Consider the following 205205-nt stretch of genomic DNA (forward strand, 5'->3'; position numbering starts at 1 on the left):
CTGCCTCCAGCCGCGACGGCCGTCGCAGGGCCGGGACCCACGGGCGAGGACATCGCCAAGGGATCCGGGGCTGGGGGCGAGGTGGGGGGGGGGGAGTAGTGCTTTCGGGGGGAGCCGCCGGCTGCCGGGGCGGCTCGGTGACGAGGGGATCTGCTCCGGGCCGGCGCCGGACACCTTCCCCGCCTGGCTCCCCCCGCAAACCTGCTGCCGCCACGGAGCATCGAAATCCGCATGTTTTCTTACCCGAATCGTAACGCACGAAGGCAGCCCGGTAAAAGGCGGATGGAGCGAGTGTTTGGGGGATTTCTGTGCGGTTCCCCCCCCGCCCCTCGCCTCTCCCCCGTCAAGAACGGTCGGTGGGAAGATCGTGAGTGTTTCTCCGCAAACGACTGGAAGTGGAGGGGCGGACAGAGGGGAAAACCGCCTGGCAGCCAGCCGCGGGCATCGCCTTTGCATCCTCATCGAAAGCCCGCTCCTCCTCGGGTTTTGAATTGGGGGTGCTGGGGGGGCAGACGGGCAGCGGCGGCGGGCAGCGGCGGGCGGGCAGCCCCCCCGGCCCGGGCTCCGGCCCCCCGCCGGCAGCGCGGGCAGCGGCGGGCAGGAGAGGCAAACGGCTTCTCCGGCCAGGGCAGGGCATCCGTGCGGGGACGGGCACGGGGGAAAGCCCCCAGGCGGTGCCCACCCGGCCGCCTCCTCCTCTCCCCCACCCTCCCCCGAGACGTGGGATGAAACCCCTGCGCGCCCGCTGGGGTCGGGGCAGACTATGCCGCCTGAGCGTTGGAAAGCCGTCGTCGGGAAAAGAGAGCGGATCGATTAAAAATCAGCTGAGAACGGCAAAGAGATGGGTGCCTCGTGTTTGCCTTCCCCTTTCCCCCCGCGGCTTCCCCCCGGGGGACGGCCATGGCGACGAATTTGTCACCCTCAGCCCCGGGCGGAGCGCGGCGGGAGTGTCTGCCGGCAGCCCGCGGGCAGGAGGCAATCGAAAGGCGGCCGAGGAAACCAGGTGTCTTTCTCCCTGCCCTAGCAATCCAACGGGACGATTTTTTCGGGGCATGTTGGGTTCTTCTTCCCTTTTCCCCCGGGAACCGTGTCCAGCCCGGAGCCGGGCTTGCCCGCCGCCGCTGCCCGCCCGGGGCCGGGGGCTGCCCCGATGGCCTCCGCCTCCGCAAGCTTTGAGCCAGAAAGGACAAGAGTTTGGCATCATTAGAGGGGGCGGGAGACGTGGCCGCGGGGCTCCGCGGCTGCCTTGTACCGGCGGGAGAGTGTCCTCCCCGGCCCGGCCGGGTGCAGGCGTGTGTGTGCGGAAATAGCGGGGAAGGAAAGTAAGAAGAAGAGAAAAAAGAAGAAAACGAAAATGGAAAAGGAAAAGAAAATAAAGAAGAGAAAAGAAGAGAAAATAAGACGGGAAAGGAAAAGAAAACGAAGAAGAAGGAAAAGAATAAGAAAGAAAGCGAATAAAGAAAAGAAGAAGGAGAAGGAGGAAAATAAGAATAAAAAAAAGCGAAGAAGGAAAAGATGCCAACCCGGCTGACCAAACGGGCGATAAAGTAATTAATAATACGCCCCAAATGCCCTTCGTGTGCTCAGTATCCTGCGGACTGATGGGGGCAGAGCATCGGGGCTGCCCGGCACCCCCAAACCTGCTGCCCCCCGGGTCCAACCCCTCCCGCCCGCCCCCCGACCTTGCTCTGAGATGGTTTTAATTTGCTCCGGCTCTTTTTTTCCCCTCTTCCGTCCCCTCTTTCTCCAGTCCTCTCTTGGCCCTCTCGGTTTATCGGCGCTCCCTCCCGCCTCCGGTTTTGATTTAACGTCGTGAGCTCATGGTCCGGCATGGAAAATATTAAGCTGGGGCTAAAGTGAGGGGGGCGGGGGGAGGGAAGCTCCTGTCGCCCCACGGGCGAGGGACAGACTGTCCCGGACCGGGAAACCCTCCCCGGGAACTCTCGGCTCGGGAAGGTGCGCTGCCGCTGCACCTCCGTCGGCACTTCGCTCCTCGGCTGGGAAACAGATAAATACCTTTTTTTAAAAAATAAATAAATAAATTATTTTCTTGCTACTGCTGTGATGGAAAGCTCAGAAAAGTCCCCTTATTCTAACCATATTTGCAAAAGCTGCCGGACGTTTGCGCATATTTTTGTGCTGTACCTTCCAAGGAGCTGAGCTTCATGTGACAGACGCACGACCTTGCATTGTTAGCTTTGCTGGGGGGGAAAAAAAATTAGATATATCCGCAGTGAAGCAGGTAGCTCTGAAAGCTTTTTTCATTTTTAAATAGAAAAATCAAAAATATTCCTCTACTGCGGCAGCTGTCAATTAGTATAGTTAAAGGCAGGGGTTTCCATGCGTTTCCCCATTATTTATTCTATACTCATTAATGATTCAGAAACGTTGTGGCTCTTACTGGGGATATTTAGTTTAGTCATGGTTATGGAGCTCGTTTTCTGTCACGAGCAATCAAAATTGGAAAATCCTATTGCAGCGGGTTCAAAACAAGCGCCTGTTCACAAAAGGCACGCTGCAAAGCATAATGTTTCTCCCTTGCAAAGTGGAGTGCAATATTATCTGGGTGCCTGTGCGTGTGCTTTTTGTGTCAGAAGGATCACAAAATTACTTCTGACAATTTTTTTTTCTTGAGCATTTTGACACTGGCTAAATACAGCGCGTCGAACAATCCCGCTGTCAGGACAGAAAAATGTGTTCTGTTTTCTGAAGAAAAGGCTTTGAGAGCTCCAAAAAATAAAATCATTCTTCAAAGCTTAATGTGCTGTCTGAGCCATTTTGTTTAATCATATATTTCACTTTGGTAAAGGCCACAGGTTGAGTAATTAACAATAACTTGGTTTCATTTGTCAAAAACAATTTAGCTGGATAAAATATATTCCACTGCAAACCAGAACGCTCCTCGATTCCACATGGAGAGAAAAAAAAATACCAAAACCACCGGATTTTTAAGTTTGGATTTATTTTTTTTTTCCTAAAGACTAAATTTTTGGTCACAGATTCTTAATGTGAAAATGATAGTGAGATCCCGGATCCTTTACAAATTCTGTCTAGTTCTTGTGTAAAACATTGTTGATCTGAGGGCAACGCAGATGATTTAAAATTATTCTCTTAATATAAATAGCAGTGGATATATCCTACCGTCCTTTTTACTAACAGTATCACTGTTTTCTTCTCTTTTTCTGCCTGTAAACCATTTCGGATCACTTGTAAGTCACTGTGTGTGAATTTGAAATCTCTTTTAATGCCCTGAGAAGCGCGCAGGCAGTGTGAGGGTTTTTTAGCTGTGGTCTGGATCCGCCTGTCTCCCATCAGCTATCGAGGTGCACAGCTGCAGGCCATCACCTTAGCTTACCAGGTATCGAAGTTTTTAAAATACAAAGCAATTTGAGAACAATATTAAACAACTCTCAACATTAACGGCACGCAGAGGTCTCGCTGGAGGGGAGGTTTGCGGGCTGTCGGTAGAAGCGGGTGAGCGGGACCGGGGGCTGCCAGCTCTGGCTGGCTGTGTCTCAAAGGAGGGGGCAAACCAAAGCCTCTTCCTTTCAAAAGCTTAATACTGTGAAAAAGACATCTGTCAGGCGTATGCGAGGGGGACTGGCTCGCAGGAACGGCTTCATCGAACGCCAGGGTCGGTATTGAAATTCAGTTCAGCTGCTTGGGAATGGACCGGGCTGGACTTCGCCGGCTCCTCGCTGTAGGGGAGGAGGCTGCAGCTGTGGGGGTCTCCGAGGGCAGGGGCAAAGCACCATTGCATCGCAGCCCGGGAGCTCCTTCCCAGCAGAGGAGTTTGGGGAGGATGAAAGCATGCACCCGTTCTTTCAAAAGCAGGTAGGAAACTCTAGTTCTGCGGAGGACAGCACTGCTCTCCCCCTGCTCACGCTGCTGGCCACAGCAGCATGGCTTGAGGGGCGAAAATCCCGAGACCAGCAGCTGAGCACCTCTTTTCCTAGCTTAAACTCAAACCATTTTGAAAGCCGCACTCTGGCGTGTAATGTCATTGCACGGGCTCTGGGCAGGTGCCGTATCTGCTCGCAGGCAGCGAGTTCGTCCCCGGATCCCCAGCGTATATGTCAGCGCCTGCCCTGTTTCCGTGGGTAGGAAACGAGGTCTCGTGCCACAGCAGTCATTTTGTGTTATACAGCCTCCACGGGGGAATTCAGAGCTGAGAGGGGCACTCAGCTTTTTGATTTCCTGGGTTTGCTGAGCCCGTTACAAAAAGACACCTCTCAGCTTCTGCATTCAGGTCCTTTCCAGCTTGTCTTTAGGAGTACTGAAAACATCGTCTGCACAGCCCCCTCCTGTGCTCTTGCCGGGGCTAGGGCAAACATCCATCCCTCTCCTGCAAATGCTCATCCGGCCACAGTGCCACAGGGCGCTGAGAACCCACAGTCCTCATGACTTTGGTGGGAGCTGGAGGTGCTGCGAGAAACAACCAGCACCTTCTCAGATGAAGTCCTTGTCTCCTGCCTGGCCAGCTGCCCCTGTTGACCACTGGAGTCAACGTCTGTCTCTCTGTCCGTTTTGGTGAATGTTTCACTGGTCCTACAGCGCACTGAAAGAGAAACAAAAAAAAAAAAACACCCAAATATTTTCCTTTAGATTAAGCTCTTGCTTAGTGTTAAACCCATATGGAAGTCTTTGCCTGAGTGTAAATCTCTGCAAGATCAGCTTATTAGCTTATGCCCAACTTTGCAAACAAACGCGGCACGTGCTTGCCGACAGAAGGGATGAAGGGCTGCTAAACCTATTCCTTTGTTTTCGTATTGCAATGGTTTTCTCGTGACCATAATGAAGTGGGAAGGCCGCACACTTGGCAAAGAAGCGGATGTTAAGTTGCGCTGCTGGAAAAACACATCGAGTAGGCTGAAATAGCACCAGGTCGGCTTGTTGCGTTTGGCACCACGGCGTACGGAGAGCGGCTGCACGCTGAACAGCACGCACGTGGCCCCGGGGGAAGAGCGGGGAATCTCCTCCTCGTGGCAAATACCTCAGATGAGATTCAAATACCTTTACTCACGCTTAAATCAGCCAGGCTTTATGTCCATCCGGCACATCACCCCCTGGCGCTCAGACATGGTCCTCCGTCCGTCTTGTGGGGGATCTTCTCATCCCTAGGGAGTCCTGGAGAAGGACCGTGGGGGCAAAAGGAGGGGACGTACATCTGGGTGGCCTGAGCCAATGGTCTGGAAGAAAGGTAAGATAAATAATCCAGATTTTACAGAGGAATAACCTGCCCTGCCTTTTAGACAGCAATAGCCTCCTGGATGCCACCTGATGCCAGGATCTCCACCTGCTGCAAGACTCTGCGGCCAGCCAAGGGGCAGCTGATGCAAACACCAGTTGGAGCAGATTCAAGTGGCGACCCTGGCCCCTACCTCGCGTGTCACCTGCTCCACTGGCTGCAAAGATGTACCTCACAGGCCACTAGCTGGCAGCCGGGGCAAAAGAAGGCACCCTCCAGATTAGTTTGCCTTGCGCATTTTGCGCAATGTCTGGCTTGGCGTTAGGGGCGGCGAAGGATGTAACAGGTTTAATTTTAGAGCGCTGGCCTGCAAATATAATGTACCTTCTGCAGCTCTTTACGACCTGGTGCCACACTTCATAGCTCTTAACAAGGACGCTGTATGAGGTATGGACTCAGCATGTTGTTCCAGCAAGCCAAGAGCTGCGTTTCACGGTGTTGTATCAAAGCATTTCACAGATTTCAGAGCCATTTAGTGGCAGGTAAACTCTTTTCAGGGATCATTTCACAGCAGAAACTTGTATCGGTATGAAAACGCACTGAGGTAGCAAGGCAAGAGTGAGGTGAGCAGCAGAGAACATTATAACCATCATAAAGACTCTGAATAATCATCGCAAAACTCTGTTTATTTCTCCCTGTATGTGACACGGGGGATATGAAATGGGATTTACAGCACATAAAGCTATAAAGAGCTGCCTTGTCCATTCTAGCGGGCTCCTTCAGGCCTGAAGCACCTCTCCAGGGACTGCTCCGGTGATGCTCCCTTTGCTTCTCACTCCTGCGTGCCTGTGCTGGCAGCGTGCTCCTCGCACGAGGCCCTTAAAACTAAAGATGAAGCGGGGGGGAAAAAAACCCAACGTTATCTTCGCTACCCTGCAAAGTGAGCAAAGACTAAGAGTGGGCACTGTGAGCAGCAGCCTGCCTTGCATGAAGGCACAGCCCTTCCTCCTCCTCCTCCTCCTCCTCCTCCTCCTCCTCCTCCTCCTCCTCCCATGGGCACAGCAGCTAAACCCCGCAGTTCACCGCACAGAGCCGCAGGGCCAATGCACTCTCTGTCCTGTCGTATTTGCCAGTATCAAATACCGCCAGCTCCTAGAGCTGATTTCCCAGATTTGCCCGTATCCTCCCTCCCCGCCACCTGGCCGCAACAATGCACCACGACCTGGGCACGAAGCCTTGCGGGGGCAGCGGGATTTTTCTCAAGGCTTCGTCTCAGCCGCGAGCTCTCCAGCAGGTCCTTTTGGTGCAACCCCCATGCCAAAACTGCGGCGCGGTGAGCCGCAGGTGGCACGACGGAGACCTAAACCCTCCGATGGCAGGAAGGGCCGCCAGCTTCTCCCATCCCCTTTGTTCCAAGGGACACGCTGTACATTGTGGTTCCTTGGCCAGACAAAGATGGGGTTGGTGGTACAATGGTGGTCCATTTCCCCTCCCAAAGGAAAAAGGGGAAGCCTGTGACATGGGTGGCAATGCTGCTTTGGAGGATCTACTTCAAATGCGACCGGCAACAGCTGGAGCCCAATATTAGAAGATGAGCCTGCGTAAGACGCTTCTCCGTCTTTCTTGGTGAAGGCTGCGTTTGCCCTGGGCTGATACTGGCTTTATGCCCTGCCGCCGGAATAAAAGCACCCGCAGATAGTGATGGGTGCTGCACGGCACTGGCACCAAATGGGCTCACGCTTGGCGTGAAATATTTTGGAATGGAAGCTATTGCTCAGTTCCCCTCGTCTCCCTGAATCGACAGGGCTGGCAAGAGACGATGAAAATAAACACACAAAAAAATAGTTATTTATGTCCCTATAAATTGTTTTCATCGAAGCCTTTTTCCAGAGGGAAAAAAAGTCCTTTGAGCAAAATGAGTCCTTTTTTTTTTTTTTTTTTCTTCAGGTGTGTGGCATTGGGTAGAAATGTTTTAAGATGCAAAATATGGTTTTCTGATTGTGTTTTTTGGACAGATAAGCGAAAATGACTAGTCCTGTATGGCTGGAAAAATTTTAGTTTCATTTCAGGAGAAAGCCAAAATACTTTTTGATCTCTCTGGTTTGGGTTTGATGGGAGGTGCTCTGTTAGTTTGCTTTGCAAGAGGGGGAAAAAAAACCCTCCTGGCTTCTTTCCTTTCAGTTTTTTCCTGGAAAACAGACACAACATTTTTGCAGTAAGCTCTTGTAAAAAAGAAATTTGTGGCACCGCTCTGCAGCTGTGAGGGCATATGGAGCGGGAGAAGAGCTGCCGAATAACATGATGGTGTTCTCGCAGCCACTTCTCCAAACCAGGACATCACTTTCGCTTGTGCCCCTCCTCCTTGCCCCTCTTTACCTCTGCCTCCGTGTTCATCCCTGTCAGGCAGAACCCAAGCCCAGACCTGGTTTCATGTTGGGATATATTTAATACAGATGTCATTTGAAACCAGACCTTGCGTGAGACTTGTTGCAGCAAGTCAGATAAAAGATGTATAGCCCCCCGTCCCCAAAAATGGGCATAAAAAGATCTTTACTTGCTCTGTACCCTCCCAAGCGAACTCCAGAATAGAGGGACCTGCTGATTTATTTATTTCCTTTTTTTTGCATAACACATCAATGCGTTTAACCTACGTAAATTTGTCTAATCCTATGAGCATCGGTGGGGGGAGGGGCAGGAGCTGGGAGATGAAAGCAGACCCGACCAGGAGCTGACTGGGACTTGCAGCAATTTCATCATGCAGGAAGCCAGGCATCTTCCAGGGAGTCCGCGTGGACCTGGCAGCTCCTTCTTTCTGTTGAACCCGCGCCCGCGGTATCAGCTCCTAAAGATTTTAAACGAGAAATGAAACCTGTTGTAAGTTACGTGAGTGCTGCTGCTGCTTTCTGATAGTTTTCCTGGGACAGCGGCAGCAGGAAGGAGCAGGGAGCGCTGGAACGGGAACATCTGCATTGCTGGCGGCCATCATCGGGACGGGGACCACGGACCGCAAACAAAGAGCAGAGCGGCTCCTTTCTGGAATGCCCCTTCTAAATCAAACGCTGCTCCTGTAGGGAAAGCATACAGGTTATTTGAGTTATTGTGTGTTACTGGACATACGCAATGCCAGAAGAAACAGCAGCGTCGCCATTCGCCGTTCCCGAATCTAACCTGAACAGCTCTGCTCTCCGGGTTAAGATTTATTTGTGTGGTGTGTAGTATGTATGGTCCTGTCCTCTGGCACAAACCTTATTTCCCTCCGTGCTCCCTCTGCCTTTGTTCAATCCTCCTTCTCCAACAAGGATTTCGGGGGGTTGGCAGCGCCCCTCGCTGCCCCCGTTGCCGTCGGGACTGGCAGTGCTGCCTCAGGATGGGCAAAGCCAGCCCCGGCCCCCATGGTGTGCACTGAGGGCCAAATCCTGCCCTCTTCTCCCCACCCCAAGGAATTCGGCATCGCCGTCGCAGAGCGGGGTTCCCCCTCCACCCGGGAGCGGGCGAGTGACATCCTTGGGGATGGCCCGGCCAGTAATTCGGATAAAATGTGAATGAAACAATGTAAGAGGGAAATGTAAGTACAATTTGTAAAGGCTGCACAGAAACAATGCTTCCTGCTATTAATTCAAAGGCATCAATAGCTGAGTGCTTTCAGGGCACAGTATCTATTCTGTTTTCCATTTATATGCTAGAATTGTGGTAGATGTCAGGAGAATTTAATACACATGATGTAGGCATATGAATAAGCTGGATCCTTTTCTGGGAACAAGTATTCATAAGTCTCCATGTGGTTCCACATCTACAAAGACATGGGTATTTATTTCATGAGATCTGGACTCCATTTCAGGCAAGAAAAATCCCACTGAAGCCAATGGGGAATCTTTCTGTTCACGTCAATGGATCTCAGAGCCCCGATTCAGGAATGCACTTAAAACACATGCTTAACTTTAAAGCCTGGCTTAAGTCTCACTGAAGTCCATTAGATGTAAGCGTATGCTTTTGCTGAAAGACGAGGAATTTGAAACAAGCATTTATGTGCTTACCTGAATCAGAGCTTGGCTCGCGCTCGCAGCAGAGCGACGCTGAGCCTTGTAAAAGAAATACTACAGAAACGGCACACATTTGAAGTTTCACGGGTCCAGGCTGTCGGTCTATGTTATCCGGCCAGGGTGGCGGGGGGGGGAAAGGGCTCTTTTGCCGACGAAGACAGGGTGCGACACGCGTTTTGCATCTGCTCCCGTTTCCCCGAACTGTCTGGGGAAACGCCGCCGACTTGCGCAGCCGGCAGCGAGATTTCGGTGCGTGGCCCCGCGCGCTTGCCAGCAGCCCGGCCCATTTTCGGGGTGGCTGCCCTGCCCTGCCCCTCTCAACCATCCTGAGAGCCAGCGATGTTCGGCGGGTGATTTTCAGCACTCCCGCCTCAGCCACCCCCCCGCCTGCCCTTCTCTTGCCATTAGGGTTTGCCCACGCTTTTTCATCGGAAAATGGCGATTTGTCCAAATGGGTGCACTCCCCTACAAAATGACAGGTTTTTTTTTGGGGGGGGGTGGGGCAAAAAGGCCCTGCTGACCCACGGCTGAGTGCGGGCTCCCAGTCCGCTGGGGGCTTGTGCCTCCCCATCGCCTGGCCCGGCACAGCCCCCTCACTTGTGCCGGCGCTGCCCCACCACTTCAGGGAGGAAGACGCCTCTGTCTTCCCTCAGCAAGAATTCAGATGTCCCGGGTTCACTCCTCGCCCGTGCAAAAACACCGGTTCCTCCCCAAAATCCTTCCTCCGAAGCAGCCTGGCTTTGCCTGAGGAGCTGGAGGAAGCCCCAGCAGGTGCCGCAGCCCCGCCAGGGTAATGGTCCGCCCCAAGTTATTGCCCCCCATGCACATGATATAATTCGGGGTGAGCAAAGTCCTACAGCAGCCCAATGGCTCTGCATCCCCCCTTCGGTACAAGCTGCTGCCAGGCAGGTTGCAGAGAAACGGTGCGCTATCCCTAGCAAATAACGTTGGCGGGTCAAAAAATGAGTCTCCAGCTTGGGCAGGGAGAGGAGGGGATTCCCTGGGCTGGCTGCAGGGTGGGACAGAGACACCGAGAGGGCACAGGAGGGGGAAATCCTCCACAGAGATGGACATCACCTTGTCCACTTCTGCAGTCTATTTATTTTTCCTCTCCCAAGGTCTCCCTCTGGTTTTTAGCAACCCGCAGCCGAATGAGTGACCTGCTCTGGGCTCCAAGATTCAACATCTGCAGTGATTAATTTCCTCAGGATTAAGTTCCTCTGGTTTAAAACAACAGATAATGGCTAATAAGGGGAAACATCCCTATCATAAACACTGCTTTGGCATTTACCATTTGAAATAATTTATATTCTCTGGTCTAGTGGGTTTGTATCACCAGACTTAATGACTGTTTCTGTTTAATTTTCAGATGCTTAATTGCAGTAGAACACTTCAACACCATTAAATTAAAACAAGCTACCAGCTTTTCCTTGCCTATGCTGCTGGCCCGGCTCCAAGTGACATTTAAAGCGATCTCAGATGTTCTATTCCTGCCACACAGGCTGCTCGCTTACGAACAAAAAAAGTGTGTGTGCGCATCGGGGCCGGGGGTGGGGGGGTGGGGGGGGCGGCATGCAAAAAGCCACCAACATGGGAGCATTAAAAACAACTTCCAGGCAGAAGAGAATCGGGATGAGGCTCGGTAGCCACAACTGCTTTCCCTTCTCCGGAGCGGATCAGTGGTACCTGGCCGTGCCAACGGCCCAGCTGTCCCCGGGCGAAGGGTTTGGGGCACAGAAGGACCCCAAAATGGGAGCAGATCCCAGAGAGGAGCCGTCAGCCCCCAGCCTCGGCAGGGCTCTCTCTTCGACCCAGCACAAGCTCTGCTGGGGCTTCACTGGAAAAGATCCTGTTAAGGGGCTTTATCTCGGGCAATTTCACATCTTCGAGCGAATTTTCCAATGTGGAAGTACTTTGGGTTTCAGGTACCTATTAAAAAGGAGTAAGAGGAAATGGAGTTCCTCTATAAGTTAATACTCTTTGGTAATGGATGTTTAGAGTTAGTATGTGTCTTTACAACATCATTCATAGGGGTATTGTTTGCTTCTGACAGTTTTTCTTTTAAGATTAATGTGCTTATGAAAACCTTGTGCACTGCTCTATGAGGCAAGCTCGAAATCCATCAGCAATACCATCGCCATGACACAATGCTGGGAGAGCAAAGCAAATGACAAACAGAATCTGGTTTTTCAGAGACCAGTGTGTGTTGAAGAGAAATGATCTGAGGCGAAATTTGGCCTCTCTCCAGCCACCCTTCCTGTTCTGCTGTTGGCACTACCAGAGAAGAGGGAGAGAGTAAAAATACATGCGAGGGAGTGAAAGAAAACAAAATTAATTGGGAGGGGAAAAAAATAACTCAAACCTGCTAGTGTTTGGTCTCTTTTTAGCAAACAAGCATATGGAAAATTCGTATAAAGTTTAAAGACTATTTCAGCCAAACATGCTTGTTATACATATAAATAATTTCATCAGAGATCAGCGGAAACAATGCAATTAGAGGCGAGTTGCATTTAGCATGTTGGGATTGCATCCAGTTGACGTGCATCCTTGTGAAAATTCAAACATCATGGAGCAGACCCTGAGCTGCTCTCCACTGCCAAAGCTGTGCTGATTTTTTTTTTTTGATTTTTTTTTTTCATGGGTTGTTTTTTTTTTTTTTCCTATTTGCTCACCCGACCCTGATTAGACAAGACAAGGGTCTGGCCTCCCTGCTGCAGGAGACAAACCAGCACGCAGCACGAACATGCTGGGTTAAGTGTTGTTACATGCTGCGGTTGGACACAGGGGAGCTGAGAGCCTCGCAGGAGGTATGGAACCGTCGCTGGTAGGTGATGGTGGGATTCAGCCTGCCCTGGCAGGGAGGTGCAGAAGGACGGGGTGCTGATGCGCCGCTCTGGGCGGTCAACTCCTTCCCACAGCCACCCAGACCATCCCGACGTTTATGGCAGAAAACTGGGTGGAAAACGGGCGACATTTGGAGGGGAACAAAGAAGGTTAAGTGTTGCTCTTACCTGGGCCGAGGTGGCCTTGTATTCACACCTGCGTCCTGGTCAGCTGTAGCAGCAGGAGGCTGTTCGTGGCCCAGACAGCCCAGGGGCTACGTGAAGGCAGCACCTTCCGCTCGCCCCACTCAGGGACGGGAGAGACTGAAAAAGCCTTCAAACACCGTTTGTGCTGGGTTATCTGATCCCAGCGCTGGGATGAATGCAAGAACAGCCTGGATTCAGCCTCTCGCACTCCTGTTTTGATCATTATCTCAAGAGGAGACACAATGCCCTATTTTTCTTTCTATTACAGCTATCTGAAGAATAACACTTAAAATTAATTTCGTTCTGGGTTTTTTAGCAGCGCAAGGAGCAAACAGAGGAGGCGCAGACCTAGTCCTGTGCAGCTCCTCGCAATGAATCTGCTTTCCTGATGAAAACTTGTGATGCTGTATTTAATAAAGTCTCTAGCAAACCTGAACGTGCTTCATTTTCCTCAGAAAGCCCGATGGCTGAAATCACCCGGGATAGCCTTCCCATCTCCTCTAGGAGCCTGAGCAGCTCTTTCGGCTTTCTGAGGGAAGGAGACTGTCAAGGGCAGGCTGTCCATCCCTCCGTCTCTCCCTCCATCTTTTTGACCCCTGTTGCTCAGTGCCCACTCGCACACTTCGTCACCCTCTGGCAAACATCAACAGCAGCCTCGAAGATATTCGTTTTCTACCGGTGAGATGCAGGGGCTGCGGCAGATCCTGGGCTGTAGCCCCACCCTGAGAAAGGAATCATAGAATCATAGAACCATAGGGATGGAAGGGACCTCTGGAGATCATCTAGTCCAACCCCACCGCCAGAGCAGGGTCACCCAGAGCAGGTGGCACAGGAACGCGTCCAGGTGGGTTTTGAATGTCTCCAGAGACGGAGACTCCACCACCTCTCTGGGCAGCCTGTGCCAGGGCTCTGTCACCCTCCAAGTAAAGAAGTTCCTCCTCATGTTTAGGTGGAACTTCCTATGCTCAAGTTTGTGCCCGTTACCTCTTGTCCTGTCGCTGGGCACCACTGAAAAGAGCCTGGCCCCATCCTCCTGACACCCACCCTTGAAGTATTTATAAGTGTTGATAAGGTCCCCCCTCAGCCGTCTTTTTTCCAGGCTGAAGAGACCCAAATCCCTCAGCCTTTCTTCATAAGAGAGGTGTTCCAGGGAAGGAGCTCCCCTGAACAGCCATGAGGCCACGGGAAAAGCCCCCAGAACTGCTTCTTATTACTCTGTCTATAGTAATTTTCATCAGACCAGGTTCAGACAGCCTCCTGACTGTGACTGAAATCCACAGCCCTGCCAAAGAGGAAGCTCCATGCCAAAGAGCTTACCTGGATCAGGAAAAGAGAGAAGATGAGCAGAGAACCAGAAGCCCAGGAAGCGTGAGCAAGTGTCCCAGGATCATTTATGAGAGGGAAAAAAAAAAAATGACAGAGGAAACAGGGAAAACTCCCTTTCCACCAGCCCATTTTATTTCTCCATGGTCAGCTGCTGCTGCCTTGCACAGCACCAACACCATTGTCTCTTAATTAGGGTCCTTGAGTCCCCAGATACAATTTGATGAAGTCACAAACGCCCATTTTCCTGGACCGCTTTCCAGGGTGGGACATTTGCATGAAGGCTCTGGTTTCTGCTCTTCATCAACCGCTCTGTCACTTCTCGCTGTCACCATTGTCGCTTCTAGGATGGATGTTTGCAAAGCTGGCCTGGTGCAGGCAGGGGAAGCAAGAGGAGATGAAAGCCACCACGTCCGCACCTCCAGCTTCTGCCAAAAAGTAACAGCAAGCAAATGCTGATTTGGTAGGAAAGGGTCTCCTGAAGGGGATATCTTTCACCTCTTTGTGACTTCTTCCACAAATACATCGTCCTTCAACACCTTTTTGTTGACAAAATCTCTGTCAATATAGCCTGAACTTCAAACTTGATACCATCTCTGTACCAAGAGGAACCGGTTGCGCCACAAGCGCTGTTGTAAGAGATGTCTGTCTGGAAACCCAGCCTCCTGCCCCCAGCCCTGATAGTGGGGGGAGCATGTCGTTTGCTTTGTGGAAGGGCGTTTCTCATTGCATATAGGCGCAAATTCAACCAGCCTGGGTGCAAAGGCGGCCAAGGTTCTCAGAAGTGGCAGGTGATGTTGAGTTGCCCCATGAGGGTATTTCTGACACGAAATGCCTTCGAAGTACCCTGTATCTTTGATACAGCCGAGCACAGGGTAAACCCACAGCTTTGAAGCTTCTATTGCCGTGGAGGTGCTTTGTAGGGCCCCGGGACAGATCCTCAACCCAATGAGAGCACCCGTAGCCTTCCTTTCAAAAAGCAGGTGCCGGCAATAAGATCAAATGCATCCACGTGAAGAAGGAGATAACAGAAAACTTACCCAGGGAAGAGCAGCCTTCAGTACACCAAACACATTGCAATACCCCAAAAAAACAGGCTCTAACGTGCTGCTTGAGACTATTCTGCAACAAAAATACCTGTACGCTGCAGCGCCTTCATTCATTGGACAGATATGGGTATTTTTAAGAGAGCCACAACCCAGACTGTAACCTACAGGAGCTTGGGAAAGCCACGGCTGACAACAGCTATGTGCTACACACCTGAAGCCTTGCGCTGACCTCAGTGTGCACCACGGCCACGTACCCACGGAGAAGGGCTTTTGCCCAGCAAAGCATGTCTTTTTGATGGATCTCCATTAGGCTGGTGGCAGAGGGGAAACCTCGCCAACCGCCTAGCGACAAAGTCAGAGTGAAATAGCCGTAACTTGGTGCCCAGAGTCAAGACGGAATTTTATGAACTGTCAGACCCCACGTTTCCCATCAAGATTCGCCCAGGAAGCATCTCCAAGGAGCCACAGGTGGCGTAAGAGGGGCTTGCTCCCACCCTGCCTGCATTTTGTCACAGGTAATCACAGACCGGAGGTGGCCACGTGTCGAAGGGACCAGCTCACAGTGGCTGAACACCACAGAGAGTCCTTGAGGGACAGGAGCAATGCCAAGGGAAAAGCCCACATGAGCAGAAAAAAAATGTGCTGTTCATTTCTTTAAACCCTCACTCACTCAAAAAGTTGCTGAAAAAAGTACATATATCTACAACAAAGCTTTTTTTCTTTTTGGCAATGTTGTTGAATTTAAGGGGGAATGAAAAAGCAGAGATAAAGGAGGCACCTTTGTCTTATCAGACATCATTTTTAGAAACCCAAAGGTCTGAAAATCGACAATGGAGATAAAGTTCAGCAGGGTCTCTTTGGCAAAAAAATTAGAGACATATATGGATTGTCAGCACTACCCCCCACACGTGCGTTTTCAGCAAAGCTTTACATTTCTAAAATAAGGGGGGGTTAAAAGTAATTTTTCTCAAAAAGTAATTTCTCAGATGAAAAAAAGCTCGGGGCTGGGTTTGGGGTTTGGGTTTTTGTTTGGAGGAGAGTCTTTGGGACGGTTACCAACTCCGCGAGCCAGCTTGTCTCTCCGCATACATACCTCTGGAGCAGGTCAGGGCACGCCGAGCCGGTTGTCAGAATCGACCGGAAAGTCTTCCCAACTGGAAAAAGAGGGGGGGAAAAAAAAAAATTAGAAAAAAACAAAAAACGAAGGAGCGGGCTGACAGCCTGGCCCGGGGCTGTGCCGACGAGGGGCCGGCTCCGGCTCCCTCTAGTGCCGCTCCCGAGAGATGCCGGGCGGGCGCTGGGTACCAGGGGATGCTCTTATCCCTCTTCTTGGAGCAGCAACTTTTTTCACGGGGGGGGGTGGGTTGGGAACAGTAAGCAGAGCTCGCCTCAAGGTGCATGCAGACCCAATTGCTATTCCCTGCTGGTAACCTGCTCCATCCCTCAAAACTCTGTTTTGCAACCTGGTGCAAAACTCATTTGCCACCTGGTGCAACAAGATCACCTGGACAAGACCTGCAGGGCAGCCAGGGCCTTCTCCAGCTCCTTCGTGGTGACCCTGAGAAGCAATGGGTGGCATGGTTCTTGTCCGGCACGTACTCCCTGCCATGATCTTTCAGTGGCAATTCCAAGAAAGTGTTAAAAACGGTAGGAAATGAGAAATTCAAGCCCTGGTTTACATACCTTATTATATACCTGTGTACTTGCCAACACACACAGAAGTGCTACGTATCAAATATTTGCCCAGGGAATCTGATTCAGTTCATCTGCAAAGAGGAACTGAAGTGAATGAGAGGGGCTCACGTGTGCAGTCAATATGAACTGCAATAACCGCCTGAACCAAAACGAACACAGCTCTGCTGATTTGCTTATATGAGACTCAAACCCAGCACCCAGCAAAAGGCTGCTTCGCCCTGCTCCACGTGCAGCCTCTTCAGGCCCATCAATGTCCCCTCCAAGGCAGAATTTTACAGCCATCGAGACCATCGTCTTGGATCAAGGGAAGGTGTGATGTACTGAAGTGTGAGCCCTCCAGGCCACGGGCAGAGCGTTTGGCGAGCAAGTCGGAGACTGCTCCAGACCTTAAATCTCCTTCCGCAGGGAGAAGCAGTCTCAGCCCACTGGGCCCTGGCTGATGCACACCCGAAGCCCAGAGCTCCCAGAATACGCAGAGCTGCCCTGTTACGGGGCCAGTCTCCCTGCATAGTGCCGCCTCTGCCCTCTCCCTGCACACAGCCCGTACGACACAACTCTCCAGGATGGGAGCTGGCCGCAGGTTTATGTGAGGGATGCCACGCGGAAAGGGAGAGGATGCTGTCACGAGCCACCACCACCCTTTCCCACTCCAAAAAGCGCTCTCTCTTGATCTCTCCTGTTGAGCTTGGGTGGCATCCACATACACCTGAACAGAAAAGCTCGTGGGCAGGATAGAAAGCTGAGATGAGAAATGATCATCAGGAGAGCTCCTCACATCACGGAGCGGGGCTGACATAAACACAACCGCGTGCGACAAGCCGGGAAAAAACACGGGAGGAGGACACCGAGGTCTCCCCGAACCGTGGGGTGGGGAAAGGTGGGTGCCCCCGTGGGACCTGGGCCCTGCGAGGGTGCTTCGCCTGGCGGCGATGCCGCGGCAGCACCGTGCAGCTTCGCGGCGTGCCGGGAGATGGCAATCTTCATCTTCCCTCTCCCTCCGCCTGGGAAGGGAGCTGCAGGCCTGCTACCGAAACACTCAGGGAATAAAGCTATTAAACTCAACAGCCTCGCAGATAAGTCCTGCGCAGGGAAACACCTCTTAAACATTTTTAAATGAACGGGGATTTATTTTTGTATTTAAAGCAATAACGTGTATTTGCCCTGCAGCACATTATCTCCCTCTATATTCTCGAATAAACTACAGAAAATTAGAGTGTCTCTGTTATCTGTTTGCTATCTGCGGTAGGATTAGAGGCGTCATGAACTAAGCTTTGAATCAACAATGTTTTATTGGTTCATGTCACTAAAGGCTGGTTACGACCGAGCTAAATAAGACATCAAACCTCCCTCCCTCCCTCCCTGCTGCAGGCAGCCCGGGCTGAAGCACTGTGGATGCTCGCGCGGGCAGCCACAGCTTCTCTTTCTGGGGAGGGGAGAGGAGAAAGGGGATTGCGCCACGATTTCGAGGATTCCCTCACTTCTGCAGAGGCCAAAAGAGTGGACGGCGCTTCTCCTCCTCGGGAGGGAGAAGGGGATGGCCGTGAAGCGCTTGCAACTGCCATGGCCAGGCTGAAAAAGCTTAAGTCTATCTCTGTCTTAAGTCTCTACCTCAATCTCTATCGTGTTTCTAGAAATAGGCTTAAATAAAATAAAAAAAAAAAAAAAAAAAAAAGCAACCTGGGAATCTGCACCCCACCTTTCAGAGGTCTCCCATCACGCCAGGTCCCTCTCCCCTCTGGAAGCTGGAGTAGAAGGGTACGTTGCAGACACAACCTTACTTGTACTTACGGTGCAAGTAAACACTCGAACCACAGCAAAATAGGAGGGCAAAGGGATGGATTTTGTGCCCTCTGGAGAGCTCTCTGACCATTTGCAATGATCAGGACCAGCACAAGTGGGTCTGCCAAAGCCCAGGGCCGTGTGGCAAACGGGTCTCCTCACCCTGCTCAACTCAGAGCAAGTTTTGGCCATCGTTTAAAAAGATGGTAAAAAGGTCGTCCCTTGGGAGGTGCCAGCCCTGACCTACCTTCAGCAACCACAACTCATAGGTAGGATCCTTTTCTCCGGGTAACAAACCCGTGTTTGGTTTTAAATTACTATTTGTAATGACCCAGAAACAGGGAGGTGGCTCGAAAAGGGCAGCTAGGTCTGAGGCCAGGATGAGTACTTCTGTCAGCCCTGCTGCTGCACAGACCTCAAGGTCCAGGAGCAGGGACGCGATAAAGCAGCATGTTTGCTTTATTCAGCCCTGTTTGAGCAGCGGGGAGGCTTGGCTGTGTACCCCCCGCCCCGCTCTCCTGAGTTTCCTAGGAGAAAAGAAACGCGAAGATTTCATTTAACCATTTTCACATCCAGCCTTCAAGTTGACTTGTCTTCCAGAAAGAGAGGTGGACAAAAAGCCTCTTAATGGGGGGGAAAAAAAAAAAAAATGGCAAATAAGCCGACTGCCATAGGTTTTCCAGAATTACAAAGCAAAAGCATATGTTTTTAAAAAAGGAAACAACAACATCTCCACAAGTGATCCCCAAATTCCACCCCCAGCTGGACTGCGGGCTGATGCTGTTTCCTATGATGCTCTAAAAGAAATCAGACTTATAGGTCCAAGGGGCACAGCCCACCTCTGCGCTCACACGAGAAAACCCACTTGACGCATTTGGCACAACTTTTACTTTTCAGTTCCATTTTTCCCAGTGCCGATGGCTGAAGGGCCAAGGACCTTTTGGGAAAAGGAAAATGAACAGATCGCAACAAAGAGAAGGGGAAGAGTGAAAAAGAAGAGTGAGGAAGGAGACGTGCCCAGCTACCCTGGTAACCTGGCAGAGCTGCTGTCATTCCGGTGCTGATTCCATCTGGAGGTGCCTTTCCTCCCTCCTGGGCCGTGCTGGTCCTGGTTTCAGGCCCAAAGAGGACAAATGATGCTTCAGTCACAACACAACCTTCACCTCGGCGGGACGCCCCCAGCCCTCCCCTGCCTCTCCCCGCACCCAGCCAGGGCAGCCCCTCGCTTTCCCCACATTCAAGCCCCAGGAGGGGTTTGGTAACCCGTTGCCTCGCAGCCCAGCAACGTGAGACTTCAGGTGGTTGCAAATATAAGTTACATCTTCCTTACCCGGCTGAGGGGAAAGAGGACACTTACTTCCAAAAACCTGGCGCTGTGATTCTCCTTTCCTCCTTCCTACTAATTTTTTTTTTTTTTTCTCCTTTAATGGTATAAAAGCTGTTCCGTCACCCCATAAGGCACTTGGAGAACGAAGTCAATTGAGGGGTGACAATCGTGCGTGAGAACGACAGTATTAGCGTTTGGGTGTTTATGCTCAGTGCATTGCACTCGATAGAGTAGGGAGTTTTACTTCGCTTTAAATAACCTTTGGTTCTGTGCATATAAGAAATGCAGTCGGGCTGTTTCCTCAATAAGATGTCCTTACTTAGTTTTTCTATTACTGTTATCAGAGGGGATCAAAACAGACAGATGCATTTACTGTTTTCCATCAAAAGATAATAAAAAGAAACAGTTTATAAAATCAGATTATATGAAAAATTGCCTAATGATTATAATTTCTAAACCCATTGCTGAATAATGATGTATTCAAGAGTTGTCATCGAATGATGAAAGAAACCTAATATGAAAGATTTTCTCTATGAAGAATGACTACAGATGAATTGCACAGAGATACAATCCTCTGATAAAGGACAATAAGAGCCTCTAGAACACTTAATAATAGACTACTCAGGATGAATTGAGTATTGCAATAAAAGCCCATAAATTAAAAAGTTTCCAAATGATTTCTGATAAAAGACATGCCAAGGTGAAATAAAAAAAAAAAAAAAAATCCTTGAAATCAACAGATACACTGGCTACAGCACATTAGGTAATAGAAAATGCACTCTATAAACTCAAAATAATTTATTTTAAAGAGAATGCTATCGCACCTTCTACACGGCAAGCTTTTCCTTGGAAAATCTTTTATGTAAGTCAAATCGGGGTAAGGATGTATGTGCACTGGCTGCCTGGGGGGGGGTCAGCCGCTCCTGTGGGTGGGAGCAGATGCACTTCTGCTCTGCTGCCGAGGCCCTGGCCCGAGCTGGCCCCGACCTGGGAGCTCCAGGTCCTTGCGAGGGAGAGCCTGAGGGTGAAGGTTAGATGTGCAAGCAAGGAGGAAAGCAGTGTTTAGGCATCAGACAGTCCCTTGGCCCCCAACACAGCTCTAACCTACCCTCGAGTCACTGAAACCCATTAGTCTTCATTGGCTTTTAACATTAAAGATCTTCCCTGCTCCCTAAATCTTTCCAGGACCATCTCAGCCAGCAGCTGGGCCGGTGAGCCCAGCAGGGCTGCCTTGGCAGCACCGGGATGCTCCCAGGCCAATGGTGTGCCCCAGCACCGGGGAAAAGCCAAACGCAGCCCCATCCATGACCCTCCACCTGGTGATGGACCCTCCAGGCCGTGACGGCCAGGGAAAGGCCGGCGCCAGGCAAGGAGGCAGAGCCGGGAACCCACACTCTTCAGTCTCAGAGGGGAAAAAAAAAAAAAAAAAAAAAATAGGACTGAAGATTTACCCTTCCCTCGGGCATCTCCTGCCTGGCTGATGTGCTGATCCCAACACAGGAGATTTGGAGGCAATCCTGGCTCGTGCACCACGCTCTGAGCCGGTGGGCCTGTGCTGGCAGGAAGGTAGAAAATGGTTTTACGATGTTAGACATGGTCTGTATTGCAGATGGCTGTACTCAAAATAGCCCTGCTCACTTGCTGTTGCACAGGGAACCCAGATGATTTATTGTAAGCTGTGCCAGCATATATTATTCATGTTGGAAGCAAGGAAAGGTCTTTGATATGTATCTGAAAAAGCTTCAAATCCATAAAAGAGATAAACTTGTATGAATAGTGTCACCCAGAGTAGAGATGAAACTCTCAGACACATCTTCATATCGCATAGCGTGGTGTAGGACTACTATACTTATACAATCTGTGCATTAATTTCACTTAGAAGAGAAATTCATTACCATATCTCTACAGAGGGAGAGTGGACCCAGCCAGGGCTTTCCAGGCGTGTTATTAAGCCTTTGTTTGCTTTTGATGCACGCCACAGCCTGTGTTGGTGTGCACGCCCCGGGAGCCTTGCTTACTGTAAATTTCCCTGTCAAACCCACCATTTTTGGCTCAAAATCACATCAGTCCGCCCCAAATCCCACGTCATTTAGGCGGCGAGTGAGGGAATGACAGGATCTGTCAAGGATCCCCTCTCTCCAGACTGAGTCGTTACATCCCCGCAGGTCTCCTGCCAGCGCTGGGATTAGACTGTGACTAATTACGGCTTTATTTCCTTTAATAAAGAGACACCCAAGTGTTCGGCACAATTGTGGCAGAAAACAATAATCATAAAGTCTCCCACTAAATGTCTGCAATTAGAGCATTCACTATTAATCGCGCTAATTAACCTCGCGCACAGAGCAGCTGGTGGAGCGGGCGCAGGGAGAAGCGGCTCCCGGGAGTTTCCCCGGCCGGCGGCAGTGCCGTGCACCGGGGCTGGCAGCGTCACGGAGCCAAGCTCCCTGAGGCATCCCGCTGCGACGTGGGACACCCCCCCCCCAGCCCACGGAGAGCAACGGCAGCCCCTTCCCCAAATTGCACAAAATATAAAGTTGGGGAGAGAGGGAAGGGCAGGTGAGGTGGATTTTGATGCTTATTATGGCCAGGTGATTTTGCTGTCACTGCTTGCTTGGGGAAAATTATCACTTGCCGGCAACCGTTCGATTAAAAGTACTTATTTGTGGAAACCAACTCAGGCCTACAATACCTGAGAACAGGCTGGACTCCTTACAGAAACCAAGCGCCAAAGGAAGTGGAGCAGGGCAGTGCACCCCCATCCAGCACACCCCCCCTATCAGACACCCTGCGTCTTCAGCTTTCCCTTCCTAGATTTGCTCTTGTTCAGTTTGGGTTTGCCTGGGGGTTTTTTTTGTTGGTTTTTTTGTTAGTTTCTCTCAAATGATTTCTATTTTCAACTTCCTAAACTCCAGGAAGATCTTTTAACTTTCCTGTAGGTTCTCCAAGTCTCACAGCTCATTCCCAGAGCATACCACACAATAAAAAGAAGACAAACAAAAGTCAGGGAGACCAAAAGCCCGAGCATCTCTCTCAGTAAAGCAGCCATTGTGCTTTGAGTGAGAGCAGAGCCCCGTTTCATCTGGCAGCCAGGGTCTGAATTAGAGGAGAAGGAAATGTTTTCTAATTTTTCCTGTCTCCAGAAGAATCTAGCTTTATGTCACCTCATTATTGCTCCTGCGCAAAACGGCTCCCAAAACCCACCACACTGAGTTGTAGGCAGGCAGCAGAACAACATGAAAAGGGAATAAGAAGGCCCATCGCATTTTCATCCCAAACTTTCTGCTCTTGCTTGCACTACCAGCCTTAATTCACTCACAGCACACAGCCACAGGATTTTCTCCAGCCAAACGCTTTTAATCCAGGGGTGCCCGAGACACAGATACCCCCACGTCCCCCAGCCCACAGGGAAAGGCACTCTGCAAACAGTGCTGGGCACAGATTTCAGCTCTCCAGCCTGCACCAACTCCACCATGTCCTTTCCGAGCCCTTGATGCTCCAGGAGAGGGGCTGCTCTGGCTTCGGACCGGTCTCAGAGATGTTTCTGAGAGAGGTTCAGTCCCTTTCTCCTTGGCTTTCTCAGCCAGAATATTCATATTTTCCCATCTGTGCCCTATTTTAAAGCCCTTTCTCTCCCTTCTTCCTTTTTGACAGCAAATGTGATGCTTTTGTTCCCATTCTTTCTCTGGCCCTGATCCTGTGAAAAAAAAAAAAATGCCACAGCATCTGAAGTGGCTGCACAGTGGGTAAAATCCTGGCTCCCTTGAAACCGAGAGTAAAACACCCATTCATTCCCCTCCGCCGTGGCGCTCACCCCGTGACTTCAATGGGACAAACTCACAGGGCATAAAGTTGTTTGTTGTCCCTTAAATGGCTCCATTGTCTATTGTTGGGGCTCTTTCCTGAGCTCTAAATCTTCCTTTAGCTCTGCTCTCTGCCTGTCCGAGGGCCCTAAGAGGAGAGACACCCTCCAAACACAGCAAGTGCCTTCGCAGGGTCCTGGAGTTGCTCTGAGCAAGACGATATTTGTTTCCCTACATACATTTTCTGCCCTGTCAGTGAGGGCTGTATAAAGGTGTCCCTCCCTTTATTAATGGGTTTTTGTTGCAGCAAACACATGTAACTTCATTTTTTTTTTTTTCCCCCAAGAAGAATAAGGAGCCTATTTCGGCAGCAGGCTCAGCAGCTCCCTACCTGCCTTGTTGCCCCCCAGCCCCATCCACCTGCAAACCAAGGCAGGCCGGCTGCAGCAGGGCTGGCAGGGAATCGCTCTGCTCTTCAGGCTCCAAAACAGGCAGAGCTGAGATTTACAGTGCCAAATCCTCGTGACTGGAAGGGACTAAGGAGAAAGAGCTTTTTCTAAGAATACATGTAGTTGAATACATTAGGCATGGTTCCTCTCCAGAGCCTTGTGCCGGCTGAAATCAGAGATAAAAGGTCCCTGGTCCTTCAGGAGTCAGCTCGCGTTCAAGAACGTGGCACTTGTGATAATTGCAAGAAGGGGGAAATAAAAATATCTCCGATCACTTGGGATGATCCAGGCAGGCTTTTCTGGGAAATGCCCACATCCGATTCATTTGGAGGGACCGGGGGATCTGGTAGAGCTGTTTCAGCACAGCTGCCGGGGAGCGCAGCCTGCATCCAGCACCGCACGCTCTGTCCCTCCGCTGAATGACATTTGTCTGTGCTCAGAAGGTATTTGGAGAGAATTCGGGGGGGGGGGGGGTGGGTAAAATCCCCATTGTTGGGCGGCTGCAGCTGCCGCAGCTGCCGGGGCGGAGATGCGGGGAGCGGCCACACGGTGTCAGCGCAGATCGCCGCATCGCCGGCCCCGCACCGGCTGCTGGCCCAGCCCGAGGGACACCATCGGCGGGGGCAAGAGGGTGCCGCTTTGTTCCCGTGCTCCCCATGAGCCTCCCGTCCCGACCTCCCGCCTGCTTTTCTCCGTGGTCCCTTTGGCTTTGCTCCACCGTCGCCGAAAGATCCCGGGGTCCCACCGCTGCCTTTTGCCGGTGTCCGGGGGCAGATGCTTCTGGCAGCTCCGAAACAGAGTGAGTCTGGGACCAGCAAGGCTGTCCCGGACACACAGAGGTGGTCGGCCCCATCCTGTGCCAGCTGGCCCCAAATCAGGTAACAGGCACTTAGCAATGCAATGATAACCTGCATTGCCTGCTCTCTGGTGATTCCCCCTACACCTCTCACCCACCACCTTTCCCTTTTTCTGCCCACTTCTTTCTATGCATTCCTTCTCCTCCGTACTTCTTGTTCCATCCCTCTTTTGCTGCCAGCATCCCCAGCCCTGGCCTTCCCTCCATGTACCAGAAGGCTCTTTAGCATGGGGACACAGCCCGTGTGGCACAGTACAGGCTGTTTACTTGCTGGGCAGTCTTACTCCAGTGCTTATCTTTTGATTCTTGGGTACTTACACGTTAAGCTGGCTGGTCGGTTAAATCCTTGAGCCTATTTTAATGGTGCTACACTGGCGTGGTGAGTGCTAAAGATGTAGCCCTCCGCTTATATCATTACTGATTTGCTCCAGGACTGAGTGGAAATAGAAGTTTGAAATACAGCTTCCCAGTACTTATCCTCGCCAACCCCACATTGAGAAACCATAAGAGGCACTGCAAAACGGACAGAACTTTTCAAGCAAAGTGTTGCTTTATATACTGGCTTTATTCTGGCACCACCAAAGCACCGTTAAGAGAAAAGGTCAAACGGTGAGACGGTACTTTTTTTCTAGGCAGAAGAGACTACACAGCTGGCAACATGGGTTTTGGTGGATATTTTCCTTAAATGAGATTTTTAGTAGCACTGACCAACACAAGCACTGACTCAAAGCAGCCCACAGGAACACTCTCCCGATGCACACGGAAGCTCAGGCAGGGCGATGCCAACACCTGAAAATTCATACCCAGCTCGACCCCAGCTGTGCTGTCACCGTGGTCTGACTCCCGTGGTCGCACACCCTCTCCGAGGTGGGTTGTGCTCACTGCCGAGCACTGGGAACATCCATCGCAGCCAAGGAGTCAGTCTTGCTCTCCCCAGTAAGGGATTTCCCCTTGGCAGCAAGAAAGGGCTTCTCCCCAGGCTTCTGCTTTGTAACCCGCACCACAACTGAAACCACATCCAAAATCAGCCCCGCATATTTCCCTGACCTGCTGAAGCGAACAGAGCCATTCCCAGCACGTGGAGAGAGGGAAGGCTGAGCGCTGACCCACACGAGCACCTGAACTGCCCGTGCTTTCACATCACTCCAACTTCACCCCTCACAAGGCACCTGATCCTACACTGGCTTCCAGTGAGCAGTGACAGACAGGTCCTCCCCCCTCTGCTGTCAGGGGGAGACGTTCGGAGGAGCCCCACGCCAGCCAAGGCCAGACAGCGGCTGCCTTTTCCACCCACTCTTGTCCAAACAAGTAATAGAAAGCAATGAAAAATAACGAGTTCTGCTTCAAACATAACACCGTTTTTTAAATGCAGTAGGTTTCTCTACCCTCATCTCCAGGTGTCCATGCCCTTTGAACACGCCTGCTTCAGTTTTTCCTGCTACAGGCAGCGGAGCTAGCGATTTTTCTCCCCCTTTAAACCAGAGCAGAGATCACACAAGAGTGTAACAGCCAGAATCCAACAAATGAGGCTCTAAAACAAGATGTCTATTCTGGGGTTTCCAATAAAATGGATCAATAAGCCCCAAGTATGATTTTATGGCCTTCTGGAATATGAAACTGGTTCAGCTGGGGCATCTGAACAGAACACTTTGCAATCACAGAGAGACAATTACTAAGAACAATTTCAGAGATTAAATAAAGGCAATTGCTCCCTTTGGCCAGAACTGCACCACCTCCAGCACAGCAAGGTGCCAGTTCATACCTGGGTTCCCAAGTATTAACAAATATAAAAGCCATTAAAGCAAACACGGCGACAAATGGCAATCAGCAGCATAACCCTACACTTTGCTATAGCGAAGCAGCCCACATTTACACCAGGTAGGAGCGTTTCGTGAACTTTTTTTGAAATCTTGGAGTTTTCCTTCCATCCAAACTTCCCTTTCCCTGCCAGCTGCCTTCCCCTGTGCTCCAGTCGGTTTTGGAGTCTGGTGCGGGCCAAAACATTGTTTTCCTGCAAAAAGGACCTGGACTGCTCTGTGAAGGAGTGAAATGCTGAGATCTCAACTCACTCTTCACCAGCCTGGGAGAGGCCAGGGCACTCCAGGCACTTAAAGAGCGTTGGGCACAAAATGTGCCCTATCACAGGCTCCATCAGCCGTTCCCCTTGTTACTGCTGTCCTAACCATCCTCTGGGCCACTCCCTTACAAACCAAGACCCATCACACAACCACTAAACACGGAGATGGCGGTGTCAGGATTTCCCTCCTGGCCGCACTGTTGCCAGCTGCTCTGAGCGGATGGCTCTGGGCGCAGGTGGGTGGGATGGGATGGGATGGGATGGGATGGGATGGGAGAGCAGGGCAATGCAAGGCCCGGGGAAGTCGCACAGGGCAGCAGCCCTGCACTGCTGGGGGGTCCCCACCTAAGGGCCAGGGAAAGGTGACCAGTTTGCTTTGAAACATTCGCTAGAAACGGAAAGAAAAAGGTCTGTATATCTTTCCACAACAAAGAGCAGACATTTTAGAGAAAAACCAATTCTGTTTCAACAAGAAAATATATGTCTTTTGGTTGGAAAAGTTCTCTCCACGCAACATTTCAGTGGGCTGAATTGGAATTTTCACCCCGGGGCGGACAAGCAGTCGGGATGGTGTGAAACACTGCAAAGGGAGGCGAGTGGAAAACCGGGCTAAGCCGGAGCAGAACAAATCTTTTGGTGTACCCACTGGGACTCTCTTCTCTCCGACGCCAGCACAAACACTCTTCACATAACGCTGTTCTCAGGCAGGAGATTACCAGTGCGCTCGCGCAGGCATAAAGAGGAGGTCCGCTCCGCAATGAGACACCTTGAACAAACAGCCCGCTGAACCCTAACCTCCGCCGGCACAGCGCGCCGAGGATCGCTGAGCGCAGGTCAGCGCCGCTCCCCGCCGCCACCCCGGAGCTCCAACACAAAAGTTACAGCCCTGGCTTTGCTACTGAGCCAGCCAGCAGGAAAACATTTACACCAGTGAGCGTGAAAACAAGCTGCGCCCGTAGAAGGCAGGCTGGTGTGATAGGAGTTACGTTGTTGCGGCCGTTTCGGTCCAAAAAAAAAAAAAAAAAAAAAAAGGTGCTCTCCAAATCAAATCAAAATTGTTATAGCACTACAAAAGCAACATCCAGAACATATACCTGTTTATAGGGGGCAAGAATTAAATCAAAGCGTGCTGCCTTCGCCTTGCAGAAAGCCGTTGAGCTGCTGGAATGAAACCCAAACAATCTTCCAGACAATAAAAGAGTATCTTCAGTTATTAAGGAAGAATATTGCTTTATAAAGCCTGTGTTGTACGACAGGGCACTGGGGCTGGGAGACGGAGTTGACGGCAGGAGATTTCGTGCCATCTTCATGGACTGCGTGTAGCTACACACGGAGCAGCTACACGTGTACTAGAGGGAAAATTTTAAATCCTCAGTAATTAATAGGTGGCAGGAGACTACTATCGGTTTCCTTCTGTCTAAACGAGTGGGTTCCTAGTCCCATGCCATCCATCCTCTTCCTCCCACCCCTGGCCCACGTCTGAGCGCTCCCCCCCACCATCCCCCCCTTTCCCCACCACCTTCCCAGCAGTGGGGACTTACGGGGAATGTGTCAAAGCACATTTCAGAGTAATATGGCTGGAGAGCCGCATTCAGATCGGCGTGTTGTAATGTGTCTGACAACATTATATTCTGATCCAGCTCTTCACGTAACCTTCAATTTATTTCTAAGCCCCTGTGTTTATTTAACCGAATCTGCCTTCCGTCGTTTGGAGCAGTAGCACTCAACCTTTAAACAGCCCAAGAGCCACTTCAGCCTCGAACAGATGCAGAGAGCTCCCGAGTCAGGGAGTCACAAAAGAGCCCGGCGCATTGTGCTGTGGGCGCCGAGTCGCACCGAGCCCCGTATTATTCACCGCACCGGCACCTCGGCAGAGGTTGCGAGCCGCTCGGCTTTGCTGGGCGCTGGGGAAGGGAGTGGGCGTTTCAAGGCTGGGCCCCGCCAGCCGAGCAGCACACGGGGGCTCGGATGGGCTCCAGCACAGCAGGAGCTTGGCCAGGGAGGTGCGGCACCTCTGCAGCTGGAGGGGTGTAAGACCGGGGCTTCGATGCGGTGCCGTGGATCCCTCCTGCACCCTTGGCGAGCCGACCCCCAGCATTTCACAGAATGGGAGGGGTTGGAAGGGACCTCTGGAGATCATCTAGTCCAACCCCACTGCCAGAGCAGGGTCATCCAGAGCAGGTTGCGCAGGAACGCGTCCAGGTGGGTTTTGGATGTCTCCAGAGCAGGAGACTCCACCACCTCTCTGGGCAGCCTGTGCCAGTGCTCTGCCACCCTCCAAGTAGAGAAGTTCCTCCTCATGTTTAGGTGGAACTTCCTGTGCTCAAGTTTGTGCCCATTACCTCTTGTCCTGTCCCCGGGCACCACTGAATGCTAACCCATCCTTCACACAATTACAGCTCCAGTCCCACCAAGGCACGTACACAAGTGGCCACCAGCACCAATGCACCAGCAGCTTTTGCAGAGGTCAGTCACAGCACCACCGCCTCCCTCTAACAGCAGAGAAGATCGCTGCTTTCTCAGTCATCTGTGAGCACCATCGCATCCTTGCGATACATTCATCCCAAGAAAGGCCCCCTTTTCCCCAGCCTCTCCTACTACCCCGACACTTCCCAACTACAAGAGGAACCCGAGTCACATGCCTGACAGGTGCCGGGTTGGAGCAACCCCAAGCGTGATGCCATGGCCTTACCCACGCCCCGACATTCAGCAGTTCCCCCCACCCTGCTGAGGCAGCCAGCGTGGCCCCAGGCACCCAGCCCACCCGCAGATACCCCCTCGGCGGCGGCGGCAGCAGCACCCGCATCGGCACACGGGCCAAATCCTTCAGCATATCGGTTGTTTGCTGCTACATTACCCGATAGCACAGGGTCACCAAGAGCCCCCAGAAAGTTGGGAACCCTCCACAGCTGTTTTCCAAAGCCAGCGGCTTCGGGCACCGGGATCAGCCCTTCCTTTGCGGGGGCTGGAAAGGGGACAGTAAAACTCCGTCTGTGACAAATCCATCTGCCCATGTCTGCGCACTTGTCACCCAGAGAACAAAATCCCGATGGTTTCCTATTGCTTTGTCTTTCAATTCACCAGAGTTTTGTGCTGGCTTTGGGTTCACCCCATATCGTTTAGAAACCTAGTGCAATTTATAGGAAAAAAAACCTTGGCTTGCTTTTCTGTTTACTGTTCCCAAGCATAATGAAAATGTTAAAATACTAAGTCACTTGACACCTGCCACCGCAGTAATGCACTTGCTTTACTTTTTTTGTAGTTACAAGAGTTGGTGAATATATTTAAAGCTCTTCAATTCACTTAAGTCGAGAAAGACGTGCTGCATATTCAATGAAATGCCACAGTTGTGACATGTTCCATATCCTCTGCTGTGTTAAGTCTCTTCATTTATTCTTTTACAGACAGTCACAGAATTTATTCTGTTATGAATAAAATTATCTCCCATGTCCTTCAGAAAATAATGTAGAGCTTTTGACTGAATGCAGGAAGTTCAAGGAAAATATTCCAGGTGTCCAGGACATGAAGAACAAGTCATTGAACCTCTTTCATTGAGCTGTCATTTCTTCCTCCAGCTTGCGCGCAGCACCCCTGGCTCCAGATAGGCTTCTGCCTTAGTGAATAATGATTAACAGCACCGAAGCCTTTAGTCTGCTGAATGCCAGCCCCGTGCACCAGAGTGATGTGGGTTGCTGCTTAAAAAAAAAAAAAAAACTAAAATAATGCCTGTGGCCCAAATTCTCCTCCAGTACCACTGAAGCACTTCGCCCAGTGAAACCACAGGGATTTAGAACGGCAAAGAAACCATCTCTGTTTGTTACCCCACTGCACGTGACAGCTAATGTTTTGCATTAAAATAGTGCTTTGGGTTGGCTCGTTTCTTCTAAATCTTTTCAAGAGCCAGCCGGAGCTTCCTGGCCGTGGGTGGGAGTCAGCCGCTTGCAGCTTCACCCGATGTCCCGCTTACCTTTAGCTTTGCGTTGGTTTTAGTGCTGGCCCAAAATGAAATACCCGGGGAAGCAGAGACAAGGGAAGCATCCCGAAGATAAAAGCAAACCCCCAGGAAGAGGGAGGAGTGAGAGCAGGGTAGCGAGGGGAAGGGCGCTGGCTCGGCATGCCACGCTAATTACCGTTCTGGTGGTCAGGTAGTGCACATCAGACGAGCAATTTGCCATGGACTCACGTAAGCCAGTTTCTCCTGAGGAGGAGAGACCACACCACCTGATGAGGGACCTACCTGGGGAGGCTGGGATGGCGTGGGAAGCAAGCATCCAGGCTCCTTGGGGACTATAGCACCCAAGCTGCGAGTGTGGGCACCCAAAATGTAGGTATCGCATAAGAGAGGAGGCCAGTTGTGGGTAGTTGTGGCTCTGAGCCTTGCAAACAGGAGCACAAGTGCCTCAAGGCAAGCCTTGACTGGTGACTCTGCAGAAGGGCAGGGAAGTGACGCCTTTCCTTGGGTTTCTTGGAGTTTTGGTTGGGGTTTTTGGCTTTGGGATTTATTTTTTTTTTTACGTAAGGATCCCGAGTCTGAGGATATGAGTTTGGTGACAGCCAGGAGGGTAGAGAACCCCCTCCGAACAAGCACCTACATTCCCCACTAGGGATGCACTGCATGAAGAAGTGTCTAAATGTCTTTAAGCTTGGACCAGCTTTATAACCAAAAAAGGAACACTTTCAAGTACCCTGATGCCTGCGGACTGTCATCCACCCACAGCTTCAGCTGAAGCCTCCTGGAAGTCGGAACAAGAGTGGCTGGAGAAATGGGAACAAAAGAGCCTGATTTTCAGTCTTGGGCTTTGGAAACATCGACCATTTCTTGCTACTGCCTGAAGCATTCCCTTCCCCAGAGAGCATCTGCTTTATACACTTGAAATCATGTGCTTTCCTACCCGAGGTCACAAGTCCCGCGGCGCTTCCAGTTATTTAATGTGACCGTGTACTTCTGTCTTTTGTAAAAATCTGAGCAAAAGCAGCCCAAGCGAAAGTTGATCATTGTACTATTTTGGAATAGGGATACGTAGATGCTCTCTGAACAGCAGAATAAAGATGGGGATATGGACTCATTTTTCTGTGCCTCACAATGTAATTTCTTCCTCTATTGTCAGCATCATTGTTGATCCTGAAATTATAGTGTCTGAGGAGTTATTCAACAGGAGACGTTCAACATGAAAAAGAGAGTTTCAGAAAATAACCGGCAACGAGAACATTTAAATAAACCCAGAGATTACAGAGGCAAAATACAAAAATGACTCCAAGAAGCTCATTTGGTTTCATTCCACTACATTTGAGTGTTATCTCGGAGAGGGAGGGGAAAAAAAAAATCCCAAATTGGTTAGGTACGATGAGAAAAAGCCCAGGCGTCTCTCTACCTACATCACAGCCTATTAATTACCCTCAGATTATAATGTGGGTCAGGCATTCGGCATTCAACTAAATCGCTAGTCAAAAGCTTTATCAGCTTGCCTGCATCTCTGCTCCGTGGAAGAGCTTGGCTTTTGTAGAGGACTAGAGTAGAATTGCTCTTGTATAGCTCACAGGGAGGTGTTGGGGTTTTTTTTCTCCCCCTTTTTTTCCCGTTAATCTCCTCATTTTGAAGGCCTGCTGATTTTTCTTTGCACACTTAGCAGTAGAAGTAGGACGTAATTCCAAGTTTCCCCCTACACCCTCAAATAATTGCAGCAAACAGATTTGGTAAGCCCTGGAGACAAAGCCAGGGTTGCCGATGCTGCTCTCCTCCCAGCAAAGCCAAGCAACCAGCACCTCCACACACCTAGCGACGAGCTTTTTTAAAGGTACCCAATTTTCTGAGGAACCCCTAAACCAAAACCTCCAACCTGGCTGATTTCTACCCAGCAGCAGTTTCGCTCCTCTCTGCCTCTCACTTGAATCAGAGTTTTAGAGACTGCAGAATGCTCTCCAGTTTCCCATGGGGGAGGCAATCAGACTGCTGCTATTGGTGTGAATAATATTTTGTGATAAGTGAATCTTTTTGGTTTACTTCCAATTATTTTTTTTTTTTAAACATCAGGCTTTTATCTTAAAAAGAATCAACGTTTCTCCGCCTTTGAAGAGCGGAACCCTCCTGATATTCATTACTTGACTCAGCTGTTCACTCAGGTCTTTTCCTTTGATGAAAAACTTTGGTTTACAGACAGTATTTAGCATCCTGATTAGTACGTAATGTGACCTACTATTGGAATAAATGGGGTATGTAGCACTATCTCATAAGCAGAAGAGTTGACTTAGTTGCACAAAGAGGAAAAAAAACAACACACCCTTGAGAATCATTATCTAACATAACTACTTACTAAAAAAAAAAAGAAAAGGGGGGGGAGGGACGACACAACAACAAAAATGGGCACTTTTTCCTTCCCGTCTTGCTTTAAAGAAAAGGAGGATCACATCACAGCTTATCACCTGGCTAAGACCTGCTGGCCAGTTGCTCGTCCTACTTCCTCCTGGGCTTGGAGTCCCAGATACCGGAGTTTTAGGGGGGAATAAAAAAAAGCACAAAGCGACAAAGGCAGCTCTACAGCAAGAAAAGTCAGAGTTACACCAGGGAGAAGTACCAGTCGATCTATTTTTTAATTATTACTGTGGCCAGGCTGCGTTTAGCAATAGCTACAACAACGTTATTGGTTTCAATGTGTATGTAAACAGCAACCACGCAGCAGCTTAAGCCTGAGCATCCAGAGGACGCAGCACAAGTTCACCATGCCGCTAACAAGTCCAGCAGCTCAATGTTTGCCATTCCCCTCCCAAACATGACCCCATGGACCAGGCAGCCCAGCCGAGCAGGCAGGGGAAACACTTGTGCTTTGTTATCCGGGCTTTAGCAGGAAAACGGACTCGGTGTAAGCTGACTTTGGTGCAAGAGCTCCCCAGGGTTGCTTTATGCCCACAAGGAAGCATTCAGGGGCACTAAAAAATATTTACCCGTAAAGAACAAGACCATCAAATGCTCTCCCCAGCACACACCACCTACCTCCACGGGCACAGCCCCCACCTCACTGAGCCACCCTAGCTACTGGGACATCCTCGGGGAAGGGAGCAGCGAATATCTGGGATTACACATTAGCCAGAGCAGCCGCACCAAGGTCCCCAGAAAGAGGAACGGTTACGAGACAGAAGGAAAAAAGCAGTCAGTCGCACTGTTAATGTGTAACGTTCGTGCCACCTTTACCTCGCCTTCTGCTTGCCTGCGTTTGGGTGTCAGCATCTGCCAGAAGCCCCAGGGAGAGAGCAGCCTGGGCAGCAAAGCCTGGGCAAACCCTCAGGCAGGGCTTATGTAGCTCTCCGGGGACATGTGGGTGGGCAGAGGCGGGCGGTGAGAGAGGGTGGGCAGCCTTGTTTGGCACCTGGCTGTGCCCTGCATGCAAGGAGGACCCTTTCCCTAGGCCCAGGAGGGGCTCTAATGAGGAAAACCTGGTCAAGTTTGCTCTCGGGAAAGGTCCCTTGCACGCTCTTCTCAAGGTGGTCCTGACTATGCAAACTCCTGCCCGGGCTGCCATAGACCTCGGAGCCTCCTCTCTCTCTTCCCACTGTTTACAGAGCCTTCTGCTCCCCATTCCCACCCCAGATTAGCTTTCCCAGTGTTGGTCATCAAGGTGCAGAGCTGTAGGGAACAGGGTTTGTCCATCCCCCCATCGGGGCAGCCCCCACAAAAGCTGCACTGTTCCACGGGGGGCAGAGCTTAACTTTTCTTATCACTAGATTTGTATCACGTTCCCATGGAAATGAAAGAAACGGGGCAGTAAGCCCCCTATCAACCCAACTTTGAACAACCCTTGCAGTATTCTCTGTCACACTGTCACTTTGGATTTGTCACGGTTTTCCCAGGGAAGTCCTTGAAGTCCATGGTGCTGTTGACCTGCTCGGGGCAGGGTTTTGCGGCTGCACGTCAGCACGCCAAGCTCTGGACGTGCCCAGGAAGGTCAGCAGTCGGTGCTTCCATTCCATTCCAAAACCTCCACGCTGGGGTTTTGCGTAGCGAAGCCCAGGTAACATCATTAGTGATGGGGAAGTTCAGTTGAAAAGTGATGAAAACACATCAAAAATGAACCAAGCAGCACTTTATTTCAGCTCCTAGATCTCCCAGGGTATCTCTGTAGCCAATGAGTCCCGTCTCCATCAGTGTATTGGGGATGATATCAGGTTAAATTCTCCCTGGGCACTTCCCAGGAAGCCACTGGAACAGGTGATGCCACCCCGATCTTACCAGCTGCTCATGCAATTTCTCCTTTGATGCCAACCGGCACCGCAACCTGTGTCAGCAGCATCCCCACCAACAGCCTCCCTGATCCCTACTGACAGTGATGCCGCAGCCATGCTCCCATCCGCTCCTGCTGCACCGGGGTCCGGGTGCCTGGAGACGGACGAGTGATTGATGGGGCGCCCGCGATACGCCATGATACGCTCCTTATCTTTGGCTTCCCAGTTGGTTCCCATGTCGCTCGCAGGGTTTACAACATCAATGTCACTTTCTTTCCCTTGGATTTCTTTTTTTTTAAACGCGCTTTGGTTCTTTCACACGTCTTCACGCACACCAGTGAATCTATTTCATCTTCAGGATTAGTAAAATTGGGCAAAATAGTTTGGGAAGGCCCATCTTTCCCTACTGCCCATGGGAAACAGGAGAGTTTGAACATATGGGTACCTATTTTTCATGGCAGGTCCACTGAGAGCTACATCCATCTAAAGGATCTTCCATAGGAATTCTTAGTCAAACATCGCAATGGCAAGTGTCATCCAAAAACTGGGGTGCAGGTAGAAAGGGCAAGGTTAGCTATGAGCAAAGACAAGTAGATGGACGGGCTTGGTTAAGAGGGGAGAAGAAAATCTGGGTGGGAAACATTATGGGCATCACCAGGAGATCCCTCCCTCTCACCCTTTTTGGACTGACAGCTCCTCCTCACCATGGACATGGACCTTCACTTGAAAACACTGGGAAAATTCCCCCTTTATATGTGCGATGAACAGCAGTGACTTTGCCAGGAAGATGAGACCACCGGGAAGCCCACAGCATCCCCAGGGAGTCTCTCCAGAGCTTGTGCAAAACTGCCAATGTTACAGGACCCCTCTGCTCCCCACCAGCCCCCCAGCACACCGTCTCCCATGGCCAAAGGCTGGTGTCTGAGCACAGATGTCGTGACTTGAGGCTGTTGTGTCCCCATCAGCCCCCCCAGCACCAGCCTCTGTGCCCCACCAGCTCTCACCAACACTGGGCTCCTGCTCCTCCCCATTGCAACCCCCAGGAAAAAAATGACATAAAATAAGAAAACAAAGGATGGATGCCCACTTCCAAATCAAATCCAGCCGAAATGGGCAATTCACATCTACCTCTCCTTAGGCTTCACCTTTCCCCTCCCCTCCTCCAGCCAGCCAAGACACTATGGACAAGAGCCAGAGCAAACCCCCATCCCGGAGAGCGGGCTTTGCTGCTGCCAGATTGTGCTGTGTGCTCAAACCCACAGGGACAACCCGCGGCCATCTGTTAATCCCAGGTGTGTACACGCCACGGCTCTGCTGGCAGAGATAGTCTTCTCCTGGCTCCTCAAACACACCGGTCGCCCGACTCAGCATGCGCGGTGGTTGTTAAAGCGGCCGCTCCCCCATCCCCTCTCCCATCTCCTCCATCACTGGCCCTGGCATCAAAGACTTAGGTGGTGAACAGGTTGTCCTTTCTATTCATCATGAAAAACAGGCTGGAACAAGAGGCAATTCAGTCCAGACTTCACAGAAACTGTTCCTGCTCTTCACCGAAACACAACGTCTCCTGACACGCGGTGCTAAAAGAACGCCTTCCCTGAGCTCTTGTCCTCTCCAGGGGAAGAGGTCCTTGTGGTCATTTGGAATGTCTTCACGTTTGTGGAAAGGAGTGGGCACGTGTGTATGAAAAGTGGAAATACATTCCTTCAGCCAGGGAAATCTTGGGTTTATTTCACCCTACCTGATCCACCCTGAGCATCCCAAGCCCAGGCACCAACCCTTAGCACTTCCCTTTGATTTGCAAGAAAAGATTTGTCCCCAGATTTAGGGACCTCTCGGGAACGCTTGGGTTCATGTCTGCCCCAGCTTGTGCAGACAGCCCAGGCTCTGGATCTGGTCCTAACTGGCACAGACGCCCACGCACTCCAGGGGCCACAGCCCAAAGCTCAGCCCCTGAGAAGGGCTCTCCCTGGAGCCCGTGGTTGCATGACAGCAGCTCACACGTCTTCAGGTCCCCTTGGCCCAGGGTTGTCACCTTACCCTTTGAGCAACCAGCAGGAGGGGGGCACGCAGCTCTGCCAGCCCTCGCAGCTGGAAGAGTCTGCTGGGAAGTTGACTAAGCCTCGAAATGGGAAAAGCCCTTTTCCCTCTTCTGGGACACACAGAGATTGGTAACTCATGGTCCTGACCACAACCAGGGGCGTGTGGACTCTGGCCAAGAGAAGCTAAGGCTGTGACTGCAGATACTTGGAAATAACCATCCGATAACAAGGTGGAGCCCATCCCAACCTCTCCAAACTGGGGTCCAACTTGTCCACCTTGCACACCTACCTCTCCAGGAGACTGTGAATGTTCTTTTAGGAGAAGGGTTTTCCACTCCTGCCTTTTCCAGATGGGCAGTGTTTTGGGTTCTGGGAGGGAGGGCAATGGGGATGGATGGGGGAAGCAGACATCTGCTGTCCCACAGACCTGCTGAAGGAGCAGGAGATGGGGAGGGCACCAGACCATGGGTGGAGGGTTGAGCAGCAGCTTATCACTGGCTCAATGTTATTTATTCTCTCCCTGGAACTGGAAGGGATCTGGTAGCTCTTCCCAACACATCCTTATGGTTTGAGAGTCCAGCCTTCTCCAACAAAACTGTTAGAATTATTGGGGCAGTTTAAGGAATCCCACATAGAAAAGGTATCCTGACCTCTTCCACCTTTTCTCCTGAAGCAGCATTTACCCATGAATCTACAAACAAATAAATACCTAAAAAGCCTCCCCCACCTCTGAAATATACCCTCTGATAAAACCACCCAACCTGCTTTTACTCACCAATAAAGACTTAATTTCCCCAACTGGGCGAAAAAAAGCCATGTGCATTTGGTGTGGAAATCCACATTGATCACTTTACTCTCCTTCACAGGACGTGACAGTTTGGCTTTCAGCAGTTCTAGGGGATGGTTGGACACACGCATGAGGTGCCAAAAAGCTCTCCAAAAAGGTTTGCTTTCAGTAATGAATACAAAATGCTTTTGCTAATGAAATAGTAACTGCATGGTTTACAATACTCTCAGAGACAGCTTGTCACTGTCACTGGGGATATCTGCAGGGCCTGGACCCCTGCAGTCCATTGGACTGCAGAGCACCGTCAGTAAGCAGGTCCCATGTCACTCAGTCACTCAGTACCCATCAGGCTGGGGCTAAGAGCCATACCTTGCCTGGAGGTTTGCTGTCAGTGACCGGGCAGGAGCAGCCCCTGGAGCCCAGGCTTGAATCAGCCTCCTGAAGGCACAGCTTGCTGCTCCTGTAGCTATGGACCATCCTTGTCCTCTCCTCACCTCCAGCCCCATCTCCTCATCCAGCCGCTCCCAGCCTCTTTTTCCCTCCCTCCTTCAGTTCCCAGTTTGCTCCCCTTTGGCCCTCCCTCACCTGCCCCAAATCCAGCTGTTGCGCCCTTGCCTTTCTCCCACGCTCCTCCTCCTGCCGTGCTGTGTGGATGCCAGGGAGGCAGGAGCCACAGCTGGGAAGGTGATGGGACCTGCTCCCCCAGCCCAGGACACAGCCAGCTCTGCTGCGGTGGGACCTGCATGCACAGTGTGTCCGCAAGCTCACACCTCTTATACAGGTTTATAACCAAATGTATTAGAAGCGCAAGCTCCGTTTCCCCCTGTGCAGCTTTCCCTGGGGATACAGAAGACATATCCCAGACATTCAGACTGAATTTCTTGATATGGAAGCTGAAGGCTTCACAGGTATGTAAATAAAGAGCTAACTATTTACACTTGTATTTTTATGTGGGTAACAGGTTATTTTTCCCCTAATTTCAGTCCCTCCGTCAGCAATCTGGGGACTTTTTTATCCAAACAAAACAAGATTGGCAAAGTTGTTAATTGCTCAGAACAAGATCTTTATTGATTACTATAAGGATCAATCACTTTATCTGCGGGCAGCTCTGTTAGACCCGCCTGTGACCGGGGTATTTAGCTAAAGAGATATCTGTCCTGGGCCCTGGGGAGTTTCACAGAGGAGTCCAAGGTCTCTCCAGTGCTTTAAAAAATACGGCAGGTGGTGGAGAGAATTCAGATGAGGTGAGATGGAGAAGGGTCCCTGTGACCTTCCCTCTGGCTCCAGCAGTCACCAGTGAACCCTCTCCTTCAAGAAGACTCTGTGCTTCCTCCTAGAGAGACCAGGGGTGATGGGGTGAGGGGTGATGGGGGTGGGCTGGGTGTTGTCCCGAAAATGTCTGAAGCATGCCTCAAGGGTTATGCTGCTGCGGACCCTGGGGGTTAAAATGCAGCAGCACAGCCTTTCGCTGCGTGGGGCTTGGATTCCAGGGAGCTGCCCTGACTTCACCTGGGCCCGATGGCGTGGACCCCTTCGGGGTGGGGGTTGGAGGGCAGCAGCCGCAGGGCTTGCCTTGCAGTGGGGCTGTGGTGGTGATGGTGGCAGTGGTGGTGTTTACCTAAGCCACAGCCTTCGGAAGGAAGATGGACTGCCAGGCTCGGATGCCCAGAAAGCCCTCTGGCCAGCTGTAACCTCTTCGTGTTTCTATCTGTATTCGCAGGGGGGGTCGTACCTTTTGCAGGAGCCTCTTGCCACCAGGTATCACTTTCCATCCCCATCCCCAGTCGGACAGCGCCACTCCCCCCCCACACACGCACCCCCCCATCACCTTTTCTTCGTCCCTCCCCTTAAAAAACACACATAAATAGATAAAATTACCATTATAAAAAAAAATAAAATTAAAAACAAAAAACGAAAACCAAAATGGGGCAGAGGAGGGGGGCTGCAGCTGGAGCCGTCTCTGGCAACCCAGCTCTAATCTCCCGCAAACCCCCGCTATCAAAAGCTTGGATCAGCATATCTAATGTAAACGAGCTTTCACACATAAATAACGTGCCACATCTGGCTATTTGGTTTTTATAGCGTCTTAGCTACCGAGCGATTTATAGAGGGCGAGCTTGTTAAAGAGCAGCCCGGGCTGGGCCGGGGGAAGTTGAGGGCTGCCCCGAGGCGAGGGAGGTGTGAAGAAACGAGGTGGGAGCTGGGGGCGACGGAGGATTTGGGCAGTGCCGGGTGCCGGGGGCGGGGGGGGCCGGAGTCCCCGCGGCGGCAGAAAGCGGCTTCTCCGCATCTTTGGGGAAGGGGGGCCGGGGGGAGGGCTCTGCCCCCCGGGGGAAGAGGGGCCGGCTCAGCGGCAGGGCCGGGGCAGGCTTAAAAGAGCCATCCAGGAACCGGCGTGTTTGCGCTTATAACCAATTTATTACCGCTGAACATATGGCCAGTATTTCGCCTGGCGTCACTCGCCGGGGAGGAAAGCAAACAGACCGCGCGATGTAAAGCCGGAGGAAGGAGCGGCCGCCCTGCACACGCCGGAGACAATGCGAGAGGCGCGGAGCCGCCGCCGCCGCCGCGCTCAGCCCCCGCCCGCCTAGGGACCCCCGGCCCCCAGGTGGGACCCCCCGGCCCCAGGTGAGCCCCGCCGCGGTGGGCAGGGGGCGGCGGGGTGTCCCCGAGCGGCAAGGGTCCGCGTCGGTGACAGAGCAGAGGGAGAGGGGGTAAAAAAAAGGGGGGGGAACCCGGCGGAGAGACGGCTTGGGGAGCAGCAGCAGGTGGGAAGGGGCTTGCGGGGGGGGTGGGGGGGGGGGTTGGGGGCCGTGGGGGACGCAGGTAGAAGTTGATGCTGAGCGGCCGCTGGAGGAGCGGGGAGGTGGGGCGCGTCCCCCTGCCCCGACGGCGGGGCTCCGCCGGCCCGGCCCGCCCCTGGCTCCGGTGAGCGCCCGGCCGCCCAGCCCGGGGAGGGGAGAGACGGGGGCACTCCCCCCCTGCCCCCCCCACGCTGCCCCGACGGCGGGACACTTCTCGGCTGCGACGGCAGAGTACGCCAGAGGACCGGGAATGGCCCCGGCCCCCGCCCGGCCCCGGCGCTGCCCGCCGCCCCGCTCCCCCCTCCTTCACTTCTTCCCTTCGTTTCCCCGGCTTTGCCCACGCCGCTCGTGTCGCCCCGACTCGGGACCGAGTACTTGGGTCGGGTCCCCCCGGGTGGACCCTTCTCCCAAAAAGAGCCTGACACACACGCCCCCCCCGCCCGGAGCAGGGCGTGCGACCAGCGGAGTCTTCCTCGGGGGATTAACGTGGACCAACCCTTTCCCCCCACCACCCGCCCCCGGCACCCCCACTCGCGACGCGCACCCACCAGCTACCTGCGCGGGCTCCCCGCTAAGCCCTCCGTGTTGTGCGTGCGGGTGCGAGAAGTAAATTCAGATAAGAAAGTGCTCTCGGCCGTAAATCCCCCGCATTCCCATCGCCCGCGGCGGAACGGGCCGGATTTTCCTTCCCGAGGAGAAACATCTCTGACAAAGCTTAATCGCGTTGGGACACGTTTAATCATGAGAGAGACGGGAACGAATACAGCCGGGGGGCTCGCTGGGGGCGGGGGGGGCCATGAAACGTTTGCCCGGCAAATAGAACAGTTTATAATAGAGTGGAAGGGGAAGGGAGGCCCCGGGCCGGGTTTAAAGCTTCCACCGGGGAAGGCGGGGGGGGGGGGTGGAAATTAAATAAGACAAACAAATAACTGGGTCGGGATGCGGGGGGCTGCGGGCTGCCGGCTTTGTGCTCGCACGCATGGCCTTAACAAACTGCCTCCGCCACTATTGGCAATATTTTCAAAGATCTCATTAAAGTGCATTTATCAAAGCCCTAACATGTGCCCTCCGGCTCTGACATAACCCCGTTAGCCCCCAGGGAGGAGGGGGAAAAAATCCCAATTTCTATTACAATTCGCCACCTCGGGAGGTTGGTTGGAGGGCAGGCTAGATCTAGATCTACAAATTTATAAGTAATATCGGTGAATAGTGAGGATTTCTCCGTCTTTGAAGCTTCGGGGGGAAGGAGATAGAGTAATCGTGAGAATAGGAAAGCTTATTTAGATTCCTATGTCCTGGAGAAGATTTAATTGTCTGCGGAAGAAAGGCAGGCCGGCGCCGGGATTTTGGGGGTGGCAGGGGCTTTCTCTTGAGCCTCGGTAGGGAAAGCTGGTGTCGACTCCCCTTCTGTATGCGGGAGAATCTTCCCACTGTTTTTCCCTTCTTTTTTTTCTTTTTTTCTTTCCCCCCAAAGCATCCTTAACGCCTTTGTTAATGCTATTTTTCCAGCCGTGAAAAGAGACGGGAATTTCACCCCGCAGAAACTCCGAGCCCCGCACGTTACAATTAAGTTCTTGAAAGCGACGGAGGATTCAGCGGGCTCTGGTACCTCCTGATTTGAGGAAATACGATTTTTTTTACACCCCCTCCCCCGGCCAGGATGCCGGTGTGCGAGGCAATCCGGTGCCGTGGGTTCCCCGTCCCCGCTCCCTTTCCCACGGCCTGGCGCCGCCGCGTCCCCTCCGAGCCGGAGCCGCCGCCGAGCCGGCAGCATCTCTGCGGAGCTACCGCTTTATCCCGGGAAAAATGCAATTTAAAACCCTCTGTGCGGGGCTCTCGGGAGGTATATTTAGAAGCGACAGTTTTGTTTTGATTTTTTTTTTGTTGTTGTTTGTTTGTTTAGTTATTTTATCACCAACAAAAGATGTCCTCTGTAAAGACGCGTCTCTCCTTTCCCCTGCCACACTTTAAAACAAAGAGGGTGTTGCTTACAGGGGATGCTCCCGAGGTGAAGCTCCTAATAACAATTAGCAGGAGCGGCATGGGCTGCGCTTCCCTTTCCCTATTTATTTCAAGTGTAGCTCATTCTGAAAGGTAAAATAAACCTGTCCCCCTAACAAAGGCTTTGTGTGGGCTTCGCTAATCCGTACCGAGCGGCAAGGTGCAGTCCTCCTTGTTTATTTATTTGTGGTCTGGAGCGAGGGAAAACAATAGCTCGCACCTTTGGTCTAATCAAACAGTAAACTAATCCACTTGACGGCTGTTATCGGAGATGCGATGCGGGGATGGGTTAGAGGTCAGGGCGAGCAAACCGCGCTGGGAGGGGGGAAGCAGTGGAAGGCTCCCGCCAAACACCCTTTTATTCATTTTATATAAATAGATTGTATTATTATCTATGATATATGTATATGATATCGCTCGACAGAGAAGGAAATGAAGTCGGGGGCGTCGGGGGCTTAAAACAGAGGGAGAGACCCGGCGCCTTGCGGGGAGCGGGAGCGCTCGGGCCGCCGGCCGGAGGAGAAACTCTTGAGGGGAGAAACGAGGCACCGCGCCGCGTAAAAACACGACCCACGGCCCGCCCGTGGCGCGGGGAAACCCCGCTCCGCCTGCCTTGCCGGGCACCGCAGCCGCGGAGAGCCGCTCAGAAGGGCTCTTTCCCTCTCCTGTCCCCCACCGAGTGTCTCTTCCTCCCTCTTAAGAAAAAAAAAAGCTTTAACGCCGCTAAAATCAACACCCACCGCCCGTGGGGTGTAGGGGGGCGCTCCCCACGCAGATGCTGCGGGGGGGCGGCGGGGGGGGATAAACAAGGGAGAGAGAGCGGAGGCGAATGGCGGGTGTTTGAGCTACCTGTGAAAGTAAACAGGTAAACACTCCCCCGCTAGCAGAGGCACTTCTCCTGAAGTGCATCCACTCAGCCTGTGTACACGCACCGCGCCGCCGGCCGCCCGTGGGCTTGTGCAAATAACCCCCCCACCCCGGGCGAGCCCCCAGGGGCAGCGGGCTGGGGACCACCGCTGGCAGGCTCTTTAAGAGGGACACAGCAGGGGGAAAGGCACGAAGGGTGGCGGGGAGCACCCCCCGGCTCTGTCGCGATAGTCACCGGGCTGCCGTCGGGTTTTCCCCCTCCCAGGCAGCGCTGCTCTGGGCACAGGCTGCGTCCCGGCCCTGCGACCCCACCTGACGTCAAAGGGCCGGAGCGGCTCTCACGTCACCCCCCCGCCGGTGACGTCATGGCGTCCCGGAGGGAGAGGGGTCTCGCCCCGCAGCGTTGCCCGTGCGTGGGACAACTCACCCACCCCGCGCTGCAGGGCCGCGCGGAGGCGTGGGGCTTTGTGTGTCCACCATTGTGGCCGGCCCGCGGCGACTCCCGGGGCCGTGTCCGTCTTCACGGCCCGGCCTCCTCCCGTGGGAACCCCCCGCTCCCGCCGCCCCGTCGGGCCCCACCTTGCGAGGGGTTTGCAGGACGTTCTGCCCGTGTTGTGGCATTTGCGCGTCTGTTTGGGTTCGTGTGGGGTTGTATTATTATTATTATTATTATTATTATTATTATTATTATTATTTAACGTCCGTCCCTTCACACCCCGGCCCGAGGAGCGGAGCTGCCCGAACGGAACGGGCCGCCAGCTCCGCCGCCCCGGAGGTGCTCTGCCCGTCCTTCCTCGGCTTGGCTTCTTTATTTCGGGACGTTGTACGGTCCTCCTGCCGCTGTCGCGATTGTCGCTTTTATTCCGTCTATTTTTTTCCCCCTCGGGAAGGAATTAAAACCCCTTCCTGCCCCATGCGAGCGAAACGCCGCCGCCTCCCCCGCTCCGGGCAGGTCGAGCCGCGGCGGAGCTGGGGTGGGGGGGGGGGCGGGAAATAAATCAATCGATAAGGCCGAGATTTGCTGGAAATTAAAGCTCTCTGCCTGGTGCGTGTCTCAAGCCCCTCCCGCCGGGGAAAGGGGAGCGGAGCGGGGGAGCGCCCGCCCGAGTGGTTCCCTCCATATCGAGGAAGGACTCCGAAATGGATGAAGAGATAGCCATTGAGTGCGGTTGAATACCATGACAACTAGGAACAACCTCAGATTTATTCCCAACAGTTAGGACACATTGAAAGAGGGCGTCAATCACGTATTATTTCGCCACTGAAATAAATGCAAAAACTGCGCCGAGACAAAGGGTTCCAACAGAAGCCGGACATTTGTCTACATTGCGGACATTGTTTCCAGCTTAGCCATAGGGTTGTATTTGTGTTTGCGCGGGTCCGACCACCCAGGATGTGCTCAGGGGCTCGCTTAAAAAAAAAAAAAAAAAAAAAAAAAAGGGGGGGGGAAAATCCCTGGGCATTGTCAGCCACATCACATACTTTATGGGAGGCAGGGTGGGGGCTGGGGGAGGAAAGATGAGGGGAGCGCGGAGGGAGAGGAGGGGAAGGTGCGAACACATTGATCGGCAAACAGGAGGATGTCTGAGGGACCATCTTCCTCCCCTTCCCACCACCAGCAGCACCATTCCCGCTCCTGCCTCCTGGAAGAGAAACTCGGCCAACTTTTCTTTCCCAGAAATAAAGGTGGTGGTGAGAAGCCCCTTCCCAGATTGTAGCCCCCCCCACCCCGCACACCATCATCATGCCCGAGTACAAGTCCGTCCCGGGCCGGGGTCCGGCTGCGGGGCGCTTCGGAAAGGGAAAGGGAAAAGGAAAAGGAAGGGGAAAGGGAAGGAAAACGTCCGGGCCACGCCCGGCGAGGGTACGCACGGCCAAGGGTCCTCGGCGGGTGCAGGAAAGGGAAGGATGAAGGAAAATGAAAATAAAAGTTAGCGGCAGACAGATAGAGAGGGAAGAAGCTGGGAAGGGGGGCGGTCTGCAGCCTCGGGCCGGGCAGGGGGAGCCTCTGCTCCGCGCCTTTCCGTCGCCACCCGCGTCCGCGGATGCTGCGGGGCTCCGCGGCTGCCGGCGCTGTGTGCGCGTGTGACACCTGGAGATACGGCCTTCCAAAACGCCCTTTGGAAAGCAACCCCTTCTTTATCCCCCTCCTTCCCCAGGTCCTGGAAAATAAAGGGAAAAGGAAAAAATGAATTCAGTCCAATTTGAAAGTCCATTGGGCTACAGCCCATTAAATTAACCAAGCGGTCTGGGTTTTATTCCCCTGGAAGAAGGAGGCAAAATCAATGAGACCTCTTCAAATAAAGCCCCCCCCCCCAAGTAATCACCTCCCGGATCTCGCCGGGTCGTGACTGACGATCGCATTTTGCCAGTTCGGTTAATTTCGGAGCAAACTAGAATCAATTACTTGCTGTTTAATTTCCAGCGTTCATCCCTAAGCCTCAACCAAAATATTGACCTAGGCGGTTTAGATAAGTTGGTCTCTTGCCATCTGAGCCGCCTCTCGTTTCGGTCCCGCGCGGGCTCTGAGCGCGTCCCCGCGCAAAAAAAAAAAAAAAAAAAAAAGGAAAAAAAAAAAAAAAAGCGCTGCCACCGGGTTTGCGTGGGCGCTCAGCCCGCGCGGGAGGGGTGGGAAATCGCGCACCCAGCTTCCCTCGCTCCTTATCGCTCCCCCCCCCGCCAATTTTTTTTCCCCTCCCTGCTTTTCAAGGCAATCGGTGGAAAACACACTTTGGAGCGTGCGGAATATCGGGCTGGTGTGCGAGGCTCTTTGTATGTAAATACTGTGTTTAAAAAAAAGAAAATCACACCCTCCCTCTCTCGCTGACACACACACACACCCGCGGAAGGGCCCTCCCCACGCCGGTAATTAACTGACACGTTATACCACTCATCACCAATGGTGGAAGCTCGGAGCTCGCCCAAAACCCGCAATTTCACATCTGCAAACACTGTCTTCATCCACTTGACTTCCAAGACCCGCCCACACGTGGCCAACCTTTCCCGGGTTTAATGTATTTTTTTTCTCCCTCCTCTCGGCAGGTTCATGTGTGGGGACCAGCCTTATATGGACTGTTCGCTCCAGCAATGGCTCGGGTTTTTCAAGCGGCAGGCACGGGTTCGGGGTGTTTAAGCAAGATCCAGAAGTGATCTTTTTTTTTTTTTTTCTTTTTTTTTTTTTTTTTTTTTTTTTGGTGTGTCTGTCCCCCTTTCCCCTGGAGTTACAAACTATTTCCGAAGCCAGCTGCTGCTCCCGCTCTCTGAATTTCCCCCGTGGCAGTGCAAGCCCGTAGAAACCATCGCCGCAGAGATCCACCGCTGCGGCCGGGGCTCCGCTTCTTCTTTTGCACAAAACCCTTCGGTTATTTTTCTATAAATCCGTATTATTCTTTCTTCTTTTTTTTTTTTTTTTCCCTCCTCCACGCGTGCCGCCGCCCCCGGCTGCCGTGTGCGTGTGCGGTGCTGCCGCCGCCGCTCCGCGTGTGCGTGTGCGCCCGTGACACGGCGGATCGGCGGAGCCGCTCCTCCAACTTTCCTCACCTAAATTTGGCCGGACCATGTCTCTGACCAACACAAAGACGGGCTTTTCGGTGAAGGACATTTTGGACCTCCCTGACACCAACGATGAGGACGGCTCCGCCGCGGAGGGCGGCGAGGAAGAGAGCGAGGCGCCGGAGCCGCCCAAGAAAGCGGGAGTTTTGGGACAAACCCCCTTGGACACTGTTCAGACGCTGCCTTTGAAGAACCCTTTCTACGATAATAGCGATAATCCCTACACGCGTTGGCTGGCGAGCGCCGAGGGCATCCAATACTCCCGTGAGTACCGCACAGCGGGGACGGGGACGGGGACGGGGCAGCGAGCGGCTCCGCGCCCGCGGGGGCTTCCCCGGGGCGGCGGGGCGAGGGGGGTGGGCTACCGTTCGCCACGGGTGGCTGAGCCCCGGGCCGGTGCCTCCATCCATCCCTTCTCTACGGCGGGGGAGCGGCCGGGCGGCGGGAGGGATGCGGGGTCAGCGGGAAAGATGCGGGATCGGCGGGAGGGATGCGGGGGGCGGCAGGGGTTGCGCAGCGCGGAGCCCCCCCCCCCCCCCCCGCCCCCCCCCCGCGCTAACGGGACTCTCCGCAGTGCACGGGCTAACGGCCGGCGGCGGTGGCCAGGACCCCTCCGGCAAGTCGCCGGAGCCGTCGGCCGACGAGTCGCCCGACAACGAGAAGGAGGCGTCGGGCGGCGGGGACGCGGGGAAGAAGAGGAAGAGGAGGGTGCTCTTCTCCAAGGCGCAGACCTACGAGCTGGAGCGGCGGTTCCGGCAGCAGCGGTACCTGTCGGCGCCGGAGCGGGAGCACCTGGCCAGCCTGATCCGCCTCACCCCCACCCAGGTGAAGATCTGGTTCCAGAACCATCGCTACAAGATGAAGAGGGCCCGGGCCGAGAAAGGTATGGAAGTGACTCCTCTTCCCTCCCCGCGGCGGGTGGCCGTGCCGGTCTTAGTCAGGGACGGCAAGCCCTGCCACACGCTCAAAGCTCAGGACTTGGCAGCCGCGACTTTCCAGACGGGAATCCCCTTCTCCGCCTATAGCGCCCAGTCTCTACAGCATATGCAATACAACGCCCAGTACAGCGCTACCAGCAACCCCCAGTACCCCACAGCACACCATTTGGTACAAGCTCAGCAATGGACTTGGTGAAGGCTGGAGGGGAGAGCGCACACACTACCCACACACACACACACACACACACACACACACACAAAAGGAGGAAAAACAAAAATAATAAAGAAAGAGAGAGAAAGAGACAGACTGATGCTCCAAAAATAAAATCAAAACTGCGGGGGAAGGAATGGAGAGGGAAACGCTATTATTATTATTATTATTATTGCTATTATTATTATTATTATGTTTTTTTCCCTCTCACGTTTCTTTTCCCCTCCATTTTTGGGGGGGTCTCGGTTTCATTTCGGGGGGGGGGCGGGGGGGGAAGGGAGGGGAGGTGTTTTTGTGCGTCATTGTTTACAGAAATTTTTGCGCCATTCAGAGTGGTCCTGTCTACCTACAACTAAAATAAAAAAAGGGGGGGGGTAAATCGTCACAATTAAAAAAAAAAAAAATAAAGAATAAAATCCCCCCCGCTGCTCCTGTGGTTTTGTGAGGCAGGTGCGTGCGCCCCCGGAGCGCGGCCGCCGTACCCCAACACGGAAACCTCGATCGCTTCCCGTTCTTAGGACGATTTTCGGTCGCCTGTAACACCCGACAACTATTAGCGGCCGTATTTTTATATCTCGTTGCGATTATCGCTGCCCTGAGTAGCAGCCAGGGCGTTCATTTTGTTTTTATCTTACTTGGGGTTCGCGTACAACTATTCCCAGTAACCACGAGCAGAGGAAAAAGAAACGCGGGTTAAACCCTCTCTGCCCGCAGCCGCAGGAACGCGGACCCATTGTGCACAAACCCAGGCTTTCGATATTTTGAGAAGAATTTTAATTTTTAAAAAGCTGTGTTTCGAGGGGAAAAAAAAAATAATAAGAGAAGGAACCGATAACAACGAGGAACCGGTTTTGTTCGACTTCTCGGTGTGGCCGGCGCCCGCGGCCGCTCCCTGCATCCCCCAGCGGCATTTCGGGGGGCTCGGCCCGGCGTGGGGAGGTGGGGGGGGAGACACGGCCGAACAGGTCGTGTCTCCCCCCCCGCCCGCCGCCCCCGCGCCCGAAACTTCTTTTTTCGTGGGAAAGCGGTTTTTTTTCGGAGCAGTCAGCTTCAGCCCGGCTCCTCCGACACCCGGAGCTGGCAAAAAACGAGGGGCGGGGGGAAGAATTATTTTATATTTGGGATTGTGCTTTTATACACCCCAGTGTCCCCCGTGCAGCTGAGGTCCTCCGGTTGCCGAGTTTTGGGTACCAGCATCACCTCAACGCCCCCTCCCCGGGCTGGGGGCTGTTTGCGCGGGGGGACGGGGGGGGGCGGGAGCGCGGAAACTTCGGGTGCAGCCCTCGGGGAAGCCCCGGCGGCTCAGGCAGGTCGGGGGAAAGGGTTAACACCTGGGGCACCCCCCCCCAGAAAAAAAAAAAAGGGGGGGGGAATAAGGGAGAAGAGAGAGGCGAGGCGGAGCTGGGCGGCTCAGCCGGGGTGAAGCGGGGACCGAGCCCGGCCCCGGTGAAGTTACGGCCGGTTTGGGGCAGGCGCAGCCCCAGCTCGGAGCAGGTTTGGGCAGAGCTGTGTGCCTCCTTGCCTTGCCCTGCCGTTTTAGGATGGTAAAGGTGCTTAAAAGAAAAAAAAGTGGAGGGGGGGGGGTGGCTTCCCGGTGTAACGGGGCAGCGCCTGCCCCTTCCCGCCGGGCTGAGCAGGACTGAGCCGCGCCGGTTCCGTCCAACGCCCAAAGGAAAGACACGGTCGGTACCGGCTCTCAGCACCCCAAACCGGCCGTGCCCCGGCGCAGCCTCCGCCGGCCCCAAAGCCCCGGGCGCAGCCTGCGCGCTCGGGCTGTTGTTGATGTTTGGGTTTTTTTTCCCTTTTCCTCTTTTTTTTTTTTTCTTTTTTTCCCTCTTTTATTGTTCCTCCTTCCCCTCGCCTCCCCGCCGGGCGAACCCTGAATCCAAGCCACCCGAGGCCGAGGAGCTGCTCGGCTTCGCGGCGGGGACGGCGCCGGTAACCTGCTTGCGCACCGGCGGAGCAGCCCCGGCTTGTTCAGCGGGGGACAGGCGGCTAAGCAGGCGCAGGAGCCGGCTTTCCAGACCGGGGAGCCTCCGCCGGGGTCCTGGACCCGCACCCCAGTCGCGGGGGGGTACCAGGTTTTCCCTCCCCAGCGAGCCAGCCAGGAGCGGGAGAGAAGGAAAATGGTCACTTTTTTCTTCTTCTTTTTTTTTTTTTTTTTTTTTCCTTTTTCCCTTTTTTCCCCAGGCTCTGCTAAGTCTATAAAACCAGTTGTGTGGCCCTAACCTCCGTGGCCTTATATCTCCCATGCTGCCGGGCCAGCTCCGGGCAGTCTATCTTTGCACAATATACAGTAGACTTCACAAAACAGCACAATGGGGAAGGCAGGGAGGTGAGCATGTTAGAGGCGTGCATATTAAAGAGACGGAGGCAAAGGCAGCCAGGGCTGGGCCGGGCCGGGGTTGGGGGTTGGGGGGGGGGGGGGGGAAGAAAAAAAGGAGAGACAGTTTGGGGGGGTGGGCCCCCTCCCTGTGCCTTCCCTCCCTTCTTCTCCCCCCCCCCCCCCGCCGCCCCCCTTTCCTCTTTTTAGGGCTATTCAATTCATTTACGGGAGGCAGTCCATCCCGGAGTCAGGGAGCAGTGTCCTTTGCGTTTTGTTAGGGCTGTCACTCGTGCTCATTGTTAGGCATGTTCTACATGTTGTATCCCATATGGCCAGCTGGGCCGGGGGACCCCTCACAAAACCCAAATTGTGCCCAGCTTTCAAAACCAGCATTGTTGTCTGTGAAAGGAAGACGAATTAAAAATTCGTGCTATATCTATTCTGGAAAAAAAAAAAAAAAAAAAGGGTGGGGGGGGAAACAAGGAAAAAGAGTCCCTCTCTCTTTCTCTCCCTCTCTCCTCTCTCTCCCTCTCTCTTTGAAGACTAACAGAGGCCCTCCTCTTCTCCCAGTTCCCGCTGACAAGTTTCTCTCTCATTTCACAGGAAATTAGACTGCCCCCCCCGCCTCCGCCCGCCCCCCAAGACCCAAGCGCATCTCCCCCGTAAAACACAAGGCGATGCCCGCTCCTGCGCCTCCAGCCCGCCAGCGGAGCTGGGCTGGCCGCGCTGGCCGCGCTGCGCGGAGGGCAGCAGAACAAGGCTGCATTCAGGGCCGGTAATGTTATGCAGGCTGCCTCCCTGCGCGGCCCGGCCGTACCGCGCGGCGGGCTGGCACGTCCCGCTTCTCCCCCGGAGAAACGGCTCTTTCTTGTCGTAGCTCCTCGTTGTGCAAGGCAGGCCGTCAGAAGCAGAAAGAGAGAGAGAGAAAGGGCCGGGGAGGTGGAGGGGGGTGGGGGGGGAAGAGAAAAAAAAAAAGGGAAAAAAAAAAGATTAAAAAAATGAAACGGGAAAAAAGGGAAAAAAACCAAACTAGTAAAAGGATAAAGAAAATAGTAAAAACGTAAAGAAAAAGAAGAAAAAAGAAGGAAAAAAGACAAAAGAAAAAAGAAAAAAGAAAAAAGAAAGAAGAAAGAAGAAATTAAAAAGAAGAAAGCAAAAAGAAGAAAGAAGAAAGAAAAAAAAAAAGAAAAACGGAAAAAGAAACAAGAAAAAGAAAAAAAAAAAAAAAAAGGACGGGAACCCCCACACACGCCCAGCCCTCCTTGGCATTTTCAGCACCCCAGGCAGAGGCGGAGGGATGCGCAGAGCTGCGCGGGGGTCGTTGCTGTGGCCCGGAGTTGATCCGGGGTGGGAGCGGGCCCGCAGCGCAGGGATGAGCCTTCACCTGGGGGCCCGGCACCTCCGGCACTCCCACCCCCGACCCCCATTCTGCCTGCAGTTTTGGCAGCAGCCCCCCCACTTTGCCCCGCCGCCGGTGCTCCCCCTTCCCCGGTGAGCCCCTCTCCCGCGCCGGGCGCTGCGAGAGTCACCCGTCACCTTTGCATCGCGACACGCTCCGCGGATCGCGATTCGGGGCACAATCGGGCGCTTGCTCGGGGCGGGTGAGGAGCTGAGCCCGGCCTTCAGGCCCCTCTTCGCCCCCGCTCCTGGGGTTCCTCTCCCTTTCCTTCCTCCCGCCCCCCCCCCCCCCCATTTTTTCCCCCCTTTTCTCCTTCCTCTACCCTCTTGTAGGCAAGAAACTATTGAGGCGCCTCAGATAGATACCCTGATAATGAGCTGGAAGCCCCGTTAAGCCCTGGAAATAACTTACTTTCGTCACCTATTGACTGTTTGGCTTAGTTTTGGAACCGGTGTGGATTTTTCGGGTCTTTTCAAGAGAGCCGGTCAATGAAAAGCTAATCCAATATTTACAAAGTATAAGGGCAATTCTCGGCGGTGTTCATTAAGGGGCCGGTGGGGAAGGGCTGCGGGGGGACACAGGGGGGGCCGATCCTCCCCCTCCCCGGCCTGCTCGGGGCGGCTGGAGCGGCGGGGATATGGCCCTGGGCGGTTTTTTCAGGAATACTTGTGCACTTGGGACTGCAGGAGCTCGGTGCTCGCTCTCCCCGCATCATCTCCCTTATCCCCGCAAATACCTCCCCCCCACCACCACCCCGCCCCGCCGCAGCCCTTCCCCAGCCCCCTCTACCCCAGCGTCCCGCCGCTCTCCCTCCAAAATCAAACAGTTTATGGATTTTATAGCTTTCTGCAGCGGGAGGGATGTGTTTTATACTATCGCCCCCTCCCGCTCCCGACACCGCCTCCGCGGCGCTGGGCCGGCGGCCGCAGGGCGGCAGCAGAGCCCCGCGCAGACCGGCGGAGGACGGGGCGACGGACCGCTACCGCCTCCGCGCTTCCCCCGGGGCCGGGTGGAGGGAACGGCGGGGAGGCGAGGCGGTGGGCACCGGCCCCCGACACATCCCCCCCCCGTCCCGTTGGAGCGGCCGCACGGCGGCGCTGCCGGATAAGGGACGCGCCGTCGGGGCCACCACACACCCCCGGGACCCCTCACCCGGGATCCGCCCCCCCCCGCGCCGCTCCCCCCGTCCCCGGAGGGGTCTCGATCATGGCCAGGATCCCTGCTCGCAGCGTCACCCCGGGGGAAGGGGCCTTCCCAGCCGCCCGGTGACACGGCCGTGGCACGGCCAGGACGGATGGAGCAGGGGGATGGATGGATGGGGAGCAAGCCGGGGGTTAATGGGATAGGTCCCGCCGGCACCCTGCTTTGCCCCGCTGTAGGAAATCGCTTTGAAATACAACACAGAGCTCAAGGTGTGAAGGCATGGTGTGAAAATATCTATCCTGTAATCCTCATGTGGGGCAAGACGCCATAGAAGTGGGAACTCCTGGCCCTTCTGCCCCCAGCAGCACCAGGGGTCAAGCAGACCCTCAAAGACCTAGGAACCCACCTTTTGGGCAACCTGCACCTGTGAGTGAGAATGCTTTGGTGCAAAGCATTCACCTATTTCATACAATTATGAGTATCAACAACGCCAGAAGAACAAACCAACCAACCAGCGAGGATATCACAGCATTCCAGAGAACTGAAGATGAAGTGACAGCACACGTACCGTTTCCTCCCAGCACTCCATCTCTTCTCACCCCTGCGTGAAGTCAGCATGTTGGCAGCCATGGGGATGGCTGCAGCTGCCTTACTGCTTTTGAATGCACTGGGAGCACTTACAGCTCGCACGCTCAAAGGTACTGAGGCATCTAAGCATAGCAGGTAGGTGCTTAAGGACAACCCTTTTTTTTGGAACGATTCAACTCAAAAGTGCTTTGGGAAAGGCCAAATAAATGGTAGCCAGTGGGTGCCCTTGCTGTGCCTTTAGCATGTCTTCCCACCACCAGCAGACAGCCCACCGCACTGTGCAATAGCCACAGGCACGCTGAGCCGAGCTTTTTTTCCTCCCTGAGATATTCAGTTGCTGTGTTAGCCAAAACAAGCTCTAAACAAATGTCAATACTCATGTTTTGTGTCAAAAACAAGAGTCCAAGCTATGGCTTTGCGCCCGCTTCTGGCCTTTGAAAGTATCTGAACAACAGGTTAGAGCTCATAGCGAGCAAGTCCAGATGCCTTTTTAACAACAACAACAAAAAAAGCCAGTTCTGGGAAAGCAGCAACTCTTATTCCCAAGAGCAGCATTGCATGCTCACCCCTCCTTACAGCAGCCTCCCCAGGTTGACCCCATTAGGAAATGCTTCAGGAGAAACAGATACAGCCCCCACTTAAATAAAGTGTGAGGACGAAGGCTGGCACCACTCACCTCCATGCTACAGCCCCACTGGGGGATGGCTGGGCATGCTCTGCCGTTCTTTCTGGGGTGGAGCACGACAAGCACCCTCCAGAACTCCATTTCTTCCCCAGGAGATAACCCGTTTCCAGCTCCAGAAAGTTCTGTTTTTCTTCATGGGCTCATCCATGCTGTGCTCATTTCTCTCCAGGTGATGCATCCCTAAATTCTGCGCTTAATTCAGCAAACAGCAAGACTTTCACTCAGCAGATTCACTATCCAATGATGGCGAATTCGCTGATTTTTGCAGAACAGCTGTTGACTAATGATACTTTTAGAGATAAAGAGCCAACAATTCTGGCTCTTTTCATTTTTTTTTATACATATACACACACACACACATATATAAAAAACAACACCTAGGAACAAACACAACCGTGCCCATTGGCTGGGGACACGGGGATGAAGACCTCACTGGCCATCCGCCTCTTGGAGGTGCGCCCACCCACACGTCCCCCCCCTCCCCCGTCCCAGTGCAGGGCTGCTCCCACTTTGCACAGCCCGGGCTGTAGCTTTGGAGACAAGCTGGCCTGGCAGCTGTCGCTCACCTGGTGTGACACTCGAGCATTGGTTCTTCCGCTGCTCCTGGGTGCTCAGACCTTACCTGAGAGGTGGCTGTCACCTCACTTCCCAATAAAAAAAAAAAGGCTTCAAAGACAGCTTCCAGCACCAGCTCACCACACCAGGTTTCCTCATGCTGCCCCACACCAGCTGGCCCAAGGGGTTGGACAGGAGGGACTTCCCCTTTGGTTTTCCCCACCACATCTCTTTGTGGCAGCGTCCCCCTCCTCCCTCCCTTCCTGGCCATGCCCGCGGCTGGGACAGGTTGGTCCCCTGCAAAACATTTGAATGACCAGCAGGTTCCGAGATCTCGGGGTGCTTGCAAAGGGACAAGTGTTTGGTTGGAAACTAAAGGATTTAAGCCTGAAACGTGTGTTATAGCTTGGGTGCAGCACCCTTCCCTCCCGCAGGCTCCCAGGCTGACCACACACACGCTCCACGGCGCTCTGCGAGTCTGGCCAACCACAAAAATTAAAGTCTGCTCCATGGATAAAAAAAAAATGAGCATCAACATGCAGCTCCCTTGAGGCACCGCAGGGACATACTGGCATGCAAGTCCGACAATTTATTATTAAAAAAGTTTTATACATCAGGCAAAAATAATTTGAAACACGAGTTATCGCATCTCCATTTTAATGTTTAATACATTTTATTGTTCTACACAAATAAGGTTTGAGCAGTTTGAGGTAGCTGGGGGGCTTACAATAGGCCCTAGTTCCACTTACATAGTTGGGATTTAACTGCTAGAAATCAAGTCAATGCTATCAACAGAAAACATTAGAAATATGATGTAAAAATCCCAGAGCCCAGAGAAACTTGCCTTGAATTGTTGCAGATTCACTTAAACAGAGCCTCTTGATCCTGCACAGAGATCTGCTGTATTTCATGGGGTTTAGCACCGTTTCAGGGAGAAAGTTATCCAGGAGATCAAAACTGCAAGCAAAGCTGCTCAGAATAAATTGTGTAAAATCGTATTATCACCACCACAGCTCAGTCTGATCAAACAGGCTGAACTGTGTCAACTATTTAAGGAAAGGACACAGTGGAAAGAATGTATGTGCAATGTATGTCTATTCTGATCATCACCATCATCATCATTATTATTATTTACTGCAAAGAACACAAACCAAAAGTATACTAATCTAACTCCGAGGAAAAAAATAAAAAAAAAATACGAAGAATTCAAGCATTTTAACATACCCAAACTCACTCTGACCCCATGGAATACATAGGTCGGGGAAGGAGGTTTGGGGGACTTAAAGGACAGGATCCTTTTAGCATCTAAGGTTGTACCTGTACTAGTAAACTAAAGGGCACTGGTGATCATTCCTTGGAACGGTGTGCTCTAAAGCACCAAACGGCCAGAGGAATCCCTGCCTTTTCCCAGGGTTACTGGAGCACGGTTTCAGTGCTGCCCGCGAGGTCGCGGCGGGGGCTGTGTCCCCCAGCCTCCTGCCCCGCGGTCACACTGCCAATGCGAGCGCTCACCAAGGCGGCTGGAGGTGCGCGAGTTGCGAACAGCGCACAGGAGAGCTTCTCTCTCCCCATGACCTTTGGGAGGTGCTGCACACGTCTTGCACGGAAGCGTCCTTTGCGGGAAAAGAGTTCATCTTCTGTTGGCTCAAGACCGTCAGAAAAACCCTGAAAAACTTCCCCTGTCATGGAGCTATTTTCTTATTCAGACATTCCCCCCTCTTACCCCCAGTTAAAGTTGCCTCACAAAAGTCTGAAGACCACTGACTCCTTCTAAATAAAGATAACACACATGTGCTTTGTTACCCAAGATCGGACCAAGTAATTCAACTTCCATATTCTTTTGATAAAAGTGGCCTTAACTTCCCCCATCCTCTCTCCAAGCCTCAGCCCAGCCTTCATCCTCTGCTACACCACGGAGAAGGACCCGGCACCAACATCTCCCAGGGTAAAACAAGTTCCTGACCCTCTTTTGTGCAGTCTCGACCTGCCTCGCTCCGTGTTCAGCGAGCCAAAGAGCTACAACATGGTGCTGCTCCCCGGGGAGCACGGAGACAGGTGACACTGCAAACGAAGGGATGCAACGGCAATGGTGTGGGACAGAAGAGGCGCCCGTGACGCCATTTAAAAATGTCTCACTGCTGCCTGGGCACAGACCAGACCCTCTCCCAACAGAACTGTGGCGTCAGGGCACATGGCTCCCCCCTGCATCTGCAGCGAGAGGTCCCCCCGCTCGTCAGATAAAGCAGCTGGTGTGGCGCAGCGGCCATTGGGTTTGCTTATTCCTCTTCCTCCCTTCTTTGCCCTTCCGCTTACGTAATTGCTCCAGGGGTTGCGAAAATCCCGTCCGTGGTGCAGCTTTCCTTCCACAGCCTACACACAAGTAAAAATATACTTAGTTCAGAAAATATGGCAGGAATCAGCCTCAAACGTGTGCTTTCAAAATAAAGCGGCAGCAAAGCTACCCTTGAAGTTTTTTTTCCCCAGGTATATTCCCCAAAAGCCAGCAACGGCCATAAGAACCTAGTTAAAAGTATATTGTAGCCCCCTTGGCTGAAGTGGGTGTAAATCACAGCCCACGGAGTGATCCTAGTAGACCCATTTGTGTACAAAACAAGTGACTTGTAACTTGACCTTACTTTGCCCTGGAAGTGAGATGAGACATTGCCTGTGCTGAGGCACGTGCAGATCAGCGTGCATCATGTATAGCCAAAGATTTTTGGAATTCCCACACTGTCCTCCTCCCAGGTGGACAGAGAGAGTGGCTACGTGTCAGACCCATCACCTTCACGGTCAGGTACCGTGATGGTGGGCGAGGAAGGAAAGGGAATTACTGGTGATTTTAGAGGTTGCCACAGAGCCCAGATCAAGGGAATATCACACCAGCCCTTCCCCTCTTGCACACATGTTGCGTGCCAGGTAACCACATCTTCAGCATCTTCCAGTAAACTGTTAGAGATGTTTGAGGGAAACCCTGGCTCTGCCAGAGACCAGCCCAAGTTTTGCAGAGCTGAGATCTCCTCCTTCCTTCAACCCACCTCCTGGGCACGTTTTAATTGCCCGTGGAAAGAAGACACTGGCTAGCACTGTCACCTCACCCTGCGTTGCCACACTCAAGCTTGCATCGCCTGCAGTGGCCTGAAGCCTCTGGAGAGCCAAGCCCACCTTCCCAGGTAGGGGGTGGGAAAGGGCATCCTCAGACCCACCAAATGGATTAAGGGGAGAATGGTGGTGTGCATTCATTGCCATCCATTCCGCCCTCACAGATCCTTTGCCCCACTCACCGACGCTGCCTTCGCACACTCACCCATCGTGACCACCACCAATCTAAATCTGTATGTCCTCATACGTGCAGGAATTGACATACACACGTAAGAAAGGCAAGGAAAAGGGTGCTAGCAGCGCTAGACATCGCATTAATTTACTCCTGCCATAGAAGCATTTCAGCCAGGATAGAAATATGCTCTGTTCACGCAATTCTTATCACCAATTTCCAAAGACAAAGGCTTTAAAGGTCGAAAGAAAAAACTCACTTGTGGCTTGCGGGATGCTTTTTGAGGTAACGGATAAATGTGGAACTTGTCTTTGGTGGCCCCTTTCAGAGTTAGGTAACAGCTGGATGAAAATCCACTACAAAAGATAACTCAATGTTGTTATTAGCAGTGACTTCGGATAGCACCTGTTTGGTGCATTTTTCAGAAGACTACTTGATTTGTCCCTCTCAAGTGAGGCCACTTAAAACTCCGTATTATGGGAAAAAAACAGCAACTGAAACATCCCCAGCTTTTTGTGTTTTGGCTCTCTTAAGGTAAGTGCTTCAGAAGGAGGCAAAAATAAAACTCAACCCAGAGTCAACAAAGAACAAATCAAGCTGATTAAGCCGAGGAGGGAAGGAGAAGTGAAAAAGGTACAGTCGCCCAGTCTGTACCAGCAGGCATCCGACCACCTTTGTGCATTTTGTGCTGGGTACTGCCCATATACAGTAACTACGACACCCCCCCAGCCCCAATATAAAGACCTGAGGAAAATAAATCCGCGAAGGCAGGCGGGCTACAAAATTAATCTCAGGTGACAGAGGAACGGTAATATTGAAAGTCACTTTGCCTTTTTGCAATCCAAGACATTCAGGATTGTTTATTCTTCTTGAACCAGGCGTTTTTGTGTTTGCAACCTGCAATCACTAACCTGATTATTAAACTGCAGCCTCAGTGCTGTGTGGTCAAAATTGACAGAAACCTGGTGAAAATTTGGTCTGTCCAAACTCACTGTGGAACAAACGAGTAGCAAACTAATGATCGCCAGTGGGTGCACACGATCACAAAATCACGAGCTTATTGTCTTCAGTGTGAGCCTGAGTTTTCAGAAGGGATTTAAAGAAGGAAAGGACCGTGGCAGTGGTGTATCAGCTCTGGGAAAATGCTTCAGCAAAAAGCATGCGAACACTTACACTGGTATATACTGCTCCATCTTCAGCTGATCCCAAGCCCACCGAAGTCTGAAGACACCTATTAACCTCATTAAAGAATGCATTTGCCTTTGGAAGGCTTAGACTTTGGAGAATATTTTTTTCTGGGCACCCCATCATCTCTAAAGGAATAAATCGACTCACTAGCATGGTTTAAGCCATCTGGCCTAACATACACCATCAGTTTTTTACCACTTTCATAAAAAACCTAAATTAGTCTAGACTTGCCATTCATCTAAAACCACCGTGCAAGTATTCAAATAGGAACCTAAAAGTAATCGCTGTTAAACTTTATCCCCCTTTCAACTCAAATGTAAAGCTGAAGCTTGGCAGTAAACACGGTAAGACTATTTTTCCATAACCAGTCAATTTTGTCTGGCTTAAACTAAAATTCTAGGGCTGCCTTTTCATTTATAGCCATGCTTTGTATCTAGGTTAAGGACTTTAAAGTATGCTAAAGACAGGCTTTTGTTCTCCGTCTACTTGCTTTTACCTCTCAGTTACTACTGAGGTCAGATCTTCAGCTCGTGCAAACCAGTGTCTCTCCATTAGAGCCTGTGGGGCGTAACGCTTGCTTCAGCTGAGAGCTAACTGCTACGAACGTGCTCTCTTCTTCACAAGTCCCCACAGGTCACAGCTCCAGAGGAGCTCCCGGGCAACTTTCTGTATAATTCATGATTGCTTCCTGGAGTAAATAATGCTTTCTGCCCTCCCCGCGCGCCTTCGGTTATTGTGTTCCTTCAAAGGCCCCGACAAATAAAAGTTTGATGTTTATTTTATTTTAAGAATGACTATTTACCCATCTTCCCTATTCTACCTTTATCCTGTTTACCTCTTACAATAGCGAGAAGTCACTGCCAGGTAACCCCTTTCATTTCAGCCCTCTCCTTGGTAAGTAAGGATGCGTAGCCTTCAGCTGAGCTGTTTGCTCTGCAGCTGAGCTACGCGGTTTCCCTGCGAGAAAAATATGCCACATTTTCTTCAATTCTTCAGGGAAAGTGCTGACACCTGACCCTTGTCATGTCTCCAGCTTTCCATTGGGTTTGAGCTGCCTTCTCACCCTTAAATCCCATTCACCGCGTACACCAGTCAGGACTTCATATTTGCCAAACGTCCTTCCTTGGAGAGGGGGAACGAGTCTGGCCAGGGGCCAGCTTTGTGCTGGTGGTGGAGGTGACAAAACATCTGGGACACAGGGCTGGTGGCAGGTGCTGGGGGTGCTGGATGGGGATCTGGGGCCAGCTCAGACTAAGAACAGTTCTTCAAGTGAGTGCAGCTCCACCGTTACAGCTCTCGCTCACATGGTGATTATTTGGGTGCGTTTTGTGTCAGATGAATATTAATATAATTGAGAAACAGAAGCAAATGGGTCTTTACATGGGCCTTTCCAAAACAAAGGTTTTGGAAACATGAAGGACCTGGTTTTCAGTAGCACCACCAATAACACTTAGGTCGTTGCATCTTCTGAAGAGACATGAGAAGTTTCTGAAGACACGTGAGAGCATGAGAAGTTTAGTCCCACTGTCATCCTCTGCTCACACTCTGGCTACATCAGGTAAATGCAGAAAGTGGCACCTACCTGGGTTTTGGGAGGTTCTTGTTCCTCAGCCACAGAAGAACTGAAGAACTTTGGTTTTCCTCCTCCAGAGCAATGCCAAAGCAGAGCAGGGCTTGGGTTCGCCCTCAAGAGTGGGCTTCTTGCCTGTTGCTGCACTGATGCATCCACGGCTCTCGCCGTGTCTTTTGGCATCACAAGAACAGGATAAGCAACCTTCTCAGGATAAAGGTTATCTGTGTACGTTCACCGCCCTCACCCATACCCATCTCCAAAACGTTTTTTCTCCAAGCCTGCAGAACACATGGAAAAGCAATCAGGAAAAATAGCCCGCTCCTTGACAAGAAATTGGTCAATCCCACTGCAGAGGAGAACAGCACTATGCCGTAACCCCTTGCCAGAAACATGAACAAAATGGTTTTCCTCCCCCTTGAAGAACTGGTAGTAGAGGGGGCTAACCAGCTCTATCAAGTGCCTTTTGTTCACATTAAATGGCGATTCTGAGCTTGCTGGATGGCATGCAAGCATTCGCTAGCGTTTTGGCAGGATGCAGCCCTCCGTGGCTTCCAGACAGGTAGCGCTACAGGCGTCAAAGCTCTCACATCTGCTTGGATAGGCTGCTTACAGCCTACGCGAGGGGATGGAGGATCCAGTCAGCAGTTTGTGCTGCCCTCTGAAACAGAAGTACTGGGGTTTCATGAGTTACCCAGCTTGCAGACACATCCACATGGGTGTGAAAGGGACTGAGTGGTGAGTATTCTTACTTAATTTATGATAATTTTCACTTTGAGGGGGGTGAGGCGCTGGAACAGGTTGCCCAGGGAAGTTGTAGATGCCCCATCCCTTGAAGTGTTGAAGACCAGGCTGGATGGGGCTTTGAGCACCCTGGTCTGGTGGGAGGTGTCCCCCACTAGAGTTGGAACTAGACGGTCTTTAAGGTCCCTTCCAGCCTAAAGCATTCTGTGATTCTATAAACCATTAATGTAGCCAGGCTGGGGGAGATCCCACATATGCTCTTCCATCAGCTCCTGCTACTGGTCACTGCCAGGGACAACGGTAGGCTGTGGGGACTTCTCATGTGACCCATACAAACAGCAATTGCGTTCCTAAATATTCAGTTTCTTCTTTCTTCAGCTTGATTTTAAAGGCAAACAACAGCTTTTCTAGTTTTCATCAATTATTCATAGACCACTTCAGATAGCCATCAAATATATAATCAAATTAAATTAACATATCTCGAGTTTTGTAACCCAAGATTTCCTGTTTCAGCCCACAGGATGCCTGCTTCTGTTTGGGTTGCCACTTAATCATTGCATAATATTTGTTTTGGCTTCGTTGTGTGTAAGAAGAGATTTATACCATTCCATCTGGCTGCAGCATGTTAGTCATCAGAGGATAAAAGCTCCTCTATAGGCCATGTTAGCGTAACACTGCGCTGCTTTATGAAGCTTTGGAAATGAACACCAGAATGGAGAAACTAAAAATACATATGACCACCTAGTTTGCCACACTACTTATCAACCTTATCAGTCTTTACTAAAGAATTCGTGCCACTTGAGTCTTTTCCCACCCCCTAAATTACCTACGCAAAAATACGCATGCAGGCACACGCTCTACACCGCTCTCGAAGAGGCAGCTTGTAGTTATAGTAATCCTGGTTTTGTCTGTGCCCCTCCAAAACCAAGATATAAGATGTGGTGTGATACAAGGGTTTCATCTGAATTTATTTAGGATGATTTCCCCGTTATTGTTCAAACCGCTCTTAGGGGTCCCAAGATGAATAAAGGGCCCCATCATACTTGGTGTACGACACTCAAAGGTGATTCAAAGACAGTGCCTGTCATCTGAGTCTAAAGAAGAGCTTGACTTGACATGCACTGGAATCAATGGAAAGACTCACATTGACTTCAGGAGACACTGAATCAGGCACTTGAAGACAAGCTACAAGAAGTAACTGATGGATCTAGGCTTCACATTTATTGGCACTTGGAGATGTAACAAGGAGTTCTGACAAGTCACAGATGTAAGAAAAAAAAAATCAACAATAAAACTCTACAACATCGTCTCTAATCAAGTGTAAAATAAGTGGAAATAGCAGCAGTTGCAGCACAAAGTGCTTCCAGCAGTACTTGTTGCAGATCTGCTATCAACACGTTGGGGTTACAAAGGATAAGAGCCGAGACATTCACACAACAGAGCTGGATTTGCAATGATTCAGTCACTGCAACAGCTCTTCCAGGAGGGGAAAAAAAAATAATCAAAGGGAACATGCCTTCCTGTTAACCCTACCTGCCACTCCTGACCGATGGCGTGCAGCGTGACTGCCTTGCCACCAACCCCCTGATGGCTAGCTGGCACCCGTGTAACCGAGAGGCTCTTCCAAAGACAAGGGCCTTCAAACCCGGTGTGACCTGAGGGCAAGGGGTACATCTGTCCCTGTTTTAGCAGAGCTGTCTTCCCCATGTATCTGTCATTAGCAGATTCTAGCCATGGCTGTGATACAAGCAAAAGGACAGACACTCAGAGGCCGTTTTAACATGATGTCCCTTCGAGCCCATTCTCTTCTGAGCGGTGGCAGCACTTACCACATCTCTGATACCACCACAGGGCAGTTGCAGGATGCTTTCCTCCACCACCATAACACACACGTGACTGCAACTGACCTTCCTGGGACAGCACTCGGGTGTCACCTAAAGGCATCATGTCATCCTCTCCTGTTGTTGGTCAGAGAACCATGGCGTTTCTATCAGGTCTGGAGCAGCATGAATTTATCTTCTCTCCAACTCCTGACAAGGTGGGTTTGTAGGCAGGCTCCTCCTGCGGATACCGCAAAGCAGCACGTTGTGGAGCACTTCAGATAACATCTTCTTCCTAGCATCGGCTCCACCTTCCACCAAAGAGGGTCCTCAAATGTGAAGTCGAGCCTGGGCCTTTGACTGCAGCCACCCATAGAGGCTAGGGCCCCTCCTTCTAGCAGATCACTTGCAGACTCCTGCGAGATGAACACGTCAACCTCACATGCCAGAACAATCCAGCTTTTCCAAAACCACAGGCTGGGAGACACTGTGCACATCTCCACAGGCCACACACGGGCTCCCCTTCCTTTACGGTGTGATCTGGAGTGATGCGTGGGAGGTTCAAGGATCACTGGGCTCCAGTGGTGGGTGACAGCAACCACCCTCCTTTACTTGCACTCCCAGCAGAGGACCATAGGCCAGGAGGCTGCACCCACCCAAGCTTCCCCTCCAACCTCTCAGCACCGTATGGATGGGGATTTGGCTTCTTCACCCACCCACGTCACTGGCTTGGACAATTGCATTGGCCGTTGCGTTGCATGGACGTACACCTGATAAAAGGAGGAGAAAGTCAACCCACATCCACCTGCCGGGTGGAGTACAGAGGATGAACCAGCCTCCAAATGATACGTGCAAAGAAACAGTGGGGCAGGTACCTTGGTACTTTCTCCTGCGGGATCACTGACGCCTTCCTCAGGGGCTTTGCGCATCAGCTCTGGGGTAGGCATTGCATCTGTGTATGGACAGAAAAGTTCCTGAAAAAACCTCTTACCCTTGGTATTCTTGCCCAGGTCCATCGAACCAGCACTTTATTTCCTAGGGGAGGAAAGAGAGTCAATTTAAAACGTTATTTTAAGGAAGGGAAAGTAGATACCATCAGAAGGCAATTCGCTGAGCTAAGTAACAGCTGAACAGGAGAAGCGGTTTTACTCATTGAGTGGCATTTTAGGTACAATGGTTTACATTTTAGATAATTCAGTGTATCAACTGTACAACAAAAGTAATTCAATGATACCATTTTCAGCCTTTGAGCAGAATGGATCTTAATTGCCAAAGAGACATTTTCCTTCATATCTCTGGATCTGTACTTCATGATTTTTGTACTTTGAGCCTCAGAAAATTGCTGCTCTCTCCTGATTAAGTGCTTAATTGTGGTCAGTGCTTTTCAAAGTATTTTCAGCAGTTAGCTTAAGTTCCACTTCAGACACACACCGTTATCGACTTCTTTATCAACTCGCACAATTTCCCGGCATCAAATGCTTTCTGGAGTATGCTTGGTGGGCCTTGATCGCATCCCTGTTTCGCAGGGACTCGAGTGGAGAGCCAGATGCCCGGAGAGCCGGACAACACTCACTAGCTTGGGCTCCGGCAAGCCATTTTCCTACCTTCCTCCAAGGCTTTTTATCATCTGAAGTGGCAGAGGTGCACTTCACCCTGGGAAGCACGGGCAGAATTGGCAGGCAGCTGCCTGCAATGCCGCCTGCCCGGCATCCACCACAGGATGACACCGCGCACTGACCCCTTGCCTGCCCTCTGTGTACAGAGCGGCAGCAGCTGAATCCCGACTATTCAGCTGGATTTGCCAGGAAACCAAAGGAATTTAGCCAGGACTTTAAAGCAGGAAATACGAGCTACCATGGGATGTGCTGGTGAGCAGCTGAAGTCTGTGGATGCCGTGCTGAAAGCACTCCCCATGTTTTAAGACCTTGCTCTAAATTAGGAAGTATAAGGGCTAAACCCCTTTTTTTCCCCAGTTCTGAAGCAGTTGATCAGTTAATACTGTCAGTTCCTCATGGCGTGGGAGCTTTCGCAGAGCCCAGAGAGTCCAGCCTCCAGCTGCCTGCTCCAAAAGGTCTACATGGGCTTGGAGTGCCCTCTGGACAAGAGTATGGGTAACCCTCACTTGAGAGCCCCTTCCAAGGTAAGCGATCGCCTTTTTTTGGGGGTATTTCAGGCTGACAGAAAGTAACAGGGAAAGTGGCATTCGCCTTGATATAGAAAGGTACCTACCCCTTTGGCCAGGGTGCTGCTCCCGGGGCCGTTTGCCTCCCGCAATACATATAGCCCTGCTGTCACCACCTTCATCGTGATGGTCCATCTGCAGCCAAGGATGATCTAAGAGCTGCCCAAACAGCAAAGTCTGGTTAGCACCAGCCTTTCAGGCTGATATCCAAAGCACCGTCTGGACCGCAATAGACTGGCTTACATCGATATCCTCCACGTATTTTGGTGTTGTGGATGTCTTTCTCCATGGAGGCGGACAGGCCACAGCTGCTCACCAAACAGCGCCTGCTGCAAGCACTGATGCAGCACCCCATTGATGGGAGCAGACCACCACTGTGCATCAGTAGGTGCCAACAAGGCCTCACGACTTCATTCCTGCCTCTTACGAGGCCAGGGGAGCACGTTAACGAAGGGTTTGAATTCCTAACGTCACAGCACTAGGAAATTAAACGTGATGTTTGAAGTCTTTTCTAGAAACCTCGCAACAGGTCTCCACGGATCACTGTCACATTTCAAAACTTCAACTGGGCATTGTACCACTGTGAGCTATCAAGTTTAGATTACTTTTGGGGGTGAAATCCTTAAAAGATTTCCGCTTCGGTAGTTTTCACAGCTACGTGGTAAAAATCACACTGCATCTCTGCAGCACAGGGCTCATGCTGCGGGGGCCAGGTGTACCTACCTGCGCTTCACCTCGGCTGGGGACAGGCTGCTCCTCGTGTCACGGCACGAGTAACACCGTGTGGACAGGCACACAACACCTGGGAACCGCTCCAGCCTCTCCACACAATTATTTGCCTTCTTTCCATTTTCCGCACGCATTTGCCGGAAGCCCTTGAAAGGTTTAATGGCTTCTCTGCACCGTGGTTTTGAATGCAGTGGGTCGAGAACCAGCCCCAGCTAAGATCAAGTCTCACTCTGGGCACCCTGGGGTGTCTCAAGGGGCTTGGTTCAACTGCACAGCCCTGAAAAGTTTTCCATAAATTAGACGTCAGGAATGGAGTTAACCAGACCTCGGCTACACGTTCAGCCATGAAGCCTTGAAGAGCCTCATCATTTCCCGGACACTTCGTTATACTCGAGCCAATTATCACCTGCTAGGAAGAGCTGCGCATCTCATATGTCGTAGTTGCTGAATGAGGATCACCCGCAGCCCCCCAAAAAAGTTTCCAGCTGTGGGAAAACTTGTGAGGTTTAAGTCTACGGAAGCAGCAGATGACATTGCAAGCGATGCCACTGGTTGCCGTTCAGACAATAGAGCCGCTAATGGTTAATATAACAATATTTTCATTTCGTTGTACATGAGAAAAGATAATTACTTTCAGGGTTTAAGAACTGGATGTGTTGATCCAAATGTAATCTCTGTATTTTAGCATTTGATTATTACATTAGAAATACAAATGTCAATGGGCTGTAGGAACCTAAGTTATCAGAAGAAAAAAAAAAAAGCAATGTGTTACTTAAATTTCAGAACAGAAGGAAGAGCAGAAGCCAACAAAGGACTTGTAACTTTTGTTAATAATTAAAAAGAAATAATACTTCTGAAAAGCATTTCTGGAGCTGAGAGCTTTTGTTTTTCCTAAACGATCCTTTTGTTGCACCTGGAACAAGTGAGGGCCAGGAGGATGCAACCAGAAGGGAAACTGCGGATCATTTCTATTTCTTGAACGCCCAAATCAGAGATGCGAAGACCTGAATGGCTCATCTTCCGCAGCCAGGAAGATCCGTGTTTCATAGCCATTTGGTGACAGCGTAGCTGTAGCCACCTACTCAGTTGCCAGGAGTTAATATGCGAATGCCAAAATACACTTGGAGGTTGAGGTCATCCACAGTTTCGTGGGCTCGAAGACTGAAGATGCTTTTGTGTTTCCATTCCTTATCTTTTTTGGTTTTTTAGCAATCCGCTTGCCATCATCTGGCATCTTCTTTCGTGTTTGTAAGCCCAGATGGGCTTGTTTGTCCCTCTTATCCTAAACCTGCTCTAATGAATCTGGCACGCGAAGAATTTTCTATACAACCCAGCCCAATTCAATGCAAAACCGATGCAGAGCCTAACCAGCCGCCCCCAACAGAGCAAAGCCCATCTATTAACTAGTTTAGAAACGAATCATTGTCCTCCAGGAAGAGATCTCTATTCTGAACTTCTTGCTAAAAGCATCTAACACAAACTGGAAGCCAAGACTGTGTGTAATAGTTAATAACAAGAGCGTGCTGCCAAGAATTGATTCAAATTGTTATGATTTGCTGTTGAACAAGCTATTGCCTTGATTTCTTAGCAAAGTTCAAGTTTACAGCAGACTGATTAGTCCCGCTAACATTCCTGAAGCACCTTCCGTTGTATGAAATTTTATTAAATTGCCAGCATCGACGGCTGTTCAAAGTTTGTGTGCCTTATTGCAATTGATGACAGCAAAATAAGGAAATAAAGAAAGGGGGAGGGAGGGTAACTCTGTTTGTTAAGGTTTTTTCTTTTTCCTTTTCAATAAAATGTCAACTCCATTATATAGATGTCAACTCCATTACTGTAATGCTCCTTCTGTAACCTCAACATGTAACTATCTGCTAATAAAACAAGTTTCTCAAAGGAAGTGCTGAGGGCAACCAGAGCCACTGTAGGTTTCAATCTGTTTAAGAAAATGCCTGTTTATCGCTGTAGGCACAAATACCATTTCCATTATCCTGTTTCCCTGGTTGTCTTTGTCACCCCCAAAATAAAAACCTACTCCTTATCCCAAGGAGCCTGCAGCGGTCACAGACCCGTTTTCGTTATAGGTGAAGCCAGAAAATACGAAGAGCAATGCCCAGCGTGCCGGTGTGGCCACAAAAAAAGCTGTATTAGATGCAGCAAAGATAGGAGAAATAGAGAAGCAGCTGCCCCAGGGTCCTGCTCCAGCTAGGAGACCTCTGATGTGCTGCCAAACCTTCCAAGGGAAACGTCCCCAGGCAAACCTCCCCCAAAACCTCTCCCCAAACCTGTCCCCAAACCTCCCCAGGCAAATGTCCCCCGAAACCAACAAGATCTGAAAGCCTGGGCAACCCTACAGGCAGAACACACTGCACCCATCAGCCCAGGAGCGCTTTCAGCCATGTCACCAAACCCCTCGGCGGGGGGGGGGCTTAGACAGGTTTGTGTGTTCGCGAGGTCAGGAAACATTCGGGAAGAGAGGGCCGGTGTATGAAACCAGGGGCTGCTTGTAAACGCCGTCACCCCCCGCCCCCGGCCCCCAGCTCATTTTTTAAAATAATCCGGTTTTAAATAAACGCAAACCTGATGGGGGAAAACCCTCGCCCCTTTCCTGGACAATAGCTGCAAGAAGCCTGGAGGAGGACAGATTTCCTCCTGCAATCCCAGTTTTGTTGGCTGTACGCATCAATACGAAGACAAAGATGAGTACATATTTAAAAAAGAATAAAGAAATCCATTCCAGAATGGGAGCTGTTTAGATAATTGATTTCCCTTGGACTTACAAGCACTAAATAACACCCACTGAGCCGCATCTCTGAGATAACCTTTTCCTTCAAATCTCTCTTCCAAAGGATTGGCCTTTGACAGAGGCATCTTTCAAAGTGCAAATCTAGCAAGCTCTAAGCCAGCTCATAGGTAAGACCTTTCTGAAAGAACGCGATGATGATTCCTCAAGCAATTATTTTTTCTTAGTATCCTTTGCATAGAGAGAGCTAATTAACTGCCTGCCAGGTTCTGCAGACTCACAGTGGAAAAAATGAAGTAGTACAAATGTCATAATTAATTAGCAGTTTAATGCTAGAATGAACATAGCAAAGGTGCTATAAATATTCAGGCGACAGGACCTCCACACCAGCCTGCGCTTGCTGTGCAAGCCTGCCCCGGCGGAGAGGTTTTTTGGGGATTTCGTACGCCAGGGACCACACAATGGGTGGCCCGAATCTCCACACCTTAGCAGTAGGCTCTGCTGGACTCACAAAGGAATGAGGAATAATCTGTCGCCTCCCGCCGCCGCGCTGTTGGCTGTCTTACCCCCAGGATCCACGCAGGGGAAGCTCGCACCAGGCAGTGATCTCCACTGCTTGGACGCCCTACACCACCGCGGGCTCTGCCCCGGTGGGTCCCGGGGGTCAGGCTGGTTTGCACAGCCCCAAACCCCCACCGCTTTCCGGAGAGGTAAGGTCAGTCCTACCTTTCCCCCTCCTGCCATCAGGACCTTTTGTTTCTGTATTTTTAGCGAGCACAACGGTGACAAGGGACGTCAGCCGGCTTCCCGGGGCCTCTCGCAGCACAGTTCCCACCTTGCAGGGGGTAGACGTGACGACGCGGCCACTTTTCGTGCAGACCTGGCGCCTCTGAAAGCCTCACGTGGGTTGCAATCCCGTCCCACAGGTGGAAAAAGAGCACGTCGGCACACAGAGTTACCAGCTTCCCCACGGACAAATGCAGACAAGGTGGGGGTTTTAGACCCCAGCCAAACCCAGTGCCTTACACCAGACGTGCGATATGAATTCAAAGCAAATAAATTAAAAACTATCAAAATTGCCTCTCGGGAAGAATAAAAACCCAAGAGACCCCCTGAGAAGACAGTCAGCCCCACCCTTGCCTCTCGAGCAGACATGCCCAGCACTTTGCTGTCCTGGTTTCGACTGGGATAGAGTTAATTTTCATCCTAGTAGCTGCTGTGGTCTGGATTTAGTACAAGGATAGTGTTGATAATACATGTTGGTCTAGTTGTGGACTAAATAGTGGACTTTTTCAGCTTCCCATAGAAGCTGAGAGGGAGCACGGACAGGACAAGCTGGCAAAAGGAATATTTCGTACCACAGACATCATGGTCAGTATATAAATAAGGGCTGGCCAGAGGGCAAGAATCCGCAATCACCGCTCCGGATGGGATGGGCAACCGACCATCGGGTGGTGAGAACAATTGTATTGCATCACTCATTTTGTATATTCTTTTACCGTTACTATTATTTTATCTTCCATTACTTTCTATTAAACTGTCTTTATCTCAAGCCATGACTTTTTTTTTTTTTTTTTCTTCCCCTTTTTCTCCCTCTTCTCCCTGTCCCACTGGGGATGGGGGTGAGCAGAGTGAGTGAACGGCTGCGCGACCCCTAGTTGCCGGCTGGGGTGAAGCCATGACAGGACCGTACTCACCCATACTTGGAGCCCAGGACAGGACAGCTCTGCAGAGGACATCTCGCATGCTGCTGCAGGCTCTGGTCCAGCCCTCACAAGCCTACAAGGCACGATGGAGCAGCCCAGGCACGGTTCCCACTCTGAAAATAAATGGCCCTGGGGCTCAGACATGGTTCCCGACCTGAAGGGTCCAATGGCTCTGGAACAGAACAGACCCCGTCAGGAAAAAAAAACAAACAAAAAAAAAAAAACAAGAAGGGGGAAAACTTACAGGTGTCCATGGCTCCTTTCACATGTGGTGTCCAGGCACCCACAGCTCCCCCCTTCTTCCCCATCCACCCGGAGGAGATCTTCAGGGGTAAAGAATAAACAGATAAATGAAGCCACTCTGCCAGGCACCCGCCTCAGAGCATCCCAGGCAGCGATGCCATCATTGTCATCTCCTCTGCTTTGCTGGTTATGGAAGGCTATGCTGCTTTTTAAGTCTTTTTCTTTTTTTTTTTTAATGCCACTATCGCTTTGCAGACTGCAACTCCATGGTGACAAGCACCACCAGGAAACCTGTGACACTCACAGGTCAGAGCCTGCACAGCGTGTGCGGCAGCAAAGGAAAAAAACAATGAACTGGAGCAATAACCCAGGGTACGAAAAAGAGGATAGCCTTGAGGATGAGAAAACACATAGCAGAGAAGAGAAGGTCCTTAACTTAAGTTTCCTCTTTTTTTTTTTTTTTTTTTTTAACCTAATGAAATCTTTTATTAACACAATCTGGAAGAGGCCAGCACCCCTTAAACACCTGCTTGGATGCTTTGTTCAAGTACCAAACTTCTCTTTCCTTCATCTCTGCTGTTTTAACATGCCTGGCCTGTCAATGGCATATTTCAGCACTTCAAAAATGTGATGTTTTCAGGCTTTTCCCCGGCCCGCCCCCCCCCCCCAAAAAAAAAAAAGTGCTGCCTCCTGCAGGTGAGAGCAGTGAAATAATGGCTCTGTTGTGTGGATCAGTCATGAGGGCACCACGCACCGTGGCGCTCAGCCTGTGACCACCATTCCTCGGGATGCACCAGCCTATTCCAGAAGCTGGGAAGGCACCAGCAAGGCACTTGCCTTCCTGCAGACTTCCAGACCCCGAAGGTAATTTCTCTGTGAAACAGCTTTGGGTCTAGGCAAAGATGGCTACTGCAGTGGGGATTTCTATGGAAGGCATCTGGGAGATGCCTTTCCAGGGTGCCTTCTTCCACCACTTGCTCATTTGAGAGCAGAACTAGTCTCCTCCAAGTTCACAACATTCATAAAACTAGTTCAACCAACTCTGCCTGACACAGTCTTGACCTGTGCTGTTAATTCCCAACTCCGGCTATTCACTGCATTGCTCTGCTCGCCGGGATTTGGATCACCTTCAACCTGGCTATGCCACAAACTTTCAGGTGCGGGATTTATAAAGTTATTTCCGCACCTGCAGACGCAGACAGGCATCCAACAAGACACAAAAGACCACTCGGCACCTGACTGCAGAGCGCACGATGCTCTGGGTGCGTGGGAGTGGTCCAGCAGCGTCAGACTGCAGCCTGGAGTCCCCCATGCCCTTGCAGAGACCACATCCCATTCTGGATTGTGACTCCCATTGATTTTTTATTTTTTTAAATTTTTTTTTTCCCCACTGTGGTTTACGGTCCTTCACGAGGTCTGAAAAACCCCACCGACATCACGCAGACTGTCAGACAGCCTGTCTGCCCCCAGGCAGGTGCGGGGCAGCCTAAAGGGAAACCTCCCTCTGCACAAAAGGGCAGAGAAACGGGGCAGCCGGGGCACGGAGGCTCCCTCTCCCCGCCGAAGCCCACCTTGCACCCCACCACCAGCCACCCCCTCCCGGCTCTGCTCGGTCCGTGTGACTGAGCATTCAGACCCAAGCTCAGTTGGGTTAATTAATTTCAAGTGTTGCCTTTTGATTCCTGATAGCCAACACCGTAAGTCATCTTACGCGCGTTGGCTTCCCTCAGTGTAATTTAATGAAGAGAAAAAGCTTAGACACGATTTCTTCTTTAGAAAACTCTTTCTGGTGGCTCCGTTATCCGTTTCTGATTTCTTGAGAGTATTTGTTCTTTTATTCTGCATATTCCCGTCCTCCCATAGCAGGAGGCATCACCCTGGGTAACTGCCCAACACCAGCAACCCCGGGGCACCCACACAGAGAGACCGGGGGCAGCCCAGTCAGAAGAGCTGGCTGGGGCGCCAGCGACGCCGCATCCAAGCTCAGGTGCCCTGTGCAAGGTCCGGACTGGAGGCGATCCGGCGGCAGAGCTGGCTGTCACATCACAGCTCCCGCAAGTCTATCTCAGCAAGAAAGCTCCGGCGTGTCTGGCCTGTGGCTCCTTCCCCCACACCAGGGGACAAGGGAGCAAGCCCCAAAGCTGCCATGGATTGGGGGGGGTGGGGGGTAGTGCTCTACTGCGTGCAAACCCCATCACATCCCCCCACCAGGGCGAACATGCACCAAGAGAGGGAAGAGAGATTACCATATTTCTACCCTTTTAGCCACCATTTTTGGCAGTCAGCGATGACCCTATTATAATCCCCATCTCCCAAAACGGCCAAATCCCCCTCGCCGTCAGGGAGGCAGCCTCACCTCAAGCACCCATGCTGCCCCAGAGAAACAGCCATGCCCCCCCTCTCCCAGGAGAGGCAAGCAGGTGTTTCTCCTCAGCTCCCGCCCACTTCATCAGAGCAGATGGAGTAAACCTTCCCTTCACAGGCTATCGGCATGGGGCGATAAACGTCCTTAAAGCCCGGCTTCACAGCTGAGTGCCATTTAACACCATCACCCACACCTGCACTGCTGATGAACCAGACCCCATGGACCTGCTGATGAACCAGACCCCATGGACCACCTTCCCCCACTCTCCACAGCGCTGGGAAACGAAGCGTTTCCCCATGCCCCGTCCCGCGCTGGGTGTTGCACCCACGCCGCCCAAGAGACCCACTCCTACCCCACAGCGCTTGCACGGAAACTCTTCCTCCAAAACTGTCCCACCTGGGCTCCGACTATCCCACCAAGATTTGTTTTCTCCCCCTCTGGTTGTCTCCTTGCTCTGCTCGGGCACCTGGAGCCAGGGCTCTGTGTAACTATGGTTACTTCTAATTGTCCGGGGAATATTATTCTGACTTCAAAGGTAATGGAAAGGATCCTTCAGGAAGTCCCTCTACTTTGTGATTTCCTCACACGGTATCTAAATCTAACCCAAAGGGTCACCTTGACCACACGCTGACATAAGGATGCCAACAAAAGAAATCAGGGGAGATGCCACCAAAGGCGTACAGAGGGGCTTTTTCATCTTTTTTTTTTTTTTTTTTTCGTTTTCAAAGGAAGTCCATGCGTTGCTCACTGCCTGTCTGGGTTTTGCACGGAGCCAGCTCTGTGTCTGGAGACCGCCTTGCTTCTCAACCTACTATCCAGGCTGGATACGGGCGGCCTTTGACTCTCCAATCCTCCCTGATCATGTAGAACATTTTGTACAGTTTGATAAATAAACCGTTTGCAACGCGGACTCCTGAACGTGCGTACAGACCAGTGTTTGAGGGCCTTCCTGCGCTCCAGAGGAGTTTGGCCTCCTGAAGGGAAAGGAACACGCAGAGCCATGAAACCCTCCTGCGGATGAGGGCCCGGCAGCTCCAGCAAACACCAGTGCAAACTGGGGGGGGGGGGTGTCAGATTTTCGCAAAGCGGCAGTGACATCAGACCTGTTAAAGAGCTCAGCTCCCTCCTGAGCTGGGTACGGTAGAGGATGGATACAGGGCGACAAAAGATCAGTGTTAAATTAGTAAAATACTTCAGTAAGGGGGGCTCAGGGGAAACACCGCGCCTTCTTCAGCAGAGGGAAGAAGCCACATGGGTCTGGGTAGCCTCCACGTCAGCAGAAAGGTCTCTCCCGGATGACAGAGCAGGACATGAGAGGCATTATTAAAATTCCCCCCAGTTGCCCCAGAAGTATAACAGAGCCCCCGGCATCCTCTGCGTGCATCATAGCCCGGGCCAGCCACGGCGTGTGGACAAACAGGCACGTCCCGCGTGAAAGGGCTCCTCTTCCGAGGCCAGAAGCAATTCCGAGCAACACGGCCCAGGTGGAAATTTTAAACAATGACAGAAAACGACCCAGGAGCCCAGATTTTACTGGCGTTCCCTCGCAGAGAAATCATCAAGCCACACGCACAGTGCAGTGACGAGGGAAGCCGGCCTCGTTATTCAACCCTACTAATTAAAAAGGAAGGGGAAACAATACGGAATAAAAGAACACTACATCAACAAAGAGAGAAGGGGAAGTTGGCCAGGAGACTGCGGCACAGCACAAAGGAGCCAACGGCGGCACAAGCCCGCTGCTAGCCAGGAGCGGCGCAGGGTTCAGCGAACCTCGCAGGAAAGGCTGGGATGCCAAATAAATATTTACATTGTGTTATTTGAGGGAAAGCTGGACGAGATGCCGCCGTCGCGCAGCACTGAGATGTTTTCTACCGCATCAATAATCAGGAAAACATTAAAAGCGGCTCTTGGATATTTCACTTAACCAGGAGGACCCCGGCACCTGGGAGCCCCGCAGGAGGCAGCTCTGTTCGCATTACCACGCGCCACCGCGTTTCTCTTGCCAGAAACTTTTCCCAGCCGGATCTGAGGATGCAAGACTTTTACCTGGGGTGTCTGTAGCTGGAAACATCCCATTCCACAGGCAGGAGGAAGACTGGCTGGTACTTGCCTGGCTGCCACCCAAGCCCCGCTCCAGGCAAAGCAGAAGCGGGGCAGAGCCCAGGGCAGCTCCTGGGGAGCAGCTCGCCCGCTCGTGGGTCTTAGTAAACTTGTGTGTCCCCACGCAGGAGTCAATCGGGGCTCCCGGTGAGAGCCCACATCTGCGCCAGCCGCGGGCAGCCGGCCGCCGTCACTCCCCCCCCCCCGCCGTGGGCTGCCAGCTCAGTGACGCTCCACCGCAGGGCACCAACGACCAGCAAGAAATGCAAGAATCGGGAGCTGGCAGCGGAGTCGGCGCCCGTTAATGTGCAAAACACATCGGGGTGAACAACCTCGTCATTATTTCAAGGAGGGAAGCGCATGTTTCGCAGAGGCAACTGCTGATATCATCTGACCCAGGCCCAAGGGATTCACTGGATACGGAATCGGCGCCGGATGAAATCAACGTAATGCTCGTTAACGGGATCGGCAACTGATCTCAGGCGGTAGCTGCACCTACTGCCAACCCGCAGGGTGTTTCTAGAGGGGTCTTGTGCTGCTTAGCAGCTTTTCCGGCATTTTGGAAGAAAATCTGAAAGGACCATTAGTATTTTCAGCCACCTTCCAAATTAACAGCACGGTAAACGGCTGCGGGAAGAGTTTACTTCCAAAAGGTGATCGGAGCCACGCAGCACCCAGCTGTGGTCGCACACCGTGGGTGTTACGCAGCCAAAGACGGCATCCGTGTGCCTGGGCACCCAGGGCAGAGGGGGGATGAGCCCTCGCGGGCTCTCTGGAGGGCACAGCCAGCACCCAACCAGACGGTGGGGTAAGCACTGCCCCCGGGCCACCCAGGAGGATGGGGCAGGCGCGGACAACCAGAGAAAAAGACAAAGCCGTGCCTCCTGGGAGCCGCAGGTGATAGGATGGATGGATGGAGGGATGGAGGGATGGATGGATGGATAGATAGATGGATGGAGGGATGGAGGGAGGGAGGGAGGGAGGGATGGATGGAGGGATGGATGGATGGATGGATGGATGGATAGCTGGGGGGTCAGGAGGTGATTTCAGCCCAACACGCAGGATCTGCGCGGCACTGCAGACACCCTGCCCGCTGCGGGAAAAGGGCAAGAAACGTTCCTCAGCAAAAAGCCCCAGGGAGAAAAATCCATCTAGCAGGCAGGATTTGCGGTGAAGAATTTGAGAAGCTCAATATGTTTTAGTGTTTTGTTTTTTTTTTCCCCAAAAAGTAATGTAAGGAAAACCTATAGTCACAAGGAAAAATATTGTAAATGGTAACCGTTTGATGATAATCGTCTTCGTGTAAAGAGAGGCAGCATGAAGGGAACCTTAAGGGTGGAGAGATGTCAGGTGCAGCGAGAGTAACACACACACACCCCCACACACCCCCTAAAGCCTGGCCTTGCCTTTAGTATATGCAAAACCCTCAAACCTGTGACATCTCTCGCAGCGGCCGTGTCCCCTGTGGTGGCACCACCAGGCGTTCCTGCTGGCAAGCACTGACCGACACACCCCCCCCCCCCCTTGAGCAAACACCCCGGCCATTAATTCGGTGGGCAGGAATTAATGTGCTTGATTTCTCCTGGAAAGGGAGACGCGCACCCACCCAGGCGCAGGCAGCGAGACCCACATCTGCAGCAGGAGCAGAGATCTCTTTACGCCGCATAAATACCTTCCTTTCCCTGTGAACAGGCCATTTAGTGACACTTACAAGTACTAAATCTGGGGGGTTTATGTGGAAATGATTTTAGAGTGCACTGGAAACCCCAGGTTCCTTTTTCAATCTAACAACGTCTTTAGAAAGCAATTCTTTAAGCCTCCGCTTCCAAGACTCTTTTAATCTCTGCAAATTATTGGTAAGAGCTGAATCAAGGCAAACTGCCATCAACTGTGATCACAACACCGTAACTCGGCAATGAGCGACTATCGCTGATTATTTAGAAGAAACTATTGCTTTTCGGCAAGCTGCCACAGAAATAAATTAGCATTTATACCGGATTATTGAAAAACGCCAAAAAAAAAAAAAAAAAAAATCAGCCTCCATCTATATGTCAATTGTGTCTTGCCAAGGTCAATATCTGTACTGTAATAGGCACGGTCTCAAATAGCAAGAACAACTTATGTGTGGAAATGAGCCCCGTACGGCCAAAATATGTCATTATTATCAGAAAGACAAACCGATCTCTCAAATAACATCTGCACTCCCACAGTTTTAAATAAAGGTGACCTTCTGGGGAAGGCGTGTCATCAAGAAGCTAGGAAAATAATTCAAAAAAAAATATAAATTAAAACCTCATAGTTTGACTTCTCAGTAGGTTCTTTCCTACCGCTGTCAGCCTTATTACATTTGTTATGTCTTTTTTGAAAAATCTGCTTTTGAAACTACTTTGCTTGAAACCTGCAGCTTGATCTTCCCAGGCTATGGAAGGACACGGTCCGTTTTTGCATGGTACTTCTAGGCAACGATTGATTCAGTTCGAAAAATAGACAATCTGTAAACGAGGACGATTTTAAAGCATTTTTTGGTGAAACATTCGCCATACCAACAGGATTTTATTTAGCACCAGTCAAGCACGTTCTAAGGGAATGAAAAATTTTCTCCCCGTCAGAAAATCCAGTCACTGAAGTTGAACTGGAACAAAGGAGTGCACTGGGTTTCTGCTAGAGTAAAACAGCAACGGGGAAGATCACCTCGATATTGTATTTCGACAGGGACCAAATATTTGATACTGACCCTGCCAAATGGCTTCGTTTCAGGAAAGTTACAATGCCCGGTTTAAGAACTGATGAAACACTTCGTTACAACGGTGTGCCTTTTATGAATAAATAAATAAATAAATAAATAAAAATCATGGTACTGATGTGGGAAAAAATTCTGGGGTGTTTTCAGTGTAAAACAAACACGAGGAATTTTTTGGCTGCGTTTCTTTCAGCTACCCCCAGGCTGTGCTTCCCCTTTGGCTTTGTAAGGGGCTGCCGGGAGGAGCGGCCTCTGTCCCCAGGGAACCAGGGCGAGGGGTGTCCCCCGGGGTCTCTGGAGGAGCCAGCGGGCGGGAAATCCGGGTTAGTCCCTGCTGCGCCCCAAGGGACCCACCACAGACCTCAAGAGCCCGTCCCAGCCCTGTCACTGGTGAAACACTTCGTACCGCTCCCCGTCCCAGCTCCTCTAACAGGAGTTCTGGACACGGCTCTTGCGTTCAGGGTCATTTTCCTACTGGCTCACCCTTCCTGGGCCGCTCTCCTGCTGGGCACACTCGTCGTATTTCACTCCTTGTGCACAAGGTCCCCAGTTCAACATCTCGGTGCGTAAGCAAGCATCTCAGTGCGTAAGGTGTCTGGTTTGTTACCAAAGCAGCACTGAGAAATCAAAAAAACTCCTCCCTGCCCCAGAGGTTTGCAAAGAATCATCTCCAGGGCACCATGAGCAGCCTCTTTGCCTCCTGGGAGAGGAGCAGGAGCACCGCTCACCATCTCTCCCAGCCGATCTCCATCCATCCACCTCCTGGGGGTCTCACCTGCACAGAGCCGGGGCTGCTGCAGGGTCCTTGGTTTGCCAAGCCGCAGCTTAACCCCAGGGCTGTTTCCCTCTAGGGCAGACCGGGGTCCCCCCTGCCTCCTCCTGCCCATCCGGGGAAGGCTCAGGCCAGGTACCCCATCCACCGGGGCAATGCCACCTGCCCTGACAACAAAAGGGCACCTCTCCGTCTGGGAGGACGGAGTTTCCAGCGGCTCCAAAAGCGACAGAAAACTCTCTTCAGGGGAAAAAAAAAAAACAAACAAAAAAAACAAAAAAACAACAAAACAAAACAAAACAAAACAAAAAAATAAAATAAAATAAAATAAAATAAAATAAAATAATAGTATAACTGTCATCCTTTTGAAGACGACTCTGGCAAATGAAAACCTGAGCTCAGAGGATGCCCAGCACAGAGTGCAGTGCAGCTGTACCCTCGGCACCTGGAAATGCCCAAACTGGTGGGCACGGGCAGTGGGGGCTCTGCTGAGGGCACCCCGTCCCCTCAGGGTGAGCAGGTAGGAATGTGTCCCTCCGGGGCTGCCCCGATGGGGCAGGTGGGTCTCCCTGGTGGGTCACCTCCAGCCACAGGCCCTCCACGCCGCTCCCAACGGCACGGCAGTGACGGAAGGGTTCTTTAAATGTTTTGTTGAAGTGGGAGGGGAGAAATAGGTGCAGGAAAAAAAATAATGCAGACGCCAGGAATTCTGCCTGAACTGTGGGAAAATTGTAATTGAATAAATTGTGGCAGGTAAAATTGATGAGGAGTGGGAGTTTCGAGCAGTCGGGCAGCAGAGCAGGCAGAGGTCTGAGCACATTTAACCGCTTCCCTGCACCGGGAGTTTAAGCCGGGGAGCACAAACTTTAAGCAGCGGAACTGTCCTCTCCCTGACTTTTTATCTTTTGTTTTCCTTTGATAATCACCCCAGTGTTGGAGGTGCTTTCCCCAGCAATTCTCACTAAAGGGATCAGGGAAAGGATGGGGTTTGAAGAGCAGACGGCAGGGGAAGGAAAGGGTCCGGTCCCGAAGTGCGGGACATCCCTGTCTCCCCAAAATACGGATGCATGGAGAGGGTGGCCAATGTCTCCTGGGCCGGCCCGGGGACAAACACCGGGGGGGACGGAGGCACGGCCGCGGGGTGCTGCTTCTGGTTCGCCCGGGCGCGCACACACATAGAGCGGTGCGGAGGCGGAGCGCGTGTATCCGCGCAGAGATGCGCGGAGCTCCCGCAGGTCGGCACCGCCCGGCCGCCCCGTCGCGTCTCCCCGGGGCAGAGCGAGCAGGGATAGCCCGCAGCTCCCCACGGCCCCCCGGAGCGGGCAAGCGCCCGGCCCGCCTCGGCCCCGCACGGCGGAGCGCCGGTGCCCCGGCCCGGGGGAAACAGGGGTAAAGTTTGGCCGCGGGGTCTGGCTGTGCCCTGTCCTCTCAGCCCGCAAAGGGCCGCCGAAGCTTCCCCTCAGCTCCCTCCTGCCCGCCGAGAGCGGCGGGGGACGGGCAGGAGGCAGCCCCGGCCGCTGCCCCCCGACGGGCGCCGGGTCCCGCCGCAGGAGCGTCCGCAGCCACTGCCCGGGGCGGGGTGAGCGCGTCCCGCGTCCGCCCCGGCTCCCAGCCTGGGGCACGGGGAGGCCGGAGGGAATATTTCGTTGTCGCAAAACCAACGACCAAACGACCAAACGACCAAAAAAAAAAACCCCACAACCGACCAAACAAAAAACCACACCAAACCAAACCGCAAACGAAGCATCATCCCTGAAACGGCACCCGGCGCTGCGCGGGTCCCCGCCCGGGCCCGCACCCCGGCGGTGAGCGGCTCGGGGCAGCGGCGGCCCCGGAGCTCCGTCCCGCCGCCCCGAGGGGCCGGGGCCAGCCCACACTGCCTCGCCTCGGCTCGGGGCCGCCATCCCGCCGGGGAACCGGGCCGGGCGAGAAGTTTCCCCAGCTTCTGCCGTCGGGTTCAGGTCGGTCCGCGCCGTCGGGTTCAGGTCCGCGCCGCAGCCGTAGCGCTGCCCCGAGGGCGGTTTATTTTGGGACAGACGCACACGGAGGTGCCGTCCGCGCCCCCCCCCGGCCCGTGCCGCGCAGCGCAGCGCACCGCGGGGGGGAGCGGGCAAGTACTTACGGGCGAGGGCCGCGGGGATCGGCCCGGGCCGGGGCCGCTCGGAGCCGCTCCGGCGCTGCCCCAGGACGACCGGGCTTAAGAGCCGTCCGGCGGGCGCAGGACAATGGCCGGGAGGAGGGGGCCGGGGAGGGCGGCGGGAGGCGGGGAGGGGACGGGGCCGCCCGCCGCCGCTCTCCCCCGCCGGCCGCGCTCGCTCCGCCCCCCCGCGTCTGGCGTAAACCCGGCGCCGGGCTAAAAGAAACGGCGAGCTACCGGCGCCCGGGGCTAGTGGCCGCCGCGCCGCGCCTCGCCCGCGCACGGCTCGCCGGTGCCGGCGGCAGCGCCCGGCCCGGCCCGTCTAGTCCCGTCCCGCCGCGCCATGTCGCTGAGCCCCAAGCACACGACGCCCTTCTCGGTCACCGACATCCTCAGCCCGATGGAGGAGAGCTACAAGAAGTTCGGCGGCATGGACGGGGCGGGCGGGCTGAGCGCGCCCCTCGGGCCCTACCGCCAGCCGCCGGTGCCCGCCGCCGCCGCCGTCCCGCAGCACGTCGTGGCGGGCCCCGCCGGGGCGGCCGCCTACCACATGTCCCACGGCGTCTCCCAGTTCCCGCACGGCGCCGTCGGGGGCTACTGCAACGGCGGGCTGGGCAACATGGGCGAGCTGCCCGCCTACCCCGAGGGCATGCGGAGCGGCGCGGCGGCGGGCGGCGGCTGGTACGGGGCCGGCGGCGACCCCCGCTACTCCAGCAGTAAGTGCGGGCGTGGGGCGGCGGGTGCGGGGCGGCGGGAGGGAGGGAGGGAGGGAGGGGGCGCGGGCCTGGGGTGCCGCTGCCCCCGACGGGGCGTCCGCCGGCGCTGAGCCGCCTGTCCCGCTCAGTCTCCAGGTTCATGGGCCCGTCGGCGGGGATGAACGTGGCCGGGATGGGCGGCCTGAGCGGCATCGCCGAGGGCGCCAAGGCCATCGTGCCGCTCCACGCGGCCCCGCGGAGAAAGAGGAGGGTGCTCTTCTCCCAGGCGCAGGTCTACGAGCTGGAGCGGCGCTTCAAGCAGCAGAAGTACCTGTCGGCGCCGGAGCGGGAGCACCTGGCCAGCCTGATCCACCTCACCCCCACCCAGGTGAAGATCTGGTTCCAGAACCATCGCTACAAAATGAAGCGCCAGGCCAAGGACAAGGCGGCCGCCCAGCAGCTGCACCCCGACGGCGGCGGCCTCTGCCAGCAGCACTCTCCCCGCCGCGTCGCCGTGCCCGTGCTGGTGAAGGACGGCAAGCCCTGCCCGCCGCCGGGCAGCGGCACCCCGGCCCCCGGGCAGCCCGCCCCGCCGCCCCCCGCCGCCCCCGCCGGGGCGCTGCCCGCTGCCGCCCCCGCCGCCCACCCGCACCCCGGCTCGCTGGGGCAGGCGGCCGACCTGGAGGAGCTCTCGCCCAGCCCGCCGGCGCTGCACGGCCAGGTGGCCCCCCTGGCCCCCATGGACTCGGCCGGCGTCGACTACAACGGCGGCATGGTCAGCCCCAACCTGCTCTACGGCAGGACGTGGTAATCCCCCCACCCTCCTCAGCCCGCCCCGCCCCGACGGCTGCCCCGGCCCGGCCCGGCCCGGCCCGGAGGCACCGGCCTGCGGGGAGCCCCGACGGCCGCCCGTGAGTCCCCGCCGCCCCGCCTCGTCCGCGCCCCCTCCCCCCCGGCCCTCCGGCCTCGCTTCGTTTGTTTGTTTTTTTTTTTTTTTTTTTTTTTTTTTTTAGACTTTTCCGGGGTTTTGGAAACTTGGACCCAAAGGCAGAGCCGCGGCGGGGCGGCCGACCGAGTACGCGTAGGCGCAGGCACACGGGTGGGCGCAGAGCTGCGGGCGTGTTGTCTGCGCGGCTGCTTGCGTGTGTCCCTGGGGGTGCGTGCGGGTGTTGCGTGTTCGTGGCTCCGTGTCCCGGGCCGGCTCCGTGTCGGCCGTGCGCCTCCGCCGGGGGCCCGCCCGGCAGAGCTGCCCCGACGGGGCGCCCGCCCGGCCGGCGGCGGGGGGCGAGCCGGGGAAGGGGGGATACGGCCGGCGGGGCGCCGGGCTCCGCTCCCGGCCCGGCCCCGCTCTCCTGCGGCCGGGCACCGGCAGCCAAACCCGAACGTACCCGGGAGCCCGCGCCGGTGCGCGTATACCTTACAGACCCATTGAACGCGAACAATAAATCTTCTGAAGTGCAACTTATCTCAGCAGAATTAATTTTATAAGGGTGCCCCTGAAGTGCAATTTCATTATTATTTGATTGAAGGTAAATTGAATTGTAACTCAAGGTCGAGGAGGCGGCGAGCGGGGCGAGCGGCGGGCAGCCGCTGCCTTTTTGGAGGACGGGGAGCGGCTGGAGGAAGAAAATAAAACAAATCCAAGCCCGGCAGCGGCGGAGGGTGTTTCGGCAGAAGAGCTCTCGACCGCCGGCGCCCAGATTTAAGGGGGAAAATCGCTTTTATCGTTATTATTAATTATTGCTTAGTTAAATGAATGGACTCGCGTGGACACGGTGCGCGTCCCGTGCGACCGCCGCAAACCCCGGCGCTTCGCTGCGCTTCCGACGGGCTGCAGAGAGCACGGACACCCCGGCCGTTCCCGGGGCCGGACACCGCTTTCCCGCCGGGAGAGAGGGGGGATCGGGCCCCGCAGCGACCGTGGCCGCCGGGCTGCAGGAGGAACGACGGAGAGCGGTGGGACGGATCGGGGCGGCGGGGTTTGTCCCCGCTCCTCTTCCCCGAGGAAAGCCAGCGCACCGGGAAACGCACCTGGGAAGTTTCCAGCAATTTTTCTTTCTTTTTTTTTTTTTTCCAAATTTTTTTTTTTTATTTTTACAATAAAAGGAAACGTTGTTCTCAAGAGTTGGCTGCTTCGTTCTCGGTGTACGTACGGATGCAGTTTGACCGCCCCCGGACAACGCCAAACCCCCCTTTTTTCCACCTCGCTCCCCGCCGCGAAGAGGATTTCGTTCCGCGCCTCCCGGCTCCTCCATCCTCGGGGGGGGGGGGTCCGCTGAACCCCAGCCCTTCCGGGGGCTCCCCAGCCTCGGGGACCGCCGGGACTGCGCCGTGAAGGAGCGATTCCGGGGCGGAAAAAAAAGGCTTTCCGTCGCTTGTCAGCCCAGGGACCGGCTCCCTGTTCCCGGCCCCTTCCCAAGGGCCGGGAGAGGAACGGCGGGGATCTCCCCCTTCCCCTCTCGGCGGCTGCCGCACTGGGACCGCTCCCTGGGGGGGATCCCCACGGTTTTCCCCCCTCCCACGGCCGGGGTTCCACGGGACATGGCTTGGAGGTTGTGGTTTGGAGTGCCCGGGATGGCCCTTGGGAAAGGAGAAGGGTCTGAGCCCTGTGGGGTGAGACACCCCCCACCTCCATCCCTAGAAGGCATCACGCCGGCTTGGAAAACACACACACACATAGATATTTTCAAGTAGAGCAGCTCTAGGACTGTCACGGGGATCCTGTCCCCAAGGGCTATCCCCAAACACCCCAGCAGCTCCAGGTGCTGGAAAGCGCTGGGATGCAGCAGGGGCACACGCCTGGGCGGGGGGATGCAGCCAGCAGAGCGGTGATGCTCCACAGGCAGGTCCCGCACCCCATCCCTGCTTGACGGTGCCGAGGAACCAGAGCCCCCGGCCAAGCGCGCTGCTCTAAGGTCCAATCCGAGGGCAGGATCCACTCGGGAACGCCGTCAGCTTTGAGACTTTGGAGGTGAAGAGCTGGGCAAGGGGAAATCTGCAGGGACCGGCCCTCCCCAGAATGTTTATCCAGCCCCATTTTCATACCCCCCGCCCCCAAACACAGGGAGCAAGGGACAAAAGCCCACTCACACCCCAGGTTCGCTTTCAGAAGCAGGGGCTCCTTCAGAGGTGTGAGGATGAGCCATCCCACTCCTTGCTCCAGCCTCACACTCAACCACTGCATTTGCATGAAAATTTGCATTTGCTGCTGGTTTTGTTCTGCTCGAAAAGCAAAATTACTTTTTTTGAGACCCAAATATTTTCCCGGCTGAGGGAGAAGGCCATTGGCGAGGGCTGATGGCGTCTCCCAGCTCCAGGCAGGATGGCAACTCTTTGCATTACAATGAAGGATTCCGCTCCACCCTCAATCACTTGAAAATAATGAATCCAGTTTCATGATTTCTTCCTCCCAAGGTTACATTGGTCCGGTCTTTTTCCTCGTCGCTGGTGATTAACAGCTGGGCCCTCGAAGGAAGGGGCTGAAAAACTCCTCACAGGAGCGCTGTGTTTTGCAACCTTGCATAGGGGCAACAGCAAAGCTTTGAAGTTTTCTGATGTGTACAATACATGTGTTTAATGGAAAAGTCGGAAAGATGTCATATTAGCATTAACGCTGCTCATTTAACTGGATGCTCTTGTGATTATTTTTTTTTTTTTGATTAAATGAAGATTTTAAATGCTACTGTAGAGGCTGCGTGGAATTATTTTCCAAGAAATTAATATAAGTGTGTGCACAGAGGTACAGATCAGAGATACAAACGCCTTCTGGAGGGGGCTGGAAATAAACCACTCGATACTGCTCAGAATTTCAAAAGCCACTTTATAAAGCAAATAAAAATATTTACTGATTTGGTACACTCACATGGAAAAATCCCTAGAAAGAGTGCTAAAAATGAATGGAAACTCTGTACTTTGCAGCTATTTTAAATTATATATCAAAACAGACAAATACATCTTCCGTGCTTGTTTATGTTACAATAACAAAGTCAAAAGCAGGCACAAGTTGTAAAAGTTGAAATGTTTTACTTCAAAGTCCAAAAAAAAAAAAAAATCTCCTCTCTTTGTGAGAAATTCGAGGAAGCATCTGACAAGGAATACCGACAGCCATGTCTTTAAACACTGTGCTCCGCAGGCTGCCTGCTGCGTCTTCCCCCAGAGTTAATAAAATCCGATTTCTATGCATTCTTTAAAACTCTGTGTCTGTTTTCAGGCTCTTACGCGTGGAGTAAAGGATGTTTGGAGTTCAGATTGACAGGCACAGCTAAGCACAGCTTGTATACGCAATAAAGACAAAACAGCACTCCTACCTCATCAAATGTCTCACAGGCAAATCAGCAAGTCTAGTTTACTCAAATTTTGCAATACCGCTATTTCCAAGCAACATAGCTCCCCACCAAACAAAAAATAAAAAATAATCAGTTTGGTAAGAAATGTGCACATTTAAAACAAATATAATCGTTTAAAAACTACGGGTATGTTTCCGAAGGATTCCTTTTTTTCCCCCCCTCCCCCCAAATAATAAAAGAACAAAAACATAAATCCCAGACATTTTCTATACTTTAAAAAAAAAAAAAAAAAAGTCAAGAGCTAATTCCAGCTGTATCTTCCTGAGGGAGGTGGTAGCGGGTAGGGCCTCCCGGGGCCATATGCCTGCAAACAAACAAAAGCAAGCATTTATTTTTTGGATTAACATCACGGTAAACAAGTTAGCCGAGCTTCAGGCGCCATACAAAAAAAAAAAATGAGACAATACATCCTTTGCACAGAAAAGGTACCACAGGCAGAGCCTGACGTCTCTTCACGGCGTTTACAGATGCTCTCCTGAAAACACCAGCTTTAACTTCCACCAAGGGAGGGAGCGGTGCCGTACCGCACCGGCTCAGCTTCCAGCGGTACCGCGGGAGGAGCGACACTTCCAAATCAGAAATAAATTCACCAAAAGACAGCACCGAAGACAAGTTAATTCCAAGCTTTAACACCTCTGCATGTTCCTTGCTTTCGGCAATGCCGGAAGCAGAAAGGTACCAAAATGTTAAAGCCACGTACACACATATACACACACACAGACACACACCTGAAGGGCAGATTTGAAATGCAAATTTTTAATTCCTACAGAAACGTGGGCTTTGCAGTACGTACGCTTACGCTTTGCACAGAGTAATGATGTAAGTGTCGTTTTTGTGGACTAACTACAGTATCAATTTGAGATGCGTCGATGCCTGTACGCTGTTAGCGGGATTAGTCAGCTTTACCTTTTTTAGAGGAGAAAAAAATAAAAATAATTTCCCTCAATCTCTGTTTTAGTTGAGAGCAATCTTACGCTAAAGCAAGGCATGCATTTTTACAGATTGGTTTTTAAGGAAAAAAAATAATTGTATTTGTTACAGAAGCAGCATTTTTCAGCACTCATTCATTTTAATAATAGGTGAAAGATGCCTAAATCCCACCTTGGAAATCATTGCAAATTAGGTATCTTTTTGTATTTAAATTTAGATGAGGCATTCTGTACGCCAACTATCCAGTGAAAAATCTGTTGGAAAATCTGAATTTCATAATACTTTCAAATTATTTCAAAATCTGATGTATTGCAGAGACCAGAAAGTTAATGAAACGCGATGCACTAACGACAGCTATGGGGCTTTGTTTGTTTCTCGCTTGTGGGGTTTTTTGGTGGGTAAGAGGGGCTTCCTTTCATGTCTTTAAAAGCGAAACCCATCTTTATCCTATCCTGCGGGGGCTCAGAGATAACGGCTGAAACTGAAGCGACAGGGAGCAAACCTGTGACAGGGGAGTCTCACTTCAGCCTGCTCGGCTCAGGCAACCCCAAACGACTTTCTGAACAGAAACCCATTTGTTACCCCCTGTTTTTAAAGGGCTCTGAAAAAGCCGTGCGGAACACGCTGTTTCCACTATCAGGAAGGTTTTGTGTTTGTTTTCAGGGTTCGATTGTAAATAAGTTAAAAAAGGGAACAAGTTGACTATATGCCTCGAAAAATCCTTCCAGTTACATAAATAGCAGGAATCCCTGCACAGAACTACAATGTAGAGGTCTTGTAACAGTTGCACAAGACATTTATCTGGACATTCAGTTGCACATTACTACAGACTGAAGTAGAAACGTCAAACATCTGCACAACAGGATCAAGTCTATTCCTTAGGTTTCTGGAACAGCTGGAAGACGCCAACAAATACCCACTACCGCAGAGCAACCCATATCCATGGCAGATGCATTAATTTTGTAAGCACTTTGCAGCAGCACGTTTATTAACCTCTTCAGACCATGTTCTGTATGCTGTAAAAAAAGAATTCAGAGGTGAAAGGGACCAAAGATAATTATTTATGCTGCTATGTGTCACCACTTCCACTTGAATCCCTTTTCAAGGCTTTAAAGCTTTGAAATTTACAGGCAGCAATGCTAGCTTCAATTATTGGTTTTGCACCCTAAACCCTTTAAGGTAGCTTTTAATTTTGCTCCGGTGCTGTCAGCCCCGAGGAAATAATGACATCTGAAAGTTCATTTAAAAATACACCAAAAAAGAAAAAAAAGAGGAAACAAAAATTTAAAAGGAGATAAAAAAAAAAAACAGTTGGAAAGAGACTTCCGCAGAGGAAATTTTTTTAAGGACGCAAATTTACTTGAGCTGAAAAATTTGTCCTTAATCATCATTTATGTGCATACAAATAAAACCGCTGTCACTGCCCAGTTTAAATATCCTTTCGTGATCCAGCAGACGTGTCCTATGCTAGCGACAAGTGAGTTACGTTTTGGGCGAGACTACGGTATCACCAAAGAGCAATATGCCTCCCATTTAATCATTCAGGTGGCAAACAGCTGGAGAGCTGCGAGGGCAGAGGTTTTATGTCACTGCCAGGCTGTAGATGTCCACGATGCTCTGAGACCCCTCAGTTACGAGACAGCTTTCCAAACGTGAAGTAAGGGAGGGGTGCCCTCCCTGAGCCCCCGCTGCAACCATTTCTGGAAGACAATTCTTGTTCACCTTTACGATTCCAGACGTAGCCGTTAAGCATGAAGATTTAAGGTTGGGAATGAAGTACGCAGGATAAAAGCTAGAGCAGAGTATGGCGTAGCAGACAGACTTTTTTCCAAGGATCTATTTTCCAGCCCTAATTAAATACCACACAGACTCCACCAACATCAAAATCCTCCACCGATTTTTCTACATTATTCCAGCAGCCCCTGTTATGGATTAGTGCCATTATGCATTTATTCCTTTGTTTCCAGTGTTTTAGGTAAACCTGCGTAAGGCAAAATGAACGATTTCTGAAAAGTGATCCTATCAATACACCTCATCCAAATTTGAAATATACTTAAAAGAAACCACTGGGGACTAGTGGGGCAGCATAGCCAGGATTCAAGCCCCACTGTTTCCCCAATTAAGCCTTATGTGATCATAATCCACGCTGTCTAGTTTTGCTTATAGCCAAAACCAGTCCTGGAAGGATTTATACTGGCAATGCCTCCTCACTACACCCGCAGCAAGAGTGTATGGTGGCATACTTGCCTCTTTTTCCACCCCTGTTTCTTGCTGCAACACCAATACGACAACGGAATAAGCTAAAGGCAATTCTTACTCCAGTCTTAAAAGCCTCCTCTGCACTAAAAATGGTTCAGAGTAGGAGTTGGGGAGGGGCGGAGAAGGGAATCTCCCCGCTGCTAACAAGGGTTCAGCTGAACAAGAGTGTAAGAGTTGGGAGCGCTGGGGCAGACTCCTCGCCGGCTATAGATCTTTTCAGCAGCACCATGTAATCCTGCGGTCGGCAGACAATGCTGAGAACCGTATTAGCAGCTCACAGGCTGTTTCTGCTGGGCTTCGGCCCTGACAAGCTGAATCAGACAGAGAAGCACACGGCACTCTGCAAAAAGCTTCCCCAGCAAAGGCCAAGGGCTCTTCTCTTACAAACTTGGTTTGACAGTATGTGTTTTTATTGTACTGGTTGCCTCAAAACCCCCCACACCATAACGATGTCACGGTGCAAAAGTGGTTGTGATAGATAGCACTACCTGAGTCTCCCAACCAGCACAGAAATGAAAAACAAGGCGCAACAAGAATCAGAGAAGTGGTAAAAAGGCTATAAGACGACTTTCGCACGTGCTGTATGACATTACAATTCAATAGATTGTACTTGCAGTCCCTGCTGTATAAGCAAAGGAGACTGGGATACCACCCAGTATAAACACCGCAGGACAAAATTTATACCTACAGGAAAATGACTATATGCTGCCAATAGCTTGGAGAAACAGCCACAGAAGTCAAACACCACATTTGACTGTGTTTGTGCTATACTGTGTAACACAAATGTTGGCGCCTTGGGGAGATGGGCAGATGGGGAAGAAGAAAAGAAAAACTAAGAGTATACACTAAAAAGTGACTTGTCTTGAGCATGTTCATGAGAGGTAGCTGAACCAGGTCCCAGCAGAAGGCAAATTTCAAACAGTTTGTGCCTCAGTTTCCATATAAAGGATTGGGAAATAGTGCTGTTACTAAGCAGCTGAGTGCTCTTCCTCCTCTTTCCCTATTACTGGTCAGTAACCTCCCCACAGCTAGGTAATAGTTCTGACTTACCGAAACAGCAACAGAACTTTCATACGGATAGCTGAAATTTATTTTAAACTAGTACACAGCATTGTAAATACTCAAATTTCTAGTACAAGAATATATGCAGATTAAGTTTTGACTGGGAACACACACGCGCACACACAAAAAAAAAATCACATAAACAAAATCACCTGCTGCTTTCAAGAAGCATTTTCATTCTGTGGCATTTTCATGAACTGATGACAAAGTCACCTTTAATTCTGGATGAGGTTCTGCTATCACGTTCACTTGTTCTCATTTAACCACACAAAGGTATCTTCATGGGTACTTTCAGAGACATGTTTATTTCTCTGGCTACTAGAATCTAATGTTTGCATTTAAGTAGTTTTTCAGCTAAGAGAAAGCCAATAAACATTCGAGGGGAAAAATTAATGAGGTCATAAGAATCTACACTTGAAACAGACTGGGGAGAAACTCTTCTTTTCTCAAAACGTGCAGCTGACAGATTTCCTTATAGAAGAGGAAGACTCCTCTTCTACAGAAGAGGTTGAAATACTTGCTTTCAGATTATGTTTTCTCAGGCTGCAAGAAGCGTGTGATGTTTGATCTACTTTTAATGAAAAGCAGTGGTGGCATTGTCATGGCATGGCCATTTTCCAGGGGTACACATGGAGGGGCTGGACAAGGCTGGGAAGCTTACCTGTCAGTGCTTTCACTGGCGACACAGCTACTGGGCTAAAACCCAGCTCAGGAACACCTACCGGTGCTGCATTCACTCTCGATGGCCACGCATGAAGGAAGCCTTACACGGGAGGAGAACAAAATGTGCAAAATTGGGCAACATTTTCATACCTGTCTTCCCCTGTCCATCCGATCTTCAGGTCTCTGTGGGTAATTCATTGGTCCACCCAGCCCCTGATACTGATTGGGCTGGAACTGATTTTGGGATTGCAGCATGCGGTTCCAGGCAAGAAGAGGAGCAGCCCCAGCATTTCTGCGTAAAGAAGAAACACATTGCAGCATGAACTTAGCTCCCAGAGAGTGCTTCACACCACAAAAATTCAAATTTTTATAGTCTTGTATGATAAATGATTCGATTTCCCTCAGAGTTAAACACTATCACATCCAGCTATGGTACCGCAGATGGCCATGTCGTTAGAGACAAATGCCGGGGGGGGGGAAATAATCTTCCAGGATTCTCCTACCAAAAGGCCACATTTGCTTATTGCTTCACCACAGCTGAAAAGCTACAGAACCAGGTACTATCACAAGCAGCAAATTCAATTTTGCAAACCAGAGATTTATTCAAATTCCTTGGAAGGATTGTGCCCATCTTTTATTTTAGGGGCAAATTTGCCACTTCACCCGCACTGATCTTGAACGTAGATTTAAAATCCAGATATCACCAAGTTAGCTAAATGTAACACACCATCCAAAGAGTAAACATGTGTGATACAGGAGAATGGGGCTTTCTTTTCTAAATGTCCAGACTCTTTCTGGGAGTCCATTCTTTCTAGTTAATTGCAGGTTGCAAATGAATTCTTACTGCGAGTATTCTGAATCTAGGGTAGGGGCCTTGGCTGCTTTTTCCCATCCATTATTCTGCTCAATATGTCAGAAGGTCTGATCGGGAAGAAACCTTTTCAAGTTCTATTGATGCCGTTTTCAATTGACCACGGTGACCTAGCAACATAAGCACTAATTGGCATGGACTGACTGACATTTGGTGTACAGTTTATATGGGAACGCAAATTCAACATCCATTATAATGTAGTTTGCCATCCTAGATTACTAACAGCAAGAAATGTTTTAATTGCCTTTAAGTACCTATTCTAACATTACAATTATAAAGCAACAGGTATAATACATCAAATCATTGTTTGATTAAAAATATTTAGAAAAACGATATAGCCATGATATAGTTTTTAAAGCTGAGCACAGGTAAGGGTACAAATCCTTACAGAATTCCTATCAGTGATGTTCCGCAGTACAATATATTGTTGTAAAGGAAAAACACTGGGCAGTCGAGACAGTTAATCTTTTCTGACCCCTGTTTAAGAGCGAGTCAGTTGAACAGCGTGCAGCCAGCCTGCTGAGAGGCAGGACTAGCGGAGAGCATGAGCACTGCATCTCGTATTTACCTGCTGCACCGCTGAACCGAAAGTTAACTCTGTACGTCTTCAAAAAGCCTCTGCCTAGATTTGCTGGATTAAACTGTAACACACCGTTCTTCAGCCTTGGAGGAGTAACCCTCCCCCAAAGGCTGATATATTCTTTCAAACGCCCGCGCAGTTCAGGGAGGAGGTATGACTTTCATGACCAAGGGAGGATTCGCAGCCAGCTGTACAATGTCGGGCAAACCGAGCTTTGAGCAACTGAGGAAGCGATGCTGGGAGAGGAAGGTCTTTTAAACACACGTTTCACCAGCTAGAGCAGAGGCAAAGTTGGAATCAAGACAGGTTAAACGTAAGATTAAAGTGAACGAAAACAGGCTTTTTGGACGTGAAGGCTTTCTGATTTTGAATGCAAATTGCTTTTGGTTTCACACTAAAGCCTGCAAGACAGCTGCTCCACCTGGTCAGATTAAGACCTGCCTGAATTTTAGAAAGGCAAAAGAAACTCCTACCACCTCCAGAAAGAAAAATAACTTGATTCCTGTTTATAAAAGTATGAGTCTTACTTGATAAATATGCAACTGGTAAATACGATGTGTAATACATGTACTAAAAATGAACACGCACAAAAGCTAAATGGTAATACCAAACCGTGTGGTTTTATTTTTACTTCAGAGGTATGTCTAGAAATGCAAAATGTTATCCAAATCATTCATTAGGAGGAGCAATATTCTATTTAAAGTTAATAGCACATTACACTTTCCGGAACTAAACACTCAAAATCAGTATTCCAAGTATGATATTCCTTTTGATTAAGTATTTTGAGTACTATTTTTTTCTTTCCCCCCATCGTTCCTAGAAAACAGCAGACTTCCCAGGAAGAATACACTACTCAGCCTTAAGGAAAACTACAGTGAATTACCTACGTAGCCCCAGCTCTAGGACTTTCATCAACAGTCATTCAGTATCTACAGCTTTGCCAACACGCTTGTGATAAATACCCTCAGCGACTGATGATCACAGGCCAACACTTGCTACATGCCTGGAACAGGGAAGTTTGACACAGATTTCATTTGACATTACTATGTATTTGGCACAGAGTTTAAACTTTTTATTTTAATAAAGTGCTGCTTAGAGAAGAGTTGGAATATTTAACAAATAAAACACGTTAACACTAACATCCCTATTATGTTGGGGCATTTTTGCTTTGAGGCCATCTGAGTGAAACTGGTGATTTTCACTTAGGGCCACTACGTAGTCTAGAGGATAAAGCTAGTAGGAAAAGCAAAAAAAAAAAAAAAAAAAAAGAAAGAGCTGCAATGCATTTTCTGGTCTTAAAACCAGAAATGCAGCTTACACCTTTTTAGTACTCTTAATTCACAGACCTAGGTACTATTTTTAAAAACCAAAGTTTTAGATTTTCATCTGGTAAACAGAAATCAGGAAATTACGAGTCCTCGCAGCACTTGACTTCCTGTTCATCTCGTGGATGTATTAATTGGCGATTCAAATTACCTGAGGGGGGAGATTTGTACGCAGCAAAGCTGTGCCTCTCAGGTAACAAAAAAAGAATTGTGTCACTTGGAAAATCACATGAGTTCACATTGCCAGTCACTCAAATGCACTGTCCAGAGTTAGCTCAACTTACGATTAAACTAAAGCATGTCCATACAGGGTAGCTAAAAATGCACCTTCAGGAAACTTTATACAGCAAAACATTTCTGTGGTCCAAACTTGGCCTCTCTGGAAATCTCTTCTATAAGCAAGTTAAGCAAAAGGATTTGCTTAACCAGACTACAAATTTCCATCATCCAGGCAACCAGGTAGCAAATATGTATAACCTCTGAAACGTATCAGATCACCAGCACTAAAGGCAGAGGATGAAATAATCTTCTGCAATGTCCCGGTAATGCAGCGCGGTCAGAGCAGGGCCCGAACAGGACGTGCTAAAAGACAACCTGTTCAATGGCAACTCACCAATTTTATTTTACTTGCTGCACACTGAACTGCACCACTAAATATAAAAGTGAGAAATCTTATGCAGGAGACAAGATCATCTGGATTACAAAGAAGCAGCTTTACACTACTGGGTTTTTTTTTTCCACCCAGGCCTGTGCAGCAAGAGCTAGTTTAGTCCCCGCTACAATATCATATCCCCAAAACAGCACAAAGGCTCCAAGCTTTCCTGGCAGGGACTGGGCTCCTTGCTTGATGTCGCAAATCAAGGATATCGTAGCCTCCTGCCAACCCACTTCATCTGAAAAGGCTGGAGCAGGGGCTGGCCTCTCCCTCAATTACTTTCTTCTCGGGAGCAGAGGTGATGGAGAACAGAAATTCCTTGCCACTCTCCCCAGTAGCACCACGTTACTCCTGGAGCACCTGAAGCTGCAGCAGCAAGCAGGGACAGCCTTGGGGGCAGCGGTATGGCAAACTGACAGCTCCCAGAGAGTTACCTGGGAAACTGAAAACCTCTCAAGGGGGTTTCAGTTCAACAGGTCCAGCCATTTTTTCCTGCACCAAGCCTATCTACCTTTATTTTTCTGTTTAAACTTCGGCGTAAGCCTCCATGCTTATCTCTGTATGGCAACTAACTCAACATCAGCCCTAAGCATCTGTTCGATTTGTTTCCCCAAATCGAACACCTTCCAAGAACATGGAAAAATTACTTATCCTCAGCAAGGAAATTGGCAAGTTAGTGATTAGTGATTTTCATAAACCAGTTTCCTCAAGTCGGGGAACTGAATAGTGAGGTCAAGACCACACCACTAGAAGCAGCAGGACACGTTAGCAGATCGGATCAGGAACGCTGTCTATCTGCAAAAATGCTCTGAAGTACCTGGGCAGTGTGCGGTCACTTCTAAAAAATATTAGCACAAACCAAGCACAGTAACCTTATCACAAAAAAAAAAAAAAAAAAAAAAAAAAAAAAAAGAAGTGTATTTCAAGTGAGAAACAAACAGAATTTCTGTCTGAAAGAAGTTATTTATATGCGAATTGGGAAACTCTTCCACTTTGCAAAAATAAACAGCCTGGTAGAATGACAGAAGTATAGCATTGTAAAAGTAATGACAAACTACAGGCCTGTAGCAATATTTCACAAAATGGTACTATATAAATTGGATTTAATTAAGGTGTGGGAATAGCAACTCCCACAGACAACGCGATATTAAAGTTTGTAATGCAAGATTCATTTATAATGGAATATTCCACACTGATGTGGCACAGGACAAGGGAGCCAGACTTATTTCAATAGGGATCAAAATGGTTGCCATGGAAAGCGTGATTGCGGAGAGCTCAATAAATTCTCCCAAAGCTGATATTTTCAATGGTTAACATTCACAAATAAAACCACGAAAAAAAAAGTTGCGCCTCAGAGCAGAAACTTCAATGATCTCGCATACGCTCTCATTCCTCCATAAATATAAATAAATATCATTATTCATAGCTTTCACAGGTACGCTGGAGTTTATAAAGTCCATCTGACTTAAGGACATACAACCTATCAATGAAGGAACGCATGTAAAACATCCCTTATTATCAAACCATGTCACATTCCTTCTATTCGATGGCACTTATTGGACTGCAGATTCCATAATCCTTCCCTGAGTCCCTTCTGCATTTAATTCAGTTCAGTCTTAAGTAGTTAAAGAAACTGTTTTCAGTGGCAACTAATAACTACTGACCTACAGTGACACTGCCCTACAATAGGCTTGTCAGGCCTGAAAAACTTGTACCAAAGAAGCTGATTAGGACTTCAAGAGGTTTGTAGCAAGAATCAATGGCTAGTCTGTACTAATGCTGCGGTTGCGGCACAGGAATGATAAAAGTGGAACACCATTAGTTATGCCTCATTAAGCTCCACAGCCCTCCTAAAAAGAAATTTGTTTAGCCTGTCCAAAATCTAATGCAGTTTTAAGCTCTCTGTGTTCAATTTCATAGTATCTCAAAAGCTTCAATAAGATAAAGGCCAAAGAACCAAGAACGTACCAAAGCACCAACAGTAAAGTTAATTTTGAAGTCTGAGTTTTAATGGAAAGTGTTTTTGCCTTCTTTTTTTAATACAAAGTACTCAAGCCTTTTAAGGGATGAACACCACATAGTGCACTCACAAAATATAAATAAATCATGGACATTAATTAAACCTTAAAAAAACCTGCTGTTCAGCATGATTCAAACAACGAAGTTCAAAACAAAGAGGAAAAAGTTGTGAAGCCCGGCAGAAGCAAGTACATCCCCCCTGGGCACATTTTACAAAACTTCAATCCCTCTTGCCTTACCTCTGTGGTGTCTGTTGAAACAAGGGCGTAGGACCTCGCCAAGACTCCTGGGGTCTAAGATCTAGAGGGTAAGACAAAATGTTAAAACAAAAAAAGAGCAAGTATACTTAAAGAACTGTGTTCCACCATCTCCAAGTCGTTGGTTACTGTTGCCGATTTTGATAGAGCCCTTATGTCCATCAGTTGCAAACTTAGTACTAATTAACCAAAGGCAACTTTTTTTTTTTTTTTAATATGTCAAATAGGATTCAAGTTATAAGAAGAATGAATTTTAATTGCTGGAACTAGCATCAGTTAGTGCTGGGACACTTCACAGGTATCTTCTCTTGAATGATTAAAAATGCAAACCCACGTCTGCTACCGTAACAACTGAAGACTTCACTTAATGCTTACAATTCTTAGAAACACATTCATCACTACACTACATGAAAAAAAAAAAAACCAGATACATATACATGTATGCACACTGCTGTGTCATCAACACAACACACCGTGTTTGTGAGAAACAAATATTTAATACTCAAAATACGTGCAAGTTTCCCTCTGATTAGGCTGAGTTATTCTATAAAGCAAACTAAAAGAATGCCCAAAGCACTTAATAAAGCAAACAATTCCACTTTATTCATGTTATATATAGTGAGTTATATTTAGGATATATTTAAATATAGTAAAATATATTTAAAAGTTAACCTAGACAATGATAATATGATAAAAATCTAAAATGATAATATATAACCTCTAACGATAATATAATAACAAAAATCTATTAATGATCTGTCAGATCACGTAATCAGACTGAATTAAACCTTTTCGTGTACAAACTTGGCCAGAGACCGATCACTGCAGTCATAAGAAACTGCGGCGAAAAAGACCACCCAGTTCTCAATTGTTTCTCCTACCCAAACTAACTCTTTACAAAGATGTAGCAGCGACAACATTGCTTTAAGAGGACATGCAATTAAACGGTTGTTGTCCTTCTAAATAAACTGGTCAGTAAACAGGATAAAAGAAATCGCTAATCAATAGCTCCCCAGTCAGTCCACAACACTCAAATTGTGCATCAATCAAAAGCTTCAGTTTCAGTGACACCTTTGATTATTTTCAATGGTGTTTAAGTGTGACCTAATTTCAACAGCTGGTTCCAGAAGCTGTCTAATGGATGCACTGCGATGGGACAGCAATGCCCTGCTAAACCGCCAATATTCAAGTACACTGAAGCTTTGCGATAATTTGAAAGAAAAGAAAAAAAACCAGACAGAGAGGAAAAACCTGCACCTCTCTCCTAACTCTGTCTGGATTGTTAGCAGGCTGTAATGGTCTGACCCGGAGAGAAACCTTTCACGGCAGCACTCGAGCGCGCAGGGGAGGGTGCAGGCAGCCCCTATCGAAGATAACACCGTTTCATCAGGGGAAATAAATTCTGACGCCCAGCAGCTCCGCCGTTCCTGCCTGGGCCTCCTCCAGGCAGAGTCATCCAGCCCACCCAGCCCAGCAACATCCCGGGCTGCAGAGGGGTACATGCTGCATTTTATTTGTTCATTAAACATTGCATACGTACACACACATCAACCAACATATACACACACACACACTGTTACCAACTGATGCTCGTAACGAGGTATAATTGGTTATTTCCTATATACTGTAACCAAACCAGTGGAAAGCATCACAAGGACCGAAGATGGGTACGTGGCACTTTTATACTGACCAGCCTGTGAATCACAAGGACTTTCACGTGCATAAACAGGCTGTATGAACACGATGCTTTAGTGATGATGCCTCTGCTTTTGAATACAAGATTAGTGCAACACAAGAAAACCCAGGCTCACAACGGTGTCTTCAGCTACTCTGGGGAGCGATTAAGACACAATGTTAAACTGAAGCTTAAAAAAAAAACAAGTAAAAAGATGAAATTGCAAAAAAAAAAAAAAAAAGTATAAATTGGTGACATTTCAGAGTGTCACTACTTTCAATCCAAAAATAACCTAAAAGGACTTTTTATTTCTAATAATTTCAAAGTTTCACAGACACCAGCACTGCAGAAATACATGCAATGTAGCAGAACTACAGTCTGCTAACAACATTTTTGGATGCACAAACCCGCTCTATCTGTAGCTGCTAACACCTGTAGTTCTTCATCTGCAGTTGCCACGATGAGGGCTAGGTTTTGACTCCATCACCATAACCAGACCTGCAGTTTTCCTAAGCCTGTCTCAGTTCTTCTGCTTGCTGGGAGACACAAACTTCCAGGAAAAAAACAACCCCACTATATTCCATGGAGAATATTGGCGATTATTCCACCCTTCTCCTCTGTGCAGGCTGAGCTAGGCAAGAACCCCAAGTATCCGGACAATTATACAGACTAATACAGTCTCTCCCTCCCTGACCCTCCCTGGTCAGAACTTCACATTTTAATTGAAGTTTATTAACACATTTTCCATTCCACTGCCAGGGTCAAATGATGCTCTAGTGAGAAACCCGGTGAGATGATGCTGGTCTCACCCTGGCACAGTGTTTCCCACTCATACAGACCCCTGCTTAAGGGCTAGTTAAAAACATGTGTCCTATTTAATCACTTCCTTTCCATCTGAAAAAGAAAGGAACCAGCTCTCCTGCCGTAACCACATCTTTTTGCAGCTCTAGGGAGCGGTTTAAGAAAGAGTTTAATGAAATCACCGTAAAAACATTTAAAGCTACCTTATTACTATTCATTTGTATAGCTCTGGCAGAGAACAATCTTTGAGGGAAAAAGCTTGGAGCAGTGAATTACACTTCAAAAAAGCAAAAAATTGGAGAAGAAACGACAATTAATATTTTCTTCAGTCCTCAAAACTTAGGCATTTCCTAGAGCTATAAGGCCAAGTAAACTGCCTTCTGTAGCAGCTCCTCAAGTAACAATTTATCTAATCAGTGTGGCAATCAAAGATGAGATTTTGTGTTTACTGATTGCACTAATCAAAAATCACTTTTCAAATGCAGCTAATTGACAAGTTTACTGACTGAAAGTCATAAATCAGATATCGCGTGCTGCAGAAACCAAATATGCCATTCACAGAGTACTGACACACTGCACTTGACTCTCCAAGTTATCAGCACAGACAATTATTCATCAACTGAAAATTGGCACATCAAAGTCAAATCAGAGAACAACAGTAAGGAACACCCACAGCAGGCTCTTGAGGAAGAGATGGCACTTTGGTTGACCGCATTGCCCTTCTAGAGTCTAATTTTACTTCATCATACATATAAAAACATAATACGTAAAATGAAAAGTTGCTCTGCATCAATCCCACAAAATGTGGGAATTTTAACTACATCAGCTCTAGTTTTTCAGGAATGTATGGGTTCCAGAGGCTTCCCAATCCAATTATGCCACAACACACAGCTGTTCTCTCACAATTATATAGCTGATGAATGCGACTCTGACACAAGAGAGAAACCTGCCCCATTGAGAAAACTCAGCTTATGCCTTCCCATTCCTTCTAATCTGATTTTCTAGTTGAAGATAATCTGTGCTTTGACACAGACATTTGTGCTTGAACTGAAGGGGGTGACTGTGAAAGGCAAGAAGATAGTTGTGCTGTCAGATCGAGGGACACCTTTTGGTACTCCTAGACAGAACACTGTCTGAGTGAAACTGGCCCACGTGCTCAATTCTGACCACAAATTTCCCCCAGAGCAAACCCACCGTCCATGCGGACTGTTTCTGTTCAATAAGATGGCCAGCACCTACTGCAGCGAGGTTCAGAAAGTTGCCGACATGCTCCCACCTTGACAGGTTTGCTTCCCACTCAACCCACAAAATCCATACTCCAGGATGTGTTACGGTGTCTAGGTGCGGTCCCGTTTCCAAAAGCATCCTTCAGTGTGAATGTCAGAAAGGCTCATTTCAGCAGAAGTGTTGGGCTATGACACTTGGAGGTATCATTCTAACAAGGGTTTAAGCAAGGGTTTAACTCTTTATCCAGGTCTCTGCCAGGGTCTCTACCTGGGGAAAGTGGAGTTAAGACACATGCAGCCACTTGGCATTGATTAAGTCAACCACCACTGTTGTTAGCTGTGAAGACTTCACATTGCAGTCAGTTTAAATCAGAAGTTAATTAGAGTTTAAGACTAATCTCCTAGGACAGCTTGCTATCATCAGTAGAAGAGGAGGAGAAACACAACAAAATTAACTGACAAAGAATACATTTGCAGCTTGTTGCGCTGCAGTCTCCCACAAAACCAGAGAGTGCCAGGAACCAGCTTCTTGACTTTGGGATGAAGGGCCCTGGAGAGCAACGGCAGGCACACAACCCCTGCTTTGTGAAAAAGCCTTTCTACGACTGCTGTCAGTGGCATGTGAAGCAGTGCGCCGCAATGGTGGCTAGAGGCACCAGCAGGTTGACCTGGTCCCTCTTTTTGCTACACGAACAGGGAAGCACAAGATCAACCTCTGCCTAATGGAAAAAAACCCAGCACTAAGGAAAGTGGCAAAATGAGAGAAAGAAGGAAAAAGGAGGAGGAGAAAAAAAAAAAAAAAAAGCCTTGCTTTCAGATTTGCCAGGCACACCTGCAGAACAGCAACTAGGGATGCCTGAGGCAATTTGAGGGCAAGGAAGAGGCAGAAGATGAGGGGAGGAAGGGATGCGTAGAAGAAAGCCACCAGACAGTTTTTCTGAGGCCAACAGATGGACCGGGATTTCATACCGATCAGTGGATTCAAGCCTCCTCAATCTGAAAAATGATGGCACTGGGGCATATTTTTGCACATGAAGTGCTTCCTATACAACACAAGGTGCTCAGAGGACGACAGCTTTTTAAGTACCTAATTGGCAAGATCAGCTCCACGTACGTAAAGCAGAGAAAACTGCTTTGAAATAAGCATTTCCCACAAAGCATCAAGACTCGAGCTTCGGAAGACCTGAACAGCAGTATAGGGACTGATGGTCTCACGATTACTTTCTCTCTCCCCAAAACCATGCAGACTTTCTCTTTTTGGAGATTAATAACAAACGTGATGCCTATCTGCTAGTTCTGCTTTCCCATTCCCCACACTCTCCTTTTTAAATCATATCTCTTGTTTGTTTAAAAACCTCTTGTTTTCCTTTATCAAAGTCCAGACTCTCATATTCAATCCGTCTCTCCACTTAAACCAATCTGATTCCTTGCACAAGAAAGCTTCTGCACCCGCTACTCCACTACACTTCATTTACTTTGGAACTGGAATAAGTTTAATTCAGAGTGGCCATCAATATTATTTATTCGCTGTTTCATATGCAAAAAAAAAAAAAAATGCAAGTCAAGTATAAAAAGGCTGACAGCTTCACTGTGCAGTAATCTGGTCTTCTATATGTGACAAAACATTGGAGTTCAAACTTTATCTGCGTCACCTGTTAAAACTTCAAGTGCTTGCATAATTCAGTATTGCAAGAATTCAGCTGAACAGTGAGAACTTCTTACTTTAAAGCACCTTTTTAGGCAGCTTATCCTCCTATCTCAATCCAACCATTACAGAAATGCAGCTCCTGATCACAGGTAAAGAGACAGGACTCTCTAACTAGCATCCTTTTTGGGAGCCCTTCGTACAGGCATTCCTTCCCACGATGAAAAGCTCCACTTTAGGTCACACGGGATTTATCTTACCATTTCCAGTGACCCACTTGTTCACCAAGCCAACAGCAGTGGCATCCCTGACCTCCTGACCATCTCCTACCACCTCTTTGCCAGAAGTTGCAACACCTACTGCAGGCAGGAGAAGCCAATACAGGCTTGTGAGTAAGCAATTTTGGTTTGGTCTGGCGTCTCAGCACCAACCATAGCTCTGCTGTCAGTCCTACAGTCTCTCCTGATCTGCCACCATGCCTTGTACATTAGTTACTTTCTGTGGCCAGCACCCTCCTCTTGTTGCTCTCTTCAGACACAAAGCACCAAGCTTCTACTAAGACTGATGACGCTGGCGATATTGAGTCTCAGCCACATACTGAACACATTCCAGATAACAGACACTAGGAACCCTTAGAAGACAAAGTGCTATTTTTCCTATTGCATTTGAATACTGGGCACAGTATTCAAAATAGGATCTCACTTACAAGCACATAATTACATTTTAGTACATTTCACTACAGCAATTCCGTAAAGGAAGAGCAATAGAGAAGAGCAACACAAAGTTAACAAAGATGGATGCCCCAATCCACTTTTTATTTGTAATAGCGTAACAGACCAAAACGAAACCGTAACATTTTTCAAACTCTGAAATGCAGAAAGCAGAAACCACTTACTTGACAACAATTTAGGAATCTGCTGCTGCCCACTCATAAGCGGCCTGGTGTATGGGCTCCCGTAAGTTCCAAGAGGTACTGCATTGGCATACATTCCCGGCATCCCTCTTTCCCTTGGCATTGTATGGCTATTATGTGTAAGAAATGGAAAGAAAAAAGAATATGAACGTCACGTTACAGCACAGCTGCTACCCAGTCCATCAAACACCCCAGCTCTCTCCAGTGAGTCAGTGGAGATGCGCACAAGCACAATGCAATGACTCGCCTACAGATCAGGGTCCCAGTCACACCACAAACAAAGCACACGCTTTGTGAGCTGGTCCCAGCAAAAATTCGGAAGGTTCCATAGCAAGTCACAATAAGCAGAGAAAAACCCCCATGCATTTCCTGCAAATTGGCTAAGAGTTCGGTAAAACTGAACTGCTGTCACATTTCCCAGAATTGAGAGTTGATAGAGACACGGGACCTGCAAAATATTGGCGTGCCAATGTTTGCCAGGCCTTTACTGTTTTTCCTGCACGGAACTACATTCACATCAAAACTTTGATGCTTGTAATGTCTGCCACCCTGGACAGCAATTTAATGAGACATCATACGTGATCAATAACACAGCTATACTTTTTTTTTTTTTTAATAACTATGACATGGAAGAACAGAAGATGGTTCCAAGTGTACCACTGGGTGTAGCACTGGAACAATTATGCTTTCCAACACACAAATGGAGGGAAGGGTGTTGCTCTTTCTTCTTCCAGTTCCTCCAGAGCCATAAGATGAAGAAGAAAGTATTTTCTCTTCCTAAACAGACACTCGCGTTCAGTTGCTCACGGAGTTTTACTTGCTAGTAATACAGCCTCCTCTAAAACATTCTCTTTTATGGCTCTGATAAACATATGGCTCCTTGCCCTCCTCAGTAAGGAAAAACATTTAATTTTATTTGTTAATACATAACCCCAGCTCATTCTCTCATCCTGCACTCAGAAGCATTCTTGTACTACACCGCAGCATGAGAAAGTTACTTGGACTTTTGGAGAACTAATAAAAACTAACTGTGACAACACCTTGAAAAGTGACAATCAAAGGGATTGTATGGTGTAACACATACTTCATACACGTGTTTTTACAGCTTCTTAGTTTTTAAAAGCATAAAAGACAATCCTGTCTTCATAATAGTCTTAATTATCACTTGTGTGCCATATTCTCACTGTACCTTCTACACTTCAAGCAAGTAACCACCAAAAAAGTTGAAAAAGACAGTGGGAAAGCTGGTCAGAAATATTTAGTAGCACCTCCCCCCAAATCAAGAAGAATGCAAGGCATTACTGCAAAATTACAGTAATATGCAGTTTCCATCAATACTGAATTTAAATATCAGATGCCAAAATTTCCAACATGGAACACCAGCGCCTAACCTCTGACAGTCCATCCCCACCCCCTTTGTGTTGTGGGGTTTTTTTGTTTGTTTGTTGTTTTTTTTTTTTTTTTAATTTAAAAAAGCAGTAAATGAGTATTCATACAGTCATCGCAGCGAGACAGTCAGTAACAACGCTACCAATCTTACCCTAAAGTTCTAAACGCTGACTGGTCCAAATGGACTGGTTTTCTGTCTCGGTTAAAACCAAGCTGCGGTCTCCAAGGCCTGCCATCATTGTTGGTTTTTTCCCAGTCTCCCGGCTTCAGAACTGGAGCGGGTTTCCTTAACATTAAAAACAGTTCCATAAATACTTATCAGAGCAAATACTCAGATTAATGAAAGAAAATGGAATTATTCGAAAACGGACAGCTGATACTTACTTTGCACCAGGTAACACTACAGCCTTGAAAACAAAGTCTTCATCAAATTGTGGATCTTTGAAAGAGATACTAGGAGAAAGTATTTGAGGATTAAGTTTACTTGATAATTAAGACAAGCAAGATTAAAAAGTAATTGCTGCTTTATTAACAGTGACATACAACACAGAAAAGGTAAGATTCAAGAACCCACAACTTAAACTGCAAAGTGCGTTTCTTGCACACGGATATACTGACTATATGGGACTTGGATGCCTCAATTATTTTCCACAGGGCGATCTTTTTCCTCCCCTGTATCAATAGCGAGCCCAAAAGAAAGTTTAACTGTTTTCTAGACATTAGTCCTATGTATGGTAATGAAAGTATATTCTGCAGACCCTTGAGCACAAATCCTCTAGTCAAAGCACTGATTGTACTTGATTAAGTTCAAAGGCTGCCATGGTACAGACAGGAAGGGTAACAGCTTGCTATGTAGTCTAGTCAGAAGTGTACAAAACTTAGAAGTGGGATTTCCTGGGCCAAGGAGTTTTTACGCTGAAAGGCGTCTTTGCAGTTATATGCAGTTCTCGTGGAGGGATATACACGTATTTTCAGTGACATCTCGCAGACCCTGCATTTTGACCTGTCTAGAATTAGACAAACTAAACAGTAATAGAGTAAAAAGCGTCTGAAAGCTTAATTTCTGCCGGTACAACGCATTATATAGTGGTTTGGGTTTGTCCTAGGAAAATTCATCCACGTTCCTAGCAATTCCAATCTCCTGGTGTATGTATCCAGGTCTCAGGTAGGTCCACTAGGGATGTGTTTGAAGTGCACAGCACCAGCCTGCTTCCTGTTCTCTCACTACCTACCATTTGAGGTAGAAGAATGCTTGGGATGCCAAGAAAGATAAAAGCAAACAACTAAGCAGAATAATCTCACTCTTCCAACCGAAATACATCTGTTTTCCAGCACGGAGAATGAATGAGACTCAAAGGAAAGAGAATAATGGTTCTTTGGAAAATTCAGCCAAAGTCACAAGAACTGAAGAGCAGAATCATGACTGCTCATATTATCTCAAAAGACAGGAAGAAAAATCCTCGCAATAGAGAAACGGACAGAAGCGTAAAACAATTCAAACCTCCTAACAACGGCAGATGGAAAGCCAAAAACTACCTTTAACTCATCACTCAAAGTAACTAAATCCCCATTTCAAAACATCCTTTCTACCATATCCTGACAAGCCACAACTTAGCATTTCTTACTGCCTGTAGACAGTTGTTCTCGTTGAACCAAGTTATGCCTCCTTGGTGGAAAAAATTATGCAGACAGATCACAAGTGATTGTCAGCGTCTCAAGTATCTTATGTGGCTCGAGAAGTGAAAGGTTGTAGGCTCAAGCATTACGTACCCATTATACTGTGCCAAATTAAGTGAGAATGACATACAACACACTAGATCTACAGAAATTTGCTGTCACGTGCCAGAGTAATTAAAACCTTCTGCAACCACAAGATTTACTCTTGGAAACCCCGCATTGTTTTTTATGCATTAGGAAGTTTCTTATTCTCCCAAACATCCCATTCAGGCCAAGTTAGTATCACTCCTTTACTTCTTAAAGACATGAAGCTTATGTTCTCAGGCATCCTCTGGGAATCGCTAGGAAAAAAAATGGATAAAAATCTAAGAGGCAAAAGTCAGGAGCTGGAAGGCTTTTAATCAATACCCAATTCTACCTCAGAGGGTTGCTCTCATGAACGTTTTGTTTTCTTTAATTTAAAAGACTTGATACAGGCTATCAAGTTCTGTAGGTGTTGCTCTTTGCTTGCCAAAGACCCGGAAGACCCAACAGAGAGCAAGCAGAAAAGCAACAGCAGGAAAGATGAGGTATTTCTAAAGGGATGAAACACACTGGGTTTGATGCATTGAGAAACAACTATTTTGGACATCCCTGCAGAGCACGCCACTATGCACGCGCTGCTTAACCACCCTAATCCAAGCCCACTGTGTTACAACATAATATGCTGGATTCAATTTTCACAGAAAACCAGAAACATTTAATATAAAAGCTCCAATTTTCTTAAGAGATGGATTCTGTTGCCAATTCAATGAGCACAAACCATCAGAATAAAGTGAGTTTTGGCTGCTGTGTTTTGTATGCCATTGCATTAAACCCCAGAGTTTACTTACCTGACCGCAGAATTTTGTGTAAGATCACGCAGCATTGGAACAGGAGACTCCACTGTCCTGGTAAAGAAAAAAACCCTGTCAAGATGTCATGTAACATACTTCTCCCCATTTGCTCCACTTTCTCTGTTGCTACTGCTCCCGTTCATCTGTCAACTAAGACAGGGACACATAAAAGAGACTTCAAAGATCAACTTGCCCTTCCCCTAAATCAAATACTTCTATAAGCAATGGAATTACTGGATCCTTATTTCTTAGTGTCATTACTTTTTCAGCTGATCTATGTGGATTCTCTAGTGTCTAACAGTAGGTTCACACACTTCCCACTACCCAGCCGCCTGTTTACAAATCTTAGTACTATTCTGCACCTTGGAAACCTCCCTGTACTGCTAGGGTTTGATTATAACAAGCCAACAGGTTCTAAGAGGGCACGAGAAGACCAGAGAGACAGATACGCACATGCAGCACCACGAAGACAAACCTGCTTCACTAGGAAGAAAAAGGCTTTGAAGTAAAATAAAAATAAAAATTATCGGCTGTTGTACACAGCACTTAGAGTCTCCTTTTTAACTGAGATTTAAAAGGCTGACATGCAGTTGCACCGTAACCCTTTCCTTCTTTCCTCCAGAAAACTTTACCCCTTCAATTCAAGCAGACAAACAAGGTGCTTGAGAAAAATCGCTCTTATCAATCAGAAACCAGATTTCTTTGTTCACCCTGCTGCGCACTACTGTCACAGACCCGCGTTATACACGGAGGTCACAAACTGCACGCATGCTGGCTGAATTTGACCCAAATCCCTTTAGCAAAGTAAGACTTATTCTGAAGTGGCAACATAAATGCCTGCTCATCATCACAGAATTCCTAGCAAACTACTTCTCCAGGTAAAAAAAAAATAGCCATTTCTCATGCCCTATCTAGGGAAGGCAATGCCAGAAGAGTCTTTTTTCCTGCATTGCTATTCCCTCCAAGAACAGCTCTGACTTGCTCATATTCTTCACAAGCCATGACAAGAATAGAGAAATGTATATTAGTGAGTGTGACCTAGGATACATTATCTGTCCAACAAAACCGGAGTGTTTGTGCATTTAATGCAAATGAGTTACTGAACACCTGCTTATGCCTCTAAGCAAAGTTAGATAAATGAATGCATATCCTACAATGCAAAGATGACACTGATAATTTCTCAAACTAAATGCATTATCTAGAAAACAAAAAAATATTAGCATTTTTTGTATGTGTAGCTGGTAACAGTCCCGAATTTAGTGCTATAGCCTAAATGGAAACCAGCAAAATATATCTCTATCTGGATTTTTCTTAATGCAATTAAGATTAGCATATAAAAAGCAGAGCAGCTGGGTTTTTTTGGTTTTGTTTTTTTTTTTTTTTTCCTTAAACAGCACGCCCTATTGGAAGTTACAGACTGCATTAGATTAACATTCATACAAAAGCAAAGAGGCCAAAACAACATGACCTTACTGAATAAGGCTACTGATCACTACTACTTTTATTATATAGGCCCTGTTTACCTATTAAAGTTCGAACATTACTACATACATAAAAATCAGTCTTCCATAGATGGAATGACAAACACAAAAAAAGATTCATCAGCAAACACACACACACATTAGGGTGCTTTAAAGATTTTTGATGCTGCTTTCAAAGCCTAGTTCTGAAATAAAAAAAAGATAGGATCATAGAATGGGAGTTTTACTTGCCTGGGTTTTTTTTTTTAATGTATGCTGATGATAATAATACGCACTAAAAACCTAGTGGAAAGCACGTTCAACCTCAGAACTAAATGCATTGCCTTGTCAGGAGTTTTAGGTTTCTCATTGTGGGCACAAAGATACTTTTATTTAAATGCAGACATAACTGAAGGAAATGTCTTTTAGCATCAAACAACCCATATGAAAAGCCATACTCACTGATCTGGAAGAACGGCATTTTCATTCAGCGTAAGCTTTCCCTGGATTCCATGGCACAGCTCTGGCGGTATATCAACTGGCTATGAAAAAACAATTTTTCAGCTGAAGCACTTCACGAGACCCCCACCCTCACCATTTACACAATTCCTTAAGAACAAGTACAACCTACCTCTGTATTTTTGGTCTTGTACTGCTCTACAATAAAGTCACAAAGCGGATGGTGTTTTCCAACAAAGAGAACATCACCACCAAGGCTATTTCTTCTGCCTAGGAAAGACGAAGAGGATGGGATATAAGTTCAGAGCAAAGAGGGATGGAATGAATACAGCAGACCAGCACACTGTCCTGTTGACGTCTCCACAGAAGGAAAGCTTCAATGTGACTTAGGAGAAAGCTTTGAACGTTCCTTGAGAGTAGTGGAAAGACAGTGTCTCTGCCCAGAGGAGGATGTCTCTGGTCACAAGGGTAGTTGGCCGACAGTAAAACAGGAATCTTGTGTTCATTGGGAGGAATGTTGAACTTAAAATAGAATAACATTGCAGATACAGAAAGGCTAGGTATAAAAAAACAAAACAAAACCAACCACACAACAAACCCCAAACCAAAACCCCCCAAGACCCACACACCTTCCAAGCAGTTTACCACAAGAACCGGCTATTATTTTTGTACAATGGAGAAAGTAACACATACATTTGCCTACATAACCTAACACAAAACTTCAGATATCATAACTGGACACAGCCAGCCTACTGGTCAGACCAGCCAATACACCTATCAGGTTTTACCATCAACTCTAACCATGGAAACAGTTTATTCTTTTGATTGCTACGTATTCATCTAACAAGTACTTTGACAGTGTATCCTGGTAGAAGCTTTTCATATGATTAAGCTGCCGTCTAATTTTCAGGTTAAGTCTTATGCAGGTCTACTTGAGTAAAAGAAAAGTGAAAGCTACAAAAACAAACCCATCAGGGATCATTCTAATTACCAGCACCATCCATAAAGAAGAGACTACAGCTTGCCATAATTCAATCTAACCAAACATCTATTATACCTTGCTCATTTAGGGTGAAACACAGTAGTAATAACTAACTGTAACAAAATATCACTATTCTTACTTTCTTCAGGAGTAAGGTCAGGGTAGACTTCTTCCAGGGCAGCTCTAAGGCGTCGTTCATCAACAAATGGCAACAACGCAACACCTAGGAAAATAAAACCTTTTTTTTTTTTTCCACACTTGTTGGCAAAAAACCCAAAAACGACACTAGCATGGAAAGCCCCAATAGATTCTTTAACTGAAAAACAACTGTTGCGTCAGTCACAGAAAAGAAAACCCTGCATTTTCAGAGGTTGTGACCATGCAGGCTGTTTAGAGAAAAATAGTTCAGTGGTAGTGCTGGTTGAAATGCGAAGCTCATCCCGGGCAGGCACTGGGAGGCAGTAACCTCTACCTGCACCTGCGCTTTTAGGAACAAGCTGAGCTCAGTAAGACAGTCATTATTTGTTTCATTTGCTATAGATGCTCCCCTGACAGAACTCAATGCTACTTTATTCAAATTAATTTATTAAGAGACAACAATGGAAGAAATCACTCCAAGTTCAGCGATGAGGTGATACAGATATTATACATTAGGGACTATTCATACCAGCTATTAATTTTACTCCAAGATAACACGGGGGGTCCTTTCAGGATCAAAATCCCTCACTAAGCAGCACATCTCAGAGCCCACACAATCATACTGGATGAAGCTGGAGAATAGCCTTCCATGGTATGCTCCAGTATCTGTTGCCTTCTATTTTCTTCTATTATAAAATCCAAAAAAGCACTAAGAACTTCTTCAAATATTTACTTCTGTCGCCCTTATTATTGGTTGGAATCTGGAGCAATTATTTTAGTTTTTATTTCCCTTACCACGAACACTAGAGCTTTTCCTGACCAAGATGACAGTAAATGCTTTTTAATAAACTGATATTCATAGTCTCATATTTGTGCCTGTTCCAGTACTACCAGCAGGCAGATCTCAGGTATACTAGATAAGGTAAGGCCAAGGTATGCTAGATGCTTTTTAACAGATGCAGTCTGTACTTCCAGCTTGGAAAATATTTCTTGCTTCACAACTGTCTTTTAAAGGATGAGAATTTCAGATGTTAATCCAGAACAAAGAGTATATAATGCAATTAAGCATTAAAGGAATCCGAACTAATGTTACAGGCTGCTGAAAGCATGTGGGAGCTACTTAAAACATTACTGCTTCAGACTGCAGATTTGATATCTGGACAAAAGGACTAAGGAAAGTTGGCAGAATTACAACAGAGGTAAGAAAGGGCTTCAAGTTACAGAGGGAAAACCCGGTGTGCAACATGTCTTATAATACCTAGGAATGTTCTCTTTGATTTTGGAACATTGTCCCAGGTAAGATACTCGTGTGTCTAACTGTGGCTATTTCAAAACACAGGTGAGCTGTCTTGGGGGAAGAATCACAGAACCGTTGATGTCAGCAGGAACCTCTGGAGATCACCTAGTCCACACCCTCTGCTCCAGCATGGTCATTTGCTGCTCAGGTTGCCCTGAGCAGGTTTCCCAGGACCATGTCCAGCTGGATTTGGAATATCTCCAAGGATGGAGACTACACAACCTCTCTGGGCAACATGTTCCAGTGTCTGATCACCCTCAGAGTAAAAATGAGCTTTCTTATGCTCAGATGGAATTTCTAGTGTTTCATTTTGTGCCCAAATAATTATTTATACCTATAATTGAGATGTTACACTATTGGTGCAATAGTATAACCAGCCACAAAATTTGGCAGGCCTTTAAAATTAATATTCTCTGTAGAAGAGCTGCATTAAATACTGTAGCTGTTCTTTCATTCTTTGTATGCATCCAAATATTTCTATATTCCCCAAAGCATTTTTCGCAAGATACTAATGAGACACTGATTGAACAGAACAAGATCCATTAATTAAATGCAAAGGAGACAAAAGACAATTACACAGTAAGGCTGACAAAAATAGAAAAATGATTAATCTAGTTCAGGACAAATTAACAAATCTAGAATGACTGCTGAAAGTACTAATAATCATTGCCAATCCTAAATCAGTTACTGAATCACAATTTGTTCTTCATACTGATTTCTTTTCAAAAATATACCTGCTGCAAAATACTTCTCCCTGACACCAAGTACCACAAGTTACCTGTGTGACTTGCTCTGTCATTATCTCACTAAGATGATTTTCCATTTTTTTCCTATTTTTACAGAAATTCTTAAGACTAAGGTCAGTATACTACAGCACAAAAAAAAGAAAGTTGAGATTTCACCTTGCCAAGCATATTTCTTCCCATTTAAATCGATAGCAAAATCTTCAGGATAGAAGTCAATTATGCTCGATTCCTGTATTTGAGAAAATAAAAAAATAATAATTGAAGCCAATTATGAAGTGGATTTAGAATGCTATGTAGTACTGTACTGCACAGAGGGCAAGCAAGCACCAAGCTAAGGAGGATGCAAAGAACTTTGACTAATAGAAACATATTTTATTAAATGCCATTTTAACACGAAGTGTGGTAGGGCACTTCCATTACTTAAGAGCATCAAAACAAGAAATTAAGCAGGTAGAATAATTCCAGATAACTGGGTTAATGTCTCTGCTCCCCAGTTAAGTTTTGCAAGGTTTCTTGAAGAAAGTAAACAATCTTACTAAAGTGTAAAATAACTTTTCTCACTGAAACATCTGAATTCAAAGAATCACTTAAGAATCTTTGAAGAATTTCTGCAATCTATCAAAAACGTTCCTTCCTGGTTTCCATCATTTTTCTGCCTGAAGTAAGAAGCAGCAAGTCATGCTCACACAACTGCAAGACAACATAACCTTACAGAGAGGAATACAACAAGGATTCTTACCGGATCTGTCATAAGCTTCCTCCACGTTGGTGGCAGAAAATTTCCACTTGCTGCTGGAAATACTCCCATAAGTTGTTCAAGAGGCTTAAACTGTTGAAATTAAACAAGCAGATGTAGAACGCTTCTAATGAGCTGCTAAATCATAAATAAATAAGTAAAGACGCCCTACCGGTTTTGAGCCTTTCTCAAAATCCGAAGGCATGTCTGCAATACCCTCAAAGTCAGAAGCAAATGGAGCGTAGTGAAAAGGGTAATACCAGTTCCAGGATGCACAACCCTAGGATGGAGAAACAAAATCAGACAAATCAGAAAGAAAAAAAAAAAACAAACAAAAATTGCATAGCCCAGTCACTAAAGATGACAAAATTTAGCCCAGCATCAACCAGGAGAAAGAGGAGTCCCCATGATTAGAAAAGAAAGAGCTCTTGCCTCTAAAGGTACTCTGGACTTCAGGTTGGGACTTAACTTTTCATAGCCAGACTAGAGCGAGTGAGTTCACTGGACAGTGAATGGAGACCACGGGCATTTCCTCGGCAGCACAGAACAGCAGATAGACTTCTATGCCAAAGTACTCTTGCTATGTGCTAGGTTTGAGTCACTAAGGGAGACAGCCAAAGAGACAGGACCTAGCACCATAATGACACAAAAGACCTTACAGCAGAATCTTAACCTTAGCTTCAGGACACTGTAACATGTAACCTCATGCCTTTTTCCTCCCCCTCGAGAAAAAAAAAAAAAAAAGAAACAACACGCGAGCATGTGCACAAAGTCCAATAAAACCAAGCACAAAAAATTTCTTGCAAAGTGTAGGAAATCATAGTCTGTCCATACAGTTAACCACCCCTAGGCTAAGTTGAGGAGCCTGTAACAAATGGACACATTTTCAACTTATGTAGAGTTGCTATCACATCTCAAACAGGGAGATACACACAGCTGACACAGAGTAGGAATTTCCAAGTTCTCTGTAATTGTATAAACGGCATCATCATGCCAGTCAGAAAGACATTACAGAGGTCTCAACTGGAACAGAAGAAGTATTTTCCTGGCAGCACACCGTTTGCGCTACTGTATTTCAATGCAAAATCCCACCACTAACTTGGGAATACGGAGGACCAGAGAACCCTGATATGATACACTCTACAAGGTGTGAAAATGTGAACAGTATTTGTTGCAGGTTGAAAAGTATTCTGGTTTTAACTGTTACTTTTCTCTTCAGTACAAACACTAATACACACTTTGACTAGCATTTTGCTTTTCCCCTCTTATTCTTCTGTCTTGAATACTGGCAAATATGAAGTGCGTTCACTTGAAAGAGGCAAAGTAATCCTCAAAAAGGAGAAAATAAAGTAAACTCAAAGCACATGGGAACGCAATGCACTTTGTAAAGGAAAGGTGGCTCTAGGAGGTCTACGTCAAGTTTTCACCTCCTCAGCTATTTTTCTTAGCAGTACCACTTGAAACAAAAGCCTACTATTTTGACTTCCAATTCTGAATACATAAATGTCAATGAGGCTCCTCCAGCGATATTTTTGGTATAAAATTACAGAGACTATAATTATTAGATGTAATTCTTCAGATGGTTTCAGTATGTTTCAAAAGCCAGGTGGATTGGTTTTTTTCTTTTTTTCTTTCTTCATTTTTTTTTTTCTTTCCAAACAGATGTTCCCACTAGTGGAACATACTCTGCATGATTAGCTTTTTATAAGGATAGAAAAGCATGTAATGTATTCCGTCAGAAGTTTTACGGACAACGAGCAGTAGTTATTAGAACCAATTCTTATTATGGTAAAAAGAAAACAACAAACAAAAACTCTTAGGCAAACCTATTTTGAAGTTCCCCCGGACCAATAGCTTCCTCATCTAACTTCCATATGGGCAGAAAGTGATTTGACTGCTGCTCCATACTGATACAATGGACTGTCCATCTATTCTGTTGGGCAAGTACAAGCAGCAGCACGTGCAACTATTCCATTGCTGTACTCTGTTAAGTCTGCAATGTAATTTTTATAAGGTCTAGAGAGAGACTTGCCTTCTCTTCGAGTAATCTGAATATGAAGCAAAACGGCAAAAAAAAAAAAAAAAAGCCCTAACCATTTGTGTACTTTCACCAAGTTTTTCCTTTGGAACACTCCTAAACTAGAAAATATTTTCTGTACAGTCATTTTTCCTTGAGGTCTTATGGGCACTCCTCAATTTTCCTGAGAGCACTATGGTCCTGCCTGAAGTCTGAAGTTGTTGTCAACCTCACCGATTTATTTTCTTTGCAACCGTAAACAACTATCACTTCTATATGCATCAGTCACTTCAGCAAAAACATCTACAAACTCAGAAGGACAAGGAGTCACCTCCACACATCTCAATAACTAAATGGGTTTTACAAGCTAAACTAGTGAGTGTTGCACAGGGACTTGCACGTATTGTTTTAAGCTTGGTATATGTCTGTCTTCCAGCTCCTATACATTTAGAACCACAAATCTCTCAACCAAGCCCATCCAAATTCAAGCCCGGTTTGAACAGCTATAAAAGCACATGATGACAACTGCACAAGGCCAAGGCGACTGATCACAAAGCAATGAACACGCACCCCATCCACACTTCTTTGAATAAAACAAACCAAATTTTCCAATCTTCAAATAAGTATAAATATTTTGGTCACCAGTATATTTTGCCATATACTCCCTCCCTCTAAGCCCTTCAGTTTCCCTTAAAATCCAGACTGCCTTTTGCCGTGGTTTTGTATTACTGCATCACTGAAGGTCACACTGACAGTTTTCCAGCACACAGACACCTACAGTTAATCTGAAGATTCAGCTACACACTTTGGAGACGTATGGGCACCTATGGAGTCCTAGGAACGTATCTTGCCACGGTTAACAGGAACACGGTTTGCTTTCAACAGACCTAAACTGTGCACAGGATCATGGTAATTTCCCCCTATAAAGGTGTCCAAGTGACATTTGTCCTTTGCAGAAGGAGCTACTCAAGGACGTGCAGAACTCAACTCTGCTGCAGATCAACTGCAACAGATTTTCAAACCTTAAACCCTGTGACTTTCATCCACCAAAACATGCAAGTCAGAGCCCAAACTCAACTAATTCATACAGTGGCAGGGAAGGGAACACACTCCCTTTTTTTTCCAAGGGGGAAAGGCGGAAAGGAGTACACGGTAAAATAAACTAACTTTAAGACTGCATGGTTTTTTGCAGGCACACAAGTTATTTGCCCTGCCCGTGCTCTAAGTTGGACAGCCACCTATGAAAAATGTGCAGTCTTATCAACATGGCACTGTGTTCAAGCTACAAAGCCCCGCTGAAACAGATAAACTTCACTGGCTCCAGCACATTCTGTTCCCAGGTCACACACAAAACGTAACTTACTTTGTCTTCAGGGCACGAAGCTAGTTATTAACCATCAGTGCAACAAACCCCAATGTGTCTAACTAATCTCTTGCCAATCTGACATCTCAATTATCAAAAGATTTAAATCAGATACAGATTACTTCAATCACAATACACTTCATAGAACATCAATACAATCTATGGAGGAGACTGACAACTCTGTTCCTTTCAAATTCTCACTAGCGTTTCACAGGCTCTGTCCTTTGTTCACCCATTTAGTCATCTCTAATTTCACCACACTATGTATTGCAAAGGAGAAATATGCATCAGTCCTTAATAAACTAACAAGCGCCGTTACTGTATGTGAGAAACAAAGCCTGTATTCAAATCTTGAGTGCCAAATAGAATGGGCACCCGCTTATTTTATACCTTCAAAAAAAAAAAAAAAAAAAGAGCATTGTTTCTCAAAAATGAGCAATGGATAATTATTATTTCCTGAAAAGAAACAGGGTGCAGACAGAAAACTGATGTTTCAGTGAAGAATATTTTAAGTACCTGATAGTAGTATCTGAGAACCCAGCAAAGCCCTTCCACATAGGACTGTACAACTTTACGACGGAATTTCTCATCAGATGCATCAACATCAAATTTGTTTTTATAGTAGCGCTGTTTCCAACCAGTTTCCCATAACCTGCATAACAAACACAAAGAGATGTCAATACATGTTAATATATGCACATTTACATATCTGAATTAAAATATAAGCCAAGTCACTTGCAACTTCAATTCTCATTTTTATACAATTCCAATGAAAGCATAAAAACTGATACTCAACAGCAAGAGAATAACATTTCACGGTTGGTATGATAGAAAATCCAGATGCAATTCTGAAACTACCATCCTGATAAACATGTCTTCAAAGTACTTGTTTGGTGCAGGATAGATTTTCAAACATGTGCCTGCTGCTGTCAGGTTTTTCAGAACCGTATTGTTCCTAGCCGGCAATTTCATCTTTCTTACTAGGAATCTACTACCAAAACCGCCATTTGAACTTCGTTTTTTAACTCTTCCAATCATGAGAAAGAGAACTCTTCCCCCTCCGTATTTTGTTTAATCTACCCTAGGCCAAAATCTTTATCTTACTAGAGCGTCTTCTCACATCAAGTTCATTCCTCTATTCTTAACGCCCCTCTCAAGCAGAAAAGTGATAATAGTTTCCCTGCTACTCAAAATAAAACGTAAGCAAATAAAAACTAAGCAGCAGCAGCAGCTTGATTTCTCTAGTCTACTGCTGTTCAGACAAGCTATGCTACCAGCAGAATTATCTGCAACTCAGGAATCCCATGCTTGCTGACTCACATCAGCCAAGTTTCCTTTTGCACAGGGATTTCCAATCTTTCATGCCAGAGATGCATACTGGAGTCAAAAGCGCAATTTCAGACACCATTTATCCTTACTTCACACAGCTCCCCCTTACGTCTGTCTACGGATGGGGCAGGGGAAAACAACCACTTGCTCATCTTTGACAGACAAGCATCTGAATCCCTCAGCTCTATTATACAATGTTAGGAAAAAGAGCGAAGAATGTGCTATATTGTGCCACATTTCAAGCAAGAATATTCTGTGAAGTCTGACAGTAAGCACAGACCACAGGCTCCTCGAAAGAGCGAGAAGGCAGGGAGGGATCTGCTACATCTGCTGTGTTCCCTGTCATTCAAGAGGTGACACGTCAATTTTGAGAGAACAGTTGTGCCACAAGCAAGAAGCTATTAATATGCACATAAAACTTCAAGTTGTTAGTCCTAACAGACGTGACGTAATCTTGGGGGAAATTCCAGTTCGATTCGCAGACTGCCATCTAAAAAGGTAGTTTAAGTAATAGAAAGATTAACTTCTATTTAACATTTGGTTCAATAACAATGATGATATGCTTTATAACCGGCCCCCCTCACAAAACTATCTGGGTGGCTTCTTGGGTTTTTTGGATTTGTTTTGTTGTTTTGGAGTTTTTAGTTGTTTTGTTTTGATTTTTTTGGTTTTGTTTCTTTTTTTAATTTAAACTTATTATTCACCACAGTGAATGCATTTTACACACACATCTCTCAAAGGCCACATGAATTTTGGTATTCAAGCAAACTAGAGTAAAGCGAATTACAAATCTTATTTAGAAACTGGTTAAATCAGATAATCCCTTAATAATGATTTTTATTTTTTTTTTAAACAGAATTTTATTCTCAACAATTTAAAACTCGGCATTGATTGTCAAATCCGAAAATCATCGTTTTCACTGGTTTGTGAAAGGCTGTGACCACTTTAAATTACATACAGAAGCCAAATCACACAAGTAACCTGCAAGGTCAACTCAACACTTGTCAGAATCTCATAGTGCAACATATACAGTGTATGAAGCCTTTAGGACAGAGCAGAGATCGATTTATGCTTTTTTACATGATGCACATCCTTTTGGTTTTACAAAAAGGATCTTCTCTTGCTTCTGTGCTAAGCTGGTTGCCCAGTGCAGGGATACTTTTTAAAATCTGACCTGAGCTAGTTCAAACATGATTCAAACTGACGAGGAGGTAGAGAAACCAAGAAACGTTTTCCAGAGTTTAAGAAAGCCAGGTGAGCAAGGAGAGAGCTACGCGCACTAAAGTCTTGAAGGACAGAGTCAAGAGCATCTGCAGTCTATGAGCATCTGACCCTAGGAGCTGCCTGGCAGCTAGACACTTGCATAAATTTCAAAAACCTTTTCTGTAAGATTACAAAAACCAATCTGCTATCTGACTAGAACTATTTTTTCAAGCTTTAAAGTCATTCGAAACACAAGATATATTTTTGCAAACAACTTGGTTGCATCTAGTGCATTTATGCAGTTGTTTTTACTTACAATGAAAAGGATACAATTATTTTCCACTCAGAAAAGGATCTGAATAAATATTCTGACCTACAAAAGAGCTTAAATAACTGCAGATGAATGCAGTATATCCTTTTGCTTGACAATATGAACCCTGTCAAAACTATTGCTACTCGTAAATCACCACAGTTAATTCACACTAGTTGCTATAACACTCTTAAAGCTTCTTTTCCAATCTCTGCTAAAATTCAAAAACAAAACAATATTAAATGTATCCCCATTTTAGACTAAAACTTTGCTTGCTTGATTAACAAACAAATAAATCGATCCATTCAGATCTGCACAAACAGGACAAAATAAGAATGAGAGCTAGAATATCTGATACTGGAAGATCTGATGGGCCAGATGTCACAACTATGTCATGACAACAGTACTGGACGCTAGGGATCAGTACTTCACATGAAGTAACCCTGATCGTTTTCCCATGTCCACCTATGTCCCCTGACTCTACAGAAGCCAAAAACTTACTGGTTGCATTTATCACGACAGAACCTCTCACAAAAACTTACAAGGGCCCTCACCTTTGACTGAAAGGGCGATAGCTTGATTTAAACCTTTGACAAACACTCGCTCGCTGGTAATTCACTGTCAGTTAATGCTCATAAAATCCCTATCCCTTATTCATCTAGAGATCAGCTGTCCTAACGTATTTAAAGAACTTGTCATAGACAAAACGGGGCCTGCGACAAATCAAAGATGGAAGAAAACGCATTGCGAGAGGCAAGATAAATAATACTGCACACGCGAACATAACTGAATTTTATGGGTTAAATAGCTCAAAAATTCAACTGCAAAACAGTGGCATTCAGCTCACATAATCAAAGCTGAACAGTGAACGTCTAACCAATCTACTGCTTGGTCTCAAAGGGAGTAGTGGCTTGGAGGATGAAAACCTGCACGCATACTAATCTAGATACTTAGATTTAACAGCTATAGCTTACACATCTCACTGGAATTTACAGAATATTCTAACCCTCCACATTAATTACCGGTGGATAAAAAGATCATAGAAAAGCATCTGAAGGCACTGCTGCTCTAAGCTAAATGGCATTAATTAGACTGCATCTATTTCAGCAATTTGCTAACAAAGTGCTACAAAAAATGGCTTCACCTGATATTATCCTCTGGCTCAGGTTCACTGTCACTATCTTCAGCTTTTCGCTTAATTCCTCCTGCCAGGGATGGGCTGCCATCAGAATTGAGGCTGGTATTTGGAGATGATGAAGTTGTCTAGGGTCAGAATTATTATAGATAAATAGAGGGGGCGTGGGGAAAGGATTTATTAGGCATTTTAAATTCAAGTTAAAATTAACAGCTTTGTGATCATCACATGCATTATTTTTAGTTCCCCAAAAACTCAAGGCAAAAGCTACACAATCCTTGAACTATTAAGTCAAGTGGCAAAAGAGAAGAACACATCTTTGTATTAAAAGGCAGGCACTGATACATACAGGCAAGAAGTTCATGTATTTGAGAAAGAAAAAAATGCAATAAGCAAGACATTTGATAAAACACGCTATTTTTTTATATGTACCAGTTTTGGAATGCAGGTGTTTTCTCTAGTCCTACAGCTTATGTTACAACTTCACTTTACAGTGAAAAAAATGCATATACGGACTACTGTAAAAATGATGCTTGTAATTCAGAACTAGCAGAAATACTTCACATTTCTTCACAACTGATCTTTTAAACTTTCAAATTTATCTCTTTTAATATTACAGAGGCTAAAAGAAACTTCTCCCATTCCATAAAAGAACTGATTTGCTTAACCCATGTGCAAAAGTTTCAAGATTAAAAGGGAAAAATAGCAGAAATTATACTTTGAAAAAGCACACTTTATTTAGTTACTTTTAAGAGACAGAACACACAGGTTTACGATGAAAAGGAAAAGGACCTTTAATCAAACATTTGTTCACTGTTTCAATCAAAATGTATGCCCAGAAAGAAAATATGTATCATAACTGTTATTTAAAGTTAACAATCAATGCTTCTAATAGAGCACTCAGCTTATTTCCAGTTTTCCCTCACTTTCTACTAACTTTCCAAAAATTTAATCTAAGTTTCTCCTCTTCCCAGTGAAAAGCAATGCTTTGGAAAGTAAAAGCAACTGACGAACACGTAGATAGGCAAATCACAAATTTCCAAGATACAGATATCTATGTCTGTGTGTGTATAAAAATTCCAAAAAGACTATTAAAAGACCTCCAGTTCAGGTATTCAGTTTGTGTCTCCGCAAACCTACTGAGGAAGTTCCTAAACCTGTACTCACAGGAGGTTCGACTCCACAAGTGCCAAACAAGCTTGGGGAGAAGAGCCACCGTATTTCACTCTGATACACTGACCTTACACTTGCCCTCCCGGAACTATTTAACAAGCAGTATCATACCAAACATCAAATAAAACCCACAACTTTATTCAAGTAGTCTCCCAAAAATTGGTTAATAAAAGACGCTTCCTTGAAAAATAAATTTTTGGGGGTCTGCTTTTCAAGAAAGCTCGATGGGAGAGAAAAAGGTGTCCAGAGTAACACAGGATGTGATTACTTCCCCTTCTATGCGTAAATACCTTTGAATATCTACTTACAGAATTCTGTCTGTCATGCATTCTCATCTCAAAGGCAGCCTGCCTAGGGTTACTGATTGCCTGAGGGCTAGAACGATTTCCCAGAGCTTGAGGGGAAAACTGTCCACCAGGAATAAAAGACGGCTGATCCCTCTAAAAGATAAATATATACAAGAATACTGAAAAACACGTGTAATCTCCACAGCAGCGTGGTGATGCTCTCACAATTTTGAGATTAACATGTGATATAAACCAAGCATAATTTACTCATTCACTCAGTTCAGCTTAAATTAGCTATGTTTAACGATCTCAACCAGACATAAGACGACACTTACAAGTGAGACCCTTATATTCTTCTAATTTATTAACCTCTCTTAAAACAAAACCAAACTCTGCATTTAGTGCCCATGTTCTTTCTACATGGGCTGAAAGGCAGTTTTTTGGGGAAGTGAGACTTCATCTAACTTACTAGGGAGAATATACTCTTTGTAAGCAAAGTGAATAAGCTCTTCCACTCTAACAGACATAGCCAGAAAATATATAATTTAAAAAATAAACACAAGCTTTAGATATTACTCAGATATGCCCTGAAAGTTTTGGAAGCTACACGTACCTGAATGTCCTAACCAAGAACAAAGCTATGTTGAAATGAACATAGAGGAGCCCATTTAAAAAAATACCAGAGTATTTTGTGAATAGAAGAAAAAGCAACGTGCTTCCAATAACATAATTTTAAAGAATTTGCCTTACATGGGTCAGAAAGGGCAAACACATTCCCACAACATTTAATGCTTCTCTATTACATTTGAGAGATATTTGGCAACACTGACTTGCTGGCAGGCAGAATGTGATGTAACTATAGGTTGGGGTAAGACTTCCTTGTCTTTTTAGAAACATGCCTCTAAATCAAGGAAGTCCATTTAACACAAGCTGGTATACGTATTTAAACGTAAACTCTCATGCTAAACTCCACTGCCCTCAGCAATACAATTGCTGACAAGACTCGTGTTAATGCATGAAAAACCAATTTCTGTACAGTGACCATGCTGAAATACTGCTAAGTAATCACGAAAGTGCAGATTTGTGTAGATTTGAAGGACACAACATACAGCTATCATTCAGCATATTCAACACTCTCTCTCCTTTCCCTTTTATGAAGCCTTTAATATGCAATTCCCTCTTGCAAAGCTTCAGTCTACAAAAAGCCATGAAAAATCCCTTAAAAATAGTTTACACACAGGCCAGAAAATACCATGATTACAACTGCAGCTCCAACCAACACATCTGCTGAAAGCTACAGCACACTTTTTCATTCTTGCTAGTTTTTGCATTGTGAAAGGAATTAATTTACCTTCATTCTTTTTCTTTTTTCTTTTTGCCGTCTTTTAAAGTTATCCTAAAAAGAGAATAAAGAGAAATAAAGTCAGTCAATCCTACAGATTTCTTAGAAAAATATTTCATTATAATCTGCTACTGACCAGTAGGCCATAAGGTTTCTACATAATGTTCTGAATAAGATATAGGTCAATTCTTGCGTCTCTAAATCCAACAGAAATGGGATAGAAATTTCTACACTACCCTGCAAACCTATGGGGAAAAAAAAAATAGCTGTGTAATCAAAGTCCCACAATTTTGGTAATGACGTACATCATCTACTAAGTTGAGCTAGAGCCTTACTTAAAGGTGACATCAGTGTCAAAGGACACAAGCTCCTTGCCTGCACTGGAAGAGCCACCAAAAAAATTTAAAAAAAAAAAAAAATAGTAGAGGCAAAGTCCTAGAAAAAGGAAAAGAAGAGGCTCAAGGAAAGATATTTCTTATTCTTGGAACAGGGAAACTGAAGACTTCAACATCAAACCGGCGTCTCCACTTCAAGAGAAGGGTACGCTGGGGCGATTATAAGAAAAAAGAATGAAAGTTTTGCCAGCAATGGCACAGTATTTTTTGACTGGATAGCGAATACAGTTCTCTCCTTTCATTCACAAGGAGCTTCTTCCCCTGCACTTAATGAATAAACTGGAATATGCCTGGAAAAAACCCAAAAACAACCCACAGACAAACTGCAGAGAGAGACCAAAAGAACAAGAATCTCCAGACACATTTCAAAGAGCAGGGGGTACTGCAAGGCAAGAATGCACTTTGAATTCATTTTTAGTACGCCACCACGGCTTGCATTTCTACATGTTGCAGCAAATTACAAAACAATCTGCCCTTTAGTTGTCATAGCTGCTATTCAAAAAGAACTCGTACAGAGTTTTCATTTTGCTGTTCCTTGGGATTACAATCAGAAAAACAGGCCTTGCAGCCCAGGCAGTTCAACTGGCAGCATGCAATTCCTTTTGAATATGGAGAGATTATAGAGATTGTAACAAAAAAGATACAAAGTCTGTATTTTTTCTTATTCTACTAAAGGAGCATTGCAGTCTAACAGTAACGCAAGTGACTAAAATCAAACTCAATTTAACAAAAAAATTACATCGTCATCTTTTCTCTTTTTGAAAATACTATCTTCAACTTCTCCAACAGCTAACATGATCATCTGGACTCGCTGTAGGTTGACAAAACCACTTTCTGTAAGGTACCCCTGCAAATTAGAAAATAATACAGTTGAAAAACAAGTCTATTTTTGTAGCAAACACCCAGATATTTTTAAAGAAAAAGCAAAAAAAATTTACCCCAGTTTTGTGCACCACATTTTTATATATGTTAACCAAGCGATCAATGGCTCCCTCCCTAAAAACAAACAAAGAAACGCACGCATGAGATTCTTACTATTTAAAACCACAGTGGGTATACTTGCAGGAAAAGAAAACATATTCTCAGCTACCTGATCTCCAAAGATGGCAGATGAGGAAGAAAGTCATTTCCCACAAAGAAGCACATAAAGACCCAGTCATCCACACTTCTTTCAAAATCAAAGGTGAAGGGCAAACTGGCCATGGTGAGTTCTCTTTCCAAATACTGCAAAACACACACACAAAAGGACATTAGAAAACACTGTGTATTGAGTTGAGAAATATAATGTATATAAAGCAGATATAGTCACTGCTGCAACATACCTCTCGCAAAACACATAATCGGATGAAGATAAATTCTTGTTCGGCGACAGGAAGGCTGTCTGCAAACTGATCATGCTAAAATAAAAAGAAAGCTGCATTACAGCCAAGCTCACCTCAAAGTTTCATCAGCTCACTTTTAAAGGCTTACTTTGGGAGGAGTTAAGAGGTATACAAGCACAGTTTCTCAAGTTCTTACGCTAGGCATGCATTTCGCTACTTTGAATTTCTGCGAAGTTACTGATCATTTTCTCTTGCCAGCGGAAAAAAATACCACAAGAAGACACTGCAAATGAGGATGTTAAGGTTTGGCGTAATAATTTTGTGCTACAAAAGTACAATTTTTATTTATTAATACAAGAGGAAAGTTAGGTTATTACAGTAATATAATTTGCATTATGTTTCTGACAAAAACCGAACAGCAAGAACAATTCGAGGATCTCATTAAAATATGAATGAGTTTATAGATAAAAAGAATTTCTAGAAATAGCAATAATCTTACCTTGCCTTGTTTTTCTCTGGGCAAACCTTGGCAATCCTTAACCTCATGACCCATCTGGTTACAAAGACTACACGGCTTGGGTTTATTTGGTTTAAACTCTTCCCTAATTATGGTGAAGTTTGGTTCATGTGTAGCTAAGCCAAGCATAATCAGATCAGCTACCAATCAAAAGAGAAGAATAAAATAGAATGAAGGGTAAGCATTATTAAGCTTTTTTTTTTTTCTAAAAAAAAAAAAAGTTAAGTACATTCTACCTTAAGCAAGTGTGAACACACAGATGTGTTTAGCCACAAACCACCCAGATAGCACAACTAAGTGAAAGTTAGCCCTTCAGCTACGGACAGGGCTAGATCTTTCCACATTTATTACACAGAGCTTTCAAAAACTAACAAATACACTGGATTATTTACACAAATACAAGTTAAAGCCTAAAAACTACAGTCCAACTCAATCAGAAAACAGCACAAGAAAGCTTAGCAGGACATATTGCTAGCAAAAGAGAACTCACCGTCAGCCCCACACAGACAATGATGAGTGTTTGGGTCATGGTTTGGTTGAGCTATACAAAAGAAAGTGACATTTAGTCAATAAAAATCATGCAAAATATATTATTACTGACTTAATTTAAACAAAACGTTCACGTTTATTTGAATGTTACCTCTTTGTCTTCTAATGTAATCCATGATTTTATGTTCACCTTCACCAGGAGCACTGGCATCAGACAAAATAACCTGTGAAATGTTTACAGATTATGTAAACAATTTATGCTGCCACAGTAAAAACCCAAACAACTTACGTAGTTCATATACTGAATCTGACTTACGAATACTTGAAATCCTAATTTGTAGTTTCAACTAAAATATTACGATGCAAAATGAAAATATTTAAGAGTTTGGAACCAATGAATAGACCTTCGTTTTTCTCTACTAATTCTAGGATGAAGTTGGCATACTGATTCGAATACCACTGAAATTATCACATCATTAACTAACGTATTTCAAGTTTCCTTCAAATTATTAGGCCCCTAAATTATCTGGGTAATCAAAACACGCACTAGAGAACTAACAGATAAAGCAGACATATGCCTGCTTCCCTTCAGATCTTCTAAACTCGCAGATACACCGATACATTACCAAATTACACACTTCCTTACGCTGATGTCCAGATGAACATGAGCGTTTATAAAACTCATGTCTGATGGAGGGAATTAAGCAGAGTCAACTGCCCTCCAATTAGACCGCTTTAACAGCCAACTTACGGAAAATAAAGCAGAGAGCTGCATCTGAGAAGACTGACTATTCTGCCCTCTTGTACAGAGCAAACACAGGGCTGTCAGAAACAAAACTCAGTAGGGGTGGAGTGGTTGAGGAACAGGAGGACAGAATCTCAAAGTCCAGAAAGACAAGAAAGCTGACATGTATTATTTTTGTTGCCTGTCATCCATCATTAGAATAAAGGAGAAAAAGCAGCCTAGCTGAGATAGCAAACCAGTTAAAAAGGAAACAGTGAAAAGAATATATATACAATGTATCTTGACGCTTTTCCCCAAAAGAAGAAAAAGCATTCGGAAAACCCTGCCTCCCATTACATCAAATTGTGGCTTCTACTATCCAATCTTTTCATTGCTCTTAAATGAAACCAAAACAAATGGCGCCGTTAGATTGTGTTATTAGGATGAAATGTATCTCTGAAGCCCCAGCAGAACGCACAAGTTGGCCCATTATGAATAACAGCATAGTGGCAGAAGATGAGACAAATCTGTTAAATTTATACTCTTCAATCATACCCAAACCCAGCCTAATAGATCACCCTAATTTTCCTGAAGTACGAAACTGTGAAACTTACCGTCAAATTTTTCCACCCTGGGTCACTGTTCAAACGGTCAGCAATGTAATAGCGGAGACATTTAGCAAGATTGTCCATAAACTCAGTTCCCTAAAAAGTAACGGAAGAAAATAAATTCAACCATCATTCAGCCAGTGGCAATTGCTGGTTAAAGTGCAAGATTGCTTACCGGGGTAATACAGTTGCTGTCAAATCTCTCCTTCACTTCTTCTGGAGGAAGAATGCCACCTAGAGCAATAAAAACATTTAACAGAAATAAATCAATATGGAACATTAAAACCAGTTTGCCTGATAAAAAACACAGATGGCTCCCCTGATAACAACTAATACCTATTGAAAGTTAGTTTGTTTTTAAAAAAAAAAAAACAAACAAGAACCAAACAACAACAAAATTAAAACAGTTCTTACCATTATATTATCTCCATCTCAAAATAAAGTATTAGTACATTTACAAATGATGTTGTTACTTCAGAAAAGTGATTTCACTACCTATTCTGTGAAAAGACTGTGAAAGAAATCTCAAAGAAACTAAGCTTGCTAAATGAGATAAAACATTAGGAAATAATTATTTTCTTACATATTCTCCCCTATGTTTCCACTATCTATTCACTTGGGCTCACAAACAGGGTTACACCAACTTCTCTCATCTCTGAGCTTCATAAAGGGTCTTCGTAGTCTAGAAATGCTACAGGAAGAAATGTTAAGAAAGTCTTTGTCCTCCCTTTTTAATCTCTGCTGAGGTTACACACTGGCCCTCTCACTTGGGCTACAGCATTCATTCCTCCTGCACCGCCACCTGAATTAACTGCCCCAGCCCAGACAGCATGCTTCAGCTACACACACTCCTTTCACTCGAGTCATGTCACTCACGGAAGTTGCCCTTAGGAAGTTGCACTGACTTTGAGTTTAGGATTTCCAATGTCAAGTAACTACCCTTGCTTGCAGTTCATTATTCCTGCACAGTACGATTTTCATCTGATCCCTGCTTTTAAGGCTCAACTTCTCCTTTCATCAAGTCCTACAGATTTGTACTTCCTTCCGTAAGAGTTTTGGTTAGTTTTCCACTACTACGTTTATCCCTGCTCTTCTGTTCAATTTTTTTTCTAAAAGGATTCAGAGTACTCAACACAAATTAATTTCAGGCAGGAAACAGAAAAAGAAAAAGTGATATTTTATCTTAATTCTTAACTTTGGAAAACACAGATCCATTCTTCTGTAGCTTTGCTATCCCCTCCTTCTCCTAGTAACGGACAGGAAAACATCCACTGAGCAAGACATCCCTTTTCTAACCCTCACTGAAGCATTCAAAACAAACAAGGTGACTCTCACTTGAAAAAACTCAGATATGGCCACAGTTCTACCTTTTGCCAGAATTTCTTGTCTTATTTTTTGCTTCTCTTCAGCAGCTTCCATGCCCTCCTTTGATGCTCTGAATCTTCTCGACCGCTGTTGATTCATTTTTGCACGTGGAGCCTAAAAAAGGCATCATAATGATTGGTTCAGTTATTGCATCTGGACAATTGTTTCCTTTCCAGAGAAGTCTTTTGAAATTGTTCAGTCTGCGATTACCATTTAACAAGGCATCAGCCTGAACTCTAACTGAAACAGGGATTTCTGTTCCTCCCTCACGTCACCACTAGCTCTCATATGGCAGCACAGGGAGCTGGACATGTTTCTAAAAAGGTCTCTCTTAAGCTTCCCTGTGAGGTAAGCCAGCACCAGGCACAGCTGTGTCCTCATCTCAGAAACACACAATGCTCAAGGATTCAAAGTTTCCCTTGCAAAATAAATGAAACTTAATAGAGTTACATGTATCTGGGAAGCATTATTCATTCCATACCCTTTCTCCAACTAGAAACTCTTTTGAAAATAAAAATACTACCGCAGACAGTAGTTAGCTATTACTTACAGTAGGTATGTTGGGGTTTTTAAAAGGATACATCAACATTTAGTTGGGATTACTTCTATAGACACATGTACGTTAGGAATTCCTGCACCCGAATTCAGATTAAACATCTTTTTACTTAATGATACTCATTTTACCTTTGAGAAACTGAAAAGCCTAGAAAAACAACCAAAGCTTAACAGGCCTACCAGCAGTCTGCTAGGCCATTTTGGCATCTCTCAGCAGGATTATGCAATCTGGATCGAAAAATACTCAGTAAAGCAAAGTTATTAAGAAGAGGGGGTATCTTTCATTAGACCAACTGAGGTACCAAGGGGAGATGAGAATCAGGTATGGAGGAAGACAAGCTTCAAAAGCACCTTAAGGCTAGCCTGTGAAATATTCCACAGCACAATTCATTCACTGCCCATTTTAAGTGTATCTGCTTAAATGGTTTTCTGGTCTTACCCAGCCTGCAGCATAAATTATTACTGAAGCCACAGAACGGAGGAACATAAGTAGTTTCGGAGCGTTACTGTCTTATAGATGTTTCCTGCTTTTCAGAAGCAAAGTTCAGACTGCAACAGACTACATTAGCCAGCTCACATAGCCCCGTGGACAACAAAACTCATTAATACTTTTAATTCCCCTCACCAAAATTAAATTAATAGTATATTTTACCTGTAGCTTCTCATTTTAGAAAACTATTTCCCAAAGCACCTTAGAAGAGCAGATGGCATCTACCCTAATTTTACAAACAGTCTTTACAAGGAACTAAATATATCAATACTTACTACTCCATCTATAGCCATGTAAAGAAGTCGCCTTGGTCTTACAATGTTGAAGATCCTGTCAATATACTCGAAAATCGCAACCATCATTTCATCTTCATTTTTGGGCGCTGGCCTAAAACATAGAGCATTCAGTTTAACTTCTGAAGTGCTATCAATAAATCCTATTTGTAAAGAGACAAAAAAATTGCCTTACTTGTCTTCTGGATGTGTACAAGGGTGAATTATACCATTCATATCCAAATACAGGTTATCAAACTCCACCTCATTAGGGTTCGGTTTGCTTGTATCGATTGGAGCCTTGACGCCATTGCACTCTTTAGCCTGTGAACACATTCAAAACAAGTGTTTCCGTACACGATTAGAGAAGTATCACAAATAACCCACAGAGGCATTAAGGTGCAGACTCATAAAACTTTATTTTTTTTCAAGGGAAGTAGAATAAAAGAGAGCAACAAGCTACCCACCTAATTACATGAAAGTGCATGTTTACACTATTAAAATAGCACTTTTTTTTTTTTTTTTTTAAGATGTTTATATACTAGCACAACTAGAAGACATTGTGATGTGTTATGGCAGAGTTGGTTCATTTCTGTTGATCAGCATGTATTATAAACAAGAAGTTTCCACACCTCATATTATTCAAGAAAGTGATTCTTTCTACTACCAGGGCCATCCTGACTCCCTCAAAATTTAGTAACAGGACTTCTAAGTTTACAATACGATGCTATAACTCTAGCATGATAACTAAGAACTATCAAAATCTTCCTACTTTAAACACTTAGTTCCCCAGAGCGGCACACCCAAACAAACTTGCACCTCTGCCTTTTTCTAACTGCAAACCAGCATTTAAGTTACATAGACAACACGGGGAGGCAGGGCAGTAAAAGTGATTCATCTGTGGCTGAGGACATATTGGAGCCCAGCTGATGGCATGACAAGCTTCCCAAAGCATATCAGCACATCCTGGTGAGCCAAGGATGACCGAGATTTAACTAGAAAGAGGGCTCTTCCCAGCTTCCTCTACACAAAGAAATGAGATCCTTTCAGATCCCACCAGACAAATCTCCAATTTGGGTATACATATACTACTTTTCTTGGTGACTATCAAATGCACCAAGATGCTCAAAACCCTGAACTCTTCAACCTCTGCCTCCAAGTTTGCCTGTGGATATATTTGGAATACTAAATAAAATGCAGTCCTTACCTCCCGCTTTTGAAAATAACTACACTTTTGACTATAATGCTTCACTTCCTTTACATCAGTGCTTTTTGTACTGCCAGGCTGCTGCCTAATGACCATGAAACCCAGGCCACAGCGCACATGGTAAACTTGATGCTAAATTACAATCACCCTAAACCACCTACAGCCACCGGCGTTCCTGTACTTCTTTGATGTTCTTGAATGCTTACAACAAGCTACACGAGATAAATCCAGAAGCACAAAGAAAACAAATCTCAGCTGAACTGGAAGTAATAAATACTACCACTTTATTTTGCGTACACTGTCATGTCAATGATAAGTAACTATCTAGGTGAACAGAACAGTCTCTCTAATCAGCCCCAGAGACTGCAGTTGGCACTATAATACCTACATAAAAAAAAAAAGTCATCCCCTTCTCTCAAGCTGTTAAAGCAAGCAGTTTTGAAACGCTGGCGATCGTTTCAAAGAGTGGCTCCTCTACAAGGTGGATTATCACACCACGTTCAATTTTGTTTCCTCACCATACATTTGCTTTCTTGTTTTGTTGTGTTTGGGGTTTTTTTTAGCTTGCTCAAAGGCAATTAGCGACACTTATAGTGACCGCGAGCAACTCGGCATTCTCCCTTTCAAAGCAATACCACCAGGCAAACACATAAACCACTGAATTAAACACCAACAGCATCAGTGAGGGAAGAGACATGAGCTGATAAAGAAAAAGTCAAATGAATTTTCAGAGAAATTATGACTGGAAAAGGTTATATCATAAAGTTAGAATGAAGCATACTCTCGAATAGCTTGGCATAAAGCGAATTAAAATAAAAAAAAGAATGTCATGTTATTACGTAAAGGCTATGATCACACGATTGCATAAAACAGGACAGAAAAATGTGAAAGTGCCGGTTTTTTCACTCATGTGAAACTTATTGGTAGCTTGTGAAACAACATCAAGCACTTCCTCTGAACTTACATTTGCAGGCTTGCTACCTACTAGTCATTAAATGAGTTTCCCACATCTCTAGTACAGAGCTCAAACTATCAGATTCAAAAGGAAAAAAAACCCCAAACACTTTACACATCGTACCATTGACTTTCTTACGATTCTCCTGCTTGGAGTAGCAGCAGAACTAGCTGAACTTATCCCAGTCTTAAAACGCAAAAATGAAAGCCTCTAAAGCAAAGCAGCGTTTTACTTGGTATTTAAATTTTCCACAGTTATAGGTACGGAATTATTTCAGGACAATTTTGTGAAGTCCCTTTTAAATAATCGAACACTAAGTCCCTCTATTTCACTTCTTTAAAACACATAAAATTTCTGCTAATTCGCATCATTCTTCTAATCCAAATTAGTCAAATCCTGAGAGATGAAATCTTGACCACCGTTGGCTTCTTTTACTGAATTTTACAGAACACACACACACAAATCACTTGGTTTTAGCAGAAACTAATTGTCAGGTGCAAACGTTGTACTGTAGCTTGCAGTTTTAATAAAGTTACTCTGGGCAACCAAGACCTACAATTTTAAAAGAAGAGCATTTGCTCTGGTTTATATCAGATAACGGGACGAGAAGCTTGCCTTGTGTTCTACTTGATCTTTCATCAAACCTCTCGCCAGAGCTAACTGTGACTCAGAAGATATCAAAGGCTTACAACTATGTGATATGGGAAATAAAATTGCCCCCGTCACAGATCTTATTTTCGGTCTTGAAGGTAAAGCAAAATAAGTATGATCTGTTTTAGATGGCTTCGAAAGCCATTCAGTTTTCATTTGCATACCACTATGTCAGCAACTTTACCATTACATCCTCATAAACCTATCAGATTTTTAATGTAACAGCCTTGTAAAAGGTTTAAGTATCTGGGAGTGATATCTCTTGTGATAGAACTAAACTGTTCACTTTTAATCTACAGCCTCTTTTGAAACCATTGAAAATAGATCTTCAAATACGATACTTTAGTTGCGCTTTATTAATTCTTATGAATTTGATTAAGAATATTCTCTCCTGGATTTTATATTATCTTCAAGATCTTCCTCTTATTCTTCCTGCTCAGCTTAAGAAGAAGATTAATCAGATTTAAGAAAAAGAAATAATCTAGCAAGGTAAGAGAACAAGGATCAACTTTTTAATATTTCAAAGAGACAAGCTACCAGGAGATACAAAATTTCTGATTAGAGAGATTTATAAGCAATCCTAAAATACACACAGAGCTGATTACATCGTGAGAGAAGTTTAAATCCATCTACAGTAAGACAAACTACAGCTTCTCACCACTGTCCTAGTCAGCTCTCAAATTTATGACTAGATCTGAATATAAAAAAATTGTAATGAATATGATTTATCCATGTGCTGTCCTTACTGTAATTGCAATGTGCTCTTAAGTTGGAAGAAAGCAACGTGGATGAGGACATCAAGATCTGAGACTTCAGTTAAGGTAAATCTAACTTGGCCTAATGGAATTTGTCATATTTCCCCCATTTCTTTTAATAAAGAACATTCGTTGCTACAAGCTCAATTATTAAACACACAAAAAAGGACATACAATCCCAAACCCAGTAAAATGAGACTATACAAACCTTTATTTTACCCAAACATTAGAGCAGTTTTGGTTAAATAAAGATTAATCTAAATGTTTACAAATATGATAAAAAAGATAAGCCTTCAGCTCTTAGAGAAAACTGTAATTGTTACAGATTGCAGATACTTGCAGTTTAAATCGTGACTGCTTTTAAATACACAGGTCTTAAAGCATTATCCAGAAACAGCTGGACAAGCTTATAAGACTAAAATGTAAAACATCCATTTATAGTAGAGACAGAGGTGTAAAAGAATCTACTTTATATCGTCAAAACTCCATTTGCATCCTTTTGATCAGAAGAACACTGCTTCAAAACGTCACAACTAAACCTCACCTCGTGGGCTTTTTGCTGTTCCTGAGCACTAAGGATATTTTATCAGCATATTCATAAATGTGACAGATAACTGACCGATCTGCTGTCCCCACAGTCTAATTTTATGGCTGGAATGGATGTTCATTCACTCAAGTCAACCTTTGATGTAAGGAAGGAAAGGCAGATTTGGTGAATGAAAGGCTTGGACCATGCAGCCACTTGTGACGCTGACTATAAGCAAAAGACCAAACTGTTCACCTTTGTCAGTTCCCTACTTTGATGAAATGGGGATGATGCAAACCAACCAGTGTGAGTGGAAGACAATGGGTAGGATATGTGCACACACCTTCAGACGTTAGTACTCCAAAGATACACAGCCGGGAGAAGGCGAATGCCACGTCAACAGGCATACGCTCAATAGCTGCACTGGTAGAGACACGTCATTCTCTAAATCCCCCCAATACCCGTGCCACCCACTTCACCCTGGCAGATGCAAACATGACACACTATCCCCAAGAGCCCGCTAAACTGAGGGTTACTCAGAAAAGATCATATAAGAGACACAAAAAACAAGCTTGGTAAAGCAACCAGGACAATCGCTGCTAGCTACTAACAGCTTATTCCAGAGTAAGCACTCATATGAGCAGCTAATAAACTGTACTTGTAAACCCACAAACCACCTTTTTCTATAATAGTTCCCCCAGGCAGGCAAATCCTCAAATCTTATCTATCCATTGGAGTAAAAAATTCACTTCTTGCAGCTACAGGTAAAATCAACTTTACTTTTCTCTCATGCTGAGAGAGGCTAACTGAAACTACAATGGTAATAAAGCAAAACAGTAACTCACAGTTTTATGTGTGTAACATTTGATTAATCCAAATCTACAAGCCTGTTTCACAACCTGAATTTGAAACAGAAAAACATCCAGCCTGTAACAAGAACTGAATACTAAAACTGATCCGCCTGCCACCTGCATACATTGAAAACTTCCTGAAGGCAGGCAGGTAATACATGCGATCAAAAAAGCCCAGTATCAATACATAATTCAATCACTTCACTCTCTTCTCTACCTTGCCCAGACATTTCTATCTCCTTCACAGTACGGTGTTTCCCAAATGCGAGGCACATCTCTCCCAGGGAAGGAGAGGTTGTTGCGCAAAGGCAGAAGCCGCAGCACATGCTCAGCAGCCGGGACACGAACAAAACCAGTTCATGTTAAATGTTCGTAACACGTTCAGTTAAAAACAGTTTTACGACGAAGAGCAGAACCCAGCTAGTACATCCTGACAAAAGATGACACAAAATATTTGGAAAAGCGTACAGGAAAAACAGTTTGGGAAGCACGAACTCAAGAGTCTGTCTGCTCAGAAAAGCTTTGGCTAAGCTAGCCCCAAAGAGAATAACTTGCACGTACACTGCACTGTAAAGCTACCGGAGTGCAGCTACTGAAATCCTGTGTGAGCCTGTGCTGTTGCTGAAGCAACATCCCCACCCTCCCTGTCACCTTCCACCTCCCACCACATCGTGCACGAAAGAACCAGCCTATCTGAGAACCTGCCAGGCAAAAACAAACCGACAAACACTACTTCAGCTGCGTTACTTCCTAGGAAGTGCTCCCCCGATAACCGCAGAGACCTCCGTGCTGGTGCCAGGGGGACGACAAACATAAGCTGAAGGCAGTGACCAGCCAGGCGAGAGGTGGGTTGGTGAAGACCACCTGTGGAGCCCACCAACTAGTCTGGGACTAAGTCCTCACCAAATAGCATCTCCTATTGCTGTGAAAAGCCACGTTTTAGAGGATGTGTTTGGAAAAACCAGCTCCCTGTTTGTGCAGGGAGTTTATCCTATACTATCCTACACTAGTAAATATCAGCAATGAGACAAAATAAAAAGCTGAAGCTGCTCAACGCCGAAGAGCACAACTACAGACTTGTTTTAAGTCTTGGATTCAAGCACGATATCCTGTGTTGATGGACGCTTTAAAAAAAAATAAATAAAATACCAGAGTAAAGCAGGAAGCTGTAGAAAGACTAATACGTGAAAGAAAAGACTGACAAAAATAACGAGAAGATCTGAAAGCGGCACAACTGGGAAGTATTCAAATACGTGGAGAACGAGAGCCCAAGGAAGCGTCCGCACAGCAAGATATCGTTTTAACCTCACCAAAAAAAAGGAAAAAAAAAAAAAAAAGCGCAGCTACGAAGGCCAGCTCAGTTCCTTCTCAAACGCCCCACTCCTGCCCTCACTCTCCCGTGCCCACAGCCCCGAGAGGGGGCCTGGCCCGGGAGGGGGGAGCACGGGACGGGACGGGACGGGACGCGGGGGGGGGGCGGTGTGGGAAGCCCGCCTCACCTTCTCCTCCACGCAGTTGACGATGATGGAGGGGTACTTGCGGCTGAGCCAGCGAAAGAAGGCCGGGACTCCCATGGCGGGCCCGGGGCACGGGGAGCGGCGGCGGCGGTGCCGGGCGAGGCGGCGAGCAGCGCTTCCGGGGGCAGAGGGCAGCGCGGGGCACCATGGGGGAGGGCGCGCGCCCGCGGCGGCGGCGGCGGCGGCAGGGGGGTGCGGTCACGTGAGGCGCACGCGGCGCGGCCGCCATCTTAGAGGCGGTCGCGTCAGAGCGCGCAGGCGCGGGGTCGCCACGGGGGCGTGAGGGGAGAGGCGGCGGGGGCGGGGGCTGGGCTCGTTCTACCGTGTCCTGAGGGGCCTGTGGCCTCAGCGCTCCCTTGAATGTGTTGGGGGGGCTCCTTAGGCACAAAGGTGACAGTCTGAAGGGAAAAGCTTAGGGCAGACTGGCGCCTGAGGTAGCACTGCATGCTCTCCTTGCTCTCAGATGGGGTCCTGTGTCAAAACTTCCCCTCAATTAAGAGAAAGCCCTGCTAAAATGAAAGTAGCTTTTCCAGCGTGGGGTGATTTCCCGCTCCTGTGGGATGATTTAGGCAGAAGGCATGACAAAAGTGCTTCGGGGCACGGCTGCGCTACCAAAGCTAATGCTGTCAGCCTGCCACCACAGTAGAGAAATGGGACTGAAGCGTGAGGCTCTGCAAAGAGGCCTTTTCTCCTTCGGAAGGAGAAAAGGAGCCGTTGGCAGCAGTTTAAAAGGATGGTGAGGGCGCTGGCAGGAGGGCGGAGGGGCAGCGGGAGCTGAGGGGACGCTGGCAGGAGCAGCGAGTGTGAAATGGCTTGGTGAGATTCGTGACAGTCGCAACAGGCAGCGTAAAGAACCCCCGTCCCATCGCTTTGCCCGTTGCATAAGCAAATACTATTAAGTTAGCCGTTTGACAATGTTCAAATGGAATTAAACCTTCAGATATTAAACAGGATTAACACAAGGAAGATTTTGTGCTCTGCTGTGTCCTGTCACTATACACCAACTTCATTAGGAGGGCAGTGATGGGGGCGAGGACATGAAAAAGCAGCCTGGGAATCATTAACAAAAATAACAAAATCTCAGCAGTGCTTATTGAGTCAACGCCGCTGATTTGGGGAGGGGAGAGGAACCTTGCTACCTTGCTGTAGAACAAATTAACCCAATATTGTAGTTCTCATTATTCTTAGCCTCACTTAGCTGTTGTTAAGCCATTTTCTGTTGTCACTCCTCTTAATAAAATCTGTGACTTGAATAAATTTCCCCAGCAACTTTGTATTGGCACCACATCTGTGGTATCAGCTAAAGATTGTCCTTTATCTGTTCCTTACAAAACGTACCCTGATTGAAGTTTCCTATTGTACTGCTTCTCTTCCTGGAATTTAGTATAGAGTAAGACAGCTTAGTATTAACATTTTGTTTGTATTGATGGGCAATCAGTTGTTTTTCTGATAATGCTAAAGAAAACAGAAGACAGCAGCACTAGCAAATGCAAATGAAATATGATCATCTTATCTTATAATTACTTGCATAAACAAGCGCTGAAAAAAATTAATGCTGCAACAAACATTTCCTTGAAAAGTCAATCTACATTTTGCTTAAAAAAAAAAAAGAATCAAAACCAAAACAAAACCCAAACCCTTACAAATATCCTAAAGCAAAACTCATGCTGCAGAAACTTAAGACCTGGCGCCCTCGGTGAAGGAGCCTGCCTGGTACTTGCTAGAGGAAAGCCCAACTTTTTAAGGACAAGATGGGGAAGGCAGGGGCAGCTGGGCGGGAGGGCTGCTTTTATGCCAGGTGTGCACCAGCAAACTAAAAAGTCTTTTCTTGCGCAGGAGGCAGTAGCAGAAGTCTGCCACTGGAGAAGAATAATCCTGTTGACAAACAGCAGTAACAGTTTCTGCCTAACGTCCGACTTGGAGCAGGGATGAGCTCCTTTCTCAGTTAGGACCTTCTCTGGAGGAAGCGACCGCCAGCTCCACTGGCTTCCCCATGAGCGGTTCTCCACTCCCTGAGCTCTCACAAATGCAGCCACCGCCTCTGCGTGTTGCGCTTCTCTCTGAAGGGCCTCGGAGACAGGGCAGCCTGCCCACACAGGCTCCATTTCGGCTCACCAGATCAGCGCACTCAACCGGCATTTTTCTGTCAGCCCCTATGTGCTAACTGGTGTTTGTCAGCAGACGAACAGGGTGCGAGCTGAAGTTCCACCTCACAACTGCGTGCATTTGACACGTGAAGAAAGAACGTAGCACCAAGTTGTTGCACATACGCAGCAGGGATACGGGAAGGCTTCGTTACAGTATTTTCCATAGATGACTGGCATGCTGATTTAAATCTTTTAAGGCTGTATTGATTACAGTCCCCCTGTCCATCAGCATCATCTGTCATCATCTTCGGGCTGCCAGTATGACAGCTGTGAAGGAGCAGAGTAAAGTTGACTGGCAGAATGTTTTGCATCTAATGAGTCTGCGCACAATAAGTGTATAATAAATAATGCTTTGGAGGAACTCGGCTATCGCTTAAACACCAAAAGAGAGATATTGCCTTAGCAGAAGCTCCCAAAGCCATCTGTCATCTGTCATGAGTTGCATGTCTGTGGCTGAGCTGGACGGAGGGAATGGAAAGCACCAAAGATTGCTGATGGGCGCCCTGTATCGTGCAAGGAGATATAAAGTGGGCTGACATCAAGAACCCGGAATCACTCAGGAAGAGCTTAAAACTACAAAGGCATTGTGGATTTGATGCAATATTACTTAGCTGCGCAGGCTGCTAGAGAGACTTTTTCCAGATGAACCTTGGTCTGACATTCACTGAAAAATCACGTAGCAATAGTCTGTCTGTGGTGCGACATACTGGTGAGCTGACGCTTAGCAGATGGCTAGGACCATCAGGAATGAATTACCGCGGCTTAGGGATGATCAGGAAAAAGCAGCAAGGAGCAATAGCCCAGGCACCAGCCCTCAGATGGTGGGTTCAGGTATTGGTTCTGCTACAAGTCTCCTGGGTGACACTGAGCCTGCAGTACACAAAGGACAGTAACATGCTGCTAGGAGAAGACTACCGAGGAGCCCCTAAACCTATCTGGTGGTCCACCCAGAACAGCAGCACCATGGGTGCTAGCCCTTCCGGTCCTACTGCTGTCGCATTGCAGATTTTCTTTTCCACTGTCACAATTTGCAGGGCAGTCCTGCGATTTCCTCGATTCCCCCCCTGAGGCTTTGATAGCCGAGTGTTGACTGAGGTTGGTCATAGCAATGAAGAGTCAGGAGCTGCACCACCCTCTCCAGCAGCCTAGCGCAGCCTGTGCTATCACTTGGCACATGGGAATTGCTGCTTTGGGAAACAGGAGACCTCCCATGGTCCCCATGGGCTGCCTGCTCCTCCTCTCTGTGCACCTCCCATCCCTCGACCAACTTGCCTGTCACACACCACAGGGGCTTCTCTGTGGGGCAGTGGTCCCACAGGACATGGGGAGTCAGCAGGTAAAAACTGGGAAGGAGGGGGAGATTTTTGCTGTTTTTCTGGCCAAGGCTGTATCAGCTAGCCCGCCTCTGAAGGGAGGGATCACAGGAGCCTTAATCCAAAATAGCCTGTGGTTGAAGGGACACGGAAAGCCCAGTGCAGTGGGGGAGGGCATTAAAGCCTTCAGTGAAGTCCAGCTTTGGTCCTTTAGTCAAGTCCAGCTGTCTCACATGACATCAGCCCTGGTCACACACTCATCCAGCTCCATCCTTCGCGCAGCTGACTATCCAGTTGTTGGAATATTCAACACTGCACCATTGCCAACGTCAGACAGAAAACCACGGGATTAAAAGCAAGCCAGCAGACATCTGTACTAAGGGTTTCTTCTCATTTTCAGGCCTTCTTGCAAACCTTGATTTCATATTCTTGAACTCGTCTCAGACTACACGCTCTTTTTATTAAACTGAGTTTTGTTACCGTTTCAAAATTGGTTTTGATGGACTGGGCCCCAAGATTGGTGCCTGTATTCAAAGATGCAGTACTGCTTTGCAGCAGAGTTTAATTGGGGTGCTGTTTTTCGCTTTTGAACTTATCGTAATTATGAACAGATTTTTTTTTTTTTTTAATATGTCCCCTGGTTTCTCCCTTCGAAAGAAAATCTCATGTTTAATGAACTTAATTTTAGATAAAAGGAATTAAAAGAAGAAAATTAAAAATGCATGAAGCTCCTAGAGTCATCCAATTACTGTGATGTCCATACAGCAATGCCGGCATGGATTTTACAAAGCAAGTAAAAGCAGAAAATCACTGAGGCTCGCCACATGTAAATGCTGCTCTGTTCCAAAATGTGCTGAATTAGAAATGTACGATTTATGCATTTCTTCTTCTTGATCTGTTGCAGAAGAAGATAAAGATCAAACATGCCAGCCCGCCCTGAGTAGCATATGTATGCATACCCAGAATGCTTGCCTGCTTTTTTCAAAACCACATCTAGCTCTGTAGTGGAAGTATGAGAATACATACACGCGTCCGAAGAGGATGGTCTTTGCACTCGCAGCAGCCGGGCTGGTGAGAGGCAGTGGCACTGCTGAGCAGCTTGCAGCAAAGCGGAGGCCAGGCCGATTTGGCCGTGAAATACCGCTGTCAATTCCAGCTTGCTGCTGATTGACTCCTCACCTGTGACGGCCTCTTCCTGCCTGCCATGCAGAAGGGTGACCCATCACAGGGGTCCTGCACCTTTCCTGCTGGCACCGGGCAGGAGATGCTCGCTGTGAGCAGGGGTCTGCGGACAAGTAGCTCCCAGCCCCAGTAACAAAGAGACAGGACTCTATACAGAGGGATCCAGCTCCCCCCCTGAGGAGGAGGTTGTTTTATAGACAGCCCCCGCCCTCTGAGGTGATAATGCTCAGACACTGTCATGTCCACTGAGCAAGTGGACGTCTCAGGACTTCTCTTCATTTATTCCCCCAAAACAAATATATTACAAAAAGGCTCAGCCTCATGGGGCAGGATTGCCGTCAGATCAGGAAAACACTTAGCAGTTAAGAAAAAGCACACGTACAAGGAGGCCGTGCATAGTACCAAGTAATATTTATTTTGTATTTAAATTTTCTTTGACTATAAAGTGATGAGCTGCACTTTAGGCAGTGGCACTCTCAATATGTACAAGATGATACTGTTTATTTCTTCCTAAAAGCGAGCTGGGGAATCTTAATCATAGAAGTCATCAAATTCATCTGCTTCTGTGCTGTGAGTTTGTGGGCGCAAAGCAGCCTCTATCTCGGAGCTGCTGTCATCAGATTCGCCCCAGAAAGCTGAGGGTGAGGAGAAAAAAAGAAATAACTATAAAAATCTTTTCCCTGTTTTTGTCATTTATGTCACAGACATGATCATTTTACAGCTCTCTGGAGGCAGACCGACACCACGGCTTATGGAGCAGCTCGGAGTTACGAAGACCGCAAGACCGAGGTGTGCGTGTGTTCCCGATCCAGCGTGCTGTCAACACGTTCGTGGTCTCCGATAATGGAGCAGCGGTGCCCAAACAGTGGGCTCATTCAGATGTCCCACTTCATTGTTCCTCAAGGTAGCTGGAGAGAACATTTCCACTCCAAGCAATTTACTTGACCAGCTGCTGCCTGAATTACAGCTTTGTCTATTATGTTCCACTTTCTTCCTCTACTTGACCCTGCGGTGAAGTCATAATCGGAGCATGACATCACAGAGTTGGCATAAAAATGGCAATGATGTCACAAATGAAAAATCACCACTCTGAGACAGGATCAAGTACAGGCAAGATTGACTTCGAACAACTGCATGACTTTAACAGAAAGCTCTGGGAATTAGCAAACAGTTTCACTAAAATAAACAGAATCACATTTAAATTCAGAGTCCCTGAGAGATTCCTCAATATGTAAATTCATTTGACCCGTGGAGGGGGGAAAAAAAAAAAAAAAAAAGCAAAAAGCATGGCACACAAGGAAGCGCAAGTCAAGCCCACAGTCACTCACAGAACTGCGCCGTCTGCCTGTTCCTAACCACTTTCAGAGGGCTGCTGTTTGTCCAAAGTCAGCGCAACAGCCGCGATGCCCCAAATTGAGGTGTAAGACTCAGAAATCGGGATTCAGGCAGCAGGAGAGAGGAAGGCTGTCATCCCTCATACAGAAATTTCAGCTCCTGTTCGACTGAGGCGCTGTTAATGTGTTCGGTGCTTTTGATGGCACAAGCTATACAAACATCTTATCTACAAATGCAGCAGCTGCATCTTTCATCCTATATCCCCGGCCCCCTGGACTGCAGGTCTGCGCTCGGCCAGGAATGGCGGAGTGGTGCCGGCTGTGCCCTGTGCTCGCTCCCCACGCTGAACACCTGGGAAGAGGCTGAACACGCCAAAGGCTCCAAAAAATTAAACTGCCTAGCAGAGAAGGAAACAGGGTGGGGATGCGAGAGCACCCTTCAGACAGCACCAAAGCAGCCATCATTTATGGTATCCTTAAGTCAGCTCAGATGCCACACCTCTAAAACGTGTTCTGTACCATTCTGGGCTGCACAGCACCTAAAGCTGAGCTTCAGGCAAAGAGCTCCCCGCTCCCAGCGCTGACTTCGCTTATGGGAGGCTCCATTAGAGGTGACTTCAGACACCAGTGGTCCTTACGGCGGTTAAAAAAGGAAAATAAAACGCAGAGGAGAATGAAAACATGCAGGACCCAAACACCAATTTAAAAGAAAGCCTGTTTGCTCACGGAAAAAAAAAATTGTTCCTGATGCACACACATGGCCACGCAAGCACCTTTGCATGCCTGCCTGGTGTAACTGTGCAAATGCATGTGCTGCTGCCCACCCACTTCTGCAACCCCTCTTTCAGATGGAAGATCGAGAAAATGTCAGCTTTTCCCTTCTCTGGGTTTTCTCCTACCTGCTATTTGCTACTGTTTGATTTAAACCCTGAAGCAGAGATCGCTACTCCCTCCACATCATACGCACTATGAAACACGTCCTCTTTGGTCCAGAATTTGTCATCATCAGCTGTTTGCTGGCTCCTGTGTTGAGGCAGGGGAAATTCTACGCTTTCCCATCTCCTTAGGCTCATAGGTTACACAGTTCCATAGTGTTATTCTTGGAGGTTTTCTACAATATAAATTACACTTGCAAAGACATCAATTTTAAGTAGCGTAACATTTGTTTCTTACCTTTGGATTTTATAGCAGTTACCATTCCCTTCCTGGTTTCAGTCCTGTAGAAGAGACAGATTTCAAATAATCAGCATAACGTCACAAAATTAAAAGAATGTAAGTTGACTTTTTTTAAAAAAAAAAAACAAACCTGTCAGATCGTTTAAAAAAAAAAAGTCTGTAACTTCTGTAACTACTTTTTTTTTTTAAATAACTATTTTATCACTGATTTCTTCACCTTTATGTCGTTTAAAAGGTGGAGAAATTAACATGCAGCAGGGACATCGGTCCAGATGTTCAGGCAGTGCAAACTGGAGTCATTCCTTGGTAACAGCACCGATTTACACCAGTAGTGAATTAAGGCTACAAAGGATCAGAGCTCCATCTATCTTTCGCAGCCTTTGAGATAATGCAAAGAAAGTAAAGAAAAAATCCAAACAAAAATAAAAGCACCCCCCACTGATGCTCACTGAACTTCCTTATTCCCCTTCCTACCCGTGTACTTCTCCAGCCCAGCTACTGGGTTCCCATAGCATCCTCCGCGTCCCTATGTAAATGTGCAATCTCCCGGCTGCCTTTGATCTACCTTGATGTATATGCAGTTGCGACTCCGTTCTGTTAAATGACTGCTCTTGTGTCTAGAGCATCACAGGCCCTTTTGAATCTCTCAAACAAGCTGGAATCATTTTGATCTTTTGTGTGTAGCATGCGTATTGTGTTGGTGCTGTGAAATAATCGCGTTGGGGCAATGATGTAGGAGAATTAACTGTTATATTAACAATCCTGCAATAAGCTCTAAAAATAAAGCTTCAGCTGATTTTAATAGGGAGGATCAAATAGGAAATATTTGTGACATTACTGTGTGAACTAGTAAAAATATAAGCAAATGTCAAGCTGCAATTCGAAGCTGTTGCCGCAGTCAAAACAGCACTCAATCAGCTGTCAAAAATTTCATACAATTGGCTGCATTTCATTTAAAGACACGGCAACTAATACATAACTGTTTAAAGCAGGGAGTTAAAAATAGTCTAACTACTATCATGGAGGCATTTGTGAAGGAGATACGAAAGAAAAATATGTAGAGATGATTCATTGCTTGCCTTATACCACTGTATTCAGTAAGAACGTGGAATTGCAGCTGGAAACCTAAACTTAAAGCAGGGGAAAAGTTTCACTATGTTACAGCTACCTATATTAGAGAAACTTTTCCTTTTAAATAAGAGAGAGCTCATACTGTTTACATCATATTCCTTTTCTACAAGCTGTGAATGCCATTAGCACGCAACCTCCCTCTTTGCAGATATACAAAAATTCACAGAAACAGGATATTAAACATAGCTAAAGTTCAACTAAGATGCCAAACTAAGTATTAGTAACAAGTAACGGTACTAGTGGAATATTAACAGTGACATAACTAATTATTAACTTATTTCTTTAAGTAAAAAAACCAAACTTTAAAATGTTAGCCTTTAAATGTTTATCTGACACTTTGTTAGCGTGCCCTCCAAACACCTTTCCGTTTTATTCGGAGTCAAACCCTACGCTGCATTACGCTTCAGCTTCTCCTTCAAACGCATTTACTCGTCGGTATTTCCAGCAAGTATTTTAAGTCAGAGCCTCTGGGGTGAGTCCTGCAATACCCTGTACACCCTTAACTCTTGCTCACTTTGGTGAGATTTCACGACCCTCAGCATTTCCCAGGAGGTGCTCCACGCATCCCAGGCTTAGCCCATAAAAATGTGCTCAAGAGGATGCAACTCTTTTTTTTCCCCCCGGGTGTAGAGCGAGAAACCACTTGTTGCTGAGCTACAAATTGAGAGGTGACTTCTGTGGCAGACTGCACAAGAACCATTTTATCCTCAAGTAGTTCAGTAAAAGAAGATGAGGCAGCTGGCAGCTACCGCTTCCACTGCCTGCTGCTTCGTCTCCCATTGTCAAGGGAGGCGTGTGGGATTTCGCTATTCAGCCATGCTAGGCAGTCCCTACAAGTGATTTTTTGCTTCACGTCTCTCTGTAGTTCAAGCCCAGATGAAACATGAGAGGGCTGGTCATGCGGGCCCAGAGCCTCTGCCGTGCTGAGGACCACCAGTAGAAAACTGCCCAGGGCTCGGGTGGCTTGGTCCTCTTACACAACTCAAAGCACTGCAAGGTGCTACAGATCCGGCTGAAGGCCAGTGGTCTCATGGAGAAGTTGTGGTGGACAAAGACCACAATGGTTGCAGGAAGGTCTGGAAACCTTCCCTCTTGTGCCCCAGCCTCCCATGGAGAAAACAGTCAATGCTGACAGCAGAGGGAGGAAGACAGATGTTTGTATTCTACCAAAACCCGTCCATTTGTTGGGGTCCATCCTCCCGGGGTGAATCCACCACACCCAAGAGTAGGATTCACTCCCAGAACAGCACCGAGTCATAGCGCTGCAGGCTGGGAGCTGGGCGCTAGTGTGACACAGCAGTCCACACAGAGAGAGACGTGGAACAGGGTGTCAGCAAAGGCTTGGCATGAAAGCTGTCGGCACAGAGAATGCCTGGGGAGATAGGGAAAAATGGAGCTAGGACATCAGAAAAGCCAGATCGGAAATCGCAGCCCCGCCAAACCAAGCGTGGAAAACGCTGCAAGATAGCTTTATAACAGAGAATAAAAATTCCTGAATTACGTCTGAAGTGTTAGTCAAGGCTGATAAGATGCAAGAAGACCTCTACATTGCAAAACGTTCGCACTCAGAAATCGGCAAATTCAATCATGAAAGTTATCATCTGGTATACCGAGCACACAATAACCACACAGACCTCCACGGAGAAATTTTAGGAGTATAAATGAAGTAAGGCCAGTTTCACTGCCTCGACTAATCCCCCGTTGTGACCCTTCGATATCCATTTACACATTTGCTTCTTCCCTAAAATAATTCCAAACTGAACCCGGGCTCTAACAAAGAAAAAACCCAAACCAGTTTAACTTCAAAGGGCCTTTTAATCTCCCCTTTACTCTGATGAAATGGGCTTCTTGTATTGAAGATGCTGCAACAATAAGAAATGAAAAAGCTCCAAGAAAATATTTTGCCCTCTGTGAAGAAAATTAATATTAAGAGGAAAATAGCAGACAAACAAGAGCCAAGTTAATAGAGGTGGCTCACTGAAAAACAGCAGAAAATATTTGCTTTAGCCTGAGTATCTTTTTGCTGAAGCACCTGTTGAACCTCTGTGTTTTAGTGTCAAGTGAAAAAAGACAGCCAAACAGCAAGGAAAAAAAAAAAGACACCTACTTGCTAGAAAATAATAATAATTTAAAAAAGACAAAGAAAACTACGCAATCATCAAGGGGGAAAAAACACAACAGCAAACCAACAAAACACACCCAAGCACCAAGAGGAAAAAAAACCAACCAAACAAAACACACACACCACCCAAATGCCAGATTTTATGAGAAAAATAAACAAAATGCGGAGTGCAGTAGCCCCGGGAACACTGATACTCTGGCTAATCTTGTGAGAGGCTCAGAGCCTGCGCGCTTCTGTCCTGCACGCACCTTACTGAGGCAGCAATGCCACGGAAAACAGATCAAGCATTTCTTTTTCACTGGGTGGTGGTTGTTAGTCCTCCGCGAGGGAAGCGACGAAGCTTCTCCCCAGCAATAAGTGAGGATGCGGAGTCGCATATCCATCTTTAAAAAGAATTTTTTGAAAACATCTGAACGCCTTGTGGTAGTAAAGCCAGGCTGCTCCGTGGCAGTGGCTCCGATGTGACAGTCTCGGACGGGTATCGCCCCTGATCGTACGCTTCCTGCCAGTTCCTGCAGAAGCCTGACGGCTCTATCGTTTTCTGCTGATCGTTTACTAGAAATTGGGCATCACGGAAGTATTCCCCGCCCTGGAAAGGCAGGATAAACTAACAAAGCCGTTCATCATGCCAGAATTGGAGTAATAATATTGAATTTAAGCAATTAACACTGCAAACAGAATGATCTTTATTTTAGGATACAAAGATCTGTATCGAGCTACATTTAAGACTGTTCTCTGTTTAGATATACCAGGCTGAACAAAAAAAAAAAAAAGACCCAAAACACATTCTCGCCTAGAGAAACCACTAACACAAAGACTGCATCACAGCGCTGTGATGAAACCATGTTGGAAAAGCACAGGGCATGGCCACAAAAATAAAATCTAATTCCTCTGTACTACAAAGGCAGTATCTTTAGATAGATGATGTTGCCTCTCCTCACAAACCATTCCCCACCAGTATTCACAGGGCATCGCACTGCAACGTTACTATTTCTGCAACAGCTGGATGGTAAGATTTAGGAAACAAGGACTCACAGAAATATCTGTAAGGTCAGAAAAACGTGCCTGAATTTACAGTCAGCTTCTCACAGAAGTGGTTTGACAACTGCAAGTACGGCAGGAGTACAGGACAATCAGGTATGCGCTCATGCATGGGTGCTGGAAACACGCTACGCCACTTTCTCTAAATTTCCTGCTAAACGCGGGAAACTCCTGAACACTCCCAGCCCCAAACCTTTGGAGTCTCTCCTCAGAGCCCCGGCCAAACCGGGCCATTTCCCCCGGTCAGCAATGTCGGGATGGGTTTTGAAAAGGGGATGCGGTGGGGGATGCGGGGCGCTGGGCTGCGCAGAGCCCGAGTGCCCCCCGATGGCCAGCCCGTCTCTGCGCCGGGCCCGGTGTTAAACATCGCCCCCGAGAATAATTAAGCGGATGAATTATAATCTGCCAATTTTTATTTGCGTATCATTACATCTGTGTTTGATAAAGGTGGCTTTCTACTAAAAAAAACCCAGCCTTCGGAGACCAGACCGGATTACTTCCGGAAAACAGATTAATCGAAGTTTAAAATACTTTACACCGCGTTTATGTGCTGACAAATTAAAATTGTTCTTTGGTTCTCAGTCGATAACACGTCTTTAATCTCCAGATTATTTTGAAACGAGACAGCGCAAACAAGTCAAAGAAAAATAAATTGCTTGCATCAAAATATTCGGAATTACCCAGAAAGCTAGTGACCTCCACTGGCTGCATCCATTGCTACAGGACCACGAAATGCCACACACATCGCCTGCTGCCCGCTCTTGCAGAGAGATTCAGTCCTGACTTCTGATACCTTTTCCCCCAAGTAATCGTATAATTTAACACGCTCTTTTTCTGGTGCAACACACTAACTCTTCAAACAAAAGTTGCATCTCCGTGCGTGTAAATATTCCCTCGGTAAAGTAAATGAAGCCAGGAAAAAGTAGTTTTATAGCTAAACGTAGGGCAGGACGATATTTGCGGGAGAAGAGGAAGCTCTGGCATGCACCTCCGAACAAAAGGGAACAAGTGGTCTTTACTCAGAGAGCAGCTTCCTATTAAGACTCACTCCTTCGTACATTATGCCTTTCATCCCCACTCAACCACAAAATGATTTTGCTGTAGGAAATACAATGGCAGAAAAAGATTTACATTGAAAGAATCTTTAATAATAAACTGTTGCAGATCTGCCTACTTCCCCATGATTTATAATACAATAAACATCAGATTCTATTAAGTCTCATGCACTGAAGACATGCACTGAAAAACCGAATATGAAAGCCCTCAATTCTTCCCGTCTCCAGTACCATAATAGTGAAATGAGCATGTATAAATGTGCTAAGAGTATCTCTTTGCATCTTTTATAGCTTGTGTGTATTAATCTGTAAAGCTTATTAAGAAAGTCATTGCTATGCAAAGCAGCACCCAATCTCTTTCTCTTGCTTTTCAACAGAGCGCAGTGTTTAGCCAATAGGACCGGTCCCCTGCCCCTCATTCGGCATTCATAACATGCAACATTTGCACAATGTATCTCTCAAAGGCTGCTGAATAGAAAGCCTTAATACTCATGTAAACAACTGCAAACCAATTACTTAATGAATCAGGCCCACACATAATGAGGTGCCAGACAAAGAGCTATAAATGCATTTTTGCGCCCGAGCCTCTGCTTTAAAGTAAAATCCCTCAGCTGTAGTTTGGGCTTAACTGGCACATCATAATTATTGTCTGGAGGACATCAGAGGAAGCCATTTTTTTTATTTAGGTCCAGCAGGGTCTTTTGCGAGGTCACTCATCAGCTCAGTGACAAAACGGAGCAAAGAAGAATTTATAAAAAGTACCACAGCAGTGCTACACAGTTATGTTTATTCTCAAGTAGTGGGTTTCGAGACCACTTGTAAAAGCAATAAAGCCCGAGAAGTGACTGCAGTAAGTGGAGCGCTTAAATGCGAGCGGCGAAGAAATTGCACTGCGTCCTGGCCGCAAACAAGCTGCCGGCCCCCTTTCCCATTTCTCCGTCTTTCTCACTACTTTTGCTGCTCTCCGTCTCTGCGGAGCGGATGCCAAGTGTCCGAAAGCAAAGGTTGTTAACAAACTTCACGTTTAGAAGGCTGCATTATTTTTGACTCATTTACAAAAAACTAACTTTAAGCTGTTGCAAGAGATTTTCTTTATTTATTTTTTTTAAAGCAGCCTCATCGTGTATCAGTGCATAAAGCGCACTTGCTTCTCTGTGCTGAAAGGCATGAAATTATGCGGCAGAGTGAATTATTTTAAAATCTATCGCAAATAATAATTTGAAAAAAAAAAACAGCAAAAACCGCGTACGCCATGTGAACAGGGTTTGAAAAACACAGAAGACACTGAACGCATTATTAGCAAGCAGTGCAACATCCAAGGGGGAAAAAGCTTGGAGCCTTTTTTTAAATAAAAAAAAAATAGTTTCTTTTAAATTATACACATTTTATTCAGATGCTTAACAGCGATCCTGTAAGCGAGTTCTTCAGGGCCCAGTCCTTCTCTTCCTGCTGTCCTGGGCTTCAGTGAATGACTAAAATTCACTATTTAAAAATTCACCTATAGGAGCACCCTTGCATCTCACAGCATTAGGTAGTATGGTTTGGAACATCATCCTCAAAGTTCCAGAAAATTTTAGAAGAAAAAAAAAAGAGTTTGACCACAAGACTATAAAAATTCATCCTAAAGAAAAGCATGAATGCCATTCATCAGTACTGCATTATGGCTTGTCTTTATTTACCGTACTTGAGGAATTACCAAAATACTCTGATTTTTAACACAAAATGCAGAACAACACTTGCAAAATGGGAATTGTCTGTCATATCAAAGCTGGCCTCATCAATAACAGCCTTAAAAAAACCACAGAAAGATAGCAATGCTGTATAAACAGGAGTTAAACATTTATCAAAATGCTTTAAAGTCTCTTCCCGAGTGCTACTGACGGCAGTTTTCAGACCAGGGGTGGCGTAGCAGCAGCACCCTCTTGCTGGGCTGTTCTAATAAGAGCAGATAAGGATCTAAAGCCCAGCCAATATTTCATGTGATGGCTGCGTTATATCCTATTTTCGGCTGCTTCTTGACCACTAATTTGATTGCTGCTGTTTGATTACTGTTACATGCCAACGAAGAATACATTGAACATCCAACAGAACTGCTCAGGGACCCAAAGGGAACTGCTGAAGTTTAAAAGAAAAAAAAAAAAGACAAACCCAAACAGAAACATCCCCACAAACCAACTTTTTGTTCTTTTTTTTTTTTTTCCTCCTTTAAAAACAGAACAAACTGCACCCTTTAGGTACATGTAAGGCCATTAATTAAACATAGTCAGTCTGAAAGCAAGACAGGCATGTTATGAATACCCCAGTATCATATATAAAAAAACCCCCCAAGCCCATGAAAAGCATTATCCAGTTACAGCTAGTTTACATCTCAGATACACGGAGAAGAAACCCACCACTTTATTTCTTGAAGACTTTATATTTTATGTCTGCCCCTCTCCTGACAACTCCTATTGTCTGGCCCCTGAGTAGCCCTACTGAGAGCAGCTGTACACGCTAATTTGTGGTTCACTGAGATGTCAATTGAGTCTTAAAATGAGAAAACAACAGCTGCAAAACAATACTTGGCTTTGGCACAAATATTTTCTAAGGTGTACCAAAATTTAAGACGTTTTATTAGATAAACATAAATATGAACCTTACCCCTAGACCAAGTGAAAAAAATAAAATAATCAGAGCTTCTGTCATTTTCTGTCAGTGCATTTCAAGTGTTAAAGGATTTAACATTTTTTACCTTGGGAAGGGAGGACTTCTTTCATTCGATGAAGAACTAGTTTCCAAATGCATTTCTTGGCTTGCTTTTGCTTTGGAACTGTTATCGCCACTATCCCAACCTGTTAAGTAAAAAGGATGACATATAAATTTTTAAATAATAACGGCTGGACCTTACAGCAGCGTGCAAGTCCCTAGCAGCAACACACTCTTATTTTCAAAGAGACAGACGTAATGCCCACACTCTTGGTTTGATGACAAAGTCTAGAGATGGAGCACGCACCACACGGTTAGGGCGTCTGCCTCAAGATTGTTTGTTCACAGTTCGGTGAAAATTAGTTAAAAACACAAGAAAGTAAGATTCCAACTTAATTATCTAATAATTAAGTTATCTGATGATGATTTCTTGTGAATAGTGAAGTTTTTGCACATTTTACCTCATTTTCGGAAAAAGAGCAAACACTGAGATTCTCTTAAGAGCTGTCTTGTATCATTGCAACTTTAAGCAAAACTTAAAGGATTTCTAGGGTCTTTTTACTCTTTTTTTTTTTTAATCCCTGAGTTCTCATTTACTTTAGCTAATCAAGAAGTAAAGTTATGTTTATTCTCTTTCCCCTTAAATGTAGATTATTTTGGATAGTTACAGCTCTCAATATTATTTGATACAACAGTATTTTTCAACCACTTTCTTGAAATAGAGCTGTGTTTGGGAGATGCAAATCTTGGGATTTTTATTACTTAAACAGCCAAACACCCAACTATTTCAAAATCTTTTATCCACGCTTTCCTTTCTTTCCTTTCTCCTCCCTCTGTGTATCTCATTTCCATTCTGCAGAGATTGATTAAAAAAAAAAAGAAGAGGTAAATGAATTCATTCACTGGAATTGTACAATTGCTCATCTTTGTACTCACTTCCAAAGAACACGATGCTCAAGTACAAATCCCACTTTAAAAGGCTACTTTGCATATATATATAGGACTGAAATTATAAACAAGCCCTAACTGTTACCAACTTCATTCCAACCCAGGACAATTTAGTGTTTCTGTACATCTTGGACACTCCTACATTCTAACTGGCCACGCACGCGAGCAGTCCGCTCCAGCGGATCACACCACTCTGCGCTTGGATTTCAGCGGCAGAAATCCTGCTCGGTCTCAGGCATTTGCAACAAAGACGTCTGACTGGCACAGGAGATGGCAGAGCTCAGGCACTGGAGCTGCACCGGCAGCAGCATGCTGCTTCACGGACCAGAGTCTGACTGCTTCCCAGAGGATGTATGAAGGAAAAAAGAAAAAAAAATAATCAAGAATGAAGGAAAAAAGAAAAGAAAAAAAGGGGGGGGGGGGAGGGAAGGGCAGGGGGGACAGCCCCCATATCCCTGTGATGTACATGGTGTAGAGAAGCAGAGATCTGCTGAGATCGCAGAGGACGTCCTGGATGCAAGATCGATGGCAGCTCAGAGCTGCAGACGGAGCAATGTGGGCATTCACTGGGAAACCACTGACCACAAAGGAACGAGTATTCACACTTGTTTGTACATTACTTTGGGAAAGCAAAAAAAGCTAATTTAATCTAATCAAGTCAGAACTCCCAAAACCTGCTTTCCACTCCAGTAAAGCACTTAACACAGGCATATTTTTCAGGACTCATCGTGTACAGATTCAAACTACAAAACACAATGTGGTCGAGATTACGCCCTCGCTTTTTGCCTGGGATAGAACTGGCTTTGCTTCAGGAGAGCATTGCCCTGCCTCCAGAAAACCTTGCAGAAAGCAAGTTGTGCCTGGCTAACAGAATATGATAGGCCAAAGACTCTCCAAACATTCAAAATCCAATTATGTGTGCCCCCAGATGTGGCTCCGGCGTGTCCATGGCTTGCTCCTTGTGTGAAGAACGTGAAGCGAACAGCCTCCACACACATCATCAGCTCTGACCACCCTTCCCATTTCAGCCCTGCACGTGCAGAGGGACACATCCACTTCATTACAGTCTGTTAATGGACTGAACGCTTTTCATCCATCCCAACCACAACAGGTAGAGAATTTGTGAGCGGATGGTAGCTTCAGAGGGTGTTAGCACCTGATGTATGCCTCTCAAAGCCTTCCCTTTGTTTCAGGCTAAGCCTGAGAACCCCACCCTGAGCAGGGACCCGATACCCAGCTTGCTGTCGATGGGGTCCCCTGCAGCAGGAACGTATCTGCAAACTCAGGGAAGTGCTTCTACCTGGGCATGAGTAGGCAGAACTCAGCAACTCTGAGCTGCTGTCGAATGTTCTTCCCATCCCTCACGGCAGTGACACAGAGCCCATCTTTGATCCAGGCATACCTGCCACACCTTTCCAGTTGTCACTTCAAAGTCCAGGTCTTTGCCAGCTCTACCAAAACTTGAGCCGGGCCACTGTTGTAGTGCAGCTCTCCTTATGGCTTTTGCATGCATACCAGCCTCAAAAGACCATTCCCTCACACTTTCTGTGCCTGCATTGGCGCCCCTTCCTTCACTACGTCAAACAGTAACACAAACTACTTGTTCTTCACCTTTAAGGCCCTTCAGAGCCCAGCTTTGCCCTACCTGTCAATTATAATACAATGCCAGGCTATCAATCCCCACTTGTGCCTTAGTTACACAAGACTGTCATTTTCTTCGAGCATCTTTGTGATTTACATCCCATGTACCTTACAGGAATGGGAGACTCTTCTAGGAACTCCTAAGCCCACCAGCTCACCTCCCTGGAAAGCCTGCCGTGGGGATTCACCTGGGTTGTGGCACCCACAAAGCATCTGACAACGTGTATGCAGTCGGCGTGCAGCGACTGCTGCTTTGTGTGCTGAGCAATCGCCTGGCTCGTACCTCCTCTTACCCCACTCATCTGCGTAATCCCCCTGCCTTCAACAACACGTCTGTAAGTTAGCAGAAAGGAAGAGTCTGGGTTACAGACATGCAGCGCTGACAACAAGGGCAGCCCAACCTGGGCGCACAGCAATACTTATTTTACCATTGTGAGAAAGCACAAGCAATTGGTGCAGTGTACAGGGCAGAGAAAAGAAGATACAACAAACACGCTGCTAGGAGAGAAAACTCTTTAGCACCTCACTCCTGATAGAACTACATCATGCCATAAAGCCCTTATGCAGATCAGTATTTTTCCTTCATAAAACCGATCATTGTGTTTAAGGTTAAATGCAACTTAGTTCAAAATGACACTTTTATTCTGTCTTGTGCATGTGTTTCTACTATTTGTTTTGCCAGAAGCATCTAACTTGCTGTGTGCTGTAACAGCCAAGCACACCCTCTCTGTCACAGGCTGGGGACAGCAAGAGGCATGCTGTGCTAAAACACAAATACATGTTTTTTCCCCCCCGAGCACACAGCAGAACACGATAGCCCTGGCAAGAAAGATGCACTGAGTGGAGAAGAGGCCAAAAAAAAAAAAAAAAAAAAGATGGGTTTAGAGCACATCAGCAGCTGAAACACTTGGATAAAAGAATTGCCAGCACCACAGAAATCATTCAGCAGGGAGCAGCGGCTCTGGGGAGCAGAAGCAGAGACGAGGAGGGCTCCGGGTTGCAACAGTGCTGCTGGAGAGCAGCAGCTCCTGACGGCCGTCTCGTAACACCTCTTGAGCTACATACGGGCTTGCTAAAAAGCACCTCTCCCTTTCCATCCGATTTCAGTAAGTTCTTGCTACATGGGGTAAAAGACAGATGCCATCTGCTTGATGTTCTCTTCCTAAGCAGTTTTTGGAAGGAGCGGCCCCACCGCATCACCAGCTCTCATGCTCCGGAGACAGCCCAGAAGCAACGTAGGCACGCGAGGTGAAGCTGTCCACATGGGATACTTTGAGCATTTACTCAGTCTGAACAGCCAGCCCACACTGCACAGACACGGCTGAACAAGCTTGATAAAACACAGTCTTTAAACTCAAACTGGGATGCTAATAATGGCAAGTTCTTAATCCAGTCGTTTGAGCAATGCCGAGGGAGAATGAGAGTTGGTGTGCCCCAGACAACGCAGCTCTTCTCGCGCTTTCCCTGTGCATTGTTCCTTCCACTCAGAACTAGCAAAGGATCTGTGATACCACTATTAATTAAAAACACTCCACACTTTTCAACTTTGAATTAATTGTGCAGTCAGCATGGGTCAAAGCAGCTTTCATTGTCAGCTTTTACAATTTTGTTCTGAGCAAAACAGATGTAGTTTTCTTCATTAGCCAACAATTCCAGGAAAGACACATAGTTGTTGCATAATGAACCACTATTATTTTGTTCTGCTGAACAGTTAAAGTGATCTTTAACCCAGAACATACTGTACCAGCACAGAACTGAGAAGAAGGTATTTTCTCCATGCATTCCCCCTATGGCCTAGGTTGCAGTGCCTATCAATTTATAGCCAAGCACCTCAGTGGCTAAAAAAGTGATGCGATGTAGTTTTCCGCAAATGAAGAGATAAGAAAGCTCTTGGCCTTGTACTTGCAACATCTATATCTTGCTAATTGTAGTACCTCTCTCACAGAGAAAGCCCACACTTTTTAAACATCAAAACCAGCGTTAAAGCCGTGTACTGCAGCTAGAGTCCCAGCACAGAAAAGTCATCTGCAGACACCAAATCGTCTTTCTACAATCTCCAAGAGCTTGACTCAGCCTGTCTGGAAATGGGAAAGGTAATCCACAAGGCTGCTGGTTTTTAAAATGCAGACTGGGAAAACAGAAATACCACCGCCTTCATGCATAGCCCGTACAGTTTGTGAGCAAAACTGAAACGTTCAACCTGAACAATAAAGCACGTAAGCAAGCCATAGCAGTAGTATAGTAGGCGGAAAGAAACAAGAGCACTTTATATGCCACTCAAAAGCAATAAAGAGCTATCATCCATTATTTCCAATAACAATCAATAATCCCATATGCAAACAGAGGCTGTTGGAAGGCGAAAGACCCCAGTGCTTTCGCGGACTCCACCCAGACACATAGCTGCATTTTCTTCCCTTACACCAGTGAGAACCTACACCAAAAGGAACTTTTCTTTTTCTGTGTACTTTTATCACCAATAAAATAGTTAGCGGCTTGGGTATTTCAGCTGTCAGTAGATTTCAAAGTCAATAATGCCTTGAAAGGAACATTATCAGGATCAGCAGAGCCTGCGAGCTGTGTAGTTTTACAGTTACCTTGGCAATAGTTACTACATCCACATTCAGAAGTCCTGGTAGGTCTGGGCTGCCATGCTGCTGGGTCCTGTACCAAAATAGAAAACTAACAACAGCTCCTGCCCAGAGGAACTTTAAATCTGAACAAGCTCCTCCACCACATTAACACTAATTACTTGGCTTGCTGATGATCTACAAAGAGCTATGCAGCATTAAAGGTGGGCCACTGCCAGCACGCGAAGAGCTGCTGTGCACTCCTCTGCCTTGGGACCAGAGGTGCAAGAGCTGGCTGTATACGGGCTCTTAAACGCACTGACTTCCCTTGTGATAAAGCAAAAAACTTGCATACAGTCGGAAGACAAATGCTACCTGCAAGGATACAAAGGATGTGCTCTTTGGAGAGCAAACAGATGGAAAAAAATCTCCAAATTAAAACGTGATCAGAACACTGCAGTAACCAGTACCCAGATGTTGGTCAAATGCCAACAACTATCTCCTCCCTGCCTTTAAATGAAAAAACAAAAAAAAAAGATAAATACTCTTATAATAATATACCAACGTACAATACTATCCTCTGAAAAGCAGACATTTGGATGACCAGTGGACTCAGGAAATCCCAAGGGAGCAAGCCATCCAGTGAGAATACTTCTCGAAGCTGCTGCCTCTGTTGAAAGATCGAAGAATTTCCACCCAGAATTTGTAACTATAAAAAGACTCTCAGATCTTTCAGGAACTTAAGTCAAGCAGCGTAAAATACCACCTACTGGAGTATATAATCCAAACTAATTTAAGCAAAATGTACGATCTCACGCTGTCTCAAGGTAGTTCTGTCAGACCACAACAGTAGCAGCAATTAATCCCGTGCAGATTAACTTTTTCCATAACAGTAGTTCCGAATGGGTTGATATCAAATGAAGGGAAAAGTTGGGCAGACTTATTAATGCCTTTATTAGTGCACTCCAAGTGAAACCTTGGGAACCTTTTAGGTTCAAGCTCAAAGGAGGACCTCACCGGGAAGGACGTGTGGGCGTGGGAAAAGTGTTGGCAGGATTATTGGCTCATTAAAGGTGACCTAAAAAGGAAAGCAGAATTGGATTTGTGCTCTTTCATGTTCCCTTATGATATATAAGGAACAGCTAATTTTTTTTTTCTTCTTAAGAGGGTTTTTCCTCCTTATTTCTACATTAGAGATTTTATACCCGGAGAGAAGCTGGAAGGTGACATTCGAGATGGTGTGAAAGTGAAGCCTGATGCCTGGAGAAGTAACACCGTTTTTATTCAAATGCTTTATAGCTTTAACAACTATTTAAATCAAAGACATAAACGCAGGGTAGAGAGAGAATCTGGTTTTGTTAAAGATTTAACAAACCTACCCCTTCAATAAAATCAGTAAGTTTCCTGTTCATAAATGAGACTGTTACAGTCATGCAACAAAACAAGAAATAATGGATTTTATCCTTTCTTTTTAATTTCACATTATTCGCCTACCTCTGAAACAGCAAAAAAGCTGAACAATTTCTTTTACATGTCTTCCCACAATAAAAAACAAAGCATCCATGAGGAAAATAGGAACAAGTCCACATATCCTCCCCTATCCTCATATAACCTGGTATAAAATGAGATTGCTATTAATAGCTAACTCCTCTCTGGGTGAGACCATACATCAAATACAATCCTTTCGAAGTCAGTTATCACAACACGGCATTCCACAAGCTTAGGACAAGGCTTTAGGAAAGAAACCAACTTTATGCTACAAACTACATCGCCCCCACGCCCTGAGATGACTATGGGTTTGAAAAGCTCACGTGTCCTGCCACGGATGGGAACGGCAGATGTTCAGAAGAGCTCCAGGTGAAATCAGTCCTTGCGTGAGCAGTTTCAGGTACCAACACAGGCTGTCTCTAAGGGGCAACCAACACTGTGCCAGCTACAACTCTAAAGCCCTTTTCCCCAAAACCACACAGCTATTACTTTCCTCCTCTATAGGCAATGAAGAAAAAAAACCAACAAATATTTCTGGAATATTTACAGAATATTAAAATAAATAAATATTTTGGGGTTTTTTTCTGTAACAGAAGTAAAAGAAAAACAAAATTACAGAAGCATCCGTAAAACACCATCGCAGAAGACTGTGTGGAAGCACATCCACCTAGCTCTCACAATGAAGTCCACCAGAACCCAAAAGCCCCAAAGGCTTCCAGTGTTTCAAACCAACACTTAAAGCCCTTAAAGAATGCAGCAAGTACCAAAAACCACAATATTTGTACCTCTAAAGCTGAGAAAAAGCTATACAGCAAAATGATCATGTATAGAATGGACACTAAATATCAGTTCATCTAAACACAAAGCCGAACCCTAAACCAAGTCATTTGAGCCCGAAAGACAATGCACAGAGATGCTGCCTCTATTTTAGGCACAGAGCAATTTCAGAGCTCCAGGGCCACCATCTACAGCAAATAATGATGAACAAAAGGAAAAAAAAGCGACAGGCTGGAAGGGCGAGGAGCCAGAAGAGAACAAGAAGCCCAGAGAAGATCATGGGCTGAAGATGAATCGCGTCTGAAAGGAGCGACTTTGCTTTCAAGTGAGATGTGAAAAACCTCACTCCTAGAGACAATGTGACCACTGGCTACTGGAAACACGCTGCACCAAAACAGTAAATAAAGCAGAGTTAGAAAGAACGGATTTTAAACTGAAGTTACTGCTTTCAGTGTTTACGTTAGGGAGTGTTTCTCAGAATTTTTGCCAATAGGAAGTATTAGTATTTGCATGCTCATTGAGTAAGAAAGCTATAGGAGAAGTAGGGAAGGGGGATGTCCATCATGGCATGGCTTTTGACTAACTGACATCTAACACGGCAACCAGCTACACAGACCATCAGGGTCCCCAGCAGGAAAAACTGCAATAGAGAATTGCCTTGCAAATTTGTATGCCAAATCATAGCTAAAACCAGTACCGATAAGTCATAAAATTCAGGGTGAGAAGCAAACCGAAAGCCGTGGCAGCTACGGAGATCCAAACTCAAGAGCCAGTATTCGTCTTAAAAAAAAATAATAAAAAAAAATAGCATCGCTGATGGCATTAGTTAGATAGAGTCACCATTCCTGACACTGTTCTTGCTGGCACCCTCTGCAGTTTAGAGAGCTTAAATCCCAATACTCAAATTTAAGTCCTCTTAAATTACAATCAGAAAATCAAACCAATCCCAAGACTTGCAAAATTTTACATTTATTTTCAAATGAGAAGTGTGTTTTGTTTCATGAAAAAGTTTTAAGTGACTTTTAATTCCTCTGAAACTTCAATGCAAGTCGTGTTTTAAAATACGTTGCCATGTGTGACAAAGACATTTTAAGAAGCAGGAAAATGGAAAGCATTCTACTCCCTGGGAAAAAAAAAATAATCTAAGTTTTACTGGGCTAACTTGCAATATTATTGCTGCAGTATAATTCAGGAATACAAGAAGCACATTTTTATATTTCAGCTGCAAATTAGGCTCAAAAAGCAGCAGAGGAAAACCTCTATAGAGAAATGAATTGCTCTCCAAAAGACAGGCTATTTCGAAGCCGTAAAAGAGCAGAAAAGCAACAGTGAGCGTTGCATAAGCAGATGCCCTCGCACCTTTCTGTCAGAGTACACACCTGCATAAATAAATATTTAGCCAAACATCAGAATTTATATGGAAGCAGCCCACCACTTTACAAAATCAGGCAAAAGCAAATTGAGACTCATCGCAAAGAGCCCTGCCCTGAATACTAATGCATTATTGATAACTCAGGACCGAAAAGCAGCGACATCTCAGGATCCTGAGCAAGCCTCATACATCTGCTGCGGGAGGATCTGAACACGTCTTGATAAAACCTTATTGCTAAAAATTTTGTGTTATCAGGCAGCTTTTGTAACAGAGGCAAAGGAACGGCTTCCCGGCTAGCAGGGTTTTTCCCTGCGTTTATTCTAATGATACACATTCAATTACTCGAGAAAAGAAAAGAATCAAATCAGAAACATCTGTAGTTTGCCATATAATTACTGGATCTTCCCCATGGAGACTGACCTTTGTAACACTGATACCGGGACCTGAAAGGCTAAATGACAGGATATTCACATGGTTTAAATGTATAACATGATTACAAGGAATTAAATAGGCGCTGTTATTTTCCATCTTGGTTTACGTTAACATAAGCGTGGACTTTATGATCTTACGTTTAATCTTTGCGCTCAGTATGTAGTAGCTGAATTTACCCACTATTAGTGGACTCAAACCACTAAAATACCATGTTTTCATTATATAATAAAGTTGAATACTGGATTCGAGGTTAATATGCAGCCATTACTTTTACCTGTAATAGGAATCTTTTCGACCGCGCTTTCTTCCTTGCTCTCATCTTCACACCAGCTTGTGACTTCTGGATGTGAACATACCATAATGAAACACATTTCAAAGTCACAGTGATCAGACTGGTTTGTTTGCTTTTAAGCCCTACTCCCTTTAATTTCTCACTTTTGTTATCTCTTGTTTATTGATCTAAACTATCCATTACCGTTCTTAAAAGAGGCACCTACTGTGAACTTTCCTCGCATGTGAGGCTACCCTGCCTCTCTGTAGCTTCCAGAGAAAAGGACAAGCTAACCAAATGTCTTAAATAATTTAAGACCCAATGGGATTTAGGAAACAAACAACCCACAGTAACTCTGCGATCTCGTCCGGCAGCCCGACAGCAGCAGCGTATATCATACCGACTGCGGAAAATTAGTTTAAATCAAAGTCTCAGTCTCCTCCGCAGATAAAAGTCGCGTGAATTTAGGAGGCCTAAAGCAGTTTGTTTACATTTGCCGTGTAAAGAGCATTGCAACCTAATTGCCTGTCTCTTCCAGACTTTGATGTAAGGGATGCTCTGAGAGCAGACTGAGCAAGTTGCCGTCGCCAGTTATTACACCAGACTAATATATTACTTCCTTATCTAAAGAAATTAACTGGGTTTTCACAAACGCATTCACCTTCTAAGCTCTGAAATGGCACCACACACCTTTCTCAGCATGAACCCTTTTATTTTTGAAAATTTATTCTGCGGTCTGGCTTTCTAATAAAAGGCAATGAATATATCCCACAATTTCTAAACGTTAGACATTTTTTAAATACATGCACACCTCTAGATCCAATTTTAGTAACAGCCACGAGGCTTGCTTTTCTACTCCTGCAGAAAAAAAGTAGTCACAATAGGCATCACTCATTTTAAGAGGTAAAAAGAATGACAAACAATACTGAGATATTTAGGAAAATCCCCTAAAGTTCCTTACAAATATACATTAATTTGCCAGTCACTATAATACAGTCCCCTGCAGATTTGGATAAAAAAAAATGCATATATAGAGGACAATAACTTTGAGCACACAGCTGGACCTTTTAACACTTGTTACCTTGTTCTCCTGTGCTGGTGAGCTGGGTAGTGTATTTTGCCTGCTTTATTTCCCCACCGTCGTTTGGTATCAATGGCAAGCTGTAAGATGATTCATTACTCTGAATAGATGACCTATCTCCACACTCTTCTGGAAGGACTTCTCTCAACACCGGTAGAGCCTACAGCATTAAAAAAAATAAAAATAACCACAGCCCTATTATCCTTCATCTCGAGTGATTCCCAACATACGTTTAGGCTAATCTATACTTCACGGTGTAATCTGTTTCCAGGGTGTTTTTGTTAGATGCTAAATTACCTCCGAGTTCAATCGGCACTGGCTCAGGAATTGCATTCTGCCTTGATGTAATGCAAACTTTGAATTATTCTTTTAAATCAATAGGTTTTCTGGAAACGCTTAGTATTCCCTGCCTCACACACTCGGGGTAAGCAAAACCGAAGGGTGTATCAAATATGCTGCAACAGCAACAGACTGAAAAGAAATCTCTCCGCTTCAGGCACACAGCAATAAGGCAAGTTAACCCACGGCGTTAGCAAAGGCTGCAGCTTAAAACACTGCCGAGACGGATGAACCTGAAGGCAGAGAACCCGACGCACAGCTTGCCCAAGCTAGCCTCAGCCAGGCGGGGTTCCGATTTTAATCCACGTTATTCCTGCACGCTCATAAAGTTTGTTCTCTCCCGCCTGTGCGTGCAGCCCTTCGCAGCAACGCTATTCAGACCTCCGCAGTTCAACGTATTTTTGACACAAAAAATTAAGTTGAAAGCCAGTGCCTTTATAGGGATCTGAACATATTGTAAACATGGCTGAGTTAAAAGCAGGCTTAAAATAAAGCAAGCACTTCTTAGGTTACCATCCACTTGTGTTAGAAGTACTGTGTGTGGCTTTGTAAAGCTCCTTCTGAGAGCAGGAGAAATCATCCTTCCTGGCATTTATTATTTCACAAAGAGCAGCAAAGGTTTTTTGGGCATCCCTCCTATCTCTTCTTTACTCGTAGGGTGTTCCTCTTGATTTTATTTTGTAACACAAAATATGGACTTGAGTCTTTAAAGTCTGCTAAATTTTCTGCTCTAATTGTTTAATAAAACAATAAGCCTGCAGTGCTGAGGACCAACACCTCAGAGGGAACTCCAGGTTTTGTAACTCCGGGGTGGCCAGCATCTCCATCAGGGCGAGAAGACGTCTAACATGCTGCACGAGCCACGCGGGTCTTATTCTTACAGGAGTCTAACTTGGCTGAAAAGGGCACTGGATTCCACAGCTTCCACAGCCAAGAGACTTTCCCATTGCTCAGAAAAGGTGTTTCTACCACACCAGCTCCCTATGGCTGGCCCATGTCCACAGGAACAACACCCAGTTTTCTTAACAGGGCTAACAGGAGAAATCTGTGCGAGAAGACAAAAACTGATAAGACGACCTAAGAGAATAGAAGACAGACATAACTTAACGATAAGAGATGAGGAGAAGACAGGCAGGTGGACAGACAGACTTTGTGGACCACTGGAATGAGTAAGATGCTTGAAGGCACTGCAGGAGAAGGTGGACCTGCTGCTGGTCATCAGCAAAGCTCTGTGGACCACAAGCGCTGATGAGGACAGAGCTGGCAGACTTGACAGGTCTGTTTGTATGGTCAGGAGCTCAAATTCACCCCTTGCACCTTCACCCTGCTGCCTGGTTGTACAGTAGCATTGTCCAGTGGGGTTCCTGACAGATTTTTTTTTTTTTAAAGCCCTCAGAGAAATAAGTCAACAACATGGGCCAAAAATTCAAACTTTAGAGTCATAAATATTTAAGATCCTTAAGTGCAGATTGCATATGAGTTCACTACTACATTACACACGTTTTATGCTAAAGCAACTGTTCCTGTACATGCATGTTGTGTAATTTATATTGATCCTGTTCTGTGCAGCCTGCTTGGAAATAAGGTGTTTCAAAAGTAGAGGATGCATCCTGTCATTAAATTTGACTGGATCCACTTAATAGGTAATACAAATGTTAAATGCATGTGTGGTGGCCACAGTAACACGTAGTAAACAGATTATTACTGCATATATTCACCCATAAAGCTTGTGTTATTGAGCTTTGACTTTGTAAAAGTTTTTACATGCAATTATAAATTTATGTATGGCATTTGTTTATCTGTCACCAGCGCAATAATACATTCCTTGCTCATCTCTTCTACTTGACTGAACGTTTTAAGGACAGAATACAAATTACTTATCCATATAGAGTAAAATAAGTTACCCTGGCTACAACTGAAAGTGTAAAACTGACTAAAATATTACATCTTCATTATTTATTTCAAATGCTATTAAAACTAGAATACAGCAAAGCAGTTCAAACCACTTTTTAATTTCTCATTCAAAATTAGAGGAAAAATTTTTTTTGCAAGTATTTTTTGGGGCAAAGCATGGGGCCAACTCCTTAGCAGCAGGCTGCCTGGCAGACCTCCCCATTCCCACCGCAGGGGTGGCGCAGAAGCAGCCGGGACATCGCTTCAGTGTCAGCGTCTCAGCTTTCCTGGCATGGCTGCTGCCCCGGTGCTGGAGGCAGCAGGGATCGGAGCCAAGCCCTCCCCTCCCAGCGCGGCTGGCTGCTCTGAGTTTGCAACAAAAGAGGTCAGGGCGCTGGGGTTCTACCTAATGCCAACTTTTTTTTTTTTGGTGAAAGTTACTTTATAACCTTTTGCATTAACATGTAAAAAAATAAGCATGCTACCATTTGTAAAATGCTCTGCCTATTCAGTGTACCAAACATAACTCTGTTTAAAAAAAAATTCAAATACATCATTCGTGATAAAAAGCTACTAAGCCACAGAGGAAGACAGATGATACAAGCCTTGTGATAAATTCACACCACAGCAAACATGTAAGCGTGTTTAAATAAATAACTGGTTTGAAGGGTGAAAAACACACCCTCCTGGAGACTGTTTTCTTTGTTGCATGAAGTGCTGTACATGTTTGCCCCGAGACAACTGAAGAACTTGTATTCTCTCCTTGCCCGCTTCCTAACCATCTCCAAGGCTGATTAACAAATGCAGACTGCTTATCGGTCCCCTTAAAACCCACACACTGGATCACAATATCAGCACAAGGCTCACCTCACCTTAATGGCACAAATTAGTCTCCAGATGTCATTGATTTAGATATTATTAGATGCAAGTGCTAACCTGGTTGTCTTGCAACTTCTTGTCAGAAACCAGCAGGCTTCCAAACATCTCCACCACTTCTTCGGTGAGCTGAACCTGGTGCTTTTTCAAGAACAAGGCATGGTTGCTTAAGGAAGTCCGCAGCATGTCCACATCCCTCTGCTGGTCTGGCCTGAGAAACAAACCCAAAGACCATTAGTGGGACACCCCACATATACAAGACTCACACCGGTGCCATGCTACTCATTTATCTAGACGAGCGGGTCAACATGCAGTGGGAAAACTCATCACACATTTTGTCCTTCATTTATGCTTTCTTTTAAAAATGTCCAAAGTGGAAAATGTAAGAAATCACTCGTGACTTCTCCAAATATCAGGACGACGGGCGGGCGCAATCGTGATGTCTGTCCCAAGAGACATTAAACCTTTTCTGCAGCCCCTGGTCTCAGCCTGGCGCAGACCTCACTTACTGCATCAAGCACTCTGCTGGGCACCCACTTTCCCAGGCTTGTCTTTTTTATTTCCAGAATTTTTATTTTTGAATAAAAGTGCCTTTGAATAGAAGTGCCAGAAAATATAAATACTGCAATCTTGTTTGCCAAAGATGTTTGTTTTTCCAGTTGCTCCAATGAAGTTTCACAGACAGAGGAGTGAATTCCAATTAACTCCACAAGTGTTTGTCCCTAAGAAACCATTCAGGGAATATAACAACGTATTAGTGCTTGGCAGGCATATCAGCCTCGAAAAGAGAACCAGGTATAGTTAAATAGACCATTCTTCAGTGCTCACAAGTGCCCCAATCCTGCTAACACTTGAGCATTGCTGAGCCTGTAACAGGGAAGAAGGTCTAGACAGAAGCTAAGTAAGGAAGAATGGAAATTGTTTTCATTACTGCATTAGAGAGAGTTAAAAAAAAACAGCAACAAAAATAATCATTCTCGCTTGTCCTTGTGGCATACACACAGGAAAAAACTGCATTTTGAATAACTGTGGTTTATTGTTTTTAAAGGCTATATGCATCTTCTGCTTCACAGAAAAAATAATTTGCTTCTCAAAATTACATTCCCCATCCTTACGTGCCTGAGACTCGCCTTGAAGATCACAGAAATTACTGGCTAAGAGGTCTCTGAAGTTAATACATTTCCCTCCCTGCCAGACCAGCCTGGGGTGGAAGATGCTGCAGACTCAGCAAGATGGGAGGACCTGGCCTGAGTGCTGCCCGGCAGAATAAGATTCACCATCAGTGAATGAAAAGGAAAATAAATGAATTTGCTTAATGTTCTCATTTCGAGTCACACGGCTGCTGCCAAGATGCGTAAAGATCAGCACTCAGATGTCTTTATTTTCCAGTGCAACTGGAGGTCCGGCCCCAGGTCTGCTTTCTCTGCACCAGCAAGGCAGAGCAGACTTGGGAAGAAAGAAAAGAATGCTAATCACACCCACATGCAAGTTTTGCGTCTGCGATACCTGGTTTGCTTTTCATCCACCGCTCTACCTTTAGCATCAAGTGTATTCTCAGGTACGAGGCATCCACTCAGCGCACTCTGTAATAAAGCCCGAAGCTGATGAAGGACAACTGCTTCGCATTCTTCAAGGTCGTCTTCTTTCAGGCTGCTGGCCCGATTACAAAAGCTACAAAATAAAGCAGATATTACCTGCAACGTTTGTTTAAAGCCCAGATAGCCAGCATCAGTTTGGAGGCAGAATCTGTAATATTTCTCCTGGCTAATGGGTTAACCGGTCAGACAGCCCAGAGGGACAAACATCTGTGATGCGAAAGATGCACAACAGGACAGGAAGGGCAAACCCAGCACTTAGAAAACACCAGGTTTAATCTCACACCTTTGCTTTTTGACAGGGAGAGAGGAACCTGTGCACATCCACTCAGTAAAACAGCTTCTTGACCAACCAGCCCCAACTATGCCGTGGCCAAAGCAGTTATTTCACAGGAACCCATGTCCAATGGTAGGCTGGAGGGGTCAGGTCAGTTTGGGAACCCTTCCTCCTAATTCCCTAGAAACCCTCTAACCATTAAGTGCTTATGAGAATCCTAGTTTATGGAGGCTGACATAAATAAAATTACAAAGTTCTTCTAATAAACAGCCCATGCTGTGGAGGGACAGTGAGGGCTCTCTGACCCCAGTTTTGTTAACACATGGGTTTTCATGATTCTTTTCACTCTTTTACCTCAAAGAAGAAATTATTTTTTTAGTTATTGTTGTCTACCTCAGCGAATCATATCAGCATTACTAGCTAAGGGGATGCTCTCATTCTTGGAAATAAGTATTTACTTCACTTAAGGGATCTGTGGAGCAAGGCTGCAAAAAGTGCTACATTTAGGAAAGAGTATTTGTTGGAGTAATTTGCGTATGTGCTCCTAAGTGCCATATTTCAGCTCTCCAATGACATTAAAACAGTGGAAGGGGAGGGAGGCCTCTTAGCAACTGGCAATGTTTGTTTGCAGGAGCCCGCTTGCTCTTTGCACCAGCCATTTGTCACCGCAAGAGCGAGGACCCCTGGCTCAAATCTCAACAGGCTCCTGCAAAGCTGCTCGGTAACAGCCTCTTGCCATTGCTCACCTGAATTCAATTAGAAGCGTGTAAGCAATCAACAACAAAATTACTACAAGCATTACGCTGGACGTACAGCAGCAAGCAAACAAGAACAAAGGGGATGGGGTTCAGGCATAGGCAGCGCTGCCCACCTCCCTGGTTCCTGCCTGCTGTGCAAGGGCAGCAGAGAGGTGAGGCAGTTTGCGGAGAAGCAGCATTAACCTGAGCAGCTCCGCCGTCCCCATCGTCCCCACGTGCTCGCCCTGGTACAGCGCCCGGTGCTGGGGTCTCGTCCTCACCACCACGTCTTCTATCAACTGCAGCGCACAGGAGAGTCCTGCCAGCATCCCGCCGTGCCTGCGGAGGGACAGTAAACAGGGGTTGAAGTGACTTGAGTTGCGACAGGTATTTTAAACGCATTCCCACCACACCAGTTGGAAAAAATAAACACCTCGGTTTAGCCTTCGAAAGCAAACAGCAGCAAAAACCACATTGCTTGAGCTCTGTAGAAAGAAAAAATAAAAACAACACAAAACCAAAAACACACGAGCAAACAAGCCATCCAAAAAATCAGCCAGGGACTGAGATGCTGCATTGAAATTAGCCTGCTCCAAGTAGTTTAATTCCTTCACCTCCACAATCGGAATAAATCTGGTGACCACCTACAGGTACGGGGACATAACTGGGATCTCAGAGGGGTTTTGATGAAGCTGCACCTCTATAATGATGCAAATTAGGACTTAAACATTGAAACAATACATCAGGCTAATCCTTGAACAGAGGTGTAAATGGCTATTCAGGTCCAGCCCGGCTGCTTGCTTTGTTGGGGACTTTCCAGGCCAGGTCTCCAGCAGCAATGCCCGCCAGCAGAGCCCCACAGGCAAAATAAAGATTTCTTTTTTTTCGCCCCCCCATATGTAGAAGCTGGCATATTTATACAGTTAACCATGATTTATGCTCCCCCAAGTAAAAAGCTCTGTGCATGAAAACTTGCATCGTTTTTGCAATCATGTTAAGCTACACTGAAAAGTTGTGTTTTCCTTCAGACTGTTGGGCAACAGCGAACAATTAAGGGGGAGCTGCCGTGCATTTAGTCGAGTTTCCTAGACGTTTAATAAGCAAAACAATACCAGGGAGATCACATATGCAGTTAAACAGCGCTTTTTCTTTTCCCCCAGTCTTACAAACCCTGTATTTTAGCAGCCGGCTCATTTCCCATTGTTTTTCTCCCACTGGGTGGTCCTTCCAGGGTGCCACTCGAGAGGGATACAATAATAAAAAGGGAAGGGGAAGGAAGGGACACCAACATAAAGAAAAACAAAATGTATGACAATCTGCAGCAGGCTACGGATCAGAGGTCAGCAAACAAGAGGTCCTTCTCTTTTACAGGTTGCTTCCTGGAAACAGTCTGATTAAGCTGACAGCTTGAATTATGTGTTACATTTTGTAATGCACAATCCATCTGTGCTAAGTCCTCTTCAATGCAGCTGAAGCAGCACAGGCATAAGCTCTGCCTTTTTCCACCCCCTCAGCACAGGCCTTAAAATAGTCATCATCTTTCTCTGTGCTAATTCTCAGAGACCCTCTCCCCTCCTCCCGCTCCCTGGGTTTAAGCCCTTAAAGAAAGGGCTGGGTGCTATAAGGAATGGTAAGAGGATACGGAACCTTTCACCTCCGGTTCAGCAGCTCAGACTGACAACAAGCAGCCAAGGACTGGAGCTATCAGACAGCTTTACCTGGCGGGAGGGGAGATGGGGTGCCAGGTGAACAAGCCAGCCAAGCCACCCGCTCGCCAGTGGGCTCCTGGGCTGCAGATCTGAATGGAAAATACACGGCCCAGGCTCTCGCGCAGGTCTGAGCTGGCAAGACAAGTCTGAAGATGCATGTGTACAACCTCTGATCAATGCACTCGCCCAACCGTGCTCCAAAACACAGCATTTAGTTATTAAAAATGATGTTTTTGGAAAATAAGGTAGCAAAGTCACAGCACCCCACTGTGAACTGCAACCAACGGGTAAAGCTTACATTAAATAACCTTTCATAGCAACATCGTTTTTCTCTGGTTAATAACCTGATGATGTTATCATGATAACCATTCCCCTAGGTGGAAAAGGCAGTTTGAAATCAGGCTGAACTCACCCAGAGGTAAAATGTGACGTGCAAACACTTAACTGTGGGGAAAAACACTAAATTTTTTTTTTTTTTTTCAAAAAAAAAAAGACAATGGTATTTCTGCAGTAAGGTAGGAAAGGCGTTTTCTCCAAAAATATAAACTCGCGACTTCCTGACACGCAACAAGGATTTTGTTTTGCCTTTCGAGTGAGCTATGAACCCTGCACATGACAACTCCTTTCCCCTCCATCACTTGTACTAATTTCAAATAATACACCAAAAGCATACAAATGGCCCAAAGACAACAGGCGAGGAATGATACTTTGTTCGGATGCCACAGCAGCGACACTGCTGCATTAGGAAAGTCCAAACTACAGATATTTTAATTTAGGACAACAAATATAAATAGTTTTGCAAAATCTCTGCCTATTTCTTCAGCCTGCATAGGAATTTCGTAAGAGGAAAAAACACATGGACTGAAGGGACATAGCAAGACCTGTGATATTATTCATTCTGTGAATCTAGCATGATATATTCAGACCAAAAAAGTTGCATTCTCATAGTTTGTGAATTCATATAATTGAAATTCATGTACTAACTACTTGGAAACTTTTCCCCAAGATTTTCAGCTTCTGAATTATTTTGCAAAACTCAAGTGTGCACACTGAATTTCACGTGCATTGGAAAGATGCACTTGGAAAACCCACCTGGTTATAAGCGCAACAATGGAAAAGGCTGCTTATCCCTCCACGAAACCTCCTGTGCCTCCCATTTTTGAAATTTTATCTGCGTGTTAATTCTCAGGTAAAACAAATCAAAATTTGTATCTTTTCTGCAGAAACATCTTAACAGTGGCGATCCCACTTCCATGGCCTTGAGAAACAGAGGTATTCAGCTCAGCATAATCCAAGAGAAAACCACCACGTTCTGGTTTCAGTCGTGCTCCAGAGATAATGCAAGCAGTGAAACCTTTTGTATAATTTAGTTGGGCTTCAAGAGCGTTGCACAGTATTTTCATCAGCTTATGAACAATGAGGCATCACTAGCGTTGACAGGGGGAGAACAAAAGGTTAAATTACCATCACTCAGCTATGACTTCTCTAGCAAAGGCAGGCACTCTATGCAACTTCCCTACGAAGTGTTATGATTAACAGGTGTTATACAAAAGAAAAACTGGGTAAAAGCTATTTAGATGTAAATTAGATGATGTTTCCATAGCAAGCAACAGTCTGATGCAAATGTAAAATGATAAAGTTACAGAAGTGTATATTGATGGCCGCTAGTTTCTGCTCAACTGTCATCTATTAAAATACAAACTAATATTGAAATCAGTAGGTAAGACAACATGACCACGCATGTTGGAAGAATAGATGCGTTAAGCACATTAAAAAGCTGTAAACAACCAAAAAGGAAAAAAAAAAAAAACACCAGCAGCCGGCAAAAGAGTACTCCTCATTCTCCAGAGGTAAAAAACACTGGTATTCTTTTGTATGTGGTCTCCCCCCAACATACAGCCACCACCTAACCACCCTGTATCTAGCTAACCACTCCAGCTAGGAGCATTTTGCATGTGAACAGTAGGGAGTTGGATGCACAAGGTAGGGAGACCCAAGGGGAACAACACCTGCTGAAACACAGCACATGCCTGCAGAAAAGGCTTTCTTCAATATTTCTGTTGTGACTGGGGGCAGGAAAACACTGGTAAGGAGGGAAAAGGGCGTTGGAGGATGCAGAGAACAAGGAAACAGAAGCGTGCTGCTAAGGGAGAGCAGGCAGGAGAAAGGCAGCAGTCGTAGGGCACAAAATTGTGAGGTAAGGCAGCGGTAGGAAGGAAAGGGGACATGGACATGAAGCACTGCAGAGGGAAGCGGCGGCAAATGGACTTTCAGAAGAACTAATAGACAGGAGATAAAGATGGGAGGGATGCTGCTGCAGCAATGCCGTGCAACAAGGCGGGGACCCAGGAAAGGATAACGGCAGTTGGCATAAGGCTGTTCGAGCACAGGGAGGGAGCAAAGCCAGCCCTCCCATCTGACGCAGGCAAACCCCTTGGACCATCTCATTGTGGGTATTGCTCCGTCAGGATGGGGATGTGCTTCCCTGTCTTACAAGGGCATCGCAAGGCTGAAAATCCAGCTGTGATTGGTATTTCAGGTGATACACTGGTATTGCAGTTGTTGTTGGCAATAAAACCCCACCACTTTCACACAGCAGCAGAGGACAAGATGTGCATCTCTGTGTTGTGCTTCCTTCATTCTCTCTCTGCTATTTCCACACAAAATGCTCAAGAAATTCATCCAACTGGAAATTTTAATGTACACAAAACGTGCTGTTCAGTAATTTATAGGTACTATTAAATAAATTTGTTGAAATAAGATTTGCTTATATTTAAAGAATGTCTATTACATTTTAACAACAAACATACTTGCCTCCTCCAAGTCTGACGTGAATGAGATACCTGAAGTCATTTAACCACTAGCACAGAGGTAGCGAAATACAAAATAAGTAAGAATTTTGCCCACCTGTATGGAAGCTTTAGTGCCAGTATCAGCCAGGCTGTGAAAAGAGCCTCCAGGGCATAAGCTAACGAATAAGTACCAGCAGAGAGAAGATACATAAGGACATACCCGTCTGGTGCTGAGCTGACTGAGGGCTCCTTCTGCACTGCAGGAGGGTCTGATGATTGCAGCAGGGAGCCCTCTGCAGTACTGGCATCACTACCCTGCTCCCCACTGGCCCCTGGCAAGGCCGTCCCCTGTGGCACGCTGGGAGCGCTCAGCATCACCTCCTCAGCGCTCACGGGGACGGGGAGCTCAACGCTGCTCTCCCGGTTTGCCTCCTTAAAAGTCCACCAGTTACCCAGGCGAGGCTTTGGTCCTGTAAAAAAATAAAAAAATAATAAATTATTCCCAAAACATTAGCAGGACCAAGGAGTACACCATAGCATAGAGAATTAAACTAAGATTACCTATGCTGTCTGTTCACCTCTTTCAGTTATCATGTGTGTGCGAGAATCCCTCTGCTTCTCCCTTCACTTTGGGTTTCCCTGCCCATGGCCCCGTGTCCTTCTGCACTCCTCTCGCAAGGGGGAGTCTGGGGAGGCTCCAGCCTCCACACTCAACGCCTTTTGGGTTTGCAGCTCTCAGCAGGTGGGAAACAAACCTGGCACTCCTCAAAAACCATCACCGGCATGAAGGCCAGGGCTACTTCACTAAACCGTCTCTGGAGGAATGATGACACAGAAAAGCTAGAAAAAGCTTTTCTTAGAGGAAAAAAGTGCACCTGAAGAGGCTACTATTGTACATATTTTTTAAACCTTGCAGAAGAAACACGTGCCTGGAGGCTTTTAAACTCTACGCATTAATTGCCTTCTCTAAAAGAGGAGAGTACAGGGCTGAATCATGCTTCTAAGACGACAGATACACGCTACTTATCTTTTTATAGAATGCCAAAAGTTAATGGACCAGCTAGTGCTGTAACAAATTAGTATTGCTACAGAAATTCCCAGTTCTTCATAAAATTCACCATGGGTTTAAATTAACCAGCATTTGTACACCTGCTAACGCTACAGCACCCAGCATTTCTGTTTGTCTTGGTCACGGAGTTTCACTGGAACCAAATCACCTAAGGTTTATGCCAAACAGTAGCTGATGCCAGGATAGGCTCTCAGCCTTGCTCCCAAATTTGTGAAGCAAGTTATGTGCAACAGAAATGTCACTACTGCGCTTGCTGGGAAATGAGGATGGAGAGGAACAAAGTTTTGTTCTCCAATTTGCAGGGAGGAGAAAAGGGCCATTTTCTTGCTTCTTTAACCTGTGGGAAATGGGATTTGTTCCTTCCTGTATTTTGTGGTGCCAGAGGCTGGCGAGCACCACTTTGCACCAAGCCAGCAGCAGAGCCCAGTGTGTGCTCGCTCCTGGTATGGGACAGCCAAGCATCTTCATCAGTTCTCATTATTTGCAGTGTGGAAGGTCAAGCTTAGGAGAGCTGGAACAAGCCAGTCCCCTCCACACATTCAAACCTGGACCACATCAGCCTGTTCACTTTGCAACACGCATTTGGCAGACAGACAGACATAAAAAGCCCCCTGGGCACTCTGAGGTGATTACCGTGCCATTTGACAAAGAGCTCGTTTTGATTTTGAACCCAACTGTACAGTTTCTCTGAAGGTAGAGATACTGCATTCCAGAAATTAAATGGGTATTTCTTTCCTAGACACGATGCTGGCCATCTCAGCCTTCCCTGTGGGGAAGAACCAGCGCTTTGCAGCGCCACAGGCAGAGCCTGGGGTTAACGTAAGCCACACTGGACTGGTCTCCTCCCAGTGCCAGAAAGGACAGGTTTTCATTAAAATAGAGAAGTGGCAAATGCATCAGATGAAAGAAAATGAGAGGCAAATAAATTCCTTAGAGAACGAAAAAGGAATGCAAAAAAAACCCAAACAAACCTCAAGAAAGAGAATGTCAGAAAGGCCCCAAGAAGTGGCACAGAAGAGTATCTGATGGAGATGCCAGCTTTCCTCTATAAAGAAAGCCACAATCATTACAGGAGAGCAGGGTTGCCACCAGTTTCCATTATAAATAGTTCCATTTTAGCAATTGTTATGGTGCTTGGAAAACTAGTTTAAGTTGAAAATTGCTATGTTAACTGGCAAAGCATGGGAGAGTATTTCTGCAAGGTCTTAAAAAAAGGAATAAACTGTTACTTAGCGACAAATCTTTTACTGTGACTTCAAAAACAAGTCCATTAGCTTACTTCAAAGTAACCAACCAAGCCAGTAAAACAGCAGAGAACGCATTTTGCCAAGATGGTGGGGGCGGGTGCACAGGGAAAGAAGGAAGAAAAGGAATAAGAAGCTGGAATGCAGTCTTTGAGGGCAGCACGTCTCATCCCAGAGCAAGAGCATCTTGTCTGGGAGATCTGCAGTTCCTTTCTCAGGAAAGTCCAGAACAAGACAGAACCACCATCAAGGAGGAGTTAATCCAACCACATACAGGGACATACTGATCCTCAGTCTACATGGCCAAATCCCAGTTTTGGAAATAAATAAATTATTGTTTACAAGCATCTGAGGGAGAAGGAAACCACTGAATCATTAGAGTTGGAAGGGACCTTAAAGATCATCCAATTCCAACCCCTCTGCCCTGGGCAGGAACACCTCCCACTAGACCAGGCTGCTCAAAGCCCCATCCAGCCTGGCCTTGAACACTTCCAGGGATCAACACGAAACAGAAGAGGTGTACTCTTCCAGTGAAGTAGGTTCACATTAAACCTCTTAAAAAGAGACTCAGACTACTTCAGGACAATCACAAGCACAGCAGTGCAGAAATCTTCACTTTCTAATAGTGAATCTGGACAGGCTTAACCCCCAGCATGCCCAGATGAGCGATCTGTGAGGAAGCAGAGTCAAAAGAAAAAGAAAAAAAGAAAAAAAGAGAAAAAAGAGAGTACTGCTGTGCTTCAGCCAGACTGCAATACATATAGGGGAAACCAGCAGCCATGTGCATCACTCTGGTTGGGATGCATTTGCCCCAGCGCCGGGCAGAGGCAGACAGGCATATGCCCTGCCATACCTGGGATGCTTCCCTGCAGCCATTCCTCCTCAGGTTTGGGATCAGATGCTGAGGAGATGAGCTGCTCGGAGCCTTCCTCACTGGTGGCAAGGTCTCCATGTGTCTCTGCTCCCTCCACTAATGCATCACACTCTAAATCAGCGCTTCTGCTCTCTGGACCAAGTCCTTCAAATGATGGAGAGCATGAAGGCGAGTCGGGCACCAAGCAGCTCTCTGTGGGCTGGGAGGGCTTCTGCCACATGCCCAAACCTCCAGCAGCTGAGACAGCTGATGTGTGGCAACCCATAAAGACTGTTGCTGGATGATACAGTCCTCTTGGCATGGCTGTCTTAGTGCTAATTCCTGCCCGTCTGCCAACACACAGCATCTGAAAAATACAAATGGGAAATAGCTTAAGGAAACAAACAGGCAGCACGTTGCAAATGGAGCTTCTAGAGAATCACATGTTGGTTTCTGGAGAGAAAATTGTCACAGAATTCAAGTATTTTGTATAGTATTATTATTACACAAACACTTGGCGTGCCTTTCTTGCATTCTAGTGTGAAAACAAGGGCCTGGACCTCAAGTGAAGCTCTGTGGACCAAAACAACTAGTGGCAAAAGCACACCGAACCCCCAATCTGGCTAACAGGGACTGAAATACTTGAAGGACTCAAACTAAATCAAAACTCAATCTAAATGGTAACCGGTTTTTACAAGCAGGCAAACTTTCAAAATTAAGATTCCTGCAAAGGCTTCTAAGACCCTGGGCCAAAGCACGACATTTAGATCTACCCACCCAAGTCACTGAAAACACCTTTAAACCCTTGTGCTGTATTTGTGCACGACTGTATAGCCGCAGGTAGCCTGTGGTTTAGGTACTGCAGAACCCCAAAGCCAAGACATGACCATTAGGATGCCATTGCAGTGTCCATGGCACAGCTGGCCTTTCTGGAGCCACCTGCAGGAGCTGCTCTGAGCAACCTCCTTCCTCCTACTCTTCTCATGGTCTTCTCTAGAAGGCAACAGGATGAGAAAGGGTCCTCAGAGAGTTTGAAACATACATCTGACATCGCTTACTTGTCTATATATCCACCTTTGCTCACAGCATGTCAACAAAGCAAGTAAGAATGAAGCAAAATTCATTTTACTCATCGTCTTCTTTCTGCTTTTTCCTGTCTGTTAAATCATGCTAAAGAGGAAGAGTGTCTACTCCGCTAACACCACATACATGAAATCGCATTTTCCACAAAGCAACTTTGGGCACGGAGCAGAAACATGTTACACAGCGCCTCCCTCCAAGAACTGCTGAACTTGCATAAAAATAGTTCCAACTGTATAACCACTCTGCTTCTAAATCCCAGTGTTTTAATACTTGCCTTTTTCTCTTTGTAAATCTACTCAATCAGAACAATTTAGAAGGAGGGGCTACTGCCACTACTACTACTAAAAGGTCACCGCCAGTTTATGCAAAGCCAAAGTTAGCTATCGTAATACCATTGTTCATGCTAAGCAGGGCTTACTTTTCAGCCCCGAATCACAGCAAGACAATTTCCAGTCACCTCCACACCTCTCTCCTCTCTTTCATTGCCTGACCTCTTCCTACCATACAAAGTCAGCTGCCAAGCCCAGCTTAAAGGAAACAAAGGCATCTTGTCTAGTCTGTGACCAAGTTTCATTAAAAAAAGCTCAAGTTCCACGTAACAAGAAGCAGAACAAAAAGCCATGAAGTTATTTTAAGAAGGAGTAAAGGTTTGCTACTCAGATTAAGTTCACAGCTTATTCCATCACCACTGCTCTCGGGTTCCTCCTAATTACTTTTCGGGTCTTGGATTTGCTGCTTTAAAATGCATCTAGCAAGTACTTTATGGATTTAGCAGCTCCTGGATGTAGTGTTCCAGAACAAGTGCAACTCAAACAGGTACAAGTGCTTGGCAGAGTCACAGCAGACGCACATCTCTAACAAGCTCCTCTTTGATTACGGAAAAAAATAATCTCTTCACCACCTTTGCATTCTCAAAGCAAAAGCAGGACAGATAACATTGGTCTAGGTACTGTTTTTACTACCAAAACAGTAAAAACGTGTAGATGACTTACCTAAAACAGTCAATGCAATTACTGAACTTCACATTGCTCCAGCTGGGAGTTAAATGAAGTCTCTGCACAAAACACACTTAACAATCCTCTTTCTGGTTGTGGAGTGCAGGCTCCACACTTCTTCCTCCAGAAACAAATACAATCTTTTTTTACTATCATTAAAGTGTTTTGAAGAGAACAAAGCTAAGAAAAAAAAAAATGCCTTCCATTAGGACTTACAAAAGGGCCCAATCTCCCCCAGCAGTAGATCACCACAGGAAAGCTAGGGAGGTGAAGTCAAGCCAGAGGCTCATCTCTTCCAAGTGCCAGCATCGCTCTCACCTAGTGACACCCCCTTTCTCAGAGAAGGATGCTCTCCCACCCACAGGTGTTCCTTGGAGGTGCCCTATGCCCTGCGTCCTACAGACATGGCAGTGCCAAGATGCACAAGTCCGAAATCTTCAAGAGACTTCAAGAAAGTGCTTCAAAGTTCAAGAAGCCAGACTGCAGAGCACAAAGGTGTCAGAAGCCCAGGTTATACAGCGATGTCAGCTGAGAAGGATCTCTTCAGTATGGAACCTCTCCTCCAACTCGTAACACTGGATTGCCATTACACTGGGCTTCAAAAGACTAGCGGTCAAGTTCTTTCCATGGAGAATCATGGTTTTCTAGACAAACACTGTTTGGGTATATGACTTCTGAGCTTAAGGACTCCCATAAAAACTGAGCCCAAGGAGATGCATATCCCACGTCTCAGAGAAGTAGCAGGTATTCACATTGGTGTTTTAGGGGCATTGGGATACTGACCATCTCTAGAAGACTGCTTCTGTATTTGTCCTTCATCACTGAAAAGGTTACCACACAGTCACTGGCATCCTAACTAGCCTGAAGGAAACCATTACAATACCAGTGCTGGCGAATAAAACTGTTTCCAAGCTGTGATGATTTGCATCCTGCATATACCACCTGCTAACCGCACATGTTTGCTACGACTAACTCAGTGCCACATCACCAAGAACAAACTCTTGTATTTTGGACATAAGAACAAGCAGGTTTTAAGTGAGGGGAAGGTTGTGGGAAACAGGCACAATCAGTCAAAAAAAATAATGCAGTTACAGAGTAAGATCTGAGACACATCACATAGACAGGGCAAAAGGATGCACAATTTAGTTGAAGTTACCTTTGTATTTATGGAGGGAGATGAGAAGGAGAAAGAAGGGGACAGGGGAGGAAAGAGTCCACAATCAAGCTACTAACTGTAATTCAACATAAAGTGACATATTTGGGTACACACCAAGTTCTTGTCCTGTTCGAAACCTGCTAATAGCTTTTAAAAAAATCTAAGCCACACCATAAGCCTTTGATGTTCTAGTATGTATGTAAACTTTTCCATAGGTTAGAAATCATGTTTCCTACGCTGACAGCTTTTAATTGAAGAATCTAGCATTCAAAAATAAACTCACCTTTTCACGTACGTCTGAATTAAAAACATAATTCACAAACTGCTGGAGGCCTGCTTATATAGGTCAAGGTTGCTCGGGTTCATTGCTTTATACATTACAGTTTAAAGAACGCTCTAAATTCAAGGTTTTTAACTTTTTAATCTATGGGGAAAACTTCCTATAAACTCAGATTAACGACTGCTAATGCACTGAAGAAAGAAAACCGAAAACCTTCCTCCTACTATAAAAACAAAATAGTGTGGCCTCTGTTTCTTTTCTGATAAGAGTCTTAAATACCAAACATTTAACTGCATAATAACATTTACTGGCAGCCAGGCAGCCTGCTTAGCAGATATATAAAGCAGGTAAAAGGAGAAAAAGTTAATTTCTTGGCTGAATGATTCCATCGGTAGCTATAGGGCAAACTAGAAAGTCTTTTAGTAAAGTAGCAGTTGATTCTTCTATCAATCTGCAGCACACATACTCTTCCAAGGAATGCATTAAATATGAAAATCATATCCCGTTATCATCTGTTTCCAGCTTTCAGCCCAGTAAGCTTTTCTTAATGAATGCTGTAGCCTAAGGGACAAGCATGCTGTTGGCTTTTCTGAATAATGGAGTGATGCTACCATTTTTGCTTATTACAATATCGACTAGCTGAGGGGGTTTCACACATAGTCACAAGTGACTACTCTTGCCAGCATGCTCCAAGTTATTACAAGATGTTTTTAGACATTTCATCTAAAAGAGCTTTACTGCTTTTAGTGAAGAAAACAGCTATGGTCTTGAACTGTATCATTTATATGGAGATAGGAGGAGGGATTAGAAGCCTGCATTACTGCAGATATATAGCAGAATATATTTAAGTATTCCTTGTCAGTCTTTTTGTCTGTTACTTAGATATGCAATCTCTTTTTGCTTCTTCTGAGAAAAGGTCAAAATGCACAAAATTATAAATACACCGTATGAATCGACTGCTGCATTTTTTAAAAATATCATTCATTAAGAATATTTCCTCCTCAGTCAAGACCGTTCTCACGCTATTCAGCATATAAAAACCAACATGAGGATGAATACAGACAGTTAGAGTTCTCCCTCCTTTTTAATTCCAGTTCTTTGGTTGAAATAATTGCACTTTTTACCCAGATTATTCTACTTCACTCAGGCACTAAACAATATTTCACACTACAAATGCCACAACAAAAATCCCCACGCAAAGACTGCTTAGCAATGCCTGCCTCCTCATGCAGCAGCTCAGAGGAAGGCACATCAATGTAATAAAACACATTTCCCCCCCACTTCTGCATTACCTGCTTGTTGTATTCTTCTTCCTTGTCACCTTCTGCTGACAAGTTACCCTCTTGAAGGGATAACACACTTTTAATTTCTGTTCCATACCATGCCTAAATGTGAACAAATCCATTACGTAAAATTGAAGGCCAAAAAACCCCCACCACAAACCAACAAATACTTGCAAATTGTGCACTTTTAAATGTAATGTCCTAGCAGCATTTTTCACTCGGACTACATTTTAAAAGCCAGAGATCCCATTTTCTCCTAATTTTTCTGCTTCCCTGAACAAATGACATGGCCTGTACACAATCTTCTGCAGGCTTTTAATACACATTTACTTATTCATGTAATTTACAATCCTACAAAATACTAATAACTTGTTGACTCAAATTTATCTCATCCCAACTAGTATTTGTAACGCCAAATTATTTCTGCTGTATCCAGACAATGACTCTGCCGCTTTGGGATCAAACGAGCTTTAGAATTTGTTTTTGCTTTACATACATCATCTTAGAACTCATTGAGCTATTATAAGGAAAAATATATGGCAGATGTTATGAAGAGCAACCCAGCATGAAAGGCAACTTGCTGTAGTATTACTAACAAACAACTGCATAAACCATCTTCACCTCCACTACATTGTTTAATTGACCAAATGTAATGCATTCATAGTAGGACTACTGCTTAAAAGCCAGGCACACGCAGCACCTATAATTAATCCTGTTTGTTAGTAATTGTAAACCCCAATAACAAGTTACATCGGCCCTGAATGAAAGCACTTCAATACCTATTCTGCATCAGGTAATATGCATGAAAATAAATCTTTAAAACAATTAACTTAACCAGCTCTGCACTTCACTCCAATGGTGCATTCAGCAAGTCTGCTATTTCCCAGGTAATAGAAGCTGTTCATAGAATTGTAAACATGAAATTTTAAGAAACAAAAACTAACCACATGAAAATTAAAGATGCTCAAAATAAACTCAAATGTAACCACTGGATTTTTCTGCAAGCTTAAGTGAATTTACTTATACTCCCCAAAATTACTGAACAAATTGCAGACAGAGACACAGGTGGAAAAAAAGTGAATCTTTCAGAAACAAAAGAAGTTTTGTCAGCTACAGCCACATAATAAACTGTGCACATAGTTATGATAAAGCAGTCCTAAAGGGCATTCTCTCTCTACAAAAAAAAAAAGAAAAAAATAGTAATAATTTCTTTCTGTGTACCTCCATGATAGATTAAATGATTACATGCTCCATAATTCTTACGCAATCCTCAACAAGGGGGCTTTTCATAACTGTAGCAGAGAGGATATGTAATCTGTGCTCTGTTCAACAGCTCAGAAAAAAAAAATAAGCCTAACCTGGCAAAAATAAAATGGATGGCATAGAGACATCAAAATGGAAGCAGTGAATGAAAACACTGCATGCAGATGCAACCATGGCACAACTGTGACTCACATCACTACGTTATAACAACCTACCACTAGTCAAACTGGTGTGCATTAGGGTTGCTCAGGAAAAAAAAAATCCTTAAAAACAGGGTAAACCTCGCATCACAACATACCCTTCCTGCTCTGCTTTAAATAAAAATTTAAAAAAAAAAGAGAAGGGAATTACACACACACACAGGGACAGACTTTAGACTACATGTTACTAAGCTGAAGCAAGGAAAAGATGCCCTGTGAATGTCACCAAACCCATCAGGCTTAAAAGAATTACCAGGCACTAGCTGGGCTACAATTGTGCAAGGAATTTATTAACGTGGGTATGCAAGAATGGGATGTTAGCCAGCCCATTGGTTTATTAGAGCTGAAATCAACTGCCACCGTAAGAGATAGCTATGTCTCTTCCTTACTTCCAAAGGCAGGGAGACCAGCTAGCAACCACCCCCCTAGATCACCCTCTCTGTACGCTGAAGTCAAGGACAGCACGTCCCAAATAGAAAATGTACGTGCGAACCTACTGGCATTCAGAGAGAATGTTAATCAACACAAACAGGCCTCATCACCCCATCTCAAATAACATACATAAAAATCTTCCACATGAGCAGAGAAAAGCAAAGATTGGGGCTATTTACTTTTATATGAAAGACAGAAAGCAGTGTTAATTCATTGCAAGTTACAGCTAACATGGGGAGAGTTGTGTGGGGCCAGCTAGTCATTGTTGTTCTTAATAAAAAAAGGATTTTCAGTGAAATCAAAGACAACTAGTTTAAAAACAATGAAATTGGGGGGTGGGGTGTTGTTTGTTTGGGAGTTTTTTTAGCCATAATACATAAGCTTTTTGTCACATCAGTACAATATGAGGATTCAAAAAGGACTAGACACTGCATTAACATCCATAGTTGAAAATCCATCATAGATTTTTAGAAAGGACAACAGCTCACACTTCAGGTCATACATTTATCTATTGAAAGAAAGGAACTTTTCTAATGTAAGAACTGCATACAAAGGGTTTCTTGCCCTTTACTCTGATGCACCTAGTGAAAACCGAGCCAGATGGGAGGGGAGAGGAGCAAGGAAGTACGTTGCTGCTTATACATCGCTACTTTGGGCTAAGCTCTAATAGCACTTCCTAGTGCAGTGTTTCCAGAGCATATCAAGAGAAAAATGTCAAAAAAAAATAATTTTAAAGTAAGGTTTGCTTGTTTGTTTTCAAACTCCTACATTTTATAGTTTTTCCCCTTCCATTCCCCCTGTATTTATGTTGCAGTCTGATTCTTTGCTCCTCTTAGCGTTTTTTCAGAAAAGCTTATATATTTCTTTTCACATACTTAGAATCCTAGAACAGATACTTGCTGTATCAGAGCCCCTTAGCCACCCCACATTTTCCTTTCGCTCCTGTACCACTGTCATCCAGGGGTGCTGCTGCACACTCACATTTTCTGGAACCTGGACCCAGGCTTTTTAGACACCTCCTTTTAAAAGGATCACAGTCTTAAGTTTTACTGTCTCAGATCAAGCTGTGCGTGCCCCTGAAGAGAAGAGAGGGAGGAAAACAGTATGCTCCAAAACCACTGTTCCTGTTTTAATTCGAAATGCATTTCAGAGAAATAAAAAACAATCACAACTGAGTTCCAGACAGCCACACAAAACCAAGTGTCAGCACTAGGCATAGGAGCTTAAAATACCTCAACTAATTTGTTTCCTTCCCTCCTTTCTTCCATCAAATTAAAAAAGGGGAGTGGCAGAGGGACAGAAACAGTCCTCACCAAATATTTCAGAAGAATGCTACTGCTCTTAGAAAGTAGATATAAACACATTTCCCGTCCAGTTTTCACCTCCTCAGAAATCTGACTCCACGTATTAGTGGCATGAGCACATCACAATTTTATCTTTTTAAATCTGAGATCGTTACCGATCTATATCACTTTGCAACACCCCAGATCGTTCTTCACTGAATAGCAAGACAACATATTAATAATACGATTCAAAAATCCTCAGAGCTTGGCTGTTTCTTATAGTAGCCTATTAAACTGAAAGTACTTCAGTCGCGAGGTATGATAAAAAAATCCCGTCTATTTTATAACCTCAAATATGGATCCTGATCAAGTTTTGTATTGCTAGTTGGCTGTTTAGTAACAGAACTTAGCGTGACCTCATTTTAGCTCAGGTTTAGCCCAGGTAGCTCACACACAGTAATTTGTTGTAACAGACGTTATTTACTCTAACTCTTCCTCTGCTGATGACAACAGAGCAGTAAGCAGGGGCATGACTAAGGATAGCTATTTAGGGTGTTCACACCAGCAAACTTAAAAAACGCATCCTGAAACAACTTCCATTAAATGTATTTAGGTATTCTTAAGTAATAAAAGCCTTACTAAAATACAGTTTTATAACAAAGTCTTGATGAAACTATTTCAACTCGTCTTCTTGTCCTAACCTAGATACCGCTGGCTTATCTTACTACTAACGCTCCAAACACGTGGTCCATTTCCACATTTTTTTGATCTCAGTTCTCTCTCACCTCCAAGAGACTCAGAAGCACAAGGCACTTTACTGTAGACGAAGTGTAGAGTTCTGTGAAGCATTGCCTACTACCTCTGCAGCTACAGTAGGGTCTATTAGATCATACATTAGCACAGTTTGGGTTCATTTCAAATTCCTAAACATTACCACTTTAAGCACTCCAAAACATATGATGAGGTTTCACTAGCATCTGAAGTCTTGATGTGCATAATACTCAGTCAAAACCAATTTAGCAACCCTGTAATAACAGCAAACACTAACATATTAGGTCTTATAGAAAGTTACTTCCATCTTCCGAATCATCTCTGAACTTGAAGTCTTCATATGAGCTTCAAATTGGTCGAATTCCTTTAAAAAGGTCCGGTTTCGCAGAAGAGCTCCTTTTTGTCGTTCATCTATTTCTTTCAAGTATTTTTTCAGCTTCATGTATTTTACTTTCATTCTACAGGGGAAAAAGAAACTGTACTTAAAAGAGTACGAAAATAAAACAAACTCATTACAATCACTTTTCTTCAGACACATACATACTAACCCTTATGTACAAGTTGCCCCCCGAGCCCTGCAGAAAGGAGTAGACACATTCTTCTGCACAACTGTCCAAAGCTACGTTACAGAACTGACAGGATGTCTCCTCTCTAACTTGAGATATAAACAAGTGTTTGGTGTTCAAAAGGATAAGTATATTAAACTCTTGTAATTTTGTTTCAAATTGATTTGGTTTAGTCATATCACATTAAATCAAAATGGAAGTTGTATGTAGAAGAACAAGTTCTCGATGTCATACAAACTGTGACATTAAGGCTGCGGTTTCACGAGTGCTTTAAGCCAACCTAAATCCATGCTGCCACCAGAAGGGGCATCTCACTCCAAGCCCTTTTTTGTGCCAATGCTATCTGCTACACGGCCACATGGCAAATTAGGCCAACAGTAATCCAGTTGAAAATTCATGTAAACCGGTTCTCAGCCACCCAAAACCAGATTCCCTTCAGCCAGACCTATTTTCTTATCTGATTACAGGGCAGCCACACAAGCGTTGGTGGCAACAAAGGGAACACATGAACCAGGGGACATCAGGAGCCTCTTTTGGTCTCAATCTATCTACAGGTCTACTTGAATCAGTTGTGGAATTGCAACCTAAATCCCCCGAAGCTGCCAATATTTTCAGAGAAATTTCAATTCAAAACCTGTTAAAGTAAAATAAATCAAATAAAACCACAAACCAAAACATATGTGATGTTTCCCCACCTGTGCAGGCATTTTTTTTTTTCTTAAATTTATGTTTTATTTTCTAATCTAAAGGCCCTCTTCCAGAACAGGAGTTTCTAAGGGATTGGCTATTATTACACCTAGCCCTCAGTCCCTTGAGCCAAGATAGAAAAGTCACCTTTATGAGCTTTACAAAGCACATTTGAGGAAAGAAACACTGGATGAGACACTTTTTAGCCCTCTTTTGTCATTGGAATTTTTTTTTTTTTTCAGACTGTATATGCAATTTACATTAAATTGATAATGCAGACACAACACAAGGAGAAGACTAGAACCTGGAATATCCTTTAGGAATTCCTAAAGCTTTCAGACTTTCTATAACCCTAGGACTTTCTAGCATGAACTATGCTACAGTGATTTTGTAAGAGTTGCATAAAACCAGCTTGCATGTAAGTTATTACTAACTACTATAATAAAATTTTGGTATTATACAATAAGGTAGTTATGTTATTGCTGAAGTTATTTCATCAATAACTTAGAGACATGAGTCTTACATTATACTTAACATACAAATATACATTTATTGTTATAAAACAACTTCAAGATAACATTCTAAAAGCATTCCATGATATCTAGGTCTTCATAATTAAAATAACCTATAAGAAGCTTTTAAGTAGGCTTACAGGTATGCATCAGACCTTATGTATTCCATCAGTTTTCTTTCTAATTCCAGCCTTTTGGCTTCACTGGAAGAAAACAAATGACACATAGTAAGATAAAACTACTTCACAATTTAAATTCTCAAAATGCAAGAAACAAAGCATTTCACAGAACATAACCTTTTCAGAACAGAGAGCACACTTTTGCTAGATTAGTAGTTTTACAGACTGACCTGCCAGCCAAGTTTATCACAAAAAAAAAAAAAACCAAAACCCACACAACACAACCAAACCAACAAAAACCAAACCTCAAAGCTTTTACTTCTTTGTTCCTCATTGGAACAAGAGCTAGGTTGTTTTAAAGGGGAAAGATGCCTGAATGTGTATACATCCACACAAGACCCACCAAAATAGCCAGAGACTTCTGTCCAGCTTAAGCTGCCATTTCAAGTCCCTCCCGTCCTGCAGCCCCAGGAAGGGCTCTAAACCCCGGCAGTGGCAGTTCATGAGTTCACCTCTCCCTTCCTTCCCCACCCCAAGCCCCAGAGCAGACCACTGTCAATGCAGGAACTATTTAGCTGAACTTGTTGAAATGGACAGCTCCCCAGAATTTCTCATAGGAATCTATCAACACATTAAAACAGATTTCCAAAAAAATGCAAACTCTTTCCTGGCTTACACACCCAATGTATTTTATTTAGCAATTTGAACTTAAAATCAAGTACATATTTCACACTTATGAATTAAAGCCAGGTACATATCTAGAGATATGCTAGCACTACCTGCCAGAACTTACTAAAGGGTAACAGATAAGTAACCATCAAACATATTTATGGTTGTAAAAATACTACAGGGCCATCTGTATCTGCTAAAAACAACGCAAGGGTATAGGCCCATGGGGATGATAAGGCTGCTTAAGAACAAACTCCATGCCTCACCTGCATTCTAGTTCAAAGAGAATCTATTTTCAGGAAGAGAAAAGAGTAAAGCCAATCTAATTTAATAATTATAAATCGCATCTGAAGATGAGCAACCACCCCATGAGCAAAAAAAATAAAATAATCAATTGATAAGACAGAAGCTTAGAGTATATTCCTGTTAAAAACCCTGCAACAACCAAAGCAAGTACCCCAAGTTGCTTATTAAAAAAATGATATCAAATTCTTATTAGCCAGGAAGGCTGTACATGTGCGAGTGATGTTGGCAGATACATGAGATTGCATGCACCCATATGGCTAGGCATGCTTATCTGCAGGTTTGTGCATTCCCCTACAAATATGTCCATGTCATAGCCACACACATTTGCCTCCTCCCAGTTGCCCTGCACAGAGGAAAGCAAGGAAAAAAAACCCTTTCTGCTTCTTAGTCTGAGAGATCAAGGCATCCATTTTATCCATCTGATCCTGCCACTGCCTGAACAAGATTAGGTTTTCATGTCATGTATGCAATTTAAAAGCCACGCTTCATCTGGGATCTCATCCTTTCAATTTCCTTTTACATGATGGACAGCTAAGCAAAAGCAGATTTCAAGATCTTGTTTTTACACTTCTAGAAGTAATTTTCATGACTCAATGAAGAACACTGATATCCTGATGGATGTAAAAGCCGATGGATGTGAACAGCCATTGGCTCCAACACTATTTCTCACTCTGATACTGCAGGTAGCACACGACATTCCTTGGCTCCTAAAAGATCGTTTCCTTTCTACTAGCATGGCTTTTCGGTATCCCATACATTAGTCCGTGCTACAGCTATTTAGACAGCACATGAATATATAAATATGGTCTTCTCAAGGCAAGACAAAGCAGTACAGACAGCATCAGGTGAGAGCCTCTCAGCATTTGAGTATCATCATTATGGATGCCTAAAACAGTTACGCACCACTTGCGGTGTTTTGCAACACAGCTCTGTCCAAGCACTGAATTAGAGGCAACCAAGACTTCTGGATTTGCTGCTAGCCCACGTTCTGGGAAGATTCTGTCAGTGACAGAAGTGAAGCCTGAAGCAGTAAAGGGATCATTCTGGCCACTCCATTGCACCACCACTTCTCTCTCTCCCCTTCTTTTTTCTTTTCTTGTTTTTAAAAAAAAAAAAACAAAACACAAAAAAACCCAAAGCTCTCTGCCTGGAACTTTCATTTGTTCACGCAGTTTTGCATTAGGTTAAAGCGGTGCAAATAGTCAGATATTGGCTTTTTCCTTAAATGGGCAAAAACAACACACTTCAGAATTTTTTTAAGATCCAGGTGGCTCTTTTTCAAACAACCATGAATCCTCAGTCTACAGAGAAAGAGCGTTAGTTTGGGATTTGAAAGCAGAATTAAATTCCCTGGTCGGCCACAAGCTCTCTCTAATCTCTGGCATTTCACCAGGCATCGATCCGTAGTGATATTTGATCCCTCACCTCCCATTTAAGCCAGCAGGACTTAGATGTCTCAATATTTTTGAGATACCAGGCCTTAGTCTCTTTGTGCTTCAGTTCCGCATCCATAATGTAGGAATAACAGTACTACTGTCATGATACCCTGTTGAGATAAGTACATAGAAAATTGTGCAACACTTGGGCACAATGCAATCTTCCCATAGAAGTAAGAAATGTTATTTTTACCGTTGTTTTTCTGCGCCAATCTGACATTAAATCAACTGTTGAGCACTGAGCTGCATCCACCTTACTAGCCTGGCCAGAACCTGCTCAAGCCTTAGACAACTGTGTTGGTCCCCTGGGGGGGGGGCTTAGAGGGGGCCTGTTTAGCACCATCTTCTACACATAACTGATACCAGCAGATATTTCTGAAACTAATAATCCTACTTGGTTTACATTCTCTGTTCAGGACATCTCAGTATTTGTACATGTTTACTGCAAATCACCCTTAGCATGAAGCATCTGGCCTCATTGTCTGAAAAGCGAAGCTAATTGCAAAGTTAGTCACAGTGTTAAGTACAGCACTTAACTATATGATTTATTTACTTCATCGCCCACACTGCTCAAACCCTGCCTTTCTCACCAGCAACCACTGAAGATTAAGCGCTGAGTAATCACAACATGGTCAGGTCTGAATAGAACACAGAAGGTAAACTCTCTGCCCCATTTGATTTCTCTTAGACACCTCAAACCTAATTCTTTATAATTTTGCACACAACACAGATATCGCTGACCTGCATACAGAGACCTATGCATGCAGTAATTTTTACATTTTGATTGGACAAAGCATAAGCATTAGGAAATAAAATATGGCCAAAGTCTACGATGTAATTTAAGGTCCAGTTATGGGGTTTTTTGCACAAGTCTCAGAAGCTTAGTATCCAGTAGCTAATTTCTCAAGCACTTCAAAATTCGAGTATTTAAAGAAAAAACAGATTTATAAGAACAAGTGGAAAAGAAATATTCACGAAAACTCCCTTTTAGTTCCCCAAGACTCAGATGGGGGACATAACCAAGCAGCAGCTTCCTCCACCGTATTCAAGCTCTTGTGCATACGGCTTATTAGTAGTGGCCCATTGTTTGCTTAAGCACAACTGCTAACTGAAAGCAGGACTGCAGACAGGACTGAAACAGCTGTCAGGTACTTCACATCTTAGAACAGACAACTTGAAACTAGATTAGTGCGGAATTCCAAAGCAGGGCTTAAAAAGCTGAAATGCCCCAGTATAAAATTATATTTTATACTTTTAAAAGTTTAGATAAAAGGTATCACTTTAAGAAATTCTGAAGAGACAACTGCCTCTGCAGCACAGTTCCCAGAGGCAAGAGAAGCATACAACTTGCAATCCAGCATAAAAATTACTCCTTGTTTGTCAACACCAAGTACAAAAACTTATTTTATTTTATATTTTAAAGTACATACAACCAAAATGTGCCAGGCTGAAAAGGTCTATTTATTATCACAAGACCTGTTAAGCTGAGTCTCCAAAGGTAACAAAGCTTATGCAATCATGCTGTCTGTTTGCCTGTAATTAGCCTTCCCCAAATAACTCCTGAACCTTTTGATAAAACCAAATTAGAGGAGTTGATGTCTGAAACTTATTAAGTTCCCAGAGGTGCTGAAGAAGGGAAGTCCATTCATGCAGGAACTCAGCCACAGGCTCAGACAGCAGAGAAGCTACAAAAGAGGTGACCAAACTTCATGCAGACCAGACTCTCAGGAGGCACGAGACACATCTACTCATAACACGAGGGATATCTGCACACAACAACACAGTTTAAAGCAGCAAGCAGTCTAGAACACTCAGATTTTAATCTTTTAAAACTTCATTTTCTAATGCCACAATTCAGATCAAGTGTCTTCCCTATCTAGAGCCCACATCTTTAATAATTTCTACACAATAAAAATATACTGTGTATATTCTTATCCAGTCTTTTAAACAGCAAATTATTCCTGTTTTGTCTGACAGTGGTCCTCCAGACCAGAACAGGATATTAGTGAAGATACACAGAGCATTTTTGTAAAAGCACTGTCTACATGCAAGTTTAGATTCTCACGGCCATAGTGTTATTATTTCTGCTAATTCTGTACATTTGACATGCTAGCATGAGACCCAGAAAACCAAAGTCTTCTGAGTTAGACAGAAAACAGGTACTACTTAAAGAGCAACTTCATAACAGTATGCCATAAATGATCTCAAGAGACTTCCTCTGGCCAGAAAAAAAAGTGCTAATTGACACCAATTACTGTAGTTATTGCAGTGAGTAACAGGCCAGGAGCATCACTAATTGCACACAGCTTCAGAGCAACTAAGTGGTGATTGAGACCCCTCAGGCCAAAGCCCCTTCAGAAAGCTTGCATCACTACATACACTTGCTTTTTTCCCCGAAGCCAGATCCCCGTGAAGCACCCATAAATTGAAACACCTAAAATAACTTTTTTAAAAAGACTAAAAAGATGCCTGTAGGAGAAACACCTGTACATGCCCATTCATCAACTAGCCAGCTCTGAAATACCAGTATCTGTATTATTTGCTTGTTTGCTTAAAGTAACAAGTCATTCTGTAACTATTGCCAGAAGTGCTTCAGGAAAACTTCTCAGACAAGCAGTAACAGGTTTACAGCACTTTTGGTAGTCAACCAGTATGCTCAAACAGAAGTCATACAGCACAATGAGCAAGAACATCAAAATCAGGTGTTAACGATAAGCTAGCTTTAAGGACACATACACAAACACACACCCCCCCCAATATGTCACCATAAGAAAGAAGATGCTGAAGTAGAAGGAGGTGACAGAAAAGCCCTGTCTGAGACACTGCTGGGGACCCTGCACTATTCCCCCCTCCCCGGAGAAAGCCCCTCCGGGCAATAACATCCCAAAAAGCACACAATGAACCCCTTTTTTCCCGGGGCGCAGCACTGTCACGTGCCCGAGAAGGCGGGAGTCCGCCTTCCCCCATCCCCCCCGGGGCAGAGACCCGGCAGCCACCCCCCAGGGCACACGGGAGACCACCCCTTCCCTCACCTCCCCTCCCGGCCCGGCCGGCGTGAGGGGAACCCAGGCCCACCCGAGGCCCTTTAGGGGCTTGGCGGGAGGGTCGGGCCCGGCGCGGCCGCTCTTGGGGAAGCGAATCGCGGCGGACGGGCGTGGGGGTCTCCTCACCTGCGGCGGAGACTCTCCAGGAGGCCGCCGAGCCCCTGGCAGCAGGCGCAGCCGGGCCGGGGGGTGCCGGGGGCAGCCGAGCCGGGCCCGCTCATGCCGCCCTGTTTACGCCGGTGGCCAGAGCGACGGCTCCCAGCCTGCACCGCGGCGGCCCCGCCCCGGAAGTCCCCGCCCCCCGCGCGCGTTGCTATTGGGGGGGGCGGGGCGGGCGGCAAAGGGGCGGTTTCTCGCTGCCTTTATGGCGTTTTTAAGCCTTCGAGCCATTTTTAAGTCTTTAAAGGCTTGAAAACGCGGCTAGCGGGAGCGTTGCTAGCGCGGGAGCTGTGAGAGGGGCTCCTTGGGCTAGAAGGCCGCGGCAGGAGTTTCGGGGCCGCTGAGATGTAAAGCATTTATCCACAAGTTATTTCCTCATCTGTTCGTATAATAGTGTTGAATCTGTTAATTTAGGCATTACTAAAGCAGTTAAAATGGCTGTAATGCCCAGTCAAGTCTGCAGACTGGTGCTGAGGAGAACTGGGCCCCAGCTTCTGGTAACCTGGGGCACGCCACTAATGCCGTCTCTGGAAAAGAGGGAAAGTAGGGACTTTGCAAGGAGATTAATTCCAAAAATAATTGCAAGCTGCTGAAAGGTTACAGTAACGAGGCCCTCCCTTTAGTAGTCTCTTTTGCTGAGTTTATTGTACACCATGTTTTTCAGGGGGAAAAAAAGCTAACCAGAAAACACAAATGGCTTCTTCCCGTTTCGATAGAAGTCAATAAAATCCTTGATTCCTCCTTCTCTGAATCACCACTTTGTCAAGCTGTCAGAGGTCAGTGGTGTCCTGTCACCAAAATCCATCCGTCAGCAGAAAAAGCCACACCACCTTGAGTGAGCGCCGGACCAGCCCTGAGAAACCCTGCACCTCAATCCCCAGCTGGTAAACGAAGTAGAAAAGAAAACCACGTTTGTTTTTTTTTTTTTCATTTTCAGATAAAAACTTAGGTCGCTTTGAAAGAAACGAGTGCTTAAATTCCAGGGCCCCAATAAAGAAAGTTCAAATACCCTGAAAGCATTTGAATTTAAGGAGAAGAAATGCTACATCAACAGTCAAAGTCGCAGATAGCTATGAAATGCTTAAGCATAATTAGAACACCAATCGGTATACAATTAGTACGAGATCATCATCATAATTACCCTTCATTAGAACTTCTGTCCGACAACTGCCACATGAAAGCATCGGCTGGGGTTGTGAGGTAGTTGCGGCACGGCTAGGAGATGGCTCAAGCCATGTGCCAGCGCTGGGGGGGACTTGGGGGGCTCAACAGCATCGGGACAAGCTTTCAGGCTCAGGGTTCCTCTGCCAGGTTTCGGTGTCATGCAACAGAGTTCCTTGTATTTTTCAGCACCTTCAGCCTCAAACTTGGATAAACCAAATTTAAATGTAAAGTAAAAAGCTTTGCTGAATTGATGTAGCGGTACTTAACAGTCCCCAAATTAGCTTCTGTCACTTGAATAACCATAGCTGCTGTCTGGCTTAGCCTTTGCATATCCACTATAAATAAATGGCTCAATAAGATATGGAAGGCTTTAGCTCATGTAAGAGCTTACCTACTCAAGAAAACACATAGGCAAAGGATTTGCAGATTTGGGAGCCTTTTATTATTGAATTCACATAAACCACACTCATAATAAAAGACATGCTGTTCTTTCTTGCTCTTCTGTGTATTGAAAGCAAAGGTGTGTTGTGGAGACCTCCGGCACAGCGTTGAGTTCACATCTTCACAAGAGCTGACAGGTGAAATCCGGGAAATCTGAGCTTGCCTGTATTTCCAAAGTTGGACATTTTTTCCCCAGGTGGACCTGACTTTGCAACCCAGGTCCACCATGGCTTGCCCTTTCCTTTAAAAATGCGTCGGGGAAAAAAATGGCCCTTCGGCATCTCAGCTGCAGACACGATCCCCTGCCCTCCTTGAGAGTTACTTGTAGTACTAAGACTTCTCCAGAGCCTTTGTATCAGCATGATGTTCCTGCTCAGTCATGGGGGCAGATAAAATGAAAATAAAAAGGTTTTCGTGGTTGCTTCATAGCTAAATTGCTTTCCCCCTCCCCCCCCGAAGGTCCCTCATAACAGCTCTCATTGCTAATATCAACATCTAAATAAATAGTCTCCTCTGACACCAAGGTGAGAAACTACAAACTTGTTATTTCAGAATGTCAGCCATGAACCGCGCTCTGCCGGCCTGACACATATTTTGAATGCATCGCTGATTGTCAGTGCAGAAAACTGACAAATGCTGTATGGCATTTGAACAAGAAAACACTTTCATATACTACAAATTTGTTATTTTTCAAAACAGGCAAAGAATCTGGCTTTCTTAAGCCTGTACCAATGACATACCAGGTTTGGTTCTGGAAGACTAAACTGCTTTTAAAAATATTTGTGCTTGCTAAAATAATATCAAAAACTTTCAAACGCTTCTAGTGCTATCTAAAATTATGAGCATACATTGTATTTACCTACTGGAAAACCTTATTCCCACACTACGATTTCCAGGTTTCAGTTGAAAGGGGTTGATCTCCACCTGACAGCTCAGCGCGGGAGGTGAGATTCGTAGGACTGCAGAGTTTATTTCTTTAGTGGACCTTTCCAACCCGGGTAGGTTTTGGGGTTTGGTTTTTTTTTTTTGAGTTGTGTTTTTAGTTGGAGCACACGTGTGGGGCTGGGGGCTCAAGGGCACTCAGTTGCACGGTGGCACAGGAGCCGCTGCTCAGGAGGAGGTGGGCTGAGGCGCCGACTTGGAGAGGCTGCCCACCTCCCACCAGCATCTCCCGCTCCAAACCGCTTAGCCGGGGACACGGGCAAGGGACAGCGGAGGGTCCTCTAACTGGGGAGGAGCTGGGAAGGAGCGTTAGAGATCATGGTGACAAACTGAGAAGATGGTGGCAAAGTGATCCCGGCAGAGAACAGAGGCCAGGAGGGGCTGGGGGGGGGCGTGTGTAGTGCTAACGGGGACGGTGCTAACCTGTCCCCGCCAGTCCCAGCACTGCGGGCAGCACGAAGGAGAAGAAAAAAAGTAGAATGAGAGACGAAACAGAAGAAAGAAAAGCAGACAGGGTTAAACACTCTGCTGTTTTATTAAACAAAAAAAATAAGGAAACAAGGAGCATTGGCCTGGTCCCCCCAAGATACTTCACCTTTTGTTCCTCTGGCCCTTCTGTTCCTTGTCTCGGTGCAGGGCTCACCCTCTGCAACCCCAGGCCTGCGAAGTGATCCCCAGCGCTGACACTGATGGGCTCATAATCGACTCCAGAATAATCTTATTACTCACATCCTTGATAACTAACATCAGTACCCCATCCCCGAAAGCCTACAAAGAGGAGTGTTTTGTTTGTGTTCTCCCTTCAGTACTTAACACTTCTTTTAGATTGTTTTAATTTAATTTTAATGTAATCTGATAAGAGCTGTAAAACTGTCAAAGAAATCTGTCTCCTTCTGTCTTATTAAATGCACTTTGAATGAAATTATGGGGTTTTTTTTCCCCAATAGCTGACAAACGAACGTATCTCTTGATTCAAATGCTGGAATTGACGTGCACTAATCTAAACAGCTTTACACACTCTTTTTAATTTAGGGAGTAAACCATGTGTGCTTTTAGCATCCTTCTTTCCTCTGGAGATGTAACAGCATCCTGCAAGGTGCAGAATTTGCCTCATTGCGATGAGCATCTGGCCGCAGGGTGCTCACCTGCAGGAGGAAAAGGGGATGAAAGAAAGAGAAGAATATGAAAAAGAATATATCTTTGTAGAGGAAAACAGGAGTGTCAATGCACGCTTCCAGAGGCAGCCTGTGTTGCTTCCTCACAGTGAAAGGCTCGTGGACCAAGGCGTCGCCCTGTGTCCCCACGCTTAAGGGCATCACTGCGCTGGGCCCAGCACCACATCTCTGACGGTTTGCAGAGCACCTTCCCTGCTGCAAGAGCCTGATGTATTCTGCAGCACTGGCAGCGGCACTGCCAAAGGAGCTGGTCCAGCCTGGAGCTACATCCACAGAAGGACCCGCTGTCTGCAGTAGACCGGAGAGGTTGATGTCAGGACTTGAAGGCACTGCTGCACCTAGAAAAACTGGAGGAAAAAATAATGCCTTTCTGCCTTTTCTACTGCTGTGATCTTTCCAAAGATCTCTGCTGTAGTTTTTTCTGCCCTACTTATCTCTTATCTACTCCATGCTTTTTCTTCACAGGTGCTACAGATCATCGGTCTGTCTCCCCCTTGGCCTCTCCCCTCTCACCCATCAGTGGCCCTTGACTATGTCTATCAGAGATCGCTGTCACAGGGTTTGCTGGTTTTCCTGCGTGATGGATCCGTGCACACGGTGTACCTGCTGCAGATTGTCTGCCAGGCTCTGATCTAAAGCCAGAAAATGGAGGGGATGCCACTTGGTCCGGGAAAGATGGGAAACTCTATGCAAAGCAGAAATTGTCGGTGTCCTCGTGTAAGGTGTGTTGGGACAAAGCCTCACCACGCTAGCCTCTGTATAACCTCCCCCCGCCCCCCCAACACTGCTGCCATAACGACGATGATGAGCTTTTACAGATTAAGGGCCCTCTCTGATTTTAGCTGAGTTTCAACTTAACATGAGAAATACAAATATTGCTTGACAACGCCTGGATTAGAATAAACCAAATCACGACTTCAAAAGCATTAGAGAGAAATCATTGATTAAAACCCAACAGGGGCGATTAGCTGCAAGCACCCACGTATACAGCAGGCACGCGGATGAGATATGAGAGAGCCCGAACATTTCATTGCCACCATTTTGCTATTTCTGCCAAAACACAGCAGGCTGGAGAAAGGGATTTGCAGAAACACAGGCTGTGATGTATTGAAAAGAGGTTTTTCCTCTCTGGGCTTATTTGATTTCTGAGAGGGACTGTACATCTAGCTAGAGCTTGCCCACAAGTCAGGACAGAACTGAATACATTTTCTTTCTTTTTTTTTTTTTTTTTTTTCAATTAGATTCATAATACGTGCCCTTGTAGCTATGTAAAAGACATACAAAAAATTTACATAATGCCCATATAAGTCTTTTTGTTAATGAATCAAGTCCCAAATGAAGAGCACTAATAATACATTAGTAATCAAAGAGCAAATAACACCAGTGAACATATCTCGGCAGAGCAGTTGTGTGGATCCATTTCCGACTGTCAGTGTCAATGCATGGAAATAGTAATTAACATGTTGAATTTAATGTTTAAATTTTAATAAATTTAAATGTAATAAAACGCTTTTATTAAATGTTACAGTTTCTTGAAACCTATTATTACTCATTTCTGATGCATAAATAGGAAATACATTGTCTTACTGAAGAAGGCAGTTTTTGCTGTTGACAGGACAGGTGAAATGAGTTAACACAGAAGCCAATGATAACGTCTGATTAAATAAAGAACAAGACTACAGCATTTAAAACTACATAATGTTTATTAAGAATATAAGGGCCTTATCCAAAGCCTATTGACATAATTGAAAGTCTCTAGTAATGTCGTCACCAATGATTTTTTAATTAATCCTGGAGAATTTAGATACAAGCGCGTGCCATTGTTTATGGCTCCGTGTTGTTAATGAGCAACAGAAATGGCATGGGGAGGGGACCAGTTTATAGAGACCATTTGCCAGGAAGTATCCCTCCTCTCCAGCCATCTCAAAGTGCTTTTTGAGTCTCCTCTGCAGTATATGAGGCTCCAAGACCAGAAGGGATCAGGTATGACCTGACTCAGGCTTTTCCAAGGCCAAGGATGTGGAGAGGATGGAGGTCTGGGAGATTTCGCGTCTCTCTGCTTTCCCAATAATTCAAAGTCACTTCATTTTCTAAGATGTAGGCACGAGGAATTAACCAATCTCCATTTAAGTGTCTGCTGTTGTCTGAAGAGGAAAGAGGAGATTGACGGTGTTGAGTTTCCCCGTCCCTGGAGAAATGAGAACTGAGTTTAGGTTTTCTGACATGCGAGACAAGAGGCTGAATTTGAACGAGGCCACACACAGCAGACCGTCAAAAGGCTCGATTCCTGTCTCTCTGAAGTCACCTATGCCTTATGCTCTGGAGCACCCCATACAACCACTACTTTAATTTCTGTTGCTCAATCTGAAACAATTCTAATGTATTTCTGTGCAGGAAAGACTATTTTGTGCTATTTTGGATGATTATGGAATGTCTCTGTCAGGCCTGCAATAACCGAAAAGAAAGCAGGAAGACGACGACAGCTCAAAAACACGTAGCCAAAATCAATCCCACACCTGCCCATTCGATTCCCACAGCAGGGAGCGTTACTCTGCTGCGCACGCTGCAGCTCGGCCCAAGGCGCCACAGGCCGGTGCGAGGCAGAACCCGCCACACGTCGCAGCCCACGACCAGCAAGAGTTCAACTTCGTTACAAATTGTGGGGTGGAGAATATCCATCATGGGGGGGTCAAATCTGCCTCCGCCAAACTCTCCAAATGAATGAACGCCTCTGTGTGCCCGAGTGTCTCACCACCTGGCCTGCACCCGCGCCTGAAAGTGGAGATTTTGCACCCGAACATTTTCCTAGCCACAAAAGTGCCCTGCCTCACCTTCAACATGCGGTCCGTTGCACCAAATGAAGACGGTGCCATGTTTTTGCCAGGATCGTCTTTCTGGAGAACAGCAGCTTCATGGCCACATTGTTCCCAGCTCTCCATCCACCGTCCGTTCTCCATCTCCAACGAGCGAGGCAGGCAGCGCAACCACGGGTTGGCCAGTCAGCTCCATCTTTCTTGATCTTAACACTGGCTGCTGGTTTGAAGGACAGAGATCTATCAGGCTCTTTCATTAGTATTTTAACAAATGAGTGGGTTATTCTCATGTACTGACTGAAATACTGAAAAAGTTTTCCTTCTACAAGTCATGAAAAATTAAAGAGAAAATGTAAAATAACCAGGAAATTCTTTTAACTGAATTAGATAATGTTTTCCTTTTAGCTCCACGTTTTATAGCAATCTGTTTTGAAGAGTTGCCTTCTGCATTGACAGGGACAAGGCATTTAGACAAGGTAAAAAGCCTGGAAGATCCAAAACCCCAGACTCAAAGGGAGAGCGTCTGGCCTATTGTCTGTTTTGATTAATGAAGCCTTTTGCATAGTGAGATAATATGATGTTTACTGAGCAGGGAATGCCGCCGCGCAGCAGAAATATCAGAAGCATGAATAATATTCAATATGATAACGACATCAATAAGCTAATCTATGTATTACTGGATTCGGCTCAAAAATGCCTCAAATGATATTTGTTTATTTCATAATTGTCAGCCACTTTGATGCACTTGTCGTCAGGTTCAACAAGTGCTCCAAGCTACAAGGGTTTGAAACAAAGGGAAGCACTTGGGCGAGCCTTGCAGTTTAGTGCTGTTTGGGGCAAGGGAAATCAGATCCGACGGCTGTTCCGAACCGACGGCACAGGTAGCGACACGCTGCTCTTTAGACAGACGTTGACAAACAGAGAGTCTCTTGAGAATCCCTCACTACCGTAAACCAAAATATTTAAACCCTGTTAAAGACATTTATATTTCAGCATGAACGTTTGCAAGTCATCAGTGACTCTTTAAATCAGCAAAACAGCAGTGGCAGCATACATGGAAAATAAACGCATTCCGCTGAGCTAGAATTATGTGGTCACTGTTTGGTTGCTCTCTCCATTTTATTTTTACTTCTGCCTGAGGTTTGGAGCAGAAGGTCCGGACCCTATGAAGTGCTGGAGAAGCTGGCTTGTTTTTCAGCAAGTGCTATCTGGACAGCCTGGCCAAATTAACGCGGAGTAAGAACTATACACTGCTTCTCTGAATTCTCTATTTATTTGAAATAGACACGGGATTTTTTGCTTCCTGTCCCAAACCACCATGCTGTTTTTCTGTGATTTATTAAGCATTTCCCCCTCTGTCCTGTGCGGAAGATTGTTCTGGTGGTGAATGAAAGGGTCCATACATATAAACTGCTCATTCATTTGAAAAGCAGGAGAACAAGCATAAGACTATTATATTAATTAAACTGTGTCTGCTCAGAACTCGACATCGCTGGTCCCTGCCCTCTGTCCTCCATTTAGTATATACAATGGTAAATAATCACGCCAAACATAAAAAGGAACCTGAGGCAGAAGCTGGCAAAAAAGCTTGAGAAGAGATGGAAAATATTTCAACAGTGCATTTAGATACTACTCGAAAATTCGTTTCGGATCTACTTTTGAGGAAATACTCGTGTCAGTTGGGTCGGCAGGTGGGATCTGTGAACAGCAAAGGTCTGGGCTGACTTAGAGGCTTAAGGTTCAAAATGTTTTGCCCGTTTGCAGACGCACAAACCATACAGGACCTCTCCAAGCGCAGGACGGTGGCCTGGAAGGTGCCCTGATCCCATTAGGAGAAGACCAGACCCTGTGAGGCGGGGGGCCCTTGAGCGTCTGAACGCGGCCCTGAGCATTGGCCTGCCGCTGCCCCCCTCCCTGTCCCCCCTTGTGCAGCTGTGACATGCCCCGAGTAACTTCGGCTGCCACAGAGCGAAGGGCAATTTCTTGTCGTCCCCCCCCCGCCCCAGAGCAGCACAGACAATGGCAGTCACCCAGTAAACTTTTTAACGAGCAAACCTTTATCCTTGCTCAATTAATACGCTCCGCTCCCCCCACACACTTCCCCCCCCCCCCTTTTTTTTTTTTTCCCTTCCAGAAGTGCATTTATTTGCTGCTCCCCGAAGTGCCCGGGGACGCGCTACCAGCCCGCCCGGCGCTGGCGTGAACGCCCGACCCTTTCCTAGCAATTATGCAGTAATTAGCCCAAATCTGGGCTGGCCGCTCCGCTCCGCGCCCCGCACCGCCCCGGCGGCCGGGGCCACACCGAGCCTCTCCCTCCCCCCCCCACCCCCCCCGCCCGCGTGGGCGAAAAGGCTTAAAAAGAAAGAAAAAAAAGGGGGGAAAAAATACAAAATAAATAAAAGAAAAATCAAGCAACCCAAGAAGCCCCGCAGCTCCAAGCAAACAACCGAAGGAAAATCCCCTTCACCCGAAAGGAGACGTGGGGGAAAGCGCCGATGTAATTTTTCGGGAGCTGCTGCAAAATTCCCGTTCGCACCTTGGCTCCCGGGGTAACGCAGCCGGGAGCGGTCAGGTCCCGCTGTCGCGATGCTGGTGACCGGAAAAAAAAAACAAACAAACAAACAAGAAAAAAACCCCCAAACCAGCGAAGGAGCCGAGCAGCCGCTCCGCGACGCTGGATGCCACCGGAGCGGGCGGCAGATGCCCGCCGCTGCCCCGTCGGGAGCGGACTCAGGTAGGTCCCGCTAGCTTTTCCTTTTCCTCCTGTTTACCGCCTTCATTTCTCTGTCTTTTTTTTTTTTTTTCTTTTTTTTCTTTTTTCCCCGCCGTTTCCCTGAAGTGATTTAATTCTGGTGATTTTATCATTTCGGCAGCGCGGGCATATAGCAGCCGGCGAAAGGGACGTTCTCTCCCATTAAAAAAAATCAGGGTATTTCACAAAATGAAGATGCAGCGGCATTCCGGGGAAGGGAGAGCGTTGCCAAACGCTGAACGGGACCGACAGTAACTACTAATAATTTAAGGCAGCGGCTCATGCGACCCGACGGCCGGACGGGAGACTGGCCGTCTGCTGCGGGGCTTGAAACGCGGGTGGGGGCGAGGGCAGCGGGGGGTCAGAGCACCCCGAAAGCCGCTCCGCGGGGTGGGGAGGGGGGCACACGCAAGATGGGCTTTCGGGGGAAAACGATGGAGAACCGGTCTGGCTGCCGCAGCGCGGGAAAGGACGGGATTTCCTTTTTCCCAGCCCCATCCGAGGGGCTGCGGCGAGGCGGGGAGGAGGATGGCGGCTCCTCGGGTCCCCGCGGCGGTGTCCCCATAGGCAGGAGCCCGAGGTGGCTCGGCGCGGGGGGCGGACAGCCCTTCCAGCTCCTGCCCGACCCCCGCTCGCCCCCCATCCTTTAGGCAAACCGGCGTCCAGGACATTTGCGCGGGGCGCATCCCGCCGAAGGGAAAGTGGTGTATTTTTTTTGCATCAGAGATACTTCTTCCGCAGACACCCCCCCCCCCCCCCCCCCCCGCCTCCCGGACCCTCCCCCGCCGCGGGCATGGTCCTGCCGCGTTCCTTCTCCTTACCTCGGCTCCTCCGCAGTGAGATGCCGCCGGCGAGGAGGGTGTCAGCCCCGGGCTGCTCCCCTGGTACCCGGCACGGCCAGCACACCGAGGCAAGGAAAAAATAATAGTGATAATAATAAAGAGTTAGGATTTTTTTTTTCCCCCCAAAGCCCTCCTGCAAAGATCGTGGGGTGTTAATGTTGGGGATGCTTCCCCTCACCCCAGCTCCGGCGTCGGGACCCCCCCTTCCCTTCCCGGTGCGGGATGCCGGCGGTACGAGGCGGGAGAGCCCCTCTTTCCTCCCCGTATCGATTTCAGCCCGGCGCTGATAGCGTTTAGGCCAGGATTGGGGTATAATGGAAATATCATCAGGAGACAATTACCTTTTCAGAGCATTCTCTTCTCCTCCCAGACACTGTTATTTGAGAAATAGGATCATTTGATTTCATATTGCACTAAATAACACCCAGCCGTCTCAAATTGCCAGCTTCTTAAAAGCCACCCATTGGAATAAATTGCAGAGCGACTCTTTTGGCTCTGACTTCTTCCTCCCCCCCTTTCTTCTCCTTGGCGGAGCAATATTACTGGGAATCAGTCGGGACGAGGGCGGCCGGGGCCCGGTGCTGGCGGGCAGGTAAAGCTCAGCAAAGCACCGGCTCCCTTCATAACCGCTCGGCCCGACCTGTGCGGATTTTGCTCCTCTTTTTCTTCCCCGCCCGCTTTTTTTTTTTCTTTTTTCTTTTTTTTTTCCCCCCCCCCCCTTCTCCTTTTAAAGCAAGATTTTTTCCCCCATTCCCGCCTGGGTCCCGCGGATGCCAAGGTGCGATGTGCCTTTAAGGCTATCAGTGCGCGCCTGCTAATCTGGTCATCACAGGCTTCATTATATCGGTATTAATGTCATCCGCGGATTACTAATTAGATTTGCGGGATAAATGAAATTACCCGAATGGGCTGCCTGGGAGGGGGAGCGGAGTCTCACGGCGCTTCCCGGGAATTACCGGGGGGGGGGGAAAGGAAAAAAAATCCTTTTATTCCACCCCCCCTTTTTATTTTTACCCCCCTTGCCCCCACCCCCCGGCCAGGCCGCCCCGAGCCCCCAGTTCCCCCGGCGGGGCTGGGACTCGCGTCCTAATCGTGTTCTCCTCCGACAGACACTAATCAAGTAATTTCCCAATCCCAGCCCCATCAAATTGCTCTTTAGCTGTTGAACTGTGGAGTTTTGCTCCTCTTTTCTCATGCTAATCAAGCCCATTCAGCATCTCTCTGTGAGGCTATTTGTAGTGGAATAAATCTCCTTGTTTGCCTGCTGCATGATTAATTGATATTGTTGTATGGCTTTTGTTTGGGCTGCGGAGAGCTGAAAGGCAGTGCATATTGGATGTGACGAAAGGAGCTTGAAACATCATTTCGCTGCTGAGGTCTTTCAGAGGTCGAGGGATAGACCGATCGCATTATTCATCCTATTTATTTATCCTTATTAGAAAATATGATGAAAGAATAAGGCCCGGAGTCTTTTTTAAACATTGACTAAACAGTGCATACACAACCCCAATTAAAAAAAGTGCCCAAGATGAGGCCTTTTCTCCATATTAGAAAAATAGCTCTTTTTAACGAGGACCAATTAAATCGTACTTCATTTTACCTGGGATCTCACAATAGACTTGACAACAAATTGCCTTTCTTCTTCACTGTTAATTACTGGCGGAATCAGCTCTGCTCCCAGCGGCGTGAAGTCCTTCCCAGAAAACCCTCCCAAACCCTTGGCCGGACCCCACAGCGGCAGAACCCCCAACCCACCAAAACCCACCCGAGATCACCGTGGGCCTCCAGTCATCTCCCACTCCAACCGAAGGTGACATGAGCCAAGCCGGGCCCCTCCGACCAAAGTGTGTGGAGCTATTTCAGCCCGGCCCTGGCCTCCATTCCCAGGCCTCCCCCGCGCCCCCCACCCCCTCCGCTATTTTAAAAACTGTGTCCGGACTCCCAGGGGACATCACTGCAACCGGGAGAATCAATTAAATAATCCCGGTCCTTTGCTTCTCCCACAAATGGCTTTTTTTCCCTCCCCCAAATATTTCCTTTTCCAAGTTCCTTTTCAAAAAGGAATAAAAAAAAAAAAAAAAAGGAAACAAAAAACCAAACTGAAGAACAACAGGAAAAAAAAGAAGGGGGGGGGGGAGAAAAGAAAGAAACTGTTCTCCTTTCTTTTCCCTGTATGCAGGGTAATTGATAGGCTCTATCAGAGGTCAGGATTTGCATAAGAATTAAGAGCAGTAAATTAATTTAATATTCCATGCACATCTCCAATTATTCCTGCAGACCTTTGTCTCCGCGGCTGGCAGAGAGAAGGTTCAGCTGCTCTTCAACCAAACAACATCTGTGCAGTTAATAATTTGATAAACAGCTCATACAAATAGTTTCTGAATTATCTGCCAACCCAATGACTATTCAGTTTGGAAACACTTGGCAAGGTCTGCGACGTGCGGTCGGGGCTTTGTAGCCTTGTTCCAGTGATTTAACTGCCCGGGCAGACATTTTCCCTCCTTATCTCTTAAATATAATCAGCTACTTGCAACAAAAAAACATCAATAACAATATGTAAAATAAGTAATTACCAGTAATTAATAAAAGCCCCCCCGCCCCGTGCCCATTGCAGCTGAGGTGCTGGTGTGCGGGAGGGGGCTGCAGAGGCCGGCAGGCGCTGCTCTTCCTCCCCAGAAGGCTGGGGTCTTCCTCCCCACCTCCGAGGCTCCAGGTCTTCATCTCCGGTCGGTCTGTGTCAGGTTCTGCGGTTAGCGTGGGTGCTCGCACAAACAAGAGGTGAATCGCTCTTCTTGGGTTTCGGCATGCCCCCCCCCGGCTGCAGGATTTCCAGCCCCCGCGGCTGCTTCCTTTCCTACACAACAAACTGGAAAGGGGACAGGTTTATCTGGAAGTCCTGGCTGTCCCCCTGCACAGGTCTCAAAGGAGGAATGGCTGAAGGTAGCCCTGCAAAATCCAAATTTCAGCCTATGGAGGGCATCCTGATTTTCACCCACTGATTTCCAGAGGAAATCCAGTCTTATGCAATCGAGGTGGCTCCTTCAGCATGGATGTAGAGGTCCAACTCCACGTTGGCCAACCACCACATCTTCCGATAACAACCCACAGTGATGAATCGAACTGCTGCGGTAGCACTAGACTTGCCTGATTTATTTTCAAATGCACACATTTAATGCACAACCAACAACAATAATTATAGGGGTAATACCCAAACACTCCGCTCTCCACGGCGTAATCGGGACGATAACCTTGCACAGGCACGGCCAGCCCTCACTGATTTCCTCTTCTGCATGGCTCGTACTTTTAGCGTTGCTTCTGGTACTTACTAATGAATGTGAGTGAATATGTGGAGAAAGAGAAGGATTTACATAGATATTGGGAACCCACTTGTCGTGAGCTCAGATCCAGTGAAACTGCGTGGCTAATGAAGATGAATGGAAGGGCTAATTTCTTCCAGTGTATTGCAATCTGCCGCCTTCATTTGCAGCAGGAGCAGAGCGGGCTGAGGAGCGGGTGCCGGCCACCCGGCAGGATCCTTCCCTCCCCACCACCGGTCTTTTAAACAAATTGACTTCCCAGCGCGGCGACCGTGCCGTATTTCAGATTGCTCTTCCA

At 46.6% G+C, this 205205-nt stretch overlaps 4 protein-coding genes and 1 long non-coding RNA gene across 26 annotated transcripts; 2 read left to right on the forward strand and 3 right to left on the reverse strand.

Moving 5' to 3' along the window:
• Positions 1-46881: 46881 nt before the first annotated feature.
• On the forward strand, positions 46882-48010 carry NKX2-2 (NK2 homeobox 2). The gene is made up of 2 exons (XM_054196796.1): positions 46882-47140; positions 47451-48010. The coding sequence occupies exons 1-2, from the start codon at positions 46882-46884 to the stop codon at positions 48008-48010; spliced, it is 819 nt and encodes a 272-aa protein (XP_054052771.1).
• A 33361-nt stretch (positions 48011-81371) lies between these two features.
• Positions 81372-82537, forward strand: NKX2-4 (NK2 homeobox 4). 2 transcript variants are annotated; one of them, XM_054196248.1, is made up of 3 exons: positions 81375-81747; positions 81876-82336; positions 82397-82537. In XM_054196248.1, exons 1-3 carry the CDS (start codon positions 81375-81377, stop codon positions 82535-82537), a joined length of 975 nt encoding a protein of 324 aa, XP_054052223.1. The 2 variants fall into 2 exon arrangements, with proteins under 2 accessions (XP_054052224.1, XP_054052223.1); XM_054196249.1 differs by having other exon boundaries at positions 81372-81747; positions 81876-82537.
• Positions 82538-85526: 2989 nt separating this feature from the next.
• XRN2 (5'-3' exoribonuclease 2) lies at positions 85527-136210 on the reverse strand. The gene is made up of 30 exons (XM_054195116.1): positions 136053-136210; positions 129805-129932; positions 129612-129723; positions 128294-128405; positions 127102-127160; positions 126933-127022; positions 125746-125818; positions 125596-125646; positions 125088-125245; positions 124589-124663; positions 124357-124490; positions 124205-124262; positions 124006-124113; positions 122881-122925; positions 121551-121682; positions 120079-120197; positions 116609-116744; positions 112885-112992; positions 112716-112805; positions 112133-112205; positions 109935-110018; positions 108986-109083; positions 108817-108896; positions 106892-106948; positions 104727-104795; positions 104494-104628; positions 102936-103063; positions 96676-96736; positions 91137-91278; positions 85527-86376 (listed from the first exon to the last, which is right to left on the reverse strand). The coding sequence occupies exons 1-30, from the start codon at positions 136125-136127 to the stop codon at positions 86314-86316; spliced, it is 2853 nt and encodes a 950-aa protein (XP_054051091.1). The 5' UTR covers positions 136128-136210; the 3' UTR covers positions 85527-86313.
• A 4896-nt stretch (positions 136211-141106) lies between these two features.
• KIZ (kizuna centrosomal protein) lies at positions 141107-191569 on the reverse strand. 21 transcript variants are annotated; one of them, XM_054194589.1, is made up of 17 exons: positions 191429-191569; positions 187726-187917; positions 185884-185931; positions 184267-184421; positions 180024-180115; positions 175218-175584; positions 172272-172521; positions 167755-167889; positions 166448-166612; positions 165002-165152; positions 161834-161993; positions 160756-160821; positions 156982-157082; positions 156440-156506; positions 151303-151402; positions 143220-143263; positions 141107-141347 (listed from the first exon to the last, which is right to left on the reverse strand). In XM_054194589.1, the coding sequence occupies exons 1-17, from the start codon at positions 191521-191523 to the stop codon at positions 141244-141246; spliced, it is 2292 nt and encodes a 763-aa protein (XP_054050564.1). In that variant the 5' UTR covers positions 191524-191569; the 3' UTR covers positions 141107-141243. The 21 variants fall into 21 exon arrangements, 16 of the variants coding, with proteins under 16 accessions (XP_054050564.1, XP_054050563.1, XP_054050567.1 ...); XM_054194588.1 differs by having other exon boundaries at positions 185869-185931; XM_054194592.1 differs by lacking the exon at positions 187726-187917.
• A 5308-nt stretch (positions 191570-196877) lies between these two features.
• LOC128907129 (uncharacterized) lies at positions 196878-202173 on the reverse strand. The gene is made up of 3 exons (XR_008465479.1): positions 201570-202173; positions 198015-198216; positions 196878-197371 (listed from the first exon to the last, which is right to left on the reverse strand). It is a non-coding gene; the product is annotated as an uncharacterized LOC128907129 (long non-coding RNA).
• Positions 202174-205205: the final 3032 nt, after the last annotated feature.

Source organism: Rissa tridactyla, chromosome 3 (genome assembly GCF_028500815.1).
Source record: "Rissa tridactyla isolate bRisTri1 chromosome 3, bRisTri1.patW.cur.20221130, whole genome shotgun sequence".
NCBI classification, from domain to species: Eukaryota; Metazoa; Chordata; class Aves; order Charadriiformes; family Laridae; genus Rissa; species Rissa tridactyla.

Coding starts and splice junctions, on each gene's coding strand:
- NKX2-2 (XM_054196796.1), top strand. CDS start 46,882: ATGTCTCTGACCAACACAAAGACGGGCTTTTCGGTGAAGGACATTTTG. Junction 47,141..47,450: donor CGAGGGCATCCAATACTCCC/GTGAGTACCGCA, acceptor GACTCTCCGCAG/TGCACGGGCTAACGGCCGGC.
- NKX2-4 (XM_054196249.1), top strand. CDS start 81,375: ATGTCGCTGAGCCCCAAGCACACGACGCCCTTCTCGGTCACCGACATC. Junction 81,748..81,875: donor CGACCCCCGCTACTCCAGCA/GTAAGTGCGGGC, acceptor TGTCCCGCTCAG/TCTCCAGGTTCATGGGCCCG.
- XRN2 (XM_054195116.1), bottom strand. CDS start 136,127: ATGGGAGTCCCGGCCTTCTTTCGCTGGCTCAGCCGCAAGTACCCCTCC. Junction 124,114..124,204: donor ATGTGGTGCACAAAACTGGG/GTAAATTTTTTT, acceptor TCTAATTTGCAG/GGGTACCTTACAGAAAGTGG. Junction 86,377..91,136: donor GGATGGACAGGGGAAGACAG/GTATGAAAATGT, acceptor GTTTGTTTGCAG/GCATATGGCCCCGGGAGGCC.
- KIZ (XM_054194588.1), bottom strand. CDS start 191,523: ATGAGCGGGCCCGGCTCGGCTGCCCCCGGCACCCCCCGGCCCGGCTGC. Junction 187,918..191,428: donor CTGGAGAGTCTCCGCCGCAG/GTGAGGAGACCC, acceptor TTTAAAAACAAG/AAAAGAAAAAAGAAGGGGAG. Junction 157,083..160,755: donor CGAAAAGATTCCTATTACAG/GTAAAAGTAATG, acceptor ATCTTTCAACAG/AGGCAGCAGCTTCGAGAAGT.